At 36.2% G+C, this 228,078-nt stretch overlaps 3 protein-coding genes across 5 annotated transcripts; 2 read left to right on the forward strand and 1 right to left on the reverse strand.

Moving 5' to 3' along the window:
• The first annotated feature begins 19,276 nt into the window (after window positions 1–19,276).
• ATP11B (ATPase phospholipid transporting 11B (putative)) lies at window positions 19,277–145,443 on the forward strand. Of its 3 annotated transcripts, XM_068546299.1 has the most exons (31): window positions 19,277–19,569; window positions 43,933–44,049; window positions 49,974–50,063; window positions 51,710–51,790; window positions 57,091–57,198; window positions 57,386–57,514; window positions 58,142–58,245; window positions 66,088–66,135; window positions 68,293–68,357; window positions 70,861–70,942; window positions 72,893–73,043; window positions 74,140–74,337; window positions 89,632–89,874; window positions 90,658–90,833; window positions 91,315–91,383; window positions 92,709–92,782; window positions 92,856–92,959; window positions 95,736–95,917; window positions 97,413–97,616; window positions 102,800–102,953; window positions 104,770–104,872; window positions 107,485–107,630; window positions 108,827–108,886; window positions 110,429–110,556; window positions 111,740–111,878; window positions 124,241–124,306; window positions 124,846–124,949; window positions 126,237–126,402; window positions 129,083–129,168; window positions 140,065–140,198; window positions 144,389–145,443. In XM_068546299.1, the coding sequence occupies exons 1-30, from the start codon at window positions 19,543–19,545 to the stop codon at window positions 140,165–140,167; spliced, it is 3,507 nt and encodes a 1,168-aa protein (XP_068402400.1). In that variant the 5' UTR covers window positions 19,277–19,542; the 3' UTR covers window positions 140,168–140,198; window positions 144,389–145,443. The 3 variants fall into 3 exon arrangements, with proteins under 3 accessions (XP_068402400.1, XP_068402398.1, XP_068402401.1); XM_068546297.1 differs by lacking the exon at window positions 129,083–129,168; XM_068546300.1 differs by lacking the exons at window positions 140,065–140,198; window positions 144,389–145,443 and adding an exon at window positions 132,387–132,486.
• Window positions 145,444–184,646: 39,203 nt separating this feature from the next.
• On the reverse strand, window positions 184,647–214,057 carry DCUN1D1 (defective in cullin neddylation 1 domain containing 1). The gene is made up of 7 exons (XM_068546301.1): window positions 213,898–214,057; window positions 201,627–201,843; window positions 200,243–200,411; window positions 197,892–198,022; window positions 188,215–188,297; window positions 187,884–187,980; window positions 184,647–186,554 (listed from the first exon to the last, which is right to left on the reverse strand). Exons 1-7 carry the CDS (start codon window positions 213,898–213,900, stop codon window positions 186,475–186,477), a joined length of 780 nt encoding a protein of 259 aa, XP_068402402.1. The 5' UTR covers window positions 213,901–214,057; the 3' UTR covers window positions 184,647–186,474.
• Window positions 205,897–206,127, forward strand: LOC137765643 (adropin-like). Its single transcript, XM_068545425.1, has one exon. The coding sequence runs from the start codon at window positions 205,897–205,899 to the stop codon at window positions 206,125–206,127; it is 231 nt and encodes a 76-aa protein (XP_068401526.1).
• Window positions 214,058–228,078: the final 14,021 nt, after the last annotated feature.

Below are 228,078 nucleotides of genomic sequence, written 5' to 3' on the forward strand. Positions count from 1 at the left end.
GATAAAGGAGGCAAGAGTATACAATGGAGAAAAGACAGCCTCTTCAATAAGTGGTGCTGGGAAAACTGGACAGCTACATGTAAAAGAATGAAATTAGAACACTCCCTAACACCATACACAAAAATAAACTCAAAATGGATTAAAGACCTAAATGTAAGGCCAGATAGTATAAAACTCTTAGAGGAAAACATAGGCAGAACACTCTATGACATAAATCACAGCAAGATCCTTTTTGACCCACCTCCTAGAGAAATGGAAATAAAACAAAAATAAACAAATGGGACCTAATGAAGCTTAAAAGCTTTTGCACAGCAAAGGAAACCATAAACAAGACGAAAAGACAACCCTCAGAATGGGAGAAAATATTTGCAAATGAAGCAACTGACAAAGGATTAACCTCCAAAATTTACAAGAGCTCATGCAACTCAATATCAAAAAAACAAACAACCGAATCAAAAAATGGGCAGAAGACCTAATTAGACATTTCTCCAAAGAAGATATACAGATTGCCAACAAACACATGAAAGAATGCTCAACATCACTAATCATTAGAGAAATGCAAATCAAAACTACAGTGAGGTATCACCTCACACCAGTCAAAATGGCCATCATCAAAAAATCTACAAACAATAAATGCTGGAGAGGGTGTGGAGAAAAGGGAACCCTCTTGCACTGTTGGTGGGAATGTAAATTGATACAGCCACTATGGAGAACAGTATGGAGGTTCCTTAAAAAACTACAAGTAGAACTACCATACGACCCAGCAATCCCACTACTGGGCATATACCCTGTGAAAACCATAATTTAAAAAGAGTCATGTACCACAATGTTCATTGCAGCACTATTTACAATAGCCAGGAGATTGAAGCAACCTAAGTGTCCATCGACAGATGAATGGATGAAGAAGATGTGGCACATATATACAATGGAATATTAGTCAGCCATAAAAAGAAAGGAAATTGAGTTATTTGTAGTGAGGCAGATGGAGCTAGAGTCTGTCATACAGAGTGAAGTAAGTCAGAAAGAGGAAAACAAACACTGTATGCTAACACATATATATGGAATCTAAAAAAAAAATGGTCCTGATGAACCTAGGGGCAGGACAGGAATAAAGACACAGATGTAGAGAATGGACTTGAGGACATGGGGAGGGCGAAGGGTAAGCTGGGACGAAGTGAGAGAGTAACACTGACATATATACACTACCAAATGTAAAATAGATGGCTAGTGGGAAGCAGCTGCATAGCACATGGAGATCAGCTCAGTGCTTTGCGACCACTTAGAGGGGTGGGATAAGGAGGGTGGGAGGGAGACACGAGGGCGGAGATATGGGGATATACGTATGCATATAGCTATTTCACTTTGTTATACAGCAGAAACTAACACCACATTGTAAAGCAATTATACTCCAATAAAGATGTAAAAAAAAAAAAAAAACTATTATTCTGGATGTCTTCCTGACTCTCCTGGAGATTAGACACTACTTCTTTGTACCCATTGCAGTTGGGACATGCCTCCAATACAGCAGGTATCATGATATTGTAATGGCTTTAGCTTATCTGGCTGAAACTAAGATTGTCAGCTACTTAGAGTCAGGGACTATTTTTTCTGTGGTTTTTCAGTGCCTAGCATGGGGCCTGCCAATATGTATTGAATTCATTAATAATTTTATTCCATAAAGTAGTAGTATAATACCAATATAAGGTCAACATTTCTATCAGTAGAATGATTTAGAAATAGATTTACAACTAAATCTTGTTTCTAAACAACTAAAACTTGTTTCCTTTGGTCTTTTCTCTAAGATGGGATCAAATATAGCAGGTAGGATCATCTGTTTATGACTTTTAGAAGCACATTTTTTCAGGAATATGATTCATGGGAAAGAAAGGCCACTTTCATATAAAATTACTGTGTCAGTGTGCAAAATTTAGTGGTAATTTAAACACTGCTTCTTTGAAATACATTTGCATTAGTGAGGCTTCTCCAGAGAAACAGAACTAAATATATACATAGAGAGAAAGAAAGAGATTTATTATAAGGAATTGGCTCATGTGATTATGGATACGGGCAAGTCCAAATCTACAGTGTGGGCCTACAGGCAGAGACCCAGGAGAGCTGACTGTGCAGATAAAATCCAAAGGCAGTCTGCTGGAGAACTACCTCTGATCAGGAGGAAGGTCAGTCTTTTTGCTCCATTCAGGCCTTCAACTGGTTGGATGAGGCCCACTCACATTATGGAGGGCAATCCAATTACCAATTAAAATGTTAATCTCATCCAAAAACACCTTTTCAAAAACACCCAGAACAATAGTTGACCAGATATCTGGTCATCCTATGACCCAATCAAGTTAATATATAAAATTAACCATCATAACATTCATGTGGCAGATGGCAGTGTCTATATAGGCCTGTTCACTGTATATCTCTCTGCACAATGAAGGTTTGGAGTAAATCTCAATTGAGAAGACTACAGCTAGTTTTGTGTGACTGTGCTTGGTGTGGGCTTTTGCTTCACAGGAACCTGGGTTCCAGGCCCTTCTACTACCCATATGATACTGAGCAAGTTATATAAAGTTTGCACATTTCAGTTTTTTTATTGTATTTTAGGAATAATAATAATATCTACTTCATGGAGTCATTGTGAGGGTTAAAATTAAATGCATGTAAAGCACTTAGCTAGTACTGGGCACACAGTAAGAAGTCAATAAATGTTAATGATTGTTATAATCATTTCCACATGATTTTCTCCCCATTTAGCTGGTCAATTTCTCAAGACAGAGAATTTATTTTTAACCTGTCTCAATCACCCTCTATTCATAATCCATCATGTGCCTCTGATAAGTACTTATGGGTTTAATTGGTCTCAGATTCTATGACTTTCCTTTTACGATGAGAATGCCAGGGGCAAGAATACATTTTAATAGCAGAATTTGGGGACTTCTCTGGTGGTCCAGTGGTTAAGAATCCATCTTGCAATGCAAGGGACGCCGGTTCGATCCCTGGTCAGGGGAACTAAGATCCCACATGCCACGGCACAACTAAGCCCGCATGCCACAACTAGAGAGCCTGCATGCCACAACTACAGAGCCCATGCACTCTGGAGCCCATGCGCCACAACTAGAGAGAAGCCTGCACACCACAATGAAAGATCCCGCGTGCTGCAACTAAGACCCAACGCAGCCTAAAAAAAAACCTTAATAGCAGAATTTCTGTTTGTGTTTTTTTAAAGAACAAATGTGGCGAATAGTTCCTATGGTATTGAAGTAGTGGGAGAAGCTAGACAAAATCCGTGAAGCAGAAATAAGCTCTAAATAGGCTCTGGTGAAAAAAGATAAGTTCTTTCAAAGGAATAAATAAATTTGTAAATGGAAAGGTCTGGAGCACGTGTGCAACATTCTGCGGGCTTCAGTTGCATAACAAAATTGATGTGAATTCTATATGAAGAAACTCCAGGTTGTTCTGAAGCAAATTCAAGATATCATTCATTCTATATATATTTCAATATTGCATCATTTTTTTAAGGACTTCCATTTTTAAAAAGCTACAATACTATCATTCTCTCCAAAGTCAGGAAAAATTCCTTAATACTACTAATACCCAGTGTTCACATTTTCCTTATTGTAATTGTAAAAACTTTTTCTTAAAACAGTTTGTTCAAATCTAGATACCAACAAGGTCCATATGTTGTTATTGATTGATATATATTTTGAGGGCTTTTTTCTTTAATCTATAAGTTTCCCCTGGATCTCTCTCTTTTTAAAAAACTTTAAAATTTTTTAAAAAAATTTTATTGTTCAAGAAAAAGGTCGTAGTCCTGCAGAAGTCCTCACTGTCTAGATTTTGCTGATTGAATATCCATAGACTCATTAAACATATTCTTCCAGCAGTATATCTGAGACTTGATCATATTTAGTTTTTTTGTTTTTTGTTTTTTGGTGGAGGACAAAACCACCTCATAGATGTTTATAAACTTCCATCAAAAGGTACATGTCTGGTTGTCTTCTTGGGATGCAAGTAGCCTTTGTTGAGCAATACCTATATAGTGATACTCTATGATTTCTTCCTAATTTATTGGCTATAATAGTATAAAAGAGAAACTTCTCTCATAACTATTAGGTTATTCTGAGGTACAGGTCATAATAGTATCCTTGACTATTGCAATTGTGCTTTCATTAAGATTTTAGTAATTAAATTTTATGTTTGACATTATATTGCAGAATCAATCATTTCTCACCACTGTCAGCTGCTGGATTGTGTCAGTAGTCTCTGTACTACACATTTATATCATAAAATAGATGCTCATTTTTCAGTTATGATTGATGAAGGAATGTCGTACCTAGTTTGCAAAAATGATCAACCAAAATTTTAATTTATACCCCAATGTTGATTTTTTACTCTGTACCAATGTCTTATTATTATGGATAAAGAGGTAACGAGTGTATTCATGTACATACCTTTTTATTTCTTTTGAATTATTTGTGATAAATTCCTCATGGAACAAAGGACTTGATTATATTTACGTCTATTGTTCTTTGTTGCCATATTCCTTTCCAAAAGGATAGTATTAATTTACAGTGCCATCAAGAATGAGTACATAATTTCACTTCAACACTGACAATTGTTATAATAAAAAGATATACTTCTTTGCTATTTCAGTAAATGTAAAATGTTATTTTAAAGTTGCTTTCACTTGCATTCTTTGGATTACTATCAAGGATGAACATTTTTTTGCCCATGAATTTGTATACTAACTATGTTCCTTGGGTAGAAGAGAGATTTTTCTTGAAATATTAAAAGGCATGTCTGGACAACATAACTACATAATGGGAGCACAGAATTTCAGAATCTGGTGAAGTCTCAGTTTTCATAAATTGGCTTACTAGGAGTGGATATAAATATTTCTGGTTTTAATTTCCTTTTCTGTGATGGGAGCAGAGGGTACTGTCTTAGGAAGGAAGATTCCCAGAGGGTTTGAATATATGATAACATTTCCTCCCATTTTTTTTCTGTTGGAAAACCCAGTGGATTTAACAACCAGTCCTGTGGCTATCCAGTTACAAGTCAATGTACTGACTGCTCCCCTGGGAAGGTGACTTTCCAAGCCAAACAGTGGCTCTGGCCTAATCCACAGAAGCAAGCAAGAAGAGGCGGCGGCTCAGGAGAAAGCATTTACAGAGTAGCTACCTAGACCTGGCTGTAGGCTAGACCAGGTGTACTAGTCAGGGTTCTCAGTGTCAAGCAACCAAATTGACTTGAGCTGATTTAAAACTGACAAGGATTTTTGCTTATCCATTTTGAACAGTGTGCTGGCCTTGGCAATTTTCTTAACCCATAGAGACACAGACACAGTGAGAGAATGCCCATTTGACAATGATTTTATATCTCCCATGGATTTTACTTCTAGGAAATTTTTTTAAATGTTTTTAACTGATTTTACTTCTACTTAATCTCCAAACAGTAGAATACACAATGACTTCTAGGAAATTTAATCAATTGTTTTCCTTAGTATACAATAGAGTTTTCTTTCTTTAATCGGCACCTTAGTGTCCAATTAAATAGTAAGCCTGCTAATTAAAAAGGTAATAATAACATGGAATTAGCTTTCAAAAACTAGTGAACTTATCAAAAGATTAGGCATTAGGAAACCCTAATTTTAAACCTAGCTTGTTAATGATGCACTCTCCATGCTATTTCTTCCATTTCTGAAACTAACGTAAAACTGGAAATGAAGTCAAAATAATTAATAGCTAAAAGTTTAGTAATCACTCACAAGTAGTAGTACATGCCATAAGGAGATACTCTTGAAGAATGAGAAATAAGATTGCCCTCTGGGTTTTAAAACAAAGATCAACACTGAGATGCACCTTAAAGAAACAAAATAGCCTGCTACCTAATTAATAGAGTAAATGGTAGTGAGACTTGGTCTGCCCCAAAAACATAGGAAAATGAGATTCACAGTGTAAACATTGACAGAGTCCAGTCAATTTGTGTCTTGAGGAAAGAAAACCCAGCCAGCTTCTACTTAGTATCTGGTCTGCCTGGTAGGTATTTTCTTAGAGCAGAAATGCATGCATTGGGCTATCTTAACATAATGCCATTAAATATGTCTCTCATAAATACCTCCTCTTCTAAGCCTATCTCCTCAAGGTATCTTCTGATTGTTTGGTTTCTTATGGGGTTTCCATTCAGAGAATGAGAGGAAGAAAAATTAAACAATGGACTCCCCAATCCCTGAAGGTTTTACTTCTCATCGTAAATTAATAAAGTACCTTTCTGATCTCATATATCAGTCTTTTGGGAGGTTTGCTAAATTGAACATCCCCAGTCTGATCAACTTCAAAATACTGATGAAATGTTTTCTAATCCAGAACATTTGGAGAAGACTCTACGGAACAGTTAAATTCTCCAAGTCTTCCCCAGGTAATCTCCTCTGCATTTATAAGTGTCAAACAAACCTTTTCTATTCTAAATTGTCTACACCCTTACTAGTGAGCACAGCGCACTCCAGGTCAGTTACAGAATGTAAACAGAATGGTGGTGCACAGGGATGACATCCAGAAGTTAACTTCCTTTTCTGTCTTTAGGTGAAACAGGCCTCACTTGCCCCACCTCCCTTGATCTGTGTGGTAGCAAATACAGCTCCTAGCACATAGTAGGCCCTCAGTTAATATATGTTGAAATGATGGCTGCTCTTGTGCATATTTGATGGTCTCTCACAAAGGATAAGGAGGCAACTCGCCATTCTGGGAGTATTTTCGTGACTATGTATGGCTGGACGATTTAGTCTAAGAGTGTGGCCCTAAAGACAGCAGAACTTCCCACAATTTGGGTGACTTCTTTTTTTTTTTTTTTAATAGATACTTCTCAGGTTCCCAGGGGAAAAAAACAATGCAAAGAAATGAGGATCATACAATCACCACCAGCTCTGGGCCTCTCTGGGGTACTTGCTAGTGATTCAGTCCTCCCCTTGCAAGTCCCTTCTGCCTTCCATCGGAGTCCCAGGGGATTCCCACCCCGCTCGCTCCAGTCCTCAGCAACCACAGTAGCTCCTAATTTGGCTGCTCCTCACCAATTCTGATCTCCCTGCGTAGAATGGTGAGGAATAGCTCCAGCTTCAGGTGTGTTCCTACAACTCTCTGAGCTCAGATCCTGCCTGCAGCCACCTTGAACCTGTGAACAGGTGACCATGGGGCAGGCTGCATCCCTTCCTAAATGCTAATGTGAGTCCCAGGATTAACTATCACCAGAGAGCTGTGTGGCCACAGACAGCCTTAGGGCCACAGGTGTTGCTCAGAGCCCAGGAGAGAGAACAGGCAGGTATCTCATCCCTGCTGCTGCTTTGGGATGAGGTTGCTTAGTGCTGCTGCAGGCTGACACCTCCACTGGTCCCACGGGGTTCAGATAGAGCCAGAAGTCCCACTGCAAACTTGAATGGACCAGGAAGAGATAGGCACAGGCTGTTGTCCCAAAAAAAGAGCCAGACTAGGACCTCAGCTAAGAAAATTTCCTGGCCCTGACCGGGATGCCACACATATATATCTTCCAAAGGTCTTCCTAATGCTACATGTGGATAAAATGTACTGCTTCTCTCACCACATCCAGGGAATTTCTGCTTTTCCCCTAATCAAATTTTCCTGCTTTGGCACAGGGGTGAGGGATATCCAATCCTGTGAGGCCTACTGCATTTTGTTAAATAAAAGTGAACTTTGTAGTTGGCAGATTTGTTGATTCACATGTGGGTGCTAAGCAACAGCCTTTAAAAGATACATAGCACTGTAATAATAGCATTTGCATTTCCTTTACTATTAAGGATGGTGTTGGGTAATGACCTAGACATTTAGGTATGCTAAATTGGAGGCTAGCTTTTTATCAGAAATGGAGAGAAAGACATAATAGATGAGACACATAAGTAGAGAAGCAAAATATAATGCCAAAAGTTTTCAACATTTGGTATTTGGATTTGGGGCATTAAAATTATATAAAAGTAAACATAGTTTAAAAGTATATAAAATGTTACTTTTGTAACTTAAAATTCTTGGTTGGGCTGAATACCAAAGTGTGTGAATTAAATTGGATGCAGTGGATTAAAAAATCAGTCAGGGCCAAGCAAATAGTGTATAATCACTGTTTTTCTAGCTACTAAATGATTACTGTATTCATGTTGTAAGATTGTGGGAAATAACATGAAAACTAGTGAACGATTTTAAGAAAAACAAAGAATAACTCCAAAAAAAATTTTTATAATCTGGGAATACACCTAGTTTGTCAAATAGTGCAAAAGAAAATTAAATTTATAAATATAATTGTATCTGACAAATTCCTGACTGTAAATCCAGAGAAGGCACAATATAAAGGAAGTGATAAAATAATCAAATCAATTCTAGCATCCTTGAAGCAACCTGAATATTGATTAACTGTTGATAATTTAAAATCCAATGGTATATTTTTTTCATATCTGGGAGTTTATATTAAAGATAAATCATATTTTTGGCTAAATTAGCAAGGAGGTAATGATCTTTCCTTAATGAAATACATCAGCTCACATCTTGAGTCTTCTGAAAGCTTTCTTAGACTACACAATTTAACATTTCCTCAGACTGTGGTTATACAAAATGAAATAGCTATCTTAAAATCATCTGCTTATTTTTCCTGAAGTAGATATTCAAAACAGGATAATTTAATGGATTTGAGGTTTGTGGGTTTTGAGCCTCAACTGTGTCTTGGCACTCAACATTAAATCAGTTAATTACCAAACTGCCATCTCATTTTACAATGACCTTAAAGTCTCCAGTGAACAGTTAGTGCTCTAGTGGTTTGGAATGTAGGTGAGATGAAGTGAAATTCTATTGAACTTCCCTACATGTAAAATCAACATTATTTTCCTCTTAGCTTTATTTCAGGTACAATAGTAAAAGTCAGCAGATTATTTTTTTTACTCCGTAAGGTAGCAATCCTCACCATTGCTATGAGGGAAGTGTGTCCAAGGGCATCAACCACCTAAGGAAGCCCAGGGCCAGAACTAAGGGTCTTACTTTCAGTTTTGATTCAATTTTTCCCCCACATTTTGATGGTAAGCTCAAAGCTAATTTGCATTACTGATTAATCAATATTATACCATGAGTTCTGTTACAGCCTTAAAGGGATTTTTCCACTCAAGTAATCCTGAGAGAACAAAGGTTGCTATCACATAAAATTCTTTTAAAACAGAAAACTGTTTAAAACTGTACTCACAGTAATCAGATTGTACACCATTATTAAATATACAGTGTGATACATAATTTTCTAGCTTCTGTTGATTCACTGGCTTTCAAAGACCTCACTCTATCTGAATGATGAAATAAAGGTAATTGCTTGCAGAGAAGGAAGCTGAAACTAATTGGGGATACAGAGAAGAAAGATAGGTGAGAGCAAGATGTTGAAGATCTCTTATCCATAGAGATGATATTGTTGGAGAAAGAAATATATACAAAGAAGTAACAGACTTTGAGCCGCTCGGCATTGTATATTAACAAAAGATGTCTTTTACTCCACGATTATTCTCTCTGAGCACCATATTGAGGAGATGTCCCCATTTATTAATAATTAAATTTGTTATAAGAAAACTTCTCTATTAGTTACAAGAATGTACAGTGTTAAATAGTGTGATGATTGCATCACAGTTAAACTGCATCTTTCTGTAAGTAGCCACGTTTAATCTAATTAAGCATATTTAGAAATTCGAGACAGGTGAATAAAGAGGAATTAAAGAGCAGGCTGTATTTGCTCACTTCTGGTAATTATTATTATCGAGCATATTAAATAAATATAAATAGTAAAATTAATAAAGCATCGAAGTTATATTAAAACTGGTGATTAATAGCAGCAAATGCCCCCCTTTGAAGAACACAAGTACTTCCTGTCATTCTCCCAGGTTGGATTCAGTGATGCATCTTCTTGGACTCTGACCCAGGGAGCAGGGAGAGGCTCAGAACTGGGATTCTGGGAAAGGGCAGACAGGGCAAGAGGAAGAAGGGAAATCCAGGAAAAAGAGACTCCCAGGTTCCAACTGCAGACAAATTCCACCTAGATGTTCTACAAAGAGCCCCTATGAGAACTATTAAGACTCTGAGACATTCATGTGTCCGTGATCCAGCGTCAAATAAGAAGAGGTTCTTTCTGGTACTGGACCAGCACACCCACCCTGAGGCTGAGGCGCATGAGAGCGTGTTTAGGGGTCAGTAATGGAGTATTCATTTCAGGTAAGATAATGGGGACAATATCGAAACTGCAAATGAAGTACTGTATCAGAGTTTAAATAGCAACTCAATAAAACGCAACAGATGGAGCTAAAACCGATGGATGCAACCTAAAAACTGGCATCCTCCCAATATACTATTTAATTAATTAACACAGGAGAAGAGTTGCATTTTCTTGTCTGGCATATCAAAACAATTCAATAAAGTAAAAACAAGATGCCATTCAGAATTCTAATGCAACCTTGTGGAGCACTCACATTCTTTAAAGCTGCCATTAATTACTGAGTTGGACTAAGGCCTATTCATAAGAATTCACGTGCAGTATTATATTATTCAAGGTTAAATTAGATTTACATCTTTCTGTAAAGATGCATTAATAAAAACAACATATAATAATACAGAGGAAAACATACACATATGTGCGTGTTTGAAAAGTTGTTTACCTTTCCTATTGTGGTTGTGAGGGGATTTTTTCCTCTTTTTTTCCACAGGACAGTGGAAAGCCACAGAGCGATGCATCTAACAGTAATCTCCCCTTTATTTACAATGATAATACTGATCTGCCATTATATGACTGAACTGAATTTCTGGTCATGCTGGTGAATTCACTGAGTTACCTGTTCTCTCCTGTCCTATTTTGGGGCTGGAAATGCAAGCTATGGTCATGGGATAAAGTTTTCTTCTGTGTAAAGCTAACAACCATCTCTGAAGGTTGAGCCTATGACTTTACACTCATCAATAACTGGATAAAAATCGAATGAGCTAAGTAATAAAACATGTACCCATCACCTCCCCATCTTCTCCCCTCCTGGCACATAGATACACACATACATGCATAAATACACATACACACTGACAAACCTTATCAGCCCTGCCTTGTGTAGATGAGGTGCAGTCTCCTTTTCTGCAGACGGGATGTTTCTTCATGCAAGGTCACTGAGTATGTATATGATGATTGGCAAGAAGCATTGCTCCATCTAAAAAAGTTACCACGTCCCAGTTGAAACTTTGAGGATCTGGTCACTGAACAAGCAGGTCTGAAGTTGGAGGTGACAGAACTAAGAAATTTTTAAATTTTATCTTCGTATAGACCTTCTTTACTCTATGTACCAGTAATTTCTGAATACTTTCACATATAATACTTTTACTATATTTAAGATGACAGACATAAAATTGTGTTACTTTAATAACTTCATTCTAAGACGGTGCCCAGGCCTTAAACTATGAACTCCTTGAGTGCAAGGTGTGTGGGAATGTTAGCCCAGGCACCTAGCACAATGACTAGCATTTGCTTAATGTTCAAAAAACATTTGTTAAATAACTGAATGGTGGCAGAAGAGGTGAGGGTGGAGGGAAAGAGGTAGAATGTAGCATCTGGGCCAGAATAGGAAAGCCCTTAGTAAGATTTTATGAATGGGTCTTATAAAACTATCAACGATATATTGACTGTAATGACAGATTTATGATGTATTTGACTAGGAATTATCTAGAGGAAATGAATTTACCAGAATAGTAACATTAAATAGTCTATAAAGTCTTTCAGGAAATCAATACTGTAGAAGACAACACCTCTTATTTCATTTGTCTTTCTCACCTAGTAAGTCATCATCTTCTTCTATCCCTTTTTGACTCATAAAAGTTCAATTTACCACTCTAGAAGATTCTCTGATTGCTTCATTAGTCACTTAAAAGTTGTTTACATTTTACAAAATAGTGGGTCAAACAAACAAATATTTGAGCTCTTGAACTTCACAAACTGAGACCCTGACCTACAGAAGAATACAGTGTCATAGGGAAGACAGACATTAAAGAGATTTCTGCAAGCAATTACATGACTACCAGTGTGCAAGGTACTTGGAGAGGTATGGGACACTGGGAATGCTTAATGGGGAGAGTGCAAAATTACCTGGACGGCTGACTCAGCACTTGTTTGGGGCACCAGCAGAGGCTCAAGAAAAAAAAAAAGAGAGAGAGAGAGAATAGGGCAGCATGTATGAGAGAGAGACAGAGGGGGATAATTTGAATCAGAAGAAAATCTAAAAAGAAGTTATTCAGGATATGTATACATTTTGCTGTATGTTATTTCAAAAAAAATGGTAAATGTTTCACACTTTTTTGTGTGTGTTTGAATTCATATTTAGCTGGGGGCTGGCAGCCACTGAGATCTTTTAAGTGTGTAGGATTTATAAATGTCTTAACACAGCTCTATAAGGGGACCTGACCTTCTCTGAAGGGTAACTTTTAAGCTGAGACTTAAATGATGGAAGAAGAATTGTAACAGGGAAGAGCCAAATCTTGACTACATGTTGGATCTGTTTCTTTTACTTTAACCTTTGCTTTCCGCTGCTTTTATTCACTAAAAGGATACTGTCTATACATAATGGCCTGCCTTGGGGACCCTGCCCCTCTGCCTGAATGTTAAACCAAAGTGCCTTTGTTCTGGGAAACATCCGGACCCTCTCCACCTGTGGATGGCTGCAAGAAAGAAGAAAGGAACACATCCCCTCCCCAGGCTGGCCATTCCAGGTGATACTTGCAAAACTTACGGCCTTCTTACTTTACTTCCTCATCTCCTCCCATTCTCTGTGCTATAAAAGAAACTGGCATCCAAACTCCGATAAGATGGTTATTTTGAGACTTCAGTCTGCCATCTTCTCGGTCTGCGGGCTTTCTGAATAAAGTCGTATTCCTTGCCTCAGCACCTCGTCTCTGATTCATTGGCAGCTTGGACTCGGTAACAGAATTAGTCAAGTAAGACGGTAGAGGATATCAGAAGAGATTTCCAAACAGAGGTACGTGCTGCATGTGGAATGACCCACAAGCGGCTGAGACCACAGCCTCATTCATCTCTTTCGTCTCCTCTGTAGGGAGTCACTTCCAAAGGCTGACTCATCCAGATCTTGTCATATATGCACAACAAATGGCTGTCTTGCTGTGAGAGCCATGTCAGGATATTAACCACAGGCAAGTGGGCAATCACAGTAACATAGATACAGAGTTCATTTTGGTACAGCTTTATTTATGTAACAGAAAAATTTCTGGGGCTTCCCTGGTGGTGCAGTGGTTAAGAATCCGCCTGCCAATGCAGGAGACACGGGTTTGAGCCCTGGTCCGGGAAGATCCCACATGCCACGGAGCAACTAAGCCTGTGCGCCACAACTACTGAGCCTGCGTTCTAGAGCCTGCGAGCCACAGCTACTGAGCCTGCCTGCCACAACTACTGAAGCCCATGCACCTAGAGCCCGTGCTCCGCAACAAGAGAAGCCACCGCAATGAGAAGCCCACACACCGCAACGAAGAGTAGCCCCCGCTCGCTGCCAACTAGAGAAAGCCCGCGCGCAGCAACGAAGACCCAATGCAGCCCCCAAATTTCTGAACACATACTGTGTGCCAGGCCCTAGGTTACCCAATGATTTCCTACTCTGGGTTCTTGTAGGGCCACTGCCAGATGTCAGATATCTTCAGTTGAGATCTTTCTCTCACCTGACTCCTGGAGAAGTGTGGCTTCTCCTCCTGGCTGCATTCTGTTTCTGCCCCAGCATCCTATCTCCCCTGATCCCAAACCAACCCAGCCACTGTCTTCAGTCCATCCCAGAGAACTTCTTCTCAGCCTCCCTGAGCACTAAGCAGCAACAGGCTTTATACCTGTTATCCAGGATTATCCAGGATTCTGCCCCACTGCACCCTCACCTGCTCTCTGATATCCCCTTGCTGTTATTACTCTGAATCTCCCAGACACTTCCTTAGTGGAAAGCTATTACCAAAAACCCCTCAAACAAGCAGCCACTTTCTTCCTGTTTCCCATACAGAAACCGCTTTGAATTAGTATTTCTCAATATTCAACTTCCAACCTGTTCTACTTCTTGCAACCTTAACAAACAGTTCTCTCTTTGACTCAGCATGTTTTCTTGCTCACAGTTTTTTCCTCCTTTCACATACTGCCTAACCTGGCTTCAGCCTTTACTCGTTGTTTTGTTTCCTTCCAGTTAATCTCCTACTCATACAAGTTAACATCTATACTCATTGTAAAGTAGTGAAAAACATATGTAATTGTGGTAGTGGTAAAGAAATCACATAATCTTCCGATTAGATTATTTGGAGCTCATCGTTATCTTAAAACTAATCTTTATGACTTATAAAATGATTGTCTTATGTTTTCCTTTATTCCTTCTATTCAGAAAAGATTGAAGATGGCTTAACAAAATACACAAAGTATAATAAGATATAAAGGAGGTGGAGTAACCTGCCAAAGGGAAACTAAAAGTAGACAAAATGAGAAGTCAGGGTAAGAGTAATTCACAAAGTATACACTGTAGAGTCTGGGCATTTGCCATAAATAAGCCTCTGAATTTTTAAAGTACCAACACAAGGACAGAAGGAAGCACATTCAATTACATAATGCTCAGAAGCTTATAAAACAAACCAGTTGCTCAAGAGAAGCAGAGTCATTTGTGGTAATGAATTTCTGCAGGCTCTCGTCAAGAGAACACAGTGTGATGAGTGAGCGGTGTTCCCAGTTGCACCTCCACAGCAAAAGCAGTCGCGGGGTTCCTGAGGCTGCTTCTCCTACCGTCTCTAGACTTATGCTGTTCATATGATCCTAAACTGCAGTTCAGTAAAAGTAACCGCAGTAGGAGCCAAAACAAGACTATCTAAAGACAGATTCCTGATCATTTTTCTTTAATCTAAAAATAAAATTGGCATCACCAGAAGAGAGTACATAGCCCTCAGGAAATCCTCCATTAACATTTCTTCTCCCAATTGAGAATTTCTGATAAATCTGCAAATCAAAAAGGCGTGTTGGCAAGTTAGGGCATATTCACTTCCATTAGGACTCAGCAGAATTGGGGATGGAGTTAACGTGGTTTCATAAAAGTTAAGGAAACAGATGGGAGCTAAGGAAATATTTGTGGGCTAAGTCAACACTTTCCTCAGAAAAGACTTTTGGATCTATTCTAATACAGATAAAAGGGCAAATGCCAAGATTTTGCCATTGAGCACAACTGTGATGGTTTAGCCTAGAAAAATCTATGAAGTAGCTGTTAACAAACTCCTCCCTATGCAGTCTTTCCCATTTTTTTTTTGTTGTGGTAAAATACACATATAAAATTTATCATCTTAACCATTTTTAAGTGTACAGTTCAGAACATATGTATGCTTTACATACTTTGACTTTTTCAAGAAAGAGATCATTTTTATGGATCCTAACTCTCACAGTGGCTTTGAGTTTCGGTTCTGTATAAGCATAAATAGCCAGAAATTAAAACTGTGTTCATATAACTTAGTCCACAACTGACATCTGTTTGAGAAATTTTCAAGAAAAGTTGCAAATATGTAATATGAGATTGTTCCTGATGGATTTCTTTACGAGGTGATAAAATATATAATCCTGGTCAGCACTGGAAAAAGCTTGCCTGAAGTCTGTTTTTTCTTTGCCTAAAGTCTGGTCTGGAAATTCTGGAATGATAGTTAACCAGGAGGAAACTGCTTTTTAAGCATAATAATTTACAATATACTAGATTTATGATTTTGAGAAAGTAGAAAGCTGCCCTTTTAAAAATGAGAGCAGATTCTAGGGCCCACCTGATGGCTCCATCAATGTAGAAATAATTAAGGCAACAGATTGGCAAGGCTTACTGTCCTCCAACCAGACTGAACCTTGAAGAGTTCTGAGAGGCACACAACAGAGAGTGTCCTGAGTCTAAAGGATGGTGACCAGTGGTCTTACTGCATAGCTTAGGATCTACTGAAATCATTCAGTATACTTTGCTTTATATCACTTTGATATTCCGGAACTAAATATTTTTTCCCTAACTACTCAGTTATTGGAATTAATTTATTAATTCATTTAACAAACATCTGTTGAGTACCTTTTAGACACTATGGGTTCCAAAACGAATGAGCCAGGAATCGTGACCTTAACAAGCTCACAGTCTGTGCTTCCTATTGATGGTCCAGGATGTTCTGATCAAGAAAAATATCCCTCTTTGTCTTTGTTATACCTAAGAATCTCTACTACAGCAAACCAGGCAATTTTTTACCCCCTGGGAACAAACACATCTCACAGGTATATTTAGCACAGAATTATATCAACAAGTTTACTCAAGAGAAAGAACCATACTTACCATTAAATCAGTGGCTGTTGTGTGATGCTGTGATTCTCTTGGAAGGTCTGTCACTTCACTTGAAATGGCTTAAGTTTCAGGTTTCCTTGTCTGTCGCCAGAGCACAGCTTCCTACAACTTGCTTTACTTCTGGCTCTTTGCCAGTCCAGCACTTTTGAACTGGATGGTTCACTCTAGCAATAATTTCCTATCTGACCTTTCTTCTCTCTTCACCCTATGGACTAACACTCTGATTTCAACCTGTCATTTCATTGTTCAGAAAATTCCAGTGATTGCCCAATTTCCGGTAAACTCCAGTGACTAACCAGAAACCCTCCTAATACTATGCCTCCCCTTATTCACCCAACCCCACCTCTTATTACTCCAAATTAGTTGTACCTCAAACATCTTTAGCTTTCCGCACTTCTTCCTGCTGGAAAGCCTTTCCCTCCCACCTTCATCCTCCCATTTCAAGTTCAGCTCAAATTCAGCTCCTTTCTTCTGAACGCTCCTCAACTGCTATTGCCCACATCAGTTTTCTGAAATCAATGACTATTATTGGTAGAGTTGAGAACTTAATCTCATACTGCCTTGGACTGTTATTTAACTGATTCCTCTCTGCAACTTCTCTTTCCAACAAGATTGTAAACTCTCCCCAGAGAGAAGGGCTCACCTTAAAAGTTGCACTTGTGTCTCCTTCTAATTTTAGGCAGTTGTTATGCATACTTTTGGTGTTCAATACATTGAAGAAATAGCTGTGGAATGAATGAACTACCATTGACTGCAAATATATTTTCTTTCTTTCCTTTACAGCTGGTGCTTGCCTTAAGTCCTGTGTATTCTGATTTCAATGTTTTCAAACCTTTCCAACCACAACCAATAGGAAGACATTCTTTTTATATTGTGATCTGATGTGTGTGTGTGTGCGCACACACGCACACACACACATCTGAAACAAGTTTCACAAAACAATACATATTATTTACACTAAGCAATATATTCTGATGTTTTATATTCTGTTTTTTAAAGATGCTGATCATGACAGCTCATGACACACTAAATTGATTTAATCACCACTAAAGAGTTATAATCTACAGTATAAAAATACTCTATTTTATGCTTCTTAGGTTAATATGAGGTGTAGAATATTGCTCCTGAAAAATGCTTAGACCAAAACACTGACATGAGTACTCATTCTATTACTGACAGTTTGAGCTACAATTATTATCTTTACACAGCTATCTTGAGATAACGTCTTACCATATTCCACCATGGCATTTAGAATCAACTCCTCCCACTTCCACCTTTTGAAAATTGGGACACAGTTAAATAACAACGCACAAAATGTCCTCTAGATTCCTATTTCTTATCTTGTCTTGACAAACTTTAGTGGCATATAAATAAAAATTTGCTGGCCTAATTTTAATCAGACCACTTGCAAATGAATAAAAATAGGTATGTTCATATTTTTCTTTACAATAGCTTAAGAGCATGAGCTTTTGTTGCCTGACCATCCAGAATCTGAATCCCAGCTCTGCCAAGTTACTTAACCTGCGCCTCCATGTCTGCATCCACACAATGGGAATAATATTGTATCAACTTCAGTAGTATCAACTTCAAAGGACTGATGGGGTTAAATTAGACCATGCAAGTAAAGAGTTTATTACAGGGCCTGGGACACACAAGTGCTCCATGAATGGTAGTAATGTTTTATCACTATTACAGATAAGTAAATGTATCTCAAACTTCCTTTTAGGGTCATAAAGCAAGGTTCAGTTAGAAGAACAAAAGTGAGATTACTTTTTCTCTTTAAATATCTAGCTAATTTTTATAGTTGGATTTATATATAATGTAAAATTCCACTTCTGGTTTTACAGATCATAAATACTCCTAAGGAAAGGCTCTATTTGTGGTGCTGGATAATCATTATATAATAAAGAATGTCTACTGAAACTAAAAGACTGTGTTTATGGATGCAAAAAACTTGCCTAGTTTTGCTAATCTCATTTAGATTTCTGTTTTCGTTTAATAAAAAAAATTCTTTAACTCTTGTGTGTCGAATGGTGAAGTGTGCTTTAATTCAGCAAAATACTGCACACAATACACATACATAACACTTCAAGATGTATACGGGCTTGCTTTTGAATAAAGCGAGACCCGGCACTTCAGCCTTTCAAGTCAAAGTTTTAATCCAGTTGCTTTTATATTCCTTCTTACCTCTATTTTTCCACACCCTTCTCTTACCTAGGTCTTGTTACTGATGAGGTGGTTTTGATTGCAGGAGTTCGGCAGTTAACAGTAAACAACTACCTTCCCACAGAAAGTATTTTTCCCGCTAACCTGTTCAATTTAGCACTGCAAGACAGCGTATCTTGTCTATTCTCCCGGAAACGGTAGTCCGCACCGGACCAGGCCCGGGGGAGTTGCATCCCCTTTCAAAATTACTGAAGTGATCAGGATTTCCCTAGCCCCAGCTCAGTCTTTGGCTAAAGAGAGCTGCGTTAAGTGTTGAGACAAAGGCTTTGGCAATTTCACTGAACCGAAACTGGAGACCTCCGGGGATTAACTTTCAGTCACTACACTCCTGATCTTGAGTATGCGTGTCGGGCGGCTGGGGGAACCAAAGAAGACAGAAGAGAACCAGAAGCAGACCCGCATCAGGAGGTAGGAATAGAGGAGTCGGCCAGGAGCTGCAGGCTCGGTAGACAGACACACCCACGCGACTAAATCCTACCCCAGAAATGAGGGGAGGGGGCAGAGCCCAGACGCCGCGTTCGGAAGCCCGGCCCCCCCTCCACGCTCGCCGCCTTCCCTACCCACGCGGCTGAGCCTGAGCCCTCGGTCCGCGCAGCCAATTTCGTCACGTCCGGGGGCGGGCCGGGGCGCCGGGGGCTGGCCCGGGTGGGGCCGGGGGTGGGGTTGTGGCGGTACTGCGGGTGACAACGGTCGGTCAATAATGAAGGTGGTTGCGGCGCGGCAGCGGACTCAGCTGCGCCGGGCGGGGGCGGCGCCGGGACCGCGCCTGTAGGACCTCGGGGCCGGCGCGGCGAGATGGGGCCCCGGCGCGGGGAGTGAGGCGGGAGCGACGGCGAGCGGAACTTCAGCCGGAGGGGCTCTCCTGCTTCCCCCTCTGGCTCTTCGGCCTCCACCTGCAGCCCCTCGGCCCCCGCGTCCCGCGGGACCGGGACGGCGACGGCGGGGGCATGTGGCGCTGGGTCCGGCAGCAGCTGGTAGGTGCCTCCGCCCCTCACCTCCCGGACGCTCGCTCCCGCGCGGTCTCTCGGGCCCAGGTGGCGAGGAGGGCCGGCGGCGCGGAGCCGCGAGGCCGGGGCGCGGGCTCCGGGCTAGGCCGCAGCGGAGGCGGGCGCGGGCCCGGGAGCCGGCAGAGCCCCGCGCAGCTCCGGCACGCGTCTCGCTGCCGAGCCCGGGCCGCCGAGGTCGGCGGCGGGAGGCGTCCGCTTCCTGCCCGCGCTTCTCGGTTACTCCCTCCTCCTCGGCGCACCTGGGCGGCTGCGATCAGAAGCGAGTCCGGAGCGGGGTCGGCGTCCCTCCTGAGGAACTCGGGCGAGGGCACGGAAAGAGAGTAGGTGTTGGGGAGAGAAAAGAGGCTTGTGTTTCCTGCCTCTAACAATTTGGGACTCGTTTGAGCGAAGGGGAGGGTGAGGACTTGTCTCCAGCTCCCTCTCCTCGCTGTTTTCGCGGTTGCGTTATCAAGGAGGAGGGTCACTTACCTAGTCTAACCGCTCTCAACGAAAGAAATTTTACCCAAGGCCTGGGTGAGGGAAAGAACGAATATTCCAACACCCCGTCTAGTTTCGAAGGTAAGTACGATAGTTACGGAGGACTTTTCTTTCTTACCTTGTCCTCACTCTAACCCCAAGTGAAACTTTTCGAACGCGAACCTCCCTTTTTTCCGTTCTCCCGAGGCAGTTAGAACGAGACTGGTTTGGAACCAATGGTTAACTTTTCAGTTTTACTGGAACACCTGGAGAAAAAAAAGGATCTTAGAAAAGGGTGATTTAAGGCATATAAAAAGCGCCACCTTTCTCAGAATTAATTCACAGAGAAAACTTTCTTGCCTGCTGGCAACTGCAACCCGCAAAATACACCACTAAGGCAACGTGACAGTTTGGACTGAAATTGCTCCTGGCTGAAGAAGCCTAACCTTACCTCCATGATGAGGTCTGTTACTGTTTGCGGCTTAATTTCTAAATCGCATTAGTAATTAAATGCTGTTACAACTCGGTGTTTTCATTTACTAATTCAAAAGGCAGAGAAGCAGAAACGGTTTTTGTGGAACTGTAAAGGTTTTGTGGGACCAAAACATTGATACCTCTTTTTCCCTGCTCTGGAAGAACATTTTTTTTGTTATGACTAAGAAGTATGCTGTTTCAGAGCCAGCCTTCTGTTAATTCATTTGGCAGTGGGCATCATTCTCAAAAAAAAAAAAAAAAAACTTATAAATGAAACTAGAACTGCCTGCCACTGCCTCAGACAAATGTTAGCTCTCTATTTTTAGGTAATTGGGCATTCATATATCCCAGATATATGCCTTATTAGGAAACCAAGCTAATGATGTCATTATGATACCAAATTGTTGTAATACTTTGGCTTCGTTGCAGTAAGCGGCAGCTCGGTAACTTTACTCTAGAAGTTGATTATTTCAGGTCTCATCTCATGCCTTTGATTTGCCCATCTTCACGTATAGAAGTCTTGTTTACCTGATGGTGTTTTTGTGTGCTAGTGGTTCTCTTAAAGTTTTTTCTAGTAGATTTAAGACACCACTTCTCAGTGTTAGGTATTTTTTTAACCTGAATAAAATCCTGATTGTATAACCATTCTCATCTTCAAGACAGGCAATCTGGTAATGTTTTTTTTAAATGGCTTCAGCTGAACACAACTAAAAGGAAGGGCAGGAAGTTGTGTGGTTAATTTACAAGACAACTGCCTTACGGGGTGGTTAACAAGTTGAACAAGTTCGCGGTGCACAAAAAATGCTCTCTCTGACATTAGTCGCTCACTTCACTGGTTTTACTTTTAAGTTATCAGTATGTAAGTACGGAAGTATGTAATCAGACCTGTGCCCATGTAGGACTTTGTTTCTCTGATTAAGTCTGTACAGTCACTTAAATTATACATTAAGGATAGTGGATTCACAGAGTAATGAAAGTGTATTTTACTATCCCAGCCATAAACAGCCATTCTGGTTACTACACCAGGAATTATTCAATTCAAAGTCTAGTTTAAATTATACTTCCATTTGCTCAATGAATTGAATCTTTTAGCAATAGGTTCACTTAAGAAAATTCAGATAACTAGGACAGATTTGGAGAAATTAATAAGCAGATCACAAAGACAGGTTTTTTTGAGTTATAAAAACACTTTATTCATTATATGCATCCCAATTTTCAACAATTTAAATTGTATTGCCAAAAAAAAGTTTGTTATCATTTTGTACTGAAACAACTCATATGTTCTATTAGTTCTTCCCTAATTAAAAAAAGTTTGACTCCGTATCTCCGCAGACTATTTTCACTTCTTGACACAATGAGAAAAATTAGGAGGTTGTCAGAAAGTTGATGTTTTCCTTTGGGGAAGCAGACTGAAAAGATTGGACTATTCTTTTTCTTTTGTTCTTTCTTTCTTTTTGGGCTCATAATGCTAAAGTTATTTTACACTAAGAAAATTTTCTTATGATGTCTTTCTGGTACAGTTGGTATTATTCTAGCATCACATGTGTGTTAACTCATTAGAGATGACAGCACCATGATTATAGTAGTGGAAATGCCACTGTATTCTCGTATTTAGATTTTTGTGGTAGCCATTAACCACCTTGGCTATTAAAATTCTAATTAATTAAAAATCCATGTGGCTATTAGCTACTATATTGGACAGTTCAGAGTAGGACATATTCATTAGCACAGAAAATTATTGTACAGCGCTACTTTAGACAAATGAAAGTCTTTGTCAGTTCATATTTTAGTTGACATGTAATATTTCTTTACAGGGCAATGTAGTGCTGTGTTTTTAAAGCACTTACTGTGTGCAGACATAATAAGCTAAATACTGGGGACACAAATGTAGGTCACTGAGGGCCTTATTCATCTCTGTATGCTCATTGTCTCACACAGTACTTGACATAAGAGTAGACATTGGGTACATGTTTGCTGAATAAATGAATAGGTGAGAAAATAAAGAATGAATCCATAGCATTGCTTCTGTGTTTACAGATCAAGTGACAAAATTCAAGGATTGACCAGTCCATAAGAAAGCTAGAAAATTACTATAATTTTTAAAAACACAACTTAATGTTGTCATACTAGGATACAGTTTATTAAATTGTTCCATAAATGTAGTCCCTTCAGGTTTGTATCCGCAGTGATGGAAGGAGGCTAGTAAGATGGTCTTCTGATTCACTGAGAAAAATGGGAAGCTCTTAACCTAAACTCTCAACCCATTCACGTTCACCAAACTTGTTTATATCTTAATCTAACCTTTCCACTTGTCACAGAGGAAGGTGCGATGGTCCTCCCTTCCAAACTAACCAGTCCTCGTGCTCTTTCATCTTGCTCTCCGCACTCCGTATCAATTATCTATAGTATGTTTACTCTTTTTCTTTAAGCTGTGAACATGTTCAAGCCTCCTTCTACTAATTTACTTTGCCCTGTACCTGTGTCAAATTCTTTTCAGTTTTCTAAAAAATAGGTCTATTCTGCATAATTATGCTGTTCAAGACTCTTGAAATGTGGCTAGTTCAAATTGAAATATGCTTAAGTATAAAATATACCTAGGATTTAAAAAATGGTATAAAAAAAGAATGTAAAAATCTCAATTTTTATATTGTTACATGTTGAAATAATATTCTGGATTTATTCAGTAAAGTAAAATATTGCAATTAATTTTGCTTGTTTCTTTTTACCTTTTTAAAAATGGTTACTAGAAATTTTTAAATTACATATGTGGCTTGCATTTGTGGCTCATGTTATATTTCTGTTAGTGCTGCTGTATAACATTAAAAGTGAGCTTGTGTTTCTTTATGGCACGTTATGTAAGTCTAGGTAGCTCACACACTAGACTGTAAATATCTTAGGATGGGCCATATTTTGTTCATCTTTATAGCCCTTGCACTCAAGACAGCAGCTGGCCCATATTGTAGGTACTCACCCACCAAATGTTGGTTGACTAAGTGAATGAGTATCAGATTTATTTCAGCATCAATTTGGAAGTACCTGTGTTCTTTGCCTTTCTCTCAAGGAATGAATAAGGAGTAGTAGGTCAGGGAAGCACAGGCCTACGGTGGTATTATTTTGGTGTGACTAAGTAAATTTTAACCTCAAAAATGTTTAAGATCCGAGATCTTAGAGTATTTGCTTATTTTATCTCTATGTTCAGACTTATATTCTCAGATACCCAATTTTTCATTTGGTTAGAGAGGTCAAGCATTAGTGGAATCCCAATTATCCTAACAGCACTGAAGTAGGGACCTTGTCCAGATACCCCAAAGAACCTTGTGATTGCCACTATCATCATTAACTATCCCTTCTATCCCTGCAGTCTGTTTTCAACATAGAAACCAGAGTGATCTTATTAAAATACAGGTTAGGTCATGTAATTCCTGTGTTTAAAACCTTCCGAGGACTTGCCTTCTTGCTCAGAGTAAAAGCCAAAGTCTCTGCTAGATCTGTATCCACCCCCCCCCCCAAACCACTTCTCATCTCCCATCATTCTTTTTATTTTTTTTAAATTTTATATATTTATTTATTTATTTTTGGCTGCGTTGGGTCTTCGTTGCTGCATGCGGGCTTCTCATTGCAGCAGCTTCTCGTTACGGAGCACGGGCTCTAGGCGCGAGGGCTTCAGTAGTTGTGGCGTGCGGGCTCAGTAGTTGTGGCTCCCAGGCTCTAGAGCGCAGGTTCAGTAGTTGTGGCGCACACAGACTTAGTTGGCTCCTTGGCATGTGGGATGGATCTTCCCCGGACCAGGGCTCGAACTCGTGTTCCCTGCATTGGCAGGCGGATTCTTAACCACCGCGCCACCAGGGAAGTCCTCCCATCATTCTTCACTCACTTTGCTTTATCCACAGAGATCTTGCTATTCATCAGAAGTGCCAGGCGTACTTCAGTCTTAGGATTTTTGCCTTGGCCGTTACCTCTGCCTGCAATGTTCTTCCCCTAGGTATCTGCTGGCTCCTTCACTCCCTTCAAATCTTTATTCAGATGTTACCTTATCAGTGAGGCCTTTTCTGGCCATTCAGTATAAAATTGTAAATCCCCACCCCCATACTTCCCTATCCCCCTTCACTGCTTTTTTTATTTCTCTTAGCACTTATCACTATTTAACATACTCTGTACTCATTTGTCTCATTTATATCATGAAAGCAAGGATTTTTGTCTATTTTGTTTTAGTTCTCCATGTAATAAAAGCTATTTCTCAACTCTGCATCTACTTTTAGGTAACACAATTTCTTTCTCATTTATTTATTCATTCACTCAAACATTTTCTGAACATATACCTGTGATAGCATATTGCTAGGCTCTGGAACTACCAAAGTGAAGCAACCCCAGCCCTAGCCATTCTTCGAGGACTAATGGATATTTGAATTACTGTCAGTTTTTTTCCTATTTAAAAAAATGTTGCTGTGATCATTTTTGTTTATGTGTGGTTTTTTTAAATTGGAATACCTAGAAGTGGAATTGCTGGGCCATGGGGTGTGCACATTATGACTGTTACTAGATATTGCCAGATTATTTTCTAAAACATGAGAGTTCCCCTTTTCCTACATCTTGATCAACACTTTGTACTGTCAGACTTGAAAAACTTACCAATCTGATGAGTGTGAGAGGTATATCATTTTGCCCTAATTTGCATTTTGCTGATTGCTAGTGAGATTCAGGTGTCCTGTGTTTCACTCATATGAATAGATTACCCACTTTTCTTTTCTTTTTATTTTATTGGAGTATAGTTGCTTTACAACATTGTGTTCACCTCCACTGATTACCCATTTTTCTGTTGGGTGGTGTGTCTTTTCCTTATTAGTTTCTTCTGTGGTCTGGATGCCAATTCTTTGTTGTATATGTTGTAAATATCTTCTTTTAGCCTGCCTCTTGTATTTAACTTTGTTGATGGTGTCTTTTTTGATGTTTTAAATTTATTTGTAGGTAAATTTATTAGGTGAATGATTTCTACTTTTTATTACTTGTTTAGGAATTCCTTTTCTACACCAGGGTCATAAAGCTGTTTTTCTAGTGTTTTCTTCAAGTTCTCTAAAAATTTAGTTTTACAACATTTAGGTCTTTAATATACCTGGAATTTATTTTTGTGTATGGACTAAAGTAGGGAATTTGTTTTCTCCCACATAAGAAGTTATTTGTCCCAATGCCGTTCATTGAATGAGCCATCTTTTCCCCACTAACCAGTGTTGTTTGCCTTCTCTGTCATATACCATCATTCTCTTTGTTTTGTGTTCTGTTTCTAGGTTCTCTATTCTGTTTCATTCATGTATTGATCTGTTGGTGCACCACTAATGCACTATCTTAATTATAGTGTTTTATGAGAAGTCTTGATATCTGGCCAGGCAGAACCCCCAATCCTTTTTTTTCCCCCCGAATTGCTTGGGATCTTTACTCCTCCATATGCTATTTTTTATAATCAGTTTGTCTAATTCTGTGGAAATCTTTCTAGGATTTTGATTTGCTTTGCATTGAATTCGTTAAGTTTCTATTCATATTTTTTCCCTTTGATCATGTAGAAGCTATGGATTGTATTTTTATCCTTTTTTTTCTAGCTGTGCCTATATATTGAGCATCTCTATCCACCCACAAATAATATAGGGATTTAGAAGATGTTGACCTCAGTATTCCCTCTCACCTTCCACATTACTGTTACATAATAGTTTAGCTCTATTTTTTTCTTTTACCAGCTTTCTTGAGATACAACTCACATACCGTACGATTTACTCATTAAAGTGCATGGTCCAGTTTTTCGGCATATGCGTAGAGTTGTGCAGCCACCACCACACTATGATGTTTGGACATTTTCATACGCCCTGAAGGAGACTCCCTACCCACTAACTCTCATTCTCCATTCCCCCAAGCCACTAGCCCCCAGCCGTAATCAATCACTAATCTACTTTCTGTGTCTGTAGATTTGCCTCCTCTAGACATTTCAGGTAAATGGCATCATACACTATGTGGTATTTTGTCACAGTCGTCTTTTCACCTAGCATAATGTTTTCAAAGTTCATCTGTGTTGTTGCACATATCAGTACTTCACTTCTTTTTTTTTTTTTTTTAAATATGGCACCTTGGCATAATAAATTTTTTTTTTTTTTTTTTTTTATGGCTGTGTTGGTTCTTCGTTTTCTGTGCGAGGGCTTTCTCTAGTTGCGGCAAGTGGGGGCCACTCTTCATCGCGGTGCGCGGGCCTCTCACTATCGCGGCCTCTCTTGTTGTGGAGCACAGGCTCCAGACGCGCAGGCTCAGTACTTGTGGCTCACGGGCCCAGTTGCTCCGCGGCATGTGGGATCTTCCCAGACCAGGGCTCAAACCCGTGTCCCCTGCATTGGCAGGCAGATTCTCAACCACTGTGCCACCAGGGAAGCCCTTCATTTCTTCTTAATGTCAAATAATATTCCATTGTATAGATGTACCACATTTTGTGTATTCATTCATCAATTAATGGACATTTAGTTTGTTTCCGCCTTTTGACTATCAGAAATAATGATTCTTTGACCATTCATGTGCAGTTTGTGGATGTATATTTTCATTTCTCTTGGGTAAATGCCTAAGGAGTGGAAATTACTGGGTCATATGGTACCTCTCTTTTTTGAGGAATTGCCAAACTGTTTTCCAAAGTAACTGCACCGTTTTACATTCCCACCAGCAATGTGTGAGGGTTCCAGTGTCTTCATATCCGTACCAACACTTGTTTTTGCCTTTCTGATTCTAGTCATGGTCGTGAGTATAAATGATAACTCATGGTTGTGATTTATATTTCCCTAATGACTGATGATTTTGAACATCTTTTCATGTCCCTGTTAACCAGTTTTTTTGTTTGTTTGTATTTTATGGGTTTGTTTGTTTTTTGGTGAAATGCTTACTCAGATCTTTTTGCCTGTATTTAAGTTGTCTTTTTTTTGAGTTGTAAGAGTTCTTTATGTGTTCTGGATACAAGACCCTTATCAGATATGTGATTTGCAAATATTTTCTTCCATAATGTGTGTTGTAGTTCTACTTCTTTTTAAACTCAAAATGTTCTCTTAACTTTTTAACTGTTACTCATTTTGATTGATTACAGTGATTTTTTTTTAAATTTATTTATTTATTTTTGCTGTGTTGGGTCTTCATTTCTGTGCAAGGGCTTTCTCTAGTTGCGGCAAGTGGGGGCCACCCTTCATCGCAGTGCGCGGGCCTCTCACTATTGCGGCCTCTCTTGTTGTGGAGCACAGGCTCCAGACGCGCAGGCTCAGTAGTTGTGGCTCACAGGCCTAGTTGCTCCGCGGCATGTGGGATCTTCCCAGACCAGGGCTCAAACCCATGTCCCCTGCATTGGCAGGCAGATTCTCAACCACTGTACCACCAGGGAAGCCCAACAGTGATTTTTTTACTCACCATTATTTCTTGAATACCGTCTCTTCCCTCTGTATTTACTTTTATTGTTGCTGAAATATACATCCTTTAGTTATTTTAAGCAAGGCTTCATGTGTGGTAAACTTTCTTAGTTTTTATGTCTTAAAATATCTTTATTTCATAATTATTATTGAATACTAATTTAAGTAGATTCAGAATTCTAGATTAACAGTTACTTTCACTCAACATATTGAAGATACTACTTATTCTGTTGCTTTCGGATGTTTATTGCTGGTGTAAAATATGCTTTTAATCTAATTGTCATTACTTTGCTGATACTCTCTTAAACACTGTATGTTTTTAAGATTGTCTCTTTGTCCTCGATATTTTGCAGTTTTTACTCTGCTGTATTCATCATGTTGTTTCATATGATTTTTGTTTTTCCTGCTCTACACTTGTGTGTATTTTCAATCTGAAAGCTGTCATTTCTACAGTTCAGAAAAGTTTACAATCTTTTTTTCCCTTTAAATATTGCTTCTCAGGCTTTAATTTTCTCATTCTCAAACTCTTGCTTGATATTAATCTGTGCTCTGGCTCTTAATTTCTTGTTCATATTTCTCATCTATTTTCTCTGTGCTGCTTTCAGCGTGAATTCCTTAGTTCTAGCTTCTAGTCATCAGTTCTCTCCATATCCAATCTAGAGTTCATTGTTGTCTTCTGAATTTTTAATTTAAATGACTTTTTTTTCCAGAATTTATTATTGGACCTCTTGCGTTTCTGTCTGTTCTTGATGCATATTGGCCGATTTGTCTTGTAATATTTTGTTCTTTTTTAAAAAAATATATTATTCTGTTACCTCTTTGGAGGTTTTATACATGTTTAAAAGTACACAGCTTTTTTCAACCTCCTTTCAGTTGAACCTGACTCTAGGACCCTGGTACAAAAGGGGATTGAACTTCAGACTGCCTATTTCCAGACCCAGAGTCCCAAAGGCTCAGCCCCTGATTACAGAAATGATTATCTTACTTTAAGCCTAGCTAAGTTGTCTTAATTAAAGAAAAAAAATTTTTTTATCTGTCTTTGCTTTTGTGAAGTAAAAGGAGGAGTTCAAAGTATGTATTTTTCCAAGGTCAGTAACTAATTATTGCCAGAGGCAGGACTTAACCCAGAGAGTTTTTCCAGAGAGTTTAACAGTGTGGAAGAGAATTAGCAGTAGCAGCAGTTTTCCCTATATATCTCTTTGCTAATCCTGCCATTTAAAATCTACCCAAGAGTGAGGCAAGAAGAATGAGTTAGGGAAAGAAATTTAGGCAGCAGTGGTACTCTGGAGATGGGGGTGACAGGTTTGTAGAGGAAGAGGAGAGAAGTGATCAAGAGTTCCTGTAGTTAGTCAGCTATGGCCATTTTCAAGTTGACATAATATTTTAGGTACCAGAAGAAGCTAGACCTTGCTTGTACCTTAATATATATCTCCTCTTGAATATGTTATCTAATATCAAATGCAATACATTTAAATTGATTTTGAACAGCATGGCAAAGTTTTTGAAAGATTTTCAGTTTTAAATTTCTTTTTTCATCTTAAACTTTAGGAACCACAAACTATTTTGAAGTTTGAGAAGTTTGTGATGTTGAAATAGAAATTGGAAATGCTGAAGAGTTAAGATAGTTGTCTTTTTTTTAAATTTTTTTTTTAATTTAATTTTTTTTTTTTAATTTTTTAATTTAAAGCAGGAGCTTTCTCTAGTTGCAGCGAGCCGGGGCTACTCTTTGTTGTGGGGCACGGGCTTCTCATTGTTGTGGTTTCTCTCGTTGTGGAGCACAGGCTCTAGGCATGCAGGCTTCAGTAGTTGTGGCACGCAGCCATTAGGGCACACAGGCTTCAGTGGTTGCGGTGTGCGGGCTGAGTAGTTGTGGCTCGCGGGCTCTAGAGCGCAGGCTCAGTAGTTGCGGTGCACGGATTTAGCTGCTCTTGGACCAGGGCTCAAACCCATGTCCCCTGCATTGGCGGGCAGATTCTCAACCACTGAGCCACCAGGGAAGTTCCTAGTTGTCCATTTTTATTAATAACTTTTATTACATCTGTAATGAAATTATGCCATACTTTTTTTTATATTTAAAAATTATATTATTTAACTCTTTATTCAGAAGAATGTACTTGATAATTTTCTATAGAAAAAAAGCGAGTCATCTAATGACTTACTGCTATTTCAGTCAAAATTTTACTCATTTTACTTGATATTTGTTTCATTTTTTGTGCTTATTAAAAGGCCTTTTTTTTTTTTTAATGAAGTTTTATTCAGGCCCTTACTTCTCATTTTGGTATTTCCACAGTACCAAGCGTATTACCTAGTAAGTAGTCAGTGCTCACAGTATTTATAATGATTTTTAAAATTAAATTATAGGGTAATTTAACAAATAAAATAGTAAGTGGCTTGATATTTCATAATGGTCGAATATTTTTACTTAGATTGGTGCAGTGCCTAGCATAGTATCAAGCACATGTTCCTCAATAAATACTTGTGTTACATATTGGTCTTTTAAGATTTTGCTTTGAAGAGTCTTTTGCAATGAGTGCAATTGACAGATAAAGCTTGGGTAGTAAATAAGTCAGTTCAAGTCTTAATCACATTTTACCTAGGAAATTGTTTCTTCACTACTGCATTTCATGAGCTACAAAACAAATATAGATATCCTTCCTTACCTCACTTCTCCACTATGCTCTTTAATATATTAGTTCAGAAAACTAACAAAGATGTGAGGGTGGGCTTGATTTTTTTTTTTTTTTTTTTTTACTACTGAAAGGCAGGGAAGTAGTTCTCTAACCTTGTCTTTTCCTATTGAAAGTTTTTTAAAATTTATTTTATTTATTATTTATTTTTGGCTGTGTTGGGTCTTTGTTGCTGCACACAGGCTTTCTCTAGTTGCGGCGAGCGGGGGACACTCTTCGTTGAGGTGCGCAGGCTTCTCATTGTGGTGGCCTCTCATTGCGGAGCACAGGCTCTAGGAGCACGGGCTTCAGTAGTTGTGGCACACAGGCTCAGTAGTTGTGGCTCGCGGGCTCTAGAGCTCAGGCTCAGTAGTTGTGGCGCACGGGCTTAGCTGCTCCGCGGCATGTGGGATCTTCCCGGACCAGGGCTCGAACCCCTGTCCCCTGCATTGGCAGGCAGACTCTCAACCACTGCGCCTCCAGTGAAGTCCCTCCTATTGAAATTTAAATACTGTGGAGGAACTGGCCTCTAACTTAGATGTGCAGACCTTCAGACTTTGTGCGTCCAACTCCTATGCAACATTAAAGGGAATTGATGCAGTGCTTACCTGTGAGTGTTGATCAGCCTTTTTTCCATCGTATATTTGCAGAATTAAAAAAAAAAAGAAACTTAGGAATTTATTGAGACAGCAAAAGTCAAAATTCTTAAATAATCAGAGATGCTTTTATCAATCTTTATATAGTCTCCTAGACCATGAGTTCCCTAATAAATGATGTTTCCTGTAGATGGAGATAAAGTTTTCAGTGGTCTATGGCAAAATGAGAAAAGCAAGGTCAATGTAACACACACATGTCTGTGTGTGTGTGTGTGTGTGTGTCTTTGCTTAAACTTATATATGTCCTTGTTTTTGAGGACTTTTTAACTTTTAAAAAAATAAACTTTTTATTTTAAAATAGTTTTAGATTTTCAGAAAGGTTGCAGAAATAATAGAGAATTCCTATACATTCTTCTCACCCACTTTCTCTTATTGTTAACATATTACTGTGCTACATTTGTTACACTAATATACCAATATTATTACATTATTATTAATTAAACCCTGTGTTTTATTTCATATTTGTATATATTTCAAAATGATCACCACAGTAAGTCTTGTTAATATCCATCACCACCCAGTGTTACAGAATTTGTTTCCCTGTGATGAGAACTTTTTAAGATCTACACTTAGCAGTTTTCACATATACAATACAGTATTATTAACTATAATTACCAGGCTGTACATTACATCCTATAACTTATTTATTTTATAACTAGAAGTTTGTACCTTTTGACTCCCTTCACCCATTTCACCCACTCCCCAACCCCACCTCTGGCAACCACCAGTCTGTTCTCCATTATTTCTGTATCTGTGAGCTTGGAGGTTTTTTTTTTTTGTTTTTTTTTTTAATTTTTTTATTTTTATTTTTTTAAAATAATTTCTAGTTTGCCTTTATTCCTGGAGGATATTATTATCAGGGGTCCCAAGTGAACAACACTTGAAGTCTTTTTTTTTTTTTTAATTTTTATTTATTTATTTATGGCTGTGTTGGGTCTTCGTTTCTGTGCGAGGGCTTCCTCTAGTTGTGGCAAGTGGGGGCCACTCCTCATCGCGGTAAGCAGGCCTCTCGTTACCGCGGCCTCTCTTTTTGCGGAGCACAGGCTCCAGACGCGCAGGCTCAGTAATTGTGGCTCACGGGCCCAGCCACTCCGCGGCATGTGGGATCCTCCCAGACCAGGGCTCGAACCCGTGTCCCCTGCATTGGCAGGCGGATTCTCAACCGCTGCGCCACCAGGGAAGCTCGGAGGTTTTTTTTTTAGATTCCACATATAAGTGAGATCATACAGTATTTGTCTTTTCTCTGTCTGACTTATTTCACTTAGCATAACGCCCTCAAAGCCCATCCATGCTGCAGCAGATGGCAAGATTTCATTCTTTTTGATGGCTGAATAATATTTTATTTTATATATATATATATATATATATATATATATATATACACACATACCACATTTTCTTTATCCACTCATTTGTTGATAGACATTCAGTTTTTTCCCATACCTTGGCTATTGTAAATAATGCCACAGTGAACATGGAGTGCATATATCTTTCAAATTAGTGTTTTTCATTTTCTTCCGATAAATACCCAGAAGTGGAATTGCTGGATCATATGGTAGTTCTATTTTTAATTTTTTGAGGAACCTCAGTACTGTTTTCCATAGTGGTTGTACCAGTTTACATCCTCACCAACACTTGTTATTTCTTGTCTTTTTGATAATAGCCATTCTAACGGGTGTGAGGTAATATCTCATTGTGGTTTTCACTAGTATTCTTTTTCTGGTTCAAAATCTCATCTGGGATAACACATTACATTTAGTCTTCATGTGTTCTTAGGCTCCACTGGGCTGTGATAGTTTCTCAGACTTTCGAGAAGAACTAAGTCTTAGGTTGTTTTCCTTTCTTTCTTTTTTGTTATTATTCTTGCTTAGAAAAGAATTAGAAGTTGGCAAATTTATGTTAGTTTTCCAGTTAAAATTTTTTTTACTGTTCTGTGAAATCCAAAACTCTGTGAACCATTGCCTTTGGTTATCAGAAATCAGTGTGATGACCATTAATAATTAGTGTCTCCAAGTTTCCTAATTATGTTTTTTTGTTGTTATAAAAGAAATATCTATTAGTAATTTTTTTAAAAAATGAATGTGAAGTTTAGAGTTAATTGAATCTTATAAGGAAGAATTGGTGATCTGATATGTGGCAGCAGTCAGAGTTTCCATTAGATGTGAGTGTATACAAAAAGCCATAGGAAGATATGAAGTCTGTAAACACTGAGTAACTGAACTTAGTTACTCAGTTGATGACTGTATCAACTCATCATAAAGGTATTTCTTAAAATTACCAAAATAGAAAATGTAGTAGTATATGATTTCAGCTTTCTTCATTTTTCATGTTCAAATTTTTAAATTCCATTTCAAATTAGAGATCCTGTCCATTTCCACAGTTAATGCTTTATACCTTGGCTCTTGATTGTTTTCTCTTCTTTTTCCTTGATCCTTCAGTGATTTTTCCTTCCCATAACTTTTTCTTCCTCTTTACCAGATTCTTCATTTCAAACATAAAAATAAGCTTATGATTTGCTTTTACTAAAAATGTTTCACTTGATCCAGCTTTTCAGTTGTTAACCGCTATCCCCACTTCCCCACCCTCCTCTCCATCCCCAGTCATTAATCCACTGTAGCCCTTTTTTTTTTTTAATTTTTGAATTTTATTTATTTTTTTTATACAGCAGGTTCTTATTAGTCATCCATTTTATACACATCAGTGTATCCATATCAATCCCAATCTCCCGATTCATCCCACCACCACCACCACCACCACCCCCCCGCGGCTTTCCCCCCTTGGTGTCCATACGTTTGTTCTCTACATCTGTGTCTCAATTTCTGCCCTGCAAACCGGTTCATCTGTACCATTTTTCTAGGTTCCACATATATGCATTAATATACGATATTTGTTTTTCTCTTTCTGACTTACTTCACTCTGTATGACAGTCTCTAGATCTCAGCCATAAAAAGAAACGAAATTTAGTTATTTGTAGTGAGGTGGATGGAGTTAGAGTCTGTCATACAGAGTGAAGTAAGTCAGAAAGAGAAAAACAAATACAGTATGCTAACACATATATATGGAATCTAAGGGAAAAAAAAAAAAGGTCATGAAGAACCTAGTGGCAAGACGGGAATAAAGACACAGACCTGCTAGAGAATGGACTTGAGGATATGGGGAGGGGGAAGGGTAAGATGTGACAGGGTGAGAGAGTGGCATGGACATATATACACTACCAAACGTAAAATAGATAGCCAGTGGGAAGCAACCGCATAGCACAGGGAGATCAGGTCTGTACTTTGTGACCACTGTAACCCTTTTAACTGTACTCAAACTGCGTTGTCAGAAGCCACTGATGATTTACGAATTGTTAAATTCAGTTGTCTTTTTTTCAGTTCTTATCTTTCTTTGCAGCATATGAAATAATTCCTTTTTGCAACTTCTTCCCAGGTTTCTGCCATACTACTCTTCTTGTTTTTCTTCTGCTCTGATGATCTTTTTTCCTTTTTGCTTATTCCTTTTCTCCCACATGTATCTTAAATGATAGCCCTCAGAATTCCATCTCCTACCCTTATTCTCTTCTTCCTCTGTACTCTCTTAACAGGCAGTCTCATACATATCTTTGATGTTAACCACCATCATTATGCTTGCTGGCTTCCAATCTCAAGTCCAACCCTCTCTCCTAAACTCTACATAAACATATAAGTTGCTTAGTAGATATCCATGCTGGGCATACCACATTCAAACCAGAAAATAATTCTAGTTTGATCTTAAATATGTGAGAGGAAATAGGAAATCAGGTGATATCTAAGTAATAAATTGTAGGGCCTAAAACACTAAGGTTTCATCAGCTCCAGGTGGGCAAGGACTAAGTCACGTATTCCTTTTTATCATCAGTGGTCCTTAGTGCATTGAAAAGCACCTAGTTAAATACTCAGTAAATACTCTTTGATTGGTTGTTAAAATAAATTTTTTTCATTACATGCCAGAAAATACCAAAAGGCAAGAATTTGCAGATCAGCAGTAGAATCTTAATAGTCATTATACAGGGTAAATGAATTGTTTGCCAAAAGAACTGAAAATATGCTAACATATTATTTTGTGTTTTTTTTAAAATACATTTTCAGAATTATGTCATTTTGACCCAGTGTTGCTGAATAATCATTTCCGTGCTTAAAATTTAATGTTCAAATTTTCATAGCAGTAGTTTAGGATTTGCTAAGTTCTTTTTTTTTTTTAATCTTATATAGACATGTTTTACTTTCTTCTTAAGCATGTTTCTCAGGTTCCCAGCATATAAAATTAGTAAAACAATTGTGTATCTTCCTTCCACCTTACTTTTTTCTACCTTTTGTTTTAGTTCTTGTCTTAACTAAATAGGATTCACTCAATGTCTCTATTCTCTGACTTCAATATATTTTTATGTTGTTATTGTTTAAAATTTTTCTCCGTAACACCTAAACCTGTTTAAATATGTACTTGGAAATATTTATTGTAGTTTCCTGGTTTGAATACTGATATTCTGCTCATGGTATAAGCAGCAGCTTCTAACTTGAGGGGATTCTATTATAAACCCAAGATAGTACTTGTAATATTGGTTAGATTTTGGCCATAAAAGTACATAGTTTTCAATCCTGTTGGGCCCAGTGCCCCCTATTTCTAACAGATATTTCGTAAATGTTCTTTCCATTTTTATCTTGAAATTTAAATATGTAACCTGCTACGTATATAACTTGATTTTTTTAAAAAAATCAACATTATAACCCTAGTTATGAAGGAAACTAGTATGAAGGAAAAATAAATACATTTATATTAAATAATATCTGTTTCAGTATGTAAGTACTCAATCGTAACTACACTAAAGGTAGTGAATAATCAAATGCTGTAATCAGTGTGACTTCATGGCTACTAGTGCAGACTGCTGAAAGTGTAGTGTATTGGTGACTCATATACAAGTGACATTTCCATTGGTGATGCAGTTTTCTGAAACAGTGAACACTCTGGGAAGTTCTGACAAAATGTTATCTTCCTTCATTTTACATGGTAGTTGCATTGCTGAAAAATTCACAAATCCATGCAAAGCATTTTGTGTTTGTTTTTAAAGAGGAGCTTCATATTTTTCTAAAGAGATTTTTACGAATGTGAATATCAGACAGGGCATTTGAAAGTTGTCTGGTTCACAGGACATTTCCTTGTTGTCAGGACTCTGCAGTTCATTGAAGAATGTCTAATATCTCTGCCCCACCCATTCACCCACCTACTAAATGCCACTAGACACCCCCACCCCTCAAATCATTGTGAAAATCAGTACCAACCTCATTTCTGAAAATGGTTTCTAGAAGTCTTCCTTCCTTCCCTTAGGCTCATTCCCCAAAAGGAGTTTTAACTTTGAGGCATGTAATCTCTTAGCTCTAATTGAGAACCATTACATATAATTTCTCTCAATGAGAATAGGGAAACACAATTAAGCAACTGATCAGAAAACATAGGTGAGTAGAAAAGCCTGTAAAGCAAACTATATGGTCATTCAGAAATAGTATTTCAGTGATAGTGTTATTTTGGTTGATTTGCTAAATATTAATGCTTGGTATTCCATTGTAGCTATCTGGTAACAGGAACAGCATACACTTTCATTCAACACAAGAGCAAGAGTATTACCAATTTTGAGAAACATTTAAAATGTTTATAATTATGGCAGGATGAAAGGTAGGATGTCTAGATTGTGGAAAGTGAGACTGGTAGTAGGTACAAGATTGTTGGGTTTTGTTATTGCTGCTGCTGCTGTTTATTTGGTTCCAGTTTCTTGGTTCAGGCATTCCTGAAAACAAGTTTCCTATATATAAAATTAACAGGACAATTGTGTATCTTCCTTCCACCCTACTTCTTTCTACCTTTTGTGTCAATTTTTGCCTAAATAAGTAGGATTCACCAGCATCTCTATTCTTTGTCTTCAATATACTTTTCACCAATTTATTATTTATTTTTTAAATTTTTATTTATTTTTAATTGAAGTATAGTTGATTTCAATATACTTTTTAATGTTGTTACTGTTTAGAATTTTGTGGGTGTGTCTTTGTGATTGATATATATTTTAAAATATTACACTTTGAAGATACTTTGTAAGGGATATGTTTTCTGTGTAAAGGATATTTGTCTCTGGCCTCAGAACTGTAACCCCATTGCTTCTGATATACTGAGGAGGACGTAGGAAGCCATCTTTGTTGCCGTTGTTGTTTATGATTGTGAGTGGAGAGGGAGAAGGCTTAAAAATGTTTGAGAAACCTTAGTAGAAATTCCATTTTACTCATCTATCTCCAATCTGGATACCACAGGTAGAAGAGTTACTAGTTTCATTCCTTATCCAGCCAGTGTTCAACTGGATAGGTAAACCAAAAAAATCAACTTAGGGTTCTTGGTTACAGAAACCTTAAATTCTCCCTTAGTGAAATCTATGATTTTAAATTTGATCTAAACTAAAACTACCTCACACATTTATTTTTATCATAAATGTCTCTGTAATCACCGGTCTAGCAAATAAGAGACATTTACTGTCACAGTTGAATTATGGCCACATAGGATTCTTGTAATCCAGAAAATCCATGGTAAAGTCCCAAATGGGTGAAATTGACATATTTTAAATTCTAGTAAGATATACTTAACATAAAATGTGCCATTTTAACCATTTCTAAATATACAGTTCAGTGGTATTAAGTACAGTCACACTGTTATGCAGCCATCAATCACCACCATCTGTCTCCTGAACTGTTTCATCTTTCCAGACTGAAACTTTATACCCATTAAACACTAATGCCCTGTTCCTCTCCCCTCCCCAGCCCCCCTGGAATAAATGCCTGGCAAAGTATGAATGTGTCAACTATTATTCCTTATATAAGAGGAATAAATTAAAAATTTCGTCCTTTTGTCACAGGCTTAATTTCACTTAGCATGATGTCTTGAGTGTTCATCCATGTTATATCATGTGTCAAAATCTCCTTCCTTTTTAAGGCTGAATAATATCCCATTGTACACACCACATTTTGTTTATCCATTCATCTGTCAATGGACACTTGGGTTGCTTCTACCTTTTGGCTATTGTGAATAATGCTGCCATGCACATGGGTTTACAAATATCTGTTCGAGTCTCTGCTTTCATTTCTTTTGAGTTTATACACAGAAGTGGAATTGTTGGATCATACAGTTATTCTGTGTTTACTTTTTTGAGGGGTCACCATATTATTTCCACAGGGGCTGCTAGAGGTGTATGTTGGAGTGGGAAATCAAGTTTGGGAGGTAATATAAGAGATGAGCTTCCTATAAGAGATGAACTTCCTGTAGTAAAGTATTTGCAGATGATTTAAGATGTTTGGAGTCAAAGATCACTCTAAATTTTGAACCCTGTAACTGGAAAGCCAGTTCCAACCCACCTCTGCAGTAAGCCAGAGTTCTTGGAAGCCCAGACTGGTCCGATAGATGGCAAACTACCTTAAATCCTAAAATGAAAATTATGTAACATGATACAGAAAGTTAAAATTAAATTGTGTTTAGATCATGGACATTTTAAGTTATTCCCTCTCACCTTGCTTTGGTCTCTTAACAGTGTAAAATTATCTTGTCCTTATAATACCTTCATATAGATGTATTTTATTCAAAGTCTATATCCAGGAAACAGTAATTCACAATTAGGTTTGTAGATTTGGTAAAATACATTAAATCATTCTTCCCCAGAAGTATTGTGTACATTGGAACACGTTGCCAACAAAAATCACTTTGTGTCATAGAAAGTGTGTGACCGAAATAAAGCTTCTGTTCATTTATTTTAATAACAGTGCCATTGCAGTTTTGATTTTGAAGCGTCTTTTTATGTTGTTTTTCATGGTTTTTTGGTTTGTTTGTAGCTTTTTTCTTTCTGTTATGGAGGAAATAGATCACACATAGGAATGATTAAATGTACAAATTTACTTTAATCACTGTGAACTCTAAAAATGTTTTCTTAGTTATGTTAAAGAAGTGTGACAATATTTAATTATAGGACTGTAGTTTTAGTTTCTTCTTAGTTCTTATTTGTAATGCTTGTGTTTTTCATAAAATCTTTGGGATTTTAAGAATAGTACAGAGGCTGGTATATTTGGTATGAAAATATAAAATGTTATGAGTCATTTCTAAGTACTGCTTTGTGCCAGAGACCAACATCTAAAAATTATAAGCTGTTTTCTGGTTTGGTTTCCCTAGGTTTCATCAATTTACTGTTACAAAAGGAATCTTTTTCAAATCAGTCCCATGTGTTTTCAGGTCTTCCCTTGAATGCCATCGTGGGATTTTTTTTCCACCTTAAATACTCATCCACTTTTTTTTTATTATTATTATTTATTTTATTTATTTTTGGCTGCATTGGGTCTTCATTGCTGCGCTTGGGCTTTCTCTAGTTGCAGTGAGCGGGGGCCAATTCCCCGCCATGGCACGCGGTCCTCTCATTGCGGTGACTTCTCTTGCTGCAGAGCATGGGCTCCAGGCACGCGGGCTTCAGTAGTTGTGGCTCGTGGGCTCCAGAGCACACGCCCAGCAGCTGTTGTGCATGGGCCTAGTTGCTCCGTGGCATGTGAGATCCTCCCAGACCAGGGCTGGAACCCATGTCCCCCGCATTGGCAGGCAGACTCCCAACCACTGCGCCACCAGGGAAGCCCTGATCCACTTTTTTTAAAAGTACCTGTGGTTTTTACATATGCTCATAAATCCAGACAGAAAAGAGGTTTTAATTTCATACTTTTTTAGAGTTAATGAGAGTTGTTATTTTTAAATAGTTTAAATTTGTGTGCTTCCAAAAGCCTGTACAGTTGACCCTTGAACAAAATGGGTTTGAACTGTGCAGGTCCCCTTGTATGTGGATTTTTCAATAGTAAATACTATAGTACTATAGGGCTGAATCTGAGGATGCAGAGGGCCAACTCTGAAGTTATACTCAGATTTTTGACTGTGTGGAGGGTTGACTCCTCTAACCCTCGAGTTGTTCAAGGGTCAACGGTACTTTTTAGCAGGCATTAAAATAAAATCAGGGTGGGGACTTCCCTGGTGGTCCAGTGGCTAAGACTCTGCACTCCCAGTGCAGGGGGTCCAGGTTCAATCTCCAGTCAGGGAACTAGATCCCACATGCCGCAGCTAAGAGTTCGCGTGCCGCAACTAAAGATCCTGCATGCTGCAGCTAAGACCTGGTACAGCCAAATAAATAAATAAATAAATGTTAAAAAATAAAAATAAAACCAGGGTGGCTAGGATAGCATTAATCTATCTCAGTTCCTTTATCCAGGACAAGATGAAATCATAGAAGAAAGGAGCAAGCCATCCAGGGGTTCAGGGTGTGAATGGGTAGTCTGGGCTGAAAGTGTAATACATACCGGAGGTTTCTGAACCCTGATGTGTAGCCATAGCCTAGTGATTAGGGAGTTCGGATTGTACAGTAGCATAGAATTGCTGATAATGCTTGTTAGAAATAACATGAAACTGTACTTGAACTTCACATTAATGGTATAGTTATACAATTAATTTTGATAAAATCTGTTTGTTTTGATTCCTGTTAAACAAAGTAGAGGTGTTATTGAAACAACAATTCTCTGTGTCATTTTTAAAATATGGAATATTGAGGTGGGGAACTGATTATAAAAGCAAGACCTTAGATGAGTGGTTCTAACTTTCTTTATGTCATCAGAACCTGAGGAAAACTATTCTGTCATCAGCAAAATGCATGTATGGGAGTTTCCTGGTGGTCTAGTGGTTAGGATTCGGCGCTTTCACTGCTGTGACCCAGGTCCAGTCCCTGGTCAGGGAACTGAGATCCCGCAAGCCGCATGGCATGGCCAAAATTTAAAAAAAATTTTTTAATGCACAGATATGCAAATTTGCGTAAAATTTCAGAGATTCACAGAACTGTCCTAAGTCACTTTTCTCATTTTTGGACAGTTTTGTTCTTTTTATTTAGTTCATGGCTACTTGAATTTGTGGCAGAGAAGTTGATGGTAATGAATTGAAGTTATAGCTTTAATTTTCATGAGGGACGCTTAGGTGTACTTATACCGCAGTCACAGATATAAAATTTAACTATTTTGTGTGTGTAAAAAAATACACACACCCACATGTATATGCATGCCACTGATTATAACATGATTGGATAAGGTCATTTTAATTAATCACTGGAAAAACAACTCAAAATGCTTAAGTGGATGTTATAGCATCTCTGGGAATAAGGAAAAACGTACTATCATTATTCTCCTTTTGGTATTGTCACCTTATTTTAAATTATGATTTCTTGGAATATGGCGATGCTGAATTTAAAATTCAGTTTAATTTAAAACTGATTTTATTCTTGGAACATCTCAAAATATCTCCTTGAAATAATTGTAGAAATCTCAGGAGTTCCAAAACTTTAGTATGTGATCACTGGTTCATCCAGGAGAGAGGGATGGAGAATGATGAGCATTTGCTTCCTGTAAAGTGCATGCATTTATTATATAGTATATTAATTCTAGTTATGAATGAGAGGTTATAATGTAAACATCAATATATTTTGGGGGAGGGCATTTGTTTTTTTTTTTTTTTTTTAGAGATTTATTATTTATTTTATTTATTTTTGGCTGCGTTGGATCTTTCGTTGTGGCGTGTGGGCTCTTCGTTGCAGCGCGGGCTTCTCTCTAGTTGTGCCGTGCGGGGTTTTTTCTTCTCTGGTTGTGGCACACAGGCTCCAAGGTATGTGCGCTCTGTAGTTGTGGCATGCGGGTTCCAGAGCGCGTGGGCTCTGTAGTTTGCGGCACACGGGCTCTCTAGTTGAGGCACGCAAGCTCAGTAGTTGTGGCACACGGGCTTAGTTGCCCTGCGACATGAGGGATCTTAGTTCTCTGACCAGGGAGCGAACCCATGTCCCCTGGATTGTAAGGCGGATTCTTTACCTCTGGACTACCAGGGAAGTCCCTGTTTTTTGTTTCTTAACTTTAGATGTACATAGTAATAATCTTGGTGGGATTTAGCAAAAAATAAAATAAAATTTTATATCAGTGGTTCTCAGTCTCAGTTGTCTTGACATCTTCTTAAAGGTTTATATATTCTTTCAAACCCTCAAGTTTACTTTTTTTTCTTTATCTCAGAAGTTTACATGCATGGGGTATGACTTAGTGTTATGTTAACATGGTTACAGAGTGGATACAGAATAAATATGCTCCATGGAGTCTAATGCTTCCGTTACCTGTGTGTCCCTTTTGTTATTTTATGAACGTTACAGGCAAACTTCTGTGGACCATCTTTGAAAAACACATCCATAGACTACAGCAGTAGCATTCAAACTATTTGTTCATTGATTTGTTTATTGAGTTGGAGCATGTTATGATATGCTTGAGTATGTAACAAATCACATAATCCTTCATGGCGTAACATAGTGCTTAAACTCAGTAAATAGTTATTGATTGAATAAATGATATGTATCTTTTAAATGATTATGATATTCCAGATAGAGCAGTGAGTTCTGACTCTGATTTTGAAACCTGCCCTCTTTCTCCCATGAGTTATTACAGGGCACAATTGTGAAATGTTTAAAAGAAAATTTATGAGGAAAATAAACATGTGTGCCACATTTTATCCTTAAACTGATTTTGAAATCAGATACATAATGGCACATTCACATTCACAAAATGTGGTCATCACTTTAAGTAGCATAAACAAACAAAATAAAACTTCATTTTTTTAATGGAGTATACAAATACATTTAATTTGCACAGTTCTGTACTAGCTGTTTCTAAGATCACAAAATAAATTGTTTAAAACCATGAATAACAGCAGTTGAAACCCATATATAGCACTTCTAATATTCTGATGTGCTAAATAAAATATCCCTCTAGGTAATATGGGAATTTCCACTATTTGTGTGTGTCTGTGCTTAGTGGAAATTTTACAGGGATGCCGATATCTATCAAATGAGTCTTAAAAATTCACTTGCCACTGTGGAAAAGAGTACAATGCTGTAGGAATAAAGTATCAGTATTCTTGTCGCCAGGGCAAACTTTTCCACTAGAGATCATTCCGAAATGTACCTTAATTGAGGGTCTTCTAAATTTGAGGCCAGAATTATAGCATATATCCATATTGCAGGGAGTAGATTGATAATGTAACTAGCGCAAAGAAATGCTTGTATGGAATGAATCTGGGCTATCCAATACATTTTAAGTCCTCTGGGAACAAAGCTCTTTGAAACCGAGTTGATCTGGGTGTAAAATAAAATGTTAAGCCTTTGTGCTTAGATATGGTAGGTGCTGACTGGGCCTTAGCTACACAGGACTTCCATATCACTGGCTGGGAATCTATCCCAGGAGAAAAGCAAGGAACCCCAGGAATGAAAGGGAAGGAAAGAAGCCTTGTCTTCAAGTGCTTCTGTAGGTCTCCTTGTGGTAGCATTTCTGACAGAGTATGGATTATTTTTCATTACCAGAGGTTATTACCTAGTTAGTTTATATCTGAAGAAAATGTACCTGTTTACTTTGAAAGAAAAAAATATATGGCTTAACTCTTCTGATAATTAAATAGATTGAGCCTATATGCAGTTCAAGGCCAGTAATAATATGTGTAATATGATCAGTTAAATAGAATGAGCAGTAAAGAATCAAAACAACTAACCTTGTTGACCATTATTTTTCTTTTGCTTGGCCTTAGGGTTTTGACCCACCACATCAAAGTGACACAAGAACTATTTACATAGCCAACAGGTTTCCTCAGTATGGCCTTTACACACCTCAGAAATTTATAGATAACCGGATCATTTCATCTAAGGTAAGAAGTAACACTTTTATTACTAAAACTGTGGGTTATGTACTATTTTGTTTTAAAAGGTGATTTGTTTGTATTTATAGCCTTAAAAATTCAAGGAAATGGTGGTTGGTAGATTTATCTTAACCAAAATTGTGAACTGTAAAATAAGTTTCTGGTTGCTAATATCAGGTAGCCAATATGCCAAAAATTACCCTTAGTTGCAATTAAAGTAAGGAACTAATATTTATACCATGTGCCAGACACTGTATTAGGTACTTCTCATGTTATTTAATTCTTAAAACAACTTTAAGATAGCTTTAACACAGTGTTGTTATACTGATTTTATATCAGTTTTTTCAATTGAAGTGCAGGGAAATAATTTACCCAGGGATGAGATCGGAGTTTGAACTCAGTTCTGTGTGACTTTAAAGCCTGACTTCCTCCAGTTTTATCATTCTTCTATAAACATTTTATAGTACCAAGGAACCACTTCACTTTTACATATTTTTCCTTGTTTCATTTTTTCCTATGGCATTTTTAAGATGTCTTAGCATTATTCTATAATCTTCAATTTCAAAATAGACTATCTGATAGACTCTTCTCTCATGATGGAAATGTTTTCCATGCTGTCTAATATGATAGCCGTTAGCCACATAGGGCTGTTTAGGCCTTGAAATGTGGTAATGTAACTGAGGAACTTAATTTTTAATTTAATTTTAATTTTTTTTAATTGTCAGTAGCCACATGTGACTAGTGGCTACCTTATTGGACAGTGCAATTATAGAGGATGTGAGTCAGAAACTGAGGGTAAAGTTCTCTCTGAGCATAGCTATTGCTTAATAGACCACCTTAAGAAGCATCTTTGTATTGCTCCTTCCCTCTCTTCCAGGGCGACTAATATTTTCTCTCTAATCCTGATCTCATTTTTCTTAAAGATGTTGTTTTAGGCCAATGGTTCCTTTTCCCTGTTCCTTTTTTCCAGCCTTTGCATTATTTACATATGCAACACACCCATTACTGACATCTCATTTTGGACAGTGGTTCTAAAGTAGAGGGAAGGAAGGGGAAATATCAGAATCTAGGGTAATAGAGGAGCTTTAGATTAATGATACAGTTCTTAGTAAGTGATGCAAGAAATAAAAGTCCTTCTTGAAAAAAATTTTTAAAACACTGGGTATAATTTATATACAATAAAATTCACTAATTTTAAGTGTATAATTTGATAAGTTTTGACAAATGTGTAACATGTGACCGCCGTCATCAAGATACAGAATATATTTGTCACTCCAAAAAGTTAGTAGCCAGTCCCATTCTTCCTCACCTTTAGCACTAGCAGCTGATCTGCTTTCTTTAACTATAGTTTTGTGTTTTCCAGAATGTCATATAAATACAGTCATACAGTAGGAGTCTTTTGTGTCTGACTTCTTTTCACTTAACACAGTACTCTTGAGATTCATCCTTGTTGTTGCAAGTATCAGTATCATTAGTTCATTTCCTTTTTAGTGCATAGTTTAGCTGTCAGCCTAGGTTTGGATAGTTTATGTCCTGAATTTGGGTCATTTTCCTTGCATGGTTTCACGATCAGTATTTTCCCATCAATTTGCAGCCACTTTTCTAGCCCTGAACTCTGAATCTCTGTGATATTTTGTTGATAAGGGGGTAGTTTTCCCCCACTGTCTGGCTGCTATAGCTGTGAGAGTTGGATATTATCTTTAGGCTAAGAAGCCATAGTTTATCATTCATACTCCTTCCATTTGTAATTTTTTTGAAATTAAACTCTCTTCCAGTTTCTGTCTATATTTTGGACATGTTCCAGGATTTTAAATAGTTTGTTTTAATCTAGTTTTCATAATTCTTATCTGCTAGGAGTTCACAGTCTGCAAATACTGGTAGCTGAGTGTCCTGGAGAACTTCTGAGATTAACTATATGACTTTTTATATGCAGCAGTATGAGGTTTAATGTTTTTGACCACAGTTTCAAAAATGTAGATATTTAAATAAACATTGCCCTTTTTTCACACACATGGAGACTGTCTTTCTCATTACTCCCTTATTACTTCCTTATTATTCCACTACCACTTTTTTAAACTTCCAAACCAGATTACCTGCTATTCCATGAACTCATGTTGAACTTCCCTACCACTGTGCCTTTGCTATGATTTTGTATTGATAACCGCAGTTTTTTAAATGTAGATTATATGTTTTTGCAGAGAATGTATATTTCATGTTTTTGACCACAATTTCAAGAATGTAGATATTTATATAGACAGTGTCTTTTTTTTTCCTGACCATAATTGAAGCTGGCTTCTCATTGTTCCCTTTTTACTGCCTTTCTACTCCCCTATTTTTCCCCTAAACTCCTTTCAGACTGTATATCTTCTATCCCACAAAGCCACGATCAACTTCCCTCCTCGCTGCCTTTGTTCATTCTGTCTTTCCTTCCTGAAATGTTCTCCCTCTGTTTGCCCCCTATTTTCAGTCTGCTGAGTGTTCCTCTCTTAAACCCCGTGTCAAATGTGACCTCCTTCATTAAATTTTTCTTTCTCATTGACTTCTTGAATTGCCTTCCCATTGAATTCTTTGTCTATTCCTTCTTTTACTTTATCTTTGAATATAGCTATTGATACATTGTTCTTAATCGCCTCTATTTAAATTAAATTTCTTCTCTTTGTTCCTCTTATAGTGTGTCTTACACATTGTAGATGCATGATATGTCCTTAATTTAATTTGCTATAGTAACTTCCTTATCTTAAATTTAAATTTCCTTGCAATATACCCTGAGAAAACCATAATTCAAAAAGAGTCATGTACCACAGTGTTCATTGCAGCTCTGTTTACACTAGCCAGGACATGGAAGCAACCTAAGTGTCCACTGACAGATGAATGGATAAAGAAGAAGTGGCACATATATACAATGGAATATCACTCAGCCATAAAAAGAAACGAAATTGAGTTATTTGTAGTGAGGTGGATGGACCTAGAGTCTGTCATACAGAGTGAAGTAAGTCAGAAAGAGAAAAACAAATACCGTATGCTAACACATATATATGGAATCAAAAAAAAAAAAAGGAAAAAAAATGGTTCTGAAGAACCTAGGGGCAGGACAGGAATAAAGATGCAGACGTAGAGTATGGACTTGTGGACACGGGGAGGGGGAAGGGTAAGCTGGGATGAAGTGAGAGGGTGGCATGGACATATATACTCTACCAAATGTAAAATAGATAGCTAGTGGGAAGCAGCTGTATAGCACATGGAGATCAGCTCGATGCTTTGTGTCCACCTAGAGGGGTGGGATAGGGAGGGTGGGAGGGAGACACAAGAGGGAGGGGATATTGGGATACATGTATATGTATAGCTGATTCACTTTGTTATACAGCAGAAACTAACACACCATTGTAAAGCAATTAATTATACTCTAGTAAAGATGTTAAAAAAAAAATTTCCTTGCAGAAGGTTTAAGTTTATAACCATGTTTTCGTTTTCTTACTAACGTCAGACCTTAGGAGGAAAAAAGTCAATGATAAAGTTGTATACATAGCTATAGAGAAGGTATACTTCTAGTTCATTTTTCTTGACTGTTATTACATAATAATTAAAAGAATTTTAAAGCATAATGAATTATTTTTCTTAGAAGTTTTTTCATGTGTCTTAATATTATTCTACTAGAGTGCCTCCTCTATGTGTGACAGGACAAACGCAGAATTTAGACTCATTCAATATATTAATGTTTGTATTTCAGAAAACCCAAAAACAATAATTCCTAACATTTGTAAGCTAGCTTTCTTAAGAAATTTTTATTTATTCTCACTTTTTCCATTGTATTATTGAGCTAGCCAAAGAAAGCATCCTGAAACAAATTAATTTACTTTATTACCAACTTATATAGTTGCTCTTTTCAAGATTCTGAAAGGTAAAATATATTGTCACTATTATATAGATTGATGTAAAACATAGAACATCGTCAAGTTAATTCCTATAAAGTTTTATACATTTGATCTGGTGCTGAGGAAGTTGCATGGAAATACTATGACCCCTGTAGGGACAACTGCCTTTTTACCCCAGTGAAGATCAACTGGCGGTGGTTTGACCCAGAATTACCACCTCATATGCACACATTGAGCACTGACTTCTGGTTCCAGGAAGTCTCTACCTCTCTTCTCTCTAGAGCCTTGAACATAGTTCCCAATCCCAGATTCTAGAGCCACTGGTGCTACCACTACCACAGGTAAATATGTTGCAGGTATCCCAGATTAGAACTGAAAATATAATTTCACCTGAGAAAGGAAGGTGTTAGGCATTGTACTATTCTTTATATACCCTTGGGTCAAATAGGCTTTTGTGGGCTCTTCTGGGACCCTAACTGTATTTATAAAATTGTTCATATGTGAAAGGATGTTTGAGGTCTCAAAAAACTGATTAAGGGAATTCCCTGGTGGTCCAGTGGTTAGGATTCCTCTCTTACTGCTGAGGACGTGGGTTCAATCCTAGTCAGGGAACTAAAATCCTGCAAGCCGCACAGCGCAGCCAAAAAAAAAGAAAAGGAAAAAACTGATTAAGAAGTAAATTTCTGACATACCAAAATTCAGAAATTAGAACCGTCTTCCATTGCACCAGAGAAAATCTTGAATTGGTCAGTGGTTGAATTGACCAGTGGTTATTGGTCAATAGTTGAATTGACCAATGGTTATTGGTCAGTAGTTGAATTGACCAATGGTTATTGCCTGACATCAGGAGAGTTATCTGGAAAAAAAATTCTTTTTCCAACCATATTTACTTATTTATCTATTCTGCTAAAGTTTTGATCTCTTAACTGTGTGCTCTAGTGTAACTGCGATAGAGCAGTAAATAAAACAGTGTCTCTAGGGATCTTACATTCTACTGAGAGAATGGACATAGGGTAAAGTAACAGTGCTGTGAAGTGTTTCCCTGTTTCATGCATAAAGTTGTGTTGTGAATAGTGAGTGGCACAAGTAAAATTTGTACGATATTACCCTGCCCCCATAATATAGCATTATAGGCTTATAAACTGATTAATAATGTAACAACAGACACACAGCAGTTAATATGAGCCAGGGTCTGTTGTAAGTGCTTCATAAATATATTAGCTCATTTAATTTTTATAACAACCCTATACAGTATGATTGTTATTATTGTCCTCATTTTATAGAGGCACAAAGTGAGGTACAAAGAGATTAGGTCCAAGGTCACTAAATGACCTTGGATTAGGATTTAGGCCACAGCAGTTTAACCCTTTACCATCTATGTTCGTAACCATTATACTCTACTGTCTTTAAAAATTGACATTGTGACAGATTTTCATATCCTTTATGAGATTTTCTTGATGGTTATACCAGTGATCACTTATCTAAAGTAATTTTTAATCTTTTTCACATTCTAGGTTATTTTTCCATATCCCACGCTTAACGGAATAACTGAATAATTATACCATTTCCTCTGTTTCTGAATAAATAAAATATAAAATAAATAAATAAATATAATATAATATAAATTTAATAAAATTTAAAATAAATTGAATCCAGTGTTAGCATTTCTATCAACTCTTACTTCATCTTCAGCATTAGGTTCAGTCTTGTGTAACCAAAATCCAAAATCAATTATTAAAATATTATTTTAGATCTGCCATCTCCAACTTCTAAAAAACCAAGAATTTAATAGCAAAATTGATGGGTTCCAGTTTATCTCATTTTTAAAAATTATACTAAAATTGCCAATAAATAGTAAGAGACAGAAAAAATTAGAATAAAAGCCCTGAAACTCTAAAAACCAGATAGTTTTTGTAGCATTGAGAGTTACATGAATTTGTCTAAGGGCTTAGTAAATCTGATACTACTTTTCTTGTTATTATATGTATATAGTATATATTATTTTAAAATATTAACTTATTGATCTTTTTTTTTCTTTTTTTTTTTCTTTTTTTTTTTTAGTATACTGTGTGGAATTTTGTTCCAAAAAATTTATTTGAACAATTCAGAAGAGTGGCAAACTTTTATTTTCTTATTATATTTTTGGTTCAGGTAAGCTTTATCACTTCATAAATTGTTAAGTTTATAGACATGGGTTCTAAAAATATATCTTCAGGGAAAAGTTATATTTCATTCTAAATCATTTGACTGTGGGACCATTTTTTTTTTTTTGCAGAGCTTCCCCATTGTATTCACTGAATACAATGATTTAAACCGCATCAAGATGTCTGAAAAATAGCCAATGAATTTTAAGATTAATTGTATTTTGTTTTATCACTGATTGCTATGGTGCTGATAATCATAATCAAAGCCAAGAAAATAACATCATCCTTTCAGATGTTCTGCCTCGGACATAAATATTTTGGCTTATAATATACAGCACATGTTTTTGGCACATTTCTGCCTATGGAACCATCTTTGTACAAAGTAAATCTTTCTTTGGCTTTTATTTTTTTTAATTTAAATTTTACTTTTATTTAAAAATTTTTTTAATTATAATTTTTAAGAATCCCCGTGAATATTGATTTTTCTCCAGGAGACTATTTTTTAACCTAAATCTATGTTCATTATAAGCTGTTTGACAGTTTCTTGATTTTCACATTGTGCTTTTTTTCCTAATGTCAAAATATCAAGAGAACAGCTTATGAAACTTGAGTGTAAATCAAGATTTAAAATAAGTGATTTCATTTTCTTTTAAAGAGGTTATTCTTTTCTGATAATACCTTGGCAGTCTCCTCCAGTGTGGCATTGAATTTTTGTATAAACTCTGAACTTTTCTCTCCATAGAACCTGGGCTTTCAAAAGAAAAAAAACTTGTGAAGTAGTCACTGTAAAGCTTGAGGAAACTTTTTTTTTTAATTGCTTTGCTTCATGAACAGAAAAGGAACTTCTGATTTTTTTTCATCAATAGAACTTCAGCTTGGTTTAGTTGGAAAAATGAGAAATTTATACTTACTATGTCCATGTAACATGCATTTGTGAAATTACTAGCTAAGATCAGGAATTCAGCTTGTGTGTGGAGTAGAACAAATTTAATTGGCCTACCCAGAGTAAAGGAATATTAATAAATCGTTAGACCCATGTTCTAAATAACCAAATATAATTACTGCAAATATTTCTTTTCCAGCAGTTTATTGAAATCTCAGTTGTATGATTTAGATAATTGCAGCAGCATTTTCCAAGTTGTACCCTTCTGGCTCCGCTAGGTGTAACAGTATCGCTTGTAGAAAGAAACCCTTTCCCTAGTCCCATTTCTTGTTCTCTCTCCCTAAGTGGTGAGTTTATTCTGGATCCCAGGGTAAAAACTGACAGACTTTACAGCATTTCTCAGGATGGGCAAAGAAATGTGAAATGAGATTCTGAGCAGCTATAGCTCCCCTCCAAGGCAAATACCGAGGAAGACCTTAAGTACTCTGTGTTACGAAAGCAGAGACTGAGTCCACTCTAGCAGTATTTGTGGGTATGTAATACATTTAGATATTCTTAACCCCATATAAAGGCCATCAAAGTGAACTTGTGAAACTGTGAACTAAACTACACTCACTGCGTAGTCTCTCTCATGTTATTTTTTCATCTGGACCATGATACATGTTTTGTGTAATGTTTTCAGATTTCCCAATAATTATGAGATTCTAGATGTTAATAGTGTGATGTGTACAATATAAAATGTACTCTGCCTTCTCTGTTTTTTAATCCAGCTTATGATTGATACACCTACCAGTCCAATTACCAGTGGACTTCCGTTATTCTTTGTGATAACAGTAACTGCCATAAAGCAGGTATGAAATACTTTGTATTGTTTTTTTTCTCCCAAGTCATTCAGAAGTTGCTTAATATTTCCACTCCAAAGTAAGATTTATTGTTGTGAAAATAATTTTCATAAGAAGAAATTTATTTGATTCTGCCTATGGTAAAATTAAACTGAGTTAAGCCATCGTTATCAGGTACCTGGTGACTGATGGGATGATTACAATTGTTAAAATATGTCGTTCCTTTGATACACCTAGGAAGCATCCAAAGACAAGCATTTTATATGTACAAACCAATTCATATATGAAACAGATTAATTATTATAATCATCTTTGTAGAGTTTGGTCGTATTTAAAGGAAATACATTTCAAAGGGGATATGTTTATAAGGAGTGGAACATGTACTTCTGGCATGAACATTTCTGAATAAAAATTATATAGTGCTTTCCTACTTTTTACAACTTCCTCTGGTGAGGTCGATTTTTTTTTTTTTAATTTATTTATTTTTATTTATTTATGGCTGTGTTGGGTCTTCGTTTCTGTGCGAGGGCTTTCTCTAGTTGCGGCAAGCGGGGGCCACTCTTCATCGCGGTGCGTGGGCCTCTCACTATCGCGGCCTCTCTTGTTGCGGAGTACAGGCTCCAGACGCGCAGACTCAGCAACTGTGGCTCATGGGCCCAGTTGCTCCGCGGCATGTGGGATCCTCCCAGACCAGGGCTCGAACCCGTGTCCCCTGCACCAGCAGGCAGATTCCCAACCACTGCGCCACCAGGGAAGCCCTCGATTTTTATGTAAAGTAGTACTCTAGGGGAAATAGCTTCAACCAGATCTTGAATTGATATTAAAATGTAGGTATAGAAAAACAGTATTATTGGATAAACATGACAAGTAAGAGTTTAAAAATTCCTAGAAATGTCATGTTTACATACTACCACTTCTCAAAATATCTTTGAGAAGATATTGGACCAGAGGCTCAATTATACAGAACTGAACCCTTCCTCCTGAAAGGGAGTTAATTTGAATTTTCTTGTGTCAGTATGATAAATATTCATTATATAAGATTTAGGGATAAGGTATAAATTGACATGGAAACAAAATTGGAAAACATTTTATAATTCTGAGATGTAGTATATTTATTACTTACATGATAAGGGTAAGGGGAGTCTGTAGATTAACAGTTACATTATTTATCTAGTGTGTTAGAATATCATGCTACTGTTCTAAGTTTGATTTCCCTATATTTGGTGTTCTGTTGGAGATGAGAATTCCTCTTAGTCAGTAAGCATCCACATCCCTTAATGCAATTACATATTTACTTGGCTTTGTAGATGTCATTTATTTCATCAAAGTAAAACACATTTGTCCCTTGGACCTCTTTTCTATATATAGTTTCCTTTTTGGTGATTTCTTCCAATCTAGTGGCTTAAGGTACCATTTACATGTTGATGGGTCTCAAATTTACATGTATCCTGAAACTATGCTCTGAACTCCAGACACACATATACAACTTTTTGTGCTTGGAAATACAACTGTTTCCACTTGGATATCTTAGGCTTTTCCTGACCTCTGTGTCACTCTCTCCTTTGCTGCTCTGGTCTTTTTGCTTCATATCATTTTTGCCTGCCTATGGTTCTACTGAATAAATGCTTATTCATTAGTTTGTCTGTCGTCTTCATTTGAATGTTTCATTCAATGAGGGCAGAGACTTTGTTTTATATTACTAGTTTATTACCAGTGACCAGAACAAGGTTGTGCACATATTTGGCCTTCAGTAAATGTTTGATAGGTGAATAAATGAATGAATGAATCTCTTGAATATTTTTAAGGCAATGTTAAATGTTGTAATACTTCTTGCCCTGGTTTATACTTTAATATGAATGAAGTTGTTAGATTTTTTTTTTTTTAACTTCTTCCAACTATATTTGCATATTGTCTTCTCTTTAGTTGTGTAATGCAAGATATAGTGCTCTGGTAAATATCATAATCTTTGTCCTGTATGAGCTTAAAACGTATGAAGTAGAGAAGGCAAGACCAAATACAAAAATAATTATAGTTTAATAAGATCATAGAAAGAGCCAGTGAGCTGTAGGTATTCAGAGAAAGGATGGAACACTTCATCTGGATAATCAAGGAAGGCTTCATGGAAGAAATATTATTAGAGATGAGACTTGGAATATGGATAAAATGATAGTTGGTAAAGAAAGTGAGATAGAAACAAACAACTTGAGCAAAGACTTAAATGGAAGAAAAGGCAAGACCTATTTTAGGGAATGACATATCTGACTAATGTTTGACCCTGTGTAGGAATGTACTAAAAGATAACATACTGGAAATGGATGTTGGTACTAAATTAAAGAGGCTGGAAGACTCTTTGAGAGTTATCAGGAGGGGTTTGAACAGGATAGTGAATTAAAACAGTGTTTTGGAAAGCTTAATCTGGCAGTGACATATCTGGCAGTGACATGTAGGATGAATTATAGTTTGTAAACTTGTGTTTAAAAAGATTTTAACTGTATGCCTCCCCAACTGTTTAGAGTTGTTGCTGATATATATTTGGATTTGGGGAGACAAATGTATCTACACAAAAGAATAATAGTAAGCAAGATATGAAAGGTAATTAGGAATGTAAAAAGCAGAACAACAAGAGTCTGAAGAATCAAGGGAAGCAACATTTTCCAGGGTAGGAAACATCAAGAAATGGTCTCTAGAGTTTTCAATTGAAAAATCAGAAATTATGTTAGCACTTGCAATCCCTGCACTATAAAATCGCTGTATAACTGCTAAAAACAAAACAAAACAAATTTTTAAAAAATCAAAATAAAAAAACCCTAAGTAAATCTGCTTATGACTGCTCTTGTGAAAAAGCAGTCTATTTTGTATCATAGATTGTATGTAATGATACTTTCATTTGTACTTGTAAGCCAAAGATTTCTAATACATTTTTGTTTTAGTTTAAATTTGTCAATGGAAGTAAATGGAATGATAACTTCAGAAAAAGATAATTTTAAAATTATTGCTTTATTGATGTCATCTGACTATAAAAGTATGCTTTTTGACAGTTTCAGGAAAAGTATTTTGACTCTCAGTTAAATTTCTCTAAAATTAACATACCACATCTTAAATTGAGCCAACATAATTTGTGTCTTAAAAATGCTTTCCCAAAAGGATTCTCCCTGAAAAACATAGACCTTCAGAGCAATCTTTAGTATTTGTTTTATATTTTATAATGTTATAGTATTTTTAGGTAATAGATGCACATATTTTTAAAAAATGGAAACAGTATAAAATAACATATAGGGACTTCCCTGGTGGTCCAGCAGTTAAGACTGTGTGCACCCAATGCAGGGGACCTGGGTTCAGTCCCTGTTCAGGGGACTAGATCCCACATGCCACAGCTAAAGATCCTGCATGCTGGAACGAAGATCCCACATGCCGCAACTAAGACTCAGCACAGCCAAATAATTTTTTTTTTAACGTCTTTATTGGAGTATAATTGCTTTACGATGGTGTGTTAGTTTCTGCTTTATAACAAAGTGAATCAGCTATACATATACATATATCCCCATATCTCCTCCCTCTTGCCTCTCCCTCCCTCCCACCCTCCCTATCCCACCCCTCTACCCTAGGTGGTCACAAAGCACCTAGCTGATCTCCCTGTGCTATGTGGCTGCTTCCCACTAGCTATCTATTTTACTTTTGGTAGTGTACATATGTCCATGCCACTCTCTCACTTCGTCCCAGCTTACCCTTCCCCCTCCCCATGTCCTCAAGTCCATTCTCTACGTCTGCGTCTTTATTCCTGTCCTGCCCCTAGGTTCTTCAGAACCTTTTTTTTTTTTTTTAGATTCCATATGTATGTAGCATACAGTATTTATTTTTCTCTTTCTGACTTACTTCACTCTGTATGATAGACTCTAAGTCCATCCACCTCACTACCAATAACTCAATTTCATTTTTTTTATGGTTGAGTAATATTCCATTGTATATATCTGCCACATCTTCTTTATCCATTCATCTGTCGATGGACACTTAGGTTGCTTCCATGTCCTGGCTGTTGTAAACCAAATAAATATTTAAGTAAATAAATAAAATAACATATAGTAAAAGTCTCTTTATGTTCCTATCCCTTAGTCTCCTAGTTCTCCTCCCCTGAGGGAGCCATTATTTGTACATTAGTCCAGGTATCTATACGAAGTGTTCACATTAGTAAGCATATATTTTTCACAAATGATAGCATAGACTACAACACATTCTGTACCTTACTTTTATCACTTAATGTTATCTCTTAGATATCATTCCATTATCTATACTTGTGCTATACCTCTGAGTTCTTGAATTTTCTCTAAAATAGCATAAGTCATTTCCAGTGGATAAGGCTCCACGCTCCCAATGCAGGGGCCCTGGGTTTGATCCCTGGTCAGGGAACTAGATCCCACATGCATGCCGCAACTAAGGAGCTAGTGAGGCACAACTAAGGAGCCCGCAAGCCACAACTAAGGAGCCCTCCTGCCGCAACTAAGACTCAGTGCAAGCAAATAAAAAATAAATAAATCTTTTTTAAAAATTGCCACTCTTTAACATTTAATCAAAGATTCTTTGTGAAATGCTTATGTTTCCCTTTTTTAATGTAAATTTATTTATTTTTATTTATTTATTTTTGGCTGCGTTGGGTCTTTGTTGCTGTGCACGGGCTTTCTCTAGTTGTGGCCAGCGGGGGCTACTCTTCGTTGCAGTGCGTGGGCGTCTCATTGCGGTGACTTCTCTTGTTGCAGAGCACAGGCTCTAGGTGCACAGGCTTCAGTAGTTGTGGCTCGTGGGCTCAGTAGTTGTGGCTTGTGGGCTCTAGAGCGCAGGCTCAGTAGTTGTGGCACACGGGCTTAGTTGCTCCGCGGCATGTGAGATCTTCCCAGACCAGGGCTCGAACCCGTGTCCCCTGCATTAGCAGGCAGATTCTTAACCACTGCACCACCAGGGAAGTCCCTAAATTTCAGAACTTTTTGAAGACACAGGGATAGAAGAAATCTGGTAGTGAGAAAGTGAACGGTGAAAAAAAAGGCCCATTAAGGTGACGTAGAAGGAGCCTCCCATAAGGAAGCTGAGGAGGAGTAACTAGAGAGATAGTATGAAAACCAGGAACATGTATGTGATGAAAACCAAGAGAAGAGAGTGTTTCTAGTAGTGATGAATGTCAAATACCTGAGTCAGAATAGCCTAACATAATTCTAATGAATGAAATGTTTGGGGGAAGTTTTTATGTTTCTTTTTCTCATTTGATAAAAAGTATCTTCTAATACTAAGAGAGGCATTTTTTATTCTTTTGATGTTTACAGGGATATGAAGATTGGTTAAGACATAACTCAGATAATGAAGTTAATGGAGCTCCTGTTTATGTTGTTCGAAGTGGTGGCCTTGTAAAAACTAGATCAAAAAACATTCGGGTATGCACTTAGTAAATAATAGAAATCAATTATATTTTGAAATCACAAATTCTCTGATTATGTTTTAGTTAAAAGTCTGCTTTCCTACATTAAAATATTATGATAGACCACTTGTTTAGAACTCAATAAAATTAAGTCCTTGCCTTTTAAAATCTGTATATCCACTTTTCCCCAAAATTCTTCATAGGTGGGTGATATTGTTCGAGTAGCCAAAGATGAAATTTTCCCTGCAGATTTGGTGCTTCTGTCCTCAGATCGACTTGATGGTTCTTGTCACGTTACAACTGCTAGCTTGGATGGAGAAACTAACCTGAAGGTTTGCACATGCTTATGTTTGAGTGTAGCTCTTGGTGAACAAAATGTCTTTGGATTATAGTAATATTTTCCTTTGGTTAAGGTAATAAAGTTTGACCTGATAAAGGAGAAATGTTTTCAATTACTGAAACTTTTTAAAAGTTAAGTTTTTTTTAAAGAAATAATGTTATTATACATTTACTTCAAGGATAGCCTCACATAATTTAGTCAAGTTTAAGAAAAGTGAAAAGTGTTTTTAGGAAAAAAATAATCTTCTAATACATTGGTGCTTTTTTAGATAGGGGACACATTTACATTTTTCTCAATTTTCAAAGTATTAATACAATCAAGGATTTTATTTGATTCACTTTTTTCCCCCTATTAAATTTTTTATAATAAACTTAGAGCAGTAATGACTGTTAACACAGACTTAATTTCCTGGTATGCAGATGTCCTCTGTAGACAGGTAATCACAGTAGCTCCTTTTACTACTTGTTATTTTACATTTTTCTTTCTCTTCTGCCATCTAGCTAAGTGATCTCAGCTACAGAATGCTGTGATTTCATATGTAAAAGAGGTTTGAAATAAATGTTATCTAAAGTCCCATGTAGATATCAAAACTGTGTGATTTAATTTTTCTTTTTTTCAGACCCATGTGGCAGTTCCAGAAACAGCAGTATTACAAACAGTTGCCAATTTGGACACTCTTATAGCTGTGATAGAATGTCAGCAACCAGAAGCAGACTTGTACAGGTATGGTGTGATAATCACCATACTCATTTTAAGTTCTGTTTACAGATTTCGTTTTTACAATGATAAACGTGCACTGAGTTAGTTAGCTAATTGACATTATTGGGGGGAGCAAGGTGGGAGTTCTGTTAAAGGGGAAAAAAGCTAAAAGCAGAATTTGCCAGAATTCTAAGCCAAAGTATTAATTCAAAAGCCATGCTTTTATTCACATGTTCTTTCCTATTACCTTCTACTTTGGTATGAATTGGCTTTATAACAATAGCAATAAACTTTATAATAGTAGTTACAACAGAAATAAGATTATTTCCTTAGAAGAAAATAATCTAACGGTGTGCGTGTGTGCGTGCGTGTGTATATATGTGCTCCATGAAGGCAAGGGCCATGTCTTTGTGTTCAGTAGGAACTAACTCCTTTTAACATTACAATTTACTCAATATTAATACAGTATAAGTCATCTTTCAGTGAGTGCTATGCTAATTATTGTGGTCTATGGAATGGAAACAACTTTTTATTATTAAAGACTTCCATGAGAAACTACTCATTTTTACTCAATAACTGGTGATAGAATATAAATTATAACCACATTGTAAAAATTACCCTCAGCTTCTTGTCATATTCTCCATCTCCATTTGTTGGTTGAAATGTTTTAAAATCTTATCACTAGTCATTGGATTTTTCAGATCTCTTACATATCTTTATTCTGGATCCATATATTTATAATGGAGTTTTCTCTGTGATATTATAAAGATCTTGCATTTTCATCAAAGTCAAATATGGATACAATACGGTGTTTTCCAATTAACTGTAAAAATTTGGAGTTCTATGCTTTAAGAGCATTTAAATTATAAGATAGATTTAACTGTGAAGAATTTAGTACTTTAAGAGTTCTCTATTGCTGTTATTTCCAAGTCTCAGACAAGGGTGAATTATTAAAAGATTAGTATTAAAAACTAGAAAATGATGCAGCATTAAGAAAGCATAAGATTAATATGAGATCAAATGTAACTAATGCTTTGGTGGGTGGTTTTACATTATTTGGAAAATGGGGAGAAAGTTTAAAAAAAATTTTTTTTAAATAAGAAATAATTCACTGTTAAATATAAGGTGTTCCTCTTTATTTTCTCTTTTCCTCTTCCTTACTGAAAGTATATATTTTTTTAAATACAAATGTAATGTAATTACTACAGAAGACTTTTGTAATAGAAAAATAACTCATAATTATACCACTACTTTAAAATTTTTATTGCTGTTTTTATTCATTCATTCAACAAATTATTGTTGAGTGAGTACCTTTGTGCTCATTATGATAAGTGATAAATAAGATTAATAAGCACAGTTTCCATCCTTGAGGAACTCACAGCTGTAAAGATATTTTATGTATCTCTAACTGTATTTTTTCAGTTTACTATACTATATGCTATTTATAAGGGAAATATTGAAAGCATTTTTAACATCCAAGTAGGAGGAATGCTTAAATGGCTTTATGGTATAGATGTAAGATGAATTAGGTAGGTAACAAAAATGATGCTTTCAAAGAATTTAATGACATAGGAACATACTGAAATACAATATTGAATAAAATGTTATAGAGCTGTAGTCTCATATGATCCCAATTATATAAAAAGAAGTGTGTATGTATGTGTATTTGATAGGTAGTTAAGTAGTTAGATAGAAAAAATAAATAAGTATAGAGAGAAAGAAAAACCTAGAGGAATTACATGTCAGAATGTTAGTACTTATTTCTTGGTGGTAGGATTTCAGCTGCTTTTTAATCACCTTTTTTATTCTCCATATTTTCTAATATTTCTTGAAAGAATATGGATTGCCTTTGGGTTTTTTTAAAGTATTTTCCATCTTACTGCACAGTATTCTTAATGATCTTTTTTAATGGCTGCTTAATAGTCTAAGTAAATGTACTAGAACCTAACGGTTCCCCAGTCTTTCCATACTTAACTCTTCCATTGTTTTGCTATTAGAAATATTGCATGACACCTTATTACGTATAAGTTCATGAACTCAGAATCCAGTAGTTAGATAGTTCATCATTCCCTCCTCTTTGGTACAACTTGTTCACTTGGCTTCCAGGACATTTCCCTCTCTTGATTTTCCTCTTACTTCAGTAGTCCCTCCTTCTCAATCTCTTTGGCTGATTTCTCCTCTTCTCTCTGACTTCTTGATGTTAGAGTGCCCCAGGACTATCCTCAGTCCTCTTCCCTCCTCTACCTATACCTTTCACTATCTGAACTCACTCTTTGTGATCTCATCCCGGCTGATGGCTTTCAAGACTATCTATATGCTGATGACTCCAAATTTATATCTCAATCCCAGATTTCTTTCCTAGTCTTCAGATTCTTATATCCAACTTCCTGTTCCACAATTCCACTTGGATATTTAGTAAAAATCTCAAATGAATCATGTTGAAAACTGAATTCCTGATCTTTCCTCCAGAAGTTTTTATGCTAACGGCCTTTCCCATTTCAGCTGATGACAGTCCATCTTTTCAGTTGTTCAGGCCAGAAACCTTGGAGTCAGCCATGACTCCTTCATCCCCTCTCCGCTCACCTCTTGTCACCTCCTCTCCCACATCTCATCCCAATCCATCAGAATATCTTATAGGTTTACCTTCAAAATACATCCAGAACCTGACCATCTTTCACCCCCTTCTCTGCTACTAAATTGATCCAAACCAGCATTATCTCCTGCTTGGATTACTGCTATCAAAGGCTTCCTTACTGGTTTTTCTGCTTTTACTCTTCTTTCCCTTGCAGTCAGTCTGTTCTCACAAAAGCAGCCAGAGTCATCCTTTTTAAATGTAAGTCAGATCATGGCATTCCTCTGCCCAAACCTTACAATGGCTTTTCTGTCTCACTCATATCTTTATAATGATCTTACTGATTGCCTCCATCCCCAACTGATCTCTGATCTAATTTTTGACCCTTCTCCCTCTTGCCTCACCCTCCAGCTACACTGGCCTCCTTATTTTCCCTTGAACATGCCATATCCACTTCTACCTTTTCACTAGCTGTTCTTTATCTAACTCCTTTACCACCTTCTAGTCTTTGCTTAAATCACCTCTTCAGTGAGACCTACTTTGACTATTTAATACTGTGACTTAATCCTTCTTACCCTCTCCTGCTTTTTTTTAATAGCACATAATACCTTCTAGTATACTATGTAATGTACTTATTTATTATGTTTGTTGCTTATTATCTCCTTCTCCAAGGAGATAAACTCAAGGACAGACATCTTTGTGTGTTTTGTTCACTGATGTATCCCAAGCACCTAGAACAGATCTGGCATATAGGAGGCCTTACTACATGTTTGTTGACAGTTGAAAAGAATAACTATCTTTATGGACTTAATTTTATGCACTTAAGTTTTTCCTTTTATTGAATTCTGTGATATATGCAACTAAGATTAGTGTGTGTTAAATTCACTTAACTATGGAATTGAAATACCTAGAACAGAATAGACACTCAATGAATATCTGTTGAATGAGTAAGTGAATGATAGAGTTCCACAGTATTACTTAATCAAAGGATTTGAGAACATTTTTATTGCCCATTTATTCATCATATATTGAGTGCCTCCAATAACTGAGGCATAGTGCTAGATACTGGGAATGCAGCAGTAAAGAAACAGTTATAGCTCCTGACTCCTAGAGTTTATAGTCTAATACTACATTATTCCCTAAGAACAGACAGAGCTGCAAAAGTGGAATTATTAGATTAAAACCCTAATCGAATTTGGCCTTTATTAAACCTACTGACACGTTACTTTCCAAAAACATTGGATTAATTTTTATTGCTATGAGCTAAGTATAAGTTTATGAGGCTTATTATTGTTTCAAAATGTTACTAGTATTAAGTTTTGTTTTTTGTGTTTTTAAAATTTATTTATTTATTTATTTTTGGCTGCGTTGGGGCTTTGTTGCTGTGCGCGGGCTTTTCTGCTGTGTGCGGGTGTCCCCTGCATTGGCAGGCAGATTCTTAACCACTGCGCCACCAGGGAAGTCCCTAGTATTAAGTATTATAGTTTTTAAATTTTTGCTAATTTTGTAGATAATAGTTTTATAGTTTTAAAACTAGTTTTAATTTATTGTGTTACTAGAAAGGCTGAACAGGGAGTTCCCTGGCAGTTCCAGTGGTTAGGACTCGGCGCTTTCACTCCCAGGGCCTGAGTTCAATCGCTGGTTGGGGAACTAAGATCCTGCAAGCCATGCAGCACGGCCAAGAAAAAAAAGGAAGGAAAGAAAAAAAAGAAAGGCTGAACATTTTTCTGTGTTCATTAATTTTTCTCCTTTGAACATTGTCAGTTCCTTCCCAATTACGTATTAGTTAACAGTGGTTACATTATTTCCCTTTTTCTTTTTTTTTAAATAAATGTATTTATTTACTTATTTTTGGCTGCATTGGGTCTTTGTTGCTGCGCACGGGCTTTTCTCTAGTTGCGGCGAGCGAGGGCTATTCGTTGTGGTGCACGGGCTTCTCATTGCGGTGGCTTCTCTTGTTGCGGAGCACGGGCTCTAGGTGCACGGGCTTCAGTACTTGTGGCTGGCGGGCTCTAGAGCACAGGCTCAGTAGTTGTGGTGCACGGGCTTAGTTGCTCTGCGGCATGTGGAATCTTTCCGGACCAGGGCTCAAACCCTTGTTCCCTGCATTGGCAGGTAGATTCTTAACCACTGCGCCACCGGGGAGGTCCACATTATTTCCTTTTAAAAAACTTTAACAGCTTATTGAGGAGAGGCTAGAGTATGGTTAAGAAATTATCTCTGCCCAACCACTGGAAGAAATAAAAACTAGGAGAGTCTTCTGTTTAGGTACAGACTCTAGCAGGTGCCTATTTCACAGTATTCTCCATAGTCTCTTTCCTTGGCTCCTTTGCTCTTTTTGTTCTTTTTTTTTATTCTTTCTATTCTCTTTATTTTTTGTAGACTCTAACTCATCAGTTCTACTTCTAGGAATTTTTCCTAACAAAATAATGAAATTCTGCTTCTAGAAATATATCTTAATGAAAATGTGAAAAGATATGTACACTGGCTTGTTCAGGGCTATATTGTTTAGACTGTCCATAAGTTGGGAAAAAAACCTAAGCTTCTGTCAGTAGTGAATTACTTAAATAAATTATGCAGTGACCCAAAAATACAATGCTATGTGTGGCCATTAAAAGTAATGATGTGGATCTGTATTTTTGACAGGACATGTTAAGTGGGGAGAAAATGTTACCAGCAGTATTTATGATATGATCCCATTTTTGTTTTTAAGATACATACATATTTATATGTGCATGGAAAAAAAGCCTGGAAAACATACCTCAAAATATTAATAATGTTTTATTTGAGTAGTGGGATTACTGATGATTGTTATTTCCTTTTTGTCGTCTTTTTACATTGTCTGAATCATTTTATAAAGTTGTGTATTTGAGTGTATTTAGTCTTTATAATCAGTAAAGAATAATAAAGCTCTTTTCCATTTTGAAACAAATCATAGTGTGGGTTTGGAGAAAGGGCTACGGAAAGTGCAGAATGAGTTAATCCAGCATGGTACTGGCATGAACAAATACAAGAAGTGCTTTAGAATCAAGGATAACGGGACAGATAAAATGAAGGAGAACAGGTCTCTTGTTGGCATTTGGCTCAGGAAAATTGAAAGACTGACCACACATTATCTCTGAACAGTGCCTAGGAGTCACCAGCTGAATTGGCTCTTTGAATCTAAATCCAAAGTTTGAGGCTCAAACCAGAGCTACATAAAATTCCGTTAAGTGAAGATAATTAAAAAGCAGGACTTCCCTGGCGGTCCAGTGGTTAAGACTCCATGCTTTCACTGCAGGGGGCACGGGTTCGATCCCTGGTTGGGGAACTAAGATCCCGCATGCCACGCGGCACGGCGAAAAAATAAAAATTAAAAAAAAAAAAAAAGCATTGCTTCTTCCTGATACAGGAGGGTGAAGGAAGAAGAAGTAAGAGATTAGCAAGAAATAATGAATCCAAAGTCTGCAAGGGGTAAAGCATCTGTGACCTGGAAACAGGAGGGATAATAGGGGACATTTGGAAAGTCGTGCTTAATATTTCTTTGCATAGTTAAATGATTAACATGAGGCTCTGCCCAGAATTTGCTTCAACTCAGAATTTACCTCTCACTATTATAGAAAGTAATTTTTCACTTGAGTTGACTTTGTGCTATGGAGCTGTTTTGGTAGTGGACGTTGGAACTAAAAGGCCAGGCTATGAAAATTCATTATAACAACAGGCCACTCACTCTAAATTTCAGGAAACCAAAAGTTAAAGAAGCTCTGGAGGTCACTAATAGTTTTTTTGCTTACTACTCTACCCTCCGCACGTAATTCACACATAGTAGTTGCTCAGTGAATATTTGTTGGATAAATGAGTGCATGAATAAGTACGTGAATGAGTGAATGAATGATTCTGGTTACCGGAGTCTTTATTTAGTAAACTGTGATAAAAATGTATGAGCATTCATTGTTAGCTAAATAATATATGCATCTCTGTGTAGCAATTATAAAGTCTCATCATGACCAAACTGATAATCATAATAATATATTACATTTGCATTGCCATTTTGAAAACATTTTTTCATTCATTAGTTTGCTCATAGCTGGAGTAGAGATGGCAAGAATATTATTATTATTTCTTTAAAGACAATACTTTCATGTCACCATTTGGAACACCTGGCGTCCCAGTCTGCTCTTAATCATCAGAATACTTAATTTATAGTCAAATGTCAGGTCATCTTTGAGCCTGTGTCCTTATCCCCAGCCAGGAGCCTGTGTCCTGTATCCCCAGGCCCAATATATTCCTTGAGTGTCAGAGTTGTGGGTAACTGCATAAAAGCTACAGTATCCCACCTTAGGAGGTCGCAGAGATGGGATGGAGAGGGGAGAGTGGCAAGTTGAAGAAAGCCATAGGCAAAGTCCAATCAGTAGTCATTAGAGGGCAAGAAAGGCCCAGGATGTCAATAATCACAGGGGAAAGGAAATGTTGAGGACAAAATCTGAAGGAGAATGAAGGGTGGGAGAGGCCTGAGCCCAGAGGCAGTCTTGATCCAGAAGAGGTCAACCTGAGTCAGGAACCCTGGAGGCTGTGAAGCAAAGGGCAATGGATTAGGGGAATCAGACATCACAGAAGAGTTGGACAAGCCTGTACCCATTGGAGAAGGTAACAACACCGCCCATGACGTGTAGCAGCAGCAGGAACAGAGTGAGGTTTCTCTAATGCATGGACCCATAGACTTTAAGTAGCAAGTTGACAAGGGTCATGTGCAGAACACTGCCAGCAGCCCCATGTAGACATAGTACAGGATCCCCAAGTCTAGATGCAGGCCAAGAATTGGGCAGAAGGCTTGGGTACCAAAAAGGTCATGTTGCCAAAGTTGGTGAAATAGACCATGAGGAGAGGTAGTGTGAGGCAGCTGTGGGCAGCAGCAGCAGCTTATAGCGCCAGTGCAGATTCAATACATCATCTGTGAAGCCCAGGAAGATTATGCAGCAGATGGCAAGGAGCACACTTCATGGTGAGGGAAGGCTTTACACTGCTCCTCCACAAAGCAGTTCAGGAAAGGGAAAGGGGTGAAGCAGAAGAGGATGATAAGGCAAACAGCACCACTGATCGCTCCCTGGGACTCTAAGAATATTAATTTTTTAAAGCTTAATGACTGATTTACCTTTGTAATTTCTAACATGAATATCGGACCATTCATATATGCAAAAGATTGGTTTTGTTTCATATCTAAGAATAGTGCCAGAACTGTCTTAAAATTTTCCACCCATTGATGTCATAAGTAATGTATTATTAGTTTTTTTGTAACATAGTGAATTCTTTGATAGATTCATGGGACGAATGATAATAACTCAACAAATGGAAGAAATTGTAAGGTAAGAATAAATTTGCATTATCCAATCGCTTTTAAGTGAGAATTGTTTGGGGGAGGGACTAAAATCAAGTTAAAGGGAGATTAGATAAGTAAGCAGCATATCATGGGAAAGGGTTAATTTAAAAACATTTAGCATTTCATCTTCTAGTAATTTCTAGCAGCAGATGAGATGAGGATGAAGCAAATGCCAGGAAATGACATCAAAATCATTTAGTAAGATTATTTGTGTACTCGTATTTCTTTGTCTGATATATTAGGTAGTAACATAAAGGAATCATAGTGGTCCCTATCCAGATCCTTACACATCTAAACCTACCACCACATAAGTCTCTAATACAAAAAATGTCTTATGTAATATTTAACAAATAAAAATGTTATGGTCTTCTTCACTTCAAAATCATTCCTTACAAACTAGAATATTTATTGGCCAATAACTTCTTATATACTCTTCTGATTGGTTATTTGGTTGGTTGGTTGTTTTGATTTGTTTTCCCTCAATATGCAGGTTAATTTCTGGTATGTACATGAAAGGCTTTGGGTCATTTCAAAGATTTTCTAATAGGGTGAGATTACATTGTTACTCGTGACCACAAAGCTGAATTTAGAATAAACCCTGGAATCAGCCCTTGAACTTCTAATTAACGTAGCACTCCACCTCTTTTCTGGAGACGTTCAATTTATACTGACTGCATGAAATAAGTAACTGACATAAAGAGTTGAATATTTTTTAAAATGAAATCCTTAAGACAAGCTACCAAAAATATGCATCAGCATGGATTCACATTTTTAATAAAAGTCAACACAGGAGCACGTTCAATAAACTGTGTAACAAGGTCTTTCTAAGTGTAGGACCCCTGCTGAATAACAGTGACTGGGTTTTATTTTGATTTCTATAGTGACATACTGGGATGCATGTGTGGATACATAGTATGAATTGCATTAAGATATTGTGGCTGGTAAAGGAAAAGATCAATTATGTTACCTTAGCAGGTAGAATGGTTTTAAAAAAAAAGAGAGCCGTGTTCTTTGCTAAAGCAACCAGAGTGAACTGATGGATTATCTTTTAATTTGAAGCTTTCTATCATTATATCCCAATTTTATATGCCAACATGAGCTCAAAGTTTTTCTATTCATTGCTGGAACCAAAACCAAGTAGAAAAGAGCTATAATATGGCTCCTGAATAATTGATTTTGGAATATCCATTCAGTGTGCTCCAGATACAACTATATAATAAAACCATACTTGTTAACCATAGCCCAAACACCTGCCCCCGCCCCCCACGCTGTGTTCATTGGATTATTTTTTTTTTACAGTGTTTAGGTTTGCAGACCTCTTCAGAATTGGTTCAGATTCTGTTTGATTTGGATAACTGTGTATGTATATTTCAGAGAAGCCTTATGATAAGGAATATCAACAAAATTAAGGCTTTTTTACTTATCCATACCAGAGTCTTATCATTTGCTATCACTAAGAAAATACAATTTTCCTTTCTAGTTATTTCTTCTCGTTTTATATCTCCTTTATGGAGAGAAATTCAAACAGCAAGAAGACCTGTGCTCCAAGAAGTATGCAATGCAAGTAGTCAAGTTGTAGTGTTGATCTTGCCTAGAAAAAGTACTAACTCACTTACTATGTTATCTTTTATAACCTAGTATAATTTTAATTGTGCAGAACTCATGCAGTTATATACAAATCATACTACAATTTATGTTTATTTTGCATTTTTTTCTTCACGCAACCTTGTTTACACTGCATTTTAATTCTGTATTTTCCCTTTGAAAACCGTTAATTGATTTTGCTCAAAATTTTAAAATTTTATCTTCTGTAAAACATTTTAAAGTCATTGCTTAATTTTTGGTTTTGTTGAGTTTTATGTTTAAACTTCTGAAACAAGTGGCTTTGTGATTTTATCTACAGGCATAGTCTTATTTCTGAGCCATTAATCTTAAAATGACTGAAATGCTAAGGCAGATATTTGTTGTTATGGTAACTAACATCATGATTGACCTCGACAGCTTTACAGTAGCAGAGATTTTGGTTTTATATGAAAGCATTGTTATAAGTATAGCTGAAGTACCTTCTGTCTGCTAAAGATGCCATTTTAAAATTTAATTGAAATTTTAATATATTCAATGGTTTTGGTTATTTTTTCCCTAGACCTCTGGGGCCAGAGAGTCTCTTGCTTCGTGGAGCCAGATTAAAAAACACAAAAGAAATTTTTGGTTTGTATATATTGAAAATTTTAAATTATAAATTTGTTTTGATGCTTTATATGAAGTATTTTTAAAAGCACAGCATTTGTGGTCTTTTGGTTAGATAATTTATTGTCTATGATAATTTTCTTTCAAAGATGGTATTAATATAATTTTGTGTTGTATTTTTTGTTAATTCCTATTTTTGAGTAATAGGTTAGAACCTTGCTCTTATATTTTCTTTGTGAATACTTCATGCTAAGATAATTCTGGCACTTCTGTTAATGGTGTTGAGAACTATATACTCTGACACCTTGGTGCAGTAAACCACTTGTATAATTCCATTATGACTCTTAGATTGGATTGTTAAAACTGCTGACTCATTTGTTCATCCATTTATTCATTCAATGAATTCTTATTGATCTGTGACTATATAACAGATACTGTTGGAACACACACTGACTGGATCAAAAGGATGAATAAATAGTGCTCTTGCATTGTCGAGCTGAACTAATTCACTATGCTCTGAGTCAACTCTAGGTAAATTGTGAAGTCAGTGATAACCTGTGGCTGTCAACTGGCTCCTCGCCTTTCAGGAATGGCCCATCATATTCTGGCCAGCTTATGTTATTCACTGAATATTTACAGCTTTTGAGCTCTTCTTCCTCAGTCTCTTCTTTCCTGTTTACTGTACTGTATCTTATCTCTCAGTATTAGGCTCTCTGATAAAGAATTCCATATATTTTTTAAAAAGGAAAATAACTAGTATGGCAAAGATGTGGAGAAATTGGAACCCTCCTACATTGCTGGTGGGAGTATAGAATGTTGCAGCTGCTGTGGAAAATAGTTTGGCAGTTCCTCAATAAGTTAAACATAGAATTACCATATCACTCAGCAATTCTGCTTCTAGCTATATACCCTAAAGAATTGAAGACAGGTGCTCAAACAAAGGCTTGTATGAGAATGTTCATAGCAGCACTGTTCACAATAGCCAAAGGGTAGAAACTGCCCAAATGTCTATCAACTAATGAATGGATAAACAAAGTGTAGGATATCCAAGTAATGGAATATTATTCATCCATAAGAAATGAAGTACTGATACATGCTACAACATACATAAACTTTGAAAACATTATGCTGAATGAACGAAGTCAAACACAAAAGGCCACATATTGTATGATTTCATTTATACTTAAAATACCCAGAATATGCAAATTCATAGAGACAGAAAGTAGATTAGTGGTTCCCAGCAGCTGGGGAGTGGAGGGGAATTGGGAGTGATTGTTTAATGGGTACAGGGTTTTTTTGGCGGGGGGCGGGTGATGAAATAGTCTCAACTTAGATTAGGATGGTTGCACAACATTGTGAATGTAAACTAAGTGCCACTGAATTGTATTAAAAAGGCAAACTGTATGTTATGTGTATTTTACCACAATTTTTAAAAGGGGACCATAGTAAAGTTTTAATGGCAGAAGCCAGAGAAAATCTCCAGGGCTTTTAGGCCCTCTCGTGTAATGCTGTATTTTAACAACTCTCTAGCAGTAACACGTTTCACACTCTTAAAATTTAGGAAATGTGTATTTGAATGCCTTTAAATGGGTCTGCTATTGTTTTCCTCAGAACCACCTCTCTGTGTTGTACCATTTTGTTTGATTTCTCACATTTCTATAATTTTGGTGCCCTTTGTCATTTGAGTTGTAATCCCTGCCTTGGAAGGATAATTCCAATAGTGAAAATTCCAGTTATTGATCATCTTTCTGTTTCTAGACATTTTGCTAATCTGTCACACAACTCTCATACCAGTTTTATTAGATATTTTTCCCATTTAAAGATGGGGAAATTGAGACTCAGAAAGATTAGATAACTTGCTCAAGGTCACAGAACTAATAAGTGGCAGAGCTAGCCTTCAAACCAAGCTCTAACTCCAAAGTTTTTTAATAAGACTGGTCTTACCCCAGTTTTAGTCCCCTTATTACTGTCATTCTCATCTCAGTCATTCACATAGGCACGTATTTTTAAAATAACACTTTCCTTGTGTTTATTTCATTTACTCTGGCAGATTCCATATTATCTTTCCAGTGTTTATGAGATTATGTCTAGACTCCAGATTCTGGCATTCAAGGTCTTTCAAACTGACGCCAATCCATTGTTACAGCCTAACAGAAAGCGCTTTTCTATTTCTTTGTCAACACTGTTTGCTCTGTCTATAATAGCCTTCCTTGCCTTGTTTATCTTTCCGAATTCTTTCCTCCATCAATTCCAACTCAAATAATACCTCTTTCATTCAGATATCCCAGTTATAATTCAGGAACAGAACCCACATGCCTTCCTCATTCAGCAGGTTGAATGACTGGAATTTCCCAAAATTGCACTTGGAAAGCCTTTTTTAAAAAACTCCAGAAAGACTTAAAGGAAAGCCTAATTCTGAGAACTCTCAGATGATACAGTTTCTTAGATTTTCTTTCGTGCTAGTGAGTACATTTCTTTTGTGAAATATGGTAGAGGATTATCTTAAGACTGTTTTGTTTTGCAGGTGTTGCTGTGTATACTGGAATGGAAACTAAGATGGCATTAAATTACAAGAGCAAATCACAGAAACGATCTGCAGTAGAAAAGTAAGAAAACTATTTTCATTTATTTACACATAAATATGACTTTTTAAAAATTAATTTATTTGCTTGCACTGGGTCTTAGTTGGCGGCAAGCAGGCTCCTTAGTTGTCACTTGAGGGCTCCTTAGTTGCAGCATGTGAACTCTTAGTTGTGGCATGCATGTGGGATCTAGTTCCCTGACCAGGGATCAAACCCAGGCTGCCTGCATTGGGAGCGCAGAGTCTTAACCACTGAGCCACCATGGAAGTCCCAATATGACTATTGATATGTATATTATTCTATATGTATAAAATGTGTATATAAAAATATATATTTCAAGTCAACAAAAGATAGTATCCTTGAAGATAGGGATGGTTTCTCATTTTTATTTATTTAATTTTAATTTATTGAAATATAGTTGACATAAAATATTATGTTAGTTTCAGGTGTAGTACATAGTGATTTGACATTTGCATACATTATGAAATGATCACCACAGTAAGTCTAGTAATTGTCTGTCCCCATACAAATTATTGCAATATTATTGACCATATTCCTTATGCTGTATATTACGTTCTCATGGCTTACTTGTTTTATAACCCAAGGTTTGTACCTCTTAATCCCTTTCACCTATTTTACCCATCCCCCCAATACCAGCAGGCAACCACCTATTTGTATCTGTGAGTCTGTTTTCATTTCGTTTTGTTTTGTTTGTTTTTAATATTTATTTATTTGATGTGGACCATTTTTGAAAGTCTTTATTGAATTTGTTACAATGTTGCTTCTGTTTTATGTTTTTGGTTTTTTTTGGCTGTAAGGCATGTGGGATCTTAGCTTCTCAACCAGGGACTGTGTGTGTGTTCTTAGCTCCCTGACCAGGGATCGAACCCGCACCCCCTGCATTGGAAAGCAGAGTCTTAACCACTGGACCACCAGGGAAGTCCCTGTTTTGTTTTTCTAGATTCCACATATAAGTGAGATCATACGGTATTTGTCTTTTTCTGTCTGACTTAGCATAATGACCTCTAGATTCATCCTTGTTGTCACAAATGGCAAGATTTCATTTTTTTTCTCCCCCAGAGAAAAGACTCTTGGGAGTCTCCCTGCCTAATGGGAGACGTAGGCAGGTTTATTGGCTATGGGGAAGTACCAACATAAAGGGTGTACCAGTGAGCCACTGCCACCAAATTGCTGCATTATAAACTGTCCTACAACTCATTCACTTCCATTCATTGTCACAGATGAGTGGATTGGCTGAGGGTCAGCTGAGCTCTGCCGGGAGGAGCTGAGATGACTCAGCGTTGCCTCTCATGTCTCTCTTCTTCCTGGGACAGGCTAATGCAGAAATGTCCTCTTCTTCTTCTTTTTTTTTTTTTAATGATTTATTTATTTATTTTTGGCTGCATTGGGTCTTCGTTGCTGTGTGCAGGCTTTCTCTAGTTGCGGCGAGCGGGGGCTACTCTTCATTGCTGTGCGAAGGCTTCTCATTGCAGTGGCTTCTCTTGTTGCGGAGCATGGGCTCTAGGCGCGCGGGCTTCAGTAGTTGTGGCACACGGGCTCAGTAGTTGTGGCTCGCGGGCTCTAGAGCACAGGCTCAGTAGATGTGGTACACACATGCTTAGTTGCTCCGTGGCATGTGGGATCTTCCCGGACCAGGCCTCAAACCCACATCCCTGCATTGGCAGGCGGATTCTTAACCATGGCACCACCAGAGAAGCCCACTATAAGCATTTTGAACGGTAGTTAACTATAGTAAATATGCTTGTAATCTTATGTATCTGTTCTTTTATTGCTAGTAAATGGATTGAATTGAACGGTCATTTCTTAAAATCAAAGACTGTGTCCTTTAAATAGCTACTGTAATATCTTATATATTGATATTTAGTATCTTATTTAATACCAATGTTAATTTCCAAACAAATGAGTATAGTAACATATAATTGATACACTTTATATTCTCTTTCTTCATTTCAGGTCAATGAATACATTTTTGATAATTTATCTAATAATCCTTATTTCTGAAGCCATCATCAGTACTATCTTGAAATATACATGGCAAGCTGAAGAAAAATGGGATGAACCTTGGTATAACCAAAAAACAGAACATCAAAGAAATAGTAGTAAGGTACTTCATGGTGTTCTTGACTCTGTTACAAAGAAAATTTTATTCTTTGGAAATTTTATTTCTTTTAATGCTTTGGTAGTGACTTCTGATAGGAGTGACCACTGTCATCCCTAAAACTGTCACTATTCAAGGGTGACAAAAGGATATTGCACGTGAAGAGTAGCCAGCATGTTTGTACTGGTATGCTTTTTACATTTTACAGCATAAGCAGTTATATTCCCTATGGCATGACTTGAATAATTAAAAGAGATCACAGACATTTAAGTCATCTGTATTGGCATTCCACTTCAGTACTACAAATTGAAATTTTTATTCTATTTACTGTATGTAAATAGAATTTTCAATTCTATCAGAATAATTCAAGGAGTCTTACTGTCAATATATTGGTGGTATGAAGTAAATACAAATTATGTCATAAAAAGTTTTAAACTGATTAAATATGGACTACCAGGAGAAGTTAACCTGCAATTTTGGTAAATTGTTCTCCACATTTCACTTTAGATTAAAGTACAAATATTGGAAGATAAGTCTGAATCTCAAGAGACCAAAAAGCAGATAATCACAGGAACATATTTTCAGTATCATTTACAATTAGGTATTTTATCTTTTACAGAACATATTTTAAAATGTGGAACTGCTATGCCATTGAAGTAGGCTATTCCTGTGTAATCTGTAATTGAGAGTTTTAATTTCTAGCCGTTCTAGCCTAGCAATTATTTTACATTTTTAAAATTACAGTCAATTTTTAGTTATCTGTGATTTTGATGTGTAGAAATAGAATGGTAAGTATGCTACAGAGGATCTAATTATAATTTTGCCGTAAGTAATTTCAGTCACACCAGGCTTTTTTGGTAGCTTCTAAAGAGTAACAAATTAAGTAATTTGGTTTTAACCTTTCTTCTTTTAATTTGTTCAAGATTCTAATGAGCAATAAAATAACCAAAGGAGATGTGTTAAAAAGACAATTCAGTAAATGAATTTCAATTCATGAGACTTTTCTGCTTCAGAATATAGTTGATGGTCTGTTTAGATATGAAACTATCTGATAATTTTCTTCATATTTTTCTCTTATCAAGCAATCATTTTTTTCCCCTAGATTCTGAAATTTATTTCAGACTTCCTTGCTTTTTTGGTACTCTACAATTTCATCATTCCAATTTCATTATATGTGACAGTCGAAATGCAGAAATTTCTTGGTTCATTTTTTATTGGCTGGGATCTTGATCTCTATCATGAAGAATCAGATCAGAAAGCTCAAGTCAATACTTCTGATCTGAATGAAGAACTTGGACAGGTAAAAATGATCCGTTTTTTTTCTAATTTGTTATTTTTATCAAAATAATGTGTACAAAGACTAATAAAACTAAATATTACAAGGCTTATACCAAAAAACAGCCCCACTTTCTTTGCTCCACACCTAATTTCTTGTTTCCCATTTTGAAATCTTAAGCTGTTTCTTTCATTATTTAGCACTGTATTTCTATATAGTATTCTTTCTTGATTTTTGAATTTGAGCCATTATTTACTATGGAATATAGATATAATACTATACTACTCCTTCCACACACATACCCAGACATATACCCACTTTGCCTCCCCATGACACCCCAGTATTGTTAAATCACAATTTGGGATTTAATAAATATTCATTTACCTTATTAAGACTGTTTTGATATTATTTACTAATTCCTAGTTCTCTTTGTTTGCTCTGTAATACTATACTTACATTTTTCTTTCTTATGTATTTTGGTTTTGCTGGAGTTAATTGCTCTGTTTTTTATTTGCTTAATTTTCAATTACCACAAACAAATCTCTGACAAGTATATGAACCATCTCTCCACGTATTTCAAACACACCAGGTAATCTAGGATTTCCTTTCTCTTTCTTGTTATCCTGCTCACTTTCTGTTTTGAAGCCTTTTATTTTTCTGCTTCAATTTGGACTTCTTTCTGGGCCTGCTTCTCAGCTGTCACCGTGGACTTGCTTTTCCATCACCCCAGAACTTCCTTTGTCTCCCACCCGTTTTGGATTTCCTGTGTTCTGGATCCCATGTCTTCTCACCTGTTGCTTATTCTCTTATTTTGGTGGAACACATCTCCTAATAACTTGAAAAAGGATGCATAACAGGGAAATATTTTGAGACTTTGCACGTCTGAAAATATCTTTATTCCCTTCTTACACTTGATTAGTAATTTAGCTGGGTAAGGACTTCACTGGTGGTCCAGTGGTAAGGGATCTGCCTTGCAGTGCAGGGGACGCGGGTTTGATCCCTGGTCAGGGAACTAAGATCCCACATGCTGCAGGGCAACTAAGATCCCACGTGCAGCAACTACTGAGCTTGCGCACTCCAACGAGGAGCCCACGCACCGCAATGGAAGATCCCGCATGCCTCAACGAGGATCCCGTGTGCTTCAGCTAAGACCCAACACAGCCCCCCAAAATTAAAATATTAATAAAATAAATAAATAATAAATAAATCTTTTAAAAAAATAATTTATCTGGGTAACACATCCCAGGTTGGAAATTATTTTTCCTCAAAATTTCAAAAGCATTTCTCCATTTATTTCTAGCTTCCAATGTTTTTGTGAGAAATCCAATGCCATTCTGATTCTCAGTTCTTTATGTGAGATCTGTTGTTTTATCTCTGGAAGTGTTTAGTGTTGTAGGATCTTCTCTTTGTTCAATGAATCTGAAATGTTATGATGATATACCTTGGTGTGAGTCTTTTTTTTTTTTTCTTTCATTGGGCAATAAACTCTGTGAGCCCTTTTAACCTGGAAACACAAGTCCTTCAGTTCTAGGAATTTTTCTTATATTATTTCTTTGGTAAAGTGTCTTTTTATGTTTTGTGGGATTTTCTTTTGAAATTTATTATTTTGGATGTCAGACCATTTATCTTGATTCTCTAATTTCTTTGACTTTCAATTTTAATTTCTCTGTTTTTATAATCTTCCTGGGAGAATTCATGAACTTTCCTTTTCACCTATCTTTTTTTTTTTGCTTTGTTTGTTTTTTTATACTGCAGGTTCTTTATTAGTCATCAATTTTATACACATCAGTGTATACATGTCAATCCCAATCGCCCAATTCAGCACACCACCATCCCCACCCCACGGTGGTTTTCCCCCCTTGGTGTCCATACGTCTGTTCTCTACATCTGTGTCTCAACTTCTGCCCTGCAAACCGGCTCATCTGTACCATTTTACTAGGTTCCACATACATGCATTAATATACGATCTTTGTTTTTCTCTTTCTGACTTACTTCACTCTGTATGACAGTCTCTAGATCCGTCTACGTCTCAACAAATGACTCAATTTCGTTCCTTCTTATGGCTCAGTAATATTCCATTGTATATATGTACCACTTCTTCTTTATTCATTTGTCTGTCGATGGGCATTTAGGTTGCTTCCATGACCTGGCTATTGTAAATAGTGCTGCAACGAACACTGGGGTGCCTGTGTCTTTTTGAATTACGGTTTTCTTTGGGTATACGCCCAGTAGTGGGATTGCTGGATCATATGGTAAATCTATTTTTAGTTTTTTAAGGAACCTTCATACGGTTCTCCATAATGGCTGTATCAATTTACATTCCCACCAACAGGGCAAGAGGGTTCCCTTTTCTCCACACCCTCTCCAGCATTTGTTGTTTGTAGATTTTCTGACGATGCCCATTCTAACTGGTGTGAGGTGATACCTCATTGTAGTTTTGATTTGCATTTCTCTAATAATTAGTGATGTTGAGCATCTTTTCATGTGCTTCGTGGCCATCTGTATGTCTTCTTTGGAGAAATGTCTCTTTAGGTCTTCTGCCCATTTTTGGATTGGGTTGTTTGTTTCTTTAATATTGAGCTGCATGAGCTGTTTATATATTTTGGAGATTAATCCTTTGTCCGTTGATTCGTTTGCAAATATTTTCTCCCATTCTGAGGGTTGTCTTTTCATCTTGTTTATGGTTTCCTTTGCTGTGCAAAAGCTTTGAAGTTTCATTAGGTCCCATTTTTTTATGTTTGTTTTTATTTCCATTACCCTAGGAGGTGGATCAAAAAATATCTTGCTGTGATTTATGTCAAAGAGTATTCTTCGTATGTTTTCCCCCTAAGAGTTTTATAGTGTCCGGTCTTCCATTTAGGTCTCTAATCCATTTTGAGTTTATTTTTGTGTATGGTGTTAGGGAGTGTTCTAATTTCATTCTTTTACAGGTAGCTGTCCAGTTTTCCCAGCACCACTTACTGAAGAGACTGTCTTTTCTCCATTGTATATCTTTGCCTCCTTTGTCATAGATTAGTTGACCATAGGTATGTGGGTTTATCTCTGGGCTTTCTATCTTGTTCCATTGATCTATGTTTGTTTTTGTGCCACTACCATATTGTCTTGATTACTGTAACTTTGTAGTATAGTCTGAGGTCAGGGAGTCTGATTCCTCCAGCTCCGTTTTTTTCCCTCAAGACTGCTTTGGCTATTCAGGGTCTTTTGTGTCTCCATACAAATTTTAAGATGATTTGTTCTAGTTCTGTAAAAAATGCCATTGGTAATATGATAGGGATTGCATTGAATCTGTAGATTGCTTTGGGTAGTATAGTCATTTTCACAATATTGATTCTTCCAATCCAAGAACATGGTATATCTCTCCATCTGTTGGTATCATCTTTAATTTCTTTCATCAGTGTCTTACAGTTTTCTGTTTACAGGTCTTTTGTCTCCCTAGGTAGGTTTATTCCTAGGTATTTTATTCGTTTTGTTGCAATGGTAGATGGGAGTGTTTCCATAATTTCTCTTTCAGATTTTTCATCATTAGTGTATAGGAATGCAAGAGATTTCTGTGCATTAATTTTGTATCCTGCAACTTTACCAAATTCATTAATTAGCTCTAGCAGTTTTCTGGTGGCATTTTTAGGATTCTGTATGTATAGTATCATATCATCTGCAAACAGTGCCAATTTTACTTCTTCTTTTCCAATTTGTATTCCTTTTATTTCTTTTTCTTCTCTGATTGCCGTGGCTAGGACTTCCAAAACTATGTTGAATAATAGTGGTGAGAATGGACATCCTTGTCTCGTTCTTGATCTTAGAGGAAATGCTTTCAGTTTTTCACTGTTGAGAATGATGTTTGCTGTGGGTTTGTCCTATATGGCCTTTATTATGTTGAGGTAGGTTCCCTCTATGCCCACATTCTGGAGAGTTTTTATCATAAATGGATGTTGAATTTTTTCAGAAGCTTTTTCTGCATCTATTGAGATGATCATATGGTTTTTATTCTTCAGTTTGTTAATATGGTGTATCACATTGATTGATTTGCGTACACTGAAGAATCCTTGCATCCCTGGGATAAATCCCACTTGATCATGCTGTATGATCCCTTTAATATGTTGTTGGATTCTGTTTGCTAGTATTTTGTTGAGGATTTTTGCATCTATATTCATCAGTGATATTGGTCTGTAATTTTCTTTTGTAGTATCTTTGTCTGGTTTTGGTATCAGGATGATGGTGGCCTCATAGAATGAGTTTGGGAGTGTTCCTTCCTCTGCAATTTTTTGGAAGAGTATGAGAAGGATGGGTGTTAGCTCTTCTCTAAATGTTTCATAGAATTCACCTGTGAAGCCATCTGGTCCTGGACTTTTGTTTGTTGGAAGATTTTTAATCACAGTTTCAATTTCATTACTTGTGATTGGTCTGTTCATATTTTCTATTTCTTCCTGGTTCAGTCTTGGAAGGTTATACCTTTCTAAGAATGTGTCCATTTCTTCCAGGTTGTCCATTTTATTGGCATAGAGTTGCTTGTAGTAGTCTCTTAGGATGCTTTGTATTTCTGTGGTGTCTGTTGTAACTTCTCCTTTTTCATTTCTAATTTTATTGATTTGAGTCCTCTCCCCCTTTTTCTTGATGAGTCTGGCTAATGGTTTATCAATTTTGTTTATCTTCTCAAAGAACCAGCTTTTAGTTTTATTGAATTCTTTGTTTCTATTGTTTCTTTGTTCTTTGTTTCTATTTCATTTATCTCTGCTCTGATCTTTATAATTTCTTTCCTTCTGCTAACTTTGGGTTTTGTTTGTTCTTCTTTCTCTAGTTCCTTTAGGTGTAAGGTTAGATTGTTTATTTGAGATTTTTCTTGTTTCTTGAGGTAGGTTTGTATTGCTATAAACTTCCCTCTGAGAACTGCTTTTGCTGCATCCCATAGGTTTGGATCGTTGTGTTTTTGTTGTAATTTGTCTCTAGGTATTTTTTGATTTCCTGTTTGATTTCTTCAGTGATCTGTTGGTTATTTAGTAACGTATTGTTTAGCCTCCATGTGTTTTGTGTTTTTTACGTTTTTTTCCCTGTAATTCATTTCTAATCTCATAGTGTTGTGGTCAGAAAAGATGCTTGATATGATTTCAGTTTTCTTAAATTTACCAAGGCTTGATTTGTGACCCAAGATGTGATCTATCCTGGAGAATGTTCCATGTGCACTTGAGAAGAAAGTGTAATCTGCTGTTTTTGGATATAATGTCCTATAAATATCAATTAAATCTATCTGGTCTATTGTGTCATTTAAAGCTTCTGTTTCCTTATTTATTTTCATTTTGGATGATCTGTCCACTGGTGTAAGTGAGGTGTTAAAGTCCCCCACTATTATTGTGTTGCTGTCGATTTCCTCTTTTATAGCTGTTAGCAGTTGCCTTATGTGTTGAGGTGCTCCTATGTTGGTGCACACATATTTATAATCATTATATCTTCTTCTTGGATTGATCCCTTGATCATTATGTAGTGTCCTTCCTTGTCTCTTGTAACATTCTTTATTTTAAAGTCTATTTTATCTGATATGAGTATTGCTACTCCAGCTTTCTTTTGCTTTCCGTTTGCATGGAATATCTTTTTCCATCCCCTCACTTTCAGTCTGTATGTGTCCCTAGGTCTGAAGTGCATCTCTTGTAGACAGGCATATATATGGGTCTTGTTTTTGTATCCATTCAGCAAGCCTGTGTCTTTTGGTTGGAGCATTTAATCCATTCACGTTTAAGGTAATTATCGATATGTATGTTCCTATGACCATTTTCTTAATTGTTTTGGGTTTGTTTTTGTAGGTCCTTTTCTTTTGTGTTTCCCACTTAGAGAAGTTCCTTTAACATTTGTTGTAGAGCTGGTTTGGTGGTGCTTAATTGTCTTAGCTTTTGCTTGTCTGTAAAGCTTTTGATTTCTCCATCGAATCTGAATGAGATCCTTGCCAGGTAGAGTAATCTTGGTTGTAGGTTCTTCCCTTTCATTACTTTAAGTATATCGTGCCACTCCCTTCTGGCTTGTAGAGTTTCTGCTGAGAAATCAGCTGTTAACCTTATGGGAGTTTCCTTATATGTTATTTGTCCTTTTTCCCCAGCTGCTTTCAGTAATTTTTCTTTGTCCTTAATTTTTGCCAGCTTGATTACCATGTGTCTCGGCGTGTTTCTCCTTGGGTTTATCCTGTATGGGACTCGCTGCGCTTCCTGGACTTGGGTGGCTAATTCCTTTCCCATGTTAGGGAAGTTTTCGACTATAATCTCTTCAAATATTTTCTTGGGTCCTTTCTCTCTCTCTTCTCCTTCTGGGACCCCTATAATGCGAATGTTGTTGTGTTTAATGTTGTCCCAGAGGTCTCTTAGGCTGTCTTCATTTCCTTTCATTCTTTTTTCTTTAGTCTGTTCCACAGCAGTGAATTCCACCATTCTGTCTTCCAGGTCACTTATCCGTTCTTCTGCCTCAGTTATTCTGCTATTGATTCCTTCTAGTGTAGTTGTCATTTCAGTTATTGTATTGTTCATCTCTGTTTGTTTGTTCTTTAATTCTTCTACATCTTTGTTAAACATTTCTTGCATCTTCTCGATCTTTGCCTCCATTCTTTTTTTGAGGTCCTGGATCATCTTCACTATCATTATTCTGAATTCTTTTTCTGGAAGGTTGCCTATCTCCACTTTATTTAGTTGTTTTTCTGGGGTTTTATCTTGTTCCTTCATCTGGTATATAGCCCCCTGCCTTTTCATCTTGTCTATCTTTCTGTGAATGTGGTTTTTTTCCACAGGCTGCAGGATTGTAGTTCTTGCTTCTGCTGTCTGCCCTCTGGTTCCAGCTATGTTTTGATTTCTTTTATCTGTATTGTAATGTTTTTAATTTCTAATATCCTAGTATATCTGAATGGTCTTTTTTTTTTTTTTTTGGCTGCGCAGCTTGCGGGATCTCACTTCCCCAACCAGGGATCGAACCCATGTCCCCGCAGTGGAAGCGCAGAGCCCTAACCACTGGATAACCAGGGAATTCCCAGAATGGTCATCTTTTAATTACATCTTCTTTTTTTTTTTTTTTTTTTTTTTTATACAGCAGGCCCTTATTAGTCATCCATTTTATACACATCAGTGTACACATGTCAATCCCAATCGCCCAATTCACCACACCACCACCCCCACCCCCGCTGCTTTCTCCGCTTGGTGTGCATACGTTTGTTCTCTACATCTGTGTCTCAATTTCTGCCCTGCAAACCGCTTCATCTGTACCATTTTTCTAGGTTCCACATAAATGCGTTAATATACGATATTTGTTTTTCTCTTTCTGACTTACTTCACTCTGTATGACAGTCTCTAGATCCATCCACGTCTCTACAAATGACCCAATTTTGTTCCTTTTTATGGCTGAGTAATATTCCATTCTATATATGTACCACATCTTCTTTATCCATTCATCTGTCGATGGGCATTTAGGTTGCTTCCATGACCTGGCTATTGTAAATAGTGCTGCAATGAACACTGGGGTGCATGTGTCCTTTTGAATTATGGTTTTCTCTGGATATATGCCCAGGAGTGGGATTGCTGGATCATATGGTAGTTCTATTTTTAGTTTTTTAAGGAACCTCCATACTGTTCTCCATAGTGGCTGTATCAATTTACATTCCCACCAACAGTGCAAGAGGGTTCCCTTTTCTCCACACCCTCTCCAGCATTTGTTGTTTGTAGATTTTCTGACGATGCCCATTCTAACTGGTGTGAGGTGATACCTCATTGTAGTTTTGATTTGCATTTCTCTAATAATTAGTGATGTTGAGCATCTTTTCATGTGCTTCTTGGCCATCTATATGTCTTCTTTGGAGAAATGTCTCTTTAGGTCTTCTGCCCATTTTTGGACTGGGTTGTTTGTTTTTTTAATATTGAGCTGCATGAGCTGTTTATATATTTTGGAGCTAATCGTGTTTTTTTATCCATCATCTTCTCCCCATCCCCGCTGCCACCAACCTAGTCTAATAAACCTTTGTTTCTACCTGCAGTGCTGCACTATTCTCCTAACCGGTCTCCCTGCGTCTGCTCTTGACCTCCTCCAATCAGATTTCTACTCTGCTGCCAGAGTGAAAAAGCAATTTAAAAAATGATATCCAAGTATTATTTGCCATGGTTAAAAACAATGTATCGCCACCCATTTACCCCAATCCCCTAGCCCTCGTCCTGGTGGGAACTTCCAGCTCCTTTAACTACTATTTACAGTAGCCCGGATGCCTTCCAATAATATGCTTCCGTTTCTGTTTCTTATGTATCTTAGACATTATTCATTGAATTCCTGATGTGATAGGTAAAGGTTTAGCTCACAGAAAACACTGAAATGCTCTTCACTGCAGAGTCAAGTAGTGTATTAGTCTTTTTTTTTTTTATAACATCTTTATTGGAGTATAATTGGTTTACAATGGTGTGTTACTTTCTGCTTTATAACAAAGTGAATCAGTTATACATATACACATGTTCCCATATCTCTTCCCTCTTGCGTCTCCTTCCCTCCCACCCTCCCTATCCCACCCCTCTAGGTGGTCACAAAGCACCAAGCTGATCTCCCTGTGCTATGCGGCTGCTTCCCACTAGCTGGCTATTTTACATTTGGTAGTGTATATATGTCTATGCCACTCTCTCACCCTGTCACATCTTACCCCTCCCCCTCCCCATATCCTCAAGTCCATTCTCTAGTAGGTCTGTGTCTTTATTCCCGTCTTGCCACTAGGTTCTTCATGACTTTTTTATTTTTTTCCTTAGATTCCATATATATGTGTTAGCATACTGTATTTGTTTTTCTCTTTCTGACTTACTTCACTCTGTATGACAGACTCTAACTCCATCTGCCTCACTACAGATACCTCCATTTCGTTTCCTTTTATGGCTGAGTAATATTCCATTGAATGTATGTGCCACATCTTCTTTATCCATTCATCCGATGATGGACACTTAGGTTGCTTCCATGTCCTGGCTATTGTAAATAGAGCTGCAATGAACATTTTGGTACATGACTCTTTTTGAATTATGGTTTTCTCAGGGTATATGCCCAGTAGTGGGATTGCTGGGTCGTATGGTAGTTCTATTTTTAGTTTTTTAAGGAACCTCCATACTGTTCTCCATAGTGGCTGTATCAATTTACATTCCCACCAACAGTGCAGGAGTGTTCCCTTTTCTCCACACCCTCTCCAGCATTTATTGTTTCTAGATTTTTTGATGATGGCCATTCTGACCGGTGTGAGATGATATCTCATTGTAGTTTTGATTTTCATTTCTCTAATGATTAATGATGTTGAGCATTCTTTCATGTGTCTGTTGGCCATCTGTATATCTTCTTTGGAGAAATGTCTACTTAGGTCTTCTGCCCATTTTTGGATTGGGTTGTTTGTTTTTTTGTTATTGAGCTGCATGAGCTGCTTGTAAATCTTGGAGATTAATCCTTTGTCAGTTGCTTCATTTGCAAATATTTTCTCCCATTCTGAGGGTTGTCTTTTGGTCTTGTTTATGGTTTCCTTTGCTGTGCAAAAGCTTTTAAGTTTCATTAGGTCCCATTTGTTTATTTGTGTTTTTATTTCCATTTCTCTAGGAGGTGCAGCAAAAAGGATCTTGCTGTGATGTATGTCATAGAGTGTTCTGCCTATGTTTTCCTCTAAGAGTTTGATAGTGTCTGGCCTTACATTTAGGTCTTTAATCCATTTTGAGTTTATTTTTGTGTATGGTGTCAGGGAGTGTTCTAATTTCATACTTTTACATGTACCTGTCCAGTTTTACCAGCACCACTTATTGAAGAGGCTGTCTTTTCTCCACTATATATGCTTGCCTCCTTTATCAAAGATAAGGTGACCATATGTGCGTGGGTTTATCTCTGGGCTTTCTATCCTGTTCCATTGATCTATGTTTCTGTTTTTGTGCCAATACCAAACTGTCTTGACTACTGTAGCTTTGTAATATAGTCTGAAGTCAGGGAGCCTGATTCCTCCAGCTCCATTTTTCGTTCTCAAGATTGCTTTGGCTATTCGGGGTCTTTTGTGTTTCCATACAAATTGTGAAATTTTTTGTTCTAGTTCTGTGAAAAATGCCAGTGGTAGTTTGATAGGGATTGCATTGAATCTGTAGATTGCTTTGGGTAGTAGAGTCATTTTCACAATGTTGATTCTTCCAATCCATGAACATGGTATATCTCTCCATCTATTGTATCATCTTTAATTTCTTTCATCAGTGTCTTATAGTTTTCTGCATACCAGTCTTTTGTCTTCTTAGGTAGATTTATTCCTAGATATTTTATTCTTTTTGTTGCAATGGTAAACGGGTGTGTTTTCTTAATTTCACTTTCAGATTTTTTATCATTAGTGTATAGGAAGGCAAGAGATTTCTTTGCATTAATTTTGTATCCTGCTACTTTACCAAATTCATTGATTAGCTCTAGTAGTCTTCTGGTAGAATCTTTAGGATTCTCTATGTATAGTATCATGTCATCTGCAAACAGTGACAACTTTACTTCTTCTTTTCCGATTTGGATTCCTTTTATTTCTTTTTCTTCTCTGATTGCTGTGGCTAACACTTCCAAAACTATGTTGAATAATAGCAGTGAGAGTGGGCAACCTTGTCTTGTTCCTGATCTTAGTGGAAATGGTTTCAGTTTTTCACCATTGAGGACAATGTTGGCTGTGGGTTTGTCATATATAGCCTTTATTATGTTGAGGAAAGTTCCCTCTATGCCTACTTTCTGCAGGGCGTTTATCACAAATGGGTGTTGAATTTTGTCGAAAGCTTTCTCTGCATCTATTGAGATGATCATATGGTTTTTCTCCTTCAATTTGTTAATATGGTGTATCACGTTGATTGATTTGCGTATATTGAAGAATCCTTGCATTCCTGGGATAAACCCCACTTGATCATTGTGTATGATCTTTTTATTGTGCTGTTGGATTCTGTTTGCTAGTATTTTGTTGAGGATTTTTGCATCTGTGTTCATCAGTGATATTGGCCTGTAGTTTTCTTTCTTTGTGACATCTTTGTCTGGTTTTGGTATCAGGGTGATGGTGGCCTCGTAAAATGAGTTTGGGAGTGTTCCTTCCTCTGCTATATTTTGGAAGAGTTTGAGAAGGATAGGTGTTAGCTCTTCTCTAAATGTTTGATAGAATTCGCCTGTGAAGCCATCTGGTCCTGGGCTTTTGTTTGTTGGAAGATTTTTAATCACAGTTTCAATTTCAGTGCTTGTGATTGGTCTGTTCATATTTTCTATTTCTTCCTGGTTCAGTCTCGGAAGGTTGTGCATTTCTAAGAATTTGTCCATTTCTTCCAGGTTGTCCATTTTATTGGCATAGAGTTGCTTGTAGTAATCTCTCATGATCGTTTGTATTTCTGCAGTGTCAGTGGTTACTTCTTCTTTTTCATTTCTAGTTCTATCGATTTGAGTCTTCTCCCTTTTTCTCTTGATGAGTCTGGCTAAAGGTTTATCAATTTTGTTTATCTTCTCAAAGAACCAGCTTTTAGTTTTATTGATCTTTGCTGTTGTTTCCTTCATTTCTTTTTCATTTATTTCTGATCTGATCTTTATGATTTCTTTCCTTCTGCTAGCTTTGGGGTTTTTTTGTTCTTCTTTCTCTAATTGCTTTAGGTGCAAGGTTAGGTTGTTTATTCGAGATGTTTCCTGTTTCTTGATGTAGGCTTTTACTGCTATAAACTTCCCTCTTAGAACTGCTTTTGCTGCATCCCATAGGTTTTGGGTCGTTGTGTCTCCATTGTCATTTGTTTCTAGGTATTTTTTGATTTCCGCTTTGATTTCTTCAGTGAACACTTCGTTATTAGGTAGTGTGTTGTGTAGCCTCCATGTGTTTGTATTTTTTACAGATCTTTTCCTGTAATTGATATCTAGTCTCATAGCATTGTGGTCGGAAAAGATACTTGATACGATTTCAATTTTCTTAAATTTACCAAGGCTTGATTTGTGACCCAAGATATGATCTATCCTGGAGAATGTTCCATGAGCACTTGAGAAAAATGTGTATTCTGTTGTTTTTGGGTGGAATGTCCTATAAATATCAATTAAGTCCATCTTGTTTAATGTATCATTTAAAGCTTGTGTTTCCTTATTTATTTTCATTTTGAATGATCTGTCCATTGGTGAAAGTGGGGTGTTAAAGTCCCCTACTATGATTGTGTTGCTGTCGATTTCCCCTTTTATGGTTGTTAGTATTTGCCTTATGTATTGAGGTGCTCCTATGTTGGGTGCATAAATATTTACAATTGTTATACCTTCTTCTTGGATTGATACCTTGATCATTATATAGTGTCTTTCTTTGTCTCTTGTAATAGTCTTTATTTTAAAGTCTGTTTTGTCTGATATGAGAATTGCTACTCCAGCTTTCTTTTGATTTCCATTTGCATGGAATATCTTTTTCCATCCCCTCACTTTCAGTCTGAATGTGTCCCTAGGTCTGAAGTGGGTCTCTTGTAGACAGCATATATATGTGTCTTGTTTTTGTATCCATTCAGCCAGACTGTGTCTTTTGGTGGGAGCATTTAATCCATTTTCATTTAAGGTAATTATCAGTATGTATGTTCCTATTCCCATTTTCTTAACTGTTTTGGGTTTGTTATTGTAGGTGTTTTCCTTCTCTTGTGTTTCCTGCCTAGAGAAGTTCCTTCAGCATTTGTTGTAAAGGTGGTTTGGTGGTGCTGAACTCTCTCAGCTTTTGCTTGTCTGTAAAGGTTTTAATTTCTCCATCAAATCTGAATGAGATCCTTGCTGGGTAGAGTAATCTTGGTTGTAGGTTTTTCTCCTTCATCACTTTAAGTATATCCTGCCACTCCCTTCTGGCTTGCAGAGTTTCTGCTGAAAGATCAGATGTTAACCTTATGGGGATTCCCTTGTGTGTTAACCTTATGGGGATTCCCTTGTGTGTTATTTGTTGTTTTTCCCTTGCTGCTTTTAATATGTTTTCTTTATATTTAATTTTTGATAGTTTGATTAATATGTGTCTTGGCGTGTTTCTCCTTGGATTTATCCTGTATGGGACTCTCTGTGCTTCCAGGACTTGATTAACTATTTCCTTTCCCATATTAGGGAAGTTTTCAACTATAATCTCTTCAAATATTTTCTCAGTCCCTTTCTTTTTCTCCTCTTCTTCTGGGACCTCTATAATTCGAATGTTGGTGCGTTTAATGTTGTCCCAGAGGTCTCTGAGACTGTCCTCAGTTCTTTTCGTTCTTTTTTCTTTATTCTGCTCTGCATTAGTTATTTCCACTATTTTATCTTCCAGGTTATTTACCCGTTCTTCTGCCTCAGTTATTCTGCTATTAATCCCTTCTAGAGTATTTTAAATTTCATTTATTGTGTTTATCATCGTTGCTTGGTTCCTCTTTAGTTCTTCTATGTCCTTGTTAAATGTTTCTTGCATTTTGTCTATTCTTTTTCCAAGATTTTGGATCATCTTTACTATCATTGTTCTGAATTCTTTTTCAGGTAGACTGCCTATTTCCTCTTCATTTGTTTGGTCTGGTGGGTTTTTACCTTGCTCCTTCATCTGCTGTGTGTTTCTCTGTCTTCTCATTTTGCTTATCTTACTGTGTTTGGGGTCTCCTTTTCGCAGGCTACAGGTTCGTAGTTCCCGTTGTTTCTGGTGTCTATCCCCAGTGGCTAAGGTTGCTTCAGTGGGTTGTGTAGGCTTCCTGGTGGAGGGGACTAGTGCCTGTGTTCTGGTGGATGAGGTTGGATCTTGTCTTTCTGGTGGGCACGTCCACGTCTGGTGGTGTGTTTTGGGGTATCTGTGGCCTTATTATGATTTTAGGCAGCCTCTCTGCTAATGGATGGGGCTGTGTTCCTGTCTTGCTAGTTGTTTGGCATAGGGTGTGAGCACTGTAGCTTGCTGGTCGTTGAGTGAAGCTGGGTCTTGATGTTGAGATGGAGATCTCTGAGAGATTTTCGCCGTTTGGTATTACGTGGAGCTGGGAGGTCTCTTGTGGACCAGTGTCCTGAAATTGGCTCTCTCACCTCAGAGGCACAGCCCTGATGCCTGGCTGGAGCACCTAGAGCCTTTCATCCACACAGCTCACGCTTTCCACAAGGAAAATGTTCCAATGGATTAAAGTCCGAGCCCCCACTTCCAGCTGGACCGGGTTCTGGTGCTTTTCCCACAGCTGAGTCGGTGAAGCAAAACTGGCCAAGAGGTGCCACTGTCACTCCCACTTCGCAGCTCACATCTTATTCTTGTTTCTTGAATATAATCTGTTTTTTCACCTCTTTGCGGATATTAGTGACAGTTTCTTTAAAGCCTTCTGCTAGTTGCATTTTCTCAGTTTTTTCCTAGTTCCTTTTTCAGTACATCAGTTCTGCTGTAATGTGACATATGCATTCCTAAAATCACTGTGCTATGCGAAATTACTTAGTAAAAACCACAGGGCTTATGGGAAAATGGGATTGGGATACAACAAAAACTTTGTCAGTAACACATTTAAAATAAAAAGATAAGAACCTAATGACAACAGGACTTGCTAAATTATTAAGAAATACATAAATACTACAATAAATATGGCACTTTATCTTGAAAATGACCTGAAGTTTACTTGTGGAAGTGGCCATCAGAAGTATTGCAACTTGTGTGTTATTGTGAAGTATTGGAAGGAAGGTTATCTGAAAACAGAAGGAAAGTATAATACCAGATGTGAATGGTTATGGCTCATAACACACATGGTGACCTGAGGTAGCTTGCTAGCTGTTTGAGGTTTGTATATTTCATGTATTCTGGGTGCAGTTTTCTGTGTTCACCTAGTGTTTCTCACAGATGAAACTGTTCATAATCAAATGCAAAGTTCATATTATGCTCAAATTGTTCCCTTATATATAAATCTCATTGTAATAAATTCTTGTGTTTTTAAGACAGTGTTATAGCGGAACTGCCTGTCATTTGTTTTAGACTCTCTTTACCTTTTCATGTAAGGTGATATCCTCAAATGAATGCTAATCTTTGGTTTTCTTTACAAGTCCAAAAGTTTTCCCTAGAAAAGCCTGGCAGCCCAGCTGTTTTTGGGGGGTATCCCCAAATATCAGTATTGGCTTTTCCTCAGTTTACCCAGAGAGAATAACTGCAGTTCGTATTTCTGCTGCTTGTTCAACAGAAATTATCCACCAACTCTATAGATGAACATGAACCTAAAGATGCCACAGACTTCAAAGAGTATATAGGTTTTAAATATTTTGTATTACCCTGTTTTGTTTCTGTGGCATCTTTAATTATTTGCTTGTGCTCGGATTATAAGTAAGAGTACAAAGTTTTTTTGTTTAACATAATACCCTGAACATAAAGGTTTGTTTTCTTTTGTTTTCTATCTCTAGGTGGAGTATGTGTTTACAGATAAAACTGGTACACTGACCGAAAACGAGATGCAGTTTCGGGAATGTTCAATTAATGGTATAAAATACCAAGAAATCAATGGTAGACTTGTATCTGAAGGACCAACACCAGACTCTTCAGAAGGAAACTTATCTTATCTTAGTAGTTTATCCCATCTTAACAACTTATCCCATCTTGCAACCAGTTCCTCTTTTAGAACCAGTCCTGAAAATGAAACTGAACTAGTAAGCAATTTTTAAGTTAATAAATAGGAGTTTCATTTGAAATAGTAATTCTTTGTTAGTTGGTGGGTTGTAGAAGAAAAAGTTTAAATGTTAGTGGGGCAAGGAATATACATTTGAAATGTTTATCCTTTGATTCAGCACTGAGAATTTATAGTCATGAGCCAGCTTAACTTGTCACTTAATATGCATCTACTTTACGGAGGGAGGCTCAAGAGGAAGGGGATATGGGGGCATGTGTATGCATATGGCTGATTCGCTTTGTTGTGCAACAGAAACTAACACAGTATTGTGAAGCAATTATACTCCAATAAAGATCTATTTTAAAAATATAAATAAATAAATTAAATTAAATGTTCCACTAAAATAAAAAATATATATGCATCTACTTTAGTTCTCTGGGTACTTAAATGGGACTAAGTTAAGGAAAGCCCTTTCTGCCTTGAAATAAAGAAGACTTTGCTAAGGAATAGAGCTTCTGAGATCTCAGTTCTTCCACAAAATAGTTTTCACCTTTACTTGCAATTTGGTTATGCCTCCTAAAAATATACTCAGATGTTGAAGGGTCATAAGCAAATGTGACATTTTACTCTTGGGATTCAGAAGCAACCAACTATTATTTATGCAATTCAGAATTGTAGCACTCTTGTTCTACATCTTAGTTTATCTAATTATGAGCTGTATTTATTGGCATTTTTTAGAATTTTGTTTTTGGTTTCCTACATGTTCCTACATGTTATTTGGTATTGGTATATTTTATTATGAATATTAATTATGTTTCTGCAGATTAAAGAACATGATCTCTTCTTTAAAGCAGTCAGTCTCTGTCACACTGTGCAGATTAGCAGTGTTCAGACTGATGGCATTGGTGATGGTCCCTGGCAAACCAACCTTGCACCCTCCCAGTTGGAGTACTATGCATCTTCACCAGATGAAAAGGCTCTCGTGGAAGCTGCTGCAAGGTAGTTGAAGTCTAATTCAAATCTTCAGAAAAATACGTTTTAAATGAAAATGTGAAAATACAAGAACATAATTTTAAATTCTCAGACAAAATTCAGAAACAAAGGTATTTTATTTTTACACATAAAGGTATTTTATTTATATGTATATATTTTTACACATAAAGGTATTTTAAATGAGAATTTGAAATGTCATTAATTTTGTTGTCAACCTTGCATTAAGTCATATTTTGAAGAGATCTCTTTAAAAGTCTGGTTACTGTGAAATATGAACAATATAATTTGTGAGAAATACTTGTGTATGTATTGTTATAGATCTACTCTCACCCTTCAAGTTCTTAAAAATAATCCTATACTCAAAGGAAATAACTTTAAAATACACCTTAAACTTATATTTTAAATGTTTTTATTCAAGTTAGTTATATTGTGAATTATAAAATATCATCCTTTAAATCTTATATTTCTTTCTCCTTTTATTCCCTAGATTCGGCATTGTATTTATTGGCAATTCTGGAGAAACTATGGAAGTTGAAACACTTGGAAAACTGGAACGGTAATTTTTTTCTATATTGTAATTTTCTGTATATTAAGTGTTTACTATAGAACAGGAATTGGTAAACTATGACCCAGAAACCAGATCTGGCCTACAGCCTGTTTCTGTACAGCCTGCAAACTAAATTACATTTTTTAAGTGTTTTCCAAAACAAAAAAATATGCAGCAGAGATCATATATGGTCTTCAAAGCCTAAAGTATTTACTGTCTGGCCCCTTACAGGAAACGTTTACTGACATCTGCTCTAGAATGATGTCAGTATTACATTGTATCTCATCATGGTAATAACAGTATAATGCTCTGAAACTTTCATCTGTATTTTAGCTTAATGGTTCTTGAATTTACTTATGTGTTTATTTTTACACATTCTTAGGGTAATGAGTTTTGTAAATTTCTACTCACTAAATAAAAACTTCCTTATCTTTCCTATGATTTTTATCTTTCAAACATTAAGGAACCGTTGTATTATTTCCAGTATTTCCACTGTTTGATAAATTAGTCCATTCTTATCACATTCATATCTTTCGTGGTTTTATCATTTCTGATCATATCTCAGCTCCACTTGTGCTTTTCCAGACTATGCTTTTCTGAACTAAATATTGCCCAGTCTTTGGCTACTTTTATCTGGAAGCCTGTCTGGCTCATTTTATCAACTTATAAACCATTCTACTCAGTGTTTTTCTTTGAGATGTGCCAAAACATTCCATATGTACATCATTGTATAAATTCATCCAGAAGACTTTTCAATCCACACCTGACCCATCCACACAAATTCTTCTACAGCTCCCTAGAGGCCTTTGTGTCCCCCAACTGCACACACATGCCCTGTCGTAGGTTCAGAATCACTGCTGTAATGAGCCTCTGTTACTAATGTGAGTGTTCGTATTTCTCAGGTGTGTTTAGGCAGAAAAAAGAGTTGAGAATCAGTCACCTTTTTTAATGAGGAAAAACATGAAGCTGGGCAGATATGTATTCCCATTCACATGCTTATTTGACTTAAGGCAAATGAGTGTATCTTTCTGAGTTTAATAGTCCTCACCTGTAAAATGAGATAAGGACCTACCTCCTTTGGTTCTCATGGGTATTAAATGATATAAGGTATGTAAAGTACGTGGCATTTGGTAAGTAGTTAATAAATGTCAGTTCCTTCTTTTTCTATCTTGTGTTATTAATGACTCATAATCCATCATCTTGAAAAATGTAATTGAGATTAATTTCTTGTTCTAAATTAACCATTTTATCTTTTATAGGGATTCTTTCCAAATATTCACTTAATATTATTCAAAACAGTACAGATTTTGTCTTTCTTATTTTTTCTTCCTTAGGTACAAACTGCTTCATATTCTGGAATTTGATTCAGATCGTAGAAGAATGAGTGTAATTGTTCAGGCACCTTCAGGTAACCAATTTAAATGTTCATGAATTTTTAGTTAAATAATACTAAGAGCTTGATAACTCATTTTTCTTTTTAGGTGAGAAACTTTTATTTGTTAAAGGAGCCGAATCATCAGTTCTCCCGGAATGTATAGGTGGAGAAATAGAAAAAACCAGAATTCATGTAGATGAATTTGCTTTGGTAAGTGCAAATTTCTCTAATTTAAAAACCGCTAAAAATATATATATATGAAAGATTTAGGGTTTCATTTTTGCATTAGTATTCTATCAAAAATTATAGAAATTCTGCAGTTCTGTTACATTATGTGTTGGCTCCTCATTCGTTGGTTAAAATTTGACCTTTTTTAACCTGCTAAAATATGTCTTCTCTTTGCACCTAGTACAGCCAGAGTACTATGGCTACAAGGACCACTCAGATTGCTATATTAAAAAGGGAGGGACTTCCCTGGCGGTCCAGTGGTTAAGACTGCGTGCTTCCATTGCAGGGGGCATGGGTTCCATCCCTGGTCGGGGGATTAAGATTCTGCATGCCGTGCAGCATGGCCGAAAAAAAAAAAAAAGGAGGCGTACAAAAATACCAAGTATTTGTAGAAACTGGAACCCTGATACATTGCTGATAGGAATATAAATGATATGGCCACTTTCAAAAATAGTTTTACAATTCCTCATAGAACATAGAGTAATATAGAGTTACTATATGACTTGGTAATTTCACTCCTAGGTATACATCCAAGAGAATTGAAAACATACGTCTACACAAAAACTTGTACTTAGCAGCTTTATTCCTAATAGCCAAAAAAATGGAAAAACCCAAATGTCCATCAACTGATGTGTCATATCCATATAACAAAATGTTATTTGGCCATTAAAAGGGATGAAGTACTGATATATGCCACATCATGGATGAACTTTGAAAAGATTACTAAGTGAAAGAAGCTAGTCACAAAAGGCCACATGTTCCATTTATATGAAATACCCAGAAAAGACAAAGTCATAGAGCCAGAAAGCATATTAGTGGTTGCCAGGAGCTGGAGGAAAGGGGGGAAGGGAAGTGTCTGCTAATGAATATGGAATTCCTTTTGGGGGTGATGCAAATGTTCTGGAATTAGATAGTAATAACAATTGCACGACTTTGTGAGTACACTAAAGACCACTGAATTGTACTTTTTAAAGTGAATTATGGTGCGTGAATTATGTCCCTCTTAATAAAAGAATGTAGGAAAATCTTACAAAAACAAAGTGCCACAATTCATGTGAAGAGGAAACTTATTAAGCAGCTCTGTCTCAGTCTAAGAGCCTCATGATCTCTCATTTCTGCATTTCTATAAATGCTGCCCACCTGCCTCTTTTACTTACAGTTTCTTTTCTCCCATTACTTTCTATTTGTTTATGGTCTAGTTCACCTACCACGCTGTAATATCCATAAGAACAAAGGCATTGTTCTATTTTTTTTGGGCGGGAGGGGCAGGGACTATGGTGGGTCCTCGCTGCGTGTGGGCTTTCTCTAGTTGCGGCGAGCGGGGGGCTACTCTTCATTGCGGTGCATGGGCTTCTTGTTGCAGTGGCTTCTCTTGTTGCGGAGCACCGGCTCTAGGCATGCAGGCTTCAGTAGTTGCAACATGTGGTCTCAGTAGTTGCAGAGCACGGGATCAGTAGTTGTGGCGCACGGGCTTAGTTGCTCCGCGGCATGTGGGATCTTCCTGGACCAGGGATCGAACCCGTGTCCCCTGCATAGGCAGGCAGATTCTTAACCACTGCACCACCAGGGAAGTTCTATTCTACTTTTCTGTCATTTTAATCCAGAAAAATGCTGGCACGTAGTTGGCACTCAATAAATGTTTGTTGTAGAATGAATTAATTTAGTAACTCTCATAGTCTCTTAACTGTTATTTAAGAGAAACAGGTGTAGGTCATTTGTAAATCAAGGCATGACAACATTTAGAAATCTGCTAAGTAGTGTCATATAGTATTTTAAAACCTTCCCTTTCTGAGTCCTACTATTAGAACATTTATGTTGGGTTTCTCTGAGGAAAATGTATTGCAAGAAAAAGAACTTTTGTAAGCTTTCAGATTTAGATACCAACTTTCAAATATTAACACCATAAGAAAAGTTTACACCTGATAGAATCAGATAATCAAATATATATTCCTAAGTTTTGTGAAATTCCAATTCACCAGTGAAGGTATACAATTTAAAATCATTCATTCAGTGGCTCTAGAAAGTATTGGTTGGTTGATAATGACCACTTTACAGGCTTCTTTATTTGAAATGTGAATTTGTCATATCATGAACCCTCAGGAAATTATAGTCCCCTTTGCTTAAAAAAAAGTTCTTTTAAAGTAGATAAAAGTGGGGACTTCCCTGGCAGTCCAGTGGTTAAGACTTCACCTTCCAATGCAGGTTCAATCCCTGGTCGGGATGATCCCACATGCCTCGCGGCCAAAAAGCCAAAATAACACATAAAACAGAAGCCATTTTGTAACAAATTCAATAAAGACTTTAAAAAAAAATTGTCTAAAAAAAATAAAGTAGATAAAAGTGGAGTTGTAGTGGTTAAAACAGGAGAGAAGAACCTGGGGCTGCCTCTCTCTTGACAATCCTAAAGGTACCATTATAGAACTTTTTGGCTTTCCTGGTAAAACATATTTAAAATCACAGGTAGATCGTCTTTATGATCCTGTCTAGGCTCTATAATGTTCTACAATTCAATGACCTTAATTATTTTGAGCAACTGTTTAAGAACTCATCAGAAATTGCAAGAGCTATGATAATATGTGTCCCATAACTCAGATGACTAGGGTTTTGTGACAGTTTATTTCCTATCACTAGATGATAGTACTTTTTAAATTATTTATAATTGAATTTTGGTAACAGGGTCCTCAGTTTATTTCAATGACTTCTTAATTCCCCATTAGTTATTTTTGTTCAATTTTTGTCTTTAATTTTCCTATTTTAGAAGGGGCTAAGAACTCTGTGTATGGCCTATAGAGAGTTTACACCTAAAGAGTATGAGGAAATAGATAGACGTTTATTTGAAGCCAGGACTGCCTTGCAGCAACGGGAAGAGAAACTGGCAGATGTCTTCCAGTTCATAGAGAAAGACCTGATATTAGTGGGAGCTACAGCAGTAGAAGACAAGTAAGTATCAGACAAATAGGCAATATCATTTTTCTCTCATAAGAATTTTTCTAGCCAAGTGTTTCTAATTTATGACAAATTCTATTTTTTAACATTTTATACTTAATATATTTAAAATCAAAATAGAGAATTAAAACCTTAATTTTTCCCAGTCCATATATATAATTTTTGTTCTAGCCAGCTATGTGAAATAGTTGAAAGAATCCAGCCATGTATAGTTTTGCCTGTAGTCTTGAGTTTTTAGACTATTCCTCAGTGTTCCATACAAAGATTTTAAGCTCCTGCTTAATTCTCCAGCCTCACCTCTTACCACTGCCCCCCTCGACTTTACATTTCAACAGTACCAAACTGTCTAGTTCTCTGAACAACAACTATAGTTAAAAGTGTTCTATTTTGTGCCTTTTTTCGTTGGTAAGGCTGTGCTTTCTGCCTGAATCATTCTTCCCTTATCCATCTGTGAATACCTATTCATAAACCATAGTTCATATATCACCCCCACTCCAGGAAGACCTTTCCTAACCCCTAATAGTATTAAAAATTCTCTTCTTTGGAAAGCCTCCATGTTTTGTAGGTAGTTCTGTTGTTGTCCTTGTGGCAGTATATTATTTGTTTGAAGACTTTGTCCTCTGTTAGCCTGTGAATTCCTTGAGGTCTACTTATTCTTTGCCTTTGTTCACAGCATCTCTCTCCGTGTGTTTTTCACAGTTTCTTGAATTAAATTGAATTCTACAAATTAAGCCTATTGTTATGTTTTTCTCTACCCCCTAGATCTAAAGGTGCTTGCATTTTTTAAAATCCAGGGTTTCATTTACTTTTCAGTTGTCCTCATGAGATTTCTGAGACTCCCTGAGGTTATATGTAGACCATTATTGTCCACAGTCTGATTTTTGAACTAACGAGGTAAGAGATTTTCTTGCCAAAAAAGGAGAAAATCTTCTAATTTGAAATTTAAGACTTTCTAAGAAAATGAGTTTATGAAGACTATATAGTTAGTTGGTTCTATAAAAATCAACTTTGAAGATACACTCTTAAAATATGAAGTTGTAGATTTTACATTTAAGTTTACATAGTGCTCCAACATATCAATACCCTGTGAGCTTCAAAAAACCAAATACATTTACAGTAGTATTATCAGTAACCAAAATGAAGGGAAGGAAACCTTACAATTGTGAGAATGCACAAATGTTCTCATTAAGGCAGTATTGACCCAGGCGATCATTTAGTATCTGTCACCTAAAATGCCTCACAACTCTGGAATGCCCATTGTGACAAACATGTGTTAGCACACAGTTGTAGATTTTATATTAGCCAGGTGGTCACTAATTTGGTTATTCCTATTTTTTCCCTAATGGAAAAAAAATTCAGTTATATTACTATACTATAACATTCCTAGGTTAAGGAGTTCGGAATTACCTTATTTGTACTTTGTGGTTTATACTTAAAATACAGTCAAAACAGTGTTCTCTACTACTAATTTTGTTTCTTTTATTTTCAGACTACAAGATAAAGTTCGAGAAACTATTGAAGCATTGAGAATGGCTGGTATCAAAGTATGGGTACTTACTGGAGATAAACATGAAACAGCTGTTAGTGTGAGTTTGTCATGTGGACATTTTCACAGAACCATGAACATCCTTGAACTTATAAACCAGACGTCAGACAGTGAATGTGCTGAAAAGTTGAGGCAGCTTGCCAGAAGGTAAGAATGTAATTATCTGGATCATGGAGTTCAGGGACCAGCAAGCTATGGCCCATGGGCCCAAATACGGCCCACTGCCTTTTTTACAGCCCATGAGCTCAAAATAATTTTTACATTTTTTAATGGATGAAAAAGAAGTCAAAGAAGAGTAATATTTCATGGTGTGAAAATTACATGAAATTAAAAGTTTGGTGTCTGTAAATAAAGCTTTATTGGAACAGAGCCACATTTGTTCATTTACATATCATCAGTGAAGGCTTTTGCACTATATAACAGCACAGTTGAGTAATTGGGACAGAGACCTTATAAAGCACTTTTATCATTTCTCACTGCTGCTTGATATACTACAGTTATAACTTGTTAATGTTTTCCGTGCCACACATTTTGCCATATGACATTTTAGTATATTTTTATTATCAGTATTTAACCATCATGTCCAAACATGAAAAGAAAAATGGACTTTTAATATCACACTCTTAAAACATAGTGGAGTGTTGATTATTATCAAACTAGGTGGCAAAGCATTGTGTTTATTATTCAGTGATAATATGCTTTAATATACTGCCTGTTTGAAAAGATAATCAAAAATGAAATACAAAATCTCATTACAGATGGTTCTTTTGCAATAAAATGTAAAATCTCATTACAGATCAGCATTAACAGATGGACATGTGCAATTGATTTTGATGATAGGAAACATGAACTTTGAACCCCAATTAATCAAAATTAATTGGGGTTCTTCCCCCTGCAAAAAAAAAAGGTTTCTGTTCTCCTCATTAGTAGACTTCTATTATTTTAAAAATTGTACTTAATTTTTTTTTTTTCGGGACAAGGAAAGATTTATTACTTGCAGCAAGTAAGGAGAACACTGGGGATCCTTCCTAGAATAGTGTCTCCACCAGACAGCAAACTTGGGGAAGTTTTAAGTTAAGGGTACATGCATATTCATGAAGGGGCTTGAGCAGAGGAGAATTCAGCATAGAATTGGGGCCACGATTGATAGAGTCCAAGCTTTAGTTGATTGAAGTCATGTGGGTCAACATCATCATTCCATCCTCCACCTGGGTGCGGGCCTTAGTTCCAGCAGAACTCAAAGACTGGCCTCAGGACTTAATGAAGCTCAGGTTCTTGATGTCTCATCACAGAAAGAATTCTGTGAGAGACAAAGTGATAGATAAGAAGTGGATTTATTTAGGGAGAAACACGCCACAGACAAGAGTGTGGGCCATCTCAGAAGGCGAGAGAGGCCCTGATTATTATACTTTTTACTTAAAATTTTTTTTGTCAAAATTTGTTTCCTCTTTGTAGCATAATTACCTACATAATATCCTCAATTTAGCCTCATGGCCCACAAAACTTAACATCAAAATGTTTACTTCTAACGCTTTACCGAAAACATTTGCCAACCACTGATGAGGTTCACATGACCAAACAGGGAAATTAATCTGCATTTTACTGTTCAAAGATAATTTCATAGGTATTTATGCTTTTAATGTGTTCTCTTTTTCTCTAAATCTGCTTTTTTAGGTAGATCAACTTTATTTAGGAGCCCCCACTTAACACAGTCAGTTGTTTTTACAGTAAATTAGGAGTGCTTCAGTGTAAGCATCAGGGTTGCTTGTATGTAGCCATCTAAGATATTCTACAGGTACCTGTCTTTGCAGTCTTGTGATATTAATGCAGAAAAACAAATAGGAAAAGACAGTGCCACAGTTGTCAATGTACATTCAGTGCTTGATTTACATTTGTTATGCAGGGATTGATGTGATACTAACCTCTAGATTTCATCAGAGAAAAACTTACTTAAGGAATGTTTTAAAGAGACAGTACAGCTCTCAGAAGGGTCTTTGCTTGAGCTCAAAAAGGTGATTGATCCTAGGTAATTATACTACAGTTTTGGAGCAGTGCCGACACTATTGTGATTGCTTAAACATTTAAGTATCATAATGTCAAGAACTCCCTAAAACATACAAACTATTTGCTCAGAATCATTTACTTCTTAAATATTAGTCCTGATTTTAAAAATAATAAATGTTCATTTAAAAAATACTGAAAATGGTAAAGAAGATATGATGGTTAATAACATAATACAGCCATCTAAATATAATTATTACTTGTATTTTAGAATTTTTTTTAAGTTTTCTGTATATGTGCTTTTAGTGAGTCTGTTAAGATCATGGATATTGTTCATTTCCCTTTTTGTACAAAAGCTGTATTATAAAGTGAAGGTTATACCTTAAAATGAATTTTAGGCTTGCTGTGTGAAACTTGTGTTTTAGAGATACTATCTTTTTGGTGGAGTACGTTTTCTTTTCTTTTTTTCCTTTGGCCATGCCATGAGGCTTGTGGGATGTTAGCTCCCCGACCAGAGATTGAACCTGGGCCCTCAGCAGTGAGAGCACAGGGTCCTAACCACTGGACTGCCAGGGAATTCCTGGAGTGCATTTCTGAGTTAACCGTGTAAGTCAATAGGATTTTGATTTACAGACTTTCAGGAAGTACCTATTTTAAAAATCTTGGGTATAGCAAAAGAATTCCATACCTTTGAAAGCTTTAGTGTATATATCCAGTCCTTCACAAACATATAATGATTGTCTCTTACCTAGGCATTTGGAACAGAGTCACATAAGGTGTATTGTTTATTCCCAGAATACTTACAATGTGTAGGAAAAACAGAAATAAATATATTGTCATAGACCTATCACAACTGAATTGTAACTGAGGCAAGAACAGAGAGCTGTGGGTAGACAGAAGAGGGAAGCTTAGCCTGAGCTTAGCCTAGGCTAAGCTCTTGCTCTACATTAGAACTCACAACTGTGTTGTTTCCAGCGATGAAATGTAAACTGGTCAGAGAGTAACACCAAGAAGCAAAGGGGGCAATGTATGCAAATTCCCAGAGCTGAGAGATTCATTCAAGGAATTGATAGTAGTTAAGTATGGCCAGAGAATGGAATAGATGGGAGAGGATGTGGGAAGTATTGAGACATGAGACTACAGAAATAAGCAGATGCTACCTTACTGTGTACCAGAACTGTGAGCTGGTTTTCCATACTGCATAAATGTCACCCCATGGATTGTGAGATAATATGCTGATTTATGAAACCTGTCCAGAGGAAAACCTAAGTTAGAATGCCGTGGGAAGGTTGCCAAGGAAAACTGACCTGATCTATCCTACTCTTGGCTGCTACTCCTTCTTATGAGGCCATGTACTCAGGTGGTGCTCATGCTGAATGCACTGGAGGCAGCAGAGGCTGCTAAGTAAGTTCAGCAAACAGGGAGGAAGAATAGTTTAGGTGCTGATTTTGGATATTGGAGAATTATTAAAAGAAATATACATTTTTTAAATTTTATGTTGTGAATGTTAATTGTTTACCACTTATTAGTTGTAATGCAACACAGTAGTTGTTAGGCATACTATGAAAGACATCATTTTAACTTACAGAAAAGATTTAAGTATTAGAAGACAAAAAATTACAGTATTTGTTTAGTTTTTATAGCTTGTTGCTCATTTAATAGTCCTCTCACTTGTCATTTAAAAATTGAGGGTACAACCACTATGGAAAGCAGTATGGAAAAAATTTTAAATAGAACTACCATATGATTCAGCAATTCCACTCCTGGGTATTTATCCAAAGGAAATGAAATCTCTATCTCAGAGATATCCACACTCCCATGTTCATTGCAGCATTATTCACAATAGCCAAGAATGGAAACAACCTAAATGTCCATTGATGTGTGTATGGATAAAGAAAATGTGATGTGTGTGTGTATACACACACAAAGGAATATTATTCAACCATAAAAAAGAAGGAAATCTTGCTTTTTGTGATAACATGGATGGACCTTGAGGGCATTATGCTGAGTAAAATAAGTCAGAGAGAAACAAATACTTATATGTGGAATTTTAAAAAGCCAGTGGTAGAAGGATGGTTGCCAAGAGCTGGGGTGTGGGGGAAATGGGGAGATGATATTCACAGGGTACAAACTTATATATAAGATGAATAAGTTCTGGGGATCTAATGTACAGCATGGTGACTGTAATTAACAGTACTATATTATATATTTGAAAGTTGTAAAGAAAGTAGATCTTAAATGTTATCACCACATACAAAAAAGTATGTGAAAGGATGGAGGTGTTAACTAACCTTATTGTGGTAGTCATTTTTGCAGTATATATGTGTATCAAATCATCATGTTGCACACCTTAAACTTACATATGTTACATGTTAATCATATCTCAATAAAGCTGAAAAAAAAATTGAAAATGTATGGATGTTTCTCAGTAGCAATCTTGCTATACTGTGAACCCAGTGGTGAATGTAGTATTTTCCTTTTGGTGGATTTAGTGCAATGCAACTTTGAGTGCTGGCCTTTAGCAGCATAAGAAGCTTGCTCCAGAATGTAAATCTGTATATACATACACTGCTTCTTTCAACGAGAAACTCTTATTACCAAAGGAGGAGCTGGGTAAAGCAGTTGAACAAAATAGTGTGCTCAATAATACAGTTGATTTACATACTGATGCAAGCTTCTTATCTTTCTTTTTGTTTTTCTTCTTCTTACCTCTTTCTTGTCACAAGTAGTTTGCCCAGCTGCCAGTAATTAGGTCATGCTTTGGAGTAGTCCTCGGTGTAGTGTATGCCCACAAGGGGGGTGTTATCAGTGTTCCACTGTCGTAATACGTGGCATTACAGTCCATTGTAGGGTTAAATATCAAGAGACAGTTACGATTCCTTCATTCCTTTCCTTCCTACGGTGAATCTAGCTTGTAAATTTTCCTGAACATTCTTGATTTCATTTAATTTTTTAAAATTAGGATTTGCTAAATGTATAACTAGTAACTTTTTTATTTTTGTAAGACTTTTCATACAGTTTGGGAGAATATCCTCAGATTATGTGTTACAGTTCACATTTTAGAAAATATAGTTACTGCGTGTATATACCAATTCATTGTAAAAATGAATATCATCTGTTTTACTCATCATATCAGTCACTCTCAGTTCTGCTTAATCTTAACTTTCAAGTGATAGAACTCAGTTTGTTCCCTGACATTCCAGTTTTGTAACAGTGAAGTCTGTGAGTAAATGATCCATCTTTCAGTAAGAAGCTTTTGTTTACTAGATGAGTCTGAATAATATGGCTTTAAAGTATCTTACAGAGGATATAATTATTTTCTTTTTTAGAATTACAGAGGACCATGTGATTCAGCATGGTCTGGTGGTGGATGGGACCAGTCTGTCTCTTGCACTCAGGGAGCATGAAAAACTATTTATGGAAGTTTGTAAAAATTGTTCAGCTGTAATGTGCTGTCGTATGGCACCACTGCAGAAAGCAAAGGTATGTTTATGTCGTAACAAGTCCCATAAAGATATTTAGATTTAAAAGTATTCTTGGGACTTCCCTGGTGGCGCAGTGGTTAAGAATCCGCCTGCCAATGCAGGGGACACGGGTTCGAGCCCTGGTCCAGGAAGATCTCACATGCCGTGGAGCAACTAAGCCCGTGTGCCACAACTACTGAGCCTGCACTCTAGAGCCCGCGAGCCACAACTACTGAGCCCATGTGCCACAACTAATGAAGCCCGTGTGCCTAGAGCCCGTGCTTCGCAACAAGAGAAGCCACCGCAATGAGAAGCCCGCACACCACGAGGAAGAGTAGCCCCCGCTCGCTGCAACTAGAGAATGCCCACATGCAGCAAAGACCCAAAGCAGCCAAAAATAAAATTAATTTAAAAAAAAAAAAGTATTCTTTAACGTTAATGCCTCATCTAGTTCCATTTGGTGGTATGCAGTATATGTATCTTACTAGGGGTCAGTCACTTCTCATAATATGAATTTTAACCACGTACATTAGGCCTTTGGAAATTTCACAGTGAATATTGAAGTTTCAACTATTCATAATGACCTAGAAATAGATCATTGTGACCTAGAAATGACCACGTGGTAGGTAGCAGTTTGTGATTTTCCTGAGACATAAATTTGAACTGTGATAACTAAAGTCTCACAAGTTAGTTACTTAACTGGTGAGGGAGCCTATAAGACTTCAGTTCATCTGCACCTCCAGGTGGTTCTGTTGATCTGTGCTTATTCTTGCATTCTTACGAAGTGATAGTTCTCTCTTTGTTAAAGATAGCTGTTAAGTGATAAATAGAACTTTAGTAAAAAGTTGAAAAGCCAATTAATTCTGTTATGAAGCTATATACAGGAAATATTTAAAGTTCAGCTAACTATGATTCAAGTGATGGCCTATACAAATATTTTTACAACTGTAATCTTCACACGGATACCCTTTGAAATGCACATCTAAACACATTTTTTCACATATAGATCTAAAAAATTTTACATCCAGTTTTTTTTGGCTTCATGGATTTTTTTTTACAGTGCCTATTTTATTATTATTATAACCCATGTACTCCCCCCAGTCTATGGAGACTAAAACTTGAGACCAAACAGAGCTAATGCCTAGATTCTTTTTTTTTTTTCTTGGTTACAGCGGGTGGGCTCCTTGATTGCAGCCAGCAGACTCCTTAGTTGTGCATGCTAACTCTTAGTTGCAGCATGCATGTGGGATCTAGTTCCTGACCAGGGATCGAACCTGCATCCCCTGCATTGGAAGGCGGATTCTTAACCAGTGTGCCACCAGGGAAGTCCTCCTAGATTCTTTATAAAAGTATATTCAAGTATTCCAAAGAAACCTTTCTTTTGATTTTATTGAATTTAATTTTGATTGCTTTATAAATTTTTAAAAATTTTATTACAGGAGAAAATAATCATCTTTCCCCTGTATCAAATGAAAAGAATAATTTCTTGAGAAAGAAAAAAAATTGCCTGACAAAGTTCAATTAATTGTAATTATTTTTTTACACAATTATTATTAAGCTTTTTACAAATTTAAACTGTGTTTAAAAGATTCTTACATACCATCATAAAATCCAAAGATAGTACTCTGTTTTGCTGTGTCATTTCTGAAAGACATTCCTAACATCTTAATGGAGACATCCCTCAAAAAGTGAACCTCGGTGCCTATTATCGTCTAATATAAAAATTTTTTTCATTGCTCTACTTTTCTTACAACAGATCATTTCAGATAAATGACTTTATATAAGTACACGAAGGTTTAAATTTTATCATAACTAATTAGTTGTATGTCTTTCAGGTAATAAGACTGATAAAAATCTCACCTGAGAAGCCTATAACATTGGCTGTTGGCGATGGTGCTAATGATGTAAGCATGATACAAGAAGCACATGTTGGCATAGGTGACTGATTTTTTCTTGAACTTTTAAAGTTGGTTTAATCATTTGGTGATTTTGAATTTTCCTTTTGTAGACTAAAGCACAATATCAAATGTATGAATGAAAACTAAATGCAGCAGGGTAATATATCACAGTGTATTTCCATCAGAAAGCTATTATAATTAAGCCCAATATTTAGGATATTTTACTTCCAAACTTTCAAGGAAATAAATACCACATTAGTGAATTTTATCTTTGCCAATTATCCTTCCCAATAAAGTAACTTTATTTTTACTTGCCATTTTGTACCTTTTAAAGTACTTTTACACATTATTTTATCATTTTAAAACTCTAAATTTGTGATTTACATAGTTCCCCTCATGGTTTTAAATTCTCATTTTAGAATGTTATTATTATTTACTTTATTCATCAAAGATTCTGCGACTTATTTTAAAGATAATTTTAGAGACAGAAAATTACACCAAACTATAATATAATTATAAAATTTCAAATAACTTTCTTATTTAATAACCTTCATTCTGATTTCTTTTCTATTTTTGCCTAAAATTTTTATTAGATTCAGAATACTAAAATCATTTTATTATGTCTAAATTATCAGTCATTTCCTATTTAAACCATATTCTGACCTATCTCCCTCAATAATTTTATTGAGGAAGGAAAAGAGAAGACTATGGGTTTTTTGCTGAAGGATAAAATTTTAGAGTTGGAAAAGAGGATAGTCCTCGCACTGGAATTGCCTATGTGATGAGTAGTTATTGGGTCTAATATTTCCAGTGTATCTCTCAAATCAACTCCTTCCTCTTTGGGATTATTAACTCTTCATTTTGAAAATTTCATTTTCTTTCTAGTGTGTATACTGTTGTTTCCCAGAAATCTTTGTAATAAGTTGATGATAACTTCCTATACCATATGTTAGAGCATAAAAAGCTACAGTATTTATAACAGTTTGATTCTAATATGATAACAGCCAGACCAGTGAACAGAATCAGTTCAAACATCTGGAAATTTAGTATATAACAAAGGAGATGTTTCAGATAAATAGGGAAACAAATTATTTGATTAAAAAATACTGATATAACTAGTTAGTTATTTGGAAAAAAAGAAGTGGGTTCCTTTCCATTGCTTATAGCAAAACAAATTCCAGATGGATTAAGGATTTAAATAATTTTTGAAGGCCATAAAAAATAATAGGAAACTTAAATGAATAATCCTGTTATTTGAGGTATGGAAGGATCTTTTAGGTACAAAACCAAACAAAACAAGGAACTAAAAAGGAAAAAGATCAGTATGTGTGGCAGAAGTAAATACTTCCCATAAAGAAATTTTAAAGACAAACTGGTAAGGAATATTTGCAAAATAGATGACAGTCTTAATCTTCCTTATATGTGAGGTCTTAACAAATTAAGGAGAATAAGGAAAACATTCTAGTAGAAATATGTTGAAAGGTGTGAGCCATCAGTTGTCACAAAAGGAGAAATCTAAACAGAATACTAAATGCATGAAAAAAATGTCTCCCTAATGATCAAAAGAATATAAATTAAAATTGCTTATCAGATTGGCAAAAATTACAAAGATTGATAAAACCTGGAATTGACAAAGGTATAGATTAACAGATGCCCTTACACGATGTTAGTGGGAATGTAAATTGGTACACCCTGCACTATTATGTATAACAATTTTAAATGTGTGCCTATTGACCTAGCAATTTTGCATCCAGGAATTTCTTTTAAGAAAATAAATGAATATGTTAACAAACACATATGTTATAAACAATGTCCATAATGTAGTAAGTGACAAAAGCAGATTACAAAACAAATAATCCCATCTTTATGCACTCGTTTTTAATATATGTTAAATACACATACATGAAATATGCATAAGGAAAAATTCTAAAAGTATATAGACCAAAAATAGTGGTTTTCTCTAGGAGTTGTGAATATAGGTGATTGTCTTTACCTATACATTTTGGAACATTTTTGATCCTTTTATGACAAAAGTAAAAAATTTTAATTTTGAAAACTAATTTTTTCGAAGCTGCTTCCATATTAAATAAACAAACTTGGCAATAACTTTCGAAACCTAAAGAATTATAGTAACCTAAAAAAAAGTTCTCATATTTATCAGATAAAATTATGTACTGATTTCAAGTAATAGTGTACATTTTTCTTTTAAAAAGCACACTGTGTTTGACTTATGCATGAAAGTTTTAAGACCATTAAACATCATATTTGCTTGGTTCAAATTACTCAATTTGCATATTTTTCATGTTCATTGGAAATAGTGAAGTCAAAGCTGTTTTATAGCATTCTCTTCATTAGAATTTTTAAAAAATGTTCTTAGTTCCTGAACTTTTAATATTATTTTTATATTAATTTTATTCTGATTCTTTGAAAATTGATGTTACATGCCTGGTATAAGTTACAGCTTTGTGTTAATTACATATTTGATTTAAGTGGAGCAACCTTTTGGGAATCTGTTGTCTACTATATTTTAGGATATAGTGATCCTAAGTCCAGGTTCAACTGCTACAGTTAATTAAGGTATTTGCAGATACATCATAAAAATTACACTTATCACTTATCAATGAACTTACCTTTTTGTCCCCTTTATTACAGGAATCATGGGTAAAGAAGGAAGACAAGCTGCAAGGAACAGTGACTATGCAATAGCTAGATTTAAATTTCTCTCCAAATTGCTTTTTGTTCATGGTCATTTTTATTATATTAGAATAGCTACCCTTGTACAGTATTTTTTTTATAAGGTAAGTTTCATGGATATATTTTAGAATCAATTTCTGACAGAGTATTTGAGGTTTCAATTTAAGGAATGCTATTACCATACAAAATATTCTTAAAATTTTTTTCTCCGTAAGTAAAACTAACAGTTTATGGAATATCCTTTTATTATTTTATTATAATAAATCTAATGTGTACTCACAGAAAGCAAATCAGTGGTTGCCTGAGGCCAAGGGTGCAGGTGATAGAATTGACTAGAAAGGAATATGAGAGAACTTTGCATGACAGAAAAGTTCAACCTGATTATGGTGGTGGTTACATGGCTGTATGAATTTATCAGAATACATCAAAATTCACACTTAAAATTAATATTTTATTCTATGCAAATTAGAACACAATTAGTTTGATTTCTTTATTGTTATTTTGTCCTGAACCAGTAATAAATTTTAACTCCAATATGATGATTTCAAGCAGAGGTTCTTAATCTTTTTTGAGATTACAAATTATAGGGATTTTAGATGCATAAAATAAAATAAATAGGATTACAAGGAAACCAATTACGTTGAAACACTGTCCTAATCTCTTGACCCTTATGGGCAAAGATGGGGTTCTGTGGAATCCATGTTAAGAGCCTCTGAGTACCAAGACATTTAATACATCAGAATGTGCTATATTGCATATATTTCTATAATTAATTAATAGCTGCAACCCAGTGAAAGAACACAGGTAGATTGCATAATGCTAACAGATGATGGTGGCAGTTTTTTCCTAGCTTATTATTATAACTTTTGCTGTGACATAAGGCTGTTGAAATGGAAAGATGTTTTGATCGTTCCATTTGTTGTATTTTAAATATTTTTGCATTTTAAAGCAATTTTAGCCCTAAAGTTTAAGTAAACCTTTCTTATTGTACTATAAATGAAAAGTATTGAATAATAGTTGGTAGGTTATAAATTCAAAATTACAGTATTGCTTGGCAATTATAGGAGTCAGAGGTGTTTTCTTTCTGACGTTTGCAATGCTGCCTAGACTACTTTTAGACATTTTTTAATAAAATGGGAATCCTATTTCCCCATTTTATACGGACAGGTTCTTATGGGCAGATCTACTTACCATATCAACTGATACTATATTTTTGGACTCTTTAAATAGCCATTTTTAGAAATTGTTTCTCTTTTAGACCTGAATATTTCAATTATTTCCATTTAATCTTGTTTTTCAGAATGTGTGCTTTATCACACCCCAGTTTTTATATCAGTTCTACTGTTTGTTTTCTCAACAAGTAAGTAAATAGAATCTTTTGTTTTATCCTTTTAGAGTAAAGTGTGTGTGTTCAGTTTTTGGTAGATACTTGGAGGGACTTTTTCCATTTTTCCTAGTCCTACAGATAACTAGACAAAACTTTTCTAATAGTGTATTTAATTAGCATAACATCCATAATATTTCTTTATTCTGATTTTCAGTTTGAAGCAAGTGTTAATACCAAAATATATTTTAACTCTGGATGCTTTTAAAAAAAAATAGATATTAACTCTTAATAGCTTATGAGAGAATTTTGTGAACTTTTTTCAACTTATGTGTAGTATTTCTGCAAAATCGTATCAAGCTAGGCCAGATAATTATTGGAAGTTTACCTCATTATTTATTTTTTGAGTCATAGAATTTTTTTAGATTTGGAAGAAACATTAGTGATTGAGTCCATGGATGACATACAGGTTTCATCTCAGAAGGTAAATAATTAATAGAGGTTCCAGGAGTGCTATATTGAAAAGGGTTCTGAAGCTATAGGCTCAGAGGGAAAACTCTGTAATAGGTTAGCAGTAGCTATAATAAACACATGGTGGGTCTTTTGTTGTATACATGTCACATAGAAAAGGAAATTGAAATCCATAGAGATTAAGTAACTTGACCAAGATCACATAGCTAAACCATACTTGGACCTACTGCTTCTGACTACCTGAGCACCCTTTTCACATACCACACTCCACATCTCTAATTGATCAAGACATTTATTCTAGTTTATTGAAATGACAAGTGTATTATTCTTAGGTTTTTTTAATGAGTTGTTTCTACCCTTAATCACTGTTTTCTCCTCTGTTTACAACCTATAACTCTAAATTTCAGATACCTGCTTGGACATTGATTGCCAGTAACAATGTTTGCTTACTTGGATGAAATAAAGAATGCTGTAAGAGCATGTGACAAGGAGACTTAACCTATTTTGATTTTTGGGGGGAGTTTATAGTATAATTCGAGAGACAGTATCAATATTAAGAAAAGCAATATATGAAGAGTAGGCAAAGTGCTAAGCAATTAGTACCAACTAATTACCAACAGTAGCACATATGACTTTAGTAGAAGCTGCTATCATCAGGAATTTGAGCCAGTGTTTTTAAGTTTCATGGATCATGGATTAAAGGAAGTGTAGGACTTAGATGGGAAGACAAAGCCATGAAAGCAAAACTTTCATGTGTAGCATATCAAGGGAATAATAACAAGCCCAGGATGCATGTAGGAGAATTGTGTAAAATTACATCACAGTGACCAAATTTGAGTATCTTGAAATATAGATCCATCCAATTCACTATAATAGCAGAATCACTTGACATAACAAAATGTTCCAGTTTCCACAAAGATTATAAATCTAGGAACATTATGTCTATATAAGAAACAAGTTGGAATTATTAAAATGGATTTTGTGTAAATTTGAAAATATGTAATGTAATTTTTATATTTTTAATATGCTTCTTTGTAATTACATGCATAAGTATAATAGTAATACATAGTTTAGGGTCTCAAAATTCCTACAAATTTCTCTTTCTAGACATTGTATGACAGCGTGTACCTGACTTTATACAATATTTGTTTTACATCCCTGCCTATTCTGATATATAGTCTGTTGGAACAGCATATAGACCCTCATGTGTTACAGAACAAGCCCACTCTCTATCGGTAAGTGTTTTCCAGTATTAAATGTCCATACATTTCTTACTGCAAATAGTACATTACATAGTTACCAATTTTTGAAAGTATCTTAAAAATAAGCAAGTATATCAGGCACTGTCTTGGTGGTTAATGCTTTACTAAGGAAGTACTTCAGTTGTCATATGGTTTATAATTGTTGAACATTAAAGAGAACATTTGAATGATTTTTTCCAATGTTTTTAGGAATGAATAGTTTCATCCTAGGAATGCATTGAGCAGTTGTGTAATTTGCACTTACTGTTGTAAACCAGTAATACTCTGTTTCATGGGCACAAAAGAAGTTATTCAGTAATTAGTTGTCTCTAGAGTTCCTAAAAAATTAGTTCATGTTCTAGCACTGCCAAATTTATGAGTAGTAATTGATGCAGAATGCAGAGTTGAGGACATTAAATCTTCCCAGCTCCCCTGGGTTATTCCTTTCTCAGAACCAAGTAATCATAGATATGTGGAGTCAGCTCAGGACCAGCTTATGGTTCCCTCATTAACTTGACCTCTACACTTACAGAGATATTCAGTTATCCAGAAATGGCAGTAACTTACCTTGATTTCCCAGGTTATCTAGGACTGGGCTTGACCCAAGATTGGCACAGATGGTTCTTCTCATAATAGCTATTGATAGACAAGAACTGATTTAGGAGCCTCAGTGCTGAACCTAACTCAGATGACTCCACTAAAAAGAAACAATCATGGCAGAATGACTGAATGTTTACAACGGAATATAACGAAGAGGGACTTCCCTGGCGGTCCAGTGGTTAGGATTCCAGGCTTTCACTTCTCTGGGGCCCAGGTTCGATCCCTGGTCGGAGAACTAAGATCCCACAAGCCATGAGGCGCAGCCAAAAAAAAAAAAAAGAATATAACAAAGAAAAATCAACTTTTCACAATTAAACTGAAGTATTATGCCTATATCATATTTCTTTATTAAATGAGAAAATGTATTTGAATGTTATGAGAATTATAAGCTGTTACACAGATGTATATTATAAGCAGTGGTTTGTAAACTAGGTTTTATTCTTTCTGCTAAAATTTTTAAGCAATTTTAAATTAAAAATCCATCTTGTTTTTTAATTATCAAACTGTAATAATTATTTAGTAGGTATAATAAGTCCTAATACATTTCTTTTTTTCTTCCTTTTTTTTTAATTTGCAGAGACATTAGTAAAAACCGTCAACTAAGCATGAAAACGTTTCTTTATTGGACCATCTTGGGTTTCAGTCATGCCTTTATTTTCTTTTTTGGATCCTATTTTCTAATAGGGAAAGATACATCTCTGCTTGGAAATGGCCAGGTAAAATATATAGTTTTTTAAAGAACATTTTTAATAATTTAGTTTGGCTTTTGATAACTTTCTGTCATACAAAATAAAGTAAAATTCCATTTAAGTTATAAAATTGCAGGTATTAAATTAAAATGCAATTATAAAAAGGTTTTTAACTTTTTTTTACTTAATAGAATTTTATACAAATGAGAATTAAAACAGAAAGGCAATGCAGTGTAATTGTAATATGAAACTCAAGTTACCTAAGCAGTTTTGCTGTTCAAAAATTAATTTACACAAGGGGATGTGTTCATGCCCCTGCATGATGTTCACTTCAGGATTGTGTTTTAACAATGGCTACTGTTTATTTAGTACTTAACTATTGTGTTCAGTGCTTTCCATGCCCCATTTCCATTAATCCTCACAATAATCCCATTGGAGAGATATTATGATTCAGCTTTTTGAGATGAGAAATAAGGACTTAATGTTTAGGTTTTTGCTTTTAATTGCAGGAATTTTTGGGGGGGGGTGGGGGCGGTGGTATGCTTAGGAAGTGCTACTGTACTTTTCAGTGCACTCCAGCAATTCTGAGGATGTCAAGTTACTGTTCAGAGTGGCCATTTTTCTGAAATGTGAAATTGGAAAGGAGTACCACACAGTACGTTGTTTCTGTGTCCTGATTGGAGTGCTCATGTTGAGAGACTCTGCAGAACTAGGCCTCTCTTTCTAGGCTTAGCTAGATGGGTCAGAGGAAAAGAAATGACAGCTGTGGTACTATGGTAGACTGGAAATGCTTGTCACCTTTAGTTTATCTTTTCCATTGGCAGTACTTAAGTACTCCAAAATATTCAGTATATTTGCAGAAACAGAGATACAAGGTTTGCAGCTGGGAGAATATGAAGTTTTATCTGTTCAACAAACATATTTATTGAGGACCAACCATTCCCATGTTCTATACCAGTGTCTGGATTTATGAGAGGAACTAACACACTCAGTTATGGAGCTTAAGAGTCTTGTGAGGGATACAGAAAATAAACAAGTAAAATAACAAAATATTCAAGTGCAGTGAAGGAAATGGGTTTCAATTTTAGAGAGGCTTTAACCATGCAGATCCCTTTAGGATGTAGAAATGGAACATACGTATTATTGCCACTCTACTTTTGAGGACATATTTAGCCTGGTTTGGACAAATATATGAATCTAGTTTGTGTAACATGAAGGTTACAGCACTTCCCCCAAGTAATAACAACCTTTCATTGAATTTTTTTCTCTCTGCCAGGTATATTCCATGTATTAGCTTACTAAATTGTAATAACCCTGTATGAGGAGAATATTTTTTCATATTAGAAAATTAACCTCAGAAAGGTTAAGAAACTTGCCTCAGGTCACATAGTAAATAAATTACAAGAGTATAATTCAAACTCAGATCTGTATAACTTCAAAGCCTATGTGCTTAGCCAAGATCCTAAATTCCTTTGAGAAACAAGTATTAGCCTGGTACCCTTCTGTGCAGTATTGCCACTTGTGCAAAGACCATCAAACGTATAGATATATGAGTGAGCATGCCCATTTCCACCTGAAATACTGGGCTGAAACTGGACAGAGTGAAGAGGGGAAAAGAGTTAAGAAAGAAGGAAGATGTCATTGGATGAAAAGGAAGTTAAAGAGATCTCTCTTGTTGCTAGTTACTACTTTTTTTTCTGATTTTAAAAGTAACATGTGCCCATTATGGTAAATTTGAAATACTTCATAGGAAAAATATACAAAGAAAATAAACCGCCTGTTCTCCTTCTACCCAGGTGTAATTATTTCTGTCATTTTTACGTATTTTCTTCCATTCTTTTTTTATTTTTTTACTATTTTTCATTAACCTCATAACTTATCCCCTTATTTCTCAATGATAGGCTTATTATAATTATCCCCTTACTATAGTCTAAGTGATTTTTCATGTTATTAAAAATGCTTCAAAGATATTTTTTCACAGCTACATAATATTCATTACATGGCATAAATCATTTAAGAATACTTATAATTTAGGTTTGTTTCTAGTTTTTAGTGACTTTTAAAATTAAATCTTTGGGGACTTCCCTGGTGGTCCAGTGGCTAAGACTCCGTGCTCCCAATGCATGGGGCCCGGGTTTGATCCCTGGTCAGGGAACTAGATCCCACGTGCCACAACTAAGAGTTCACATGCCGCAACTCAAGATCCCGCACGCAGCAACAAAGATCCTGCATGCCGCAACTAAGACCCAGCACAGCCAAACAAACAAACAAATAAATAAATAATTTTTTTTAAAATTAAATCTTGAGCATGCTTTATACAAAAGAAAAGAATCTTAATGATGTGTAAATTGTTGTTGGCCCAAATCTTAATGAAGTGTAAATTGTTGTTGGCCCTTTAGTACAAAAGTTTTTCTTCTTTTTACCACCTGTTATTGTTTTTTTTAACTCAAATTGTACGTCATAAACTTCCCCTTTTAGCCTACCGGTTCTACCACTCATATATACCACTAGAAATTAATCTACCACTCCCTGTAGAAACAGTGGAAAAGAAGCATACATTGCAATCAGTCAAATTGGATTTACATCCTGGCACCTGAAGTTATCATTTGAGTGATTTGGGATTAGTTCTTTAACTTCTCTAAGACTCAGTTTCCTCGCTGCAAAATTAGGAACATGATTACTACCTTATAGGTTTGCTGTGAGGAATAAACAACATACTACATGTAGGGCATTAGGCATAGTGGCTAGCATATAGAAGTACTCAATAAATCTTAGCAGTATTACTTGTTATTATTACTACCAAATCATTATATTGAAGACCCTGTCCTACCCAGTCCCCCCTAATCTACTTCTCCCAGAAACTCTCCTCTTTAACGGTGTAAGTTAAACTGTCCTTGCTGGCTCTCTCAGAACATGCAGTGCTCATTTCTAGTTCCAAGCCATTACTGTATTTTCTCTCTAGAATGCTCTTGCCTCTTTTTCCCAAAGTCAGTCTTATGACTGTCTATTCTTCAACATTGAGCCCACAGGTCCCTGTCCTTTCACTCCAGCTCCCTCTTACGCCTCCCTATACTGCAAGTCTTTTTCGACATGGGTTGAATGCTTTCTGTTTTCCAGTAATTATTCTTGTATGCCCAAGATATCTGCAAACAATGGAGGACCTAGAGTAGAAAATATTAGGGGGAAGTACTGGGAAGAGAAGTGGCTAGAGGTGAAGATGAAGTCAGTGCAAACGAATGATCCTGAGAAAGGAGGAGGAGAAAGAGTTGCAGTAGTTTGGGATCCACGAAGGGCAAGACAGTTCAGGGGAAGTTAAGATTCTGCCCCCATCTTTTGTGATGGGCCTAGCAGTATCATGAATATTCTAGGTATTAATTAATTTTCAACAATTTTTTTTTGGCCATGCCATGTGGCTTGCAGGATCTCAGTTCCCTGACCAGGGATTGAACCTGGGCCACAGCAGTGAAAGTGACGAATCCTAACTGCTAGACCACCGGGGAGCTCCCTCAACAAATATTTTTGAAGTATCCATTCATTCATTCTTAACTTCTCTTTTACTTAGGAAAGAACTATTTATTCTTCATATATTCCCCTCAGATCTTTTTTTTTTTTTTAAATTATTTATTTATTTATTTTATTTTTGGCTGTGTTGGGTCTTCGTTTCTGTGCGAGGGCTTTCTCCAGTTGTGGCAAGCGGGGGCCACTCTTCATCGCGGTGCGCGGGCCTCTCACTGTCATGGCCTCTCTTGTTGCGGAGCACAGGCTCCAGATGCGCAGGCTCAGTAATTGTGGCTCACAGGCCCAGTTGCTCCGCGGCATGTGGGATCTTCCCAGACCAGGGCTCAAACCCGTGTCCCCTGCATTGGCAGGCGGACTCTCAACCACTGCGCCACCAGGGAAGCCCCCCTCAGATCTTTTTAATAGGTCTTTTCTTTTAGTAAAATATAAGAATCCTGATAAGTTTTCTCTGAGATTTGGAAAGACTAGAAGAATGTATATGACATGTCTGAGTACCTGTTTGTGTATGTGTCTATAAACTGCTTTCCTATGGACAGATCTTTACCTTCCAAGCACCATAAAAAAAGATATCCCTTTACTGTCACTCCTTGATTGCCAGAGAACAAAAAAATATATTAAGAGGACTGAACTACTGACTAATTTTTAATTGTTTTTCTTCTAAATATTAGAAGAGTTAAACTCATATAAAATTTGTCTAGCCTTATGCAGGCTTAAAATACTCAAAGTATTTGGAATATAAGTATTAGTTAAAAACTGGGGCTTGTCTTCCAATACCTCAGTATCATCTTATCACAAACATTTGTCAAAAAGTCAGATTTGTAATTTGGTGAATATTTATTTGGGTAATCTTTTCTTTTTCTTTTTTTTTTTTTTATAAATTCATTTATTTTTTATTTATTTATTTATGGCTGTGTTGGGTCTTTGTTGCTGTGCTTGGGCTTTCTCTAGTTGTGGTGAACGGGGGTACTCTTCGTTGCAGTGCGCGGGCTTCTCATTGCGGTGGCTTCTCATTGTGGAGCACAGGCTCAGTAGTTGTGGCTCGCAGGCTCTAGAGCACAGGCTCAGTAATTGTGGCACACGGGCTTAATTACTCTGCGGCATGTGAGATATTCCCGGACCAGGGCTCGAACCCGTGTCCCCTGCATTGGCAGGCGGTTTCTTAACGACTGCACCACCAGGGAAGTCCCTTCATTTTTTTTTTTCCAAAGTTGAAAATGAGCTTAACATAAAACTTCATATTATTTCTGTAATCCAACAAGATCAACTTTGAGTTGGTGTTTTTTAACAGGCTTTGTAGAAGAGAACAATCATTTCTTTTTTATTAATTGAATTTTGACAAAAGGTAAAATTGTTATAATGTATTTTGTTAGAGATCTTAATGTAACTTTTAAAAAATGTTAACTCCTCCAAGAATAATAGAAAAAACTGACTTCCGTGATACTAGTTTTTAAAACACAGCTTAATTGAGGTATAGTTGGTATACAATAAGCTGCATATATTTAAAATTTATAATTTGATACTTTTTTACCATCTTAACATTTTTAAGAATACAGTTCAGTAGTGTTAAGTAAATTCACATTGTTACGCAACAGATCTCCAGAACTTTTTCATCTTGCAAAGCTGAAACTCTGTGCCTATTAAAGAACTACCCATTTCCCTTCTTACCGGCTCCTGGAATTTACCGTTCTTTCTGCTTCTATGAATTTGAACACCTATGAAATCATTTTTTTTTAGAAGCTAAGTAATTGGGAGGTGAACACCAACGAAGAATGTTTATTAAGGTTACTATAAATTACAAAGGTACTAAAAGCAAATGACTATGTTTTTTAAAAAAGAAAAATTTATCTCCTTTGTTTATCTCTACAGAGTAAGTGTTCTCATATTGGGACACTACTTGTTCTAACAGTGTTGCTGTTGTCCAGAATATTTTTGGAAATAGCTTATGTTGCCTTTCTGTGATCTCACAAAGAAACTTTCTCAGGGAAGAATCTATTTAAAGTTATAGACAAGGGAAGATGTTACTTAAGATTATAGATACGGAAAGTATGAGAGGAACAATTTAGATTACAGGAGTTCACCTCCAGTTAAAGCAAACTTCCATAGAATGCAATGGCAAAGGCATCGTGGCTTGGGTAAGTGTATATTAGAAGAATTAAAAAAAAATTTATAGTGAAGGAAACAGAACAGAGGGAATTTTAGTCATGTGGTAAGAGTGGAAAACTAAGATGATGTAGGGAGAAAAATATTGGGAGAATAGTTTCAGAGGTAGCTGAGTTCCCATCCCAACATTCCATGACATTCTGCTTGTCTAGTGGTTTCAACCGAAGGCTTCAGAAGAAAAAGAGAATAAAGAAAAAAAGAATCCTTTGTTAACTCAGGAACTTAAACACTAATACCTATTCCACTCATTCTCAGTGGTCTGATATGAAAATTACAATCTAGATAACTACTGTTTAAAATGAGATCCCTCCCAAATAAGGGTTTTTAAAATTTGTTTTGGTTTTGTTTTACTGAAGTATACAGAAACGCAAAGAAAAATGTCAACCATTAATTTCTTTTTTTCTCTCTTTAAGGAATTATACCCAGTTTGGAAAACTAAAGTAATTGAAATTCAAAAAAATGTGGGATCGGAGAAAAAGGGAAAAACCATTAGAGTATTCTAATTCCAGTTAGACTTCTCCAGTAGAGAAGCTGGAATTGTCAGACCCTCGGCCCCGTTCTAAACTATATATTCACTGTTCCACCACATTAAAAATCAGATGACAAAGGAAAGAATAAGGATGAAAAAGTAATTCTTCACCTCTTATTCAAGCCTTCTAGGTCTGGACTGTTTGCCAGATTAGTTGGGGGGAAACAATCAGCAACACAGAATGGAGGAGTTGAAATTTCAGGTTGTAATTTTGAGAGAAAGAGAAAAATAAACCTTTTTGTAGTTTTACTACTATTTTTTTTAATGTTGATGATTTCTCCCCTTACTTCCTATCTTTAATTAGTTTCTCTTTCACACTATACATGTCATCAGCTGTTGAAACCTAGCCATCAAGTGATAAGAGCTCTGTGTTAAGATAGAAATATACTATTTTATATTCGTACTCCACCGAGAATTCAGTATCCTTTACTTTCATTCAAATGATTTAACCACCATAATTACCAATCAGGTCATTCAAGAACACATATGCAATTTAATTCCTGTCAGTAGATACAGATTTCTTTTAATTAAAGCTTGTATGATTAAAATATCTTTGATTATCTAGTTCATTACAGAATTTCCCTGTGTGTTCATTTATTCATGAGACAAATATTTAAAGCACTAACAATATTCCAAGTAATTAATAGAAAATTACATCATATACAGAGAACAGAAAAATATACCTTGCTTCTTATGGTATCACCCAACAATTGGTCAATGTTTAAAACCAATAATAAAGAGATAGTTTGTACTGGAGAACTGAACAACTGATTAGAAGATAATTCTTTTATAGATCAATGTGTAGTTAAGTTAGACCTGTTACAAAATTTGGAGAAGTTATATTTTTTACTGTTTCTACTTTCTGGCCTCCTCTTCTCCCTTGAATGTTCTCCTGTGGGGCTTTCACCCCCAGCACGCCCATCAAAACCATGTTCTTTATGGTCACCAGCCACCACTTCATTGCTAAATCTAAGAGCGTGCCTCAGCCCTTTTGAACTCAACCATTGGGTACAATTTTTGAAGACTTCCTGCCTGCCACATTATCTTCTCTCAGCCTCTGTAAGTTACTTTGGCTTCCTTACCAACTGTTCCTTTTCAGTCTTCACCTCCTACCCTCAGAATCAGGGCTTCTCAACCTCTGCACCAATGGCATTTTGAGCCAGATAGCTTTTTGCTGTGGAGGTTCACCCTATGAATTGTAGGATGTTTAGCAGCATGCCTACCCACTAGATACCAGTAGCACACAGGCATGCACCCCTAACCCGCCCCCCCCCAGTTATGACAACCAAAAATGTCTTCAGATCCAGCCAACTGTCCACCGTGAGGCAAAATGCCCCCAACTTGAGAACCACTGTTCTAACTGTTCTATGTGGAGCAGTGGCCTAGGACTCAGTGCTGTGCCATCTTTTCTTTATCTGTACACAGGGTGAATTCATCCTTCTCATGGTTGAAACACTGCTTATATGCTGAACTCCCAATTTTACATCTCTGCCAGTTGCTTATCAGATTCAAATAACTAACTACCTTCTCTGCCTGTAAGTCTCATAAGAATCCCAAAGTTAATATTGCTAAACAGAATTTTTTTATGTCTTCTGCAAACCCGTTTCCCTTCCAATTCTTCTTATATTTATTAATAAATGGAACTACCTTTTACCCATCTGCTCAGGCAGAAATCTAGGAATCATCCTTCATTTCACTTCTTCTCTCACAACCCATATGAAATCGCATTGGTTCTGATGTCACACATATCCTGGATGTTTCTGCTTCTCTCCTCCTCCACACCAGTCAGATCATCACCATCTCTTTCAGAGACCATAGTAACTGCCTTCTTCCTGCTCCTGCTTCTGTTCTTCCCCTTCCTACTATCTGTTCTCCACACAGTAGCCCAAGTGATCTTTTAAAAATGAAAAGATCTTGGGCTGTATTTCCTTCCACCCTCCCTTTTATTCACTCTACTCCAGCCACACTGATTTTCTTGCTCTTTCAGACCAGTTAGTTCCTGACTTAGGACTTCTGCACTTGCTGTTTCTCTGCCTGGATGCTTTTCTCTCACGTGGTCATTTGACTGACTCCCTTATTCATTCAGGTCTCCTGAAATGTCACTGGCTTGAGTAGGCCTTTCTAGCTGACTCCAGTAAAATCCCATCTCCCTCACCTTCCATCACTTCCCGACCCCTTACTCTACATTTATTTTCTTTTATTTGTTTGTTTGTTTTTTATTTTTGGCTGCATCAGGTCTTTGTTGCTGCGCACGGGCTTTCTCTAGTTGCAGCGAGCGGGGTCTACTCTTTGTTACAGTGCGCAGGCTTCTCTGTGGTGGCTTCTCTTGTTGCAGAGCACGGGCTCTCTACCTGAAAGTATGTATTTTTAGGTTTATTTATTTTTTTGCCTCCTCCACTATGTGTAAGCTCCTTGAGGTCAGGAACTTTACCTTATTGCTGCTTTATTCCCCAAGGCCTGGAATGGTACTTGGCATAGAATAGATGCTCAATTACTATTTCTTGAGTGTACAAATGAATAATGAATGATCCTTTTTAATTTGGAATACACGGTTGGCTTTATTTAATTAGATAACAAATTAAGTTAGAGGAAGTGATTCAAAAAAAACAAATTGTGTTAGAAAGTGTTTTGAGCATCTGTCTCTTCTGAGCAGGGGCAGATCCAGGTTCAGTAGGGTAATCTAAGCCTTACTCGTTTTGGCAGGCCCTCTTTAAGGGAAAGAACTGTAACTACAAACACAAGTATATGTGAAAGTGATTATGAGTGACATAAATAGGTCCCACTTAACCCAAGCCAATGTAATAAGCCCTACTCAACTTCTCTTTTGCCAGATCCCCAAAATTCCCTCTGCCACTCACTTCATCACCACCTAAGCTAATTTAAGGGGAAATCAGAGTGGAAAGAGTCTTAACTGATTGATGCAATTGAAATACATAACTTGTGCTAATTTTATCCAAAAAACAGAGAGAATGTGAATGTGTTTTCTACAGCTCCCTCTAGGGCCTTGAATGCTAGAAGGAGCCCTAAATTGTCCTCTGCTTCTAAGGAAGATACCATGTAACTAGCCCCAGTCTGGGCCCAGTAAAACCATATACTGAAGGATAGACATGTGTGGTTGTTACCACTTCCAGGCCCAGGTTCCCTGACTGCATCAATTACCTATCTCCATATCCCTGAAAGAGGAGCTGGCTCTCTTAAGAGCTGAGTTAAGTGAGATCCAATGATTTTTCAGTATTTCCAGGTCATTTCTAGAGATGATAAAAGCAGGAAAAGTCAATATGACTTTTCCATTATTTTCCTCATGACACACTCCCCAAAATACCCTCAAATGAAGGAATATTAATGTTTCATTGTTGATTATAATAACCATTATTTATTGATTCTTTTTTTTTTTTTGCCTTTTAAGCTATTTTTTTTAACTGAAGTGTAGTGAATTTGCAGTGTTGTTAGTTTCAAGTATACAGCATAGTGATTCAGTTATATATATATATAAATATTCTTTTTCAGATTCTCTTCCATTATACGTTATTACAAGATAGTGAGTATAGTTCCCTGTGCTATTAGGTCTTTGTTGTTTACCTATTTTATATTTAGTAGTGTGTATATTTTAATCCCAAACTTCTAATTCATCTTCTCCCACCCACCACCACCCCCTGCTATCCCCTTTGGTAACCATAAGTTTGTTTTCTATCTCTGTGAATCTATTTCTCTTTTGTAAATAAGTTCATTTGTATCACTTTTTAGATTCCACATTTAAGCAATATCATATTTTATTTGTCTTTCTCTGACTTACTTCACTTAATATGATAAACTCTGGGTCCATCCATGTTGCTGCAAATGGCATGATTTCATTCTTTTTTATGGCTGACTGATATTCCATTGTGTATATGTACCACATCTTCTTTGTCCATTCACCTGTCAATGGACATTTAGGTTGCTTCCATGTCTTGGTTATTGTAAATAGTGCTGCTGTGGACACTGGGGTCTGTGTATCTTTTCAAATTAGAGTTTTCTCCGGATATATGCCCAGGATTGGGATTGCAGGATCATATGGCAACTCTTTTTAGCTTTTAAGGAACCTCCATACTGTTCTCCTAAATGGCTGCACTAATTTACATTCCCACCAACAGTGTAGGAGGGTTCCTTTTTCACCACACCCTCTCCAGCATTTACTATTTGTAGACTTTTTAATAATGGCCATTCTCACCAGTGTGAGGGGATACCTCATTGTAGTTTCGATTTGCATTTCTCCTATAATTAGTTATATTGAGCATCTTTTCGTATGCCTGTTGGCCATCTGTATGTTTTCTTTAGAGAAATGTCTGTTTATGTCTTCTGCCCATTTTTTGATTGGGTTGTTTGTCTTTTTGATAATTAAGCTGCATGAACTGTTTGTGTACTTTGGAAATTAATACCATGTCAGTAGCATCATTTGCAAATACTTTTTCCCAGTCCATAAGTTGTCTTGTCATTTTGTGGATAGTTTCCTTTGCTGTGCAAAAGCTTTTAAGCTTAGTTAGGTCCCATATGTTTATTTTTGTTTTTATTTCCATTGCTCTAGGAGACAGATCCAAAAAAATATTCCTGCATTTTATGTCAAAGAGTGATCTGCCTGTGTTTTCCTCTAGAAGTTTTACATTTAGGTCTTTAATCCATTTTGAGTTTATTTTTGTATATGGTGTTAGAGAATGTTCTAATTTTATTCTTTTATGTGTAGCTGTCCAATTTTCCCAGCACCACTTATTGAAGAGACTGTCTTTTCTCCATTGTATATTATTGCCTCCTTTGTCATAGATTAATTGACAATAGGTGCATGGGTTTATTTCTGGGCTTTCTATCCTGTTGCATTGATCTATATGTCTGTTTTTGTGCCGGTACCATACTGTTTTGATTACATTAGCTTTATAACGTAGTCTGGAGTCAGTGAGTGTGATTCCTCCAGCTCCATTATCCTTTCTCGAGATTGTTTTGGCTATTCAGGGTCTTTCGTGTTTCCATACAAATTTTAAAAATTTTTGTTGAGTATTTTATTTATACCAGGCAATATACTAAGTATTTTAAAGTAAACAATAATTTTATAAGCACTGAGGTTGTGGTTTATCTTTAATTACTTAGATGAGTTTTATTGCCATCGGAACCTGTATTTTTTTTTTTTAATTAATTTATTTTTTTAATTTTTGGCTGTGTTGGGTCTTCGTTTCTGTGCGAGGGCTTTCTCTCGTTGTGGCAAGCGGGGGCCACTCTTCATTGCGGTGCACGGGCCTCTCACTATCGTGGCCTCTCCTGTTGTGGAGCACAGGCTCCAGACGCGCAGGCTCAGTAGTTGTGGCTCACAGGCCCAGCTGCTCCGCGGCATGTGGGATCCTCCCAGACCAGGGCCCGAACCCGTGTCCCCTGCATTGGCAGGCAGATTCTCAACCACTGCACCACCAGGAAAGCCCATCTTTTTTTTTTTTTTTAAACAACCAATGTTTTAAATAACTTTTTTAAACCAATGGTAAAGATTATGACTACTTTGTAAACTAAATTAACGTAAAGTTCTGGTTGTACTCTTATTTGTGGAAATTAAATCCTGACATTCTTTGGGGATTCTGCATTTTTAATAGGCCTTAGTAAGTTTTGGCTATAAAGCCCAGGGCAATACTATCTAACTGGCATTAACTGCATTTTTACGTGAAATCCCTTGAATAGGTCCACTGGCCATTATCTTTCCTTTCAGGTGTTGGTTTTGTGTATAAATTTATTTTTACCTGCTCTTTCTATGGTGTGTCCAGAAATACAGTGGCAGGTGATCTGCTGTGACTTCTGGTTGGAATGGTTTCAGAAAATAATTGTGATTGAACAGGGTTTATTATCATTTTTACTTTGTGATAGGAGTAAAGCAGTCACTAACAGCTATATCATTATCACTAAAAACTGTGCCACATAATTCCAAACCCATCTTTGGGTTTCCAGTCTGATAATGTTATCCAAAGAATCATTTTACATAATAATAAACATGATAATGCTTTATGGTGTTTCTTCTCATTCTCCTTTAACTTATCTAGTCACAGATTTCAAATGTAACTGGCGTAAATGATGCAAATGATTTTTAGTAAAGAATGTACACTAGTTTGCGTCACTTCTGATTTAGCATCATTTTAACCCATAATGCAATTCTGGTTTATTTGTTCTGTTTTAGATGTTTGGAAATTGGACATTTGGTACCTTGGTCTTCACAGTCATGCTTATTACAGTCACAGTAAAGGTATGGTGCAGAAATTAGAAGCATGGATACATTTTGTGTCTGCATAATTCTTAGTTAATTTTCCTCATTTCTTTATTGATAGATTTTCCTTTTTCAGTCATGAATAATTTCATGGATGCCTAGTTTAATAATTCATTTTAATTTTTGTCAAAAGATTCATTATGAATCCATTTTTTAAATTCATTATTTTGGAAAGCCTCAGCTGATTTTTATGGTCAGATAAAGGTTAACCCCTCAATACTCATCTCCGAAATTCTGCTTCTCTCTGTAACACAAGACAACACAAGCTGGTTTAGGCCATGGAGTTCTGAATAAAGTACTCATGAAATTTTAATACTGCTTCCTCACAGAAGAAAAATACTATAAACTTGAAATTGTTGAATTTCATACTAGGATCTTTTCATTAATATTTATCTTCTGAGGGACTTTGCCATAGCAACCTTAGTCACTTATAATTAATACATTTTATTCTTAAGTTTTAGCTGAGAAGTTAAAGATTTATTAATTTATATTAAGGGTTTTTTAATTTATTTTTTTAGATGGCTTTGGAAACTCATTTTTGGACCTGGATCAATCATCTTGTTACCTGGGGATCTATTTTATTCTATTTTGTATTTTCTTTGTTTTATGGAGGGATTCTCTGGTGAGTGACTATATTTTATTTTAATTATATTGATTCAACTCTAATAAATAGTTATTATGATAGATTTTATTATGAACAAATTCGACTCAGAATAGTTTTGAGACCCTATCCTGATAAGAAATTTAGTTTTTTCAGTTGATCTTACTGATATGGAAGAAAAAAGAAACTAACAATTACTGAATACCTACTATATTCTAGTGTTTTACCTAAGATATTACATTGATTCATCACGATAATCTTGTTACCCCGTTTTTTTCTGTTTGGAAACTGAGCTCCAAGATCACAACAGTTAAAAGTAGCAAAGCTAAGATTTACTTGAAAATTAATGTTCTTTACACTAATCATATTACCTCTAAATTATTATTAATGTATATAATTTAAAAAGTCACGTAGAATCATTAAATTTTCATGAATGAGTTAACTTCTCTCTCAAAAGTAGTGTGCTGCATATTCATAGGTAAAATCAGATATTCAGCTATTCTGATAGATTAAAAATTAATGCTTTTCCTAAGATTCTTTGGTAAGTGATGGACAGCTGAAGTCTCTCAATTGGAGAATGTATATTACATTGCCTACTGTGCCTGTGATCCCTGTATCAGGCAAAATATTACAAAAGGCAGAGAAAAAACTTGTATTGGCTAAACATTAACTTTCATTTAGGATTATAAAAAGATACTCTACTGAATATCATTTGTTTGTTTTTAATCCTCTTTATTTCTGCATTTCTTCCTGTATTTCCCCTCATTCTTTTGAAGTGATATATACACAAACCCAAAAAGAGTATCTTGACAATACCTACTACTATGTAGAACTAATATTTGTGAGTACATTTATTTTAAAATACATGTGTAGAGAAGATCCTCTAAGTAGAGCTTTTCAACCTAAAATTTGGGTAATCAAGCTTGTAGTTGCTTAGTAGAAAATATTTTATTACATACTTTTTCTTGCTTTTTTGGTCTCTTAAGTCTGTATTATTCACTACATAATTCTTTTGAATTATCCTAACACTAAGATAGGATAAGTCAATTACTTGCCACTTTCCTAATTATAAAAACTATGGTTGTCATTCAAATGAATTAAATTGGATTTTATTTTTAACAATTAAAATCTACCATGTTTTATTAGTTAGTTGATTAATTAAATTACACTGATTCCACATTTTGAACATTTTCCTGGAGTATTCTTAAAATTGTAACCTTCATGTATAGTGGGTTTACTTAATGTCTTGATTTAAGAATCTGTCTTGTCGGTTTCTTCTTTTATTAATCCCACTTTCTTTCTTTGCAGGCCATTTTTGAGCTCCCAGAATATGTACTTTGTATTTATTCAGCTCCTGTCAAGTGGTTCTGCTTGGTTTGCCATAATTCTCATGGTTGTTACATGCCTATTTCTTGATATTGTGAAGAAAGTGTTTGACCGACAGTTTCATCCTACAAATATTGAAAAGGCACAGGTAACCACTTTTTATATACAATACCTTTTTAATTAGGAGCCTTGATGAATAGCTGTCATTATAATTTGCTTACATTAGAAAATAGGAAATTATCTATTCCTGTATCAAGTTTTTACAATATAAATATTGTTAAATGTGATATTTTTAAAGTTGTTATTGTTGCTATGAACTTTATGACTCCTGAAAAATTATACTTTTTAAAAATTACATTGTATTATTAATAGAACTAGATTTTAAGTATAAAACTATCAAGTTATGTCCAAATAGTATAAATATGTCTTAAATAGTATTATCACAGCCTTCTATCAAATATATATAATTGGGATATATATCCATTTCTTTAGAACCATTAGAATTTCAGTAGTACTTCTTCAGGTCATATTGTTTTCAACAAAAGTATGAAATAAGTTCTTTAACCTAAGTAACTTCTACAGAATGGATTTTTATAAAATATATTCTCTCACTAAACACTTACTAATAATATTAAACTACAGCAGATATTAACAGTATGTTACATAGTGTTTAAGAATATGGTCTTTAGGGCCTGATAGTTGTGGGTTCAAAACCCACATTCTACCACTGAGTAGCTCCTGTAACTTTAAGTCTCCGTTTCTTCATGGGTAAAATTATGACAGAAATGTCTATTTCATTACATTTGTAATAAGGATTAAATGAAATAATGTTCAAACACAGAGTATATCCTCAAGAAATGATAGCTATTTAGTATATTTGACTTTTTTTGTGTATTTGACTTGTACATAAGCTAGAAATATTGGTTTGTCCTATTAACTGTATCATGACATTGAACATATGTCCTCAAGAGTACATTCTAATCAACTTTTATGCCCTTGTAAACACAGAGTTTATTAATCATTTAGTTCTGCCTAGGTTGAGGGTTTTGTGGGGGGTTTTGTTTTTGTTTTTGTTTTTTGCATGTTTGCTATATGCCAAGCAAATTTTGGAAATTTAGTTGTGTGTTCATGCTACAAATAGAATAATTGCTTCTTAAGTATTTAGTGATTTGAGTTAGGCTTCTTAAACAGTGTATTGGTTTTAATTTCAGTTGTTGATCATATTAACATTTCTTTAGCACTTATTTGCTTTGGTCAGTCAGTCCTAGCCAATATACATTTTAACACCACTGAAGCAGCATAGGCCTCTGAAGCCTGACAAACTTAATTCAGATACTGTTTTAACCACTTATAAAATGTATGTCCTTAATCAAGTCACTTCCCTAAGCCTCAATTTCTTCCTCTGTAGAATCAGAATAATAACTACCTTACTTGATGGTTAGAGATCATTAATATAAAGTGCCTAACCCTGGGTCTGTATGTAGTAAGTCCTCAGTAAGAACATAATTAAAAGAATGATGAGGATGTTGCTCTGATACTGATCTTCAGCTGGGGCTGAAAAAATTTGCATAATCTGGTTACTGTGTCTGCCTATGCATATATTTATATCAGTATGGGCAGACTTTTCCACCATGCAATATATTACTTAAATATATATCAGAAAGGTTTGCCTATCTTTTTTCTAATCTTCAGAGATATTCATGATAATAGAATACTACTTTTAATACATTGTCTATTATACTTTTTTTAGATCTTTATGGAGAACATATTTGTCTTGCCCTCTTGGCTATATAAAGTTATATTTCACCAAACTATATTAATGACATCACTTAAAAACTTACTTCTTTATAAAAGTAAATAATGATTTATTTACATTTATCCTTAGAAATTTTCTTTAGGCAGAGCATTATGTCTTTTCATAGAGATTTCTTAATGATAATAAAAGGTGATAATATTAGTCCTTATTACCATTTTTATAGACCTCTTTTTAAAGGATTACACAGGAAATATTTGATACCTTAAGGCGGACCCTTAGACAAGAAAAAGTTAAAAGTACTTTATATATATTTTAGTTCTTTTACCATAGGTTAAATTGATTAAAAATGGAGTTGATTTAAAAAATCAATCATTTTTCTATGTATGAAAGCCAGTATAATCTCCCTTTCTACTCTACTAAATTCCTTTTAAATGATTTGACTGGATGTTCAACTGTAATCTAAAGAGGAAAAGAATGTGATATATATTTTTAAAATTGAGTCACTTTGCTGTACAGCAGAGATTGGCCCAACATTGTAAATCAACTATACGTCAATAAAAAATAAACATGGAAATAAAAATAATCTAAAGAGGAAATCTCTACTTCCACTCAGGGATTTTCTAGCCTACTGGGGATTTTTTTTGTTTTTGTTGAGACAGTATATGGTCATTCATATCCCGTGTGTGACATTATTCTTTCGCTGTAGTCAGTAATCTTTATTATTTTAGCCTTGTACTTTCACCTCTAATTTCAAATGTTGAGAAAGTTGTCAGCTACTTACTTCATTGCTTACCAAAAGTAGCAAGAAAAATCATATCAAAAGAAGAGTTGTCAGCATTTATTTTGAGCTTTGTTTTTCTGCAGAATAACAATGTGGTATCAAGAATAAATTCTTTTGATAGCAAAGCCAATGGCCCTACAAACGTCAGTTATGTATGTGTACCATGTATGATATATCCTACTCTTGTAGGGACAAATGTCTTTACAAAGCTTGTCCTGTGTCTGTCTCTTAGGTGATAAATACAGCTCACTGACTTGTTGTATGTCCCATCCCTTTTCTGTCCACTTATAGATGTACTCCAACACAGTCGCTTTCAGTGACGAGTTCATCGCACTGCAGCCATTGTCGAGGGCAAGGAATCAGCTGAGCAAACTTAGGTAGAGTAGGAGGAGTAGAACCTCACTAACTCTTCTGCATGCTAAAGGTCAATTTAAAAATATTCAAAAGATGGGCAGAGGCATGAATTAAGAGTGGGGCATTTTTGTTAGCACAGCTCTGTCTCTAATTTGACCTAAAAAATATATCCATTTCTTTGAGACAAAAATTCAGCATAACAGGACAGAGATCTGTACCTTATTATATATTTTATACCTTAACTACCTTTTCTAGCACAATTCTAATGCTTCTGCTTGTCATATTGGTACGTAAGAATGCTCCTGCATGTTGAGTAATTTAAGCTACAGAAATTCATCATAAAATTTAAAGTTTTAAGTTTCAGTTACTTGGAAGTGAGAATTGCCCATTTTTATCTTGCCTTAATCTATGCTGCAAATACATATGTATATTTGTCTTTGTACACTGTAATGGCTGCTGAAACGTTTCATATCCTTGCTGCTGTTTAGTGCATCTATAAATTGAACAAATACTTTTTTTTTTACTTTTTAATTATTTTATTGGTATAAATAATTCAGCCCTGAAAAAAAACACTCTAGATTTCAAGTGGGTTTATTGACTACAAATTATTTTAAAATAATACAAAAGTGTGTCCTAATTTTTTTTTCCTTTTTTTTTTTTGCTTAAACAATAGGTAAGATTTTAACAATACATTTTGTATCTCATATATATACCTTTATCTCCACAGACAGATCCATTCTGTCAGTTTCCACAAAAAATAATCAGTAATCCGAAGATGTCTTGATGGAAGAGAATGAAAGTTTAAATCCTAGAACTTTTCATATTAAGATACCAAAGCTATATATTAATTTTAACTCCAGTCTGGTTTGAAAAGGAAAAGTAATATAACTGAATTTTTTGTTTTGTTTTGTTTTGGCACCCTTCAACTTCGTACCCTGGATTTTTAGTCATACATTTTTTTAAAATTCTTTTTTATTCTCAAGGTTTCTAATCCATCTATGTTCACTTGATCAAACGAATGACTTTGACAAAGCACTGCTTAAATAACTTCTTATGTAATCCTATGAGTTCATAATTTTGAGCTGTTCCAAAATTTTACCAAACCTTTCGATTTTATTATTCCTATTAGCATCAGGATTTTTGAAATACTCTACTTTGAATTACAAAGGTATAATAATTGTAGGTGAATATACAAATGGGTGTTTAAGTGGTAGTCAACTAAATTTCATGTTTAAAACAAGAACTAAAATCAAAACAAACTTGGAAGATTTGCCTTCACCTTTGGTTGAGCCAAATATGTGCATCACATTTTATCTATATGTGCCTTCTGAAAACAGTGTGTATTTGTCACATTTTCAAACATCTAATTATTTAACTCCAAGGCAATAGGAGAGCTCATTATTTAAAAGAACACTCCGGCAAGCACTTTCGTGAGGATTAACTTTTACATTGTGAATAATCTTAATGTTTTTATTAAATCATATTTTCTCATATCATGGTGGCTCAAATCAAGCAACATTTTTTGAACAATGATAGACTAAAAAAGAATGATACACGGAGATCATAAATTAAAGAGATCCCACTCTTCTTAATACTGTAATAAAGTAGTAAGCTTAACATTCATCTATGAAGGAACACAATGAGAGCAGGGTACATGAGTCAGGTAGTGTTTCCTGCAAGCACTGTCCAGTCAGGTGGTGTAACAAAGGGAGAAGAGCCCTGTTGGGGAGATGGTGGGCCTGAATGCTAGCACAGCATGCCCTTGGCCCTGCACCCTCTATATCCTAATCAAATTAGTTCACCTCTCTGAGCCTCTAGGTTCTTCACCTATCAAATGACTATTTTACATACTGTGGTCTATATGCTTACTTACTATCAGCATCAGAGAAAAACGAAAAGAAAGAAATACTATGCTCAACCAAAGGCCAGGCAGAAATAACAATTGCTTACATGAGTGGTAAATGATCACTGGATGGGCATTTGCTCATAGCTTCATGAAGAACAAGTGCCCACAAACATCTGTCTGTTGATGCATGCTGTGGATTTTGAATACATCTTGTTTTTGAACTATGTTGAATGGTATTCCTGGTTGTGATCCATGGTAGCTTAATTGTTTACTGTTGTGACAGAGAGGAAGATTGTGCATATATCGAATATCTTTAAGAGCTTTCAAATCTTTAATCAGGTTAGTACTTCTTAAGGACCATTAACACAAAACTATTAATAATTTTCTTTTGAATAAAAGAAAACTCATTTTGAGTATTTTATACTCCTTTATGTTATGGGCAAAGCTATAATAATAATCTACCTTTACATAAACTTTTATTGTACTCTTGAAACCAAGGAATTCTACTACTTTATTTTTTATGTATGTAAGAAATTTACTATAGCATTTTTTATAGAAATAATTATTGATTAGTCCTAAGACTGAGAAAACACATAGAAATGAGGGAAAAAATTGTTTTTTATTTATTGAGGACATTTTTTTATAATTTAAGAAAGGTTAAAATTAGCTTGGCTGTAGGCACATACTCCTTAGAAGGTTTCTAATACTTAAAATATAGAGGAAATTCCCTGGGGGGCCAGTGGTTAGGACTTCGCCCTTTCACTGCTGAGGGTCTGGGTTCAATCCCTGGTCGGGGAACTAAGATCCCACAAGCCACAAGACACAGCCAAAAAAAAAAAAAAAATAGGAAAAGCAAAAGAGGAGAAATTTATATAACTAAGTTAACACTCACTTAAAAAATATATTTCAAATTAAGGATTCAATTAATTTTGTTTACTACATCAAGTCAAGCTCCGCCTTACTCGTATGTCTAACATTTGAAAGGCCATATGATTGACCCTTCCACTCTGCTGAATTCCAGTTAAAGTAGAGAAGTCTTCTGAGAGGGAGCATCAGAGATGCGAAATGGGACATACCTTTGCAATAAGAACCCTAACTCTTGGTGGCAAGGAATTTGTTTAATAGAAGAAATTTAATTTTATTGATGGAAACCTGGTTTTCATTTAACTTTGTGCACCAGAAAATCATGGCTTTTTTTTTTGTATGCTCTGTTGTATGCTCCTTAAGAAGCTACTATTTGCTCTCTTTTGTGACAGTAAATGAATGTGGTGTTGTGTGAACTTTCATTTGTGCCTCACAGATTGTGGACCCCAACTTGCTATTTTGATTCTAAACTTATATACAGTGAGAGTATTGTTCTGTAATATGAGACTTGTTGCTTTTCTGTCCTTCCAGATGGAAGAAGATAAGGGTTCAGTCAGCTCAGCATATGAATTTGCTGAAAGCAAGCACAGAGGGGAGGACAGTAGGCACCTGCTAGCTGAGGCTTGCAGCCAGCAGGACAGTTCTTACGTGCACTAGGTAGTACTGCGCTGGACCTTCTTGGGGACATATCCGCTAAGTTCTCAAGCTTGGGGCATGCTATGGGAGAACTGGCCTGACATTTCAGTTTTTACTTTACTAATTCCTTCACCGTTTCTCATATATTGTTTTTGTTTACCTGTTTTCCTTTTTTATGATCTTTACATTTTTTATATGTCCGTACCTGAATATTTCATTAATCTTCCTTTGGAGTTATAGTGTTAAATCTTACTTTACTTCAAATTCTAACCTATTGTCTTATAATCAAGAATTTATTCCTTTTCACTTCTTTTGAAAATATGTCATGCTATTTCTGTTATTTCCCAAATCACTTTTGCCACTTGTAGTTATGTGTCATTTTATACATGTTAACATAGTTAGACACTGAATTACTTATCTAAGTCTACCTCTTGAGTTGAATGGTCAAATGAGTGAGTGCTTAGACTTGGTACTGAATAATTTTCTGTTGACTGGTATTCACCAAACTCTCAGTTCTTACTTTTCATAAACTTTCATAGTTAACATCTTTGTAATAAAAAAGTATGAATTAATGAGGACTTGATTCACTCCCTCTTGAGAATTAAACCCTAACAACCACTTCTAGACCTAATTGGGATATGCAAAATATTTTAATTGGTAGTAACCATGGAAGATAAAAATTCTTACCACTAGTAATTATATTTTTACTTGGGCTGTTTGCCACTTTGTACATTCTAATTACTGGTCAAGAAGGTGCTGTTGTCTCATCTGAGATAACCCTCATAAATGGTGAAACTTTAAAACAAAGCTACTTGAAGATTATAAATCAGACAGTGGAACAGGTACAATAATTTGAAAAAAATGTGTATTCTGGAAGACATATTTTTAAAATTAGATTCCTTTAGTGAATTGCCTAAAATGGAAAATGTTGAAGATTAATCAACTCCCAGTCATTATTATTATTAGTTGAAAAGAAATTCAAAACAATTCTGAATTTTTATTTTGTTTTGGGATATTTCATATGATTACCTTCATAATATATTTATCTTGTATTTTGCTTTGATAAATATAGAAAGATTTTTAGTTTTTAGAACATGCGCTCATTGGCTACAAGGAAAACTCAGCTGAAGAACTCATTGATTAAAGAGGGGAAGCTGGCTGGGATTTATATGATGTCCTGGTTAATTCCCAGAGCACATAATCCATTTGGGAACTGACTGTGCTAATACTGTGAAATTATGTCCTCTGCGATAAAAGTTCCCCAAAGATTCAAGCTCAAGTGGATATTTCAAAAGACATGGATATGGTGCTGCTTTACTTTAATATGTTCATTAAAATGTATAGAACAGTTGAGAATTGGGTTCTTAGAATACCCCTATTAAATAATAGGGGCCTTGTTATGGTTACTTTTACAAAGGAATGATAAGTGAACTGTTTTATCATCCTGTGACATATGGTCTCTCTTCCTATAAACAAGAAAGTAGAAGAGCCCTCAAACCATGGATATGATTTTAGTAAAATTGCTGGAGGTGTTTACCCTGATCTGCAGTTTTTTTTCTGCTTATCACTGAATTTTAATTAGTTGAATGAAATATATCTTGAGTATTTCTCGTCTCATATATTTCTGTCTTTGGCATATATTTTGAGATGAAAATCACTTTTAAAAAAGTAAGTATTAAATAATATCTCTCTCCTATATTTTCTGTCTTGAAATGGTAGTTGTTTCTCTAATCAAAATTTGGTCAGCCTTTCCAAATCAGGCAGAATTATGCTGAGCCCTAAATGTTGCCATGGGCTAGACTCTCCTAGTCATCTCCCTCTACGTCACCCTGCCTCTTAGGCCTTCATTGTTCTGTCACATTTTTGTCTCTGGATTCCTGGCCCTACTCTGGATGCCCTCTTTCCAGCTTGCACCTAGCTACCATAGATATATCAACAGGATGCTATGGCTACTGACCTTTCTCATTGTGAACCAGGACGCTTAAGCCCGAGACCTGCAATCTGCCACCACCAACAACAAAAAACATTTTAAGCAGTTTCAACCAACTACAAGTCACCTTCCTCTTCTTGTGTGACAAAGATACGTACAGCTATTGCTTCACTTAACAAAGCAGTGAACTACAAAAGGAACAGAAAACCTTGATGGCCTGTATTTAGTTATTTGCCACTAAAAGCTACACTTTTCTGAATGAGTAAAATTTTGTAAACAAATACAATCGAACATTTAAAAGACTAATAATAATAAGGCAGGACCTAGATGCATATCTGATAAGTGTGACAGTTTACAAAACTAATGTTATTTTCAAATCTGTGCTGACTTAACTGAACAACTTTTTCATCTGGAGGTCAAAATGAAGAAAAATATTAGTATTGATATTATTTCTACCAAACGGTAATGATATGCTGTGAATGATTGATACTTAGAAAACTGATTTCTTAACATCAGCTGTGCTGATTAGTTAATTGTTGCTATTCTGATTTACCCTCTCCATTAAATTAAAATTGGAGATTTTATCATTTTTCACAGATAACTCATACTCTTGTTCACCTAAACTACAAATTCCTAGTCAGATATTGTTATTTTGCAATCACATGATTAAAATAAAGGGGCCTCAGTCTTTTTGAAACAAGGAATAAGCCAAGTTTATTAAAATAAGCTTACCTAATAAATAGAATTCATATTGTATGCTTATTTTCACACTTAAATTTAGGCAACACATATGGGAATCTCCTTCATTCTGGAGATCCCTAAAAGTCAGTATAGAGGTATTTTATTTATACTTATAATTGGCTTTCAAAATTGTTTATTTTACTTGGTGAGAAAGAAAGGGAAGGGAGTCCAGGGGAGTAAATGTGAGCTTACAGCATGTTTTGGAGAAAGAGGCCTTGAGTAAGAGAAGCAGTTACTTAAATACCATCATTAAACAGGTACCTCTTCCAATTCTGAATAAGAACTTGAAGCTATTAACTTGTTTTAGGGGTTTTATTATTCTTAACCAAATATGGAAATTGGTAATATTTGATGACTTTTGATCTCACATTTAAAAGAAAAACATTTCCTTAAACAGAAGCCTTTTTTTCCCTCCATAATTATAGTTTAAGGCTTCTTTACAAATATCTCCTTTAAGGCTAAGCAAGGTGTTCACTTTGATTATGAAGTATATAAAACAATTTTAAGGGCAAAAGAACAAATATGGTCAATAGTTAAATAATTTTTATCTAAACTTAAAGAACTTTATTTGATTTGATAGGGTAAAATGTCATAGGCATGACTAAAAAACTTAGAAATGTATGACAGTTTTCCAACACTTAGAAAATTTAAGGAAGATTTTTGTAGAAGTAACAGGAGAAACTTCTAAATGTTTACCATCATTGATGTGAAAATAATGGAAATAAGAGCAGTGAGCCAGAATTTATTTCAAAAGGGAAGTTCTATAAAGATGAAAATTTTTATTAGCTATACATACCCATGTTGGATCTCCATAGTTGTTTTGCTTGGCAGCCCTTTTAGCTCTAAGTTATGTGGTTGTTTCTGGGAAGTAAATGTGGTGGAGAGTGAGTCTTACCAATAAATCAAAATTTCTGTTAAGTTAAAAGTTACTGTTTAGTGCCACCAGGTAGGGTCTCACTCCTGTTACTTTGCTTGTTTTCTTTTCTACAAAAAAGTGTACAAATCAATTTTCACTGCAAAGTAAAGGAGCTGTTATAGTGGAGGGTTACTGGACTGAATGTCAATATTATGACATAGTATGAGTGTGTTTCGTGTTTGGTAATTGCAATCATTGTTGCTTTTGTTGTGGTCATCCATTTACAATGCTTGGTGTCAGTCTGTTTATCTCTTGTAAAAATAAAATACAGTGTGTGTGTGTGAAAAAAAAAAAAGTTACTGTTTAGTGCCACCAGGTAGGGTCTCACTCCTGTTACTTTGCCTGTTTTCTTTTCTAGTATTTATTAATAGTCTTCTTGTTTAAAAAGGTAATGACTCCCTCTCCTTACTTTGAATGAAATGAGATCTAAATGCTCCACCCCCGGTTATACTGGAAGCTGTGATATGAGATCAAAGATGTATATATGGAAAAGTGATGGAGCTTGGAGGTTTGCTAGAGAACAGTATAGTGTTTTCTATAGATAGCTTTACAGAAACACAGTTAACCAGCATTTTCAAAGCAGGTGGGTTTTTTTTTTCTCCTTAGGGAATAAAAAGGAAATATATTTTGCTTAGTTCAGAAGGTAATCTGAAAAGTCATTTCTTTATAATATTTTTGACATATTAAGATATTTACTCTCTGTGTTGAGTTGCCCTTAGTTTAATACTTGTCCTTAGGTTTTAAAGTAAAAGGTGATGAATGCAAAGCAGATCCAAACCTAAGCAGTGTTCTGCATGTATGTGGACACTCAAATGCTGCTGACCTTATGGATGTTATCTTTAGTGAATCCCTGTCAGTTGGTCGAGCACCAGCAGTAGTAAAGCACATGTTGTTAAGCTAAGAAGAACCAAACCCCTTGCTCTTTCAAGTTTCTGGTCTAGTTCAGTGCTCCCCAGATAAATGTTGTGAATGACCAGTTTGTTTTCTTGTTTGTTTTGTTGTTGTTCATTTCCAATTCATCACGGACCAATACTTTTGTAAAATACAATAAAAATGAATTACTAGGAAATGAAATTTAAAAGATATATAAAATAAGCCCCAATTTTTTAATTAGATTCAACAGTTACAAAACTATTCTGTCAGATTGCCATAAAATTGTCTAATCTCTTACTCTCACGGACCAGATGCACTTGTCTCTCATGAGCTAGTAACAGTGTTTTCAGACCAACAGTGGTCCATAGATCACACTTTGAGTCACACTGGTCTTTTTGCAAGGGGGTAGGAGTAACAACTACTCTCTCTACACTTAGGCTAAACATGCACTAAATGCACATCATACTTTTCTGCCCACGCAGTTACTCATTCTCTCTGCTTAGCCTGGAATGCTGTTTCTCTCCCATCTCCAGCTATTGAAATCCCATCCAGTCTTCAGTATGCCATCTTTTTCATCAAATCTCTCATGCTCTCCCACTAATACCAACAACAACAGCTGGGTTTGAGCTTTCCTTCCTCTTTTTCGATATTGTACTCTGCTTCATACCATAATTATAAGAAGGCAGTATAACAGCATGGTAAAGAGGTTTGGGCTCTGGAATCAAACCAAGACTGAAGCCCCAGCTGGGTGAGCATGAACATATTTTTAACTTCTCTGTTTCCTCATCTGTAAAATGTGTATGAGTCTGGTGCCTGTCTGAAAAGGTGGTTATAAATGAGATAATCCATGAGAAGCATCTTACATACTAACTGGCACATACATAGTAAGCATTCCATTAATATAACTGCCATTATTACTTGTTCCTGGCTTATCTCCCACCCTTTTCTTTATCCTTTACTCAACAGATTGAAGGCAGGGTTGCTGTCCCCTTTAGGAACCAGCACAGTGCCTTGCTCAATGAAGTATAAGTTGAATTTAAGTGCTTCTGTCATTTAAATGATACAAACAAGAATTGGAATAGAAGCTAGAGAGAAAGAGATAGTACTGATAGTTGGAGAGGTGGAGGAGGTTTCATAGAGATGATGGTATTTAAACTGAACTTGGTGTTAGGGGTCAGCATTCTGCCCCCAATTGGTGACAGGCCCTGACACATACCCACAGGCAGGGAGCACTGCCTGGTTGGCTGTGTGGAGACTGTACAGGAGCATTTAGAAGTAGAGCAGGAAAGGCAGCCTGAGATCAGGTTATAAAGGGCCCTACAGGCCTCTTTGAGGTGTAGCACTTTATCCTTGAGCATGTGGGAGCTCTAAAGTCCTGCTTCCTACAGAGGATGGCTTTGAGATGGAGGAAGCTGGAGCCCAGTAACCCAAGGAGGAAACTGGGAAACTGGTGAAATCCTGTTACCTAAACCAGCATTTCCTAAAATCTTCCACTGAATATTAATGTTCCTGCTGGTGTTGATTAATGTTCCATGTGGGGAGGGGAGGAAGGGGAGTTTACTGAAAAAAACATATTTGAGAATTGCACCATGTCTAGCTCTCTCCCTGGAGACTGACCGTACAACCTGACTTACTGACAGTCCTTTACTCACAAAGTCTGTTTAGACATTCCTTGAACTAGTGTTTCTCAAACTTAATTGGCCACAGAACTTTTTTTCGTGCAATGTCTGTAAATATCTCATAATACACAGTTTAAGAAATAGTATCGTAAACAGTCCTAAACCCAAGGGTATTATAATGAAAGAATAAGTAAAATTTGGCTATTTCTCAGTGCTTAGCAGATCCTAGGACGTTGATGCAATCAGTTCATTGCCTAACAGGAACCAAGTTGTCTCGCACTGCTTGGTATTTGGCAGGATTATTCTGAGCAGGGATTTTGTAGGACCTCACCAGTTGCTTAGGTTCAGAATGCCAGGTTATTTACGTTTCATCATGTTCGTGTCCTCTGTCCATTGTGAGTGTCTCCACAAGTGTCCACTGTTGCCATGCCTACACTCTACACTTGGTGATTCCCAACCTTTGTGAATTGCAGCACTCTAATGAATCTATTTTTGTTGTTTTCCTTCCTCTACACTTTTGAAAGATTTGTTATGCAATATGTTATATATGTAAAGGAAAATGAGTGAAAAATAAGTTTGTTTAAAATGATAACCCTTGAGAAATTTAGGTGTACCCTTGACTGTGTCAAAACCAGGGTTAGGAGTCATTGGGCTATGTGGTCATACCATTTTTTCCCCCTTATTTTAACAGGATTGAAATTATTAGTACTGTGGCTTTAAGTTTTTCTTGCCAGGTTTTTTTTATCCCTCAATCAATATAAATCTTGCAAGCTTACAGAAATTAATTCAGTTTTAAATCTAAATAGTACTACTTAGTTACTTCTTTATTTTAATAATGTATCATCAGTTAATTTTTAAAAAGCAAGATGAACTTATTATGGGCATGGTTAGCACTTAATAGTTGCTTAGCAATTTGAGGCAGATGATGCTTTTTTCAAGAATTATTTATGATGTGCATATATATATCTATATGGTGTTTAGAACCTGGCACTACGTAAGGTGTTTGCTACTGTTGTTGTTGTTATTGTTGAAGATTGGGATTTGGTCCTGCCTGATTATTTCCCAGTCTTCAAATTAATTTAAACTCTACTTTTCTCAGTTACTAGATATTTTTAATTGAAGTTGCAGGAGCATTTCACCTAAACAAAAGCTCAAGGAAGAATGAGAATTCATTAAGTCTCTGAGTGGTTGATGTAAATAAATCATTTTAATCATAATATATTAAAATATTAAAATACAAAATCTTTGCAGATTTATATAGTATCCAGCTACTTGTTTTATATAATGATTTTACTCAGCCTCTAATTTAGGACACAGTGCCTTTTAAATATTTTGGTATGATTACTCTTAATTAAAGCCTTCCATACATTTCCATATTATAGAAAACATGTATATATTACTTTTGGTTTTAAAGTGCTTGTTGCAGTTTTTTTAATGCTTTTTGGAAGTACAAATCTATAAATAACTAATATTTTTCTCCTTCAACTCCTTCAGCTTACTGAAACAAATTCAAGTATCAAGTGCTTGGACTCCATGTGCTGTTTCTCAGAAGGAGAAACAGCGTGTGCATCTGTTGGAAGAATGCTGGAACGAGTAATAGGAAGATGTAGTCCGTCCCATGTCAGCAGGTGTGAAATTTCTCTAAGTAGCCTTTGCTGCAGATGAGTATCCTATAAACTGGAACAGGATGAACCTGCATCTCTAGATACCTAATAAATCAGCCCCTGGTTTTACCAACTGAAGCAGGAAGTATGCTGTTTATTAGCACTCTTTGATGGTATTTCACTTTGTGGCTTTAGGGTGTAGGGGGTTCTTTCACTAACAAAGGAACAGAAAGCACCTTTGAAGAGACTTTTCATCTAATGAACAAAAAATCTTGCTTTACAGTCTTTCTCAAATGTGGTGAATAGGAGTGTGTATCTGGTACTCGTTTCGTTTTTTATAACTTTCTTTTTTTGATTATACCTAAACTGTTGTTTTATTTCCTGTATTTGTTTTGCTTGTGTGTTTGCTTTTTGTATTTACAAAATAATCTACACATAATAGTAAAGTCAAAAGATTTTGCCTTTCTTATTCTTCATGTATATTGTCTAGTCACTCATTTGAGACTTTGAGGTATTTATAAACATAAAAGGCTGAAATTCTGCTCTCCTACACCTTTTTATATGTGTAATGAGGTTTTAAAATAAGTTGTGATTTTTAAGTTTTTACTCGGTATTTATGGTCTAATTAAAAGTTTATAAGTTAGAACAGGCTCTTTAAATTATGGTTTAGAAGAATTTTAGTGTTTTTGTCTCCTCCCAAATGTGTTTCTTGAATTAGATTTGCTCTTTTGGATCATAACAAAAATACCATTTTTTGGTATATACCACTTAAATTATTTAAAAAGTGAAATTGATTCAATTCTTTATACATTTCCCCAAGAGACATGTTATTATTTAGGGAATATTAAGGAATAGAAATAATTTTTTTCACACTTTGGTATTCTTTAGGTGAATGATATCAAAGTGTCAAAGTCAGAGCAGCAGTGCACTCGTGTGCATGAAGGGTTACGGATGGGCGAGGATGGATGGTGATTTCCATTGTCCGCAGCGTGCCACATGAGTAGTATCACTTTCTACATGTGCCACGCCTGGGAAGAGGTTGGAAAGACCCCAGGAGCAGGGAGTAAAGGGCAGAGGAGGCACTACTCTTATCTGTTGATAAAAGAATTTTTAATATTTGGTTGGCTTTATGTTTTAAAAATGATGAGTATGACATCATTCTTGTATCATAGAATTCAGGTAACTTTTACTGGTGAACTTGTTAGTTCCCACTTTGCCTTTAGTTGTGGCCATTTCTTTATGGTACAGTTGCATTTACAAATAGCATTCTTATGTTAATAACATAATGTCTGTGGTTTCAGTCCCCATTTGTTAATTTAATGTGATCAAAAATATTTCCATAATGCTGTGATATTATTTTGTAGGCATTTTATTCCACATGTAAGAATTACTATGACACCTAAATTTATTGGGACTTGTATGTTATGACTTACACAATTGTATTATGAAATGCATTATAAGAAAGTAGTTCTGTCATGTACCCAGTCCAACAAGTGTCCCAAAGGAAGTTCCAGAAAGACCTAATGTATAATATAAGACAGCTTTACTGCACAGAACTAAGGTGGGAATTAGACTAAGAGACTACTGAAGAACTTGTATAGAATTTTTAGAACATCTTTTTCAACACGAAATTCTCTTTAATGACAATATACATTTTCACTAACTACTAAAAAAAAAGACTAGAATTAATTTTAAATGATCCCAGAATATTTTTCTGCTTTATATATATTCCCATTTTCTGGATATCAACTATTTAGGTGATGCACCCCATCATTCTTTACATAACCATTTTTATGCTGCATTATCCCTTTTGAACCTGCCCAAGGAATTATGGGATTTATTTCTGCATGTTCTGTTGAAGCTGTCTCTTCTCATCTGTACTTCTTTCCCCTTAAAATTGTATCTCACTTTTTTCTTTTTTAAGAGTTTTTTTTTTTCTAATAAAATGTTTAACAGTAATGAATATCTTATTTGACAGACTATAAATACCTTTCCAATTATGTCCAGCATCTCAGGTTATGCTATCAGTTACTACTGTCATTATCTCCCTGTTTTCTTCAAATGAATAATCTAAAAAGTCTTTTGAGATTTGTTCTATTTTTTTTTTTTAGTGGATAAAATTATACAATATTCAAAACCACTTGGTGCTTTTCTAGGGGCTATATGAATATTGCCATGGATCCATTAACATTATATTTAAACTTTGAAAAGTCATTTGTTTTTGTTTTTTACCTGTAATTGTTTTAGTGAAATATATTTGGCATTCTGTTTTGCTTTTGGAATAGCATCTATTCTACATTTCTCTCTCATGTCTAATTTAAAAGGTAGGGACAGACTGATACCTCTATTTACAAGATGTAGAATCCTTTGGATATTTGTTCCATTAACATTAATTAAACATAAGAGGTAATGGTCATCACTTGAGAAATACAATTAGTGCTTTCATATGACAGATTTCTTTACTAATAAAGTTTTACCATCCAGGCACAAAAATTCTACTTATATTTTACTAATTGATGTTGTCAAAGGAATATGCCATATTGCAAGCTCTGTTTCAAAGATAGCATCATGGTGCTATATAAAGGATATGCCATGTTGTACTCTAAAGGGCTGTACGTCAGCAATAAATGCTTTTCTGTATGTAATTTACCAACAGTTACTTTATCCTAATCAAAACTGTCTTTTAAGTAGAAAGGAGTTAATAGTTAATATGTAGTTCAGGTGTTTAATGTTCTGTCAAATATGATATTTAACAATATGAATGCACATGTGTGCTTTGAAAAGATCAAAAATGAAGGAAACCTTACCTAATAAGATTCTTCTGTGTAAGCAATGGTTGGAAAAGAGGAAAAACTAAAATATTGGCAGTTTGGGAGTATTGTTTATAGTTATGTTTTGTCATGTGTGTCTGAGCATACTTTTTCTTGCATAAATACTTACTCTAAGAAACGTTCATAGTCTTATTCCATTCATTTATTTTACCAATACTGAGTACCTACTATGGCACAGTTCTAGGTGCTAGAGAGACCGTAGTGAACAAGCCCTTCTTAAACGAAGGTAGATACTGTTTAAGTTTTCTGGAAACTAGTAAAATTAGAGAACCTGTAAACCACTGGTATGGTTGTTGCTTGTTTGTCTTCCTCTTTGCCAACTTTGTAAAGTTTCTGGGTTCCAATCTTCATTGTGACTGTGCTCACTTAATCGGTCTAAAATTGAACTACATACAAACTTTAGTCTCTAGGAAACAGCAGATTTTTTATAAAAGTGAATTTGGGCCATTTTAAGTGCTAATCTCTTTCTCTAACTTCTTTATTTAAGGAAAGTGGGAACCCTGGAAAAAGTTACATAAAATGTATTTATTAAGTGCTTTTAGTATTCTAAGAAAAGCCACCTTTAACTTGGTAATCCTAATACTGTCCTTGAAATAGGTTAGGCTATTTTAAGCATGGCAGGCTATTTTTAGTCTTAAGTTATTTTAGCTGAAATTGGTACAGCTGCAAATAAAGTATTATATAATGAATTGCTTATGGCCTTATCATTCAGACAGACAGTAGTTAACTTTTTCCAGACCAGTAGAGGATCATTTGTTCTTAGTTAAGTGAAAACCCTAGTGACTTCTAGGTGTCTTTGATACCTATTGAGTCAAAACATTTACTTCGTTCAAGGTGTCTTTGATACCTGTTGAATTAAAACATTTACTTTGTTCAAGCTAATTAATGCTAAAACCTTTAGAATTTATACCTGAAAAGAAATAATAATATAATATGAACATACTACTGTTTCATTCCAAAGCTTTTGGTAAGTGAGATTTTTGTTTGTTTGCTTTCGTGATGTCAAAATACAGGCTAGTTGCTTTTCAGTAAAACCAAATGTGCATACCTCTTAATAACATACTTGTTTCTTATTGAATTAAGATTTTAAGAGTGTCTCATGCTTTACTACCTATAGAAATTGTTTTAATGGTAATGAATTTTGGCTAATATTTTTATATGATGACTAGAGCATTATTTTCCCAAGTTTTTGTATAATATAAATAGAATGTTTGGTCCTTCAATGCTAGTAAGAAGAACTTATCTTTAGCATTTAAAAATGAATCAATCAGTGCTTATTTTAATACTCAAATCGCATTTTGGTCCTAAGTTTTAGAGTACAATTTTTTCTCAATTGAAACATAGGTCCTGGTGAGCCAAACTTTTCTCTTATTGTTACTTTAGATCATGGAGTGCATCGGATCCTTTCTATACCAACGACAGGAGCATCTTGACTCTCTCCACAATGGACTCGTCTACTTGTTAAAGGGGCGGTAGTACTTTGTGGGAGCCATTTCAACTCCTTTCCTAAAATTCAGTGTGATCATCCTGGTAATGGCCACACTACCTCTGCGGAATTACTTTCTGAAATCTCTGGAGTAGTTCATGCCCACTCAGAGTTATAATGGCAGACAAACAAAAAGCATTACCATGCACCCCTGTCAGCCGCCCTCTTAATTTAAATCTGAACATGTTAAAATTTATGAATAAAGAGCCATTTTTCATCTCTTTATCTGGGTTGTCCCCGTGTGCTTACGGGACTCCCAATGGCATTTCAGCCTTTTGCTAAGGCCACTAAATATTTTAACATCAAGGTAGAAAAGGGAGCTAATTCCTAGTTAATTGTATTTTTTAGTATGGCTTGGTTATTGAGTCTTCTGTTTAAATCTGCCTCTATAAATTATGCTGAAAAGTTTTCCTTGAAAACTCTATTTTTTTATTAGAGTTATATTTGAAACTTTTCATGGGAAAAGTTAATGTGAATAGTAAGGAATTTTGGTCCCTCAGTGACCCATGTTTGTTCATTCATTAGTGCTTTCTAAGTTCACAGAGCAAATTAGGAGAATGCATTTCCAAACATTATTTACTGCAGTATGGGTAGTAAATATATACCAGTACCAAAACTTCTCTAAATGTACTGTAACACAACCAGTTAAGTTAACCATATACATGCAAAGGGTATATCATATCTTACCTATAAATCAGGAATCAAGCCCATTCACCAAATTTCAAATTGATGTTTACTATTTTTGTGACAATGTAAAGAACCTATAGTGGGTAAATTAGACATCATTAGCATATTATTATTTAATGTGTTTATCATTGGATCTTTTGCATGCTTTAATCTGGTTAATATATTTAAATTTGCTTTTTTTGTCTATCTGAAGGCTCTGTTTATAGTATTTTATGACACTGTTGTAAATTCAACTATAATCAATAAAAAACCAGTTTGAAAACTATTTAAATATTGCAAATACTTTTAATTATACAAATCAAAATATTAGGATAATTAAATCAATAAAATGAGAAGAGCCTCTTTCTGTAACTAGCTCAGAATTGCTCTTGACTTTCAGTAAGCTAGCTTTTAGAATAAAGAATTTCAGATGAGAATCCTGTTATTTTTAGGTTAGTATACATTATCTAACTTACAGCAGACTACTACAGTAAAGTGAAATCTGCCCAGTGTCCCATTATAAGGTGTGGCTATAGAATGTAAATGAAGCAAAGTCTAAAATGCTAAATTATATGGGGTAATGGCTGCAGTAAATTTAAATGCTAAAAATGATTAATCAGGTGTGTATTACTGCCGTTAACTCACTGCAGTTCAGTACTTGATTTTCATCCTGAGTTTATCATGTAGATCCAGTGTTGTCATTTGTTTTGATAAAAAGTAATGTTTTAAAACTTGGAAATGATTATTAAAGAACTGTTACCCATCCCTAAGCATATTATTGTGTACATATACATTCAAAATTGTATGGAAATGGTTAAGTAAGGTGTTGCCAAAATTTTCCCTGGAGAATATGATAATTCCTTTCTGTAGGTTTATTGCACAACCCTCCACCCCTTTCCCATTTCATGAATATAAGACTTCTGGAATTGGGCTGGTAGGGAAAGAATGGTAGAATTAAGACTTTACCTTTGTTCACTGGTAAACTGTTTTCTTGCTAATGTAACATTTGTCTGTTTCAATAATGCAAGGATATTAGGTTATGAATTTCAGCCTAAATATTAATTTTCATAAATAGCCCTTCTTTAACTTAGATTGAGTTTAGGAAGATACTGTTATCCTGCAAATACAGTAAAGGGATAATAAAATGTACAGTGTACTGTACCCTTACCAGCTCATGTTCCAGAAGAGGAAATATTGCAGAAAATATTCAGTAGAGTATTAGTGGAGAATAATACAGAATTTGCTTTTTCTTAGAATGTCTTATAAAATGTTCATATAACAAAATGACGTTCAGTAGCCCTGCATTACATCTACCTTACAGTGTTTATTTGCCATCAGTTTAACTGACTACTAACACCAGGGAAGGACGGCAAAGCCATCAAGCAGTCTCTGATCAACTACAGCAAGGCATGAGGTCAGCTAGCCTATATGGTGCTCAAGGTGTGATTGATGCAATTTTCTGCGTTCAGTATTTGAAGTTATGTAGGAATTTTATATCTGAAAAAAGTTAATAGCATCCGCTGACATGCTTCTCCTAGTCTGTTGTTCAAAACCTACTCCATTTAAAGGAAGATTATCTTGTAAGAAAGGGGTTTTCTTCTGTTTATTTAAGAAAGTAACTGTTGTCTACAAACTTGCAGTAGTTCTCTAGTGCTAAATATTCATATTGTAAAACTATTACTGCATAATGAGTAATCAGAAATTTTCTCCCTTGCATATTTCTTTAAAATTCTTTGGAAAGTATGATGTTGATAATTAACTTACTCTTATCTGCCAAAACCAGGGTATGATGCTACATGTGTTACTGCTAGTTAGTGGTCTCAAATCTATTTGCCTCACTTGCTTGCTTTTGCCTAGCCTGAAGCCTGTAGCCCTGAAGATAGCAGTAAGCACCAAGTCAGTTTCCAAAATTGCCTATCAGCTGCTTTAGGTGACTCAGCACCCTGCCTCAGCTTTAGCAAGCATCAGGCTCACCCCAGAAGGAGTAGAGTGTGGGCCAGGAGAACTATAGCTACCCAGCCTTTCTGTGGGGTTGAGAAGAAAAAAGGGGAGAATTTAGTTTGAATTTCTCTTAACTAGCCTCCTCCTTGGGTCTTAATCTCCCTGAGGTCCAAAGGCTTCCCAGACCTGATCCAGACTCTGGCACTGTCCTGAGTAGGAGGTTAAACAGAGGCAAATCATCCAGTTAGGGAATACCTTACTCAGACCAGGGTCATTTCTACTGCGTTAAGATTGTGAAATTGGGCTTCTGTGGTAAGCTTCAGACTCCTGTCTGATAGGCAGGAGTCACGGCCACTAAAAAATTTATAATTAATACCAAAAGTTTTTAACATACGCTGCTCTGAAAAGTTATTGGGGACTGGGGAGAAAGGGAAAGTCATCCATGTTTGTGTTTTTCCTGTAAAGATCAATTTGGAGTATGATACAAGCAGGCATTAATAAAACTAACACACCAAAGAGTTATGTAAAACGTGTTTTATTAATTTTGGTCCCCCTTTAGAGACATTTTTATTTCTATCCTGATATGAGTCATCTATTTTCATAAAAATAGAACATAATTAAAGTGCTGTTTATGTGAGATAACCTGAATGATATTGCTGCAAAAAATAGATCATAACTAATGATATGTTTGTAATAATGGTGACTTAGATTTTTATGAATAATTAGTAGTTGGAAATACTGTCGCAACACTCAGTTTAAAATTTTGGACCTCAGACACTGTGGCTGTCTAATATCTAAATTATCTGCATTGTCAGTAAATGTAGTATACCTATTGTACAGCTCTCAGTAACTTTTTAAACTTTATGAAATTATATTTATCAAATAAAAATTTTCCTATGTAAGTATAAAAGCCTTTTTCCATTATTTAAATGCATTTTAATCCTCTCTCTGCTCGTCACAACCAGCACTGCCAAGTTTTTTGGGGGGTTTTTAGCTAAATTTTACTACATTTACCCTCCATTAGAGTACAGAAATTCCATTATGCCTTTCACTAACTGCAGTTTTCAAAAATCCAGAAGTTCTTTTGTTACCCAAGTTTTATAGCTTATCGGTACAGTTCCTGAAAAGCTGTCTGATTCAAATGCACCAACTGTAAAGACCAACACACTTCAACTAGAAAATGTATCATTCATGAAAAACCAGCCAGTGTAAATTTGGAAATGCCTTAGTTGAATAGAAAATATGTGCTTTCTGGGACTTCCTTGGCGGTTCAGTGGTTAAGACTCCATGCTTCCAATTCAGGGTTCAGTCCCTGATCGGGGAACTAAGATCCCACATGTTGCGTGGCACGGCCAAAAAAATTAAAGTTTTTAAAAATTTAAAAAAAAAAAAGTGCTTTAAAATATAACATTTAAAATATATATAATATATATAACATTTATTTCTAAAAAATATTCTAACCTAATGATGTTCAGTCATTGTTTCTAATGCTTCAGTTGCCACGTAATTATTTCATCTACGTTTATTAAAAAGGTAAGCTGTTGTTTTTGCGTGTTATTATTTACAAAGGGTGACAATGTATAATATATGTATTTTTATTTCTGAAATGAAACAAGAACGTGATCCTGGACAAGTCAATTTATCTCGGCATCTGTTTTTATTTTAAAAAGAGTTGAGGGTTTGGACTATCTTTAGGGTACTTCGGTCTTTAACTTTTAGTGTACAACATAATGAATCATGTTCCTTTTTTCTATATAAATTTATTTATCTTTGGCCGTGTTGGGTCTTCGTTGCTGCGCACAGGCTTTCTCTAGTTGCGGCGAGCAGGGGCTACTCTTCGTTGCAGTGTGCGGGCTTCTAATTGCGGTGGCTTCTCTTTGTTGCAGAGCACAGGCTCTAGGCATGCAGGCTTCAGTAGTTGTGGCACGCAGGCTCAGAGTTGTGGCTCGCAGGCTCTGGAGTGCAGGCTCAGTAGTTGTGGCTTATGGGCTTAGTTGCTCTGAAGCATGTGGGATCTTCCTGGACCAGGGCTGAAACCCGTGTCCCTGCATTGGCAGGCAGATTCTTAACCACTGCACCACCAGGGAAGTCCCTGAATCATGTTCTTAATGAATAAGAAATTTAGGGCAAGAAAGTAAAATTTTATGAGCAGCATTTCACTAGAAAATTTAGTGAATTTGAAAACAATTCAAGTTTTATTTTGAAGAGTAACTGACTCAAAGAACAAAGCTATTGTAAATTGAGGTGAGTTCACATGTCTGTGTGAACAGCTGTTTTTGGAAGTGGCAGATCTGATAAAAATCTGATGTCAGATTTTTTTTTTTTTTTTTTGTGGCTGTGTTGGGTCTTCATTGCTGCACGCAGGCTTTCTCCAGTTGCAGCGAGCGGGGGCTACTCTTCGTTGCGGTGCATGGGCTTCTCATTGCAGTGGCTTCTCGTTGCAGAGCACGGGCTCTAGGCATGCGGGTTCAGTAGTTGTGGCATGCAGACTCAGTAGTTGTGGCTCACGGGCTCTAGAGCACAGGCTCAGTAGTTGTGGTGCACGGGCTTAGTTGCTCTGCAGCATGTGGGATATTCCTGGACCAGGGATTGAACCCGTGTCCCCAGCCTTGGCAGACGGATTCTTAACCACTGCACCACGAGAGAAGCCCTGATGTCAGATTTTTAATACTAAGTTTTAAGGTAAAACGGTCTGTATTCAAGTAAAATCTGTAGACAGTGAAGTGCATAGATTTTAGGATTATGTTCTATTTATTTTGACATTGTATACATCTATGTGATCCTAATCCAAGTCCAGATAGAGAACTTTTCTGTGATCTCAGAAAGTGTGCAGGAAATTTATTTCTCTCCCCTTCTGCCCTTGGCAACCATTTTTTTCTGTTATCTATTGTCATAGATCAGTTTCACCTGTTCTTGAATTTCATATAAATGGAATTATACATGTTCACTTTTGCATCTGACTTTGTTGTTCACAATGTCTGCGAGGTTCATACATGTTGTTGCGTATATCCATAGTTTGGAGGTTTTTTTCCTACTCAGTAGTGCTCCTTTTCATGAACATCCCACAATTTATCCTTTCTCTGGTTTATGGACATTTGAGTTCTTTACAGTTTGGGGTGATTACAAATAAAGTTATTATGAACATTCTTCGTGGATGTGTTTTCATTTCTCTTATTAAATAATGAGTAGAATTGCTGGGTCATAAGGTAGGTTTATGTTTAATTTTATGAGAAACTGCCAGAAGTTTTCCCAAGTGACTGTAGGTGCCATGTTATGTGCATTTGTGTACAATAATGAGAGTTCCAGTTGTTTTATTATATCTCATGATTTTAATTTGCATAACAAATGATGTTTAACTCCTTTTTATATGCTTACTGACAATTTATCTTCTTTTTTTCTGAAATGTGTATTGAAGGCTCTGGCCATTTTTTTTCATTAGGTTGCTTGTCTCATTACAGAATGGTTGGAATCCTTTTCATAAGGATGTTAGTAAGTTCTTTGTCAGATGTATGTATTACTAGCATTTTCCCTCAGTCTGTGCCCTGCCTGTATATTTTCTTACTGGTGACTTTGGGGAGCAGGAGTGTTTTATTTTGATGAAGTCCATTTTTTTCCCTTTATCGTTGTGTTTTTTTGTGTCTTATCTAAAATATTCTTGTCAACCCCAAGTTCATGAAGATAATTTCCTATGTTTTCTTCTGAAAGCAGCCTCTTACATTTAAGTCCATGATCCATCTCAAATTCATTTATGTGTAAGATGTGAGGCAAGGATTGAGGATCTTCCTTCCTCCCAACCCCCATAAGAGTATCTATTCGGTTTAGCTCCATTTGTTGAAAATGTTCTCTATCTCCATTGAATTCATTTGGTGCCTCTTTAAAATTAGCTGACTGAGGAATTCCCTGGCAGTCCAGTGATCAGGGCTTCATGCTCCCACTGCAGGGGGCATGGGTTTGATCCCTGGTTGGGGAACTAAGATCCCACAAGCCACGCAGTGTGGCCAAAAAATTTATAAAATAAAGTTAACTGTATAAATGTGGGTCTATTTCTGGACTCTCCAATTCTGTTCATTTATCCTTACACCGGTAGCACACTGTCTTGATTACTATAGCTTTATGCCTAGCTTTGAGATCAGGTAGTGTAAACCCTTCAACTCTATTGTCAAGATTGTTTTGTCTATCCTAGGTTCTTTGCATTTCCGTAAATGCATTTAAATAAATTTTGGAATCAGCTAGCTGATCAATTTATTTTAAAAAAAATCCTGATACGATTTTGATTTGGATCTCTCTGAATTTATATATCAATTTTGAAAGCACTGACGTCTTAATATTGACTCTTCTAATCCATGAACATGGTATATCTCTCCACTTATCTTAGGTCTTTTCTCAGGAAGGTTTTGTAGTCTTCATTATAGACATCTGGCAAATCTTTGTTAAACTCTTAAAATTTTTAAGGTTTTTGGTGCTGTGGTAAGTAGAATTGTTCCTTAATTTATCTTCCAATTACTCATTACTGTTATACATAAATGCAATTAATTTTTGTGCTTTTTACTTTGTAACTTAACAACCTTGCTAAATTCATTCAATTTTTCTATTTTTTTTAACTTTTGTGTAGAACGCTTTTGATTTTGATGTACACAATTATGTCATCTGAGAATTGTTTCAGTTTTTTCAATTTTCATGGGTTTTGTCTCTTGTTATTGCGTTATTGCACTGGCTAGAACTTCCTGTACAATGTTAAATAGACATGGTGAGAACCATGAGGTGTTGAGTTTTGAAAATGTTTTTTCTCCATTTTTCAAGATGATCATATGGTTTTGTATGTTTTAGCTTGGTACTATGGTGAACTATTTTGGTTGATTTTCAAATGTTAAACCAACTTTATATCACTGAAATAAATTTCACTTGGGTATGATGTGTTATCTATTTATATATTGCTGTTTGATATGCTAATACTGTGTTAGAGGCTTTTGTATCCGTGCTTATGAAGGATATAGATCTGTGATTTCATTTTCTTATACCATCTCTGTCAGGTTTTGGTATTAGGGTTATGCTGGCCTCACAAAACAATTTGGGAAGTGTTCCCTCCTCCCCTTTTTTGGAAGAGTTTATGAGGTTATTATTTTTTCTTTTAATGTTTTGAAGAATTCACCATTGATGTCATCTGGACCTAGTTAGAGGGGTTTGGGGGGTGTTTTTTTTGCAGGGGGGGGAATATTGTGGATCACAAATTCAATTTCTGAAACAGATACAGGATTATTCACATTTTCTGTTTCTTTTGTGAAATTTGGTAAGTTGTATCTTTTAAGGAATTTGTCTATTTCATGTAATTTCCAATATTTTTGACATAAAGTTGTTCAGAATATTCTTTGATTATCCTTATAGTGACTATAGGATATGTATTGGTTTTGCTTATTGGTAGCTTTTTTTCTATACTTTTTACCTGACCAATCTTGCTAGGGGTTTAATAAAGTCTATTAATTTTTTCAAAGAATCAACTTTTGGCTTTGTTAATTTTACCCATTTATTTTTATTGCCCTATGCTCTCATCTGTATTATTCCTTTCTATTTTGATTTTGTTTTCTAACATTTATTCATTTATTTATTTGGCTGCACCAGGCCTTAGTTGCAGCACACAGGCTCTTTGCAGCATGTGGGATCTTTAGTTGCAACATGTGGGATCTAGTTCCCTAACCAGGGATCGAACCTGTGCTCCCTGTATTGGGAGCAAGGATTCTTAACTGCTGGACCACCAGGGAAGTCCCTCTATTTTGGTTTTAATTTGCTCTTCTTTTATGGCTTTTTTGAAGCTTAGATAAATTGATTTTTAACTCTTTTTAATAAAGGCATTAAAACTACACATTTCCCTCTATGTACTGCTTTAGGTGATTCCCACAGATTTTATCTTTTCATTGTTATTCAAATCAGAATATTTTCTTATTTCCTTTATGATTTCTTTTTTGATCCCTGGATTATTTAGAGGTGTTTTGATTTCTAAATATTTGGGGGATATACTTTTTTTCCTTCCAGTCCCTTCACTTTTTTCTTAATAGTGTTAGTCAGGATTTCCAATACTGTGTTAAACATTTGTGGTGATAAGGATGTCCTAATCTTGTTTCTTATCTTAAAGGGAATGCATCTAAGGTTTACCCATTTAGTGTGATATATACTGTTTGCGTATACATAGGGTTTGAGTATACATAGCTTTTCCCTCATTAAGAATATTTCCTTCTATTTCTAGTTTACTAACAATTATAGACAGGTGTTGAACTTTGCAAAATGATTGTTCTGGTTCAACTAAGATTATCATGAAATGTTTTACTCCGTTATTTTATTAATATAGAGAAGTATATTGATGGATTTTTCTGATATTGAACAATCCTTGCATTACTGGCACAAACCCTGCTTGTTCATGATATATTATTTTTAGTGCTCTGTTGTATTCATTTAACTATTGCTTTATTTAGGATTTTGAATCTGCATACATAAACAAAATGGGCCTATAATTTTCCTTTTTATTCTCTTGGTTTGGGTTTTTTGTTTCTGGTTTTTGAGTCAGTATTACACTAATCTCAAGGAATGAGCTGGGAAGATCTCCCACTTCCCCTGTTTTCTGGTTTCTGGAACAACTTGCATAAAATAGAATTAGCTATTTTGAAAGTTTGGTAGAATTTGATAGAGTAAAAACATTTGGACCTGAGGTTTTTTCAGAGGACAGGTCCTTGACTACTATTTCTAATATACTTTTTACAGTTTATGAGTCTATTCAAGTTATTCCTATACATTTTATATGTTTCTAGCAGTTTCTCCATTTTATTTAAATATTTCAATTTAGTTCATAAGACTTTTATCTCCATATGTCTGAAATAATTTCTCCTTTCTAGATTATCTTTCCACACTTTTTTTTGTTTTTTTAAATTGAGGTATAATTGACAGATAACATAAGTTTCAGGTATACAGCATAATGATATTTGTATATATTGTGAAATGGCTAATAGGCCTAGTTAACATCCCTCACCATAGTTAGAAAATTTTTTCTTGTGATGAGAATTTTTAAGATCTCTCAGCACTTTCAAATTTGCAGTACAGTATTAACTGTAGTCACCATACTGTACATTACATCCTCATGACTTACTTATTCTGTAATTGGAAGTTCGTACCTTTGACCCCCTTCACCCATTTTACCCAACCCTAAGCCCCCACCTCTAGCAGCCACCAATCTGTTCTCTCTCTAATTCATGAGCTCAGTTTTCTTGTTTTTGTTTTTTAGATTCTACATATAAGTTGGCTCATACGGTATTTGTCTTTCTCTGTCAGATTTATTTCACTTAGCATAATGCCCTCAAAGTCCATCCATGTTGTCCCAAATGGCAGGATTTCCTTATTTTTTATGGCTGAATATTCCTTCATGTATGTATGTACATTTTCTTTATCCATTTCTTCATTGTTGGACACTTAGGTTGTTTCCATATCTTAGATATTGTAAATAATGCTTCAGTGAACATGGGTGTGCACATATCTTTTCGAGTTAATGTTTTTTCTTTTCTTTGGATAAATCCCCAGAAGTAGAATCACTGGGTCATAGGTAGAACTTCTATACTGTTTTCCATAGTAGCTACACCAATTTACATTCCTGCCAACAGTGTAGAAGGGTTCCCTTTTCTCCACATCCTCACCAATACTTATTTCTTTTTTTGTTAGTAGCCATTCTAACAGGTGTGATGTGACATTGTGGTTTTGATTTGCATTTCCCTGATGATGAGTGATGTTGAGCACCTTTTCATGTGCCATTTGTATGGCTTCTTTGGGAAAATGTCTATTCAGATCCTCTGCCCATTTCTTAATTGGATAGTTTATTTTCTTGCTATTGAATTGTATGAGTTCCTTGTACATTTTGGATATTAACCCTTTTGTCAGATATATGATTTGCAAGTATTTTCTCCCATTCAGTAGGTTGCCTTTTCATTTTGTTGATGGCTTCCTTTGCTGTGCAGAAGTTTTTTAGTTTGATGTACTCCCACTTTTTAATTTTTGACTTTGTTGCCTTTACTTTTGATATCAAATCCAAAAAATCAATGCCAACACTGATGTCAAGGAGTTTACCGCCTATGTTTTTCTAGGACTTTTATGGTTTCAGGTCTTACATTTAAATCTTTAATCCATTTTGAGCTTTTGTGTTGTGTGTGTGTGTGTGTGTGTGTGTGTGTATGGTAGAAGATAGTGGTCCAGTTTTCCCAACACCATTTATTAAGAGACTCCTTTCCCTATTGTAGGTTTTTGGCTCCTTTGTTGTAAATTAATTGACCATATGTGTATGGGTTTCTTTCTGGTTTCTCTATTCTGTTCCATTGATCTATATATGTTTTTATGCCAATACCATACTGTTCTATTAGAGTTCTGTGATATATTTGGAAGTCAGGAAGCATGATACCTCCAGCTTTGTTCTTTTTTCTCAAGGTGGCTTTGGCTGTTCAAGGTCTCTTGTGGTTCTATACAAATGTTAGGATTGTTTGTTCTATTTCTGTGAAAAATGCCATTGGAATTTTGATGAGGATTGCACTGGATCTGTAATTTGCTTTGGAGAGTATGGACATTTTAGCAGTAATCTTCTAATCCATGAGCATGGACTAGTTTTCCATTTATTTGTGTCTTCTTCAGTTTCTTTCTTCAGTGTCGTATAGTTTTCAGTGTACAGGTCTTTCACTACCTTGGTTAAATTTATTCCCCAGTATTTTATTCTTTTTGATGCAATTGTACATGGGATTGTTTTCTTAATTTTCCTTTTTGACAGTTTGTTATTTGTGTATAGAAACACCACAGATTTCTGTATATTGATTTTGTATCCTGCAACTTTACTGAATTTGTTTATTAGTTTTAATAGTTTTGGGTGGAGTTTTTAGGGTTTTCTATATATAATATCATGTCATCTGTAAATAGTTTTACTTATTTCTGATTTGGATGCCTTTTATTTCTTTTTCTTGCCTAATGAATTGCTCTGCTTAGGACTTCCAGTACTATGTTGAATAAAAGTGGCAAAAGGGGACATTCTTGTCTTGTTCCTGATGTTAAAGGAAAAGCTTTTAGCTTTTTAGCATTGAGCATGTTATCTGTGGACTTGTCAAATGGCCTTTATTATGTTGATGTGAATCTTCTCTATACCCACTTTGTTGAGAATTTTTATCATAAATGAGTGTTGAATTTTGTCAAAAGCTTTTTCTCCATCTATTGAGACTGACAAAGGATAAAAATCATATGACAATGTAGTATATTACATTTATTGATTTGCAGATGTTGAACCATCCTTGGATCCCTGGAATAAATCCTACTTGATCATGGTGTCTGATCCCTTTAATGTATTCTTGAATTCAGTTTCCTAATATTTTGTTGAGGGTTTTTGTATCTATGTTCATCAGGGATATAGTCCTGTAACTTTTCTTCTTGCGGTGTCCTTGTCTGATTTTGGAACCAGGGTAATGCTGACCTCGTAAAATGAGATTGGAAACATTCCTTCTTTTTCTGTTTTTTTAGAAGAGTCTGAGAAAGTTTGGTATTAATTCTTTAAATTTTGGTAGAATTCAGCAGTGAAGCCATCTGATCCTGGAGTTTTTGTTTGTTGGGAGGTTTTGGATTACTGATTCAATCTCCCTACTAGTAATTGATCTACTCAGATTTTCTGTATGTTTCTAGGGATTTATCCATTTCTTCTAGGCTATTCAATTTGTTAGCATATAATCGTTCATAATAGTTTCATGATCCTTTGAATTTTTGTGGTATCACTTGTAACATCCCTTTCATTTCTTATTTTATTTGAGTCCTCTCTTTTTCTTGATGGGTCTAGATAAAGGTTTGTCAATTTTGTTTACTTTTCAAAGATCCAGCTCTTAGTTTTATTGATCTTTTCTATTGTCTTTTTAATCTATTTCCAGTCTGATCTTTGTTATTTCCTTCCTTTTACTAATTAGGGCTTTGTTTATTCTTCTTTTTCTAGTTCCTTAAGGTGTAAAGTTAGGTTGTTTGAGATTTTTCTTGTTTCTTGTTTCTTTCTAGGTGCTTATCTTCCCTCTAAGAATTGTATTCCATAAGTTTTGGTATGTTGTATTTCCATTTTCATTTGTCTCAAGGTATTTTTTATTTCTCTTGATTTCTTCTTTGACCCTTTGGTTGTCCAGTAGCATGTTGTTTAATCTACATATTTGTGAATTTTCCAGTTTTTTGTTTTTTTCTTTGTTTTGTACTTGATTTGTAGTTTCATACCATGTGCTCAAAAAAAGAAGCTTGATATGATTTCAATCTTCTTAAATTTATTAAGACTTGATTTGTGGCCTAAAATCTGTCCTGGAGAATGTTCCTGTGAAGTTGAGAAGAATGTGTATTTTGTTGCTTTAGGATGAAATTTTCTGTATATTCTGTTAAGTCCATCTGGTTTAGCATGTCATTTAAAGCCAATGTTTTCTTAATTGATTTTCTGTCTGGATGATCTATTTATTGACAGTGGAGTGTTAAAGTCCCCTACTATTACTGTATTGCTATCTATTTCTCCCTTTAACTCTGTTAATATTTGCTTTATATATTTAAGTGCTCCTGTGTTGGGCTCATAAATGTTTACAAATATTATATCTTTTTGTTGAATTGACCCCTTTATCATTATGTAATGCCCTTCTTTGTCATTTATTACAGTCTTTCTTTGTTTTAAAGTCCATTTTGTCTAATATAAATGTAGCCACTGCAACTTTCATTTGGTTTCTATTTACACGGATTATCTCTTTTAGTCCCTTCACTTTCGGTCAGTGTGTGTCCTTACATCTGAAGTGAGTTACTTGTAGACAGCATATAGATTGGTCTTGGGTTGGTTGGTTGGTTTTTTTATCCATTCACCTACTCTATCTTTGGGAAATGTAGCCCATTTACTTTTAAAGTAATTATTGATAGGTATATACTCATGGCCATTTGTGCATTGTTTTCTGGCTGTATTATAGTTTCTCTGTCCCTTTCTTCTCTTGCTCTCTTCCTGTGTGATTTGATGATTTTCTTTTGTGGTATGCTTAGATTCCTTTCTCTATCTTTTGTGCATCTATTATAGGTTTTCCTTTGTGGTTACCATGAGGTTTACATATAACAAAACAGTCCTTGAAGTTGATAACAACTTAAGTATGAACACATTCTAAAGCTCTATATTTTCACTCTCCCCCACTTACATTTCAGGGTTTTGATGTCACACTTTACATCTTTTTATATTGTGTATCACTTAACTATTATAGTTATTTTTACTACTTTTGTCTTTTAAGCTTCATACTAGTTTTATAAGTGATTAATCTTTATAAGAATTAAGCTTTATTTAATCTAAGTTTTCTAAGTGTTTTAATGATTTTAATTAAAATTTTTAAGTAAGTTTCTATTTAATTTCCAAGTATTTGGGGGGATACACTATTTTTAATTATTTATAATTCTGTTAGAGAACATACCCTGTATGATTTCAGACCTTGTGAATATATTAAAATCCAGCATTTGATATATCTTGGTGAATGTTCCAAGTGCACATCAAGACTTTGTTTCTGGTTCTGCATTTAAAGAGCTGGAAGTCACCACTCCATCCTAGCAGCAAGTAAAATACAGTGTGTGTGTGTGTGGAAAAAAAAAAAAAAATAGAATCATAAACCTTAAATTGGTTGTGAAAGGGAGATAATTTCTTGATAATTAAACTAATAAAAATATCTAAGGTAAAATGGATAAAATAAGAAATGAAATGTTTTCCCACAACAATGAATAATAAAATGAAAACAACTGAGTGAGAAAGATATTTGTACTTGATATGTAGGAATAAAAATTTTGGATCCAAAAAAAAAAAAAAGTTGAACAGATATTGAAAATTTTTAAACTTCTTGGATTCATAAGAGACTGGAGGACAGAGGGCAAACTGCTGCCCCCATATTGGAAAGGCAGGGAAATACAAAGACTGAAGAAAAAAAAAACCCAATATATTATGCAAGTACTTTGGTACAACTACAAATGGTATAACATATGTACAATGGTAATATCAATAGAAGAAATAAAGGAAAAGATGAAATATTTCAAACAACAACAGATTGCCCCCAAATTAATGTCAGACACCAAACCACAGATCCAGGAAACTCAGAGATCACCAAGCTAATCTGAAGGAAGCCAGAGGTAAGAAACATTTTATCTACAGAGGAACAAAGATAAGTATCACATCTAACTACTCAGAAGCCATGTGAGCAAGAAAAAAGTGGAGTGAACTATTTAAATTTTTGAGAGAAAAATATCACCAACATAGATTTCTGTACTCTGCAAAACTGTTCTTTCAAAACTGAATAAACACTTTCTCAAACAAAAATTGATGGAATTTGTTGCCAGTACACTCACCATGCAAGAAATGTTAAAAGTTCTTTAGAGAGAATGAATGTAATATAGGTCAAAAACGCAGATCTATATAAAATAAGGAAGAGCAGTGAAGTAGGAATAACTGAAGATAAAATAAAAGCTTTTCTTTATTTTTAGTTGATCTAACAGATAACAGTTTCTTCCAAATGCCAACAATGTATTCGATTATGTATGCTTATGTATTTGTGTTATGAATATGTATGCTAATGTATATGCTTATATATAAGTGAAATGAATAACAGCAGTGATACAAAGGACAGGAAGAAGGACTTCTTAGGATTATTTTATTACTATAAGGTACACTACCTGTGATGTGTTATTTGACAGAATTAGATTAGCTATAATTGTATATACAAATTCTAGGGCACCCACTAAAAACAAGGTGGGAAATAAAGTATAACTAATATGCTAAGAAAGGAGAGAAATGGAATCATAGAAAATGCTATTAAAACTACAAAAGCCAGAAAAAGAATCAAAGACAAAAATAGAACAAGGGCAACAAATAGAAGCAGTAATGCATATGACAGATATTAATAGAAATGTATCAGTAATCACTTTGAATGTTATTTAAATGTACCTATTTAAAAATAGAGATTGTTAGAGTGGATCTAAAAACATGACCAAACAAACAATATGTTATCTACAAGAAACCCACTTTAAATATAAAGACATATAGATTAAATGTAAATGGATGGAGGGACTTCCCAGTGTTCCAGTGGTTAAGACTTTTTGCCTTCCAATGCAGGGGGTGCAGGATTGATCCTGGTCATGGAGCTAAGATCCCACATGCCTTGGGGCCAAAAAAAAAAAAAACACAAAACAGCAATATTGTAACAAATTCAATAAAGATTTTTAAAATGGTCCTGGTCCACACCAAAAAATCTTAAAAAAAAAAAAAAAAAGTAAATGGATGGAGAGAAATACACCACACTAATGCTAATCGAAAGAAAGCAAGAGCAGCTATATAATTTTCAAAAAGCAGATTTCAAAGCAAGGAACATTATCAGTAATTAATAAAGAAGGGCATTAGATTATGACAAAGGGAAGATATAACAAAACTTTATGAAGATATAAAAGAAGATGATATAACACATTTAATGTGCATGTGCCTAAAAACAGCATCAAACTATGTGAAGCAAAAACTAATAGAGATAGATAAATTCACTGTCAGAGTCGGGGATTTCAACAATCCTGATCAGAAGTGGACAGATCCAAGCCAAAAATCAGTACAGATATAGTTGAAATAAACAACGTCATCAATCAACTGGATAAAATGGACATCTATAGACTGCTTTATCCAACAACAGAATACAAAGTCTTCTCAAGCTCACATTAAACATTCACCAAGATAGACCACATCTGGGACATAAAACAAACACACCTTTAAAAGAATAGAAATTATGCAATATCTGTTCTCAGACCACAGTACAATTAAACTAGAAATAAGTAACAAGAAGATAACTGGAAAATTCTAAAATACATGGAGATTAAGCAACACTTCTAAAAAACACACAGGTCAATCAAAGAAGAAATCTCAAAGAGAAATTTTTAAAATATTTTGAACTAAATGAAAACACAACTTACCAAAATTTGTGGGATGCAGCAAAAGCAGTGTTTAGAAGGAAATTTATAACATTAAATGTATATATTAGAAAAGAAGATGTAAAATTAATAATTAAATATCCACTTTAGGAAACCAGAAAGAGAAGGGCAAATTATATCCAAAGTCAGCAGAAGAAAAGAGATAGTAAGAACTACAGCAGAAATTAATGAAATTGAAAAAGGATATATCAATAGAGAAAATGAGTGAAACCAAAATCTGGTTCTTTGAAAGGAGCAATAAAATTGATAAATCTCTAACCAGGCTAACTGAGGAAAAAAGAAGGGGAAACAAATACTAATATCAGAAATGAAAGAGGAGACATCACTACAGATCACAAAGACATTAAAAGGATAATAAAGGAAGATATGAACAACTCTATGGCCACAAATGTGATTACCTAGAATAAACGAACCAATTCCTTTAAATACACAATTTTCGGGGGACCTACAAGATGGCAGAGGAGTAAGACGTGGAGATCACCTTCCTCCCCACAAATACATCAAAAATACATCTACATGTGAAACAACTCCTACAGAACACCTACTGAACACTGGCAGAAGACCTCAGACTTCCCCAAAGGCAAGAAAATCCCCATGTACCTGGCCATGTGGCTTACAGGGTCTTAGTGCTCCGGCCTGGTGTCAGGCCTGAGCCTCTCATGTGGGAGAGCCAAGTTCAGGACATTGGACCACCAGAGACCTCCCGGCCCCACGTAATGTCAATTGGTGAGAGCTCTGCCAGAGATCTCCATCTCAGTGCTAAGACCCAGCTCCACCCAATAGCCAGCAAGCTCCAGTGCTGGAAACCCCATGCCAAACAACTAGAAAGACAGGAACACAACCCCACCCATTAGCAGAGAGTCTGCCTAAAATCATACTAAGTTCACAGACACCCCAAAACACACCACGAGACACAGCCCTGCCCACCAGAAAGACAAGATCCCAGCCCCACCCACCAGAACACAGGCACCAGTGCCCTCCACCAGGAAGCCTACACAAGCCACTGAACCAACCACACCCACTGGGGGCAGACAGCAAAAACAAGGGAACTATGAACCTGCAGCCTGCAAGAAGGAGACCCCAAACAGTAAGTTAAACAAAATAAGAAAGAAATATGCAGCAGATGAAGGAGCAAGGTAAAATCACACCAGACCAAACAAATGAAGAAGAAATAGGCAGTCTACCTGAAAAAGAATTCAGAGTAATGATAGTAAAGATGATCCAAAATCTTGGAAATAGAGTGGAGAAAAGACAAGAAACGTTTAACAAGGACCTAGAAGAACTAAAGAGCGAAAAAAAAACAATGATGAACAACACAATAAATGAAATTAAAAATTCTCTAGAAGGAATCAATAGCAGAAGAACAGATAAGTGACCTGGAAGATAAAACAGTGGAAATGACTACCACAGAGCTGAATAAAGAAAAAAGAATGAAAAGAATTGAGGACAGTCTCAGAGACCTCTGGGACAACATTAAACACACCAACATTCAAATTATAGGGGTCCCAGAAGAAGAAGAGGAAAGTGTCTGAGAAAATATTTGAACAGATTATAGTTGAAAACTTCCCTAATATGGAAAGAAAATAATCAAGTCCAGGAAGTGCAGAGAGTCCCATACAGGATGAATCCAAAGAGAAACACACCAAGACACATATTCATCAAACTATCAAAAATTAAATACAAAGAAAAAATACTAAAAGCAGCAAGGGAAAAGCAACAAATAACATACAAGGGGATCCCTATAAGGTTAACAGCCAATCTTTCAGCAAAAACTCTGCAAGCCAGCAGGGAGCAGCAGGACATATTTAAAGAGATGAAAGGAAAACACCTGCAACCAATATTACTCTACCCAGAAAGAATCTAATTCAGATTCAATGGAGAAATTAAAACCTTTACAGACAAGCAAAAGTTACGAGAATTCAGCACCACCAAACCAGCTTTATAACAAATGCTAAAGGAACTTCTCTAGGCAAGAAACACAAGAGAAGGAAAAGACCTACAATAACAAACCCAAAACAGTTAAGAAAGTGGCAATAGGAACATACATACTGATGATTACCTTAAATGTAAATGAATTAAATGCTCCAACCAAAAGACATAGACTGGCTGAATGGATACAGAAACAAGACCTGTATATATGCTGTCTACAAGAGACCCACTTCAGACCTAGGGACACATACGGACTGAAAGTGAGGGGATGGAAAAAGATATTCCATGCAAATGGAAATCAAAAGAAAGCTGGAGTAGCAATTCTCATATTAGAAAAAATAGACTTTAAAGACTACTACAAGAGACAAAGAAGGACACTATGTAGTGATCAAGGGATCAATCCAAGAAGAAGGTATAACAATTGTAAATATTTATGCACCCAACATAGGAGCACCTCAACACATAAGACAAATGCTAACAGCCATTAAAGGGGAAATCGACAGTAACACAGTTATAGTAGGGGACTTAAACACCCCACTTTCACCAATGGACAGATCATCCAAAATGAAAATAAATAAGGAAACACAAGCTTTAAATGACACATTAGACAAGATGGACTTAATGGATATGTATAGGACATTCCATCCAAAAACAAGAGAATACACTTTCTTCTCAAGTGCTCATGGAACATCCTCCAGAATAGATCATATCTCATGTCACAAATCAGGCCTCAGTAAATTTAAGAAAATTGAAATCATATCAAGTATCTTTTCCGACCACAACGCTATGAGACTAGATATCCATTACAGGAAAAAAACTGTAAAATATACAAACACATGGAGGCTAAACAGTACACTACTAAATAACCAAGAGATCACCCTAAAGAAACCAAAGAGGAAATCAAAAAGTACCTAGAAGCAGATGACAATGAAAACATGACAACCCAAAATCGATGGAATGCAGCAAAAGCAGTTCTAAGAGGGAAGTTTATAGCAACACAATCCTACCTCAGTAAACAAGAAAAATCTCAAATAACCTAAATTTACAGCTAAAGCAATTAGGGAAAGAAGAAGAAGACCAACAACAACAACAAAAAGTTAGCAGAAGGAAAGAAATAAAGATCAGATCAGAAATAAATGAAAAAGAAATGAAAACAATAGCAAAGATCAAAAAACTAAAAGCTGGTTCTTTGAGACGATAAACAAAATTGATAAACCCTTAGCCAAACTTATCAAGAAAAAAAGGTAGAAGACTCAAATCAACAGAAATAGAAATGAAAAAGGAGAAATAACAACTGACACTTCAGAAATACAAAGGACCATGAGAGATTACTACAAGCAACTATATGCCAGTAAAATGGACAACCTGGAAGAAACGGACAAATTCTTAGAAAAGCACAATCTTCCAAGACTGAACCAGGAAGAAATAGAAAATATGAACAGACCAATCACAAGCACTGAATTTGAAATTGTGATTAAAAACCTTCCAACAAACAAAAGCCAGGACCAGATGGATTCACAGGCGAATTCTACCAAACATTTAGAGAAGAGCTAACACCTATCCTTCTCAAACTCTTCCAAAATGTAGCAGAGGGAGGAACACTCCCAAACTCATTCTATGAGGCCACCATCACCCTGATACCAAAACCAGACAAAGATGTCACCAAAAAAAAGAAAACTACAGGCCAATATCACTGATGAACATAAATGCAAAAATCCTCAACAAAATACTAGCAAACAGAATCCAACAGCAAATTAACAGGATCATACACCATGATCAAGTGGGATTTATCCCAGGGATGCAAGGATTCTTCAATATACACAAATCAATCAACATGATACTCTATATTAACAAATTGAAGGATTAAAACTATATGATAATCTCAATAGATGCAGAAAAAGCTTTCGACAAAATTCAACACCCATTTATGATAAAAACTCTCCAGAAAGTAGGCATAGAGGGAACCTACCTCAACATAATAAAGGCCATATATGACAAACTCACAGCCAACATCGTTCTCAATGGTGAAAAAAACGAAACCATTTCCACTAAGATCAGGAACAGGACAAGGTTGCCCACTCTCACCACTATTATTCAACATAGTTTTGGACATTTCAGCCACAGCAATCAGAGACAAGAAAGAAATAAAAGGAATCCAAATTGGAAAAGAAGTAAAACTGTCACTGTTCACAGATGACATGATACTATATAGAGAATCCTAAAGATGCTACCAGAAACTGCTAGAGTTAATCAATGAATTTGGTAAAGTAGCAGGATACAAAATTAATGCACAGAAATCTCTTGCATTCCTATACACTAACGACGAAAAATCTGAAAGAGAAATTAAGGAAACAATCTCATTCACCATTGCCACAAAAAGAATAAAATACCTAGCAATAAACCTACCTAAGGAGTCAAAAGACCTGTATGCAGAAAACCATAAGACACTGATGAAAGAAATTAAGGACGGTACAAATAGATGGAGAGATATACCATGTTCTTGGATTGGAAGAATCAATGTTGTGAAAATGACTTTACTACCCAAAGCAATCTAGAGATTCAATGCAATCCCTGTCAAACTACCAATGGAATTTTTCACAGAACTAGAACAAAAACTTGCACAATTTGTATGGAAACACAAAAGACCCCGAATAGCCAAAGCAATCTTGAGAAATGAAAACGGAGCTGGAGGAATTGGGCTCCCTGACTTCAGACTATACTACAAAGCTACAGTAATCAAGATAGTATGGTACTGGCACAAAAACAGAAATATAGATCAATGGAACAGGATAGAAAGCACAGAGATAAACCCACGCACCTATGGTCACCTTATCGTTGATAAAGGAGACAAGAATATACAATGGAGAAAAAACAGCCTCTTCAATAAGTGGTGCTGGGAAAACTAGACAGCTACATGTAAAAGTATGAAATTAGAACACTCCCTAACACCATACACAAAAATAAACTCAAAATGGATTAAAGACCTGAATGTAAGGCCAGACACTATAAAACTCTTAGAGGAAAGCATAGGCAGAACACTCTATGACATAAATCACAGCAAGATCCTTTTTGACCCACCCCCTAGAGAAATGGAAATAAAAACAAAAATAAACAAATGGGACCTAATGACACTTAAAAGCTTTTGCACAGCAAAGGAAACTATAAATAAGATGAAAAGACAACCCTCAGAATGGGAGAAAATATTTGTAAATGAAGCAACTGACAAAGGATTAATCACCAAAATATACAAGCAGCTCATGCGGCTCAATATCAAAAAAAACAAACAACCCAATCCAAAAATGGGCAGAAGATCTAAATAGATATTTCTCCAAAGAATATATATAGATTGCCAACAAACACATGAAAGGATGCTCAACATCACTAATCATTTGAGAAATGCAAGTCAAAACTACAGTGAATTATCAATCACCTCACGCCAGTCAGAATGGCCATCATCAAAACATCTACAAACAATAAATGCTGGAGAGGGTGTGGAAAAAAGGGAACACTCTTGCACTGTTGTTGGAAATGTAAATTGATACAACCACTATGGAGAACAGCATGGAGGTTAAAAAACTAAAAATAGAACTACCATATGACCCAGCAATCCCACTACTGGGCATATACCCTGTTAAAACCATAATTCAAAAAGAGACAATGTTCATTGCAGCACTATTTCCAATAGCCATGACATAGAAGCAACATAAGTGTCCACTGACAGATGAATGGATATAGAAGATGTGACACATATATACAATGGAATATTACTCAGCCAGAAAAAGAAACCAAATTGAGTTACTTGTAATGAGGTGGATGGACCTAGAGTCTGTCATACAGAGTGAAGTAAGTCAGAAAGAGGAAAACAAATACTGTATGCTAACACATATATATGGAATCTTAAAAAAAAAATGGTTCTGCTGAACCTAGGGGCAGGACAGGAATAAAGACGCAGACATAGAGAACGGATTTGAGGTCATGGGTGGGGGTGGGAAGGGGAAGCTGGGATGAAGTGAGAGTGTAGCATTGACATATATACACTACCAAATGTAAAATAGATAGCTAGTGGGAAGCAGCTGCATAGCACAGGGAGATCAGCTTGGTGCTTTGTGACCACCTGGAAGGGTGGTAAAGGGAGGATGGGAGGGAGATGCAGAGGGAGGGGATATGGGGATATATGTATACATATAGCTGATTCACTTTGTTATACAGCAGAAAATAACACAACATTTTAAAGCAATTATACTCCAATCAAGATGTTAAAAGAAAAAAAAAGACACAGTTGTCCAGTACTCACACAAGAAGAGATAAACAATCTGAATAGGCCCATATCTACTAAAGAAAGTGAATCAAACATTAATAAGCTTCTAAAAGAGCAGCAAGGTCAGATGGTTTCACCTGTAAATTCTACGAAACATTTAAGGAGGAAATTACACCAATTCTCTGCAATCTACTTTAGAAAATACAAGCAGGGGAAATACGTCCTAACACATTCTTTGAGCCCAGCATTACCCTAATACCAATGCCAGATAAAGACATTATACACATTATAGAAAAAAGAAAACTACAGGCCAATATCTCTCATGAACATTGATGTAAAATCCTCAATAAAGTATTAGCAAATCAGGAGGGGTGATGTCAGCCTCATGGCAGCATCTCCTCTCCCCTTTGATTTACATCTAACTGGACATTCATAATACAGAAAAAGTACCTCTACATAGCACACCAGGCTACCTGAGAGATCCATCCACCTTGCACCCGAATGTGGGTGGACTGGAACCTCAGAGGAGGCTGGGGACCCAGTACATTGGTGGCAGCAGGAGCAGCAGTGGGCCAGCATGCCATTCGGGCAATGGAGATGGAGGGTCAAAGTAGTGAGTGGGGGTCTCCCTGGCCATGCATGCTGGAGCTGGAAGGACCCATTGCTCTCTCTGAGGATAGGCTGCAGTGACTGAGAGGACAGAAAGGAAAAAGAAGAAGGCAAAGAGAACCTAAATGCCCATCTACAGAGGAATGGATAAAGAAGATGTAGTACATATATACAATGGGATACTACTCAGCCATAAAAAAAAAAAAAGCCATTTGCAGCAACATGGATGGACCTAGAGATTATCATACTAAGTGAAGTAAGTCAGACAAAGACAAATATCATATGATCTCACTCATATGTAGAATCTAATTTTAAAATGATATAAATGAACTTATTTACAAAACAGAAACAGACTCAGATTTCAAAAACAAACTTATGGTTACCAAAGGGGAAATGGAGGGGGGAGGGATAAATCAGGAGCTTGGGATGAATATATACACACTACTATATATAAGATAGATAACAATGGGGACCTACCATATAGCACAGGGAATTCTAGTCAGTATTCTGTGATAACCCATATGAGAAAAGAATCTGAAAAAGAATGAACATATGTATAACTGAATCACTTTGCTATACACCTGAAAGTAACACAACACTGTAAATCAACTATACTCCAATAAAATTAAAATAATAAAATAAAACAAAGAAGGCAAAGAGAACTGAAAGGATGCATTTCCTGCTGTCTGCCCCACGATTCTGGCAAGAGGACTGCCCACAAACCCGAGACACCCCACACACACATTCAAGGATCCCCATACCAGGCTGTAGGCAACCCAAAGCCTCAGGTGCCAAGCATATACCTCCCCCAGCTCTGCCATTGCCATTTTCCACCCTTTTATTTCTACCTGCCAGCTTTTTTTATTTTTTATTTTTTTTAATGTGCACACTCCCAACCTCCTTAGTGGTGAGTCAGCTTTGGGAAGAGAAATCAAAAACTTGTGCTATAGTGCCACATTCTGAAAAGAAACAAAAGGAAGTTTCCTAATTACCAACCTGTTGAACTGTTAGAATCAAAGTAAACAAAGTCTTAATAAGAAAGGTGTTCTCTACTTCAGATGCAGTGGCAAAGGCACTTTTCATCAAATACTATTGAAAAAATCATGGTATTACAGTAGCACAAAAAGAAAATGACAGTTTTACAGGAACTGAACCCAAAGATTTGGAATATTGTGATCTAGCTGATAAAGAATTCAAAACAGTTGTTATGAAGAAATTCAACAAGCTACAAGATAACTCAGAAGGGTAATACAATGATCTCAGGAATAAAGTCAATGAATAGAAGGAGTACTATACCAAAGGGATTGAAATTCTAAAAAAGAACAAAACAAATTCTGGGGCTCAAGAACTCAATAAATGAGATGAAGAATGCATTAAAAAGCATTGGAAATAGAGCAGGTCAGATGGAAGAAAGAATAAGTGAGCTCAAGGATAGCAATATAGAAGTGTTTCAGGTGGAAAAGGAGAGAGAACTAAGATTTTTTAAAAGTGAAGAAACCCCATGAGAATTTTCAGACTCCATTAGAAGAGCCAACATAAGATTAATGAGTATACCATAAGGAGAAGAGAGAGAGAAAGGAGCTGAGAGCATATTTAAAGAAATAATAGCTGAGACCTTCCTAACCTGGGGAAGGAACTGGATATACAGGTCCACGAAGCTAATAGAACACTTTATCTCAATGAAAAAGACCTTCTCCAGGACACATTAAAACTGTCAAAAGTCAGTGATAAAGAATTTTAAAAGCAGCCAGTGAAAAGGATAGCAACCTACAAAGGAACCCCTATTATGCAATCAGGAGATTTCTCAACCGGAATTCTACACACCAGGAGAGAGTGGGATGACATATTCGAAGTATTGAAAGATAAAAATTGTCAGTCAAGAATACCCTACCCAGGGTTTCCCTGGTGGCGCAGTGGTTGAGAATCTGCCTGTCAATGCAGGGGACACGGGTTCGAGCCCTGCTCTGGGAAGATCCCACATGCCGCGGAGCAACTGGGCCCGCGAGCCACAACTACTGAGCCTGCGCGTCTGGAGCCTGTGCTCCGCAACAAGAGAGACCGCGATAGTGAGAGGTCCGCGCACCGCGATGAAGAGTGGTCCCAGCTTGCCACAACTAGAGAAAGCCCTCGCACAGAAACGAAGACCCAACACAGCCATAAATAAATAAGTAAATAAATAAATAAAAATTTAAAAAAAAAAAAAAAGAATACCCTACCCAGATTGACACATACCCACTACTATATATAAAATAGATAACTAATAAGGACCTACTGTATAGCACAGGGAACTCTACTTAATTCTCTGTAATGACCTATATGGGAAAAGAATCTAAAAAAGAGTGGATATATGTATAACTGATTCACTTTGCTGTAGAGCAGAAACAATCACTACATTGTAAATCAACTATACTCCAATAAAAAAAAAAAAACATACCCTATCCAGCAAAGTTATCCTTCAGATAGAAAGGAGAAATAATAGCTTTCCCAGACAAACAAAACCTGAGGGAGTTTACCACCACTATATCTGCCTTAAAAGAAACGTTGATCAGAGCTCTTCAAGGTAAAATGAAAAGGCAAAAGTACACAAAAGTGATTAAGGTGATAGTCAGAATTGGAAAACTGTAAATTTTTTAGAATAGTATATTAAACAATTATAGCATAAAGGTTAAAAGGGGAAGAACATTTAACATAACTATAGCTACTAAAACTCGGTAACAAAAATACAGCATAAAAAGAGATAATTTGTGAAATCAAAAAATACAAAAGGGGAAGAGTAAAAGGATGGAACATATTTAGACAAATGGACATAAATTGCTATCAGCAGAAAAAGGACTATTGTATCTATGAGATGTTTTATGTAAACCTCATGGTAACCACAAAGCAAAAAGCTAGAGCAGAGACGCAAACATATAAAAGAGAGAGTGAGCAAATCACCATGGAAAATCGCCAACTTACAAAAGTAGAAACAGAAGGAAAAAGAAACAATGAAGAGACAAAATAACCAGAAGGCAAAAGATAAAATGGCGGTAGTACATCCTTACATATCAATAATCTCCCTAAGTGTAAATGGATTGAATTCACCAATCATGAGGCACAGACTGTATGGATTAAAAAAAAACAGACTCAACTGTATGCTGCTTACAGGAGACTTATTTCAGCTCTAAAGACACTCACAGGCTTAAGGTAAAAGGATGGAAAAATATATTCCAAGCAAATGGAAACCAAAAGATGGTGAAACTATACTTATATGAAACAAAATAGACTTCAAGCCAAACGTGGTATCAAAAGTCAAAGAAGGTTATTATATAATGATAAAAGAGTCCATATGTCAAGAAGATACAGCAATCATAAATACATATGCTCCCAACACCCAAGTAACCAAACATATTAAGCAAATACTAACACCTTAAGGGAGAAGTAGACAACAATACAATAATAGTAGGGAAGGTCAATATCCCACTGTCAGCAATGAATAAATTGTCCAGACAGAAAAGCAATAAGAAAATGTTGGAATTGAACCACACATGAGAATAAACCACACATGAGAATAAACACTCATATACATAACACTCTATGCAACAGCAGCAGAATACACATTCTTTTCAGGTACATGTGGAACATTCTCCTGAATAGATCATACAATAGAACACAAATCTTAGCAAATTTAAGAAAAGTGAAATCATACCAGCTACCTCTTCTGACCAAAAGGGTATGAAACTAGAAATCTACAAAAAGAAAGAAGATCTACAAATATGTGGAAACTAAACAGCACAATGGGTCAAAGAAGAAATCAAAGGGAAATGTAAAATTATCTCTGGGAATTCCCTGGTGGTCCAGTGGTTAGGACTTCGCACTTTCACTGCCAAGGGTGCGGGTTCAATCCCTGGTGGGGGAACTAAGGTCCCACAAACCATGTGGAGCAGCCAAAAGAAACAAAAAACAAAAAACTCAAAACCAAATGAAAATGGAAAATACAACCTATCGAATATGGTGGGATACAGCAAAAACAGAGAGGAAAGTTTATAGCAATAAATACATATTAAGAAATTAGAGGGCTTCCCTGGTGGTGCAGTGGTTAAGAACCCACCTGCCAACACAAGGCACACGGTTTCGAGCCCTGGTCCAGGAAGATCCCACATGCCGCGGAGCAACTAAGCCCGTGTGCCACAACTACTGAGCCTGTGCTCTAGAGCCCATGAGCCACAACTACTGAGCCCCCACGCCACACCTACTGAAGCCCATGTGCCTAGAGCCCGTGCACTGCAACAAGAGAAGCCACTGCAATGAGAAGCCTGCGCACCACAACGAAGAGTAGCCCCTGTTCACCACAACTACAGAAAGCCCGCACACAGCAACGAAGACCCAACACAGCCAAAAATTTAAAAAATAAAATAAATAAATATATATATATAAAAAGAAATTAGAGAGATCTCAAATAAATAACCTAACTTAAACGTACCAGAAAAAGAAGAACAAATCAAGCCCAAAGTTAGCAGATGGAAATAATACAGATTAGAGTGAAAGTAAACAAAATAGAAACCAGAAAAACAATACAAAGAATAAGCAAAACTAAGGGCTGGTTCTCTGAAAAGATAACGAAAATTAACAAACCTTTAGCTAGACTAAGGAAAAAAAGACAAAAAAAATTAGAAATGAAAGAGGAGATGTGACAGCTGATATTGCAGAGATACAGAGGATCATAAGACACTATTATGAACAATTATGTGCCACAAATTACATAACCTAGACAAAATAGATATATTTCTAGAAACACAAACCTACCAAGACTGAAGCAGGAAGAAACGGAAAATCTGAACAGACCAATAGTAAGTAAAGAGATTGAATCAGTAATCAACAAACTCCCAACACAGAAAACTCCAGGACCAAACGGCCTCTGGAGATTGCTACCAAACATTTAAAGAAGAATTAACACTAATCTTCCTCAAAATTCCAAAATATCAAGGAATAGAAACACTTCCAAACTCATTCTACAAAATCAGCATAACCTTGATAGCAAAACCAGATAAGGATAACGAAAGAAAAGATCAATAATTCTGATTAAAAAGAAAAAAAGCCCTTAACAGATTGGGTATAGAAGGAACTTAATTAAGGCCATATATGACAAACCCACAGCTAATATTATTATACCCAATGGAGAAAAATTGAAAGCGTTTCCTCTAAGATCAGGAACAAGACAAGGATGCCCATTCTCACCACTTCTATTCAATATAGTAATGGAATTACTATACTAGCTAGAGCAATTAAGCAAAACAAAGTAATGAAAGGCATCCAAATCAGAAAGGAAGAAGTAAAATTGTCATCATTTGCTGATGATATGAATTTACATATAGAAAATCCCAAAGAGTCAGTCAAAAAATTGCTGATATTAACAATTTCAGTAAAGTGACAATACAAAATCAACATACAAAAATCAGTTGCATTCCTTTACACTTATGATGAAACATCTGAAAAAGAAAGAAAACTATCTCATTTACAATAACATCAAAAACAATAAAACACTTAGGAATAAAGTTAACCAAGGAAGACGTGTACAATGAAAAACTACAAGACTTTGCAAAAAGAAATTGAAAAAGAAACAAATAGAAAGACATCCCATGTTCATGGATTGGAAGAATATTGTTAAAATGGCCATAACACCCAAATACATCTACAGATTTAGTGCAATCCCCATCAAAATATCAATGATATTCTTTACAGAAATAGAAGAAATCATCCTAGAATTTATGTAAGACCACACAAGACCCTAAATAGCCAAGCAATAATGAAAATAAAGGAAAAAAGCCAGAAGTATCATGCTTCCAGGTTTCAAACTATACTACAAAGCCATAGTAATAAAAGCAGTATGCTACTGGCACAAAAATAGACACATCAACCAATGGAACAGAATAGAGAGCCCAGAATTAAACCTCAGCATATATGGTCAAGTAGTATTCCACAAGGGAGCCAAGAGCACCAAATGTGGAAAGGATAGTCTTTTCAACAAATGGTGCTGAGAAAACTGGAGAAACACATGTAGAGCAATGAAATTAGTCCCTTATCTCACATCACTCAAAAACAAACAAACAAATTTGAGGGACTTCCCTGGCAGTCCAATGGTTAAGACTCCGCACTTCTGGGACTTCCCTGGTGGTCCAATGGGTAAGACTTCATGCTTCCAGTGCAGGGGGCCTGAGATATATATATCTCAGTAAATCAAATCCAATATTTATCCCAGGTATGCAAGGCTCGTTTAACATTTGAAAATCAATTAATGAAGTCAAAGTTAGGCCATTATGCTGTACACCTTCAACTTACATAGTGCTGTATGTAAACTATATCTTAATAAAACTGAAAGAAAAAATCAATTAATGTCACATCAACAGGCTAGGGAATTCCTTGGCAGTTCAGTAGTTAGGACTCGTGCTTCCACTGCAGGGGGCACGGATTTAATCCCTGGTCAGGGAACTAAGAACCTGCAAGCTGTGCCTCACGCCCAAAAAAACAAAAAACAAACAAAAAAGGCTAAAGAAGAAAAATCACATGATACTATCAACAGATGCAGAAAAAGCACTTGACAAAATCCAACACCCAGTAAACTAGGAATAGAGAGGAATTTCCTCAGCTTGATAAAGAATATCTACAAAAACCTACAGCTAACATACTTAACAGTGCAAAATCAAAGCTTTCCTACTAAGACCAGGTACAAGACAAAGATATCTCCTCCCACGACTCCTTTCAACATTACACTGGAAGTTCCAGCTAATGCAACAAGACAAGAAAAAAATAAAACTGTCTTTGTTCACAGATGACATGATCATCTATGAAGAAAATCCAAAAGAATTGACAAAAAACAAAAAACAAAAAAAACAACTCCTGGAACTAATAATTGATTATAACAAGTTTGAAGGTTGAAGGTTAACATACAAAAGTCAACCACTTTTTTATTTACCAGCAATGAGAAAGTGAGACTTGAAATTAAAAACACAACACCATTTACATTAGGACCTCAAAAAAAAATTAGGTGTAAATCTAACAAAATATGCATACAATCTATATGAGGATCTGATGAATGAAATCAAGGATCTAAATAAATGGAGAGTTATTCCATGTTCATGGATAGGAAGACTTAATATTTTCAAGATTTCAGTTCTTCCTAAATTGATCTACACATTCAATGTAATCCCAGTCGAAATTCCACCAAGTGTACTATAGAATGTGTAGCATGTAACAGCTATAGAATTAGCATTCTACAGTTGCTGAATATGTTCTATAAACATCAATTAGTTGTGATTTTCAAATCTATATTCATACATGTGTGTGTGTGTACGTGTGTGTGTGTGTGTGGCTTTTGATCAAGTCTATCAATTACTGAATGAGTAGTAAAATCTCCAACAGTAATTGTGGATTTGCCCATTTCTGTCATTTTTTGCTTCATACATTTTGAAGGTACATTAGGTGCATACACATTTAGGATTACATTTTGATGACATTGATCCTTTTATCAATGTGAAATGTCCTTTTATACCTTATATTAACACAGCCACACTACTTTTCTTATGCTTGTTTACATGGTACATCTTTTTCTATCCTTTTACTTCTAGCCCATCTGTGTCTTTATATTTAAAGCATGACTCTTGTATAAAGCCTCTACTTGGGTCTTGCTTTTTATCTGTTCCAACAGCCTCTTTTAATTGGAATGTTTAAGCCCATTGATGTTCAATATAATTATTGAAATATTTGTATTTAAACTTTCCATCTTGCTCTTTCTTCTCTATTCCATCTCTTCTTGTGCCTTTCTCATTCCTTTTCTGCCTTCGTTTGGATTATTTTTTAGCATTCAATCTCCTATTTTAGCTTTTTGCTTATACCTGTTTTCAGTGGTAACTCCTATGATTTATAATACATCATCCTTACATTGAACCAGTCTGTATATTTATTATACCACTTCATTTATAATATACTAAACACTAAAATTCCATTTATTCCTCATCTAATCCTTTGTACTATTGTCATGTATTTTACTTTTACATCTTATAAACCCAACTAAACACTTTTTGCTTTAAACAGAATTATTTTAAAGAAATTAAAAATTTTAAAGCATTTTATATTTATCTAATCTTACCATTTCCAACATGCTTCATTCTTTCCAGGTCTGTACTTTCTCAAAGACCAACAAGTGTCACTAGATTGTGATTTTTATATGGTACATTTTCCAATATTTTAAATTTCTTGTTAGTAAAAATGTAAAATTAATTGTGGATTCACATTGGTAGCATAAGAAGGATAATTAAGAATGAGAATAAAAAAATAAAAAATTAAAAATAATTTTAAAAAAAAGAATGAGAATAATAGAATGAACTGGCCTGGACAAAGTAGACTGGACTAAGGTGCCAGTTCATAATGCAAAATCTTTTATAAGAACTTTAATATAAAAAAATTTACAGAATTTACGGTATAAGTTGTATTTTTTCGTGTCCATTGCCTGAGAAAAGACACATGTAAGGATGTAAAGACCCCCTGCACTAGCAAAGGTACACCAGAGGTACAACCTGTAGTAGAACTACCCTACCTGGCATTTAAAAATCTGTGTGCAATTTAGATCATCACATGGAGGGGGGGCAGTTTTTCATTTCCTGTGGTAAAATGTACAGCTCTGAGATCCAATGCAGAATTGTCCTAGCCAAAAATGCTCATAGCACCCAGACTGGAGGCACTAAAACTATCTGGCTATACTTTGGGGCATTACTTATTTTTACTTGTTTGAGAGAATAAGAAACATTCATGTCTAACAACAGAATACTTGATTCCCCCCCTCATTTCTAATCTAATTGTCTCCCATTATGATAAATGACACCATCATCCACACAACTGTTCCAACTAGACATATTTCCTTCTGTCCCCCCAACATACAACCCATCATTAAATTATTTGATGCCACCTTTAAAATATATCCCTAGTCTGCCAACCTCTCTTCTATCACTGTCACACTAGTTCAAAGGAGCATCACCTCTAGTCTAGACAGCAACCTCTTAACTCCCTGGAAACCATTCTCCACACAGCAGCCAGTCATCTTTTAAAAGCAAAACTCAAAAATTTTTTCTTCCCTGTTTTAAAATCTCCAAAGGTGTCTCATTGCACTTAGGAATTCAGACCCCTTGTGTTAGTTCACAAAATCATACGTGATGTGCCTCCTGCCTGCCTCTCTTCTCATCTCATGGCACTCTGCTCCTCAGCCACTGTACTGCCACCTCACTGCCTTACCTTCCATTCCTCAAACTTGCCAAGTTCATTCATGACTCAGGGACTTTGAACTACTGTTCTCTGCTAGATCTAGATCACATGGGTGGCTCCTTTTCTTTTGGAGCTCTGGCCCTGCTGAACCAATTCAGAATCTCCAGAAGTAGGACTAAGGTGTTTACCTTAAAAATAAGTAAACTAAAAAACTTAGATACACTAAAGTTTGTGAACCAGTGAGCTAAACTTTGTTTTCCTCATGTCTCTAAGCAAGTTACAGATTTGTTAATGAGCCTGGAAATAAAAAGTATCTGAGGATCCAATTCAATAATTTTTCTTGTTTCCCTTAGAAAACTTTCACATTCAGTGCATGTAGTAGTTAGATACAGCCATACTGCTGCAACAGACACCCAACAATAATAAAGAGACTTAAAGAGAAGAGGTGTAACATTTAGTGATTACATTCTGTGGAGAGTTCCAGTAGGAATTATACAACATGACAAAGTGGGAGTTATTCCTGGAATGCAAGGATGGTTCAACACATGAAAATCAATCATTCTAATATACCACATTAACAGAGTGAAGGGCAAAAACCACATGATCATACTAATTGATGCAGAAAAGCATTTGATAAGACTCAACACCCTTTCCTGACACACCCCCCCAAGAAAAAATCAACAAACCAGGGATAGAAGGAAACTACCTCAGCATAATAAAGACCATATATGAAAATCCCACTGCTAACATTTTACTTCAATGGTAAAAGATGCAAAGCTTTTCCTCTAAGATCAGGAACAAGGATGCCCACTCTTGCCACTTCTATTCTACATGGTTTTTGAAGTCCTAGTCATAGCAATTAGGAAAGAAAAAGAATTAAAAATCACTGAAATTGGAAAGAAGAAAAATTATGTTTGCAGATATTATCTTTCATGTTGAAAATCCAAGATTCCATACACATACACACAAACCCTTATTTTAATATAAAGCAAAATAAAAGAAGAAATCTAAAGAGAGAAATAGACAGCGATATAACAATAGTAGGGGCCTTCAATATCCCATTTTCATCAATCATCCAGACAGAAAACCAATACAGACACATTGGACTTAATAAGGCCAAATGCTTAATATCTAGAATATCAAAAGAACTCCTACAACTCAACACCAAAAAAATCAAATAATCCAATTCAAAAATGGGCAAAAGACTTGAATAGTCATTTTTCCAAAGATGATATACAAATGACCAACAAGCATGTGAAAAGATGCTCAATATCACTAACCAGAGAAATGCAATTCAAAACCACAATGAGATATTACCTCATATCCATTAGGATGGTTAGTATTAAAAAAAAAAAAAAAAGGAAGGAAGGGAGGGAGGGAGGAAATAAGTAATGATGAAGATGTGGAGAAATTGGAACCCTTGTGCACTGTTGGTAGGATTGTAAAATGGTGCGACTGCTGTGGAAAACAGTATAGAAGTTCCACAAAAGATTTAAACTAGAACTGCCATAGGATCCAGCAATAGCACTTCTGGGTATGTAACCTAAAGAACTGAAAGGATCTCAAAGAGATACTTGCACACGTATGTTCACAGCAGCACTGTTCACAATAGCCAAATGTCCACTGACAGATAAATGGATAAGCAAAATAAAATGTGATATATACTTACAATGGAATATTATTCAGCCTTTAAGAGGAATGAATTCCTGTCACATTCTGCAACAAGGGTGAAGCTTGAGGACATTATGCTAAGTGAAACAAGCAAATCACAAAAAAAGATAAATACTGTGTGATTTCATTTATATGAAGTACCTAAAATAATCAAATTCATAGACACAAAGTAAGATAGTGGTTACCAGGGGCTGGAATGTGAGTATGTTTTCAAGTCTATTTGTAGGAGTGGAATTGCTGAGTCATATGTTAACTCTATGTTTAACTTTTTGAGGAACAGCCAAACTGTGTTCCACAGCTGCTGCACCATGTTACATTCCCACCAATGTACAAGGGTTCCTATTCATCTACATGCTCTTCAACACATGTCCATTTTTATTAAAGTAATCCTTGAGGGTGTGAAGTGATAACTTACTGTGGTTTTGAGTTGTATTTCCCTAATGACTAATGAGGTTGAGCATTTTTTCATGTGCTCATTAGCCATTTGTATATACGTTTTGGAGAAAGGTTTATTCAAATACTTTGCTCATTTGTAAATTGTGTTGTCTTTCTATTCTTAAGTTGTAAGAGTTCTTTATATATTCTGGATACAAGTCCCGTTATATTTTAAAGTTAAGGGAATGTCTGTTGATACAATTATTGTGGCTTTCTAGACTACACTTCATTAACTTCCAAAATATTTTCAAGTTAACAGTATTTTTTGATTAAGTACATCAAATATCACCTTAAACATAATTGCATAGAAGTTTCACAATTTAAAGCAACCACTGCATTTTGAAACAAATGAATTCCGAGCTGAGGAGAGGCAGGTATGGGGATCCATAAGTTAAAAGAAATTCAGAGATATATGCAACATATGGACCTTATTTGAAACCTGACTTGAACTGGAAAATTAATTATGAGACAATTTTAAATGCTAACTGAATAATTACTAATAAATTGTTAACATTTAAGTGTGATAATAGTATTGTGGTTATCTTTAAGAGCTTTATCTTTCAGACATACATAACTGACATATTTACAAATGAAACTATTTGCTACCTGGGATTTGCTTCAAAATAAATCAGGGTTGGGAAGATGGGTGGCATATAGATAAATCAAGATCGGCCATGAATTGATTATGTTGAAGTAAGTTCATCATACTATTTTGTATATTCTGAAATTTAGCATTAAAAATAAAATAAACACTACACCAATGTCCACTATGTATTAAGAGCACAGGTGGCTGGCAGCAACTAAACAGTATCAACTAAAGTTTTACAAACTTAAGAAATCAATTTCTCAAAGCAAAAGAGCTCTGAGAAAATTAATAATGAGACTGACATATCTGTACAATTATATATAAAACGTTTTAAGTATTACCACCAGTCACAGGCTAACTGGGTAGTTATATCGATCACCGTACACACAATAGCACAAAGCAACAGCCATCAGCATCACTCTTTACCTACACAGTTCACCTCCTCACCAGAGTTCACTACGGGACTGGAACTCCCACTGGAAGGGTGTAACAACTACCCTCACTGGTTACAGAAAATACTGCATTCAAGTAAGTATAAGTACATTGCAAGTAATTTTACAGCAATCCCTCAGGCCACCTTATGTTGGGTTGGCCAAAACGTTCATTGGGGATTTTCCATTACATCGTATGGGAAACCCAAACGAACTTTTTGGCCAACCCAATACTTACCCAAATTGCACATCCCACAGACAGGTGAATTAGGATAGCTAGATATATATAACTTGCACACTTAAGATACATATCCACCAGAATGACAGTAATAATAATAAACATTCACAAGGATTTAGAGAAGCTGCAACCCTTATGCATTGTGATAGGAATATTTTTAAATGGTACAGCCACTTTGGAAAACAGTTTGGCAGTTTAGAAAGTCAAACAAAATTTCCAAACAACCCGACAATTACACTCCTAGGAATCTACCTAAAAGAAATTAAAATATATGTCCACACAATGACAAATATGGGGAATGTTCACAGCATTACTATTCATAACCAAAAATGTAAACAATCCAAATGTCCGACTGGTGAATGAATAAACAAAATGTAGTATATCCATACAATGGAATACTATATAGCAACTAAAAGAACTAAAGTACAGGTATATGCTATAATACAGATGAACCTCAAAAACATTATGCCAAGGGAAAGAAGCCAGATACAAAAGACTCCAAATTGTATGGTTCTATTCACATGTAATTTCTAGACAGGGAAAATTTATAGGAACAGATTAGTGTGGCTGCCTAGGGCTTGGGGTAGGAACAGGAACTAACTGCAAAGGACCATGAGGGGAACTTTTACGGGCTGATGGAAATTCTCTAAAACTGGATTGTGATGGTGGTTTTGCAACTCCATGAATTTACTAAAACCACTGAATTATACACTTACAATGGGTGGATTTTAAGGTGTGTAAATTATAACTCAATAAAGTTGTTGTTGAGTACCATCACAATAAAGTCTTAGGAATGACTATTTTAAACCTCTGGCTTTCATTTCATATAATTTCAATATATTTAATTCTGACATACTCTCAGGATTAAGAATATTGAAAACTAAACTGGCTATTTTCAAAGGATTCCAAGTACACACCTCTCTAAACCTTACTGATCAAATACTGCTCTTTAAGCTCTGTGTCATGTAACTATGTGACAAAAATCACTGTCTGGAGCTTTCCTTAGCATTTCCCCTTAGCCATTTTGTTTTCCCCTAAACTTATGCCCTACAGTGTTCCTTTCCGTAAAAATCTCATTTGGCACCGCCCAAGTTTTCCGTTAGATCCAATATTTTCTTAAAATATTTCATAACCTGAAATAAAATTTTAAGTAGTTATATTAAACATCTACCTAAATACATATACATTCTAAATACAAAATGAATATTATCCTTTTTTTCTTTGCTTTGTTCATTAAGCCACTCACATGCTGCCGTCTGGTAAGCTTCCAAACTTTGAAACAATGAAGTTTCAAATCAAGCTTTGTTTTCACTATTTTGGTTAAAAATTATTGTTTGTTTTAAACTTATTTGATGGATTCTGACTCAATCTCTTCCCATTCCACTGAAAAATCTGCCAAAGCGGTAATGTTCCCTTTACGCCAGTCATTAAAACAAACATGTTTTTAACCAAACATTTTTTCCCCAAACCAAATCTCATATGAAACGCCAATAACCTACAAGAGATAAAATAGAAAGCTTCCAACCTCATAAATATAGCAGCCTCAAGGTATGGCTTGAAAACAAATGCGTTAAGTTACAAACTACACTGACTTCTGCACAGCACAAATACAAAAAAGGCAAGCTGAAAATACATAAGCAATACTTGTAAGAAAAACTTGGATATACTTGATTAAAAATATACTTTCTAGGAACTCAATTTTTAAAATGGATTAATTATAAAATGATTCCCCAAATAATTTGTCTTTAAAACTCCATAAATAAAGACATTACTGTTTAGGAATTCCATCTACTACAAAGGCTGTGCACATTTTATCATAATTTCCGTATTATGACAGATTAAAAAAAGACCAATGAAAGAGAAGTCAAAAGCCACATTAACACAAAACACTGGGCCTAGTGGAAAAGTGTCAAATAAATGAGTTTGTCAGCAAGAAATGCCAATTACCCAACAGGCAGTAAAGAAAATAGATGGCAAGAATACTCTGGTAAAACCATTTATGTAACTGTATTATGAATTAAGAAAAAAAAAAAAAAACAGGACTATCTGCCTCCAGAATCAGGTACAAATCAAGCAAATATTCAACCAAAATAGGGACAAATAGTAAGGGTAAACCTGGAAAAGGGGATTTGTACTATTAGGAATTTTCAAATTTATCAACTACAAAATATAAACCCCTTCCCCTTCAGAAATCAAAGGTAAAGGTATCATGATATATAACTTCACCACATTTCTATAAAATAAAAATAGAAATTATTGCTATATGATTGTAAAAATGGAGGCAAGTAAAGAGTTCAGAAATATACTCGTTTATAATCAATTAAATGATGAGCCATAATTTGAACCCTAATTATCACATTATGTAGAAATCACAATTCAGGTATTGCGTCCTCAGATATTAAGTTATATGTTAAATAGTTCACATTTTAAAAACATTTTTGCATTACATTATCAAATTTGATAAAATCTTATCAAAACATCTATGTATGCAATATAAATCATATTGTTAAAAGTATAAAGTAACATTTAAAGAAAACTGCTGAGGTGTCAAGTAAGTATTGTCTATTAAATATACACAATTTAACATTTAGAACTCCATAAATTAATTCTTGCTAAAAGTTGATTCAGGTTTACAAAGGCATACTTCGTGAACTATAATAAATTTCCCCAGCACCACTTTCCTTTTTTTATTCCAAAATTCTTTCATTAGGTTTAACTTTCTTCTGTCATTCATACGTAAAAGTTACAGAAGGTTTACAATACGTAGTCTTCATCGTAACATGTTTTAAAAAATCTAAGCAAAGTGCACATTAAACTGGCTACAACTACTCAAACCTCTTGATTATCGTCAAATAAAAAATAGATGAACACTTCATTCACTTAAATCTTTCTGAGGAAAAAAAATAGTATACCTTGCTTAAATAAGAATTCCCCAGTAAGCATATTATATAAAAGATTTCCCATGTTATTTTATTAGGTTTTCTTTCTCTCATTAAAACTTTTTAAAAGTCTAATGAAGAACACATACTTACAAAGCCGTATTACACAACTACAGTACTGTTAATTAAATAAAGCAGCCCAGTATAGTTGTAAACATTTTAAATGTAGTAAACAAGACTTGGCATGTCTTTTCTCCCCAAAACTTGCCATTATAATGCTCTTTCCATAAATAATTATCCTTTCTGGAAAAGTTTTCCGATATATTTTAGTCTTTAAAAGTATTACACTGAAATAATATGTGAAAAGATTTAGTCATGGCAATTTCACTGAAGCTTTTATTGCCTCTGTTGGTAATATGACAGGGATGTAAGAAACACAATTGAACTTACAGAGATATGCAGATGATAGTCACTAAAGATAATCTTGATCTCAAGTATTTTTATATGTGGGCACTTCTAATTTTATACACTTTACTATTTAAAAAGCATTACATTGTAAAATGTGTACCTGTTTTGACATTTGGCAAAAAGGAAACTGTACCTGTGGTTCAGTTTAAAACAAAGAATCAGCATGGGGAGTTTACCAGAATGAAGACTGAAACACTAATGAATTAAAGCAATTCAAGTTGTGTGTGTGTGTGTGTGTGTGTGTGTGTGTGTGTGAGCATGTGTGTCTCTTTCAATCTGTCAATCTCTCTCTTTCACACACACTCACACACACACGGCCATTATGTGTAAGCATTTTTAGTACAAAATATTCCCTGTAACCAGACATGTATCCTCAGAATAACCACACCACATTAAATCAGTCTTCTCTTTTCAACCCTAGTAATAGTATTGTTTAATTCTAAGATGCCATCATAGAGTTAACAACCTTAACTTTTATGCTACATGATTATATTCAAAGCTTTATGTATTTTTTGTTTATAATTACATAGTAATTATAAATGTTTAGTACCAAACTGATGACAAACACTATTTTGTTGAAAAGGTCTTGCATTTAAAAGGAAAAGTCTGTAAAACCCAAGGCACTAGGCCACGAATCAATATCAGACTTTTATGAAAAACAATTTATATTGGGGAAAAAAAGCTAATCGGATCTCATTTCAAAACACAGCATACCGGAATTAATTAATCAATTCAGAAACAATACCATAACTCAAAATCTTCAAGACAGGAAACAAAATAGTACATTTATATATATATATCTTTTTAAAATTTTTCATAATTGAAGTTCCTCTTAATATTTACAAATATGAAATCAGGAAATACTGAAAGCAGCAGGATTCTTCTTTTTTCTTTTCTTTTTTTAATAACCAATTCCAGTAACCTGAATAGAAATTTTCAAAATTTTCTTTTGATAGAATCATATTCTTGAATTAAAGTTATGATTAGAATATTAATATCTATGGGGAAAGCTTTCTAGTCAATTTCAAAATCATGTAAATAAAAAGTTTTAATATATCATTGTTTCTTAAAATCATTTCCGTATATACCTTATAATGTACTGCTATTCTGAAGTACATACCTTTGATAATTTCAACATTAGAACTTAGAGTGCCTGGATACACCAAGCAAAATCTACTCCTGCTAAAAACCAGTCATCCAATATCTGAAATTTTACATTTTTTAACCTGCCTTATAGAAATGTTTAAGAAAGCAATAAACCCTTCTTCACAGGTCAAGAAGTGAACAAAGAAATGAGCATTTTCAGCATGAAAGCAGTTCATGGGTCTCGTAATGAAGAAAAAAAAAAAAAACATACAAGACAGAGTTCTGCTTTGATGTGAAAACTGAGCTAATCTGAGTGAAACAAAGAACAGTAGAAATTAAATAATTTATGAAAATAGAAGCCAGACTGGTACTTTGCATCAAGTGCATGCCTGCTTGAAAATCTTTGCTCCTGAAATATTTGGCAACTACAGTGATTAGCAGTTAAAGCAATTTCAACAAAATAAGAAGTCATCAAAAATGGACTATTTGTCTGAAAGAGCAGTACCTATAAGAATTGAACTTTATGGCTCATTACAACCATTTTCAAAATTTAATTCCTACTATCTTCTTATAAATTAAGAGAATTTCATTTGTGTTCCATAGTGCGCTGACCAAAAAAAACCCAAAAAACAAAAATAAACCCTCATGCCTAAATTTAGAATATTGTATTATGTAGCAATCTAAAACATTCAAAACAAATTAAATAGTTTAACTTACTCGACAGGCATATAAGCGTTTCAAAATCATAATGAAATCCAATTATGGAGTGCATAATGTAGACAGGAGTAGAATCTAACATTATGCAGATGTTTTTCTAAATAAAACCCCCTGTAAGACAACTATATATAAACATGGGTAAGATAAGTGCAGACTAGTTCTGTGGAACCTTCTGAAATTGAGGGTCTAAAACACAGTAAAATTTTGGGTAGGCACACCAAGTTATCCTAAAAATTTTTCACGTTGGTTATTTTGACTTTTTTTTCAACAGATACTCTACTCACGTTAACAATACATGTGATTTGCCAGGAAAAAAAAAAAAATCCCCCCATACCAAAACACCATTCCAGATCTGGTACACTTAAATATATCACTCTCACTGGAAGTGCTATCAGCATAGTCTTTGCAACTAGCCCAAAGCATATATTTAAGAAGTTTTTATAAATTGTGATGTTCACATGTTTAATTCTTATGCCAAACTGTTTTCTGATGAAGACAGCATTGTGCTTTATGCAAGAATGGAAACTTCAAAAAAATCACCATAAAGCTTCTAAGACTTATGGGAGAATAAACTAGGATGGTCCACAGATATAAGATGAAATCCACAATGTTGGAATAATAAATGTTTAGAGCGGCCCAGACTAGAAGACAAGCCCAAACCACCATTAGAAGAATGAAATACGATATGGTCCAAGATGTATCCTTAAAGTTTTGTCTCAACCCTCAGTCTGAATTGTGAGGATTGATCTTCAGTTCAGTCCAGCCAGCAGAAATTGACTGTGCAATTTTCCATTGTATTTATTGTACAGACTATGTACATTCTAGAAGGTTCCTTTAGTGCTACACTGTTGTACTTTTTGTCCCAGCAATTTGAGGGCGTGCAAATTCCACAAAGTCATCAATAAGAACGGGCCATGCTCCTGTGGGGGGGGGGGGGGAATGGGAGAAAGGAAAGAAAGAAAAGCAGAAATAAGGCTAACATTTTAATAGAATCCTTTATTTTTTAAAAATATCTTCCCCATAATTGTTAAAGTATGTCATTATACGTATTCCCACTGATAGGACTTCCAAATTTCTAGCTCTTTAGTGTTTCTACCTAGAGTATTCCTTTCTTTCTTCTCTATTATTCCAACACTTGATAATTCCTTGAATGATAAATAACCCTTCTGGTAATTAATAATATTATGGCTTTCTGAAGGCCACTGAAGTCAGGCCACGGAAGTAATTTGGTCAAATCTGACCTTGATATGATGACATGCTGCCAGTGCTGCTGAAAGCACAGTAGGCTGGAGTTAATCTTTTTTTGCACTTTGCGGCAATCTTACAAATGAAATTAACAGCAAGGATCAAACTCTAACCTATTTCATGGTAATAAATTACTAAAGGATTTTAAATTACATCTATACATGCCTCTATGCCAACCTCCAAATCAGGAAGTTCTTCACTTTTGTGTAAGGTCTAATAGAAAGCACAATTATCAATTATCAGTCATTTCTCACTTCTTAAAGAAGACAATACATGACAATGGAAACAAAGATAAGGAAATAACATTATCTTTGGTTACATTAAGTAGTTCCAGGACACTTTTAAGGACACCAAGGTTACTAGAGATTTTTCAAAGAATACCTCTGTCTATTCAACAATATCAAAAAAAAAAAATTCTGCTAATTCTCAAGGGGAACTAGGTAAGTATGCGAGAAGAAATGAATGTATATCACTGCCAGTTCCAGAAAAACAAAAGCACATGTCCTGATAGTGGATGGTAGAATCATCCTTATACATACATGAAGAAACAGCAGAAAAGCATTCAATCAGTGAATATTTACTGAATGCCAAGAGTACTACAGTAGGAAACTAAAGTCTGTTTCCATTTGGACAAGGTCACTAAACTTAAGGAGTTTACAATCAAGTTCACAGACAAAACAAACAGACAACAACAAAAAATACATATACAAGTACTATAAAAGTACATTAAGAAAAGAATAGGCTCCTAAAGTAAACTGAAAATCTAAAACATGGATGAAAAGTACTCATGCCTTTCTGGAAGACATGAATACACAGAGTTGGTATTTAAGGAAACAATGCAGATTGGTAAAGAGGATGAAGGTATTTCATACATTCAGAAGAGCACAAATAAAAGCTCAGAAGAGGGAAATCTAACTCTAAGAAAAACAGAAGTAGACAAGAAGTTCAAGAGTGTGTGATAAGACAAATTTTTCAAAAAACTGGTAGAGCAAAATGTTCATTACCTTCTTCATCATAATTAGACATGTCATCTGCAATCATTGTACTGAAGTCTAAAAGAAGATTCCAAGTATCTTTTGGTATTGATCGTTTATGATGTTCCTATTAAAAAAAAAGCATCCAAATCACTAAAAAGAGTTTCAAAAAAACAGTCCAGATGATGCCAAATACAAGAATGCAAAACAACCTATGTAATAAAATTCTGGAAATCAAATTTTTCATTCTATGTCCATTACATGCTCTGAAATGAGTTAGTTATGCTTTAAAATGTTAATTTATCTTCAAACAAAGCAAAAGTTTAGAGAAAACACCAAACTGCAGAAAATATGAACTTACCAACAAAAATTTATTCCATAAGTCTAAGAATTTAAATCTTCCATTAAGCACTAAATTCCAGTAGGCAATGGCCATTTCTAGATCTGTAATATTAAAAATAAATTATATACTTCAAATGTCAGGAATATTTGTCCCTGAAAAAAAAACACCAGGTAAGACAAAAGATAGCCTTTAAAAAAAAAAAAAAAAAAGGCTTGTGTCCTGAATACTTACATAATAAAAATTTCCTATAGAGTTAAGTCCAACCTTTGTATCCTGCTTCCATCACAAATGAATGGTGCCTTCAGGGCAAGAAGGGTATCACTTACCTCATAAGGGGTTTCTGAAGTTTAAATGAGATAATGTAGGTAAGCATGTTTGACTAGCTCATAAGTATTCAAATATTAATGTACACCAGTGTTTCTTGACCTCAGCACTTTTGACATTTTGGGGCAGATAATTTTTTGTTGTGGGAAGCTGTCCTATGCATTACAGCATTAGCAGCATCCCTGGCCTCTATCCACTAGATGCCAGGAGTAGTTCTGCCCCATCCCCAGTGGTGACAACCAAAAGTATCTCCACATATTGACGAGGGTCCCCTGGGAGGCAAAACTGCCCCCAGCTGTAAATCACTGAGGTACACCTATAAGCTGTAACGCAAAGAATTACTACCCACAATCCTAACCAATCTTACACTCCAAGCTGTTGGCTGACTGATCCTCAAGGAGACCATTAAGAATATTAAAAATTAAAAATAAACTAAGATTTGTCCTTTTAAAAGTTAGATGAAGAGGATATAAATGACTATTTAACTGGTTTTGGAGCCGATAAGGATAAAGAAGCAATATTACCACATGACAAAAAACTGTATCTGTCATAACAACAGAGAGAAAGAACTATGATCTCTTTGAAAGAACTAAAGTAGTTAGGTCAAGCTTTTACGAGTAAATTTACATTTCCAGGTCAGGAAAAATTACACCCCAAGTAACTTAAAAGTCCTTTTAGATATTATCTCCAAACTACTCTGGATAATCTGAGGAATCATGGAAGACTAGGAAAGACTCCAAAAAGGCTCACATCCTGCCTGAAAAAAAACATATAGGACATAAGGCAAAAAATCCCCCATCTTCACTAGACCCTAACCTCTTCAAGGATAGGGACTACATATCCGCTAACTAGCAGACTGAAACACACAGTAGGCATTCAGAAACTGCTGAATAAACAAGTTTCCTGTGGTTCCATGTGCAATGTACTTACTATCAAATGCATCATTATGTCTTCCTTCAAACTCAATGGAAAAGGTGCCTCTTCTCCCATCCAAGGTTAAGCCCTTAACACCATTATTATGGATCCAATATGCCATCCTGCCTTTTCAAGGAATCTGGTCTACTGATTAGTTTTCTTCTCTCCCTGTATCTTCAACTTTGCCCTGTCTTCCAGCTTTCCCCTCCACAAAGGAACATGCTCAAGTTATCACCTATCTTCAATAAATCTTTCTTGTATCTCTCCATTCCCTTACAAGCTACCCTCTTTCTCCTTCCCTTCACAGATCATCTTGAGAGAGTACATGGAGTCTTCTACTTTTATTTTTAATGTGCTCATGAAAACATGTCTGAAAGTCAAGTTCAGATCCCCATGTTTTAAGAGAACTAGAAATATGACAACAATCCCTAATCACAATTCTTTTTTAATCTTTGCAGTCTTTAAAGCTCTATACCAAATATTCCTTCCAGGTTCTTTAATTTTATTGTTTTCTTTACCAACCAAACATATAATTGTCTATCTTAAGTGCAGTAAGATCGCTGTTATTAGCATGTATAGTAGGATTTGCTGTTATTAGCATGCTTAATGATATCCTTCTTCACTTCAAATGCATTAAATTTATGAGAACTAAGCTTATTACTAGTGTTAGCATTTTTTTCCCTTTTCAATTAATTTTTAGAAAATAAGGATGAGAAACAATGAAATATTCAAATAACTGTAAACCATGAGACACCTATAAATGCCCATTTCTCAGCTGATATACTAACCTAAGAATCTTAAAAGAATAGGAGTGTACATATATGATGTTTGAAAGTTCAGGTAGTTAAAAGAACGCTTTGTAATCTACATTCATTGTCCAATTTCCTCACCTACCACACATTTTAATTCTATAAACTAGTGTCCACCTCTGTCACTCACCCCACTGAAAGTAATCTCTGAAGGGTCACCAAGCCCTTCTGGTTGCCAAATAAACCTGTAAGTCCTTAGTTTACTTGGCTCTCTGCCGTATTTGACAAAATTGAGTACACCTCCTGGATGGAACTGTCGCTTCTTTCAGCCTTAATGGTATCACTCTATTGATTTTCCTCTGTCCTCTCTGGCCTTATTTTCTTTTACTGCTCCTCTTCCTCCATTCGTCCATTAAATGTTGATGTTCTATAACACTGTACGTCAGCAATAACCATCTCTCCTTCTCTCAGTAGATTTTTCAAACCTTTACCTTTTTTCAAGTTATACACTCAAACCATCTCTACCAAGTCCTAAATCTGAAACTGCTCTCTCTATATTCTAGATTCTTACATCTAATTGCCTAAGGACATCTTCAACTGGATATCCACAAACAACTCAAATTCAACAGGGCTCAAACTGAACTCATCTTACCTCTATAGACCTACCATTTTCTTTTCTCTCAATGAAATGTCATCACCCTACAGTGTTTCTCAATGAAACACAATTTTTCATTGTAAGGAAATGAAGTCCTATGCACTGCAGGTCATTTAGCAGACCCCTAATCCCAGTAGAAACCCTCAGTCGTTATAACAATACCAAAAATACCCCCCCCCATTTCCAAATATCCCCAAATGGGGGTTAAGACTAACTTCCTCATCACACTTTCAATCAAAGCTTTCTCATTTTGGCTTCTAAGTACCTTTTAAATCTCTCTCTCTTCTCCATCCCTTGCTAGGGCCTATGCTAGGGTCCTCTTCATGTCTAGCTAAATCACTGCAACAGCTTCATAACCAATTTCTCTTCCTCTAGTTCTGCCTCCACACCTTTTAAAGGACCACACTGCTTTCAGATGGACCTTTCAGGCATATAAATTTGGTTTCACTTCCATGTTAAAATTCTTCAATGATTAAAACAACGAGATACCACTACACTCCTTTTGGAATGGCCAAAATCCGAAACACTGACAACACCAAATGCTGGCGAGGATGTGGAGCAACAGGAGCTCTCATTCACTGCTGGTGGGAATGCAAAATAGTACAGCCACTTTGGAACAGTTTGGCAGTTTCTTACAAAACTAAACATACGCTTACCATACAATCCAGCAATCACACTCCTGGGTATTTTCCCAAATGAACTGAAAACTTATATCCACACAAAAACCTGCTCATGGATGTTTACAGAAGTCATAACTGCCAAAACTTGGAAGCAACCAAGATGTCCTTTAGTAGGTAGACAGATATATAAACTGTGGTACATCCAGATGAAGGAAAATTATTCAGTGCCAAAATGAAATGATCTATCAAGCCATGAAAAGATACGGAGGAAAACAAATGCATAATATTATCAAGTGAAAGAAGTCAATCTGCAAAGGCTACATACTGCATGATTCCAACTATATGACATTCTGGAAAAGGCAAAGCTATGGAGAGAGTAAAAAGATCAGTGGTTGCCAGGGGTAAGGAGGGAGGAAAGGATGAACAGGCAGAGCACAGAGGTTTATTAGGGAGAGTGAAATTTCTCTGTATGAAGCTATTATGGTGGATACATGTCATTATACATTTGTCCAAACTCATAGAATGTACAACATTAACAGTGAACCCTAGGGGAGGGATAAATTAGGAGTATGGGATTAAGATATACACACTACTATATATGGAGTAGAGAACCAACAAGGACCTACTGTATAGCACAGGGAACTATACTCAATATCTTGTAATAACCTATAATGGAAAAGAATCTTATATGTATCCCATATATATGTAACTGAATTACTTTGCTATACACCAGAAACTAACACAACATTGTACATCAACTATATTTCAATAAAATTAAAAAAAGAAAAAAAGAGTGAACCCTACTGTGAAGTTGAACTTTGGATGATAATGATGTGTCAATGTAGGTACAACTGTAACAAATGTACCATTCTGGTGGGGATTTGATAATGGGAGAAGCTATGCATGTGTGGGGGAAGGGAGTAGTTGGGAAATCTCTGTACCTTCTGTTCAATTTTGCTGTAAATCTAAAGCAGTTCAAAAAATAAAGTCTATTAACTTTTTAAAATCTGCAATATTTCCTACTGCCTTCAGATAAAAATCTACATTTCTAGTCAAATGAACTTACTTGCAGTTTCTCAAAGGTGCTATGTCTCTCACCTCTAAGCAGCTGAACTTGCTAATCTCTCCACATTAGAGATGGCTTCTTTTTCTTTTGGCTTTGAAAACATATATTCATTCTTCAAGGCTCAAAAATTACAAACTTTGTGAAGACTTTGCAAACTCACCCAGACAGACTTAAGATGTTCCTAACTCCATGCTCTCAGAGTAACCAGCCAATAAATGTTTTTGGATGAAACAGGAATATTCAAAAAGATTAATAAGTTATTATTAGGAGCTGAAACACACAAGATTAAGTTGTACAGGGATAAAATGTCAATTGCCACAAGCATATGAAAAACTGCCCTTTAGGGAATTCCCTGGTGGTCCAGTGGTTAGGATTCAGCACTCTCACTGCCAGGGCCCCAGGTTCAATCCCTGGTCAGGGAACTAAAATCCTGTAAGCCGCACGGTACGGCCACACACACACACAAAAAACCGGAAAGGAAGGGAGGAAGGGAGAGAGGGAGGGAGGAAGGGAGAGAGGGAGGGAGGGAGGGAGGGAGGGAGGGAGGAAGAAGGGAAGGAAGGAAGGAAGGAAGGAAGGAAGGAAGGCAGGCTGCCCTTTAGTTAGAAATGTCTGAGTGACAAAGGAATAGCCCAGCTAGAGAGAAGTGGTTTAATATAGTAGTTTAGCCTCTTAAATCTCAACTCCACCACTAATTAAGTAGCCTCGGGCAACTAAGTTCACCTCTCGGTAATTCAGTTTAAAAAAAGATAACAGTACCTACCCTCACAGGGTTGTTGTAATAATTAAACGAGTGAATACACCTAAAACATTGGAACAGTGCCTGGTAAATAACGCGTCCTTACTATTACTATTGTTTATTTTTAATAATTTTTAAAATTACTATTATAGATTCTGAAGCAGTATTGGAAAGAGAACTAAGTCAATAATAATGTAACAAGAACCAACAACAGCAGTTAGAATAAACAGAAGGATAACACAGAGAAAAAGACACAAGCAAGTCCTAATAATAGTATTACCTGGGGCTTCCCTGGTGGCGCAGTGGTTGAGAATCTGGCTGCCAATGAAGGGGACACGGGTTCGAGCCCTGATCTGGGAAGATCCCACATGCCGCCGAGCAGCTAGGCCCGGGAGCCACAATTACTGAGCCTGCGCATCTGGAGCCTGTGCTCCGCAACAAGAGAGGCCGCGATAGTGAGAGGCCCGCGCACCGTGATGAAGAGCGGCCCCCACTTGCCGCAACTAGAGAAAGCCCTCGCACAGAAAATGAAGACCCAACACAGCCATAAATAAATGAATAAATAAATAAATAAAATTTAAAAAAAAATAGTATTACCTAAAATTGAGATACTTGAAGAATGAATCCTTAAGCCCTTATAATAAAATTAAAAATGCAAACAGAGGTAATCCCAGTGTCATTCTTTCAAACTGAATCAACAAGGGCAATGTGCTGTTTCATAAAAGATGATCAATTGAGTGACAGATGAATATGGAAATGAATTGAGACTGGATCCAAACACCATCCCTAAGGGGAACAAAATGTTGCCAACTCACTAGGGAGGATGAATGGGGATTTAAAATCCTATTCACAAAGTCTTAATTTACCTAGAGATATCTGTAGTGAGCACAACATAATATAATAAAAAGAATATAAAATGTGGAATCAGAAGATCTGAGGCTGAGTCCCAATTCTACCAACTCTAAAGTTACGTGACCTTAATAAGTCAGCCTCTCTGACCATAAGTTTCCTCATCTTTATGACAAAGAGGTTTTTCACTTAGCTCCAAGGGTTGTTATGAGAAGCAAATGGGATTACGTAAATGAAAATACACATTAAAAACACTCTATAAAATTATTTCTGAATATTAAATAAATGTTTAACAAGTAATGTTAAAAATGTTTAAATCAACTGCACAGGTATAACATTCTAGCTGAACCACAACAGTTTATAAGAAAATAACCTACAGACTTTAAGAAAGTTCAGGATGGTCCTAAAAATACCATGGCTGTAAAAAACAAATGTAATTTTTGAACAAATTAATAGAATGAACAGTCTCGCAAAAAATAACAGACCCATAGTATTCTACATTAAACAGCCTCCTTCTGGAGTATTATGGTCAGCTTTAAGAACTCTATTTTGAGAGAAACTGAGAAACTGGAAATGTTATCTAGGGGTGACAGCAACGGAATAACAAAGGTCTTTTCAAATGAAGAACAGTTAAAATTTGGAATGCTGACCTGAAAAAAAGGAGAAGGGATAAATGAGAAAAAAAATGGTTAGACTTCCTTTGTGCTGCAGCAAAGGTCAAATAAGAACAAAGGTAAAAGTTATAAAGACAAAGATGTTAGCTTAATAAGGAAAAACTTTGTGATAGCAAGGAAGAGTATTCTGTGATAAGAATGGACCACTTTCTAAAACAATGTGTGTTCAATCCCCGCCCTGTATATTCAAACATAAAAGCTAAATGAGCATCAGGTACAGGTGCTACTTTGCACAGGTTAGATTTAACACAGGACTTATGAAATCCCTTTCAAATTTAAGATTCAGAAGACCATCAGAAATGGCAGGTGACTGAAGCAGATGGTGAAAGAGGAAGTACCCTACCCTGGTGTCACAAGAAATAAGGTTATAGAAAATGAGAAAATATGGAAAACACCAGCTCTCATTAGAATTAGCACAGCTATTTATAAATAAACTGCAGTGCTGTCACTGTCACTCTTTGCCAATTTGTTTGGGCCTCACCTCCTCTCCTACGATCTCATAATTCCTTTCTGCCAAATATTATAATTTAAGAGCCCTGTGAACCCTTAGAAAGGCTGTCAAGAAAACTGTTTTCTTTTTAATTAAGTTCTTCAACTAAGCAAGTCATTACATTTCCTGACACCCAATACCAACGCAAAACAAAAAGAGAAATTATGATTTGTCTTTTATTACATTTTTTCTTTTTTTCTAAATTAAGACTTTTTTAGTTTTAGGTTTATGGAAAAACTGAGCAGAAAGTACAGAGTTCCCATATACCTTTACCCCACATTCCCCCCATTTCCACTATTTTTAAGATACTGTTTTAGTGTGGTATATTTCTTATAACTGATGAGCCAATATTATTAACTAAAGTCCAGTATTTTACATCAGGGCTCACTCTGTGCTGTATATTCTATGGTTCGGGGCTTTTTTTAAAACAACTTCTAAATTGTGGTTAAATACTCATAAAATTTATCATCTTAACCATTTTTCAGTGTACAGTTCAGTAGTGTTAGTTACATTCACGGTGTTGTACAATCAATCTCCAGAACTCTTCATCTTACAAAACAGAAACTCTATACCCATTAAACAATGTTACATTTTTCTTAAGCTCAATACTTACTACATAATAGAATAAAACATAATTTTAAAATCGAATTCTTCAGCACAATATTTTTCTCAACTTTTCCTGTAATCTAAAATTCCAATTTATCATCATATTGATATATCGAACAGCTATAAAAATGTTAATTTTACTTTATCTTCACCAAATATAATAAAAACTAAGATTCAATATCAAGACTACATAGTCACCCAAAAACATCATTTATTTTGTGCTCTAGTAAGGGGTAGGGTTATAACTAAGGAATAGGTTCAGCCCCCTTAAATCAACACTTTAGATTCAAAACATTTTCTCTAATGGTATCAAAACATTCTGCTACATTTCTAAACACAAAGAAATAATTCTTTTAGTATATACATGTAAGTTCGAAGACGTTAATTGGTTTTTATTTGTAGGAATACAAGAGGAGACTAGAAAAAATAGCCCAGTTAACTTGTGGCCACAGATACAAGATAGAGAAACTAACACTAGGTATCCCAGCTTATTTTGCCTGCAAAAACAAACAGAATAAGATGCAACCTAAATTAATTGGAAAGGAGACTTCATTATTTCGAATTTTGCTTAATAGATATTTTGTAAATCTTAATTCAGTCACATTTAGTCACTCTTTAGGCCAATTCTCAAATACAAATGTTGTATATTCATCCCTTCTACTAGCTTTCAGTCACTTCCTCAGTCTAATTCCTATTCACATAATCCTTTTCTCAAAGCTTTTTTTCTCTCTAATCTAAAATATAAAGAATGATTCGTACAAGAGGCCCCTATTAGCCTCTCCAACTACTGTATCTTCAAAATCAAAAACTCAGTTCCATCATTGGGTAAGTTATTTAACTTGCCGTGCCTCAATTTCCTCACCTGCCAAATAAGGATAAAAAATGTCTAGCACTCTATGACCGGCACATGGCAGCTGGTGAATTACTGAATGAAAGAATGAATAACTCATAAAGTTGTTAAACACTAAACGAGGCAGTGTATGTACAGTACTTAGCACGCTGCCAGGCACACCAAAAGCTCACACTAAATGGCTGCTACTGCCACCATCATCTTCAGTGCATCCCCACTGCCTGTAAATTCCAATTTAAGCCTTTCTGTCCTGTTTTTAAAAGAAGACTTATCTCACCAATTTAAGCTCCAAACAAACATTCCCACTAAAATCAAATCATTTTCTCTCTTCCACAAAGAAGCCAAGCTTATTTCTGAAGTATTAGACCTTCATTCATAACTATCCTCTCCCTGGAACATTTTTCATCATCCCTTGCCCAAATATCAAATCCTTTAGTTCTCATCACTTCTTGCCCAGGAAGCATTTCCCAACCATTCCTGCTTTTACTCATTTCTCCTTTTATCTAAAACGCTCACACTCATATTTATTATTTTGCATTATGTGCTACTGTCTACTTTTTCTGAATAATCTGCAAATTACACTGTAGCTTTTACCTTCACTTCCCTTAGCCATCCCCAAAGCAAATGTGTGGTTGTTTCTACAGTATAAACTGACTGATCTAAACTGTTAACAGTGGCTATTTCTGGATAAGATTATGAATGACAATCATTTTTTTATTCTTTCTTATAGTTTCCAAATAATTCACACCAAAAAAGAATACATTTATCTGGCATTCTGTGACTCAGAAATCTTACAATGCTATTTCAACAGATACATAGTGAAAAACTTATGATCCTAAGATCCTATAATATCTTCTGAAAAATAAACGATCAAACATACATACCTATGTCAGTGGAATTTTAACAACTATTTTCTGTATTGTAGTTCTTAAAAAAAAAAAAAAAAAATCAGTGGTTCACATACAGTATCCAGGGTAACCCTGTTATTGAATAGGCAGGGTATTTTCTGATTAACTAGAAGTTCACTGTTTCTCAGTATTTTTCAGTAACTGATAATGACTTTATGCTCAAAACATAGAACTTTCTATTACAAACGTGATGCTGTCAATGTATTTGAATATATTTGAAACACCAAATATAATTTTTAAAAATTCTTACCTAATCCTTTTTGTCCTGGATTCTTTGCAAAATTAAAAGTAAACTGGTAAAAATCCTTAAATCGTCCTGGTTCTTTCAATTCTTGTTCCATCTTGGGTACCTGGGCCTTTAGTTTTTCTATGCTGTCACATCTATATTGTAAAATTAAGTTTATAAAAGATAAACTTTTTCACTATATATTAAGAACATTTATTCCTACAACAGTTTATATTTCATAGAACTTCTTCTTAAAAACTCCATTAAATTTTCATCTTTTTACATTACATAAACAAGTATGGGGTTAGATGGAGGAAGAAAAGATCTGGGGTGATTAAATGTTAGAAATAACTACTATTTTTAAAAGAAATGGGCTATTACTTTTAATTATGTAATTCACTGGACTGAGTCAACACACCCAAACTGTAGAAGTCAGCTGTAGCGAACAGATGAGAATGTATAGTAATCAGCTTTACAATCATCAATTCAAACTGTAGTAGATACTCCTTACATGGTAACAAATCACATGTCTAGCTTCCAAACAAATTGAAAGCATAGTGTCTTGACTAGGTGAGGAAACAAGCATTCCTCTTGAAAACTTCTTGATATATACAAAGTATCATAATAAACATCATCTCCAACCATCTCCAACTGAAGTTACCTCAAATCAATATTAAACTTTCTCTATATGTGCAAAGCATTCAATTTCCAAGGAGCTGAAAGGGTCCAAGCACCAAGTCCTACTTTCCACATAACAGCCATAAGGTAGAAATCTTCGATCTGTTATAGATTCCACAAACCAAGCATTCCACTTTTTTTCCTTCAAATCATTTTTGCTTTTATGCTCCTTCCATGCTCTTTATAACACCTCCCAGATTATTAGTTTGTAAATTAAAATTTTGATTTGGAAGTTCATTACATTTTACATGAACTCACTTTTAAATGGAAAAAAAAAAAAAAAAAAAAGAGAGTTCTAATGAAAACTGTCCTAGCATAGAACATTTCAGCAAGTTCAGGATAAGGCTGGCTTTGGCTGTAGAACATAGTGGCTAGGCCAGTTATTAATTTATTGTCTCTCGGCTTTAAACTCACCCTTCTTTGCCCTACTTTGTGACTATCTGCAGTGGACTATAAATCGTGAAACTTCATTTTTCTTGCCAGCTGGCTCACTATTAGGTTCTACCAAGAGAGGGCGATGAAAGGCTGGAAGAGGACGAAGGAACTTTTCTTATCCCAGTCTGTTTTCTGCACAGAGCAAGGGTTTCAGCGTGTTGGGAGGTCCCTGCAGTGTTCACCAATGGAGGCAACTTGCATGACTCTGCAGCAAGTGGCCCCTAGCGAGCTTCTTCTCCACCAGAGAAGCAGGCAAGGCAAGCAGCGTGCTCCTACAGCAGCTACGCACTGTTTTCTGGGGTCGGAATCTCAGCCTCGCGGGGATCCTCTTAAGTGTCTAGGCTCCTTCCTTGTTTCCTTCCCTCTGTTCCAGGAGTGATGGCAGCTTCTTGCAACTGCCACCTTCGTTATGCTTAGAGTTTTCTTCTACCCCATTTACACAATAAAACAATTTTTTAAATTTACCCTGCTCAAATTACTGGTATGGTTTGTGTGTCTTGCCTGGACCCTGACTGATTACAATGTCCCTCAGGCCCAAGAATCAGAATGCCTGAGCCCAAATCCTGGCTTTAATACTACCCTCTCTAGTTTCTCTGTACCTCCATTTCCTCATCTCTAAAATGCGGATATAAACACCACTTCTCTCACAAAGTTGTTCTGAAGTGGTAGGTGAAGCACTTATTTAGCATAGTTCCTGAAAGAAAATAAACGTTCAAAAAGAGTTGAGCTACTATCATTCAAAAGCACCCACTAAAAACAGAAAGGGCAGCCTGTTACCGATCCACAAATTGAATACTTTCGGAGCTTCATCAAATACAGACAACCAAAGGCCACAGGTAAAACTGCTACCTGTGACTTTTCAATCTATTTATACCAAGACATTTAGCTAATCAGTTGTCCAGGTCTATGCAGAACACAAAGTGATTAGTAACTTCCAATATTTTAAATTCTAGGAGTTTGTTTATAAATTCAGAGTTCACAGCTTCACATTAGGAAATAACTTAAAACTTGCTCATTTCACTTACCCATGTAAAATATTAAAGCACGGTAATTTTAACATTAGTCAATCTCCCTTAGAAACAAATGATAAAAGCATAATGCAAATAGAGTAGGTTGTACTAACTACACAAATAACTTGACATGGGAAGGAACTAGCATATTAGCCCATTTCTATTTATAGCAATGTTTGGGGGCACGAATGTCAGTTCCACAGTAATTCTCACAGTAATGTACCTAATTTCCTACGGTAATTATACACTCACCCTAATTCTGTCATGCCGTCCATGAACTCCTGTTTGGAGAACTCGCACTGCGTTGCTGCTCTGAACTTCCACGCAATGATCAACACACTAATGCTGGCTGGATCCAGTGCCAGATCATCACAGAACTGCTGTATACCATCTATTCCAATTTTATTTTCATCTTGAGGATCTTCAAAAACAACAATGCAACATGAAATCAGTGCCATACTTTACTGTGCTACTCCTGAAACTGAGAAAGGTATTGCTTTATATTCCATTTTTTTAAATGATCACAATAGACCAAAAGTATGAAGCAATATTGCTCTGAGATATTTTCCCCCTGTAATATTTAAAGCCACTTTGCCCCTGAAACAGCATTCTTACAATTAACAGCAAGATATATATCCAGATAGACACCTGATTTTTAAGTCTCATTTATTCATATGAAAAAAGTTCCATACTTAACACACATTCAGAAAATCAGACATTCCTATATAGGGATGAAGGATTTTTACTGAACATAGCCACATTTTACAGAGGCATTCTAAACAGTATTATACACAGAAATTCTTTTTTTCTTAAAGTTCATTTCACTACAGAAATCACTTCTTAAAGAATATCAAAAAAAACATAAACTCTGCAATTCAATTTTAATCACAATACAAACACCTGTTGTTCAAATTAAAGAAGAAAACCTCCAACTATCAATATTTACTTTTCAGACAGCAGACATTTAAATACAAATACAAGAAGAAAGAGGCACTCATACACTGTTGTCAAATGTGATTTGCTAACATCTCTAGGAATAAAAAATTTGCACATCCTTTGATTTTTGGGGCATGAGCTATGCATAAAATATAATCCCACTTTTGGAAAAATTTTGAAATAACTCTGCATATATATTTCTGCATAAACATAAAAGACACAGAAAGTTGGACACCAGGCTATTAAATATTGGTTCCCTCAGGAGAATAAATAAGCAAAAGATGGAGAAACTATTAACTTTTTCTTTATTCAATCTATTCTGTATTAACTTTTTAAGTGTATATTACTTTATAATTATTTAAAGGTTATTAAAATTATTAGGCAGCTGAGTTTTATAAGAAAAGGAAGGAAAAAACCTTGTCCCCCAGCCCCCATTCTCAAATTGGATCACAAAGGAGGAAAGCGGGGGGGAGGGAGGGGGGGAGGGGGGGTGGATAAAGGGGGAGGAAATAAAGACATTAAGAAGAAATTTTAGTGAAAAGAGGAAAATAATTTTTCAGATTTCTTAAAGTAATTCTAAGATCTAAAGAGCTCTGTATCCACCCAATTAATGGTCTCTGTATCATTTGATTTCTCACAAGAAGCATGTAAATTTGCAAAACCTCGTTCAAAATATTTAAAGTCACAAGCAAACACTCACCTTTGTATCTATTGTATAGTTGTTCTAACTTCTTCCTGTCCAATGATCCTTTTACACTCTCTCGTATATAAAGTTCAGGATTTTGGAAAAAATTGTCTGTTGCAACATCTAACTTCCAGTCATTTTGAGACAGACAACTTACTGCTGTTTTTTCACTAGATTGTGTGAAGATCATAAACTGACGAACTTTATCCTTCTGCGATGATTTCAACTTGTTCTATTGAAACCAGAAAATAAACTGAACTCTGTGCAACGTCACAAAAGACTAAGTATTTCTATACTGTTGACTAAATCACTATTAGCAGTACTTTCTCCTCATAAAATATTAAAACGTTTAGCTCAAGACTTATTTTCAATCTATTAATCAGAAAGACAAATTTTTAAAAAATCTAAAACATAAAATTGGTATCATTTTGGGAAAGAAACTAGGACAGAGGCAAGAGAAGTTCACCTACCCTGCGTTTCTCCTAAAATTGGGTCCCGTGAGCATGTACAAAGGCTCTCGAAGGGAAGGAGAGCTACTCTCAAAACCTTAACCAAGCAACAAAGCTCTAAGGAATGCTTAAGGAGCGGTGAGGAAGACCACCACTAATGTCACTAATGGTGACATTATTTACCCAGTCAGAACAGTCAAGTGACCCTGAGGAACAATGAGATTAACAGGTATTTGTTGCAGTCCTAAAACCCATTATAAAGAATATGGTGTGCAATTCTCCCCAACCTCACCCCCACCCTACCCCCTTGTTTTCTTGCTATTTTTACCAATGTGAGAAAGCAATAGAATGTGAGAACTCTGCATTTCTCCTCGCATGTCCAGGAACCAAGATAATTATCCATAGAATTTCCCCATATTTTCAGTCAAATCAGAAGCAGTGAAATATGAACAAGTACCCCGCATCCTTCCAACCAAGGTAATTTTTAACAGAATTCTCTCTTTTTTACCCTGAAAGAATCACCTCTTTCCCTTAGCCTGAACCTAGCAGATGTTCTCTCTAACCAGCCTCCCTACTGTAATAACCTTCTCTCACTGGCCTTGTGTCGACACATATTCATTTCTCATCTGACCTAAGCCCTAAGCAAAATGAAGCAAGGCAATTAGGCCCTCCACTCTCTCCCAGTATCAAGGGCCATGTTCTTTTTCTCCTCTCACCCAGGCTGGTCTCCTGTGCAACTTCAGCCTCCCCAGTATTACTCTTCCCTCTCACAAGTCCTAATACCATCTCTCAGCAAAATACTTGGGTTCTTCCTGAGCTATTATTGCAAATGAAGGGGAAAAAAAGCATGTGAGAAGGGCACACATTAATAGATACAGTGTTCTGTGGTTTAAGCAACACATCTGAAAACCCCAGCATTTTTGATCTGGCCCAAACTGACAGATCACAAACCTCAACCACCTGATTGTACAGATGAGAGAACAGACCCCAAAGGTTAAGGAATTTGTTAAAAAAATCACCCAGGTTATTATTAGTAGAAATGGGACAAGAACAGAAAGCTCTCATGAATCTGGGTCTTAGTAATCTTTCCATAAATCACACTGCTTGCTGTACATATTTATAAACCTTTTTAGGTTTTCAGGAAAAAGGCTACCAAAGATATAAATATTTCTACCTACCACAGAGTAAAAATAAGACTATGCAAAATCAAATATGAAAACCAACCCTATCTTTTATACCCTGGAGTCTAATCTGTCAGCCATACTCTTCTCTCTCTGCAAATATGTTATTGCTTAGGATTACAGATTAAAATCTCAATCTCTGTTCTCCATTAAAATTGAGAAACTATAAATTCACTAACCTCCTGTTATTTCACAAATAACTCTACCACTTCTGGATTTCACAAATAACTCTACCACTTCCCGATAACTCATATCTTATTATGGGACACATCTCTCAAATGTCTAGGAGTCTTCCCTCTTGAAAAGTATCTCCTCAAGAAGTTATTCAATTGCAACAAACCCACAGTGAAATCAAATGCCAAGGAAGAGACCTGTCTTATTTTAATATACTGTTTAACTGAAAGGAAACCACTTTGATTTCAACTTTTTTTACTGAGAGCTATTTTTAAAATTAGTATACCTTTCTAAGAGATATAGTATACATAAGAGATACAGTATCTAAGAGATATAGTATACTGACATATGTTTTAATCCTTTGAAGAACAGGGAAGTACCTAAGGGTCACTATGATCATCACTGACCACTGTATAATGCTGTACAAAGTATTGGAGATTAACCTAGAAGTATAACAACTACAGGCCACAACCTGGAAATTACTTTATAATTAAACCTGACGTAACTTCTCTGTATAACCTTTTTCCATTCTCCTAAAAGTTAAAGGCAGCAAAACAATCAGGATTATTGGGGGTTTTATCATACAGTATTAAATCCAGTGTTCTCCCCTGAAGCTTGAATCAGTTTTGTTGAAGAGAGGAAGGAAAAACACAGCTTAAGTCACTTCTGCAAGCCTAAAAGGGCTGTTCACTCTACTAATGACTTCCTGTTGGAAAGCAAGATATTAGAAAATTGGGGGGACCAAGTTAAAAAACAGTCTTATCCATAAAAACTAATAACAAAATTATGTAAGTGAATTCTTTAACTCCATTTTGTATCTTATTTGAAATAAAAGTATATGTGATCAATAATGTCTATGTATACGCAAATAGAAACTATTTTAACTGGTTTAAATTTCCAGTACATGGGGCAATATCAATATATTTTAAGAAAAAGGGTTGCAGCTACCCATTTCCAACACCACAGAGGCTAATGAGTGATACCTCGCGGAGAACTGATAGTATGAGTTCCTGCTAGGCCACGCAGTAATAAGCAATTCCATTTCTGCAAAGTCCGATAAGTACCCTCCCCTTTCTTGTACTTAAAATGTACTGTGACCATTTCTCTGTCAGCTCTCTGTGCCTAGAATAAATCTTAACACTTGCTCTCCTACTACGGAGGATGTACTCAATTCTGTAGTCCCAAAGGCTGTCCTAGAGGAAAGCTGGAGTGGGCTACACAGACCTGCCCTTTTCACAAGCCTATTTAGGAGAGCTACAACACTCCCAACCCCTTTTCCCAGGCCACAAGAGGGCACCAGGCAAGGTGTTCTGATTTTCTGAGTACAGCTCAAAGGTTTAAATTTCTATCAACTTAAGGAAGAGAAAAAGGATATCTAGCCAGCAAAGAATTATTTTATAGGGGACGAGGGGGTGAATAGAAAACTGACGTGGAAGAAATAACAGATGGGTTGTCTTTGTTTCTACTACAAAGCCAGTGGGTATCTTCCCAAGAGCAAAAACATAGGACAACTACAATGATTCAGCACTCAAATGTAGTACATACTATTTAAGACTTATTTAAAAGGAACAAACTAGAGTGGTCATTAAATAAGATTAGGCAATACAATCTTCAGGACTCAAATGTGAAAACTATCTGGAGATTATCAAATTTTCAAGGAAATTCAATATTGGTTAAGTATGTAAAATGTATAAAATACAGAATATACCCTGATTATTTATAATTCTAGCAAAAAGGGGGGGAAGGAGAAAGGAAGAAGGGAGGAAAGAGGGGGAGGGAGATAAAGAAATGCTGTCTCTTTTAATAGAAAGCTAATAACTGCATCAAAGATTACCAAAGTTAGAAATACTATTATTACTATAATCTAAACAGTAAAAAGCACCTACTTACTCATCTTTCCAAAATAAAAGAAAATCTGGTTATCAATATACATTGTTTAATACTTAAATCTAGCATGTTTGCAATTTTTTTCCACTCAAGAAATTTAAGAATTACATTTAAAATATCAGTTTATCTGGGGGAAAAAAAATCAAATACTTTGGATGTAGCCAAGTATCATATAATCAAGTGTATGACCACTGAACTTACAAAGTCTATTGTGATAGAAGAATAGGGATACAGAAAAACTCTATAATAAAAAAATAATGCTGCACCCCAGGGAGCAGCCAGCTGACGACGGGGAGGGCTGGGGGAGGGGACGTCACCCCTGCCCGCCTCCCACTGCCCCGCCCCCCACCCGCAGGCTCCCGAGCAGCAGTGGCGCCCAGCATCCCGCTGCCCGGGACCCTCCCGCGGGCACACACCGGGCTCAACTCAGGCTCGGAACTGCATGTGAACATCTTCACTGCCCTGGAATCAGAGTGTGTGAACAGGACAGCCTCCTTGGAAGGCCGGCTATACCAGAGTCCCGCCTCAGCATGGGCCTTGCCATCGAGGCAGCTTCTCAGTCTGTGCTTGTCTGAGGGTGCTGCCCATCATGGCATGGGGGCAGCCATCTCCCAGGGGGCCCTCACTGCCATCATCTGCAACGGCCTCCTAGGCTTCTTGCTGCTGCTGCTCTGGGTCATTCTCTGCTGGGCCTGCCACTCCTGCTCTGCCAACATCGACTCCCTCTCCAAATCCAGTCCCAACTCCAGCCCTGGCCCCTGTCCCGAGAAGGCGCCCCTGGCCCAGAAGCTCAGCCGTGAAGGCAGCTACCTGCTGCAGCCCTAAAGGCCCCAGGCCTAGCCCGGAGTCTGGGACTTAAGTCCACCCTACTTGGAACCTGGAATCGGGATCCCAGGGTCCAGCCAGACTGGGGTCCAGAACTCAGAGTCCAGCCTGTCTGGATCTGGACCCAGCAGCCCAGAGTCTGGTCGGCCTGGCTCCAAGAGGGGCTCTGCTGGCCCTCGGTAGACAGGCCTGGGGTCGGGGTTCATGAGTTGGTGCTAGGGCCAGGGCCATCTGGACTCTGCTCCATCCCAGCGGTCGGGGCTGGGTCCACTGGCCCCCTAGGCCAAGCGCCTCTAGGCCCTCGAGGTTGGGGAAGCAATCCATGGCAATAATGGGAGGGTGTCGAGGCTGGGCCCCTCCTCTGGTCCTCCTACTCTTTGCTGGATAATAAATGGAACTACGGCTTTAAAAAAAAAAAAAAAAGCTCATAAAGTTATAAAATTCCTCTTATAAGTATTTCCATCAAGAAAAACAACAAACATGGAAAATTATTTTCTAGTTAACTAAGTTCTAATAATTTTAAAATAAAAATAATTTTAACAGGTAACATTTTTAAAAGCAAGAAATTAAGATTCATTATTTCTATTATTCTGAATAGAATCTCACCCTTAAGTTTCAATCTCTCACCCTTAAGTGTCAAATTCAGTCTAAACTCCAGAAAAAAAGCCCTTTATATTTTTAAAGGAATTAATTTCCTAACTCAATTCTAGTTATCTCAGGATTTGATGAATCTAGCTCACAAAAGACAATGTTTAAAAAATCAAACACTGTAATGATCACCCATAATTTTCATTAAAAGCTCTGTATGTTGTTCTCATGTGTTTACCATATGATTAACAGTTCAACTTCATCTGAAATTTAGAAGAGCTGGTTTAAGTCCAGAAAATCATACTTTCCACATATGATACACAGTGTTCAGCAGATATAGCCAAATGTTACCAATATCCCAAACCACTCATCTATAAAAGGCCTTCTCACAGATTATAGGTCTTAAGTGAAAAGTACAAGAAAAATCAATTCAACTAACCAGACTACCTACTCCTAGAGAAGACTTTCACCTAGGGGTAAAGTTCTACCAGAAAGCCAGGCTAAGAATCTAGGTAAGAGTAGCTAGAAATTCTCTTCCCTTCCACCTGCAGCAGAGAGGTGAAGAGTGCAGACTCTCATATCAAACTGGCAGGATTTTAATTCCACCTGTGCCTCCTAATTGCTGTGTGACTTCGGGAAAATTACTTAATCTCTGTGTGCTTCAATTTCTTCAGTTGTAAATCGGGTGTGAAGGTTATCTGAACTAATTCAAGTTAAACTCTTAGAACTGTAACTAGCACATAGTAAGGACTCCTTACAAGTCCACAAAGAATATACTCGAGAGAAAAAAGTAATTTTCTGTAAATAAGAAGAAAGAATAACCACCGCCATAATCAGAACACTGGCAGCTAACGTTTATTTGAGCTCCTACTGTGTGCCAACTCTGTGCTAGGTATTTAATTATTAACAATTCTGCAAGGTGGTTATCCCTGATTCTGTTTTACCAATGAGGAGACCAAGCCTCAGAGCTCGTTTTATCTAAACAGACTTATCCAAAAAGTAGCAGAGCCAGAAATGAAACCCTGGTGCCTGGCTTCAAGGCATGCAGTTTTCCATTTCTTCTACATTGTTGTCAAGTAAGAGAAAAAACAAAAAGGGCCAAAATGCAACCACTGAGTAATTATTGTGTGCACTGGGGAGAGAGGGGAATTGTGAACAATATTTCTTCACCTATTTTTATGGAAAAGTTAAATAAGTAATCAACTGACCTTTTCCCTTTCAAATGTAAACAATTTGCATTCTGACTAAAAATTGCACATTAAGCATTCCCTTACTAACTAAAAGACTAATTTAAGGATAGAACTTCCTTTCAGGGTTTTTTGGGAAGGGGGAGGGGAAAAGAGGTGGATTGGTTATTTTTAAGACAAGTAATTCATCAGGAAGAAAAAATGTGTTTATAGTCCTGTCATAGTCTATTTTTTAAAAGATGGCCAAAATCTATAGCTTTAACTATACAGAGGTGGAAAATTAGGGGCACTGAAAGTCAGGGTTTCCTTTTCCAATGAGAAAGCTTGAAACCCAGAGGGGGAAAAAAAAACATGTACAGGTTATAGCCAGATAATATAAGCAAATGTATACAATTTCAAATATTAAGCAAAACAAAAACAAAAACCCAAACCCTCAGTATTCATGTAAATTATAATCTGCAGTTTAGAATAGTTACTCATGGTAGGCCTGTGGGTCTTATCATTCATCCCTAAACTTCCTGCGCTTTGAATGACAGTTACAATGAACTCTTCTTTGAGAGGAGCTGCATTACTTCTAAGTCAAAAGTGGAATAATATACTATACCGTGTAATCATTGCACCCAATTATGTTTTATATTGATATAATGGCAATTCACCTGAAAAAATATTTCAGAAGTATATCTGTAAGATTCAAACTGGTTTTGTATGCTTTTAAATAATTTTCCTCAAAGTTTTTAAAAAAATATTCCATTAATGAAAATTTAAAGGATTTTCTCCTCCCCATCCTCAGAATTATTTTTCAAAAGATGACTACCACTGTAAATGGAATAAATGTTTTGATTCTGGTTTACAGAAGACTGTTTTGACTATTAAAAAGTTATTTTTGCTAATTCCTGATTATCTTTGATAATGGGATAGAAATAACCTCCTTAAAATACTTGTGTTAGCCATCGTCTTTCAACTGATTCTCCCAAACTTACTGCTTGAACATTTAACAAGTAGTCAAGGTAGCTAATTTAAATTTGCTCCTCCTCTCCATAAACATCTTTTCTAAAGAAATCTTGAATTAACAAAAAGATTACTGAGGTGAAAACAAAACAACAACAAAAAAGAATTAAATGAGATTTTTAAAGTTCCACAGTTAAAGAACTTATAATAACCACTAGCATTCTAGTCATGGATACTTGTTTCATAAAGAGAATAAATGATCCTCAAAAAATGAAATTTCCTAATTCTAAGATTTGGTATCTACTCAAGTCCTAAATCTAGAAATAGTAAAATCCTATGAATAATAAGTGCTTTAAATGTTTACTGAAACAAAAATATCCTAATATAACAAAGGAATGGGCCACGTACTTCAACTTAATCTCTATTGCTGAACACTATTCAGTGTTGAGGGATTCGAAAGTATAATGCAATAAGAATTCTTCAGCAAAGAACTGTTGAAAAGTAAATCTCTCTTAAAATTTTACAATGCAAATAAGCAGCCTAATCACTCTAAATGATTAGGTACTAATCATATAAAATGGATTCAACAAAGTGATGAAAGACATTTCAGTGGCATTTTCCCCTTCTGCTTTTGCTTTTTCTTAGGTGGGGGGTATACACCTAAAGTGACTAGGTAAACTAGATAGTCAGCAGGTTATTCAAGAGCTTGTTTGTGTCCACAAAGCAACTGAATCCTATTTGGAACTATCTCTCTTCATCAAATGTCATGGCTAATACTATCACAACTTGAACAACAACACACTCAAATTTAAAAGGGGCTTTCTCACAGATTTTCATTATGCTTGACCCAACCTACGAAGCCAAAATCAAAAGAGCCACTTGACTCAAATGAGCTCAGCTCTTTTAAAACTTAAAAAACAAAACAAAAAAACCACAAGTTAATTTTACTTTCAACTTTTTTTTTTTTACCATATGTACCAAAAGAGTTCTAATTTTTCAATTACTTAAATGTTTACATCAGATCATCTGATTTGATATGGAAACAACTAGGTCACTATTCAATATAAGGAAGAAACCAGAGTGAAACCAATCAAAAATTCCACACCTATATGGAAGGGGTGCTTGCTGGGTTTTTCTAAAAAAAAAAAGAGGAGGAGTAAATAAACTGTGGAACCAGAGACCAGGCTTCTAATCCCTGCTCTGTCATATACTAGCTCTTTACCTTGGCCATCTCTTCAGAAACACTAAACCTCCTTTTTCAGGTATGTTAAAAGAAGGTAGCAATACCTATCTCACAAACTGGAGTGGAGCTAAAATAAGAGTTGTGAATTGTCTGACTAGCAGACATATGTTCTCAGTAAAGATTAAGGTCCTTCTTCCTTCCCAAAGGCCCAGTTTTTTGCATACAGTCATTAAACAACATGCAAACTACAAGAACATATTCAAAAGCAATCTACAAAAGAGATCATGCTGTGTTGTTTTTATTAACGAGCATGGCTAGGTAAACTTGATGTTCAACTAGTTTTTATTGAATATTGGACAGTCACCTTAATCAGAATTCAAAACTCTGCACACAGAAACTGCATAAGTTGTCTTTAAAAACTGCTTTGAAGATAATTATGTATACTATAATTTTACTAGGACACTGAGAGAGTAGAAACAAGGTCTATCATACTACTCAGAATCCTTCACTGGCTTCCCATTTCTCTTGGAGTAAAAACACAATATCCTTACAATAGCCACCCATGCCCATCTCCACTCCTTACTACTCAGACCTCATCTGCTCCAATGCCCAACATGCCCCTCTCCCCCGGCCACATTACCCCAGCCACACTGGACTCAGTGCTCCTCAAACTGTCTCTGACCACATTTGTGCATGGCTTACTCCTTCATCTCCTAGTCAGCTCAAAACCCACTTCATCAGTGGTGCAAACACCATTTTGCAACCCCAAATCCACTGTGCCCCAACACTCCCAATTCTCCTCCCTAACACTGCCTTTCTCCCATAGCCCTTAACACCTTCTAACATAGTAAGGAAGAAAAATATACGCTATGTTTATTATTTGTCTCTCCCTACTAAAATGTAACCCTCACCAGGGCAGGGATTTTTATTTTTTCAGTTGGCGGGGGGGGGGGGGGGCGGGGGAAATATATATATATATATAAATACATGTGTGTATATCCATATACTCAGTGCCTAGAACAGTGCCTGGCACATGGTAGGCATTTAAGAAATAATTATTAAAATTAAGGCCCTCCCTTAATTTACTTATGTATATGCAAAACAACGTGAAACGAGTTCTACAGAGACAACCTTCAACAGGCCTACATTAATCTGGACTTACAAACTCTGATATTTGTTCAAAATATAATTTTAAGTTTCAAAGTCCACACATTTAAAAAAAAAACATTAAAAACACAGTAAATTAACACCATTAATCATTAATTTGAATTTTGTTATTTAACATTTTCATTAATAACACTTGGGTTTCCCTCTGTTTAAATGAGTAAATTAATTTCAAATCCAATTTTCAACCATTTCTTTAGATTTCATGTGAGTTAAAAGATTACATGTAGCACAAATACTGGGGGAAATAGTAAAACCAGGAAAAGTTACTTTCAGTTCTGCAACTAACAATTTTGCAAACTTCAACCTCAAAACCTCCTTGATCTTCAATTTCTTCTTCTGTAAAAGGGAAGAGGAGTAAATGAGATGATCTCTGAAGCCATTTCAGGTCTAAAAATTCTACGATGCTGTGAGTCTATAAAAATCTAGTAGGTTACACAGTCTACAAACTTCTCACACATCTAAGAAAAATAATTAAAATCAAAATTTTTAGCTGAATGTAACTCTGGAATCATCAAATCCTGTCCTCTTACAAATAAGAAAACAAGCCAGAAATCAAACACTTTTTAAAAAGATTTTCAGGGGTAACAGAATATTGTCTAGTTTTGGAGCTATTTTTGGCCTTTCTATGTGGGTGTCAGGTAGGTTAAATGAACAATTTTTTTTTCTTACACAACATATTCAGATATCCTGTCATTTAAATTTGCCCCAGAATTGACAATATAACATGTGCTCTAGAAATGGGCTGCATTACACACACCGAAAAACAGCCCCAAAATTCTATCAAGAAATAATTATAAGTAAAATAAATTTACAATGAAAAACTTAACTAGAAAATTCTTATGGCCTAACTTCTATTAGGGCCCATGGTGATTTAGTTTCCAAACTAACAAGAGCATACCAAGACAATTCTAGTGACATGATCTGAGTTCAGCCACAAAAAATGTTTTAAATTAGTGATATCTTGTCATTAGTAGTGTAATTAAATAGTTATGGCTAAGTTCCAAAACTAGCTAATTTAATAGTAGTAAAAGGATAGAAGCTTACAAGCTCCAATACAAGCTGAACTCTCATATGAACCACATGACTCCTGAATTCGTAACAAGTAATGAGCATTATCAACACTTTGGATTCCAGAGGATGGTGCTGATTGGAGACTATTATGAGCAGAACACATTTCAGTGCTCTCACAGAGTGTTTACCGGGGAATTACATTTCATTACTTCAAGCATACGCTTACAAGCCAAGAGTCTGGAAACTTCAGGAGGAATGTCTATGACCGTCAAAATGCTTAAGAAATTGGAAACTGTTTAGCCGCCCTGGTGGATCTTTAAACATTGTAACATCAGTCTAAACATTCACCTGTACTTTATGGCAAAGTTTTCTTACAAATACAAATGGTAAACTTTCATGGAACTTACCACAGAACCTAAGTGCTAGAGTATATGGCAAACTAAACCACATATCCATACGCGCGACACCAAAATTCTGCCAAGTTGGAGGCTGAGACTAGGTAAGTGTCATTCAGCAGAAATAAGACCAGCTAAAAACAAGACACCAGGGCATTCCCTTAACAGACACACACATACACCCTCCTCAAAGAGGCCTTTATGTTCCCCATGAGCAAAGGGACAAGAACATCATTTTTACTGTCTATTCACACAGTAACCTGCATGGAATTCAACTCATGCTCAGATTATAATACTAAACATAGCTTCTGAAAAACAGAAAGTCCAAGAATCAGGTGCATAATTACCAAAATGTAAACAGATAACTTGAATACCACTTCTTCAAGCTTGTAAGGCATTTTCCAAACAAAAAAGGGAGAGGGGACTAACTTGACAAACTGTTTTTTAAACATCACGAATGGTTTTTAACTGACATAATAAAGCAATTACTCCTCCCACCCCAAGGAAATAAAATATGTGCCCAAAAGGTAGCAAGTCTGTTTCTCCTAATTTTATGAAATGAGAACAGGTTGCACTTCCGTACTCCCCCCTCCCCCCACGTCCCCCAAGCTCAGCGGTCTCCCATGTTCTCAGTAGAGAGGTAAATATAACCTCCACCAACTGGCCAGTGAAACTCCCATTTTCCAGGACTACGGGGCGCATCGAGAGGTGATGGAGAAAGGAACAGGGCTGTTACCCCGCCCCAAGCAAAACTGCCTGGAGACTTGAGGGGTGTTGGAGCCGGAGCAGAGGAGGGAGGGGAGAGCCGGGAAAGTCTTTCCTTCTCCCCGGCGGAGCGGAGGGGGAAGCCCCGGCTCCGGGCGGGGGGAGGCTCCTCACCCGGAACCCCGGACCCCGGTCCCCGGCCAGACACAATGGAGCCGGCGTGGGGGCCGGGCAGAGACAGGGCCGTTGCCCCATCCCCTCCCCCCGCCCCAACGCCTCCCCTAGCCGCGCCGGGCCCAGCAAGGGGCACCCGGGGCCGCTCCCCGCGCCCCAAACTACCCGGGGCTCCCGACTAGGCCCGGCTCCGCTCCGCCTCCTCGGCTCTCGCGTAGCAGCGGCGCCCGGGCGGGAAGGGGCGAAGGAGGAAGGGAGAGGCGGGGAGGAGAGCCCCGCCGGGGAGCTGGACGGAGGCCGCGGGCCGAAGCTCGGGGCGGCAGGGTCGCCGCGGGGCGGAGGGCGGCCGGGGCGGGGGTGCGCGGCTGCGCCGGCCCCCCAGCCGGCGGGGCGGGCGGCCGCAGTGCCTCACCATGTTGGTGTCCTCCAGGCCTCTCCCCTCCTCCTCCGGCTCCGCAGCGAATGGACGGCGGCGGCGGCGGCGGCTCCTCTCACGGGCTCGCCGGGCTCCCGCTCATGCGCAGTGCGGGGCGGCCCCAGCGCGGCCCGAAGAGGCAGCCCCGGGCCTCCGGGAGGCGGAGGGACTGGGGCGGGCGGCGGGCGCCCCGCGCGGGGCTTCCCCTGGGCGCGAGGGTCCCCCCGGGCGGGGGGCGGGGGGCGCGGGGGGGGGCAGGGGGCGACGCACGCGCTGCGCGCGCCGACATCCTCCCGCCGCGCCCGGCGGGTGGGGGCGCCGGGGGACACCACCTCCGCTTCCTACGCGCTCCTTCCGCCGTCCGCTGGCCAGGGCCGTGTCTACACCGTCTCGAGGAGGGGAAGAGAGAGCTGTGGCCGATAACTTATGCAGCTGGGGGCGACTGGAAGGGCTAGGACTGAGGCGCTAGATCCGTCCCAAACCACCCCTCCCCATAAATATCCAGAAAAAAAAAAAGAAAACAGTAAAAACACCTCCACCCCCAGGTGTTTTCTTCTCCCAGTCCAGTGTCTGGACTGCGTCGGGTCCCCCACGTGAACATGCCAGAGGAGACCTTAGTCTAGCCATGTGGGAGCCGGAATGCCCTTTGGAATGGCCCAGACTCTTCCCAGACCTTTGTCCACAGGAAGACTGGTGGGATGGCCCTCGGGTTCCAGGCGAGGAAGACCGAGGATTCAGGGCCCCATTCATGCCGCACTGGTGGCAGATATCAGCACCTACCACTTTCTCTAAATAACCGCTTAGTTCAGCCTTCCTAGGGTAAAGTTTTGGGAAGTAACGAACATCTTTTTTACCGAGGGTTGATGTCAGGCTTGTCCTAATTTTGGTTCTAAGTCTGCTAAGGCTGAGGGTACCAGGATTCTCTGCTGGGGGTCAAGTGGACAAGTGTGTGCTGCAGGGAGTAGAAAAGACTCTTTGGAGTGGTCCCTGCCCTTAAGAAATTGACTATCCAATTGAAGAGATGAGACACTTTCACACACAAAGGAAGGAAATAAGAAAAACAGGTAATAAAGCAAACATCAGAAAATCACATCTAAGACTGAGCAAAAAAATCTGTTTCAGAACACAACCAACCTGAGTGGAAGCGTTATCACCCTCACCTGTTATCACTGTACTCAGCAACATCCTTTTCCCCCCAATCCTGGCATAATCCGCCAGATCAACCCTATAACTTTATGGCTTTGAAATTCTTATCAAAGCAACAGAACTCCTTTGGCAACTCCTGGGGGCCTCCTAACACTTCCTGGAGCAGCCATGTATCAGGAGCTCCAGGGACTCTACCAAAACATCCTGGGCCACCCCTAAGCATACATCCATTCTTTTCACCAACCTTCAGTGTATACATATTAATGTGCCAGTCTCCTTGCTAGGCTCTGGGAAAACAGCTTGGTCAGGACAGGCCAGATCTGCCTTGTGCAGCAAGCCTGAAGCTGAACCACATCCATGGATATTGTCCAGGAATTCACCTAGCATTTGACCTGAAATATCAACTAATATCTAGGGTCTTAATGAAGAGGATTCACTGTATCTCTTTCCCCATACTGTTATACTTCACTGAGGTAATACCTCATGGCTTTTAAGCTCTTTTTCCTAATTGCCAACTCCAGCAAACAGCTCTCAGTTCTCATTCTACTTGACCTCTCTCCTGCATTAGAACACTTCTTCCTTAAATTCCCTCTCCATCATTTTCCATGATCCACTTTCTTCTGTGTTTCCTCCTTCCTCTGTGACCACTCTCCTTGGCTGGCTCAGCTCTCTTTGGCTCTTAAATCGTGGGCTTTCCAGAACTATCCCTGAATCTCTTCCTATATATGAGCTGTGTCATGCTCTCACTCACATTCCCACAATGTCAACTACTACCTGTGTCTTGAGGAGTCCTAAATCTTGACTTCTGGGTCCTGAGTGGCAGGCCTACACACTAATTTTGGTTACTCCACAGGCCTGTCAATCTTGACAAATCCAAAACCTTATCCCCAAACCTGCTTTTCCTCCTGTCTTTTTACCAGATCATCCAAGCCAGAAATCTAAGAGTCATTCACAACTCCTTCTACTTCATCCACTTTAATCTAATCGCTCACCAAACCTCATCAGTTTTACCTCCTAAATAACTTTGCATCTGCATTCTATTCTCTATCCCTCAGCCAAGCCTATATTATATCTCTTCTCATCAACAGCCTCTTAACCAATGTTCTGGCCTCTACTCTTTCCCCACCGCTCCAGAGTTCTCTTTCTATAACACAAATCTGAATTTCATCCTTAAAGCTCTCCTTGGGCTCCATAAACGTGAGCCTCTTTGGTGTGGCATACAAGGCTCTCTCCCCATAATCTGTCCACTCACCTTGCTGTTTTCCACCACCTCCCACACAAATACACCTCATATTTCAGTTTTAACAATCCAAGCCTGCCATTTCTCATTCTGCTATCCCTGGAGGACTGGCTAACACTGACTGAGGGCTTTCCATGTACCAAGCACTGTTTTAAACCCATGACACATTCTAACTCACATAATCCTCACTTCAACCTATGAACTATGACCAATGATTATGCCCATTCTACCAAGGAAGAAACTGAAGCATGGAGAGGTTAAATAACATGCCAAATGTTCCTCAGGTGATATGTAGTAGAGCTGGGACTTAAACCCAAATAGTCTGGCTACAGACTCTATTCTCTTAACCACCACACTGTATTTCCTACCAAGACCTCACACTCAACTCAAAGACCATCTTCTCTGTGATTATCTGCTGACCTCATCACCTGGATTCCAGCTGGTAGGTATGTTTCTCCTTCTGTACTTCTGTGACCGCTTGTATACACTTCTATTACACTTATGACATATGATAATTATTAGCCTCCATGACTTCCCCTGCCAGGTTGTGCACTGCTCCAGGCCAGAGACCCAGTTGCACACATCTTTGAGTTTTCAGTGTCAAAATGAGTGCCGAGGGACTTCCCTGGTGGTCCAGTGGTTAAGAATACGCTTTCCAATGCAGGGGACGCGGGTTCGATCCCTGGTCGGGAACTAAGATCCCACATGCTGCGGGAGCAACTAAGCCCACGTGCTGCAACTACTGAGCACGAGGGCCACAACTAGAGAGCCCACATGCTGCAATGAAGCTCCTGTGTGCCACAACTAAGACCCGATGCAGCCAAAGTAAATAAATAAATAAATATTTTTAAAATTGAGTGCCGAGCATATAGGATATATACATATATATATATGCTACGTGGTAATACTTGGATAAATTAAAAGAAAGAAGTTATCTAATTGATGTCTTACCTGCCTTAAGACTGTGCCTATATTGTTTGTTATTGTAATGGAATGTCTTTCCTTCTTGGCAGATGTATGTTATACCATATGGTCAGATGGTAAATGTAGTAGCAACTGTACCCATTACTGCACTTCCAAGCTACAGTACTGAATGTGAAGTGGAGAATTATTACTCAATCGTTACTGAGTTAGAGAAACATACTTGTTAAAATTGTCCTGATAACTTTTTAAATGGAAAAATCCTGAAGATAAAGCATAAATTACAAGATTTAATTAACTAAAGAATATTCATTAACATGTTCATATCACTTTTTATGTTATGAAGTATTTGTTAAGAAGTTGAGGTTTCTTAAGTACAGAATTTGTAAAGATTATTTTCTGCAGTGACAATCTCAATATAACAAGAAAAATAAGATAGAAACATCTAGCTGAAATCCACTATCATTCTCCCTCTCCCCCACAAGATAGATATCTGTATCTATACATAGATATGGAAAAAGATATCGATATATAGATACACATATGTATATACACACACACACATATGTGTATGTATATATATAGAGAGAAAACGCATATACACATATATAGTCACTGTATACTTATAGATACATAGACAAGTATACAGTATTTGTACATAGTATAATTTTTCAAGGTAAAACATGCAACTATTTGAAAATAATTGTTGCCTCAGATGTTTAAAAATTCATGTTAAGATATGTATATTTGCTGATAAAATTGTTACAAGTCTGTTTAAAGAAACATGTAAAACCAAGGATTCCGTACTTTTAAAATCTATCTTTCAGCAAAGAGAAAGAGCATAAGTCATCTGAAAAGACAGATTGCTAACATTTCTGGTAGTTCATCTAGCTAAAATTAAGCTTGCAGGGTAACTATGTAGACATAGTTACAGTTCAAAGGCACTAGTCTGGGACACACAGCCACCACCCTCCCACACTTAACTTGGGTGGACTCAGTTTTGCCCAACATTTACATAAACGTGCTTATTGAATTCAAGCTTGCCTATTTATAAATATGTAAGAGTAAATGAGCCTGACCAATGCAACCTATTTTAGTTAGAGCGAAACATGACATTTAGATTTTATCAGTCCAGAATTATAACTTTTTAAAGGTACAGCAGACAGGATTAGGCCTCAAGGACAGGGATGTCTAATGTGAGGACCATGGTCCCAAATTCACACCAAACTCACCAGAGTCGGGGAAGAGGTGGAAGGCTTTGGGCACTCCTGTCCCTGATAAATGTTACCAGTGAAGCCAAAGAAATGACTGCCTGAGACTCTTTCCCCAACATTCTGAACTATTTGAAAAGGAATCCTTAATCAGGACAAGGGAATAAACTTCAAGGAGTGTCCCTAGGAAACTAGACACCATTGTCCTCTTCACACACAAGAGCCAATAAAAGCAGTATTCCGGTGGGTCACCTTCTAAATAGGAAAATGGGAATATTTACCAGAGCCAGTCTGTCACCTCAAGGTACATGTGAATCTGTTGGTTTTAGCTGCTCCACACTCATGGTAGAGGAACGGACTTTGCAGTAACAGCTGAGACTGTAGGGCCAGCAACGGGAAACCGTCTGGCCCATCACTGATGATGTCACAATGCCCTACTGTCCCAGGAGGTCCATCCTGGACTTCCCTGCCTGGCTCAGCTTGGTCCTTCCTACATGATACTGTGGCTCAGCCCAGGTATCTGTCTAGAATAATTCTGGTCAGTTGCAACGAGTGAATTCATTGAAATCATAATGACTGAAACAGTTCTACAGGTAGCAGGCTAGATGATCAACTAGAATCCCAGGCGTTTGTTCCTAGGTACTTTTGGTGTCCTCATCATTTTCCACTGATGATGACACAGGAAGAGCTGGTACTGAATCAAAACCTTGCTTTTCTGTCTTTATTCAGTGGATAGCTCATAAGGCATGCAGATTTCTCTGGGACTCGGTATTCTCAAAATGAAGAGACTGGGCTGAACTGTAATAAGTTTCTATCAACCCCTAAGTTTGTTTGATTCCTTTCTGGTAGACTATCATGAGCTGTCCTCGAATATCAGGAAAGCAGAGCTTGTCTCATTTATTCACTCATTCATTCATTGTGCAGAGTATGAAGCACCTAAGCTAGCACCACACTGACAAATACAATGCAAACCACAAACGTGAGGCACATATGACATTTAAGTTTTTCTAGTATTGAAATTTTTTAAAAGTAAAAAGAAACAGGCTTCACCTGTTTTGTTTTTAATATTTAATCCAAGATAGCCAAGATATCAGCATTTCAACACGTACTCAATGTAAAATATTATTGAGATATTTTACTTTTTTTTTATAGTAAGTCTTTGAAATCTGATGTGTATGTTACACTTAAAGTCATCTTAATTTGGACTAATCACATTTCAAGTGCTCAGTTGCACATATGGTGAATGGCTACTATATTGCTCAGCACTGGCTTAGGCAGTGGCTGGCCTGCAGTGGATGCCCAACAAATGGGAGTAATAAGTACTCTTACTTCTGGGAAATAGATGAAAACCAAAGTAAACCTGGAATGTCAATATGTAACCAATAGTAGCACAAAAATATTTAGCATTTGGGAAGCTAACACAGTTCAATTGGAGGGAAAAAAATTGGCAGGAAGGCAATAAGAATTATTATTATTATTATTTTTGACCATGCCACGCGGCATGCAGGATCTTAGTTCCCTGACCAGAGATCAAACCCACACCCCCTGCATTGGAAGCACAGAGTCTTAACCACTGGACCACCAGGGAAGTCCCAAGAATTATTCTTTAAATACGCATCTATATCTGGGATAAATGTTTTCAGTGTGTATAGCAGACTAGGAAAATCACCTATACGCATTAATAAATGTCGACCAAACACCAATAATCTGCCTGACCCTGAACATGTCATCCTATTAAATGTAATTTCTGCATTTTTCAATCAAAAGTAGACATATTAAACACTGAAATGCATTTCACAAGCACATTAGAGTTCTGAGGTGTTTTCCTCAGGGCTACACACTAAGTAAATGCCATTTTTCTATTCCCTTCAAGATATGTCACTCTTTTCAAAGAAATTATTTGGGATTGGAGACGAGAGAAGAGTTTGGTGAAAGAGAGAGTTTCTGTGCAAATATTGTAAAACTAAAAAAGTTAATATCAAGGTCAGTTTAGCCCTACAGCACTGTGAAAGAGAAAAAAACAATTAAAAAATGTTAATGTGAGATTATCATTTTGAAAATAAATATACAGAAAGAGGAAGTCAATGAAGGAATCTAAAGATGAAACCCAAATGGGTTAATCTGTTGTGGGAGACCTGGAAACACCCTTCAGGACATTTGGGAAAGGAGATGACAGGGCAAAGTTCTTTACAGATGAAATGTGACCTGGCCACCATTAATTGACCACAAGTGAAAGAAAGGAAAATGTGGCTACAGATCACCACTTTGAAACAAAATAATGAATTTTAGAGAACTTGAAGAGGTCCCTTGATTTTGTTGGTAGTCTGACCTGGAAGAAGGGTGCGGGGGTTAACGGTTGAGTGGAGGGGAAGCAAGCATGAAGGTCCAGGGTCAGCCCTGACGGGTGAGCTCTAGGGAGGTGTTGGTGACAGCATAATTTGCAGACCAGGTCTGGCTGGAAAGAACAGACAGAGGGAGGGGTTAGGAGAGAGGAAGGGATTATTTTCATTCCTGATCGATAGGATACAGTGCTACAGAGTAACAACATAGCTGTGAAATGTGTAAGAGAACACTTGGCTCAGGCTGGGCGGATGTGACAGGGCCACATACCTTGGGTGAAGTGTATGGCTCAGAGCCCAGGCTTAGTCCACTTCCCCCAGAGCCAGATGTTTCATGTGTTTGGTTGATCTTGTGGCTGAGAAGTGCCTAAGATTTGATTCCAGTCTTTCAGATGGATGATTTCTCCAAAGAAATAATGAATAATATTGTCAGTTATGAAGGTACTGCAGTTGGAATATTTTCTTTACATTATATGAAGTTCAGATCCCTTTTTTTTTTTACATTTGTATTTCTCTTATTTAACTTACAAACTGACGAGTGGCATCAGCTTTAAACATTTGAAATAGGTCTATTTCATGAAAATTTCAAGGGGTTACATGAAAAAGTCACAGACTAAGACAACGGTGTTCTTGTCTATCTCCATATGACTGGGCAAATTATACCTGTCTCCTCGGAGCCACAATTCCTCAGAATGGCAAATTTGGATGAGATAAATTCTTGGTTCCCTTCCAACTTCAAATCTGAGCTTTGCTCAAAATTCTAGGAAGTATAATTGTTCTCATTCAGTCATTTATTTCAACATTCATTGAACACCTACATGTCAGCCACAGTGTGAAATACTAGGAATATAAAGAAAGAACCAAACAGTCCCGGCATCACTGCCCACCCACCCCAGGAACTTAGGATCAGACAATGTGGAAGCTATGAGGGTTGAAGAAAGGGTCTTTGGGAAGGTTCTACAAGTCCTGCATCTAGGAAACCCAACAGGACTATGGGCACAAGGCTGTGTGTAGCAGGAGAGCGTGGGCTTCAAGTTACTTGGATCTTCGCTTGAACAAGATTCTACTGCTTATTTTGATGGTGATGTTGGCATATTTCTTAATATGAGCCCCAGTTCCTTTATCTCCAAAATACCTACCTCAGAGTATTGTGTGAAAAGTCAATTAGACAAGAAAAGACCACAAATAAATGTTGGTGAGGATGTGGAAAAAAGGGAACACTTCTACACTGTTGATGGGACTATAAATTGGTGCAGCCATGGTAGAAAACACTATGGAGGTTCCTCAAAAAACTAAACATAAAACTACCACATGATCCAGCAATTCCATTCCTGGGTATATAGCGAAAGAAAAAAAACCACATTAATTCCAAAAGATACATGCACCCCAATGTTCACAGCAGTGTTATTTACAATAGCCAAGATATGGAAGCAACCTAAGTGTCCACCAGCAGATGAGTGGATAAAGAAGATGGAAGAGTCTGTATACACACACACACACACACACACACACACACACACACACACACACACACACGATGGAGTACTACTCAGACATAACAAAGAATGAAATTTTGCATTTGCAATGACATGGATAGACCTGGAGGGTATTATGCTTAGTGAAATAAGTCAGACAGAGAAAGACAAATACTGTATGTTATCACTTATATGTGGAATCTAAAAAATAAAACAAATGAATATAACAAAATAGAAACAGACTCACAGATACAGAGAAAAAACTAGTGGTTACCAGTGGGGAGAGGGAAGCGGGGGAGGGGCAATATAGGGACAGGGGATTAACAGGTACAAACTACTATGTATAAAATAAATAAGCTACAAGGATACAGCACAGGGATATAGCCAATATAGCCAATATTTTGTAATAATTTAAATGGAGTATAACCTATAAAAACTTTGAATCATTATGTTGTACACCTGAGACTAATATAATATTATAAATTAACTATACCTCAACTATGGCAAGAACATGAAGGGCTTCAATATAAACCACTTGTCTCACCACTTGCCTGCCTGGCGGGCACATGTCCACCTGTAAGCCTTGGGATCCCTCTTCTCTCTGGCAACAGCCAGGGACATTGGTCTTATAGCAAGAGAACACAGAAAAGAAAGAATAGGAGAAAGGATACTAGTAAAAAATTATTTACTAGCTCATGCAATTTTATGTGTAATAATGCTTATCAATGAGAAGGAGAAAAATCATCTGCAAGAATATACATTATTTTTTTGCTACCAAGTTTCTTTTATAGGAGCCTTGAATGATATAATTTTATTAATCAGAGCTATTACCCCAACTACTGTTTGGAAAGGTAGCAATAAGGATCACAGACCATTTTCAATACGTAAAAAAGTCTAACAGAAATGGTTTAGCTAAAGAAAAGCTTTCTACTGCTAAAAAGATTGAAATTCTTTCCTTTTAGCTGAGACTGTTTTAGTTCGGGGTAGTAATACATGTTACTCCAAGCTCATTATGAACTGCATGTGTTCTTTCATTGCTTAAAAAAAAGTGGAGGGACTTCCCTGGTAGTGCAATGGTTAAGACTCTGTGCTCCCAATGCTGGGGGCCCGGGTTCGATCCCTGGTCCAGGAACTCGATCCCACATGCATGCTGCAACTAAGAGTTCGCATGCCACAACTAAGGAGCTGGCAAGCCACAACTAAGGAGCCAGTGAGCCGCAACTAAGGAGCCCACCTGCTGCAACTAAGGAGCCCGTGAGCTGCAACTAAGGAACCACCGAGCCACAACTAAGGAGCCCACGTGCCACAACTAAGGAGCCTGCCTGCTGCAACTAAGACCTGACTCAACCAAATAAATAATAAATAAATAAATAATTTTTTTTTTTAAGTGGAGAAATTACTTGATGACTTCTTAACAAATACATGTGGTTATTTGTTTAGGAGAAAATTGTTTTAATACCAAAAGTCCTTGTTGATAGAAATAATTAAGGAGAATCTGAAAGGATAAAGAGCTTGGGAACCACTAAACTAGATAGTAATAGATATTAGAATAGATATTATAAACTGACCTTTCAAAATATTAAAAATTTACTCCCTTCTCATTGATGGGATCATCATGTATAGCATGAATCTAAAATCAAATAATAGAGGCATCAGATTTTCTATTTAGTAACAGTGACTTGAATGATTACAGTGATGTAATTCAATGAATTAAGGGGAACAATGTCAACAAAGAGGGAATACAAGAAAAGGAATATCAGTAGTTTCTGAGAGTGTACCAGGTTTATACTACAAATTTCAATTTTAATTCAAAACAATTCAAATCAAAAGAAAAATGAATCATTTTCACCTTACTTGAAAAACTGCAGAAAATTAAGAGTTTATTTTGTAATTTTACATTTGTTTTGCTGGAAGACTTTTGATTTGGATTTTTTGTGTGTGTTAGTTATATACTCTATTGATTAATTCAACCCAATGCCAAGGAAGGCAGGAATTGAGATGCTGGCAGATGTTACTGCTTCTAATAGACATAGTGTATAAGAGAAGAGCCAACCGGTTTCCACGTTGTGGTTTCAATTAGAGCTCAGAATGAATAAACTCACCCGAGAGAATTCAGGATTCCACTGGCCCTGAGGAAACTCATAAGATGAATCATTTCTGTTTTATTCCCAAATAAACATAGATTTTAAAGCTCAGGCAGGAGTCAAGTTTCTCACTAACCAAGCTGCTTTGTCAACATCTCCCTTCCAGGTAGATGCCTCTACTGAGACCCAACCATAGGGGTCTGGTAGAGGTCCAGGAGGAAAGTGCAAGCAGGTGGGCCAGGGGTAAATGTGGAGAGGGTTCCAAATGGTGTGATGGATCATTGAGGCTCCAGTCATATTTAGTGTTTTGATATCACAATAGAAGGAAGACTAAATAAGGTATAATAATTTTTCACTCTAAAGGTTCTCAAATATATACAAAGTACACCAAATGGTATAATTAACTCCCGTATACCCATCACCCAACTTCTACAATTTCATCTCAAGGCCAGCCTTCTCTCATCTATACCCCACTCATTCCCATGGCCTGCATCATTTTGATGCAAATCTCAGATATTATTAAAACATTTCATTCGTATTTCAGTATCTCTTCTTTAGGAAAAAAAAAAAACAACCCACAATACCAGTAACTCATCTAAAAAATTAACAATAATTCCTTAATATCTTCAAGTATCCGTTTTGTGTCTACATTTCCCTGGAGTGTCTACACATTTTTTAAGAACATAAACTTTACTTAGAAAGTTAATTAACTCAGGTTTATGTTCTTGATTTCCTAGTAAATTATAAACTCCTTGAGCAGAGGGACAGTGTTTTGTTTATGCCTGCTTCTGAGTGCTTTGCTGATACTTATGCCCAGATTTCAAAGTAAAGGTAATTAATTAAATGCATAATAAAAGAGCTTTTTATGACTTTCCATGTAACTACATTCACAAATCAGAAAAAAATCCTCACAGTACCTGTTCGGATTTTCGGTACAGGAAATAGGGACAATATAGATCCTCAATTTCTTGAATTAAATTGAAATGAAAATGTCATATATAACATGGGCAGTTGCAAATCTGAAATATCTGGCTACTAAAAATCTCTTGATAGCTGTCACAATTTCTGACAACCTGAGAAACTGAGTCTCTAGAGAGAATCTGTCAGTTTTGGCATACTATCCACAGTCACCAAATAAAAGTAAGAGAATATCCCTGATAGGAGAAAGATGCATTCTATGAATTTTAATACAAAAATGGAAGGTTTGTCTTGGATTAAATCAAGGTAAATAGTTTTGAATATCTATGCATGAGGGATTTTCCTTTTTGTATCATCTCTCCACCTGTTTCCCTCTCTCACTTCCACCCCAATACTAGTTCTTTTTTAGAGTGGACAAATAAAATATATGGGTTTATAGGAAAAAAAAAAAAATGAGTGATGTGTATCCTTAAGCATATGATCCTAATAGGAAAAAAGAAAGCTTTGTACATCAAAATAAATGCTGCTTCATTTTATAATAGCAAAAACTTAAAATAATCTGAATGTCTAAGATTAGGAAAATGGATATATAAATTATACTCTGTTCAATTACCAGGAATAACTAAGGAATAATTATGACGTTTTTAAAATTACGATTATGAAGACCATGTAGCAACATGGAAAATGCTTATGATGTGTTAGGTTAAAAACAATCAGGATTGAAATTTTATGAACATTATGATTTTAACTATGTAAAAAGTGTACCTGTAACTAGAAGACTGAAAGGAAATACAATAAAGTAATAATAGTGGTTATGTTAGTGTGGTGGAATTATGCATGATTTTAAAAATATTATATGCCTGGCCTTTAGAATATGCTAAATAAATAACAATTTCTTTTGTTTTTCTGTTCCCTCTACCTAACGTTTTTAAAAATTGTATGATTGTAAATTAAAAATTTTTAAAGCTAAAAATGGTATTAAATTTAAATATATTTTCTTCTTTTTAAAGTGTGTATCCAGCTTAGGGACTTCCCTGGTGGTCCAGTGGGTATGACTCCGCACTCCCAATGCAGGGGGCCTGGATTCAATCCCTTGTTGGGGAACTAGATCCCGCATGTGGGCCGCGACTAAAGAGTTCACATGCTACAATCAAGAGTCCGCATGCCACAACTAAAAATCCCGTATGCCGCAACTAAAGATCCCACAAGCTGCAGCGAAGATCCTGTGTGCCGCAACTAAGACCTGGAGCAACCAAAATGAATAAATAAATAGATAAGTAAATAAATAATAAAAAATTAAAAAAAATAAAGTGTGTATCCGGCCTATATATATATATATATATAAAACAATATTTATATTTTATATTTTTAGTTATTTATATATAAAACAATAGTGAAAGAATCAGATTAACTTTTTAAAAATGGTGAAATAAAATAAAATATAATTATTTTATTTCTTTTATTAAATTTTACTTTTTACTTAAATATTAAATACTATAAAGTATTTAATAACACAATACCTAGCAGGGATCCTTACACATTTAGGCCCTTGACATATATTGGCTGAATAGATTTGAAAACACTCATTCATTGTTCATTCATTCAACAAATATTTGTAGATGATCTACTTCCCAATGAAATGAGTTTTTTGTGGTTGTTTTTTTTGGCCACACCATGCAGCATGCGGGATCTGAGTTCCTGACCAGGGATAGAACCCGTGTCCCTTGCAGTGGAAGCTCGGAGTCCTAACCACTGGACAGCCAGGGAAGTCCCTGAAATTAGTATTTTTGCTGACTTAGAAAAGGGTCAAATGATTTTTTAAATTATGAAATATGCATGAGAATACAAAAAACATAAGTGCACAGCTTAATAAATTGTTGTAAAATGAATCCCCACCAAGGTTAAGAAACAGAACATCAGCAGCACCCCAGAACACCTGCAGTCCTGATCCCAACCCCTACCTGCACCCCAGTGATCACCAGGACAGAGCGGGAGGTGCCAGGACACTTGGGAAGCTCCAGGGCCTGGACATTTGCTTTCTGTAAAATTTGCAAAAGTAAACATTTTCCCACCTTTGGTTAAGACCTCTGTGTACTTTCATAGCTAATTTTGTATTCATAATTTCACATTTTTTTCTTAGAGTCGCCCCAAATTGTATAATCTTCAGGACCCACAAAATCTGAATCTGCCCCTAGAACCACTATCCTATTAGGTATTGTTTGCTTCCAGATGGATTACACAATGTAAAACTGTCCGTTTCCCAATTTAGAATGTTCCAAATAGTTCCATGAGCACTAGCCCTTGGCTGCCCAGAGCTACTTAAAGGGAAGAATTGACTGGCCTTTCACAGGATAATGGTACATGGTTTCGGCTGGGGTTTCACAGCTGTGGACCCCCAGAGCTGGGGATAGACCTCGGCTTGGCTCTCTCTTCTTTCTGAGACAGACATACGTCTCAGTGATGCACAGAGAGGGAGAAGGCCAGCCTACCACCTCCCGGACTAGTCTCTCCAAGGTAGAGTTACTAACAGAAGCCTAGCTTGTTAGGCACACACAATATTTACAAACCTGAATAGTTTGCCAACATTTAAAAATCAAGAGATTTCACGTGAAAAGTTGGCTTTCTGACTTCTTTTAAGCAGTTGGAAGATGTACCCACTCTGGACCCACATTCCCACACAGCCTGGCACTGACCGGGTGGAGCTGAGAAGCAGCTGCTTTCTGAGGCCAAACCTCCTCCCTGAACCCATGACTTCACTTACAGGTGTTATCTGGGTATTTGGTCCCTTTAGGCATTTGTATTGGCACCTTACCCATTACCTTGTATTAATACAAAATGGTTTCT

Source organism: Eschrichtius robustus, chromosome 6 (assembly GCF_028021215.1).
Source record: "Eschrichtius robustus isolate mEscRob2 chromosome 6, mEscRob2.pri, whole genome shotgun sequence".
Classification (NCBI taxonomy): Eukaryota; Metazoa; Chordata; class Mammalia; order Artiodactyla; family Eschrichtiidae; genus Eschrichtius; species Eschrichtius robustus.

Bases quoted from the DNA above. Each gene is read 5' to 3' on its own strand.
- ATP11B (XM_068546297.1), top strand. From the start codon at position 19,543: ATGTGGCGCTGGGTCCGGCAGCAGCTG. The intron at 51,791-57,090 runs GTATGAAATACT...TGATGTTTACAG, and splicing joins CAGTAACTGCCATAAAGCAG to GGATATGAAGATTGGTTAAG. The intron at 107,631-108,826 runs GTAAGTTTCATG...CTTGTTTTTCAG, and splicing joins TACAGTATTTTTTTTATAAG to AATGTGTGCTTTATCACACC.
- LOC137765643 (XM_068545425.1), top strand. From the start codon at position 205,897: ATGGGGGCAGCCATCTCCCAGGGGGCCCTCACTGCCATCATCTGCAAC.
- DCUN1D1 (XM_068546301.1), bottom strand. The intron at 198,023-200,242 runs GTGAGTGTATAA...TTTACAATATAG, and splicing joins GACGGCATGACAGAATTAGG to ATGTGACAGCATAGAAAAAC. The intron at 188,298-197,891 runs GTAAGAATTTTT...TTAATATTACAG, and splicing joins TCCAGGACAAAAAGGATTAG to ATCTAGAAATGGCCATTGCC.